This window comes from Haliotis rubra, unplaced genomic scaffold (genome assembly GCF_003918875.1).
Source record: "Haliotis rubra isolate DU_JTF1 unplaced genomic scaffold, ASM391887v1 Scf656, whole genome shotgun sequence".
In the NCBI taxonomy this organism is placed as follows: Eukaryota; Metazoa; Mollusca; class Gastropoda; order Lepetellida; family Haliotidae; genus Haliotis; species Haliotis rubra.
Window position 1 is genome coordinate 267,254 of NW_025767364.1, and position 248,281 is coordinate 515,534.

The 248,281-nt window shown below is 39.5% G+C and overlaps 4 protein-coding genes and 1 long non-coding RNA gene across 25 annotated transcripts; 3 read left to right on the top strand and 2 right to left on the bottom strand.

Moving 5' to 3' along the window:
- Positions 1–41,901: 41,901 nt before the first annotated feature.
- On the top strand, positions 41,902–130,634 carry LOC124257298. Its single transcript, XM_046691311.1, has 20 exons — positions 41,902–42,480; positions 95,610–95,752; positions 109,895–109,993; positions 111,717–111,842; positions 112,485–112,589; positions 114,685–114,765; positions 115,983–116,069; positions 116,547–116,630; positions 118,467–118,562; positions 120,668–120,784; positions 121,901–122,014; positions 123,133–123,237; positions 124,099–124,167; positions 125,682–125,771; positions 126,376–126,444; positions 128,100–128,228; positions 128,380–128,499; positions 128,661–128,762; positions 129,484–129,564; positions 130,084–130,634. The coding sequence occupies exons 1-20, from the start codon at positions 42,438–42,440 to the stop codon at positions 130,504–130,506; spliced, it is 2,283 nt and encodes a 760-aa protein (XP_046547267.1). The 5' UTR covers positions 41,902–42,437; the 3' UTR covers positions 130,507–130,634.
- Positions 101,903–117,653, bottom strand: LOC124257299. The gene is made up of 3 exons (XR_006893233.1): positions 117,643–117,653; positions 102,838–102,841; positions 101,903–102,019 (listed from the first exon to the last, which is right to left on the bottom strand). It is a non-coding gene; the product is annotated as an uncharacterized LOC124257299 (long non-coding RNA).
- An 8,345-nt stretch (positions 130,635–138,979) lies between the features above and the next one.
- LOC124257296 (proteasome subunit beta type-5-like) lies at positions 138,980–148,822 on the bottom strand. Its single transcript, XM_046691310.1, has 7 exons — positions 148,657–148,822; positions 146,856–147,000; positions 145,961–146,072; positions 145,324–145,423; positions 140,966–140,995; positions 140,348–140,552; positions 138,980–139,225 (listed from the first exon to the last, which is right to left on the bottom strand). The coding sequence occupies exons 1-7, from the start codon at positions 148,795–148,797 to the stop codon at positions 139,137–139,139; spliced, it is 822 nt and encodes a 273-aa protein (XP_046547266.1). The 5' UTR covers positions 148,798–148,822; the 3' UTR covers positions 138,980–139,136.
- Positions 148,823–159,932: 11,110 nt separating this feature from the next.
- LOC124257294 (cysteine and histidine-rich domain-containing protein 1-like) lies at positions 159,933–169,110 on the top strand. Its single transcript, XM_046691307.1, has 7 exons — positions 159,933–160,541; positions 162,589–163,174; positions 164,311–164,389; positions 164,749–164,806; positions 165,630–165,760; positions 167,549–167,642; positions 168,533–169,110. The coding sequence occupies exons 2-7, from the start codon at positions 163,028–163,030 to the stop codon at positions 168,636–168,638; spliced, it is 615 nt and encodes a 204-aa protein (XP_046547263.1). The 5' UTR covers positions 159,933–160,541; positions 162,589–163,027; the 3' UTR covers positions 168,639–169,110.
- Positions 169,111–187,524: 18,414 nt separating this feature from the next.
- LOC124257300 lies at positions 187,525–235,288 on the top strand. Of its 21 annotated transcripts, XM_046691320.1 has the most exons (15): positions 187,525–187,657; positions 189,306–189,364; positions 212,557–212,665; positions 215,052–215,197; positions 217,362–219,188; positions 221,965–222,066; positions 222,985–223,071; positions 223,758–223,811; positions 224,469–224,492; positions 225,174–225,191; positions 226,461–226,535; positions 229,276–229,481; positions 230,722–230,791; positions 232,765–232,913; positions 234,278–235,288. In XM_046691320.1, exons 2-14 carry the CDS (start codon positions 189,326–189,328, stop codon positions 232,873–232,875), a joined length of 2,868 nt encoding a protein of 955 aa, XP_046547276.1. In that variant the 5' UTR covers positions 187,525–187,657; positions 189,306–189,325; the 3' UTR covers positions 232,876–232,913; positions 234,278–235,288. The 21 variants fall into 21 exon arrangements, with proteins under 21 accessions (XP_046547276.1, XP_046547268.1, XP_046547275.1 ...); XM_046691312.1 differs by lacking the exons at positions 187,525–187,657; positions 189,306–189,364 and adding an exon at positions 188,042–188,275; XM_046691319.1 differs by lacking the exons at positions 187,525–187,657; positions 189,306–189,364 and adding an exon at positions 188,042–188,275 and having other exon boundaries at positions 230,722–230,737.
- The last annotated feature ends 12,993 nt before the right edge of the window (positions 235,289–248,281 follow it).

A 248,281-nucleotide genomic window follows, 5' to 3' on the forward strand; every position in this document is an offset into this window, starting at 1 on the left:
ATCCATTGGGACTGCACTGGCGTTGTTATGAAGTAAACACATACATTGCTGTATTTAGTGATTGAACAGGCAACACCGTTGGTGATGTCGCCAACAGCTTATTGGACAAAGACCTGCACTAATTCTCACGTGTATGATTCTCGAAGTTAATCCTGCAAAGTAGCAGCACATCCCTCGCTAGAGCCATATTTCTTCTTGCGTTTGTATTTATATGTCTGATTATCCCCAGTACATTGTATTGATATTTGGACATCAGAGGGATGGGGAATGTTATTCTGATGAAGGCACGGGAAGGATTACAGCTAATTGCTATCTTTAGAGAAAGAAACAGATGTCCCGAGATAACGTGGAAGGGACGTTTTTTCCGGGCCGAAACCGTCAATTTTCCGTTCAATTGCATGCCTGTGATACATGCCACAGATACGTCATCTGGTCCAGAGGAATAATCTAAATACATATGCAGTGCACCAGCCCAACTTAACAACTCTGGTCTTTAGTTCGTTCTAGTCAGTTACAATGTGCCATTAAACGTCCATCTATTTTTCAGCTACGTGCAGAGGATACTTATAAGCATCTTGTTTAAAACAACGCTGTCCGTATCATTTGAATTTTTACAAATATTGTTCTGTCAATGCCAAGTTTAGATATAGATAATGGATTGTTACATGCTGCATTCTCATTAGTATATGAGACAAACACATTAATCGCTGTAATTGCATAGTTGATGCTAAAAACGAACAACATTACGTAAAAAACTGTTCACGTTATTCGCATTGCGTTATGCATGAGCGTTTAAATAGCTCACTGAGCCTTCCTTTTACATACAGTCACAGGCCTTACTGAATAGAAGGTAGATTAACGCCGACAACATACGAAATCATCTGAAGTGGCTTGTGAATTCCCATCGAGAAAACACTCATACCTTTATGAACCATTAAACGACCTAAACACACGCAAAGGCAAGTCAATTATTCACTAGTAAAATCATGCCTTTTGGCTTTTGAAACACAATGGATTATTCAATTTGATAGTTGATAAATAACTATGCTCATTGAGACTAAATCATGAATTATTAGTAATATGTCGATACCGTTATTTCTTGTTTGTTGACCAACTCCGAATCCAGCAATGACGTCGGTCTGTAAATCATTGAGTCCTGAGGAGGCATGCCAGTGATTGACATCATGAGCGTCGATCTCCGCATTTGGGATACGATGAGACACCTGTGAGCCTGATCGTCATGTCAGCCGCCTCTTATGCCAAGCATAGTTTGCTGAAAACTAATCGTAACCCGAATCTCCATGGGTCTATAATGCGTCCATAATATCGTTACAAAAACATATGGATATTATCGTGTAAATGAACGTCTCAAAAGGTTATAAAGTGGACATTAAGTGGACACCATGTATTTCATCATTAGGTCGTTTGTAAGGTAAATTCAACAAAATCTAAATGTTGAGTTGCCACAGTTTACGTCTTACTTTGAAAGTTAGTAAAATTTATTCACTTTTGTAATGTACAGTTTTCTTTATGATCTTTTCAGTTTTGATTTAGAAAAAAAGACTTATTTAACTTACTAAAGTTCAAACAGCAAAAGTGACAAGCGATTTTGCAAACTGAATGTTATTTTTCTATTTTGGAAAAAAGGAAATGAATCATCAATATTTGACATTACCTCCATTCGATTTCTTCTATTTGTATTTCAACTGCTCTATGTTTTATGGAACGAAAAGACCATTTTAAAGTGACGTAGAGCTTTGAAGTTACGAAGACTACAAAAATCCTTGTACAAGGAGTGTTATTGCTCCCTGGAAACGCAAACTCATGTGTCAGGCAAGATGGGTTATACTTATGTTGAACTCTCACACTGATTAATAAGACTTTGTTCTTATATGGCGTGAAATAAAATTATGGCTCAAAACTGTAGACGTAGAATTGACTTTTACAAATACCCAGGTAATGTTTGGGATTAAAGGAAAACATAACTATGCACTAAATGCGATAATTATTTTAGTCAAATATACCATATACAACTGTAGTAAGAAAAGTTTCATTCCAAATATTTCATACATCAAGAGACAAATCATACAATATTATAATACCACAAAATATGTATATATTAATCGTGACCAGAAAGCCTACTTTCTAAAACTAAGGTCCAGCCTACACATGCTATTAGAACCGTTGAATAGGTAAAATATTTCGATGTATATGTAACAATATAATGTTGACACTGTATAATTATACTAAAGTATTATTGATTATTTATTGAGACCCTACATGTTTGCATTGAACTAATACTTTTACAAAATATACGTCAACTTGTATGTATACCTGAAAAAAAAGCGAAATAAAAAAAAATAAAAAAAGACTTTGTTCTTTAAATATTACATTTAATAATATAAAGCGGAAAGAGCGTTAACGTTACAGTAGAATGGCCGAACTATTTTCCATTTATAGTATTTGACATTTTGGTAGGATAATCCTTCTCGGTCAACACTTATAACAAATGGCAGGACAAAATGAAATGTTAAACAGTTGAAACACTGTCAGTGAGTGCGCACCTAAATATGTAGGTGTCAATACTGGAAAATCATAATAATTTGCCATTGACTTATTAACATTATAACTGATAGTTTTTACAGAACATAATACAGTATGCGTAAGTGATTGATTACAGTTTTAAGTCGTGTTTTACAATGTCCCAATGCAATAGAGAAACAGCAGCACTGGGGACATTGTACCCTTCAAAGGTAGAAGATGATCAAATCAAAAACAGGAATGGTTCGGATTATCAGGCAATGGTGGTGAACTGATTAAAACTACTTGATAAATAATGATATCCCTCAATATTTAAAAATTATATATGCCCGATTTCGGTATTGTAACTTTAAACTAGCAGTTGAAACTGGTAGATACATTAATGTTGTACATAATGAAAGGCATTGCCTGTTTTGTAAAATTAAATGGTATCTTCGTTGTTGAAGATGATCTATCTGTGATGCATATTCTCATATCCGAAATAAGTACATATCAAAATATTTGAGTAAATGTCCATCAATTATTAATTATATATCTATATTACAGAGTAAAAATGTTAATATTATCAAGGATGTATGTCTATTTTTATACTTATGTGATGATATGAATGATTGGGTTCAACGTGGCTTTGAAGAATGCTTCAATAATTGATCACAGCGTGCAGATAATGTGGGAGGAGAGCCCAACGTGACCCTCTTCACAGTAATGATTGAAAACACATATGTTGCTGATAAAGGGTCCAGCAGCAGACCCTGCATATTCTGAGATCTCTTTAACCATATGCATGAACAAAACAATGCCATTAAAATCTAGAGGTCATTTCAGTGAGGATAATCTTCACAATAAACCCCTTAGCAACTTCAGCAGTTTCAGAAACCTACTTGAAACGAATTCTACCTATATCTTGATTGTATGATCGATCTTTCCGGAAGCCAATTCACAAGGGAGGCATAATCTAAACCTGGCTTCTTAGTGTCTAATTATGATGTACGACCAGTAGTGTGCTTAGAAGAAGGAAGCTGACAGGGACATTGTTTGTAACAGATCATCGGCCATAAATATTTTTATACCACGGAAAGTAATACCATAATCTCCCTCTATCAGTGCCAAGAATATAGCCAATGAGCTACAATGGTTCCAAGTAATGCTGCAGTGTATGACTATCTAATTTACGTATGCCGACACTTGTCTAGACATGCATCACAAAGGTTCTAAACGTAGCCCGGTTGCTACGGTAAGATATTATGGTATTCCATATTTGTAAATGTGATCAGTGTTTGCACCAAAATATGGGCAATATCAGTCATTTAATACTGCATCAAGTTGTATGCAAATAACATAAAAAGTACACAGGCCTCTCGAGTGATGAAACAACCTGATGTTTATTCAAAACGTCTAGATTTTCACTCTTAATTGTATGATGACACAGGTTCCACAGCGTCTGTTTGCGGATCCTGGCAAGGTCAGATGATGCAACTCAACGCTTCTTAAACTACAGGAAATCTGTGCAAACATGATAAATATCATATAATAGATATAATATCAGATAAGGTTCTCGTTCAAAAGAACTTCACGACTGGAAATTGATATTATGAAACGCAACTTAACATGTCGTTTTCTTTCAGCAGATGATAAAACTACCCATCACTTTTCCCAAGAAGAAAGCCTGTTAATGCAGTGAGAATTAGGAGGAGAGGTTTCTTTCCTGAATTATATTTTTACACAGACATCTTCCTTTGAATCCCATATTATCTTTCAGGTTAATCATTATTGCAATATTCATAAATGTAAAGCAACACGACATGTTAATTAATATAGAATGATGTTGGTGTCAGACAATAGATTAATGTTAGTACCATTAGTATCTAATGGCACAGCTTCCATAACATGTGTCTGCGGATCCTGGCACGATCAGAGGATGCAAGTCTGTTGGTTTCTGGGACTACTGGGAAAACCTTGCAAAATGATTATTATCCTGAGTTAGATGACTTTCTCCTTTAAAAGAAGAATGTCCAATGTTGTGGTGTTGAATCTCACGTGACTTCACGACCGGAAATCTATATGATGCAACGCAACTATATCATGTCTTTTTTTTCTTTCAATATATGATAAAACTATTGTTATGAGGAGGTGTTTATGTTAATTATAATGTCACATTAATGAACTTTTAGTTGTTATGGGTCACAAACGTTTAAAGCGCTGAATGTGGATTTGAACTCATTCTTCAACTTTGGATATGTAAGTTCACCTGTTAAGAGTAAGTCTCCCTTTGTTGGTTTTTCTTCCAGTGTCTCGGTGGACGACAGTGGGATTGGAGTAATTTCTAGATGGTGGTGGTGTGGCATAGCTTTTGTTAGAGGTGAGGTGAAATTGGGTTTAACATCATGCTTGAGAATATTTCGCTCATATGACGACGTGCATGCGTGTGTATGTGTATGTGCGGCTGCTTGTACTAGCCCAGACTGAAGCTGGTTTTATAGTGCTAGCCCACTGAGATACCATGCCGCAGTGAAGCATGAATACCCCACTCAGACACATTATACGACTCCGAGCCGACCAGTCCTTGTTGTACCCATTAATGCCGAGCGCCATGCAGGGACCAACAAGTACCATATTTTAACGTCTTTTGGTATGACGCGGTCGGGGATCGAATCCGCGACTTTCCGCTCTCCGGGCGGACGCTCTAACCACTACACTACGGAGGCGGTTCTTTTGTTAGAACACTCTAGAATTGTATGTTTGGTATATAAGGGATGGTTGCTGGGATGTAGGACGGGGACAACTTTGGATTTACGCTCATTTTTCTGCCAACATTGACGTTTCAAGACCGACCACTCAAGATGCCTCGTCTACATTGAACTTTAATCAGTACATCTGTTTTACTGGGAATAACAAGACTTTGGTGACTTAATATTTTAAATGTTGTGACCCAATTGTATTGTATTAGAAATATGTACTGTCATTCATTCCAACCTTGTTCTTTATACAATATATAATTGAATATTATAGACATGTTTGTGTTTTATGTTGCTGGTCACAACCTTTTTATCACTGTAGTTTCTAAACCGTAACAAAACTTGGGGGTTTGTCCGAGACAGAATTCATTTGACAATTGAGACTGTTTATGAAAAAAAATAATTCAAATTTCTGCATTTTTTCAAACAAGTTAATTGTGAAACCAGCAAATTGGTGTTTTAACATGAGGATGTTTTTGAGCTCCCTACCCCTGAGACAGTCGGTGACTTGCGCAAATCAGATTTATTGCAAATTTCTACACATTTAAAACTTGAGGCCAAATTTGCAATGAGGAAATTTCAGATTTTGAAAGTTGTGATGATTTATATGGTGCAACGCAACTCTACCATGTCCTTTTTCTTCAGTATGTGATAAAACTACAGATCACCTTTCCCAAGAGGTAAGCCATTTACGGCAGAGGAAAATAGGATGAGAGGTTTCAATTCTGAATTCTGCTTCTTCACATCATCCTTTGAATCACACAATGTCCTTCAGATTAATCATTATTGTAATATCCATAAATGTAATGCAACACAATTTACATTTTGATTATAATTTTAGAACAATATCAGTGTAAGACAATAGTGATGTAAGAACCATATGAAATATAAATGCGCTATTTTATCTGAGGTATTTTAGTGCAAGAATCTGAAGAGTTATTCTTGAAATCGTCTTTGATAACTGTATATCATTCATGTTCTAACGCTCTTTGGAAACTGTAAATAGTTAGGAAATTACCAGCGTGCATCAATGCATCCAGCTTTGGTGATCATTGGAGTCTAGGCCTATCACAGCAGGGCTTATTAGAAGTCAAACTGACACTCATTGTTAAACGTTTTGATGAAGCAAGTTAAAGGTTGTTGTACCATAACAGAAAAAGGTCACAGTGCATCTTTTCCAAAGATGGCACCAAATTAAACATGATCGTTGTTTTGTGTTGATACACAATTATAGAAATCGAGACCTGGATTTTGAACTGCCTCCTTGGTTTAAGGGTCTTCCAGATCCTCGGCCATGCCATGCCAAATGATGTTGCAGATGGTACTTGCCTTTATCCTGTCTTGAGCTCGACATCAAGGCGATAATGCAACGATTGTGTGTTGTAGCTGAGTGGAAGATCAGTCCGAACTATAGACATGCACAAGCCACTAAGGTAAAAATTAATAGTTTAAATGATAATTTCTAAAAAAAATAAACAACGGGGTCCTTATAGACTTGTGAAATCTGGATTTGCACTGGGACACCCATGTTGATATTGTAATCAACATGTCGTGCGGCGACTGCCTTATCTGGGCAGTCCCATCAAGACTCTTAGTTGCTTACAAGGATGTTCATGACTCTTGGTGGTAAAGTGACCGATTGGACCTCACACTCGCTCTCATAGCCTCAGTTGTAGAGACCTGGTAGTCTCGGTATGAGTTTGCCTTTACGAATGAAATGGATCAGTGTGGAAACAGAGAGATGAAAAATTCTGCAGAAAGATTTCATTCATATTTTAGTGTTAAAACAACAACCAAATCTTCAGGGCCTATATCAGGGGCCAGAAACGGTGGGTGCCGTTGTTTAAACGTCGCGTGGACGACGACTATACACAACCCATTGACATGTTACACATCGACGTGAAGCTGGTTCCCAGGGCAAACTGGTGGTGACCTGTCTTTAACGGGTTCGACGCCGGGGCGCTTTTAAGCCCGATTTAACCCGATTTACGTCAGTTTTTCACGCTGCAGGTACTTGTTTTGTGTCGTACATCGACCACAGGGTTTTGTTGTTACTATGGATTTAAAGCCGTGTGTCTTGGCTTTCACGTCATGTGCGACACGTGCAGGTGTCGTACAATCTGGAAGGGTTATATCTCCAAGAACAACGAACAGTGTTTGTATTACCTGTGGAAATCTATGGAAGAACATTTTTCAGAGGTACGGAAAAGATAAAGGTATTGTTTTCTATCCTGAACACCTATATAGTGTGTAGAAAGTGTCACAAAAAATTCAAGCAATTAAAACTAAATTAGAAAGCCTAAAAAGCAAATGTCAGGAAACACTGTAGGTAATGTCGGAAAAAATATCCCACAGTAAGAGAGAAGCGCTTGAGGAAAGATGACCACGAGGAAGTAGGAAGTAAGATACCAAGAAGAATATTTGCCATGTTGAACTTATGAACTAACATTCCCGTCTATGGTCATTATTTTTCAGAAAAGGAAAGGACGATGGTGACACATCGAGAGTGTGTAGGTGAGGCGGGGAGGGGGGGCGGAGGGGGAGGCACAGACATTCAGCTTGGTACTGACCTGATTTGGCTGTACTGTCAGCTTATCTAGACTTGCCTCTTCGAAGGATAAATTACTATACATACATGGGCTTAGCATTCAGTACAGCCTTGGGGAAAGGCTATCCGAACTAGTACAAGCATCAGCACACACGTGCACGTAGATTAATAAGTTTATAAAGGTGCGTGCATTTAAACGCAACATGACGTTATATTTGGGATTACACTTTCGTAGTAAAGTACAGACTCTAGTACTTTTACTGGGTTCAGTCTCATCCGGGATTCGAACCCACACCCTCAGAGTCATGCACCAAATCGCCAGCACACCAAGTCGCCTAACCCGCTCAGCCACCGCAGATTGCACAATCCCGGATGGTACTCAACCCAACCAAATTACTAGAATCCGTACTTTACTAAGAGTGAGTGAATTTAGTTTTACGCCGCATTCAGCAATATTCCAGCTATATGGCGGTGGTCTGTAAATAATCGAGTCTGGATTAGACTATCCAGTGGTCAACAGCGTGAGCATCGATCTGCGCAATTGGGAACCGATGCCATGTGTCAACCAAGTCAGCGAGCCTGACCACCCAATCCCGTTAGTCGCCTCTTACGACAAGCATGGGTTACTGAAGATCAATATTCTAACGCGGACCTTCACGGGTCGTACTTTACTAAAAAAGTGTAATCCCAAATATAACATATGTTACATATGACCACTTTCTAAACGGCATTGTGTATTTATTTAAACGCGTTGTTAAACCCCATTTCACCCCACATCACCGGGATGTCGTCGAAGGTACCTATTTCCAACTATGTCGATATTGTCCCGTGTCCTGTTAAGGGAAGCACAAGAAGAAGGATACTGCAGTGGTGTTGAAAGATTCATCTCAGAACAACAATTGCGTGTAGAAATATGACGTCGAAAAAGCCGTACCTGGTCATTGATTAAATACCTCTGTGAAGACATTTCCGTTATATATCACAGCGTGTGAGCTTAATGTAGGAAGTGAAGATGGCATTTTCAAAGAATGGCTCGGAGCTGAAATGACGGTGTCCATGAGCTGTCACTACCAAGTAGTTCTTATGTCCAGACAAGTTGTACACACCCTTTCCCGGAATACTAAAATGATCTTCTTTTACCACTTCCTAAGGCTAGTCTAGTCTTTTTATGCTATTCATCACATTATTCCATTCCCGTTTCTTATAGGAAACAAACATTTGAATTTGACTGTTGAACTGCGGAAGGAATGACACCGCACTTTTCGATTTCCTTTCCTTTTGTCCACCTTCGTCTGTACCAATATTTTCAGCATTCACTCATCCGGCTCATCACTCAACATTCCCATTGTTCCTTCCCCGCATACGTATGTCTGAATATTTATACCTATATACAGTATATATCAATATAGCAAATCACACTGATAATTATACATATAAATAGTCACGGATTAAACAGAAAAACATAAAAAGAATGATTGATTTTGTTGGACTGAACAATTACCTTTAGCGCGGAATGAAAACATAACGCAGATTGAGACTAATTCGGAACACGTGTTGGAACAGTGATTATAGATTCATAAACTGAAAGGTTGCTATGACTACTAATGGAAATCGGAGAATTACTCTTTAAAGCTAAGCAGAGAAACAGATTGATACAATAAAAAATATCAAAAGGTCCATGTAAAGCCGGAATGTTTATGATTTCATGTTTTCCATTACGCCAAGCTGCTGAAATTGTAATATGCGTGACATGCAATGTGCTGATGTAAAAATAGGGAAGTGTCCGCAGACATGGCTGTGAAGTGCATGGAATCATTGCTACGGCAGTCATTGTGTCTAGGTTGATTTTTGATGATTTATTCAAAAGATATTTCAAGAATGTATTAGTGAAATAAACAGCTGCAAAGTGCATACAACACAAAATTGCGTCCATCAAAGGAGGAAAGAGGAGGGTCAACACATGAAATTATTTTTATAACCAACTGATGGTGAGCAATGATAAAGGAAGTATTTTTGATGTGTTAATTTCCCCTCTCAAATTTGTGCACAACTCTCAGTATGCAAACAACGTGTGGTTTATTCAGCATTGACTTCTTACTTAGACATAGAATATGAACAATGTGTGTATGTGTGTGTGTGTTCGTGCGTGCGTGTGTGTGTGTGTGTGTGTGTGTGTGTGTGTGTGTGTGTGTGTGTGTGTGTGTGTGTGTGTGTGTGTGTGTGTGTGTGTCTGTCTGTCTGTCTGTCTGTCTGTCTGTCTGTCTGTGTCTGTGTTGTGGGATGAGGGTGTACCGAATGGGGTTGGGTGTGGGGCGTAGGATCATGGTGCCATACTCACCCATGCAAGTGGTGGACATCCAACTGAGCTGTGTATTGGGTGCCTAGGACACGAAGAAGAGTGTTGACAATATAGAGCCACTGGTCTCCACTGGTCTCCAGTGGCATCTGTTAAAGAAATGAGCTTGTGATATATTCAAACGACGAGAATTTCTGACGTTGTACATTAAACTGCCAAGATCTCAGAAACCTCGTGTGAAAAATGTAGAAACAAAACATGGCGTTCAGTAGCAGTTTTTGTAAACTGATTACCCTGCTGTCAGATTCCCAAATACATATACCATCCATTGGGACTGCACTGGCGTTGTTATGAAGTAAACACACACATTGCTGTATTTAGTGATTGAACAGGCTACAGCGTTGGTGATGTCACCAACAGATCATTGGACAAAGACCTGCACTAATCCTCACGTGTATGATTCCCGAAGTTAATCTTGCAAAGTAGCAGCAGATCCCTCGCTAGAGCCATATTTCTTCTTGCATTTGTATAAACTTGTCTGATTATCTCCCGTGCAGTGTATGGATATTTAGGCTTCCGAATGATGGGGAATGTTATTGTGATGAAGGCACGGGGAGAATTACAGCTAATTAACATGTTTAGAAAAAGAAACAGATGTCCCTAGATAACTGGAATGACGTTTTTCGGTCCAAAACCATCAATGTTCAGTTCAGTTGCATGCCTGTTATACATGCCACAGATACGTCTTCTGTTACAGCCTGTTATATACCCAGTGCACCAAGCTAGCTTAACAACACTGGTCTTCAGTTCGTTCTTCCTGCCAAGTCGACCGCCTCCGTGGTGTAGTGGTTAGAGCGTCCGCCCGGAGAGCGGAAGGTCGCGGATTCGATACCCGACCGCGTCAAACCAAAAGACGTTAAAATATGGTACTTGTTGGTCCCTGCCTGGCGCTCGGCATTAATGGGTACAACAAGGACTGGTCGGCTCAGAGTCAGTATAATGTGTCTGAGTGGGGTATTCATGCTTCACTGCGGCATGGTATCTCAGTGGGCTAGCACTATAAAACCAGCTTCAGTCTGGGCTAGTACAAGCAGCCGCACATACACATACACACTCATGCACGTCGTCATATGAGCGAAATATTCTCAAGCACGACGTAAACCCCAATTTCACCTCACCTCCTGCCAAGTCAGTTACACTGTGTCATTAAACATCCATCTATTTGGTGTTTACTGTTTTCAACTACGTGCACAGGATCTTTATAACTGTGCACAGGATCTTCATAACAGTCTGCTATAAAACAACATTGTCCGTATGATTTTTATTCTTCTGAAATATCTTTTTATGTCAATTCTGACTTTGCGAAAACACAAAATGAAAAAGATATACATAATATGTTGTTACATCGTGTATACTCATTCATAAAGGTGACAAAAACATTAACTGCTGTAGAATAAGAAACCAATTTATACTGGTTACGTCTTTCATATTGCGTAATGCACAGGCATTCAAATAACATAGTTCTTAATTTGAATAGCGCTGCATTCTTACTTCCATTCCTTCATATTCTTACTTTGGGGAAAATCAGTTGTGACAATGATGTCGCAGAGGCATTGTTGAACATAATGTACATTAACGGCGACAACATGAAATAAAGGGGTTTGTGAATTTCCAGCTTGATCATACTCTTGTCTTTATGAACCACTATACGATAATGACGATAACAGATGCTCACCTGCCCTACTGTTATCCCAAACACATGCCATGGCAAATCAATTGATAACCTGAAACATAATGAACCTTTGGAAGTCATATTAGGAGATTATACTATGGCCTTTTGAATGTATGTCGGATAGTTCATCTCGATATTTAGTAATTTACAAACTAAATCTGAATTGATTATGAACTTTAATGATATGTCGTCTTCGTTGACTACCCTGAAGCCAACTATATTCCGACTGTATGATGTCGGTTTGTACATAATTATCCAGAGCAGATACGTCAGTGACTGACATCATGACCAACGAATATCTCAAAAGTAGATTCCTCTCCCTTCATACAATGTATGTTATCACAAGAATGCTTGTAGCAACAACCTAACAAAAGCATGTTGACATGAGTTGCCACAGTCTTAAATTTCGATCCCCTATTTGCTATTCAACTAGGCCTTGTTTTATGGAACTAAACAGACCAAAAACATTGTAAAGAACATTTTGACAGATTTAAAGCTACGAAGATTCCAAGTAAACAGATTAAGTGGAAGTGATCCATGAAAAAGCAAACATATTTGTCGTGCAAGATGATCTTTAATTCCTCTCGCCAAAGGCTATTTTAACCCTCCCACTGATGACGACCATTATGTTCTTTGAGCATTACTTTTGATAAATACAGACCGGAAACGCCATTGACGTGAGAACATCGAATGGCTGAACTATTTACTAGTTCAGTATTTGACATTTGTGAGGATAATCCTCCTCCACGGTTGGAACTACTAAGTGTTCCATTTTACTCTTCGCTGATTCCGACAACATTTACAGCAAATGACAGGAAAATAAAACCGTTAAAATGCTTTCAGTGGTTGAGCGCCTAAAGCTTTGGGTGTGACCAGTAATCTCATAGTTTTAGTGGATAGTTTTGACAGAAATCATTGCAATAGGAGTAAGTGAGTGATTATGGTGTTATGTCGGTTTTAGCAATGTTCCAATACATTGTACCCTTAAGCAGTCGTAGATGATGTGTGGCTTATAAAGTCATAGATAGCAAATTTTAATAATTAATCTGTTTTAGGATAGCACTGTGTAGTCATAGCACATTATTTGTTATAAATCCGATGTTATGTCAGTTAAAAAACGTATTTTGTCCTCATAATGCGACATATCTGGACTTATTGTCGCTTGGATTTTGATATAGTCAGTCAGTGTTACTTTAGTGATTGTCTGGAATGTCACTATGAATTGCACATCTTGATTAAATTATCTGGCTTCCAATCAGTCTCGTTATCTACCGAAACAGAATCCATTGACATTAACAAGCAATAGTGGTGAAAATAATTAAAATAGACACTTAAATCAGCGGACTACAGGTCATGAAGAGTAACGTGAGTGAGTGAGTGAGTGAGTGAGTGAGTTAAGATAAGTCACATAGGCAATATTTCAGCCATAAGGTGACTAAATCAAAATTCAGATTTGTAATAATTAAAAGTAAATTATAAACACCTGTCAACGAAGGTCAGTAAAACAACTAGACTATCACAGTATCAAGAAATAAAACAAGCATCTCTCTCTTAAATTGGATTTCAAATTAGGACCATACAGTATAAAAATGGGCTATAGATCGCCAACAACTGAAGGTAGATCACCATACTAGGGACCATGGGGACGTACAGTGCCGTTGCTACCTGCTTGGACCCTAGTTGGATTTACACCATCCCTGGCTATTGTACAAAGTTTAAGCCATTGTTTAAAACAACGAATATGTTCGGTAGGGCTAAATTGACTTTGATGAAAAGTAAAGTACACCTCGTGCATGAAAATTCGTCCGGATTGCGAAGTGTTTGTTGCTTCCTAACATTAGCAAACGACACAATCTGGATAAAACAAATAAGCATTTAATGTCATCACATTGCCGATGACATCCGCATGTTGATCCGACGTGTCTGATCACGTCCTTCCTCAGAGGGAGGTACGTCTAACAAGACAATTCCTGACTATTATCCATCGGTGATATGTGTATTTGGTCACATCGAAAACACTTGTGACTGGATTCAAAAAAATTGAATCCAAGATAAAAGCACAAAACAGCTCACTTGTCATCCACGGAGACCATTATCGGAGTCACTAACGGACGATATTGACAAACCTACTTCTCATCTTGCGAAAAAGTACGACATATAGTTTGCTCTAGTTCTAACTGGCTAGTTTGGTATCTAATTTTATTGACAAACCTACTTCTCTAACTTTATATTTTCTCTAACACATCGAAATCAAAGCCATTTTGACGAAAGAACTGATCAAATTAATTTCCTTAACAAAATTAGATTTATATGATACCGTCATTGGATTTTCGATCAACATGATCATTCTCTTCCTGAATCAAGCGCATTTTCATTAAGGGCAATGCAAGCTAAATAGATGAAAACCGGGATGGTTCAAAGGGGGGCGTGGCCTGGGTCCGGTTTCCAGCCCCGCAGAATTCATGCATAGTCTTAACAGGCAATAATTATCTTGTTTGCTTACTCAGGTTTTATGTTCTTCATCAGACGCACAGAGACATATTACTGTAGTATCACACTGAGAGTGTCTGAAACACTCACATGACACTTTGGTCTAGATCCATCAAGGCAGGCAAGAAGACACATACATTGCACTTTTAGGAAAGGCCAAAATGATGCAAACAGTTGACAATGACCACTTAAATGAAAACCACAAAAACGACAAACGGTAAGTAATAATAAAGTCAATTCTTCGTGTGGATTGTAACCTCCTTCCGTTGTATATACACATATATGTAAACGCAGAGACATTTACTGTTGCCTGAATATTCAAATGTCGATTTGAGGAGGAGAACAATAACAGCAACATGAATGTCAAGATTATAAATCAAGAGGTTCCTTGAATGAAAAGCAGTCCAAATCGCCGTTTATAGCACGTCAGATATATTACAGAGTAAAGGGATACATCGCCGCAGGGGATTGACATTTACCTGTTTGTTGAAGCAAAAGAGAACAGTTTTAACAGCGACCAAGGATAATTAATCCCTTTGTGCGAAACCAAGCCACACGATAAAATACAATATATTCGGTGGTGTGCGCCAAATGTCATGAGTTCTTCCTATTGGCAATGGGCAGTGTCTCGTCCTAAGCCACCATTACAGTGAATGTGGTTGAAAACTATTACAACTGAAGAAAACCAGGGTTTTTTACAATGAGGAGACACGACAAAGAGTCTGACAAACACGAAGCATATTTGGTTTCAAAAGCAATATATGGTGACGATAGGTCACTGAAATTCTTAAACACTCGTATGACAAGAAACTGTTTGAGAAATGAACCAATACCAAATGATTTCCTTTTTAACACAAGGAACGTCGTTGTTTATTAGTTGTTAATCCTTTTTGTGGTGATTTCAGACACATTTTGCTTCATTGGCCTCTCATCAAAATGAACGCCTATTCGTGTTTTTCATGCAATATTATATATTGTGATATTGTTCAATATTTCTTGTGTCACAATCACTTTGAAAACAATATTTTCAGGCTAAAATTCTGCTTCCGGCGCGGTGGACCTGACGCCAGGATTTATACTAATTAGGGTGACTTTGCCGAAACATTGAAAAGGGATATTTCAAAACGTTTAATGTTGTCATAAACAAAGTTGAGTAAAAGGAAATGAAAGAAACTGTTCAGGAAGTGAAACCTCAAAGTCATAACTCTTTTACGTGAAATCAATTAATTGATTCCTGCGAGTGGCGAAACTCCTGATGGCAAAAACTAAAATAAAAACAGATGCAGAACCTAAATATTCATAAGAACAAGACTAATTGGTAAATTGATGTTTCTTGGATGTTAGGCTGTTAAGTGATAGAAAATGCAAAATGTGGAGAATGTCGTCGAGTGCATTTGCCACTAAGTAAACATTAACATTTCATGTTTCTTAATGGATCAAGACTGAACAATAATCTCTGAAGTAAAGTATCCGCAGAAGTCTCTTAAAAATTCATTTTTGCAAAATGTTTGCTCACTGCCAGAAAATATAATCGTAAAGACCATGCAATAGATTACAGGCACCACTCAACTACTATAAACTGAAGGTGACAGGATTCATCGGGAGTCCATGTCCATGTAAAACAAACACTAATTTCGATTGCTAAAGACAAGATAACGTTATGATGTATTAATGAGCCCTCGAGGAATTTAAGTCTTTTATAAGTAGTGGAACTGACGCAATCATTTAAGCAAGCACTCAACGACAACTGGGATAAGTATTAACATACTCCGAGAATAGGCGCCACAACACAAAGACTCGACACAATAAATGTGACACTTATTGCACTTACGTTTATTCTATCGCCCAACCTTCCTTCATTGGCTTTTCAATACCGTGGGTTTCCTTATAACTCAAGTAATTTCATAGATCACTTATGCATTCTTTGCAAAACCCTTCTGATGTAACCTTAATTAGAGTCTGCGGTCATTACTGAATCCAATCTTACAGAACGCATCGTTATAGATGGAGATAATGTTTGGTTAGGTCAACAGGGATATTTGTTAATTTGTTGGTAATAGGAATGACAGGATAAGATGTAGGAAAATATCAATAAGTTGGAAGTTCTCAGTTGCACGCGTGATATATAGGAAGCCTCCTGTCACTACTATTTATGTTAAGGTCTCATTCCTCAGGATTAAATAGATACTATTGCCTATACGTTACGATCGTTTTGACATATAACCTGTAGGTTTTTTTAGAAGAGTGTCGCCTAAAACATGGATATTCATACAATGTAGCTAGTTTCGATGGAGAATAGATTGGCCTGTGTATGAAATGATGGTTTGTCAGTGGCCAATGTTTGATTTCAAGCAGGGTCCAAAATTTGAAACCATATTGGTGTAGTTTGGTATTTTTATTGGAATATATTCAATTGTTAAATATTGAATTTCGATTTACGTTAAACTTATATTAAAAAAACGTTCAATATTTTTCAACAAAACTTGGTAGATTTATGAGACCGATCTTGAAGTGGTGCCTTTTGCTGTTTACAGATTTTTGTCATTTTTATTTTTCTCGGTTTCCATGGAAACGATTTGGACTTAGTCTCAAAAGGGAGGGGTGGGTTTCGTTTCCGGAGCACAACTCACAAACTACTTAATATCTTTCAACAAAACTTGGCAGATATGTTAGGCAGATCCCAAAGTGGTGCCTTTTGCTATTTGCAGATTTTTGTCATTTTTATTTTTCTCGGCTTCCATGAAAATGAGTCAGACTTAGTCTCAAAAGGTAGGGGTAGGTTTTGTTTCCGGAGCACAACTCAAAAACTTCTTAATATATTTCAGCAAAACTTGGCAGATACGTGAGGCAGGTCCCAAAGTGGTGCCTTTGGCTATTTGCAGATTTTTGGCATTTGTGTTTTTCTCAGTTTCCATGGAAAGGATTCGGACTTGGTCTCAAAAGTGAGGGGTAGGTTTCGTTTCTGGATCACAACTCAAAAGCTTCTTAATATCTTTCAGTAAAACTTGGCAGACATGTGAGGCAGATCTTGAAGTGTTGCCTTTTGCTATTTGCAGATTTTTGTCATTAATGTTTTTCATGATTTCCATGGAAATGATTTGCACTTAGTCTAAAATCAAGCTGAACTTTAAGTAACTGTCAGATGATTTGTTCTATCAAAGATGTTGGGGCCGGGGGTATATGTCATCTTCTGATGACTCTTGTCACTATCAAACACCCAGCATTACATCGTTCTGTATTTAACAACCATGATACAATAAATTCACAGAGCCCTGTATGCAATCTGTCAAAGTTGTGCGAATAATATATTCCCACTGGATTATATGAGCTAATGTAGCAACTTGGTCCGTCTCAACGCCCAGGTTAGATTTCTTCTGTAAGCAATGCTTATCCTCCCGTTTAATGGTATCGGTTGGTTAGATTCGTTGACCTGTGATGATGCATGACATCGCATCCCAACTGTCATGATCGTGCTTACCATGTCAATCACTCTCTTGTCTGGCCCAATTACAGACATCCGTCATGTGGCTGGAATATTTCTGAGTGTGTCCACAACCCAGGATAAAAGAAACAAATGAACATGTGTATCTCAATCATAACAGAGCAAATGGATAAAACACGACAAGTTGTAACGATACCATTAGTTATGACCACAATATGATAGATGAACAATTCATATATATTTTAAATCGGCTATGAAGAAAGGTCGTGAACCTGATCTTACCAACCCGTTAAATTTTAAAAAAAAATTCATGTGGCGAATAAATTATACCATCGCACAATTTTCATAAATTACATGCAAGGTTTTATATGAAGTTATTGCATCATCATTATTCACAACAGAACCATGTAATGTAAAATTCTCCACAGCTTCTGCCCCTAGTATGTACATTTCACAACGTTTGAGGTGCAAATGAGCATGCTGATATTACCATGATTTCAAAGAGTGGCATATGATTCTTGACCAGAAGCTGCTTCATTGAAGTTACAATATTCAAGGCATCAATAAGGCTTCCAAACCTTTTACAATGGATACGTGTAGAACATTCTCCAATTTGAAGCATCATTGACGACAATTATAGCTGATGCAGTTCCGTATTGTATACTCATGCCAATAATGGTTGTCACCCCCCTCCCCACCCCCTCTCCAATTAAAAAAATTGAAGGGGGTGACAACTATTATTGGCATGAGTATATTTTGACGTACCCTACGTTCCTGTGTCATTTCAGGTGAACAATCAACTAGTCTTTGCAATTGCTTGTGACGGTGCCACTGGCGGGGCAGGGCACACCTGGTATAATCAGTATTTGGCTTAGAGTCATAAAGACATGTGCATAATATTATCAACTGAGATTTCTTGAGGGTGTGGAAAGGGTTTGGTATCTTTATTTCACTGTATGATGGCCATACTTACTTGATAAGGACGTTGATCATGAAATATCGGAGTTTGTTACCGGTAATGGTAATGCAACAACAACTTTCTGAAATGTTGGATGTCGTTGTAAGACAGTAATGCAGAAGATGTAATTGAATGTAGTGTTACTTAGTAACATGATCTGTTTAGTCTAATCAGTTCTCAAAAAGAATATTCATCGAGAGAAGCTTTCCAATGTATGTATTTTCAGGAAGATCATGAATGAACTAGACTATTGAGATGGGGAAATTTCACCATTGAATTTTAGAGACAATGAGCAGTCAGGTAAGAAGTGCAAACTCAATAATTCTGAATATAAAAGTCAGTTATGCAACAACATGACATGTGTTCACCACAGTAATTACAGAACACATACATGCACACACACAAACAAACAAAACTACATCTCTTTATAGTGCAATTGTGAGCACGATTTCATTTAAACTTACATAAAGGGAATCGCTATAAATATATGTAAAAGTGTGAAAAATGACACGTGTTTATGTAAATGCCTCACAGTGATTCGCACTTTTTCAAAACCCAAACGGGTTTGTCGTGTTATATTGACACTGAAAGCGGCAGCCCTTTCTCCGCAGATGCGGGTGACATTTCTAAAGAATTCAACACCCGTCCTTCAACAATGAGAAACATTTTTGTTGTCTAAGTAGTGGTGTTCAAAGCCTTTGTTCTTTAAGCGCTTGTCATGTTCGTGATATTTTTAACATCTGCCCTCAGAGGTTATGTTTTCTCTTCACGAAACATAACAACACCTATCTACTCGAGTTCAAAAGATCTATAAATCGATAGAAGACAACTGCAGTTAAAACATGTATCACCTTCAGGGAATTATTCTGGGTTTGTAAGAGAAAGCGACAGAGGAGGCTTGAACAGGCATGTGGCATCAACTTATACTGCATCTTTGAAATGCCATAAGCTGCGTCTTTCAAAACTCCTACGTTGGCCGATATTTCCCTTGCTGACATTTGTTTATGATTAATAGAATACCTAATATGATCAAACCTTATACAAGTTTATACTTTCCAATATAAAAAAGGACAGAGAAAAGTAGTGCTTGCTGGGCAATCTAGGTTAAATCATTGCAATTTTCTTACGGATTCGGACCCCTGAAGGTCCGGGTTAGAATGAACCTTCAGTAACCCATGCTTGTCGTAAGAGGCGACTAACGGGATCGGGTGGTCAGGCTCGCTGGCTTGGTTGACACATGGCATCGGTTCCCAATTGCGCAGGTCGATGCTCATGCTGTTGATCACTGGATTGTCTAATCCAGACTCGATTATTTACAGACCTCCACCATATAGCTGGAATATTGCTGAGTGCGGCGTAAAACTAAACTCACTCGCTCACGTTTACGGATTCGCAGAGGTTTGGATTCAACAGAGTGTTTGATGGGCTGATTTATTCTTACATCAGTTCAGGCAAAGATGTGCAGACATTGAGAATCAACTCTGGCATGAAAATATTCAATCCTGCTCCAAACTTGAACTGTTCTTTGCTATAAAAGATCATTTTCAATACCACAACTGGGTTCAATTTATCGATGTAAATTATTTCAAACTATATTTTAAATTTTCTTGGATCTAATAACCGTCTTCTAATAGAAACGGGCAGATATTATAAAATTCCACGAAATGAACGTGTTTGCCCTTTTTGTATTATACCAGTTGTCGAGGATGAATTTCACTTTTGCTTCGTGTGCCCATTTTACCTTTATCTGCGATCCAATCTCTCACCTCAATATTATCATATGTTCCCAACGAGAAAATGGTCTTGTTATTTTGCTCCACTAATCAAAACATATGCAAGAATCTGGCAAAATATATATTTCTTGCTGCTAAGGAGCGTGATTCCCTTTTCAAAAGAATATCTGTAAAAGAATATCTTAGTGACACTAATGTTCTCAATGTAAGTGTTTTATATACAGCGTTCTTGTTACAATTGTACTTATCATACCCTGTACCTGTATAATGGGCCGGTGGCCCCTTTACCGGAATAAAATCAACTATAACAAATGATCAAACCGGTACACAGAAAGCATTATCAAATCCTTGGCCTATTACATGTCATGTTGTCCTGAACAGTAATGGCGATGTTAGAGCCAAGGGCGATGGAGATACTGACAGACCTTAACATTATATTGTGTAAGATATGTTATTTTAAATTTTCACAGTCAGCAACTTTTATGAATGAATATAACTTTGACGTTAAGAGGCAATCAATATTTAACAATATTTCAAAACAAATACCAAACTCCACCAAGGTGGTTTCACATGTTGTACCATTTTCAGTATCAAACATTCGCCACTGACAAACTATCAATTCATACACAGGACAATCCATTCTCCATCCAAAATAACTACATTGTATGAATATCCATATTTTAGACGAAGCTCTTCTAGGAAAACCTAAAGATTTCATGTCAAAACGATTTAACGTATGGGCAATGATATTTTTTTTAAATCCTGAGGAATGAGACATTAATATAAAAACTAGTGACTTGAGGCTTCCTATACATCACGAATGCAACTGAAGAACTTCCAATATTGATATTTCCTACATTTTATCCTGTCATTCCTATTACTAAACAAATTAGCAAACATCCCTGTTGACCTAACCAAACATTATCTCCATCTATAGCGGTGCGTCCTGTAAGAATGGATTCAATAATGACTGCAGACACTAATTAAGGTTACATCAGAAGGGTTTTGTGAAGAATGCGTACGTGATCTATGAGATTACTTGAGTTATAGGAAACCCGTAATATTGGAAAGCCAATGAAGGAAGATAGGGTGATAGAATAAATGTAACGATGCCTGTGCAATAAGTGTCACATTTCTTGTGACGAGTCTTTGTGTTGTGGCGTTTATTCTCGGAGTATGTTAATACTTATCCCAAGTTTCAGTGATGCTTACTTAAATGATTGCGTCACTTCCCCTACTTATAAAAAGACTTATATTCCTTGAGGACTCATTAATACATCATTACGTTATCTTATCTTTAGCTAATCGATGTTTGTGTTTGTTTTACATGGACATGGACTCCCGATGAATCCTGTCACCCTCAGTTTATAGTAGTTGAGTGGTGCCTGTAATCTATTGCATGGTCTTTACGATTATATTTTCTGGCAGTGCGCAAACATTTTGCCAACATGAATTTTTAAGAGACTTCTGCGGATACTATACTACAGAGATTATTGTTCAGTCTGGATCCATTAAGAAACATGAAATGTTAATGTTTACTTAGTGGCAAATGCACTCGACGACATTCTCCACATTTTGCATTTTCTATCACTTAACAGCCTAACATCCAAGAAACATCAATTTACCAATTAATCTTGTTCTTATGAGTATTTAGGTTCTGCATCTGGTTTTATTTTAGTTTTTGCCATCAGGAGTTTCGTCACTCGCAGGAACCAATCAATAGATTTCACGTCCAAATGCTGCTTCAAATGAGGCTTCAGTTTTCAAACGATTTCTTTCATTTCTTTTCACGCAACCCTGTTGGTGACAAATTAAACGTTTTGAAATATCTTTTTTCCAATTTTAAATGCTAACTCATCAGCTCGTTTTGAAATATAAGTATGAATCCTGGTATCAGATTCACCATGCGCGACGAAAAACCTTCAGCCTGGAAATATTGTTTTTAAATAGATTGTGACACAAAACATATTGAACAATATCACAATATATCACATTTCATGTGCATTCAATTTGTTCAGTAATGCAAAATGAGTTAAACATCTACACAAAAAGAGATTAACAACTGATAAACATCGACGTTTCTTGTGTTTAAAAGGAAGTAATTTGGTATGGGTTCATTCCTCAAACATAGCTATCTTGTCACACGAATGTTTAAGAGTTTCAGTAAGTTATCGTCAACAAATGAACCAGAGGCGACATATACTCTCCAAAAAAAGAAACGCATATAGGAATTTCAAATGTATTTTCATGTTTATTTTGAAACATCTTGTAGGATTTATGAGTCAGTGAAATATAGCGAAATTGCACACTGAGAATGCAGACTTATCCGTCTTTGGCACCAACTCGATGAAAGTCAGCTTGAGTGTCACATGGAGACGTGTGGTGGCGCTGAAGTCAATACCCCGTGTGACCACCGTGGGCATCCAGAACTGCACGGCATCGCCTCGGCATCGAACGAATAAGTCTCAGAATCTTGTGTTGCCCAATCGCAGCCCACTCTGCCTGTAGTGCCTGTGCGAGTTGCTGAAGTGTCAGGGGCTGAGGGTTATGACGTCGCACCCGTCTGTCCAGGGCATCCCACAGATGTTCGATCGGGTTTAAGTCCGGTGATCTTGAGGGCCAGGAGAGCACATTGATGTTGTGGCTCCTGGGGGAAGTCTCTAGTGTGACGTGCTGTGTGGGGCCTGGCATTATCCTGTTGAAACAACTCCCTCTGGCGATCAATGATTGGAAGGAGGTGTGGGCGTAGGATTTCGTCACAGTACCGTTGAGCTGTCAGGTTGCCCTGGATCATCACCAAATCACTTCTCCTACGGTAGGTGATCGCTCCCCACATCATAACACTGCCCCGGCCGAATCTGTCCACCTGGGAAACGCAAGCGTCGGCGAAACGTTCCCGTCGACGTCTGTACATTCGCATTCTTCCATCGCGTTGTTCCAATAGAAATCGTGATTCATCACTGAACCAGATTCTACGCCAATTCGGTAGGTTCCAGGCCTAGACGTTGGTGCACCATTGAACACGATGTCGACGATGTTGTTGTCGAAGCACAGGGCCAATATAAGGTCTTCTGGCACGTAAACCAGCCCCTCCCAACCTCTTCCTGACGGTCTGTGCAGAAAGCCTCCTCAATCCGGGTACTTGTCGAGCGGCACTGGTCGCCGTAGCTGTTCGATGACGCAGGTGATGTACCCGGATGTCGATCCTGCGCCGCAGTGGTCGCTCGAGGTCGCCCGAGGGCATCTGCTACTGCATTCTGTGGCGATATTTCCCAGAGCCGTGAAATGGTTCTTTGGTCAACATTCTGGCTGTCGTCAGATATTTGCACATCTTATCAATACCTATGGGTTTCTCTAACAGTGGCATGTGTACAAACATCTTTATAATTTCATCTTTCTCCAAACTCACCTTACCAACAAGCAACCCCTCACACGCAAATGCATAATATACTACCTCACTCACTCACCCACTCACGGTCAAGCATGTCCTGCACTGATTTTTCCATCACAAAGGATAAATATTTCAATATAAAAACAATTAAAGATACTGCTGTTAATTTCATTTAATCACAGGGGTTTTTTTAAAAAGAAATAGAGTTAATTGAACAATTCCGATATAATTAGTAGAAAGATGTATGTCATTTTAAAATTGGTAGAGAAAATTCATAACTGAGACTGTCAGTGGCAGTATCCTCAAAGCGGGTTAAGGTATTGTAAATTATTGTCCCGAAACATTCAAGATATATTTCCTCTTACCAAAATATTAATCGTAGAGTACTTGTGATTTTAATTTATAGTATTTTTTGTCTCCAGTCACCATTGAAGGGATGGTGTAAATCCAACTAGGGTCAATACAGGTAGCAAAAGCACTGTAAGTCCCCATAGTTCCTAGTATGGTGGCCTACCTACAGTTGCTGGTGATCTACAGCCCGTTTTTATATTGTATTGTCCATAACATTTGTTTACTTTTAAAATTACAGGCTAGTTTTAAATCTCTATCTTTGACAGTCAAGTTATTTTACTGGCCTTCGTCGACATGTTTAATTGTGTTTATTATGAATTCATAACTTTTAAAGTCACGATATAGCTGAAACTCACTCACTCAACCACTCACCCAAACCACCCACGTACCCACTCACTCACTAACTCACACATACAGAGCAGTAAACTGAATCAACACCTAGATATGACCTCGGATTCACCTGGGACAAACAGTCCTAAGTATCATTAATATCTCACAACCTAGACTTTGATCATTTATGTCAAGGATGTATATGAAGTTCCAGTAGTCCGTTCTATTCATAGCAGTGCCTGGCATGATTATCACAATGTTTCATGTAACAGGGCTTCATGAACGAACAATTCCTTCTAAGCACGTGACAGGACGCCCACATGTATTGGCGTGTACACAGACCCGCGTGGAAATAGAGATCGAGGTTGGATTTCTCTGAATTAATATCACAAGGTTGCTGCGTTTTGTGGTCAAATGGACAATAGCAGTAGATATTGGATCCATGATCCAACCGGTGCAGCTGACGTATTTTGTTCGGCAAGATTGTCAGTGTCTGTAACAATGTAAGGGTTTAATAAAGCAGTGTAAGTGTCTTCCTGAATGAGTGAGTGAGTGAGTTAAAATCTTACGTCATTTCGGCAATATTTCAGTCTGCCTTGATGAATCTAGACCGAAGTGTCATGTGATAGTTTCAGACAGTCTCAGTGTAAAACTACAGTAGTAAGTCTGTACGCATCTGATATAGAACATAAAACCAATAAGGCAAACATGATCATTGTTGCTTTGTTAAGACTATGAATGAATTCAGGCGAGTGGAAACTGGACCCTAGCCACGCCCTCCTTTGAACCATCTCGGTTTTCATCTATTTAGCTTGCATCGTCCTTGAAGATGCGCTTGATTCAGGAAGAAAATTGTCATGGTGACCAAAAATCCAATGACAGCATCATATAACTCTAATTTTGTAACGGAAATTAATTTGAACAGTTCTGTCGTCGAATTACATACTAAGCTGTCAGCTAGAACTAGAGCAATCTACATGCCGTTTTAGAGAAGTAGGTTTGTCAACATCATGCTTGTAATGGTGCTCATCTTATCTTGGAATCAATTTGTAGATTAAGTACACTATCACCGCTAATAATCATGAATTGTCTTGTACGTACTCGAAATTCGTATCGCAAGATGGCAATTGGGTGCTATGTTAGGCAACAAACACTTACTTTTCATGAAATACTTTACCTTTCATGACCTTTCATCAGCTGTTTTAAGTGTCTATGTTAATTATGTTCACCACTATTGCCTGTTAATGTCAATGGTTTCTGTTTCGGTGGACAGCGAGACTGATTGTTCTCTGGTTGGAAGTTTGAAATTTAATCACGATGTGCAATACATTGTGACTATATCAAAATCTAAGCGACAATAAGTCCAGATATGACGCTTTATGAGGACTAAGTAAGAATGTGAAAGAATGGAAGTAGTAAGAATGCAGCGCTATTCAAATTAAGAACTATGTTATTTGAACGCCTGTGCATTACGCAATATGAAAAACGTAACCAGTATAAATTGTTTTTTTATTCCACAGCGGTTAATATTTTTGTCACCTTTATGAATGAGTATGCACGATGTAACAACCTATTATCTATATCTATTCTATTTCACTTTGCGTTTTCACAAAGTCGGAATTAGCATACAAAGATATTTCATTATCCATTATTTCGTTAATTTGTTCATTATGATTTCACAATATGAGATTACTGGTCACGCCCAAAGCTTTAGGCGCTCAACCACTGACAGCGTTTTAACGCTTTTATTTTCCTGGCATTTGCTGTCACAAATGTCAAATACTGAAATAGTAAATAGTTAAGCCATTCGGTGTTCTCACGTCAATGGTGTTTCCGTTTTGTATTTATCAAATGTAAAGTTTAAAGAACATAATGGTTTTCATCATTGGGAAAGTTGAAAAAAACATTGGCGAAAGGAATTAAACCTCATATTGCACGACAAATGTGTTTACTTTTTCGTGGATCAGTAACTTCACCTGTACATGTGGAATCTTCGTAGTTTTAAATCTGTCAAAATGATCTTTACTATGTTTTGGGTATTTTTTGTTCCATAACTCAAAGCCTAGTTGAATAGCAAATAAGTCCTTGTTACAAACGATCTGTGATAAAATACAAAGTGTGGAGAGAGAGAAATCTAAACTGTGTGATTTTCACTTAATGTCCAGTTTGTAAGCGCACCTAATGCTATATTCCTTGCTCATGATGTCAGTAACTGACTTGTCTGCTCCGGTCTCGATTATGTACAAACCGACGTCTTACAGCTGGAATATTGCTGGGTTCAAAGCCAACAAACAAAAGACGACATATTTTAAAGTTCATAATCTAGTCAGATTTAGGTTGGGAATTATTAACTACCGAGATGAAGTATCCGTCATATATTAAAAGACCATAGTATAATGTAATGTTCTTGCTTTCAAAGTTTCATGATGTTTCATGTGTGTAATTGACTAGCCGTTGCATGTGTTTGGGATATTGGTAGGGCAGGCGAGCACCTGTTATCATCACTATCGGATAGTGTTTCATAATGACAAGAGTATGATCTAGATGGAAATTCACAAACCACTTCATTTCATGCTGTCGCCGTTAATGTGCTTATGTCTTTCATTGTCACAACTGATTTTCCCCAAAGTAAGAATATGAAGGAATGGAAGTAAGAAAGCAGCGCTATTCAAATTAAGAACTATGTTATTTGAACGCCTGTGCATTACGCAATATGAAAAACGTAACCAGTATAAACTGGTTTTTTATTCATCAGCGGTTAATGTTTTGGCATACAAAGATCTTTCAAACTAATAAAAATAAAATGGACAATGTTGTTTTGCAGCAGACAGTTATAAAGATCCTCTACACGTAACTGAAAAAGGAAACATAAAATAGATGGATGTTTAATGACACAGCATAACCGACTTGGCAGGAAGAACGAACTAAAGACCAGTGTTGTTAAGCTAGCTTGGTGCACTGCATATATGTTTGCATGATTCCTCACGGAGGCTGTACCAGATGACGTATCTGTAGCATGTATCACAGGCATGCAATTGAACGGAAAATTGATGATTTCTCCACGCAAAAACGTCCTACCACGTTATCTCGGGATATTTTTTCTTTCTCTAAACATGGTAATTAGGTGTAATTCTCCCCGTGCCTTCATCACAATAACATTCCCCATCATTCGGAAGCCTAAATATCAATGCACTGCACGGGGGATACTCAGACAAAGTTTATACAAATGCAAGAAGAAATATGGCGCTCTATCGAGGGATGTGCTGCTACTTTGCAAGATTAACTTCGAGAATGATACACGTGAGGATTAGTGCAGGTTTTTGTCCAATGATCTGTTGGTGACATCACCAACGGTGTAGCCTGTTCAATCTCTAAATACAGCAATGTGTGTTTACTTCATAATAACACCAGTGCAGTCCCAATGGATGGTACATGTATTGGGGAGGTCTGACAGCAGGGTAATCAGTTGACAAAAACTGCTACTGAACGCCATGTTTGGTTTCTACATTTTTCACGCAAGGTTTCTGAGATCTTGGCAGTTTTATGTACAACGTCAGAAATTCTCGTCGTTTGAATATATTACAAGCTCATTTCCTTAACGGATGCCACTGGAGACCAGTGAAGACCAGTGGATCTATATTTTCAACCCTCTTCTTGATGTCCTAGGCATCCTGTAATTGGTGTTCAATACACAGCTCAGTTGGATGTCCACCACTTGGATGAGTGAGTATGGCACCATGATCCTACACCCAACACCTAACCACATCCGTTACACCCTCACCCCACAACACACACAAACACACAAGCAAACACAAACATATAAACAAGCATATTGTTCATATTCTACAGTATGTCTATAAAGTAAGCAGTCACTGCTGAATATACACCACGCCGTTGTTTGCATACTGAAAGCTGTGCACTCGTTTAATACAGCAAAGTACTTCCCTTGTCATTAATCATTTCTGCTGAAGATATAAATCCGTTGTACAATTCAAACAATGTATTTGCGTTTCCTATTCACCATCAATTGGTGATAAAAACGACTTCAGGTTTTAACCTTTCCTCCTTTGAAGGACGCGAGTTTATGTTGCATGCACTTTGCAGCTGTTTATTTCACTAACACATTCTTGAAACATCTTTTGAATAAATCATCGATAATCAACCTAGACACAATGACTGCTGTAGCAATGATTCCGTGCACTTCACAGCCATGTTTGCGGACACTTCCCTACTTTCACATCAGAGCATTGCATGTCACGCATGTTACAATTTCAGCGGCATGGTGTAATGGAAAACATGAAATCATAAACATTCCAGCTTTTCATGGACCGTTTGATATTTTTTATTGTATCAATCTGTTTCTCAGCTCAGTTTTAAAGAGTAATTCTCCGATTTCCATTAGTAGTCATAGCAACCTTTCAGTTTATGAATCTATAATCACTGTTCCAACAAGTGTTCGGAATTAGTCTCAATCTGCGTTATGTTTTCATTAAAGGTAATCGTTCAGTCTAACAAATAAATCATTCCTTATGTATTATTCAGTTCAATCCGTGACTTTAAAGGTATAATTATCATTGTGATTTGCTATGTATAGATGTATACTGTATATAGATATAAATATTTAGCCATACGCATGCGCGGAAGGGACAATGGGAACAATACATACTGAGAGAATCAATCTGTAATTCTGTTTAATTCAAAATGTCAAAGAAAATGTGATTCAACATGACTCATTTTCAACGAGTTAGTCGAACATATGCAGCAATGATACATAGGCAATTGACGATGCATACCTTACTGTTTTCTGAAGGATTCCTTTTATTAGTCGTATGTTTATTCATTGGCAATCAAATGCTCACAATAGCCAGGTGTCAGATACATCCAAGCACTGAGAGAAGAAAAGAGGGTAAGGACCCTATTATCCTGTTTGTTGCCCCACAATACAACGGCGAAGTGGTGAAATTGTAAAGATGGCAATGGAGCACAGCCGGATGAGTGAATGTTGAAATTGTTGGTACAGACAAAGCTGGACAAAAAGAAATGAAATAGAACAGTGCAGTGTCATCATATTTCTTCCTCTGTTCAACTGTCAAATTCACGCAATTGTTTGTTTCCTATACGAAAGGGGAATGGACTAATGTGATAAATAGAATAAGACTAGATTAATCTCAGAAAGTGGTAAAAGATCAGGTTAGTATTGTTGTATACAACGTGTCTGGACATAGGAACTAGTTGGTTGTGATGACAGCTCATTGACACACCTGCTATTTCAGCTCATAGCCATACTTGGAAAATGCCATCTTCGCATCCTACATTAAGCTCACACGCTGTGACATATAACTGAAATGTCTTCACAGCGGTATGCAATCAATGTCCAGGTATGGATTTTTCGACGTCATTTTTCTACATGTACATGTTATTCTAAGATGAATCTTTCAAAACCACTGCAGTATCCTTCTTCTTGTGCTTCTCGCAACCAGCTTCGTGTCTATGGGACAATATCGACATAGTTGGTAATAGATACGTACCACGACATCCAGGTGATGTGGGGTTAATTGGGGTTTAACAACGTGTTCAAATCTATGCACCTATATAGCGATGTGCGTGCACGTGTGTGGGGATGCCCCACTCAGATACAACATACAATTCTTGCATTATCACCTTGATGTTGAGCTCAAAACAGATTAAACCAAGAACCATCTTCAGCATGAGACGGCCGAGGACCTAGAAGAACCAAAGAGGCAGCTCAAAATCCAGGTCTCGATTTCTATATTATATGCCAACACAAAATAATAATCCTGTTCAACTTGGTACCATCTTTCATAAATATGTGCTTTGAACTGTCCCTATTATGGAAGAATTCAACCTTGAACTTACTTGGGAATGATGTCATGGGCCGACCTCTGGGATTTATTCTTTTAGTTTTTCATAGCTTTTCAAGTCTTTATCTCTGGAGTATAACACCCCTGTATCCCTGAGATCCGGTGCTGTATGACACTGTCCTTGTTGATATTCCGTGGTGGATGGGGAGCAGGGCTGCTTAACCTATTGACAATTATCATGGATCCCAATCCATCTGGTTCTTTGCGAAATGAAAAAAAAGCGACGGTATGAAAATGTTGATGACTCTTCCAAAACCGTTTCTACAGATTCTGAATCATGGGCTCGTTTCCTTGTGATTGAGGCAACTGATCTTCTGCCCATAAAACTAAATCCTTTCGCTATATCAAAGGCAGTTTCTGGAATTTGTGGAGATGTTAAAAACGTCACCCGTCTCCGTAGTGGTTCCCTTCTGGTGGAATGCGCGAAGAGACAGCAATCTCTCAATCTCTTATAGATTAAAACGTTTGCCAATATAGAGGTTGCTGTGTCCTTGCACAGAACTTTAAGCTCCTGTCTTGGTATCATTCGCGACAGAGCTCGCTGTCTATTTGACATGTCCGAGGAGGACATTGCTGCAGAACTTCACGATCAGGGTGTGACAGCAGTCAAACGTTTCACTGTCAAGAGAGAAGATACCACTGCAAAAAATAAACACTTATCTCTTGACGTTTGCTCGTGCTTCACTGCCGCAGACAATTAAAGCTGGATATTTTAATATCGGAGTGGACGTGTATGTCCCCAGTCCACTCCAGTGCTACAAATGCCAAAAAAGTGGTCATGGGTCAAACTCTTGTCGTGGCTCTGTGGTATGTCATAGATGTGGTAAGAGCCACGACAACACAGACAACACAGACAAGAGTTTTAAGTGCGCTAACTGCCATGGCCCACATGATGCCTCATCTAAATCCTGCCCTGTGTGGCAAAAGGAGTCAAAGATAATGAAATTACCTTGATGCCAAAAAACCTCTTGCAAATGAGGTTTCAAGTCCAATAAATATGATATACTCTGCTGCTGTCACTCGTCCTGTAGCAACATCATCAGTTACATGCCCGACAGATTTGACATGGGTGAAGTCAGAGAAACCCATCACTTCAACTTCAGTTGTATCACTCACTCCCCCAGTAACTCAGTCTTCCTCTGGATCTCAGACTGATAATCAGCCAGAGAATCAGCCTCAGAATCAGCCTGAGACATCACCTCAAACATCGGACAAACAGCGAAGTACAAGTCAATCGACAAAAAAAAGAAAGGAAAAACATTTCAATCGGAAACAAACAACTGCCGTCCCTTTACCTTCAGAGCTTTCTCTGGAGAACCCTTTTGGACCTCTAGATATGGAGGTCACTTTGTCCTCAAAGGACAGGCGGGGGAACATTCGGAGTTCCTCCTCACATTCACGAGGGCGATCACCAATTGAGGCACTATGACTCAATTGTCCAATCTAATTCAGTGGAATTGTAGAGGTTTTAAAATTAACTTTATTGAAATACAATTATTGGTACAGGACTTTCATCTATCAGCATTTTGTCTTCAAGAAACCTTTCTTAAAAATGCAGTTACGTTCAACTTAAGACAATACAGTGATTATCATTTCTTTTCCCCTCCAGGAGATAGAGTAACTGGAGGTGTTTCTATTTTGGTACGGCAGGGTATTATACATAACCCTGTCCCTCTTAATACCAATCTCCAAGCTGTAGCTGTTCGTCTGACTTAACACATTGCAGCTTGTATATCCCACCGTCTTTGATATCCGACTGTCCTATCTGCAAAAACTGTATGACCAGATTCCAAAACCATGTATTATCAAGAGTGATCTGAACGGACACAACCCGCTTTGGGGAAGTGTCCATACTTATAATAAAGGTAAAATCATCGAGGAATTCATTTCTGATAATAATTTATGTATCTGATTCACTTATTTACATCCAGCTACGGAACATATTCTTCCCTGGATCTATCACTTGTTGACTCCATTTTATATAATGAATTTGAATGGATGGTCCATGATGACCTATATGGGAGTGAACACTTCCCAACCATTCTCAAAACAATAAGCCCTAGAGATGATCCACCTTTATCCAGAAGGAACTTCGCCAGGGCTGATTGGTCATTATATAAAACACTATGTATTGGTCACTTAAAACACTTAAATGTTTTTGCGAACAGCGAAGATCCTATACAGTCGTTTTCAGATATACTCAATGACATTGCTGATCAAAGCATACCCATGTCCTCTGCAATTTCACATATTCGTAAACCATGGTTTAATAATGAATGTAAACAGGCCAGAAAAAGTAGGAAGAAAGCAGAAAAATATTTTCGCCGACATCCTACAGTCCATAATTTAGATAAAGTTAAAATTTTAAATGCCAAGGCTCGACGCGCATTTAAGCAGAATAAGCGTCAGTCTTGGAGGAAGTATGTTTCCAAGATAAATTCCCGTACACCAATTTCGAAGGTATGGAACATGATCCAAAGAATTAAGGGCAAAGGTTCCAAATCTACTGTTCACCATCTGAAGGATGGTGACAATATATTAACTGGTAAGTCTGACATTGCCAATAAGCTTGGTGAAACACTCGCCAAACATTCTTCTTCGTCAAATTACGTCCCAGAATTTCAACAATACCAGAAACAACAGGCGAAGAAGAGAATAAATTTTAACTCAGACAATGGCGAAGACTATAATAATTATTTTCATTACATGAGCTCCACACTGCCCTTGAGCAAGCTCATGACACAGGAACAGGAGCTGATAATATTCACTATCAGCTCTTGAAGCATTTACCTGAATCGTTTTTGGAAACACTTTGATATAATATGGGCTTCAAGGAATTCCCAACTTCGTGGCGTACTGCCATTGTAGTCCCTATTCAAAAACCTGGTCGGGATCATACTGATCCGTCTAATTATAGACCAATCTCTTTAACGAGTTGTGTCTGTAAAACCATGGAACGAATGGTAAACAATAGGTTAACATGGTATCTTGAAACCAATAACCTTATAACAAATATTCAATGTGGTTTCAGGAAAAATCGTAGTACCATTGATCATTTGGTACGTTTAGAATCCTTTGTCAAAAATGCAATAGTAAATAAACAACATGCAGTATCGATATTCTTTGATCTCGAGAAAGCATACGATACCACCTGGAAGCATGGCATTTTAAAGGATTTACATGATTTTGGTTTAAGGGGTCGTTTACCTCTTTTTATATCACAGTTTTTAACAGACAGGCAATTTCAAGTCCGAGTGGGTTCAACCCTGTCTGACCATTATAATCAGGATCAGGGTGTCCCACAAGGCAGTATTTTGTCTGTAACATTGTTTAGTATCAAGATCAACAGTTTATCCAAGGTTTTAAATGATTCAATCGATGGATTACTTTATGTTGAACATTTCTTGTCGCGGTAAGAATATGCATACTAGTGAACGGCAACTACAGTTGTGTTTAAGCAAAATAAATAAATGGTGTCTTGAAAACGGCTTTAAATTTTCTAAATCAAAAACTAATTGCATACATTTCTGCCGTAAATATAAACCACATAAAGACCCAGAACTGTTTTTAAATGGCACTCCCATCAAGGTTGTAAAAGAGGCCAAGTTCTTGGGTCTGATTTTTCACTCCCATTTAACCTTTCGTCCGCATATCAAATCCCTAAAAACTAAATGCCTGAAGGCACTCGATTTATTGAAAGTCGTTTCTAATTCAAAGTGGGGAGGGGACCAAACTACCCTCCTACACCTGTATAGATCATTGGTCCGCTCGAAGCTTGATTATGGCTCCATCGTATATGGTGGAGCCTGCAAAAGCAACTTAAAACTATTAGATTCTGTCCACCACCAAGGTCTGAGACTTTGTCTTGGATCATTCAGAACATCTCCTGTTGACAGTCTCTACGTCGAGGCCGATGAGCCTTCTCTTGCACAACGCCGTATAAAATTATCATTACAATATATTACCAAACTATATTCTAACGAGTCTAATCCTGCATTTCACTGTATCTTTAAACCTCTTTATGAGGATTTGTACAACAAGACATCTTCTCTTGTTCCGCCTCTTGGGCTCAGGATTAAGCCATTCATTACTGCTGCAGGCATTGAGCTGGAATATATATCTCCTTCCCGTCTTCTTTCTTCTCCTCCTTGGCAATTGGTGAGGCCACAAGTCGGCCTAACACTCACTGCATTTAAAAAATCAGAAACTAATGAATTACAATATAAACAAGAATATAATCAATTAAAAAGTAAATATAATACATATAAATCCTTATTTACAGATGGGTCCAAGGATGGTGGCGCAGTAGCTTGTGCCACTGTCATTGGGTCCCAAACAAATATCTTCCAGATTACCCAATGACAGTTCAATTTTCACAGCAGAAGCAAACGCAATACAAACAGCTCTTAAATATATAAATAGACACCCTAAATATAAACAATACATAATCTTTTCTGACTCTCTTTCTTGTCTTGAGGCTATTAAAGATCTTTCTTGCAAACATCCACTTTTAAAGAATTAGAAAATAACTTTTAAGTCACAATATGGCTGAAATATTGCCGATTTGACTATAAATTTAAACTCACTCACTCACTCACTTTCATAAATATGTGCTTTGAACTGTCTATTATGGAAGAATTCAACCTTTAACTTACTTCATCAAAATGTTCAATAATCAATGTCTAATAAGCCCTTCAGTGATAGGCCAAGTCTACATCGATCTAACAATGATGATTGCATTGATGCACGCTGGTAAATACCAAACTATTTACATCTTCCAAGAAGATATGGTTCTAAGATCAATTTATTGTCTGACACCAACATCATTCTATAATAATTTACCTGTCGTGTTGCATTTCATTTATGTAACCCCAAATATAACATATGTTACATTTGACCACTTTCTAAATGACATTGTGCATTCATGCATTTATGGATATTGCAATAATAAGTAACCTGAAGAACAATGTTCGATTCAAAAGAAGATGTGTGTGTAAATATAGAATACAGAAAAGAAACCAAGATTCACTGCATTCAGAAGCTTTCTTTTTGGAAAGGCAATGGGTAGTTTTATCACCTGTTGAAAGAAATGATAAATGACATGATAAATATCTTCATATCAATTCCAGTAAAACAATGACATTCTCCTTTTGAAAGAGAACTTCATCTACGTCAGGATATTTATCATTTTTGCACGGTTTACCTTTACGAGTTTAAGAAACATTACAGAGTTGCATCATCTGACTGTGCCAGGATCCGCAGACAGATGCTATGGATTCTGGGTCATCGTATAATAATAAGACTGAAAATCGTGACGTTTTGAATAAACATAAAATTGCTGCATCACTCGAGAACCCTGCATAGTTTTTCGGTTATTTACATACACATTGTTGCAAACAGGTTCACACAACTGCACCATATCGGGTATACATGTAAAGGTAAATACTGCCATCTGAAAGTAGAGATCGATCATTCTGTCCAATATTAAACCAGATGACTGATATTGATCATATTTGGGTCCAAACACTGGTCACATTTGGAAATATTGAATACCATATCTTACCGTAGCAACCAGGGTAAGTTTAGAACCTTTGTGATGCATGTCTAGACAAGAGCCGGAGCATACGAAAATTGGATAGTCACACACTGCAGCATCACTTGGAACCATTGTCCTTCATCGGCCATATTGATGGCACTGATGGCGAGAGGTTATGGTGGGACTACTCGTGGTATGAAAAATATAAATGGCCGATGATCTGTTACAAATAATGTTCCTGTCAGCTTTCTTCTTCTAAGCACATTACTGGTCGTATATCATAATTAGACACTAACAAGCCAGGTTTGGATTATACCTCACCAGTCTACTGCAGCTGGCTTCCGGAAAGATCGATCACACATCAGAGATAGGCAGAAATCGTTTCTGAAATGTGGGGGTACGTAAGTTCTAAAACATTCAAGGTAAATTTATACTTACCAGATTTTTTAAACGTAGTACATGTATATTTGTAATTTTAAATTATGACTAGATTTGACTACAATCGCCAATGGCTGAAGGGATGGTGTAAATCCAGCTAGGGTCCATGGAGGTAGCAAAGGCACTGTAGGTCCAAAAATAGTTTTCTACTTTTAAAGATATATGCTAGCTAGTTTTAACTCATTTTGTGATAATCTAGTAATTTTACTGTCCTTCGTTGACAGGGTTTTATATATTATATGTATGTATTATGAATTTAGACCTAGTTTTAGTCATGATATGGCTGAAATATTGCCGATGTTTCCGAAACTGCTGAAGGTGCTAAGATGTTTATTGTGAAGATAACACTCACTGAAATGACCTCCAGATCTTAATGACATTGTTTTGTTCATGAATTTTGCATAACATGCAGGCTCTGCCGCTAGACCCTTTATCAGCAACTTGTATGTTAAATAATTCCTATGAAAAAGGTGATGTTGGGATCTCCTCCCATATTATCTGCACGCCATGATGAATTATTGAAGCATTCTTCAAAGCCATGTTGAACCCAATCATTCACATCATCACGGCATAGCCATGACCAGACATCATACAGTCTTTGGGCGCACAGTCATCTTGCTCTGTGCCAATCTTTAGGTAACTGAAAAAATCAAAACGCACAATACTTCAACAAATCAGATCACAATGTGAAGTTTGGCGATATAACCTTCACGCATGAATTAGGCTTCCCCACAGACTCTAGGTATGCCCCCGTATTGCTGATCTGTTTCTTTTTGCATTCTAATCAGAATTTTATTTCGGATAGCAAAACATAAACACGTGAGTTTGGCTATGAAGATTATCTTGCACTTCAGGTATATCGATGATCTGACATCGTTCAATTAAGGACAAAAGCAATAGCAATTTTCCTTCCACTGATCTGACCAACTGAACTTCAGATCAAAAAGATCAGTAAAACCTCAACATCTGTTTCAGATTTTGATCGATGTATGACGATTCAGAGTGAAGTAAACTCTCTACGAGTGTGTATGGAGTGATGGGTGGCTTCAACTTTCCAGTGGGCATACTTTCCCTTAATGTTAAGTAGTAATTGTTGAGTCATAATCGGTTATTACCTTTCTATGGGGACTTCAAAGCGTGTGGTACGAATCCTGCCAAAATGCTGTCTGAACAGGGTTACATCTTTCAAAAACTGTAATGGAAGACGTGTGGAGGAAACTTTGAAACATTTGACCCATCAGTGACCAAACTTTGTCCCACGCAATTCCCGCTTTTCATTTTCCATATCTGTACATTCATTTTGTCGTTCATATATGTCATATTATATACATAGATCGTCAGTGTAAGAGCATACCCAGTCTTGACTGTCCTCAAAAACATATTCCGTTTGCTGTAAAGGAAAATGAGCCGCGAAATCTATATGGTTGGATCACTGTAAATCAGTAATGATACCATAAGCCAAGGATATTCTGCCCTACCGGTAGAACCCGCCTTTCACAAATTTGCCTTAAATATGAAGTATTTTTGCCTGACGTTGCACAGGTTACACAACACCAAATGTTTCCCATAGACTTCTATAGTAACCTTTTATATTTTTTTAAAATTATCCAGGCTATCAACAGCCATTCCAGGTACACATGGGTACAGTCAGGCCTATAATCTACAATAAAACACAATTTCTGGCCAAATTGTCAGGCTCATTTTCCGAGCACAGGAAGTGAAACACATCAACCCCAGTTCCGCACCAAATGTCACCTACTGGAAAATATCTGTACACACAATAAGCATAAGTGATGGTGTTAAAATGACAGCACTAAATACTTAAAATTGTGGTCAGCTTTAATAACTGGATGGATGTGCTTTTAAAAAGCATAAACATCTCACACTATGTCATCCAATCGAAGCTGTCACATGTCTCTGTCTCTTCAGTTGTTTACATACGGTGCTCGCCCAGGGAGCATGTGATTCTGATTTAGTGTAGTGGAACCCACAGCAGTGCTGCTGCCAAGGAGAGACGCACTGAAAACGTACATACTGCCAGGTTACACATCGTTGTCACCCACTGTAACCACCATTTGATCATTTGGCTTCTTTTGGGCATTCCTACCACCTAAACCCAACGGGTCATCTCCACCAATATGGGAACAGGAACTAGATTCACTTGTTTCACTTATTCTCGTGACTATTGTAATACGTATACGAAATGAATACGTAAATACTTAGAATGCCGGATATACTACCAAACAATTTCAAACGACACCACGAGTGCATTGCAATCCTAAAATTAGATGTACCAGCTACCATCCACTGTGTGGGAGTTTTAAAAAAGAATCACAAAACCCATGTCGTGATGAAGTCACATCATAAAAATCGGGGTGGTAGAATACTGTCATAAAACATTATAACAGTAACACAAGTGTAGCGATATAAAGAGAGATATTAGACTGCAGAGGGATGAAACTGACAAAACTATTAACTATTGGAGTTAACGATAACAGACTGGTCAACATATTCAGGGAGATTCTGTAGCTGTGTGCAGATCCCGTGGGGATCTGCTTGTCTTCTGCATGTCTCGTTAGATTCGTCTTACAGCAACAGTTTCATTTGATATTCATCATTGAGTGCAAGTTATTCACAGATATGTTAGTCATGATCGAACTGAATATATCTAAGGATAACAATAAATTTGTTATTCTAATATATACGTCGTTTTCACGAATGTTGCATCATGAATAAAATGCATTAGATATAGGCTACGATTGATGTCACTGGAAAATCAGTATGGGAGAACATCAAATATCTCTTTATCAGTAGTAGAACGGTACACCAGGTTAGTGTGTGCACCTCGGTTAACATCATGTTTCTACTGAATAATATTATTTTTTTCCTCTTTGTTTTTTTGTAAACCTTGCTGACGCATATTCGATTTTTTTAAACATATTCTTTCATTTGTGGATAATGTAATTATATTTTTCATAAGTTTGCGATGTGATTCTGACGATGATAAGAACGTCTCTTTGGTTATGGCATTGGCGCCTCCGGAAATGAACCAACTATTTAATCAATACAATTTTACCACGTGAAAGTTCCCTCTTTGTGAGGCATACGAAGCTACCTCAGCGTCTACCACAGCACGACGACGACCGCAGCAACAACTCATCAATAACTGCAACACCCACTACTACAACATAGACGACAGAATCATAATTCAAAAACAATATGACTACCACGTCATTTAGAAAAGAAAGAAGATAAATTGTGATACCCCTTTTCCATATACATCAGAAAATGTGCGATTTTTAAATGACCACGTGTTCATGAATTTCTATCAAACAGTAATGATACCAGAGCTTTATGAAACGGCAAACGTAAGACCAACCCACCGGTACCCATAACATATATATGTAAAAGGCAAGTCAAGAACGTCAACCTGCCCAATTTTATAGCTAAAACACAACCACATGAATACAACACAACCACATAGCTACAACACAACCACTTGGTTACAACACAACCACATGGCTACAACACAACCACATGGCTACAACACAACCACATGGCTACAACACAACCACTTGGCTACAACACAACCACATGGCTACAACACAACCACATAGCTACAACACAACCACATGGCTACAACACAACCACATGGCTACAACACAACCACTTGGCTACAACACAACCACATGGCTACAACACAACCACTTGGCTACAACACAACCACATGGCTACAACACAACCACATGGCTACAACACAACCACAACACAACCCCATGGCTATAACACAACCACAACACAACCCCATGGCTATAACACAACCACATGAATACAACACAACCACTTGGCTACAACACAACCACATGGCTACAGCACAACCACATAGCTACAACACAACCACATGGCTACAACACAACCACATGGCTACAACACAATCACGTGGCTACAACACAACCACATAGCTACAACACAACCACATGGCTACAACACAACCACTTGGCTACAACACAACCACATGGCTACAACACAACCACATGGCTACAACACAACCACATGGCTACAACACAACCACATGGCGTCATGTACACAACTATAACCTGAGCAATTGCAGAGGCCATAACATTTCCGAGTCTCGTGCTGGGATTCGAACCGCGGACCTTCTGTTCTGAAGTCGGACGCCTTGTCCACATGACCAAAGAGATTAACTCCGTCAGCAAGCTGACAAGGTGAGGATGTAGTCCGTGGGATGACTCCACGCCCTGCTACATACTCCCCCGTCAACAGAAGGCACGTCCCGAGCAGCATAGCAGCGTACTGACACAAATTTCATATGATCGTGCTCAGCCTCTGCTGGATCCCTCCATGCCCTGCTACACAATTAAAATACACAACTGCAACCCGATCAACAAATAATGGCTGTTACGGGCAGGTTGATACACGTATTTTCTGACTCACCAAGTGCAGAATAAGCCATTTCTGTCACTTACCGCTATCGGTTTATTTAGTGCGTGTACAAAGTGTCTGACTTTTGTTGAATATGCGCCAAACGAGGCCCAGTGCCTCGTCCCAAGAGTGGTCTTAGAGCGACGGTGATCGGTTCTCCCATATGTTACCATCGGCTTACGATAGAGGCGCTAACATCACTTTGTGAACATAATCCTGATCGTCATTTGGTCACACAGAGTACATTTACAGGTTGACTGATACTTGGTGGACTGTTTGTTTGTTTGTTTGTTTGTTTGCATCAGATACAGGTGCTGCACGAGCATTCCGTGTAACGGTACCATTAAGATATATTCATGTTACATAAGATACAGTAAATAACTCAGTTAAGTACGCACTGTTGGTAAACATGACAGTTTTGTCAGCCTATTTATCGCTAGTGTATATATGTTTTGTAAGGCAGATAACTGATAAACTCTTTCAAAGTCCTTTCTGAAAACTTTCAATACGCTAGTTGTATGTGTTCAGTACAAGGTTTAACAAAAAGGTTAATCAAACACGAGCGCTTGCGAGTTCAATTTTCACTTCACAATGAAAACAAAACAGGATATTATTAATAAAAACTGTGTAGTAGAAACACGACACTGTGTAAACACCACGGCAGAATTGGTTAACAAATTGTAACATGTCACCAACGGCTAGTTTCCTATTTAATCAAATCAGCCATTTTTATATCTCCTATTCAAAAACACAAACATAACAACCAATCCAATCACGCTGTCTTCAGAACAAAAACCATCGAATGAAATGTTTGTAAAAATCAATACAGAAAACAGGTAGAAAAGGCACCAAGATCCTCACTGTATATTGCAATTACAATCTGAATTACAGTCAGTACGCATTTTAACTCCCTCAATGCATACCGTTTCGTGTTCGCACATATAACGGTAGTCGGCGCTGTGACAGCTGCTTACTCTCACGTCCCTCGGCCCGTGTGCGATCGGTCCTCTGCTCACCATTCCGCAGTCCCGAGTTCATTGTCATGGAAAGCACAGCGCGCTCGGTCGGCTGGTAAGAACGCTGATCGAAACTCTATCAAACCAGCTGAGGGAGGGGGAGTATTTTCAGAACTCATTGGCGTTTTAATACGTTAGAACGTCGTGATAAAAGAATCGAAAACAAACATTCGGTGGATTAATCAAGAGGACAAACTATTTTCGTATTGACTCAAGACATCCCAATCGTCGTTTCTGTCCCTGCAATGCGGTTTCGTTCAAGTTCTGACGGTTTTGGTGGGTGTGGAAACTTATGAACAAGTTATTGATCGCTTGCACGGAAGGTTTTTCACTTGTCTCACGTTCAAGGTGGTGTCTTGAAGTCAGATTGAAGAAGCTTGCGGGAACGATTTTTCTCTGCTTTCTGAAGGATAAGTCTAAAGTTACAAGTTCTGTCAGTGTGGGGTATCGTCAAATGTGATTCGGGGTTGTTCTCCGGAGAAATTCTTGAGTGGGAATTCTTGTTATGAAACAACGTTGTTTGTGTCAACAGCTGATACGTTAGGTTGTTGTGTGGAAACACCAGCTCTTTCACAATGGATAACAGGGCACGGGATTTTGCCAGGCTCAACTTCTCAAGTAAGTACATGTACCAGATTTAGAATCTAGAGACACTCGATCACCTCACAGTCACTGGAAAAAATGTTATGTGATGTCTGAACAAAGTGTTCGCGAGCGTCAGTGCGTGAGAGAGAGAAAGAGAAGGTAGGGAGAACGAGAGAAAGAGAGAGAGAAATACTATCGAGAGAGAGGACGAAGACTATCGTATTTAATGTGTGTGTGTGAGAGAGAAAGAGAAAAAAAGAGAAAGAGACTATCGCTCGCTTTTTAATGTGTGTGCGCAGGTAAGAACGTTTATTCTCTCACTTCAATGTTTTAAGTGACCCCCCCCCTAATGTCTCATATATATTCCTCAAAACCTTATTCGTCAAGTGGCTTCGACATAAATGCACCTTTCTCTGATCACAAATTTTAAGGCATCAAAATGAGATGTCAAAGGCGTCAATGAGATGTGAAAACACAACCCACATAATGAGGGTATTCGCTTACCCCTCTTTATTTGCCAACAAATTAAACCTGGGTTTAACCTGCTCTTATATGGTTTATTCTGACATATGGTAATCTTGAAATAATAAAAGATCTAAAGGTGACGAGGCACATACTAGACACTCACAACCCAGACACACACATCTATACAAAACCTACATTCTGTCTACGATGCATATCAGTCTAGCAGGATATAAGTGTCCTTACAACCACAAGAAAATATCTCAGTTTCACCGCTGGCACTACAATGTCTGGCCTGGATGTTTTGTCCAGAAAATTGGTTCATCTCCACTGTCCTTAAGTTTCATTCATCTTTGTGACGCCAGACCGTCGGAAAGTAATATCACAATCCAAACCGGACCAAGATATATGACACCTATATTCATTTTCAAGAACCTTGCTGTTTTGTATTTCACAAACAGCCGCCTCAACCCTTTACCTCGACCCATGTTCAAATGAATTTTACACTTCAGACAAGCAATTTCCTTAGAGCAATATGACATCGTCTAGCAATGATTATAAGGACCTTCATATGTAAATGTTACACCAAGAAAACCCCAGTAGAAACAGTTGTTATCAACGAATCATGAATAAAAGATAAGAAATATAGTACAGGGATCGTTACATTGGATGCAGGACCGTGGTGGTAGTGTTTAGATAGTACAGAGTTTAGTAGGAATAAACGAATATTTGTATGGTTTTAGTAGGTTCATCACAAAGACTACTTTCGCATTCGTGAAGACGTTCTTAAGCCTCCTTTGGCCAGGAATAGATAGTTTTTTGGGGAATACATACATACGAATTCTGACAGACAGGAATACACGCCTGTGTCCATTATCAAGCGGATTTTGAGACAGTTGTTAATTGTTGAGACTGCTAAATATTTGTTCCGAAATGTATTCGTGAACAAAATGACGAATAAATGCGTGATGGTCCCACTTTAAAGCTGGGGACAATAATGACAAAATGTAATTGGAATAATTGAAAATTGATGATGTCGAACGAGATTCCTGCATTCTAAATTAGTGCTTGTCCGCTGGCCTGAGGCTAGTAATCCGTGCTGAGGGAAATTACAAATCCATTGATAGCAGTCATTATTGACCAAAGCCATTGGAGTACTCTACATCTTAGCCAGTTCTCGGTGCTTCGAGTTTGCAACAAATTGGAACTGAAGAGAACTGACAGAAAATATAAACATGTTTGTCTGTGCAAGCAAACCTAGCTACAAACTGCCAGAAAATCAGGTTTCAACAGGTCCTCTGGGCTAGTCCTTACAAACCGAATTACTAAGGCAGAATTTCGTTCAAATAGAGTGTCGGAGATGAATAAGACTTTTGTGAAGGTTTGGTTTCAATACCACCTTCGAAAATGGATGGTCATGCTACGAAGACGTTGTTCATCAGAGCCCGGGCGCCTGCCCTGATAGTATCCACTGACAGGGTTTCGAAACAAGCCCATAATGCGTCAGTGGTTTGTCGGTATCATGCCTGTGATCCTGAGTTTCACAGTGGAAAATCGCTGGACTTCTTTCTTCCCGGAATCGGACCGCCTCCGTGGTGTAGTGGTTAGAGCGTCCGCACGGAGAGCGGAAGGTCGCGGGTTCGATCCCCGACCGCGTCATACCAAAAGACGTTCAAATATGGTACTTGTTGGTCCCTACCTGGTGCTCGGCATTAATGGGTACAACAAGGACTGGTCGGCTCGGAGTCAGTATAATGTGTCTGAGTGGGGTATTCATGCTTCACTGCGGCATGGTATCTCAGTGAGCTAGCACTATAAAACCAGCTTAAGTCTGGGCTAGTACAAGCAGCCGCACATACACATACACACGCATGCACGTCGTCATTTGAGCGAAATATTCTCAAGCACGACGTAAAAACCCAATTTCACCTCACCTCTTCCCGGAATCATACAACGAAATCTGTTTCATCTGATGATCGAGACTGGTTAATCCTTATTTTTTGCCTCTTTTATGTAAATCATTCGACTCTTTACCATCATATATAATGCAGTTTTACATGTACACTTTAATCATTGGGGCGTTGGGGTAACCTAGTGGTTAAAGCGTTCGCTCGTCACGCCGAAGATCCGGGTTTGATTCCCCGTATGGGTACAATGTGTAAAACCCATTTCTGGTGTCCCCTCGCTGTGGTATTGTTCTAATATTGCTATAAACGACGTACAAATAAACTCACTCACTCACATTAATCATTGCTATCATTTATCCAAAACCTACACCCCACCCCATACAACACACACACACACATCACACCACACCACACCACACCACACCACACCACACCACACCACACCACATCACACCACACCACACCCCATCAAACAACACCACACCACACCACACCACACCACACCACACCACACCATCCAACACTCCCCGTCAGGTTACGCCCTGCGGCATGGAACCATCAGTGCTGAATAATGATCCTACATTTCGTGTTAAAGCAGTATTATTTCTCAGAACAAAAAGTGCATCAATCAGAATTTGCATTAAAAATGCACATCTCACCAGTGGCAATGACGCCCATCGGATACCATCTACAACTGAAATGAAATTTTCACTGTTCTCAGACACTTTACTTCAAAGGGTCACAAATAACGTGACCTCCCTTCTAATATAAAGACTCTGATCCTGGAACGTGCAATGCGTCTTTGCATAATTCAGCCCTCAGAGTCAGTAGTGTTCAATATCGGTCTACTGCCCAACGGCTTGGGGAGTACCGGTCATATCTCGCACCGAGTCAGATCGTCTCGGTCAGGGAAAACTAATAAGCGAGTATGGCAACCTTTGTGAAATGGGATTGATATTTCCCATTTTGCATAGCATACAGCCCGACTGTCATGAAATTTGAAACAGATACTCCAACATAAGGGATGTGACATATGATATGGCGTAAATGCTGCATTTCATGGAAGCAGAAACATCTTCTTCCATTAGTGAAACCTAAAAAATGTGATGGTCAAGGATTTCTCTTCTAAAATGTATTAATATTTTTACACCACACTCCGCAATATTCCAGCTACATTGCTGTGGGGTTGTATTAACCCAGTCGGACCACACAATCCAATGATTCATATAATAGGAATCGTCCACGCAGTTAGGAGGTAATGACACATTTCAAATCGACGGCAGGTTGCGTCGCTTATACACCTCCGGTCTTAAGAATACATCGCTAAAAGAAATTTAGCAAACAGGCTCTGTTTCAGGACTCACCTCAGCCTGGTACCATTGTTATGGAGGCTTTGTAAGTCAGCCATTTAATGCAAATCTACCAATTCCCAAATTGTTTTGGTCACTAAATAACTGAAATGTTGTGAATGGTGGAAGCTGCCGGAAGGGCAGGACATGCTTACCCTTTTCGTAAACACCCGGTGTCATCACTGATTTTCAGTGATCCAATCATATCATTTTCTCAGCCATTTTGCCCTTTACACAAAGCGGAATTCATTCTAAGGATAGGCAGGACTGAGTATTCGCTTGCACCGACGTTCCATATCTAATTCCAAATAGGAACAATACATAAATTACATCCATTTAGTAGCTTGTAAATGTCTTAATAATGGAACGATCTTAACAGACTTGTTTTCAAGATGTCAGATGTCAAGACTGCTATAACTCGTGAAGATCCGAGTTAGAATTGGTCTTCAGTAACCCATGCTTGTCATAAGATGCGACTGACGATATCGGGTGGTCAGGTTCGCTGATTTGGTTGACCCACATGTCATCGGTTCCAAATTGCGAAGATAGATGCTCATGCTGTTGAACATTGGATTGTCTTGTCTAGATTCGATTATTTACAGACCGCCGCCATAGAGCTGGAATACTGAGTTACAGAATTTATTGTCTGAAGTCACACATTCGAAGAAGATATATGTATTAATATTTATCAACATGTATAGTTATGATAATTTGTGAATATTAATAAAATATCATAAAATGCCATATAAATGCCAGCCTGATATCATCAGTAGCCTCCCCTTTTGGGACGTGCCATTTCCAGGAAAGTTATTTCACTAATATACATGACCCCTTTCCTAAACGAAGATGCAAATGGCTCATTACGAACTGTTAGCATCAGTCATGTGTCCAATCTATCACCAAAATGCCATGTTTCCAAGTGATTGTAACATCACAGACTCCTCCGTGAACGCTGGCCGTCATTATCACGACGCCAACGTCAGAAAACACACGTTCTTCTTCTTACGACGTTGCCGACCACGGATTTTAGTTTTTGTTTACTTCGGCGTCCAATTACAGCAATCTATTGAATCTGGTCGTTACATCTATCTGTTATATCCAATTCCCATCTCAGGCCTGGCGTTTTTATTCTACTAAATTAGAAGAGGCAGGCAACAATTGATCTAACAGAAATATCAGTCGAATGTAGGGTGCTAGCTTGGGCTGTATATCAAGCACAGAGGAGGCAGATGTTTCTACGCAAGTCACTGTGAAGACAGCTTCGTTGTTCCAGTGGCAATATGTTGCTAGCGTATAGAGAATGATAGATTTTCTCTGTTTTTATGTATTTACACAAATTTAATTACGATCTGTTAATGGATCCATACATCTTTCCATAGGAGGAGTACGGGGGCGATGGTATGGCTAGCCTGTTTCACGTTCATACTGTAAGCCAAAACAAAACCACTCCAGGATATAAAGTTATATGTAGTGTTATATAACTAGATAGATAGATAGATAGATAGATAGATAGATAGATAGATAGATAGATAGATAGATAGATAGATATTGTATGTTGACCCCTCTGCAACATCCCAGTGTCTCTTTCTCCTCTCTTCAGCTGTTAATCGTGGAATATTTCTCGTACTTGTGTATCATATCATGCATTCTAGGCTCTCTTCATGCCCTATAGAATCATTCTACGCGTGAAATTGATGCAAATACTGATTGAATATTGCTACGTTTTGGCAAATGATATTACTATGAGTAAACAGAAAATGGCAAGCTAAAATGTTAACAAAGATAATTGTAGGTGTTCCTAAACACTTTTTCACAATATCAAAGACACGTTGTACTTGTTGTACTAATGCAAATCAGCAGAAAATGTTTTAAAAGACTGAAATCATAGGAATGATATTTTTTTACAATTTCACACACTCTACAACAGTTGTTTTTTGTATTAACAATGAAAAAATGGTGACTTTGAATAGTTTATCTTTGTCTCAAAGCAGAATGTTATTTCAACCTTTCTTTTGGACATCTAAATCACTGTTACTGCTGCATTTCGGCATGGTCGAAAATAGGACAATTTAACTCTTGTGAAAAAGATGCATTTCACCTTAATATGAATGCATTTCAGAATTCTTGATTTGCATAAAGCTGTTAAGCTTTTTTGCAAACTAATACCTTCTAACATATCTCCGATAGTTTTAAGTAATTCATAAAGGTAGGAGGGTGACGTATCCTTTGGCGTTTAGTGTACATATATATGTATAGTTATATATATATTTTAAAAAGTCAGTTTGTAGGCCATCGGTCCAAGTACAAAACGCAATACCAATACAATGTAGTACTGTGCATAATGGCAACAGGTAGACATTTGAGTTGTCAGTTTATAGAGGATCGACATTTAAGAGCGGATTTGATAAATTTAGCAAATGTACCATGTCATTAGAAGTTTTTAGCTTTATGAATTTACAAGCATTTGTTAAATTATTCCATAGAAGTAAACATGTTTTTCGTAGGGTTACATATCTGTCACATTCAAACAGGAAGTAGGCTTCATATTCATTTCTATTACTATTATAGTTATATATAGTTATATGTATATATGTATAAAACTATGCACTTAGCGTTCACCTGACCAAGGAGCAAGAATTAGCTCTGAAAGGTTATACATAACAGTGCTATGTATGGAGATTCTGTACAAGTAACACATGTTATGTAACACGTATGCTCACACATTCTCTGATGATGGCTTTGTGTTGAGTAACATATTCAGTACTTTACCACTGCCTCGTGTGTCAGTCTATGTAAATGTACCTTGTCTTGTGTGACAGATTCTCTGATGGTAGTTCTGCCTTGTGCCGAGTACTCTGCACAAACACTTTCATTAACGAGGATGACGCTGGGTTGTTAGGCTGATGTAGATCAGCAGATGTACACATTATCCGAGTGTACCGTTAGTAACAAAGTTCATCAAGCGAGAAGCATGCATGAAGACTTGCATAGGTGTCTAAAGACGATATATGTCATCCTTGCCATTTTGTGGAACCGTGGGGCATTAAACGTAGGTCAAAGGGACTGTGGGTATTGGCTCTTACGTTAGTGGAAACAGCCATTAGCAGTGCAGCTTCGTGTCTATCGAATATGCCCCCGGTGTGGACACTGCAATCATATATACTGGACAAAATAAGTTAGGGATATTGGTATTTTTATGATGGATATTTTATTAGTGTGTCAATGAATAAAAAGATCATTATTCATAATTTCAAAATTAACATATATTTCTAACTATTTTTGTCCAGTATAGCTTCTGTGATACCAATGAACTAAACCGGACTCTTATCTCCCGAAAAGTGGTCATTAATAAGCCCACAGGCTCAGGTCCGACATGACATGCACAGGCACAGGGTTAGTCCGACATGACATGCACGGGCACAGGCTTAGTCCGACATGACATGCACAGACACAGGCTTAGTCCGACATGACATGCACAGACACAGGCTCAGGTTCGACATGACATGCACAGACACAGGCTTAGTCCGACATGACATGCACAGGCACAGGTCCGACATGACATGCACAGGCACAGGCTTAGTCCGACATGACGGGCACAGGCACGGGAACGTAAAGAACAGGAGCGATAACTCGATCAAAGACGTTTGAAGGACATGACTACAACAAGCATTGGACAAACAGAACGTATATATATACACGGGACAGATACGACCATCACAGACACAAAGCCGGTACGGCCATCGCAGGCACAGGAACGATACCACCGCCACAGGCACTCGACAGACACGACCACCACAAACTTAGGACCTAAACCTCAATCCAGACAAATACACGGCGTGGCCACGTGACTATGATACACGTGTCACATAAGATTGAAATAGTCGTCACGGGCACAGGACAGACCACGGTCGTAAACAGGCACATGCCTGACACGAGTATCACAGGCACAGGACATACGACAGTCATCTCAGACAAAGGAGACACCACGATCATCACAGACACAAGACACACCACGGTCATCATAGACACAGGACACACCACGGTCATCTCAGACACAGGACACACCACGGTCATCACAGACACAGGACACACCACGGTCATCACAGACACAGGACACACCACGGTCATCACAGACACAGGACACACCACGGTCATCACAGACACAGGACACACCACGGTCATCATAGACACAGGACACACCTCGGTCATCACAGACACAGGACACACCTCGGTCATCACAGACACAGGACACACCACGGTCATCACAGACACAGGACAGACGACGACCATCACAGACACAGGACAGACGACGACCATCACAGACAAAGAACACACCACGGTCATCACAGACACAGGACACACCACGGTCATCACAGACAAAGGACAGACGACGGTCATCACAGACACAGGACACACCACGGTCATCACAGACACAGGACACACCACGGTCATCACAGACACAGGACAGACGACGACCATCACAGACACAGGGCAGTCATGAACGTGGAGATGACTTTCACCCATAGTTGTTATTGTACGAAGGACGTTGCAGGTCGGGTTCCTTGTGAACATACATTCGTGTTGAGTTTCCACTGTGTCGCGGCCTGTCAGCTCGGTCTCTAATCCTATGATTCATGTGACCGATCTACGAGTAGGTTTTCTCTTAGACCTTTTAATAATGAGGTAAATGACACTAGATTTACCACAAATGTGAAACCGCGATGTAGCTGTATCAGGACGGCAGTCGAGCCGGTAAGGGATTGGGCGGATCTTCTTGAAAGGATATGTGTGGATCATCCCTCTCGCTTGTTTTCAAAGAGCGTCACGCGTCTCTTTCCCTCTGTTTTGATCAGGGCACAAAACATCTCAAGAACAAGAAGTTTTATGGTGGATATGTGAATGACGAAAAATAGTAGTCCCATGTTGTCGTTTTTCAACGTGGGTTTGGACAGTGTGGGTAGGGACGTTGGATAAACCCTTCTTTTATAGAATACCTGGCTTCAACACTTTCGGGTAGTACGTAATAACACATGGTTATAACAGAGTCCGAATCTGCTTTGGGCATTATAGAAACTGTATTGTTGACTTTACTTGGAACATAAGTGCTCAAACCGAGAACTTCGTTACAGTGAGTGAGTTGGGTTTTACACCGCTTTTAGCAATATTCCAGCAATATCACGGCGGGGGATACCAGAAATGGGCTTCACACATTGTACACATGTGGTGAATCAAACCCGGGTCTTCAGCGTGACGAGTGAACGCTTTAACCACTAGGCTACCCCCACCGCCCCGAACTTCGTAACAAAAGAGTCGACTTGCATATGAGTGCACAGAATGTATTTTTATGTATCTTTGTGCCTTGCATAGTTAAGTTTAAACGTTTTCCTCTCATAGGCACTATCTTGACAATCGAACCTTTTTACCGAAAATGGATACGTGTGACGTAATATATAGGATTCAGTATCATGTAACAGTGTGTAATGAGATCACTGTCACGTGGTCGTGTGAAGAGGCTAATCACGTGACAGCGTGTAGAGATACTATCTTCACGAGACAGAGCTACATGCTGCAATTCCACGATTTCACACATCAGGACATTTTAATCTAAATAGTATTAGTGAGCGACTTCCAACAATTGGCCGGCCTCATCATATGATAGAACTATCCGCCTTCAATGACAGTGCAACAAGAAATGTATCGATTTATCCAGAGTTCGAAATAAACGAACACAATGCAAGTAACAAGTCGTAACAATTGGGACAAAAAATCAAGGGGACATATTAACTTCGCATAAAGATACATAACAAAGGGCTATCAAAATCTTCTCAACCGCTATATCGAGTTTATCACTGCTACAGAAAACGAGGTCAATATCTGTATGTGCATACAGGTCTGTTTATAACGAACCGCTGGATGAAACAAACTGTTGTTGTTTTTGCTGTTTTATTTATTTGTGTTTGAGAAGAGGTTTGGAGGGGGTGGTCCCTCCAGTATATTTTGTTTTAGTGGTCCCTGTAAGTTCGTTATAACCGTGGTTTTCTGTATTTCTGGACGAGGTTTGTTCTGCTCCAGTGCACGAGTTATCGTCATATATCTATTACTAATTGTTTAAGCACCGACATCAAAGCCTTCGTATCTTCAGTGAGTGACTTTAGTTTTACGCCGCTTTTAGCAATATTCTAGCAATATCCAACGGGAGACCCCAGAAATGGAGTCACAAATTGTACCCTTTGTGGAATCGAACCCGGGCTTTCGGCGTGACGAGCGAACGCTTTAACCACTAGGCTACCCCACCGCCCCCTGCCTAGGGACATCCTAGATCTGGCACACTGTCTAAAACAGGCTCTTTCAAACATGTCAAAAATGTGTAATAAATATTCCAAAATTTATATATATCATTATGAAAAAGCGCACTTGATAAACGTATTATATATTTGTATTCACATTGCTATGCGTCTCGACAAAAAATATGGATCCACGTAAACAGTTTTTATCATGTAGCATGGGGGGGGGGGCTTAGTGAAGGTCACAATCATCTTACTCAAACTCCAGTAGCAAGCCATTTGATAGAGAACAGTGCTCTAGTATTGGATTAAGTATTGATCTCACAGAGTTTGAAAGATCAGGCGTGTATAATCAACTTACTAATACTGGCCATATGAATAAAAGATGTACATACACAAACGCGCGGAAGTCCATTTAAACTTCACAATATATTGGGTTGGCTGTGTTTGATACGATGAAACGCACTCTCCTCTGCACAACAACTATCAATGACAACATAAAAGTTACATTTTAGCTGCTGTCAACATGAAGAAATGTAATCTGAATGAAAATATTCAGTTGAATCTGCACATTGCATTTCTGAAACTTCGATAAATTGGTCCGTTTTACGATGGAAGAGGTTTTTGGGATTGAATTGATTTTCAAAGTTTTATGCTTTTGTGAATTTTGTTTGCAATCTCTTGAATTTTGGTCGATTGTGATAACTGAAGCGCCCAACCTAAGAGGACATATGTGTAGATTTCCTTTGCGTTTGTGTTCTGTCCGGACGAGCGTGTGGGTGTCGCCATTATTGTTTCGTTATTTATATAATATAATGTGCATCAGATTCACCAACAATCACAAAACTAACAACAGGCCTCTTTCAACAAACCCATATCTATATTCATTTGAATAAATTGTAATATTTTCATTTGAATGAATTATAACATTTACATATATAGGAAGGATGAAGGATGCTCACGGATAGTGAAGTGATAAAATCCAATACTTAGCATATACATATTAAGGCTATTAAAGCTTAAATATAAAAAGTGAGAGAGTTTAGTTTTACGCCGCACTCAGCATTATTCCAGCTATATTGCGGCTATTTGTAAATAATCGAGTCTGGACCAGACAATCCGGTGATCAACAGCATGAGCTTCGATCTACGCAATTGGGATATTGTGTCAACCAAGTCAGCGAGCTTGACCACCCGACCCCGTTAGTCGCTTCTTACAACAAACAAGGTTTGGTGAGAGCTTGAATGTCGCCTTGGCAGTGGCACGTGAGTCCATCTGAATCAAGGTAAATAACATTAACTAGTGTTGTAATTACTACATAATATTTTCACATTGTCAACAACCATAAGTAAACAAAGTAAACCCTGCTGGGAATCATGCAGGGAGCAGAAGCACCGTAAGTCCTCATGGTCCCCAGTAAGAGGCCAGGGGTTGAACATTTTTTCAAAACTAAACTGGACACAGGTCAAGTAAACTTTCAAAATCCACTTGACCAAATATTAATTTCACTTCACCACAATTTGGTTTCTTTTGCAAATAATCTTTATCAATTGGTATCAATTGCATTTTCGTATCATCATCAAAATACATATATAAAAAAATTCTGTAGTTCGGCACTATTGTACCACGGTAAAGTTTAATGTGGATATTTACTTGACCGACCGGAGAATTCTGCTCTACCCGGGCGTCAGGCAATGGTATTTTTCAATCCCTGAGGTGGTCTAGCTTTGGTTGCTAGTGGTCTATAGCCTTGTTTTAATCTAAAGTACATAATGTATTGAAACATGATCTGTTTTTAATAGTGATATACATGTAGTTGGTTTTATGCTTACACCTGTGATACCTACTTTAGTGTTCTATTGTCCTTTGACGGCATGTATTAAATAATACTATAGCTAACTTGTTCACATCGCGATATGGCTGCAATATTGCCGATGCGATGTAAAAATTAACTCATTTGAATGTGGCGACCGTTATCAAGGACGTCTGGACATGAGCCTTGTGTCGTGGACATAATTGAAACAATAATCACGACTTCCTCTGCACAGAACACAGACGCTGTCGGAAGCCGCGCATATGGTCATTCATTTTACGCTTGTTGCATCCAGCAACAGTACGATTACAGTGGGGTAAGGTATAAATAATCAAATCTGAACCAGACAGTGCAGGATCTACTCGCTCGAGGTAAATGACACGCAATCAATCAAAACACCGCTCCAGACCACCCGTTCCATTCAGTCGTCTCAGATCAATTCTTACCCGCCATTCCCACGGGTTTTGGTGAAGCTGATTTGGTGAAGCTAGCCGAAATGGGGTTTTACATCATGCATGGGTCCTTGTGCAAGTACAGGACTTATGTCGGCTTAATGGCGCTCATCCTCTGAGATAACATGGCTAAGTTAAAATTGGATACATGATGCAAACAGAATACTGACCCTGAAATCCGTTTGTAGTCCTCTTAAAGCCGAGTAAGTAAGTGAGTGAGTTAAAATTTACCGTCACATCGGCAATATTGCAGCCATATCGTGACGAGGATTTGAATAATAAACAAAGTCGCAATAATTTAAGTCAAATTATAAAACCCCGTCAACGACGAACAGTAAAATAACTAGAGGATCACAGATATAGTTATAAAACTAGTATGAAAAACAAAAACTGTTAACCATAGAAGGCAATACAATATAAAAACAGGCTACACATTACCAACATCCGAAGGTAGATCACCATACTAGGGACCATTGGGACTTACATGTACAGTACATTTGCTTCCTGCATGGACCCTAGCTGGATTTACACCATCCCTTCAACCGTTAGCAATTCAGTCAAATCTAGCCATACTTTAAAAATGACACATATTCTACGACTAAAAGGTGGTAAGAATAATTTTACCTTGGATGTTTCGGGACTTACGTACCGAGAAACAACAAGTACTGTATTTTAACGTATGTTGGTTTGACACCTCCTTGGATCAAAGCACCGACCTCCCTCACTCCGGGCAGATATTATGTCCACTAGACCACGGAGGCGGTCCTGGAAACAACAAGATATGCGGAAAAACAAGGTTATGAAACAAAATTATATACACCAGTATTGCATTATTAAATTAAACACGTTACTGTGCAAGAACATCGCACTCCAAGAACACAAACTCCGAATGACCAGGGTGCCGTTGTACAAAATATCCTTAGCGCTAAGACTAGCTAAGTCTATGTTAAGGTATGGGAGTTAGGTCACCTTAGCGCTAAGATCGCTTTGTACAACGGCACCCAGGTAGGTACCTTTAACGAGACTACACACGCCCGGAAAGGAAATTGAAATGTACCTGACAAACAATTCTAAAAAATGTTCCAAACGCATCACAAGTTGTAAAAAAAAAAAAAACGCCTCCATGGTGTAGTGGTTAGAGCGTCCGCACGGAGAGCGGAAGGTCGCGGGTTCGATCCCCGACCGCGTCATACCAAAAGACGTTAAAATATGGTACTTGTTGGTCCCTGCCTGGCGCTCGGCATTAATGGGTACAACAAGGACTGGTCGGCTCGGAGTCAGTATAATGTGTCTGAGTGGGGTATTCATGCTTCACTGCGGCATGGTATCTCAGTGGGCTAGCACTATAAAACCAGCTTAAGTCTGGGCTAGTACAAGCAGCCGCACATACACATACACACGCATGCACGTCGTCATATGAGCGAAATATTCTCAAGCACGACGTTAAACCCAATTCCACCACCACCACCTGTTGTAAAATGAATCAGTCATTGCAGTCACTTTACCTGTATGTCTGTATTATTGCCATCAGTGATCACAGAACAACCCATCACCTAAAACAACGATAACAATACAGACACGTGTTACAACCCCAATCGATACAACAAATGTATTCGTTGAACATTGTCCTGAATCATCTGACTATATGGGTTTTCCTCCTAACGGTTAATGGCATTATAGACGAGGGACACTGTTCGACATGGAACGTGCATCAAATATTCATATCACTCCGTTAAACAATAAATAGCCAAAATAAACGATGACCACTCAGAGATATATGCAATATGACAAAGTAGAGAACTATCCGTTAGTGACATGAAGTAGAATGGCTAGAGTGATTAAGCGGCTTTACCTTTGTGGAACTGCATAACGTACTCGTTAAATGATCCATAGCATGGTTCCCAGTTGACTAATGCTCCGAAGAGTAGTTATGTTCAACAGCTAACAGGGCGTGTCACATCAAACAGCCATTACCTACTTTGTATTCATCGAGTTAATATTACTTTCGGTTGCTCTGTTTACTTATCTTAGGGTGAGTGAGTTGGTGTTACGCCGATTTTAGCAATATTCCAGCAATATCGCGACAGGGGACACTAGAAATGGCCTTCACACGTTGTACCCATCCTGGAGAATAGAACCGGTTTTGGGGGTGAAGAGCGAACGCTTTTACCAGGCTACCCAACCGCTCCTTTGAGTATCTAAAGTAGATCTACAGACAGAGTATGAACGTATATTTTCTGATGATTTTATGTTTTGAATCAAGATTGTTAAACATTGGATTTCGAGGAAAAATGTACTCCTTCTTCGGGTAAAAACGCAGGATTTCGAGATAAATCTTACTCCTTTTTGAAGAGTGAGTGAGTGAGTTTGATTTTAGGCCGCTTTTAGAAATATTCCAGCAATATCACGGCGGGGGACACCAGAAATGGGCTTCACACATTGTACCCATGTGGGGAATCAAACCTGGGTCTTCGCCGTGACGAGCCAACGCTTTAACCACTAGGCTACCCAACCGTCCCCCTTTTGAAGCAGGTCTCGGATACAAGCACGCTACTAGTGATTCCTGGTTTCGGATCGAATTGTGTCAGAGGCAGGCAGTGATTCTTTGGTTCGGATCGAGTTGTGCCTCAGAAGCTTCTCCAGCCACACGGCTCCGTGGTGTAGTGGTTAGAGCGTCCGCCCGGAGAGCGGAAGGTCGCGGGTTCGATCCCCGACCGCGTCATACCAAAAGACGTTCAAATATGGTACTTGTTGGTCCCTGCCTGGCGCTCGGCATTAATGGGTACAACAAGGACTGGTCGGCTCGGAGTCAGTATAATGTGTCTGAGTGGGGTATTCATGCTTCACTGCGGCATGGTATCTCAGTGGGCTAGCACTATAAAACCAGCTTAAGTCTGGGCTAGTACAAGCAGCCACACATACACATACACACGCATGCACGTCGTCATATGAGCGAAATATTCTCAAGCACGACGTTAAACCCCATATCACCTCACCTCACCTTTTTGAAGAAGGTCTCGGATACAAGCACGCTACCAGTGATTCCTGGTTTCGGATCGAATTCTGTCAGAGGCAGGCAGTGATTCTTTGGTTCGGATCGAGTTGTGCCTCAGAAGCTTCTCCAGCCACACCCGTTATCTCCCTGCAACCAATGTCCTGCAATATTTTCAAACTACTCTGCCGTCAGCATTAAGTCACTTATTCAAACTAAACCGTTCCATGATGATTCTCAATCTAATAACTATATCTGGAGGCGCCTTCTCCGTCGAGTTTGTTGACGTAACCCACTGTGACAATACCACTGTAATTGTGTTTCTCTTTATAAACCGATTTCTTAGATATCAAAGCCCAGCAGCACTATAATGTAGAAATATAAATCCCTCTGTCAAATACACCGAGTAAGACTGCAAACGATCAATTTCAGAAAATAAATATAACCCGGCGTTTAAATCGGTAGATGGGTGCAGTTGCGCTCAACACGTATTTTCAATTTTCTATTGTGTTGTTTGTGAACGGTTCGACTGAGTGCTACATAGGGGTTTAAACAGACAGATTACCATTGCATGTGTGTGTGACCAAGCAGATCTATTCCGAGAGGGATCGATATCTCCCGAACGCTGTAACCTCGTCGGCAGAACGTAACACGGTATAGCCATCGTTATGGATCCTTCAGTTATCTTACATGTTCACAAGACCATTTGGTAAACCGCTGTACAGCTATGCTGGTTAACGGACAGTAAACTTCGGTTATAACGAACTAAAAGGGGCAAATAATTTTAGTTCGTTATAACCGTAGTTAATAACATGCATTTCGAGTAAGATATTCATCAAGTGGGTGGGGCATAAAGTACAGTTCGTTATGTCTTCCTTATAAGCGTGTTCGTACTATATACAGTACAACCAGAAATTATTGAGAATTTTTTTAATTTTTTTTCACTCATTACTCACGTATTGAATGTGAATATTAGCAGAACATAACTCCAGATTGAAAGACAGGTGAACAGTTAGTATTTTGTCAAGTCACCATGGGCAGCAATGCAGGCTTCAATGCGGAGGGGCATACTACTGATCAAAGAAGTTAGAAAGTCGTGGTCCATGCTGTCCCAATATCGGACCACCTCTTCTTTCATTTCAGCAATATTTGTCAGATTTTTCTTATTGACACTTTCCTTCATAAGTCCCCAAACATTTTCTATTGGATTTAGGCCAGGGCTATAGCTTGGCCAATCGAATAATGTCATATTTTGGGTCCGAAACCAGGCCTGTGAATGCTTTGAACGATGCTTTGGGTCGTTGTCCTGTTGGAAAATCCAAACATTTCCATAGAACACGTGAGCAGATGGAAGTGAATGTCCCTCGAGAATATCTATGTACCGCTCACTGTTCATATTCCTTTCAAATACACAGAGGGGCGTTGCCCCTAACACAGATATGCCACCCCAAACGTTAAATTTCGGACTGTACTTTGGGCGCTGATGCAAAGGTTTTTCAGTTTGTTTGGTCTAGAATTTCAGTGTATTAGGAAACAGCCACACAGAACTTTCATCTGAGAAAATCACATTGTCCCAGTTAAAATTTCTATGCTGTAAGCACCAGTTCAACCTTCGCTCCTTTTGTTCAGGTTTAATGATCGGTGATGGAATTCCTCGACTTTTCTGCCAACCCATTGCATGCAGTTCAGTTCTAATTGTCTCCTTACAGACAGCCACAGTTCCTCTATCAATCATATCCAGCCCTAAGTTTTCTAAACACCTTCGTTTGGTTTTAGAAACAAGAATACCAAGCCGCCTCCTGTCACCGACAGTCAATTTTCTGGGCCTACCTGCGCCTCCCTGGTGCTCAATGCCATATCCATTTGCAATATTTTTCAAAACACGATAAACAGTGGACAAAGGGGTGCCTGTTCTACTTGAAATCACTTTAGATGATCTGATGTCCTTGTTATAATACTCTAAAATCAACTTCCTCTTCTCTAAATCATCCATACTGAGGATCACAAACTAATGAAAAAGGATTAACGGAGTTGTCTCTCTTGAATGAAACCAAGCACTTGAAAGCTGGTCAAGGTTGTGTATACTAGAAATCCAATTAAGCATATTCCTAAAATTCTCAATAATTTCTGGTCATACTATATTTCCTCGTGTGCAAACTGGAGAACAGTTCTCGTGTCTTTCTGCAGTGAGCTGTCGATGAGGACAGCGAGAGTTATATTGGTGGCAGTAGTATTATCTTTAAAGTGTTAACAGAATTGTTTGAATTAATTTGCGACTACACACACAGGTAGAGTTAGCTATAGAATAAACTAGTGCCAAAGCCTGTTCATTTGAAAGTTCACACTTCATTCTGTCTGCGTTAAGCAATATTTACTCACCCACTCATGCCGTTCATCACTAGGTGGTGTGCAATTGTGAACTCACCTTGACGAAATTGATACCCATTGATAGGACTATGCAACTAATATCGCCTGTAATATTACCGCCATCGAATTAGCATATCTATTTTGTTTCATTTCCAACTTGGTCAAATACAGGTGCATAATTTCTTTTGTTGGGTATTGTAGTTTCTTGTTACTAATTTAATGTGAGGCAGTGGAATAGATTCACTTACAAAGCGTTTCCACATCACACTGAATGGGTTAGGCAATATTCATTCTTGATGGCCTTATCCTAATAATATAGCTGGAATATTTTCCGAAGTCATTCAATATCGAAACGTAATTTGTATTTGTACTTTCATTTTCTAGATTTGTATTCTTTTTTTATGCAAAGAAACGTTTAGACACACTTTTTCTTTGTGTTTGTTATTGTCTTCTTTTTTTTCTATTTAGTGTGTTTGGTTTTGTTTGGTTATTTTTTATTGTTTTAGGATTTGTTTTGTTTTTGTTCGTATATTTGTTTAATTGGGAGAGGAGTGGTATTTTTTATTTCTATTTTTCGTATGTCATTGACAAAAGTAATGCTATATATGAATGAATATAATATTAAGGTAAAACACTAACAAGCTAAATAATTATGGATTTATTTGTTTACTTTATTTATACAAGAACTCAAGTTTCAGCCTGTGTTGAATTTTGAGAGCCATGCACCATTAGTTGGTTCGAAAACATTGTATTAGGTACTCAATGCGGATACCGGATGAGAAATTGTCTCCATTAACCTATGGGTAAGAGCCAACCAAATGGTTTAAGTGGTCAGGTTTAAAGGGTGTCCGGGTGGATCACTGGATTGTCCAGATTCAGATTCGATTATTTACTGGCCAACGTAGCTCGGGTATTGACGAGTGTGGCGTTGAACAACGTTATTAAAGTTGTCTATATTTTTATAGTATATTTGTACACCTAAACAGAAGAATCACACAAACAATGAGGGTGTTGCAGGGGGGACAGCGTCAGAGACATCATTATCATGTTTATGTTTCAACAAATCATTATCATGTTTCAACAAATCATTATCGTCTTTTGACAATCATTATCATGTTTCAACAAATCATTATCATGTTCTTAGATCATTATCATGTTTCAACAAATCATTATCATGTTTTTAAATCATTATCGTCATTTGACAATCATTATCATGTTTCAACAAATCATTATCATGTTCTTAGATCATTATTATGTTTTAACAAATCATTATCATGTTTTAACAAATCATTATCGTCTTTTGACAATCATTATCATGTTTCAACAAATCATTATCATGTTCTTAGATCATTATCATATTATGTTTTAACAAATCATTATCGCCATTTGATCATTATCATGTTTCAACAAATCATTATCATGTTCTTAGATTATTATTATGTTTTAACAAATCATTATCATGTTTTAACAAATCATTATCGTCTTTTGACAATCATTATCATGTTTCAACAAATCATTATCATGTTCTTAGATTATTATCATGTTTTAACAAATCATTTTAACAAATCATTATCATGTCTTTTTCTTTACAATCATTATCATGTTTCAACAAATCATTATTATGTTCTTAGATTATTATTATGTTTTAACAAATCATTATCATGTTTCAACAAATCCTTATCATCTTATTAGATCATTATTATGTTTTAACAAATCATTATCATGTTTTAACAAATCGTTATCATGTTTTAACAAATCACTATCGTCGTTTGACAATCTTTATCATGTTTCAACAAATCCTTATCATGTTCTTAGATCATTATTATGTTTCAACAAATCATTATCATGTTTTAACAAATCATTATCGTCTTTTGACAATCATTATCATGTTTCAACAAATCATTATCATGTTCTTAGATCATTATTATGTTTTAACAAATCATTATCATGTTTTAACAAATCATTATCGTCTTTTGACAATCATTATTATGTTTCAACAAATCATTATCATGTTCTTAGATTAATATTATGTTTTAACAAATCATTATCATGTTTTAACAAATCATTATCGTCTTTTAACAAATGATTATCATGTTTTAACCAATGTGTTGATTATTCAGACTTTCTCAAATGTCTTTATAATCTTCAGCATGAACGTCAAAGCTTGCACGACCTTGAACGAAGCTTAAAAACATCATATTCGGTATTCGCTGATTTCAACTTGAATCAGATCTGCTTTGTGATAAATGCATCTTGAGAGTAGTGCACCTGTCGTCCAGTCCCATCTAAAAGATCGATACTGCCCCGCACAACATGGGTCAATAAAGACCGTGTTAATCAAGATCGCTTCTCTAGTACATGCAAATGACAAATATAGTCTACAAAATCAAATACTCTCACACTTGGGTTAATGCCTTTGATGTCGGGGCATGTATACGGACACACAAAAATGCAATCTGTGATCAATGATTGCGAGCTGGAGCTGAATGCTTTAAGGCCATTGGGCTTTTGCTTAATCTGTTCTGTACCAATAGCCAGTCATGTAAGCTTTGTCTGTTTGTCTGGCGGGGGTACGAATGGTTCAATCCTGCCACAACCGACTGTACAAATAAAAGCGATTAACCATTTCCTCAATCATGAGGAATCTGAGTTAAAATACGGATATATTTTTATCATTATTATCCTCTGATGATGATACCAGGTGTTCGCGAAACCCTGAGCAATTCCTATCCCATTTGAGACACCCGTCATAAACACATGCAAATGCAGGTCAAGTGTTTACCTGAACATATGCGGGGACGTACTGCACAAGTAGAAATTACATGGGGCTTTATTCTAGTGCGTCAAAGGTGTAAATGCCTTTCAAAGCTTTACTATGGCATTAAGCCTTGTATCCCTGACAAAACAACGTTTGGGCTAGAGTATTATGACGTCCATTGAAATATTCATGAAAAGCAAATGCTCAATTATGAAATGTAGACCCCAAAGGTTGGTGTTGCTGAAATATTGCTTTGCATTAAGGGGCATATACCATTCAAAAAGGTAGGGGATATTGGATTTACAAGATTGATAAAATGCAAAAGATGAATCCAAGGAGGAAACAGATGATGAAGAGAAATTAAGGGAAAATGTGACCATTTATTCCATTCCTTTGGAAATGTTTCATCTGTATTAGCTAGTGGTATGCTCGAAAAATGGAATATCCCCTACTTTTTTTAATGGTATATATCTGCTTGTCACTTTGAGTAAGATCAAAGTATGACCTATCTGGCTCTTCTCTTTCTAGTGCACGTAGGTATATCAGTGGAAGGGAATGACAATTTGAACACTTTGGATCGATATCTGATCATCGATCTTCTAACGTAGATTCATAATGAAACATAACAACGGAGAGGAAGCACAGTAGGTGCCCGTGACGAAATCTTGCCTAAATGCCTCATCGCCAAATTACACATACATACACCGCTGTGTCGAAGTTGAAGGGACCTATCAAATTATTCGAGTTATCCGAAGCTCGATACAATCGAAGAATAGATACGCAGGTAAGATTTACTTCGACACAACTGCATGGTCGACATATCGACGTTCGACTGTGTTTGATCGACATGCTGATGTTATTTACGATGAAATACAGCACGTCAGCGCCACTGAACACCCAGTCTAGATTATCGACCGAAACAGTTCCTTTTGCCATACAAATAAAACAAAACCATGAAAATCATTGGAATGGATCTCTAACAATCAGGCTGCGGTGGAGTAGCCTAGTGGTTAAAGCGTTAGCTCGTCACGCCGAAATCCCGGGTTCGATTCCCATATGGGTAAAATGTGTGAAGCCATTTCTGGTGTCTCCCGCGTGATATTGCTGGAATATTGCTAAAAGCGGCGTAAAACTATAGACACACACTTACTGAAGGTACGAAGGCTTTGATGTCGGTGCTTAAACAATTAGTAAGAGATATATGACGATAACTCGTGCACTGGAGCAGAACAAACCTCGTCCAGAAATACAGAAAACCACGGTATATAACGAACTTACAGGGACCACTAAAACAAAAAATGCTAGAATATACAAGAAGGGACTACTCCCTCCAAACCTCTTCTCAATCATAAATAAATAAAACAGCAAAAACAACAACAGTGTATTTCATCCACCAGTTCGTTATAAACAGACCTTTATGCACATACAGATTGACCTCGTTTCCTGTAGCAGTGATAAACTCGATATAGCGGTTGAGAAGATTTTGATAGCCCTTTGTTATGTATCTTTATGCGACGTTAATATGTCCCTTGATTTTTTGTCCTACTTGCTACTTACATTATTTTCGCTTATTTCGAACTCTGGATAAATCGATACATTTCTTGTTGCACTGTCATCGAAGGCGGACAGTTCTATCATATGATGGTGGCTCCCGCCGTTTACACAGTTTAAGTGCGAAACAGGTGTTTGTTTGTGCTCTGACGCAGCACAGCATGTGAGGTCGGTGTGTAAACAAGCTGGCACTGTAGTGATTGATAGCAAATATTAGTGTCACGATACCGTATGTACTGATTTTGATGAAACTAAAAGCGATATGTTAATTTTGCATTTTGAATTAAATCTAGCATTTCACATAATATTTTCACAGTAAACTTCAGATCCATTATTACAAATTGTCACGTTTTGAATGATGCAGTCTTGTGTTATGTATCGTAGTTAATTTGATTCGCTGCGTGTGATATGCAGTTTCGATCTCGCAGTATCTCACACAGATCGTGGGGCGGTGGGGTAGCCTAGTGGTTAAAGCGTTCGCAGGAAGGCCCGGGTTCGATTACCCACATGGGTACAATGTGTGAAGACCATTTCTGATGTGCCCCGCCGTGATATTGCTGGAATAACGCAAAAGGCAGCTAAACTCACTCACAGTGATCATGGGCTTCGATCTTTGGTTTTCAGGAGTTAACTTGACAGTTTGTGATGTATCTGCAATGATGTGATACGAAATCCTTATCTGTATGAATCCGTGGAAATGATGGTTAGAATTGTTCTTCAGCAAACCATGCTTGTCGTAAGACGTGAATGACCCATGAAGATCAAGGTTAGAATTGGTCCTCAGTAACCCATGCTTGTCGTAAGACGTGAATGACCCATGAAGATCAAGGTTAGAATTGGTCCTTAGTAACCCATGCTTGTCGTAAGACGTGAATGACGGCTTGAATTGGTCCTTGGTAACCCATACTTGTCGTAAGACGTGACTTGGTACTTGTCGTTGACACATGCCATCGTATCCCAGTTGCGTAGATCGATGCGCATTCTGTGTATCACTGTGTACAGACTCGATTATTTACAGACAGCTGTCATATAGCTGGAATATTGCTGAGTAAGAGGTGAATAACAAGATAATAAGCTAAGGTCACTTGACTGATGTATGTCATCGTGCCCCATTTGCATAGCTCATGATATCAATCACATGATTTGGTCCATACTCTATTATTTACATGTAGTTGGAATATTGCTGAGTGTAGCTTTAAACATAAACCAACATCGTCCACGAACTCATCAATTCTTCCAGATGTATTTATTCATCCTTCAAGCTTTCGACTGTCAGAACGAGTTTCAAAAGAATATTTCTCCTGCCAATAACTGTGAAGTGTTGTTATTACGGTTCATTAAGTACGCTTATTTAGAGTCCCCATATCTTCTAAGTCATTCAGCAGCATCCTGCGGAACACTGACCATCTACCTGCTGAAGGCAACAAATATCGCCAATGTTCCTGTCAAGCCTAAAAGCTTTGGCTTTCCCTAATAACTCTCGTTATCTTTGCCACCAGACAAATGGACAGATAATATGATTGTCACTGTCATCGTAGCATAAAATATAGCAGACTGGCCACTTTGCATCACGAGTGCATCGAGGTCAGCTACATACTAATTTGGTCTGGTATAAGTCCCGGCTTCAATGCAAAGCCTCACAAATACCTATAATAGTTGGCTTATGTATGATCATTTCATATATGCAGTTCTATTTTAGCTCTGATTATTCTGGATCAGTGGTGTAAAGAGGATGTTGATCACGGGTTCGAATTTCAGAAATATACCCCTTTTCATATATGTTGCTTGACGTAAGTACCGATATTCTAGGGGGCGGTGGGGTACGCTACTGGTTAAATCGTTCGCCCGTCAAGCTAAAGACCCGGGTTCCCAAATGGGTATAATGTGTGAAGCCCATTTCTGGTGTCCCCCGCCGCCGTGATATTGTTGGAATATTGCTAAAAGTGGCGTAAAACCTCACTCACTCACTGATATTCTAGAGTCAGTGAATCAGTACTGTAAATAGAAGATGCTCATGGGTTCAGTCTCAAACAGTATATGGACATATCTCGACCATTGTATTGAATGTTCTCAAGGCACGGTGGTAAAGTTGTCTAAGTACAAGTGGCTAACGGCTTCGAACCCCAGATTCCACATTTGTTGGAGGGGAGTTGGGGAAACGGTGGTGTAGCCTGATGGATAAAGCATTCTTTCGTGGTTTCTCTACATGGTTTCTATGTGTAAACCCCATTTCTGGAGTCCCCCGGCCGCGATATTGCTGGAATATCGCTAAAATGCTGCTTGAAACTTCACTCACTCATAATCGGGACGTAATTCATACATCACTGGTTTTCAGATTGTATTCGTTGTGCGTCCCTGTGATCTTTGGATCGATTTCCAGGTTTACTTGCTCACCGACTCCTGACTCGTCACTGTTACATTGAACCCTTTAATAAAGATGTCGAACAACGTTTCTTTAGCCAACTCTGCCTTCTGATCAGGGACCTAATCGATAGGAGAGGAGAGCTCTCTCCCTTCCTCCCCAACAATCACTCAAAACGTGCGCTACTGATAGTGTAGGACATGTCCCTCCTGCCCCACCAACTGCCCCTTCCTAGCACGGATTATGGGGCAGGGTAGCCTAGTGGTTAAAGCGTTCTCTCGTCACGCTGAAAACCCGGGTTCGATTCCTTCATGGGTACAATGTGTGAAGCCCATTTCTGGTATCCCCCGCCGTGAAAAATATGCTTTATCATGATGTTCCCTAGCATTGTGCAAGGTTTTCTGCTTTAATCCAGCGGGTAAAGTCACAATAGTGTTAGAATTGGAAATCCTTGCTTTTAGGGGGCCATCTTGGACGCCATCTTGGATTTTTCGGAAAATGGGCCCAAAAATTCGGGCACACCCAAGCAATATGTTTTATCATTATGTTCCCAAGCACTGTGCAAGGTTTTCTGCTATAAAACCAGCGGGGGAAGTGTTATGTAGTGTTAAAATTGGAAATCCTTGATTTCTGGCGGACATCTTGGACGCCATCTTGAATTCGGGCACCCCCCAAAAATATGTTTTATCATGATATTCCCCAGCACTATGCAAAGTTTCATGCTTTAGTCCGGCATGTAACGATCAACCTCAAAATCGGACCTAAGCCACTGCACTATTTCTGGTGTCCCCTGCCGTTATATTGCTGGAATATTGCGAAAACAGCGTAAAAGCATACTCTCACACTGCACAGACTCACAGACTCACCACTGACACTACAGATAGGTCAGGGCCTCATCACGCACGCGCGCACACACACACACACGCGCGCGGACGCGCAACGTGGCTCACGAATAACAGTTGAAATCACTGTATCGCTAACGGTGATATGTTAGACTCATGAAATTATCGTTTCAACTGCGCAGGCCTATATATAACATATTCTGTATACCAGTACAATTTCGACCCATATTCAACTCAGCGAAGAGTTGTGTGTCGATATTTTAGTGTACAAAATGGACAGATAGAATTGCTTTTCTATATCTTTAACACGTGACGTTCGTATTTTTCCTTTATTATGAATGCTGATGTTGCGGTTTAACTGTAACACAGATATGAATGCCCCCAAAGCCTGTGCTTAATAGAATATACACAGTTCGGTGTGTTCTACCAAGTTATCACCCACTGTAACAAACGTGATCTATACCACGTTTGGAAGTTACTGTACCATTCAAAGATTCCTATAAATACCCAGAATTCAGATTGATCTATTTCAACTTTCAAATGTGTTTAGTTACAGAATCTATACAGCTGTCAAAATTCATGTTTCTTTCTAGCTCGGTCAAATTATCACACAGAGAAACAAATTACAAGTGATATATAACACACTTTGAAATAACTATATCATTTACATATTCCTATTAATTCATAGGAAACCGATCGGAATATTTTACTTTCACATGTGTTTAATTATAGAATCCACACATCTCCTTAAAGTCGAACAGTCTTTTCTGCCTCCGGCAAATTATCACCCACAGTTATAAAACGTGCTCTATAACCCACTTGGAGGTAACTTTATCGTTCACGGATTCCAATAAATTCACAAGATCTGGTATATTTGAACTTTTACAAGTGTTTAATTATAGAATCCATACATCTCGCTAAATTCAAACAGTCTATTCTGTCTTTGTCAAATCATCACTCACAGTAACACACGTGATGTACAACACACTTGGAAGTAACGTTATCGCTCACAGATACCGATAAATTCCCAGGATTCAGATTGGTTTAATTTAACATTTAACCAGCATCATCTAGCAGCAATTTGTATCGAACGTAAGAATGATGTCTGGGTTGTTCTTCAGACCCTGTCCGCAGTTAGCTAACCAGTTATTTCACCAGTCCTTTTTTGGATGGGAGATAAAATAGATTGAGCCATTTTCCAGCGATACTACGTCTTCCTCCCGAGACTAGTCGCCTTCGGTAACTACTAAATGTGTGGTTTATGTGGGGCAGCGGTTTAGATAATGTTTACACTTGATAGGCACTGTCCCACTTTGGAGAAATTTATTGAAATTACGCTGGCATCCTGACACCCGGTAGATTGGATGATGGCCCGTCCGTCAGTGGACAAACACGGCGGATGTTTATGACAATCTGCTGATGTGGGGGTTAGTTCAGGCGACTCGCGCACAATCTGATTGACCAGTAAGCCAAGAGACTTATCTGTAGCTCCTAAAATAATGCGCCCAGTGTATTCAAATAAGCGGTGTTTACAAAGCTGCATGCTGCGTGTTTTCGAGCGCTTACCGTCGTGTTTGGCGACCATGGTTGAAGGTTGTTGTCATACAAATGACAATGTGGCGATAACGACGATGTGATAATTGCATCAATGACGTATGAAGTAGATGTAATTAAATTTGACGAAACCTGGAATTTGTTAATATATTTCTGTTGACAGAAGCAAAGTTTTTCTGATAGAAGTGAAAAAGCATCCTCGCAATTACTCTTAAATCTTTGTAGACATATTTGAAGAAGTACACTCGGCGACACTGACTTTCACAATCAGTGCATATGAAGACACTGTATGTGGGAAGCAGCCCGATGCGGACCACCCGGGGGATTCCTATAATGAAGGATACCACTTTATGGATAAGATTTTGTTTAAAGGCAAGACTTTTTATGGATGTCAGATGCTGACATCCATAAAAAGTTGTGCCTTTATGTGTAACACTTCTAAATGTAAATGCCATTCAAAGACGCCACGTTTTTAATGCATAGAGCCACGTTTCGGTGATAATTCCTACAACGTTATCAAGCTACATGTAAAAGACTTCATGGCTCGTGCTGTATGTGGTTCTTCCTCCCCACCAGGGCCCCCGTCGTAACAGCCCCGTTCCTCAAAGCGATCGTGACCCTAAGACGACCGCAACTCCCATACATAGAGTAACATAGACTTACGACAGTCGTAGCATTACGGTCACTTTGAGGAACGGGGCCCAGGCCTTATCCAATCGTGTGCCACTTGTCATCAGTTACATTAATGTTAATCTGCTGTTTGTCATACTATGCATATATACTTCTCATCACTTGGTTGTAGTCACTTTTTTCTTGATAACGGTTTAAAACTCTGCACCGAAACATATGCAATAAACCAGACGTTGTTTTCCATAAAGTCGTATGCTTAATTATTGACTCACCAACTTCTAGAATGCCGATCAAACAATCAGGGTATTCCTTCATCGCCAGGTACGGGCAGCCCGGCCACCATTCCTGAGTATAGTTGCATCCTATAGTGTGCTGGAACTCTGTGATTCGAATATTTTAATCGAAGACTAGTTATATTTATTCCCTAAGTTGTTGAACATCCACCACTAAACGCCAAAGACCCGAGTCACATTGTGCTTTCCTTCACCCGAACCAAAGCAGGGGACATGACAAATAATGGGGCACCAAGAATTTGCTGGAGTACTGCTGAGTGCCGTGTTAAAAGACAAACAAAGAGTCTTCGGGCGTATTTATTAATGGCATATGTATATAAGATGACAACTAATGATTTCTTCCAATGTAACTCATCATAATACTCTGGATGACCAAGTGGACTACCACGTCGATGTGAAATGTTGCGTCCCTTTGCCTTGGGAAGGATCAGCTGTTGCGGGTTCGAATCCAGACTTCTCTAAGATCGAATTGGTTAGGAGACTAAGGAGATTGGCACCAACGACTAGAATCGGTTTGAGCGTTGTTCCTAGATTATTTCATAACGCTAAAATATAGAGAGTCTATAAGCTGAGTGTGTTTTCGTATCGTAATTATCAAATATTGAATGAGAAATTACGTAATGCGTGGATTTGGCGAGCATAACACCAATGCGCTATTCTTAATATATGATATGGGAAACACACATTCGATTTGGCATTTGCATGGTTCTTCAATTTGACATTTGTATGCCATGTTGAACTCAGAGTCACATGACACTTCAATCTGAGATTAGTGTGCCTCTTCGATTTGATATTCGTACTCCATTTCCAATTTGATGTTTGTATACCTTCTTGGATTTGAAAAAAGTACGCCTCTTCGTTTTGAAATGTTTTGGAGTTGTGGTTCTCATGCCTCTTCAGTCTGATATTCGTTGGCCTCTTTGATTTGAGATTAATATGCCTCTTCCTGGGCCTCTACAACCTGACATTTGAGTTCTTCTTTAATGCTTCTTCTACTGAAAGTATGAAGTGAATGATTCACATCCACGTTCTTGGAATTTTACAGTAGCATCACTCGCTCTACTATCATGGTGATGACTCTTCGATCTATGAAAAATGTGTCTCACCTATTAAAGTTTTCGGTGGACTTTCTATTTGATGTCATTTTTCTTGTCCTTTTGCTTTGAAACAAAATTTGACAAATTCCAATATCATGCTTTCTACGTACTTATTTTCTAATTTATTTATTTTTTTTTTTTTTTGCCAAAGACTGAAAAACAAAGAACAAAGATAGCTCAATAATGCGGACTCATCGGGTCAGATACTCCTATTGAAGCATTCGTTTCACGGCCAAAATTCTAATCCACACAAATAGAATTTCCAAGCGGTGGTTTAAAGATCTCTTTATCAGAACTTGGTTGAACTTTTATTATTTCGTTTACTCTCTCAAATAAACTTGCATTTTTCGTGATACTTAATCGTCTAAACATCTGTTTCGCTTCTGGAAACTCAGACCTTAATTCTGTAACCGATTCCAGTTTATTGGTTCTTCGCGTGCACCGTCTGAATTTTACGACAATAGGAAATAAGATTAGATATTGCGACAAGCCGAAAACTACCATTAATACTCTCAGAGGCAGAGAGCTTATTCCCAGCACGTCATTATCTGAAAATCATTATGAGAATTTTCAAAGACCATAATTATTTCTGAAAGGCTTTAACGTCTTTATTTTACCTGCAAAAGAAAAAACAACTTTGGGTGAAGTATATACGTGTTGCGTAAGACCCAAGATAAGAATGACCCACCAGAAAGCGCCTAATCTGCAGGGGAAAATTACATCTGCCTAAGCGCCTTTTGCGTCTCACATATATCGCCGTAGTCTTGTTTTATCGTGCAATCGAAATATTTTCGTGTATGGCTTCATAAACGAGACTGTGGGGAAAGCGATAACACTTTATATAATATAGGTGGCGGTCGGTGATTATGTCAGAAATAGGTATCAAATCCGATAATTGTAAAAAAAAATTAATTGCTAGCTTGAGAATAATGAAGTTTCTTGTCATCGGGATAGAGCATTGCCTGGTAATGAATGTTTTATGAGGAACGATATCGACAGTTGAAGCGTTCGGGCGTTACTGGACAATAAAATGACATCTTGGATCATGGGGTGTTAACACTGTGTTTATTGCCGGACTATGGGTATCGAAATGGCAATAAGAATGAGTGCATAACCCCGCCTAGACCTCATCACAATGTCCTGCCATTTAGAATATAGTGAGAACCGAGTGTTAAAACTTACGAGAGTAATATCTATTTATCATCCAATAACAATCTGTCATCTTTTTCGTTTGTAAAAATAATAACCAATGTCCTGGATGTAAAACATATAAATAACCAGCTTCATTGGTGGAAAGATTAACGCAGTCTTCTAGCAAAGGACGCTATCATCACGAGGGTATTTTTTCTAGGTATGACGGAAATGGCCGAAGGTGAGCTGGAGTGAGTGAGTTTAGTTTTACGCCGCACTCAGCATTATTGCTGCTATATGGCGGCAGTCTGTAAATATTCGAGTCTGACAATCCAGTGATCAACAATATGACCATCGATCTGCGCAATTGGGAACAGATGACATGTGTCAACCATGCCAGCGAGCATGTCCACCCGATCCCGTTAGTCGCCTCTTACGACAAGCATGGGTTACTGAAGGTTCATTCTAACCCGGACATTCACGAGTAGGTGAGCTGGAAATTAGTGTCTTGAATGCAATCGATAATTGTTATATGTTTGAATTGTTCCCGAGATTACGATAGTTACACCAGTGCCTGAAACCGGAAAATGAAATACTATTTCTCTATAAAGAACTTTTGCTAGCCATTGGACGCTTGGTACAAGGGATTTGTGAGATGGTGCTGATGGTTCATTCAGAAACACTCGGCTGCTTCCGTTTCCGCCGTAATACCTCGGTCGGCAGTGAAGTAATGATAGTCAGTGATTTTCATCCCACTGCACAATTGTGTATGGAAATTTAAATCTCGATCACAGGCCCCAACATTGTGTTATATAATGTGATAGTCGTGTGAACGTGAGAAACTCCCGATCTGCCACTTCCTCATAATGGCCGAGATAAAGTACGACAGTAGGTGAGCCGATCGAATGTTGATTAACACATGCTGGTCTACTCCTAATATTTCACAATATTATAAAACATACATAAAGTTTACGTAGTATTTAATATAAACTTAAAAGTTATTTGATGAGTGAGTGAGTGAGTGAATTTAGTTTTACGCCGCACTCAGCAATATTCCAGCTATATGGCGTCGGTCTGTAAATAATCGAGTCTGGACCAGACAATCCAGTGATCAACAGCATAAGTATCGTTCTGCGCATTTGATGACATGTGTCAACCAAGTCAGCGAGTCTGACCACCCGATCCCATTAGTCGCCTCTTACGACAAGCATAGTCGCCTTTTGTGGCAAGCATGGGTTGCTGAAGACCTATTCTACCCCGGGTCTTCACGGGTCTATTTGATGAGTGAGTTCGGTATTATGCTGCTTTCAGCAAGGCAGGAGACTACAGATATTGATTTCACATACTGTACCAATGTGAGGAGTCGAACACGGACCTTTGGCGTGACGAATTAACGCTTAGCCACTGAGCTGACCTTTGGTCTTGGAATAAAACCTCTTACTCAGATGTGTCTGGTAATGTCTTGAACTTTGTAACATTAACCTTTTCCGCACAAATTCAAAAGAAAGTTCAGGTTCCATAACAGGCGACCCTGCCAGTATCTGTGAAGGTATCTACGTGTTAAAATGTCACTCAAAGAAGTAATGTGTTCACAAGCAGTTGACTTGGTTCCGTGCTTACGCTAATAGTTAGCCCGCATCTGCTTGCCCACTCAAGACTTTTTCTTGACACCGTGTGTCATTTCCATGAAAATCTATAATAAGTTCGAAACAAGAACAAAAGTAGATTATTCTCCTAAATCAGTTAAGGGCGTTGGTTAGCACCATTGTCAAAGAATTAGCTCACTATGTGTTTAACTGGGTTCGATTTCTACAAAGAGCAAAGCTGAATTAAGGAAGGCCCTGACTGCCTTTGATCTCAGATTAGCACGTACGTTAAACAACTTGCGCATCGAGCTGGTTCGGATCAATGATTAATCTCGAAGCCATTGCCAAGATTCCGCCATCATGACGTGCCGCGCCCCGTTCAATAAATCATTGATGCTCCTTCCTTAGAATGACCTCCACTATCGAAACAGAAGAGATGCTCGTAATAGGAACATGCTATGTAATATGATATTAGGCCAGACTTATTTCATTTCTTGTTTTGCGGATTTTTGTCCTCAGAAAACCTAAAGGCAGGAGGGGGAAAAAAAGAAGAAATCACAAGTCAAAGTAATATTCCTTTTAAAAACTAAAAGTTTTTAACTTTTGGCAGTTTATGAGGTGCATACGTGGAAAAAAGCAATCTAAAAATAATTTTCTTGTAAGTTTACATTTTGGGCCAATAAAAACATTAGGATTTTAGTTTATGAGCTGGGAAAATTCATTTTTATATTTTTCCTTATTCTTGAAAAAATGTGACCGGCCGAGACGTAAAACAAGAAATAAAATTGGTCTGGCCTTATGTTGTCGAGCATTTAACGCCTGTCACAGCGTGTTACACCTCAGCACTGCAAATATACACTTAGTTTCTGCGGTCGTATTGTATTAATTCTGCATAGTGTCCAACGGACGAATCCACAAATCTAAAGTCGTAAGCCTGACAAAGTGTACACTTTAGTTACGACAGCTCGTAACACTACTAGCGCTTCGTGAATCGGGAACCTGTATAACATTGGAGGTATTGGTGGCTCAGCGGTCATAGACTAACGCTTAATCTCTGAATATATATGTTTGATTGTAACAAAATATACCCCTTTAAATTGAAATGGAGCCCCAGTGAGATTTGAGGAAATCTAGACTTGCTTCATTTAGGGTTTTAGTATTGTAGGGAGGACTAGACAGTGAGGAAACTAACGCGGTTCATGGACTCTGGGACAGTCTACAGTGGTCAAAGCCACAGTAATTCTCTGTATTTATGGTTGTGGCTTCGCCATGATTATGTTTTCAGGTTTTCAGCACAATCTCTTTGTATTACAGGCTTTTACGCGACACACATACGTGCGTCCAGTATGAACGCAGAAATCCGCAATTACCGCATCCGGAAAGACGCACAAAAAATACCTACAGTACATCAAGAGTAGTTATCTGTGTTTGTTATTTCACCCATCAGTCATGACCACTGTCCACAAGACCACCATTTCAATACTTTACAGGACCCTCATAGTACCAGAAAGGACCCAAAACAATTTTTGATTGGGGTCCGCTGGACCCGCACTTTTGTTGGTCAAGGTAAAACCCTGGATTCAACGAAGTGGTAAACTCCTCCATCACGTCCGGCTTTCCTCTACATCAAGATGACACGCAGTGATATAGCTGGAATAATGTTCAAAGTGGCGGTAGACACCCACAGGAATTAGATAATTTGATAGAAACTTCCACATCATACTGAGTGCGGCGTAAAACTCAACTCACTTACTTACTCCGCACCATACATGCACAACGTTATTTCGTGTGAATTCATGAAATTACGCTGATATGCTGATATGAGATGTTTACGGGCAAGTAATGGTCAACGTGACCTTCGTTCACAATAAAAAACAACGAGTAATGAGGATTCGGAATCCTTTTTTCGTTGCTGTTGTGGGGGCGGTGGGGTAGCCTAGTGGTTAAAGCGTTGGCTCGTCACGCCGAAGACCCGGGTTCGAATCCCCACATGGGTACAATAGGTGAAGCCCATTTCTGGTGTCACCGCCGTGATATTGCTGGAATATTGCTAAAAGCGGCGTAAAACTAAACTCAGTCAGTCGTTGCTGTTGATCATTCACACAACACTCGTTTGGCAATGTTGTTGATTAGAGAATATTCCTGGGGACAAATTAATCTACGGTCAACAAAATTTTAACGTAGCTATTGACAATATTCCAGCAATATTGCGGGAGAAAACCGATACCCGCCTTCATGAAATTAACCTAAATACGAACCTGAACCTGAATTGTGACCAGCGAGCGCGCAACCTATTGGGCCACCCACCTCCTCGGTATAGCAGGGTTCATAGAGTTCGATTCCTGCTGAATCACAAGAAGAGAACACAATCTAAACAAAATAGTTTGTGGGTATAACGTTGTCGGTTTTATCAACAATGGAGGTTGTTTATGACTTGTAAACTGGTCTGAATAAATATTTCAGCCGACTGCCGAGACTATTTGTAATCCTGTTGATGCTTGTGACATTTTTATGTGACATTTTACATCAGATGGAGATCTATACCTCAATATTCCTAATGAGTTCGAAACATGCTTTATTCTCATATTTAATGGTCGATGATTTCATATACATTGTATTTTTAAAGCCGTTTCGCTTCTATTTGCTTTATGAGTTAAAGAGTTACTTGAGCTCGACGCCGCTTTCCAAAGCAGGAAGTATACTGGTAATCTATACGTCTGCGTAAAAAACAATATCTAGCAGAACAGAAATTTCAGTGTTAATGATATATCGTCACGTTAGATTTATCTCAGATCTTGCTGACCAAGTTTGTTATCACCGGTAATCCAAAGTCTCTGAAGGGACCCGTGAAGATCCGTTTTAGAATTGATCTTCAGTAACCCATGCTTGTAAGAGGCGACTAACGGGATCGGGTGGTCAGGCTCGCTGACTTGGTTGACACATGTCATCGGTTCCCAATTGCGCAGATCGATGCTCATGCTGTTGATCACTGGATCCAGACTCGATTATTTACAGACCGCCGCCATATAGCTGGAATATTGCTGATTGCGGCGTAAAACTAAACTCACTCACTCACTCTGAAGGGATTCTATTATCTTTTTAAAAAAGTGATGTTCCCGCTCCACGCATTAAGTCTTGTAAGCATTAATCAACAACAAAAAAACATGTCAGTTTGGCTGTACCCCCCGTATTGTATATCCTTTGTAAAAGAAATCGACAGGTAGGCATACTCATTGGCACCAACTGTGCTTCCCTCCCTGCGGATCCGTTCCTTTACGCATGTGAATCAGAATTTCTGCTCGGTCAGGCAAAATTTAAAAAACGTAAAGGTTCACCTTTTCGCGAACACCGAGTATCATCACTATTTGACAGTGATTTATAAACACATAATCTGTCATCGCACCACATAGTGTCAATCATTGGGGTGTCCGGTCCAGACTCGATTGTTTACAGACCACAGTGTACACCTGTAATACTGCTGAAACAAGTACATACACATGATATAGTCAGACTTGTACAATCGACTGTTTTTATGGATGTGGAAACATTTACGATATATAGCTTCTTATTTTACGATATATATCAGAACTTTACGATATACAGCTTCTTGTTTTATTTACGATATACAGCTTCTTGTTTTATTTACGATATACAGCTTCTTGTTTTATTTACGATATACAGCTTCTTATTTTATTTACGATATACAGCTTCTTATTTTATTTACGATATACAGCTTCTTGTTTTATTTACGATATACAGCTTCTTGTTTTATTTACGATATACAGCTTCTTGTTTTATTTACGATATACAGCTTCTTGTTTTATTTACGATATACAGCTTCTTGTTTTATTTACGATATACAGCTTCTTGTTTTATTTACGATATACAGCTTCTTGTTTTATTTACGATATACAGCTTCTTATTCTTATTTATACAGCTTCTTGTTTTATTTACAGCTTCTTGTTTTATTTACGATATACAGCTTCTTTTTATTTACGATATACAGCTTCTTGTATACAGCTTCTTGTTTTATTTACGATATACAGCTTCTTATTCTTATTTTTACGATATACAGCTTCTTGTTTTATTTTTCTTATTTTATTTACGATTATACAGCTTCTTACGATATACAGCTTCTTGTTTTATTTATATACAGCTTCTTGTTTTATTTACGATATACAGCTTCTTGTTTTATTTACGATATACAGCTTCTTGTTTTATTTCTTGTTTTATTTACGATATACAGCTTCTTACAGCTTTTATTTATTTACGATATATACAGCTTCTTGTTTTATTTACGATATACAGCTTCTTGTTTTATTTACGATATACAGCTTCTTGTTTTATTTACGATATACAGCTTCTTGTTTTATTTACGATATACAGCTTCTTGTTTTATTTACGATATACAGCTTCTTGTTTTATTTACGATATACAGCTTCTTGTTTTATTTACGATATACAGCTTCTTGTTTTCCGATCCTCCGACAGGTGTCGCATCGCGCCGCGCAGAAAGAATAGCGCCGAACCCAAGTCTAAAGTGTCGAAATTATAGTCCTAGACTAACAACTAGTCTCTGAAATGAACATATTTTACTGAAAAAAGTTCATAGTAAAAAAAAATATAATATAATGAAAAGGAGCCCTGAGATTTTCTTCATTTTCCTGAAGCTGAGGAAATCTAGACTTGCCACAGTTTCTAGACTTGCGTGGGCTTTCTTGGATATATTTGTTTCAGGGTCTGTATGACAGACTATTATAGTCCGTTATAAGCAAATTTTGATTCCTCGAGAAAAGTGGACTGGGAGCCTTGTTTCCCTTGAAGCCTATACAATTTTAGTGAAACCCATGAACGCGTATACGGTGCCTGCAAACCTTGGAACACAATCCGAAACTCACGATCACAGGTTCCTGGCGTGCCCAGGGGACACAACTGTGCACAACTAATTGCCAGGCAATCCGTTATACAATTATAACATTTGTTCAAAAAGGCATTCACTTTACTCAGATTTGCATATACGATTAAAGACCCTTTAGATTTACTAAACTCATTGATGGTCTCTCATCCATGGCTTTAGATCCCCACAAGGTCCAGCTGGACACAATGACGTGGTTTGCACAAGAAGACATTTCCAATTTAAATTTCGCTCAATTTGAAAAAAAATATTTGATATGTGGCCTATCTCGGAAACCGTTTGAAGTTTTCTATGTAAAACCGAGCGTACTGCAAGGTCTTCGGATCTGCAATTAATTTGTCTATTTCTGTCTGGCTTGATAGACAGTCGTCCTCTCGATTCAGCTATTTCTACCAAAGAGGGGTTTGTTTTCATGAAAGGCAAATGAAGAGCCTTTTAGTTACGTGATAGTCTTTTTTCCAAAGGGGGGATAATAAGAGACGCTTTCAGCTTCAAAGAATTTACGGACAAATCGTTTACATCAGCATAAACACTGCAACCGAGAGGAACAATTAGGGGACGCCGCATCAAACAAACAGCAATCGTTTCCGTATTATTCCAGTAACGATTACCCGTGATCCGTAATTTTGGTGAAAAATGCATTACAATCATTCATTTTTTACGAAAACATACCACTTCCATGATGATTGAAAAGGCAAGTTAGTACAAGTGCTTGAGTAGCAATTAGAGTGTGGTACACTGAACAGTCACCTGGCTCTGAGCCAAGAGAGTTTAAAGTTGTTTTAATCCCCCTCAGGAATGCTTCCTTGCAATTGTCATACTATGATTGCGCTTGAAGAAATTTGTACTAAACTGTCAAATGAGAAAGCAGAGGTCCAATCGTATGCAAAAGCCAGAATTTATTTAATTTGTTTTAGATGACAAGACCCCACAAAATGTGTTTGATGTCAATGCAAATGTCAAATGGGAATGAAAGAAGATATCAAGAGACACTGACAGAAAGTTTTGAAGTAGATTCCATTTACTTGGAAAAAACAACATGGCTGCCACACAGTCAAGGAAAGATAACTCTAATGTGGAAAATTAGGAAAGGCGGAATTCGGGAAAATGCATTGGACTGCTTGGTTCAAAATGACCAACATGATGACGGAAACGTTTCTTTTTATACTCTATATGGTCTTGATTTGTATTAACTAGTGACTGAGTGCGTATGTTTTTACCAGCTTGTTACAACATCCTAGCAATCATGGATTGTCTCGATTGAAACTGGCTGTACACATTGTATCCATTTGGGTATTCGAACACGCACCCTTCTATTTATAATTCTCCTTGAAGAAGATCATCGATTCATCAGCATCATATACACATCCTCATAGTAAAACTAAGAGTCTAAACATTTTAGGCTTTCACCATTGAGCTGATGTACTGCGATTTAACTGAAATACTGTTCAGAGCGGCGTAAAACACAAATCACTCACTACTACATATTGGAATATCTTTATTTCCCAATGCTATTCGAAGACAATGAGCTCAGCGGAACTCGCGCCTAATTATCGGTATATCCCTCACTCTCGCTCGGGAAATACCAACATTTAGGCACTCGTGTCGTAAACATAGTATGACATGGGCACCCATATAATGTTTTATTTATTACCGAAGTCGCCAAATTGAGGAAATTAAACCCAAATCTACTTTCAAACATAGGCTGGCTACCCGCCGTCGCCGCATGTAGAACTCAACGTCATAGAAGAAACGTGACGTCATAACATTGATCATGACGTCACATCACCATGACAAAGTTATATTTTGGCCTAGGGCATCATATGCAAAATATTAACCATATGAAATATAAGTTCACTGGTCTCGAGGGGGACATGGGCTGTCATCTTGCCTCACACATAAATGTCGTTTTCTCATTGGCTATCTACCCCGCTTACAAGCGAGTAACATTTTCTATGTACCCCGCTGGGAATGCCGAACTCATTTGGTACTTCGTAGTAGTAATTCTTTATCTCGAATAACATTGAATCGCATATGATATACGGAAATTACCGATGTTTTGCGAATGCAAATCGATGGAAGGGCGATAACTCTAAATTAGTTTTTCTTGTCGTCTGGTACTCCATACTATGATCCGATACCCGTGCTTCAAACACTTCAATATTACCATTGAGGTGTTCGGTAAGATAAATACGTTGTTCACTGGTTCCTCGGAGCCCATGAGTTGATGTACCCTCGGCCTCAGGGAACATAAGCAAACATCGTGGGTACATCAGCCCATTTCCCCCTCGTGACCAGTGAACAACTTATAATGACAGTACTGTCACTGATGTACCCTCGATGTGTCTTTATGTTCCCTGAGCCCGAAGGGGAAGATAAAGAAATATTGAGGGTGCATCAACCCATGGGCCCCGAGGGCCCAGTGAACAACGTATTTATCTTACCGAACACCTCAATGGTAGTTTTGAACTGTGAAGAATGGGTATCGGATCACAGTATGGAGTATCAGAAGACAAGACGACAAGAAAAAAACAAATTTAGAGTTATCTCCCTTCCATCGATTTGCATTCGCAAAACATCGGTAATTTATGTTTATCATTCAATATTATTCGAGATAAAGAATTACTACTACGAAGTACCAAATGAGTTCCACATTCCCAGCAGGTACATAGAAAATGTTACTCGCTTGTAAGCGGGGTACATTGAAAATAATAGAAGCGCGCTCAGCAAATGAGAAAACGACATTTATGTGTGAGGCAAGATAATTTCGTACGTAGCGCTGAGATGATCGTAACTCCAATACTTTAACATTGACTTACAATTGTCGTACGTAGGTAGCGCTGCTCAAGGTCATCGTAACTCCCATATTTTAAAATCGGCCTACGATAGTCGTAAGTTGCGCTGAGGTCCGTTTATGAACAGGGTTTATACTATACAGATAGTACTTATGGTATTGCGCCTTGAGATCCCTCCCTGGGCCCTGGTTAATTTTTGAAGCACGATAGTGTTTCTACAAGTTTTCTCGGAAAAAAAGTAAAGTATTTTTCCAAACGAACTGTAACTTCAATTATTTTCAGTTGAGGGATCATCAACATCACATGAAGTATTATTCTGCTGTTTAGTTATGAAACTCAAGCCATATGGTAATAATAGGATTTGTCACAATTTCATGCTTGTAATTCTATATTTGATCGCTGGCACGTAGCATGAAATTGTATTTGACTTGATACTTGATTCTGATTGTTCAATATCATTCTTTGAAGGCGTTTGAATACATCGATCAATCGACAACCTGCATATCGATGGATATAACATATATCAAACATCATCAAATTTTTTGAATTAATACACTGACCAGTGTGTCTCGGACACAAAAGTCAAATGTTTTCTCATCCTGGCATTAAAAGCCATGACGTCATGGGCGGCATGAAAATAGCAGATCACGAGATTGAAAGTATCTTTCGTTGTACACTGTCAACAAATCTTCCAGTAAAAACGGCATTATTCAGCCGTATTTCAGGGTAATTATTCTGGTATAAGGCTGCGTCAGTATACTCATTTTCAGTTGTAAATCATCAGGTTAATTCTGGGTGTAATTACAAGGTTGTTTGTCCTCGGGGTCCCAGCAATTTGTAAACGACCTGTTTGGCAGCCGTGGACACTAGACTATGACAGAAATAGGTCATCCCAGCCAGGCTGAACTGCGAGGCGACTAGTAATTAGTTCAACTGACCAAATAACCTAAATATTACAGTTAATAAACTTTTTAGTGAGAAATAACTCAAAATAGGCGACCGGAAGCTATGATCAAAATACATCTACAGCGCTTATGGCGGGCTATGTGATAAGTTCTTTATGTAAATACTAGAACTATGTATTTAGTGAGAAGTTTTTCAACCAGTCTATTACCATAGCTAATGTTACGCTTGATAATATTTATTACGTTTTTCAACAACTGTGGCTCTTATAGGAATGCTGTTAAACGCTGACCTATTTACTCATGTGTAATTGCGCTTGGGAAAGACTAGTGCCATTTAACATTATTTTTTAAACGTCTTTGTCATGCTGGTAGAATGCAAATGTTCCCACGCTTGGCTTCATATTTGAATGTGCTGTATGTAATCTACAGTTATACTATAAACTGTGAAAGTAAGTATACAGCCATGTTTGATGGCAGCTAAATATTAAACGAACAAAGAAATCATTTTTTGATAATGGTGCATTTGATACCAGGGCCATAAATTTGAGTTTATAGTGGGCGGCTGTTTGGACCCTAGTAACGTTTAGTTAGTGTTTGCAATGTTTCGGTCAAACCAATTTTTCAAATGGAAATTTGAAAATGGTAGATGTATTTTCTCTTTATCAGTAGTGTGTTCAAGGTTTAGTTCTAATTCTTCATTAAGGAATCACAATTACTTATAGTTAACTGTAAACTACGGTTCTAGCGAAGACTAAGGGACCACTCATTCTAGTTCGTTATAACGGTAGTTCGTTCTACGCAGTATTCAGCTATACTACCAGTGAAGATCCGATTAGGTCTTCAGCAACCCATGCTTGCCGTAAGAGGCGACTAACGGGATCGGGTGTCAGGCTCGCTGACTTGGTTGATACATGTAATCGTATCCCAACCACGTAGATTAATGCTCATGATGTTGATCACGGAATTGTCTGGTATAGGCCCGATTATTTACAGATCTGGAATATTGCGACAAACATAAAAAGAAAAGAAAAAAGCAGTATTCAGCAAGTGACCGGGACAGAAATGTTGGTTCTAAGTGTGTTCGTTTTACAAGTAGTCTACTGTAGTGTTGGGAATCGGAAACTAAATCCACTATCGATTATCGGAGGACTTGTGGTGAACGATTATCAATTATAATCGAAATATATACATTTTTATTGTAATCACCAGTTTTAAGGGTTTTTCCCAAGTTTTTTTCTAATTGGTTTTTTTTTATAACTAATACTGTGCAATGATATGCACGCATGCAAGTAAGACACTGGAATTGTAATTAAACAGTAAAAGTGGTTAAAATTTTACAATGCGCATAGCTTTACGCTGTTGAGCGCATGTTTGTTCGTGAATATTCATCAAATTAAATGGTTAGTATACTTAATTCAAGGGTGTTATACAAAAACAACAAAATTCCGATTAATCAAAAATAATTTTTTTACAATCGATAATCACTTTTAATCCTTCTTTCGATCGATTTTCGATTTTTTTCGATCATCGGAACCCCACTAGTCTACTGTATGTTAGCTTGAGAAGAATGTAGGGTTTAAGGAGATCCAAACAGGTCCGGGTAACACATGTTTGTCACAAGAGCCGTGCGAGACACTAAGGATATATTTAGTTGGTCAAGATGTGGTTGGTTGGTCTGTTGATTAACACCGCACTCGGCAATATTCCAGGTATATGGCGGCAGTCTGTAAATAATCAAGTCTGGATCAGACAATCAAGTGACCAGACGGACTGATTGTCTAACACCCAGGCGTCGCGATACGTTGACTAGGCAATGGCTGGTTTACATGGCCGAGTGAGTGAGTGAGTGAGTTTATTTTTACGCCGCACTCAGCAATATCCCAGCTATATGGCGGCGGTCTGTAAATAATCGAGTCGGGACCAGACAATCCAGTGATCAACCATGGCCGAGATTCAACCGTTTAAATGATATATAGTATGAAGATACAAAGGTTATTTTTCTACACACATACCAACCACCTCCCCCCTCACAGTAAGCACGCCCTAACACTCACACAGGGGCGTGTCACGCTTAGAAACAGCGTTAGAAAGACATATAGGTATATAGACCCTACCCTAGTACTATATAAAAGGAAAGGTAGTACTAGAGCAGGTCTATATACCTATATGTCTTTCTAACGCTGTTTCTAAGCGTGACACGCCCCTGTGAACACTCATACATTCACGCGCACGGCCACGTGCACACATCACAAAAGACAAACATACCACACACTTCCCCTCTCACACCATGCACTCACTAACACACTCATATACACACGCGCGCGGGCACGTGAACACATCACAAAAGACCCACATACCACACACTTCCCCTCTCACACCATGCACGTCCTAACACACTCACATACACACGGAGCGGACACGTGCACACATCACAAAAGACACACATACCACACACCTCCCTGCTCACACCATGCACGTCCTAAAACAGTCATACACGCGCGCGGGCACGAGCACACATCACGAACCACACCTTTCCCAACCCCGACTTAAAAGCTGATCCCGAGCTTCAGCCATCCAAGTCCATTAACAGGTGATTTACAAACACCTGTCAAACTATTTACGTTGCTTTATAGCCCGTAATGATCCAGACGTAATCCTTATTGGAAGACGACCGTGCACGTAATTGTTTCCTCCAGAACTCCAGTAATATCATACATCCACTATACAGTTTTATTGCATGCTATTCAGCACCAGCAATTCCCTGCGAATAGCCTTCTTCAGCGATTGGGGGAGTTACGACGGTATCAATCTCGTATTGAAATACCGGGTGACGTGTATTGGCCTGTCGTGTGACACAAGATGATAGATTATTATTGATAAGTGGCCCATGATATCATTACGTAATGTAATACCGTGGTTGCTATCAACAAACTGTATCTCCCGCCGTTAAAGATATTGATCATTAGGTGCTTTAGAACCTGCACGTTAAACAACAAGACCAGCATATCGAGACGCCTGTTGTGCGGCTGGAATGTAACCTGCAGAGCTGAATGTGAAACATTGATTAATATCTTAAAGCTAACTGGAATCAAATTCACTTGAAGAAAATATTTCTGTATGTTTGTTTCAATCAGAGGTGTGCTCGAGTGTGTGTGAGGTTAGTTTTACGCCGCTTTGAGCAATATTCCAGCAATATCACGGCGGGGCACACCAGAAATGGGCTTCACACATTGTACCCTAGTCTGTCTCACAGCCCCTGAACCACATTATTTTCTCTACTGCCTAACCATCACTGCAATGCTAAAGCCAAAACGAAGCAAGTCCAGCTCCCAATTAACTGGGGCTCCTTTTCAATTTAAATGGGTTTATTTGTTACTATCAAAATTATATATGTATTCAGGGACTAAGCGTTAGTTTAGTTCTACCCATGTGGGGAATCGAACCCGTATTTTCGGCATGACGAGCGAACGCTTTAACCACTAGGCTACCCCACCGCCCCTTCAATCAGAGGTAGAAATTATGTGATAAATGACGTGCTCCGAATGACCCAAAATTATCTGTTCCGGGGTGGAACTTGTCTTTCGCACACTATTCTTGTCTAGGGTTCACTAATTGGGTTCTATTCACGTTATCGTGCATACACTTCTAGGGACATCGCTTATAATATCAAAAGTTTGTGTGGCCGAGACTCGATTGTGAACCCACTGCCAGAAGATATCTGGAATACTGACTATAAAGTTAAACAAACAAACAAACAATATGTTGTTTAAGCTACTGTCAGGTCTCTTTTCATGTTGTTTGTGTGTTGTTTAAGTCCGCACTCTTGAATATTCGATCTTTGTGACAAAAGACAGTCAAGTCAAAACATTGATTACACAACGGTCTCGTTTCCTGTTGACTGGGTTCCGTCCTGTTGCGCAACGTAGTACAATAACCAGTCCAGAATTTTGAGACCAACTCATTTAACTGGACACATAAATCAATATTATTTGATACATCTAACACTTGTATATTGCAACATTACGCTCCTTCTTATCCTTGCAAACACGTCGTGCAGCGTGCTCTGTCGTACAGCGAGCGCTGACAAACGGAAACATGGAAATCCTTGAATTCTCAAAACGAGGCTTTCCCCCTAGAAAAGTCTGGCGGTCTGGTACGGAATTGATATATTATCAATCACATTGTGCGTTACAGAAGTACTCTGAATAAGCCGAAAAAAACACATAACAGGTGTAATCAGTGAGCTAAATGCATTGTGAATCATTTTACGACATCATCAAACAGGGGCAGTCTGTGACGTCTTAGTTAACGTCATGCTGCCTACACCTCACCATAAAATATAGAAATACGATGTTATTAAAGTTTAAAATTAAACTTCATCTGTAAATACCATTTTCTTATGAAACAAGGAATTGGAATTCAGTGTAACCATAGTTGTTTGTGATGTCTATTTTCACTTTCACAGGAGAAAATTCGGATCGGCTGAAAAGTAGGTCATTGTCTGAATAGGTTAATGACTCATGTTTCGGTTTGATTAGTAGAATCTTGAGCTGACAATCACCATTGACATCACGAGCACCGAACCATTCCGTGCATTTTCTCTGTAAAGATTCTATGATTTCTCGCCCGTTGACACAAACTGGGTTGATTATGTCGACCGGAAACAAGATAAAATAATGGACAAAATCTCTAGTTCTCTCTCACGAGCATTAAAGCTGAAAGGCGATGCACCATACATTGACAGGTCTTGTAACCAGCTCATCAAATTCTTGCGACACGCGAGTTGAAAACCATATTCCATACACTTCCGAAAGATAATCATCTTGCCTAATTAACACACAATTCTGTTCTAATTAGCGCAGGAATTGACACCTTGTTATCATGGGTATCAGTATGATTTGAACAAGGTAACAATTAACACGGGCATGACGCACAAAACAGCTTTTCTTTCAGAACGAGAGTCTCACGTTATTTTAAATTAGTAATCGATATTTTGTCATCGATACGCAGCGTTGATGAAGAATGTGATACTGCTGAAGTATGTTGTGTATGGAACAGGGTTTCCTGAGGAAAAAGCTGAGTGCGCAGTTAACGACTTAATCTCGCATGTCTCATGGCCGTGGACTCGACGAATGACCCTGTGGCGTGTTTCACTCTGTTTTGGCTACAGATATGATGGCGATTGTCACACTGTACTTATGATCTATTGTTTCACTGTGGCAACTGACTCACGTACTTCATGTGTTCGTCCTTGACCAAGCATCGATATAGGATAATGGTGAAACCAGACACTCTGCTGAGAATTGTTTTCTTGGAATATAAGACGCACGAATGGCCTTCTGGTGGAAGGCACCGAGACTCACTGTCGCTCCCTTAGTCTTGCCTGGACGTCCATCGTGGGTTTCCAATCCTGTGTTCAGCCTTGATCTGTCAGCACACATCCACGTGGGTCTCCACAGATGATGTATTGCTTTGTTTTTTCTTCCCGCATTAACCTAAATTCTGCCGTACGTGAATAACTGCTAAGCTCCATTAAACCAAACTCACACTGTCGGTGAACGAAACCATTCCACATATGATATGTAGGTTTTGCGACGGAATCTTTTCTGGATAGATGTGCAGAAAAAGGACCACTTAGGTATTTTCTGAGTTCACAAACACCTAAATAACGTAGAGAACTGATCACAGTTTAATTTAGATATCCGTCTTGGTTCAGACAGATGTATCCCATGAAGGTCCGGGTTAGAATATTGATCTTCAGTAACCCATGCTTGTCGAAGAGGCGACTTACGGGATCCCGTGAAGGTCCGGGTTAGAATATTGATCCTCAGTAACCCATGCTTGTCGTAAGAGGCGACTAACGGGATCGGGTGGTCAGGCTCGCAGACTCGGTTGACACATGTTCCCGATGACGTAGATCGATGCTCATGCTGTTGATCACTGGATTGTCTGGTCCAGACTCGATTATATACAGACCACCGACATATAGCTGGAATATTGCTGAGTGCGGCGTAAAACTAAACTCACTCACTCACTCAGACAGATGTGGCAGTGTCGAAGGTCTGCTTGCAGGATCCCACTATCAACACACGTGTTATATTTTGTTGGTAATTAATATTGGCCCTGTGGGCTTCAGTGTATGGTTGAACAACATGTCAGACATTGAGATGGTGTTGTGTCTCCCGTCATGCAGACCCCAATATGGACTGAATGAGGAAGACCAGAGAACATTTACCAGTGCGGGTGTAAGGTACATTCATCTGAAGTCACACAGCACTAAGCAGTGCATCCAGCTATCTGAGAGACGTGCCCCGTAATGATGTGAGAGTGGTGTAAATATTACCTGTTTCAACCCGTTCTTTGTACTCTCCCGACTTGGAGGATAAATAAAGAATATATTGTATGTTGTCACGATTCAACTTTCTATCACTGACCTTGTGACCTAAAATATTCATGAACACATTTATGGGTAGGTTGCAATGTTTAAGTACCGTTTTTAAGGAATGAGAATGTTTTTAGTCAAGTTTTAATAAAAAATATTTTACGTGAAAGCCAGACACACCGTTCACTGATATGAAATGTATAATAATCGTTCAGTGCAGGGCGTTCTCAGACTTGACAAGGTTAGTTTATGAATTCAATTTCGTTTTTCTTTCAAAGCGACGTTGAATCCATATTTTAAATAAACTCTATAATTCATCGATCGTATAACATATAAAGACATCTAAAAAGCACCGATGACTTTGTTTGAGCATCACATGTGCTGGTACAAAAATGACATTTGCAACGATGATGCCAATCCTCATAAAACAAAGAAAAACAGCAAGCAATCGGGGATCTCGACGTGCGGCATGTAGAGCGCTTACGTCAATGAATAATTAGATAGTTTGTAAATGGAAGTGTAATCAATATTATCTGGCTTACAGACCTTTAATAATATTCTTGAGCGTAACATCCAGTAACAACGCATATTATCAGTTTGTTCAAGCAGCGATAGATGACAGTGTTATATGGCTGTGATGTTTGTTATACTACATATATACTCGTGTTCATTTTATCCAACACCGATGAAGACTTGAGTAGCCCATGCTTGTCGTAAGAGGCGACTAACGGGATCGGGTGGTGGTTGACACATGCCATCTTATCCCAATTGCGTAGATCGATGCTCATGCTGATGATCACTGGATTAAGGAAAACCAAGTTCTATGGACGGTCAACTTCTTTATTGCAATGAGTGCCACTTCGGTGTAGGTTCTAACACCGTTATCAAGCAAGTGATACAACAATTTGAAACAAGGAGAATATATACATTGCTGCATAGTGAGTATATACAATTAGCAAGGTTGACGTACATTGGATATTTGATAAGTGACTTCAGCAGAGGAGGCTGAAGTACAGAGTGCGACTTTAAACAACCAACAAAGAAACAAACATCATATTATTCGACAGCGTGATGGTACAACTGTCTGAGGCGATTAATTAAGTTGTACAGAGTTGTGTCCCCTGCGTGTACCAGGAACCAATGATTGTGTGTGGGAATTATCTCGGTAGGACCTGAATGTTTTTTGGTTTGACAGCACCACACGCCTAATTGTGGACTTCATTTAAAGGGGTAAACATCTCTTCACTGCATTGACCTTTCTTCCCGCTCAAGCCAGTGTGCGAAATAGCCACTAGCCCGCTATTGATTTTGTACATGACATGCAGAGGGGGTCACTTATTTTGTACATATACTTTGAGTGTGTGTGTGTGTGTGTGTGTGTGTGTGTGTGTGTGTGTGTGTGTGTGTGTGTGTGTGTGTGTGTGTGTGTGTGTGTGTGTGTGTGTGTGTCATTCATATTGTACATGCTTCTCCATAAAAATCATCATCACCCCCACCACCCAGCCACACCCACACCCCTAGCCATAAATATAAATTATGAACGGTCCCTTATAATATACTTTTATATCATGCTACTGGCTAGCAAAATTTGGGAACTATTTCGCACACTGGCACAAGCTGACCCGCTGCCGATGCTATATTTTCTATGAGGTGCTGTTAGAAAGGGCATTTACACTCAATCACAGATATAGTCTTGTACGGTGTTAGCCTTAAAAAACCACCACACACACACACAAGCACGCACGCACGCACGCACGCACGCGCACACACTCAAGCCAGTGGTTAGTGAAAATCCAGACGGGACAGTAAATCCCCACAGTCGACACTGGCCCGACTGTCTAGTGACATGGGGTCATTTTATATATATATACTCTCCCAAAAAAGAAACGCACATAGGAATTTCAACTGTATCTTTATGTTTATTTTGAAACATCTTGTAGGCTTTATGAGTCAATGAAATATAGCGAAATTGCACACTGGGAATGCAGACTTATCCGTCTTTTGCACCAACTCGAGGAAAGTCAGTTTGAGTGTCACATGGAGACGTGTGGTGGCACTGAAGTCAATACCTCGTGTGACCACCGTGGGCACCCAGAACTGCACGGCATCGCCTCTCAGAATCTCGTGTTGCCCAATCGCAGCCCACTCTGCCTGTAGTGCCTGTGCGAGTTGCTGAAGTGTCTGGGGCTGAGGGTTAAGGCGTCGCACCCGTCTGTCCAGGGCACCCCACAGATGTTCGATCGGGTTTAAGTCCGGTGATCTTGAGGGCCAGGGGAGCACATTGATGTTGTGGTTCTGGAGGAAGTCTCTAGTGTGACGTGCTGTGTGGGGCCTGGCATTTTCCTATTGAAACAACTCCCTCTGGCGATCAATGATTGGAAGGAGGTGTGGGCGTAGGATTTCGTCACAGTACCGTTGAGCTGTCAGGTTGCCCTGGATCATCACCAAATCACTTCTCCTACGGCAGATGATCGCTCCCTACATCATAACACTGCCCCGGCCGAATCTGTCCACCTGGGGAACGCAAGCGTCGGCGAAACGTTCACGTCGACGTCTGTACACCCGCATTTTTCCATCGCGTCGTTCCAGTAGATATCGTGATTCATCACTGAACCAGATTCTACGACAATTCGGTAGATTCCAGGCCTGAACGTTGGTGCACCATTGAACTCGATGTAGACGATGTTGTTGTCGAAGCACAGGGCCAAAATAAGGTCTTCTGGCACGTAAACCAGCCTCTCTCAACCTGTTCCTGACGGTCTGTGCAGAAAGCCTCCTCAATCCGGGTATTTGTCGAGCGGTACTGGTCGCCGTAGCTGTTCGATGACGCAGGTGATGTACCCGGATGTAGCGATCCTGCGCCGCAGTGGTCGCTCGAGGTCGCCCACTACGAGGGGCATCTGCTACCGCATTCTGCCGGCGATATCTCTCCCAGAGCCGTGAAATGGTGCTTTGGTGAACATTCATGCGTCGGGCAACTGCACGTTGAGACTGGCCAGCTTCAAGCAAACCAATGGCGATATGACGGTCGGCTTCACTTAGACGTGGCATTTTGCGTTCGTCAATAATATTCCAAATACAGTGAATAATCGACAGACAGCGATCAACCTTTTATACCCATCATTGAGACTATCTGATCGCCAACTTTCACGTGCATTGCATGTGAATTGTGTATTCTGTGACACTACACGCCGAAATTGAAAATCATGCTGTTAAATACGGGTATTTTACGGATGGCAAAACCTTTTGTCAGATGAATCACGTTTTCATTCATTGCTACATGAAATTGCTATTTTCATGATGCGTTTCTTTTTTGGGAGAGTATATATTTATCACTCTCTCCGACTTGTAAAGATTTAATACATACCTACATTCAAATTTACTCTGGATCCACACAAGAATAAAATATAGTATCATGTGTGAGTGTGACGGGATTTAAGCTGCTTTGACAGGGGCGTAGGAACGGTTTTCAGAGCGGGGGAGCTAATTTATGAAAAGTATTGAAAATCAAAATGAAATTGTAGTTATGGTAAGGTAGATATGGTTTCGTCTTGAAAATAGGGGAGGGCTAATCCCCAGCCCCATATTCCTACGCCCCTGTTTGAACAGTTGAACAGTATTACATTGATACAATGACGCAACCTATAGAATACCACGTTCTGGCGCTGAATGACTTAAGAGTCAAAATCGGGGGAATGTAGCATTCGGGAAGTGTTATCTGAAAGGTCATGTCGTACACCGCTGCAGTGGAATATCTGCACTTCTCTTGTCTCGGTCACTTAACAAGGCTAGATGCGAAGAATAAAGAGTCTGAATCAATGCTAATGGAAACTTTCATTAGAGGGTTTTGTTTTCTTTTTTTCCTCAGTATACAAAAGCGGGATGATAATTCTATCAAGGGACATGTACACTTGTTACAACGCTACAAACCCAAGCCTATGATGTGTGTGTTTCCCGTTAACGTTAATCGATGCTGTATGGCAATCCACGTGGATCACTGCATGAGTCACTGATACGATAGCGTTGGGTACAAACAGCCGACATGATCACTTCACTGACATAATCGTGTGGTAAACAGTCCACTAGCGTCATACGTTGAATATCAGTCCCCGGGGGTATGGCAGTAGTATCAGTCTACCTTTATCAGTTCACTGACGTTATTGTATGACATTCATGGATCAGTTCACTAGTGCCATAAGTTAAATATCAGTCCCCCGGGGATATGGCAGTAGCATCAGTCTACCTTTATCAGTTCACTGACGTTATTGTATGACATTCAGTTCACCAGTGCCATAAGTTGAATATCAGTCCACCGGGAATATCAATCCACCTATATCAGTTCACCATTGATATGGTATGGTTATCAGTCGACCCGTGTGATAACAGTAGGACGCGGAAGCTGTAACTTTGGCCAGTATCGATAAGTTAGCATTAGTATCAATCTACCTGCAATGTATATCACTTAAATATTGATATGGTATGGTTATCAGTCGACCCGTGTGATAACAGTACGACGCGGAAGCTGTAACTTTGGCCAGTATCGATAAGTTAGCATTAGTATCAATCTACCTGCAATGTATATCAGTTAGATATTGATATGGTATGGTTATCAGTCGACCCGTGCTATAACAGTACTACACGGAAGCTATAACTTTGGCTATCATATCATATCATATCATATCATATCATATCATATCATATCATATCACTCCTATTCTATACTTTCTACACCGGTTGCCTGTGGATTTCAGAATTCAGTTTAAACCCCTCTGCCTTGTCTTCCGCTGTCTGTCTGGAACTGCCCCGACATATTTATCCAGTCTTCTTTCTCTGTACAAGTCTTCTCTTTCGCTCCGTTCCCAAGATAAAAATCTGCTTGTCTCTAAAACAAGAACAGTGCAGTATGGAAACCGATCCTTTGCCTATGCAGCACCAGTGGCCTGGAACAAAACTTCCTGGACTGCATGGCTACCAGCGCATTACAAATGTGTTATGATGATGATGATGATGATGATGATGATGATGATGATGATGATATCGATAAGTTAGCATTAGTATACATGTAGTATCAATCCACCTACTGTATATATGACTGTGACAAATGAACAAATCAGTTTATGACTGGAACAATCGATCTCACAAATGGAAATATAACCCAGGAACCTGGTTTGGGACCAAGGTTGATGTTAGTCATATACGCACCTTTTCATCAGCGGCGTAAAACACTATTCAGCCACTATCTCTTAAGCCCATAGCGGTCTCTGACCGGATGACCAGTCCTCCATACAGCGTATGCAGTAAATGGATTAGCGGTGATGGATGTCTGCCACGTGAGTGCAAAATTGGCATTGTTTAGTGGAATCGATGTCGACGGACAGCTGTTGGTGTTTTCACGCCCACTGTCCTGTCCGTCTGTGTCTCCCCATACACGTGTCGAGTGGAGACAGATATATGGCGCTTTGTTTAATGTCTCAATACGGAGGGGCTGAATCAAGCACTTTGAAGAAAAAAAGATGCACATTGACATAGGACGCCTTTAGGCATCATTTGTCTGAAGTATAAGACGTACTCTTCCCTCCCCAACCCCCTCCCCCTCCTCCATTCCCTTCGTAATTCAACCTCTCTGGATCCTCAATTGACGGACATCAAGAAACATCTCTGTTTTTTTATCGGTTGGCTACTTGGATGGTCAGTATTTCCATAGTATCTCAATAGTGAGAAGTACTCAACTCTATCCGTTTTGCTATCTTGGAAATTTTTATTCTTGTCAAACGGACACCTTTTTCTTGTACTCTGCCATGAGAATTTGATATGTTGACCAAGGTCACAGTTATACAATATTACATGGAGACATTGTGTCAATTTCTCACAGCGCATATACCTACGTTAACTTAAAGTCTCTGAAATACAAAATAGTTTATTTAAAAATATGTCTTCAAACTAAAACATCTAACGAAATGGAGCACAAAACAATAATTAATTTCAAAGCTGGGGAAGGTTTATGTTATTTATTTTTTTTTTTTTATTTTTTTTTTATTTTTTTTTTTATTTTTTATTTTTTTTTATTTTTTTTTTTTTTTTTTTTTTTTATTTTTTTTTTTTTTTTATTTTATTTTATTTTTATTGCTTCTATCTAGGATAGATTAAAGTCTCGCCTATGAAATACACATATTTTTCAGGGGAATAAATTTCCTAAAATATATTCGTAATGTTTACTTCATATACAGAAACTTTCATTTGTCCCAAAACTGCAATAATCTGGACTTGCTACACATTCCAGATTTTGGTTGGCTCTATTGTGTGTATTTGTGTCAGGGTCAGTATAACAGACTGGGTCTGGGAGATAGACGTCTTGGTGTCCGAACGTTAGTTCCTGTCTACAATGGAAAGGAAATTATAGGTTTCTGTTTAATGCTAATATATTTATAAAGTTTCATTTACAATATGACGTTTTTTTCATCGAGAAGTTGTGTGTAAATATTTTACTACCATATGTACTTTTTGCATGCCCGTTGTACAACACTCTATGCCTTGAAGCTGTAAATTTAATATTTACAGAAATTAAATAGACAAAATGGTATATAATATAGTAACTGATAAAACATTACTTAAATTCTTAGATCTTTTTTATCATATACCTATTGGCGTTGTTTCACAATGGCTAAACCTCATTGTTTTCTGTGGATTAAGCTGACAAATGCACTGCAATGATTTCTCCCTTTCTATTTTGTTCAAGGATCGATCCCTCGCTTCAGCAGGTGCTCACCGACAGAGGTCGCTACCACCCTGATGTTGATGTCGGAGCTTGACGAGAAAGATGCGATTAGACTCCTAAAATCGTCGGCTGGGATCTATTCAGATCACTTTTTCTCAATGGAGGTACAGAACTGTCATTTGGAATCTTTTTATTTGTCAGATGGATCGGAAATCGGTCGGTTTGTAACGTTTTAAGAGACGAGTTTAAGCACAGACTGACCCGATTCCGTCATTTTGAATGATTCCTGGTAGTCTAATAATCTGGGAATTTGGTTTTTTCTGTTCCTTCGTAGATCGAGTGCATTCTAAGAACAACTCAGATGGTATTGACGTAAATCGGTTGTTCGCGGACAAAACGGGGCATTTCCGATCCAAAACGAACGTATACAGACTGTTACGGTACTCAGTATGCGACTAATAGAAGTTTAATGTATTATTTTAACATCATTATTGAGTGTTAACCTTGTTATCTGGAGCTGAATGTTTGTTGATGAATATAATAATAACAATAATAATGTGTCCATTTATATAGCGCCAAACTCCACACTAGGTATGCTCATAGTGCTAACAATCAAGGCACAGCACATTATCACCCCGGATAACCCAAGCTGCCTGTTAGGCGCTAGAAGGTTATAGTCATATGACTTTTTTCCACCGGGTACCCATTTTCCTGCTGGGTGAACATGGACAAATTTTGAACTTGCCTAATGTGAGACCACATGTGTCACATGTGCTTTGTTGTGGGGCAGGACTCAAGTCCTAGAAACTCTCAGGAGTCAAGCTGCCAAACACGGTCACCCATCCAAGGACTCTCCGAGCTCGACGCTGCTTAACTTCATTGATTTGTGACCTGAGCTTTGAGCACAGGACCACGTGCCACCATATACCATAGCATAATATATAAAACCCCTAATAACAAGATTTAGTAAGATTAATCAGTGATTTCTTTGAATCATAACTGTATACTGTTATGTTTATGGCAGATGGAAGATAATTATATATATATGCACAGATTGATGCTTATGCTGTTGATCACTGGATTGTCTGGTCCAGACTTGATTATTTACAGATTGCTGCCATATAGCTGTAATATTGCTGGATGCGGCGTTAAACAACAAACCTAATAAAAGTAATTAAACATTAATTCAGCATGTCAATTCAATTTATAGAAATATCCTTATTTGTAAGACAGATTGATAAATGTAACTTCAAACCACAATAGCGCAGTCAGTAACTAAAGTACTGTCGAAAATAGAAAAAAACTGTTTTTAGGCTGTTACTCTGTATCCCTAAAATTTACACAATTGCAAATAGCATATGTCGAAATAACCCACTTCGGCCTAACTGGGCGTTCAGTGGGATGCGTAATACGATATCCAGAAAAGCATGTTTACTCGCAAAATCGGGCAAAACTTAGAAAAAATATGAATAGCTGCTGAAAACAATAGATCAGACTGTAGATGGCAATTAGGTCGCTCAGCCAGGTATGACGACGGACCGTCAACTCACCTGGCATGAAATGCACGTGCTGCCTACGGGCACAAGGGGTCATCTCAAAGATATTTTGTGCTTTTTCATGTGTGTTGACTATGTCTCATCTATTGATTAACATCTTACGTGTCTTTCTTTCATATAATTTCATATAGTTTATGTTGTGATATGTAAAAGAGTATGATGCCCAAAAACCATAGAAACACATCGTAGTATATAGGTGGCATGACCACCCGAAGATCAACAGGACTGGATATTATTTGTAAATTGTTATGACGTGCCGTGTACCTCCCCAGTATAATTGCCCTAAAGGATTATCTTATCTTAGCTGATATCTCTATCCCCAAGCCCGACCCCAGGTTTTGCTTTTGAGACGGCCCCTCCTATCTGTTTCTTTTTATAGTGACAGTGAGACTGCATGGTAGCTACATCCTTAATAGTTTCCGCATACTATCTGTTTCTTTTTATAGTGACAGTGAGACTGCATGGTAGCTACATCCTTAATAGTTTCCGCATAAAAGTTATTATTTTTTACGTAAGCTATCGTTTATAATGAATTTACGTCTAATTTCAAATTGGGCATTTAATAAGTGTCCTTTGTAATACAATATTGTCGCACACAAATTTGCATAAAGCCGTGGTCTGTTCCAAATGGGTCTTTTTGGACTTAGAAAAAACCCGCATTGCTCATTTCTGCACTAATTTCCCCTCAGTAAAGTCCTTTATCTCCGTTTCCGATCTCTCTACCACCGAGACTGTAGTTAGGCCGAACTTAGTTAAACAGATATTTCACACTTTCACTTATCAACTACATAAATTGTAGAGATAAATGAGAAAATACAGTTTTTTTCTATTTCCAACAGTACTAGGAAGCTCAAGGCTGCAGTGCCATCCCCTTTGTGATACTGGTAACCAAGTCCTGTTATGTGTTATTTCTAATACCAATATTTATTAATATTTTCATGATCTAAAACCTGACATTCAAGTATGATATATTATCCTGGTCTGATTTACTTGTGCCACCTGTGTATGTTGATATTACACAGGCGTTTTTTAATAATTGGATACCAAGACAAGCTAGGTTGTGAGGGATATGTGTTGGGTTGGCACCGGTGCCCATGGCATTCAAAATACAGTCAAACACAGATGTGTCAAAGTTAAAAAGGATTTACATTAATACACTACTGCACACTTATGTCTATATAAGGAATACACTTAACCAGTGTTAAGGGTCAGCTGGGTAATCTGCATGATCCGTACTGTACCTAGGTTTAAAGTGAGTTTTACAACGTTTTTAGCAATATTCCAGCAATATAACGGCAGGGGACAACAGAAATGGGCTTCACACATTGTATCCATGTGGGGAATCAAACCCGGGCCTTCAGCATTACAAGCGAATGCTTTAACTACTAGGCTACCCCAATGCTAAATATTCATTGATTTGATCAGTACTGTCGCAACAAATCTACTGTGAGGTGAATATGATACTTGAGTAATGAGTACGAATATTGGTTAACAGATACAATAACAAAACAGAGGTTGATGTATTATTCATTGTATTCAGTGGAATAATAACCAAAAAATTATAAAAGATATTCATGTTTTGAGTTAACCATGTGGACTGTGTTCATTTATCATGACAATGACCAGTAACCATACTGACCATCTTAGTTTCATATTCAATTGATAAGGCTGTTGACTGTTAAACTGTCTGACTTGCATTATTCCATTTTGCATACATAGATTTGATTGATAAACTTCAAGTAAACACACTCCTTTTCACAAAGTCTTGAATATTAATTCCAGTGATCAGGAAAAAGGTAATGGTTTCATGAAGGGATATGGTTTGATTCACTGAATACATGATTGAATCATAACAGCCCAAAGAATCAGTCATTATATTGCTTGTCTTTTGGGTTGTATCAACATACTGGGCTGTGGGGTAGCCAGGTGGTTAGTGCATTAGTTCGTCACACCAAAGACCCGGTTCGATACCCCACATGGTACATATGTGGGGGCGGTGGGGTAGCCTAGTGGTTAAAGCGTTGGCTCGTCATGCCGAAGACCCGGGTTCGAATCCCCACATGGGTACAATGTGTGAAGCCCATTTCTGGTGTCCCCCCCGTGATATTGCTGGAATATTGCCGCAGTCAGTGATATATGCTGGAATATTGCTAAAAGTGGTATAAAACCAAACTCAGTCAGTGGTACATATGTGAAGCCAATTTCTGGTGTCCCCCGCCGTGATATTGCTGGAATATTGCTAAAAGTGGTATAAAACCATTGTTTCAATATACCAGGTATAGCTAGGATAGACCAATGTAGTCTAGTGAAAATTTAGAGGGGCAAGTTGTCTCCTCTCGAAGTTGATGCATTTAGCCTTGAGCCAGGAGCTGAAAATTGACATATTGGTACCATTCAGAGGGACCAAAAGTTTTAGTGCTTTTTATATTCCATTATGTCTCTATATATAAAAAAGGATGATGGATATCTCAAGTTGGTAGCTCAAACTCAGGACGAGGCTAAATCCAAGATGGCCACCAAAAAACCCCAAACTTTTAAGAAAATGTCAATTCCACGACGAAACAGCTTCCCCACTTGCTTTGAGATAAAGTAGAATTTGCTCCGTGATGGACCAGTCCTTGTTTCGAGACGAAACAGTTGACCCCCCTCTCACGGCAAAGCACGTAGGTTAGGTTACAGCTGATCACAAGAAAATAGCTTCAAAATGTTTGACACGTTCAGGAATATGAATACTATGATATTGGAGACTGTTTCATTACCTGTTTCTATTGCCATGTTTCCTAGCAGACAATGGCAGATGTGGTTGTGTTACATGGTATAATTATTTATGAAATTATAGTTATGAGTTTGGCTGTTTGGATTGATTGTTATTTACATGACTGATACTCAGGAAAATATCTTTGACTGTATTAGTTTTCTGTTCTCATACATCAACATTCAGTTTGAAACAAAAGATTTATTCTCTCCTACCATCATGGTTATGCTAGACAAATATCTCGCCAACAAAATGTTGTTGTTGCTAATCCTGGGTAATATCAGCATCATGGTTACCTGCAGGTGATTTCTGTAACTGTCAACAACTAATATCACATTTGTTGTTTGTTTGAGCTCAGGGTTGAACTAGTTCCTGTATATTTCCGTAGATAAGACGATCTCATAGATAAGCCGACCCTAACTTGATCCTGAAAATCAGTATCAAAATGGTATGGGTCCTAATCGTTTAAGACAGTTAGTGAGTTACCGATAATTTATGACTTCCCACTTCATTCACAGCAATATTGAAGTGAAGTTGACAGACAATAGATACGTATATATTTGTTTCTCTAAATGTCATATTTATTGTAGCTGGACGATCACATGTCAACAAGCTGGGATGCTTATTTCACCTCATTCCATACACATACAACTTCCGCTTACCATGTTCCTGAGGGTCCGCTTTTTGCTCCAACCTTCATAGCAGTGATAGCACCAAGTTTACATTATTCTCAACAATCACAAACTAGATTCGGGTTACTGGTTTGGCTTAAATGCAAGGAATACATTCTGAAGCTTCATAGTGGACTTTTCGGACTATTAAATGTGGCGGTTGATGTGTGTTTAAACATCTGCTGCTCTGTATGTTTTGATTGTGGATACATTAGTTGGCGTTCTATGTTTCTAAATAAATACTAGGGGCGTTCACTTGTGTAATTGTTGAATCTAACTGTATCTCTTCATTAATGTTGGGAATTGGTTAAAATCTCATAACTGATGATAGGTTCATTACAGCCAATCAATCATCGAAAATAATTAGTTAGCGTCATTTATGAAATTTTCAACATATAGGTCTTTGGGTTTTGGGGTTTTTTTGCAAATTGCACAAAATGCATTTGTAAATGTCACATCTTTAATGGATGACTAGTTAAGTATGTTAGGAACATAAATTTCTTGAAGTCTTTAAGATAAGTTCAATCATGACATGGAATGAGCTTGTAGTGCTTATGAAATGTAAATTTAATGACACAGACAAAACCAGCCTTGTGAAAAATATTATTAATGCAAACAAGTGTTCCAGAATTGTTTGTGTTCGATTATGAGAACACATGATCAATCACTGCAACCAATCATCGATTATTTCAATTAATCAGACCACCACTATTCTTCATGAGTTTAATTTGATTTATATGTCCACAAGAGTAGAACTGTTGACAAATATATTTTGAAAAGAGTGTTTTGTACTTCAACTCATCAAGTATTTATCATGTTTATCAAAGTGAGATAAAATTGAATATATACAAACCATACATAGATACAATAGCATAACTTGTATCAGTTTTCCAAGACCCCTTACAGTGCTGTCAACCAAAATATTAGGCACCAAGAGAATTGGTCTTCAGCAACCCATGCTTGTCATAAGAGGTGACGGATCAGGTGATCAGGCTTACTGACTTGGTTGGCATATGTCATCATATCCCAATTGCATAGACCGATGCTCATATTGTTGATCACTTGATTGTTTACATGAATATATATATTTTTGTATTCATTTCCCTGTATTCATGAAACATGATATTTGCCTTCAATGTATTCATTACAGCCCCAATAACAGGGTATGAAACTCCCAAAAATGTCAGCCAGACCACAGGGCTGGTTAGATGTAAAACTTGCCAGCCCTGACCAAAACTTACCTGCCCACAAAAAATACTAATTGACTGACTAGCTTTATTTTTTACGAGTGAATTGATAATGATTTATTATCCTGAAATATGATGAATATCTTCATATACATGTCTAAATTTTAACCCAATGGTCGGGCAGATGGATTTGAGAATCTGGCAGTCTGTGTTGAAAATAACCCATCCGGGGTGGCCAGGCAGGCAGGTATTCCGAACGCTGCTAATAACTACATATGCCAATCTTTGGAGCTACTCTTATAGGCATGATTTCACACATTTTCAACAATATTGTGACCTATATTATGTTTATTGGGGCATATGCACTCACTTTAGCTTCCTATTGTTGCAATAAAAGACTTATTATCCCTTACGACTTGCCTGAAATTGATAATTGAAACTTCGAGGCAAACAGCTTCCAAACAGAGAACACTTGCCATGTATGGAAAGTAAACAATTGGTCCGTACATCGAAATCTGTCGCACACGGTGTTGTCAGTGTTTGCAGAACTGATTTCAATCACAAGTTGTGCATATGATATTCGTAAAGAGCGCTCAAAAGGACTCTTATGGGGTTCGCTAAAAGTAATCAGCCAGTAGAGGGCCCGAGAGTTGATTTAATGCAACGTTGCATTAATTCATTCAACCTTTTTCATTTACTATTGTAATCTAAATATGTAAAAAAATTTTTTTTATTATGTGTTAGCTTCCCCGAGGGCTGATAGTATTATTGAGAGAAATGCATTATTTATTTTTATTTGTAGAGAAGTGTGGTGTGAAATATTATCTTTGATCATTATCTGCATTGTATAAGCATAGATGAGCTGAAACAATTCAACCACTTAGTTGAAAATTCACCTAGGATCGAGATTTGTTTCGGAGTTTAAGTTTTTCTTTGAAGTTAAAAACATTTGGTCATATCTATACCGTTGTATGTATTAACATGGTGTATAGTTGAGCTTTGATTAAGTTAGAGGTACAAAACATCCAAGTTAAAGAAAGAAATCAGGCAAGTCAAATTTTTGTTGTCAACCATTTGAACATGTCTATCTAACTTTTCTGCCCATAAATTGTGCACTCAAAAATGAAAAAGTTGCATTTGTTTGATAAAACTGTTTTAAAAGACATATTATTTTAAGTTAACATCCTTCATAATCATCCCTAACATACAATTTTTAATTTGGTCTTCTACATTTTCTTGCTCGCATCATGTTGAGGCAGAAAAACATTAAAAAATTTTTGCCTTGCAAGTTGCGTTGATAAGAGAAATCCTATTTTCTTAATGTGCTGTAATCGGATATGTTTACTAAGAACTGCTCTGAGTCGGCCATCAGTGGTGGTCATTGCTCTTCTTCTGATGATGATGAAGCTGAGATGAATCAGGCTTTACTCTTGATGTGCCTGTCACTCCTCCCTGTTGTTTTTATTGCTCTAATATAAACACAGCCTGTTTGAGATTATGTGGAGCATTGATTTTATCATGAGATACAGACCTTGTTAATTATATAACTTGATAAAAATAAGGAGTAGAAGAAAAATTGTTGTAGTTGTGTTTTGTTTTATGGAGTAGCGCCTCCTTGTCATTCTTGTTTTAAGCTGTTTAAAAAAACATGGCAGTTCTATCTGTGTTTTACCCGTGAAGGTCTGGGTTAGACACATGTCATCGGTACCCAATTGCGCAGATCGATGCTCATGCTCTTGATCACTGGATTGTCTGGTCCAGACTATTATTTACAGACCGCCGCCATATAGCTGGAATATTGCTGAGTGCGGCATAAAACTAAACTCACTCACTCACTCTATCTGTGTTTGGTTATTTATATTATTAGTGATGAGGAAAACTGCAGCATACAGGGTTTTACCTTGACTTACAAAACTGCACTCTAGGTCAGGGCTGATCAGCGTATGTACGGATACAAAATATGCACGATACGGTTGGAAATAATTTAGAAAACGTAGCAGGTACACACCACAGCAATGGTGTACGGTCTTAGAATCATTTACAGTCATATTTATCTGAAAAAGTATTGTTTTATTGTTTTTTAAACCTGTTTACACAATGTGGACCCATCCCAGCCCTAAAACAAACGTTTAAGTTCCTTGTAATCGTAGTTCGGTATAAGGATTTCAGCTAAAATATACAGCAGTGGTACAGACCGTAAACAGTTTATTATGTTTGTCAGTTCGCTATAAGCATGTTTGTTATGACCATAGTTTACAATGTTTTGAACAAATTCTCCATTTTGTCTCCCAAGGTATCAGTCCCCACTATATTTCACAATTCTGTCACAGAATGTTTTGCAGAAGTGCCCTGTACAGAAATCCCATTTTGTGTGGAACTTTTGTGTGTTGTGACCGTTTGGACTTGACCGTCTGCTGCTGAATTCATCAAAAACACTACAGAATTTTAATATTCAAGTCAACAGCTGGTTTTAAATGTATAAAAACTGCACATTTGTGAACATTATTTGAATTTTTCATTTTAATTGTTTAAACTATTATTTAAACATTTGTGTTGAAGAAGGACAGTTTTCAAATGATCATATAAACATTCTGCTTTCATTTTCATTTTTGTTTCAGATTGTATTACATGAACCTTGATTATTGCTTAACGAAAGTCGATATTTGCATTTTTTCACAAACAGTGTCCGATTCACATCAATAAACCATTTTAGCTGTGGATCACATGTACCTTGATTATCGCTTAACGAAAGTGGATATTTGCATTTTTTCACAAACAGCGTCCGATTCACATCAATAAACCATTTTAGCTGTGGATCAATATAAGATTAAACTACCTCCAACATGTCAACTGGATTTGAACTATGAAACGGAACCATACAAAATTCCAAAATTGTGTGCAGAAGAATAAAGAACTGATTGCACGATTTGCGAAAAATGACCCCAAATCTGATTCTTTTGGCTGCTGAATACAACAGGATCTGATTTAGTTTGGAGTCTTCGGCGAAAAAATGCCTCCCTCAGCTCACCACTGGGAATCACCTATCCTTGCCCTGCAAAGGGACTTAAGTCTGCATAGTAAGTTGTAGTACTTTAGACCGCTGGGCTAGCCATACTTGATGTGGAGCAAGCAAGATAGGTTGTGAAATAATCCCGTATTTTTACAACATAATTAGTGAGAGGTTTGAGGATTTCCCCACTTAGAACAAACAAAATATCATTTGAGACATCACTTAAGCAGCTTTAGGTATTAATGAACCAAATGTCAACATGGCTAAGATCTCAACTTAGAAATGGAAATGAGTTTGTCAAATCTTAGCATTGATGCCATTGTATCCTTGATTTTGTACTTTAGTACTTTCGATACTACCTGTTTGTCGTACAGATCAGAGACTATTTAAGCAGATCCTGGTTTTGAAGGCTTACACAGAATTTCATGTTTACCAGAGATGGAACACTATATTTCTTCATACGATGTTTCAAGACCAAAATAGTGTCAAACAGAATGTCGTCATATGGACTTGTTAAAATGCAGTAATGTAATGTTTAAAGGAAATACAAGATTGATTGGATGAAAGCGTGGGAGAGAATACTCTTGTTTGTCTTCTAATATTTGGGGTAGTATCCATGTTTACTGTATTTCAAATCAATCATTTATCAAAACTTTATTTCCATACAAAGGCCAGATATAGAAATCTGTATAACCATTGTTTCTTGGGGTGACTATTGAGAAACAACTATTGCAATAGCGATAGTCTATTATACAACATACTATTGTGATGGTGGTGGTGGTAGTCTATTGAGACTAACTATTGTGACGGTGGTAGTCTATTGAGACTAACTATTGTGATGGTGGTAGTCTATTGAGACTAACTATTGTGATGGTGGTAGTCTATTGAGACTAACTATTGTGATGGTGGTAGTCTATTGAGACTAACTATTGTAATACTATTGCAATAATCTTTTTCTCCTTGAATTGTCTCATTTGAAGTCATTTCCCAAATGTATAGTTTATATGAAAAAAATACAAGTTGATATAGTTTCTGTCTCTTTTAATAGGAGAGCGGAAGGTCGCGGGTTCGATCCCCGACCACGTCATACCAAAAGACGTTCAAATATGGTACTTGTTGGTCCCTGCCTGGCTCTCGGCATTAATGGGTACAACAAGGACTGGTTGGCTCGGAGTCTGTTTTTTGTGTCTGAGTGGGGTATTCATGCTTCACTGCGGCATGGTATCTCAGTGGGGTTGGACTATAAAACCAGCTTCAGTCTGGGCTAGTACAAGCAGCCACACATACACATACACACGCATGCACGTCGTCATATGAGCGAAATATTCTCAAGCACGGCGTTAAACCCAATTTCACCTCATCTCACCTCTTTTAATAACTGACAAGAAACTTGAAACTCAGATCAAGTAAACAGTCATGTTTGTTTATGAGGTAACAGGGGCAGACAATTCTAAATCAGAGGGAACCAATCTAGTACTTCCTGTATTTTGCTCTGCACATCTATCAACGGAAGTCAAGTACTGTCGATAGCCACACATTCTAATTACCATCGATGCACCGATAGTTTTTGGTTTCTAACATCGATTGGTTGCTATCAGAGACTAAACAATTGCAATCCATCAATAGTTCGATGCATCGTTACAGCTGTAATTATTTCTGCTTCTATTTATTGTAATTGTATCAGTCTCAAATAATGAATATATCAGTGTTTCTAAGTGCTCTTGGTCGAGTGAACCACTAAATGTAGGACTGAACAGAAATACTGAAATCACAAAGCCGATGATCATCTATTGTGCTGTCATTCTTGGCTTCCAGATGGTGCATGTTATGAATATTGATCCTGTTTAATTCTAGAGTAAATGTTAGTCAACATTGCTTTGTGTTGTATGCATGTTTGGACAAAGAAGGTTGTACATCTCATTACAGCCATAGCAATGTGGGAGGTTTCTTGAGGGTAAGGGGCGGGGTAGGCTGATGGTTAAAGCGTCCGCTCGTCATGCTGAAGACCTGGGTTCGATTCCCCACATGGGTACAATGTGTAAAGCCAATTTCTGGTGTTCCCTGTCGTGATATTGCTGGAATATTGCTAAAAGCAGCATAAAACCAAACTCACTCACTCACTTTAAGTGTAACCTTAATACTGTATGCTTCAGAGGTCGTAGCTAGTCCTGCTTGAACAAGACAAAATGTTTGCTGTTTTCTAAACTGTCACTTATATTCTGCATTTTCAGTTTCATTTTAGTGAAATTTAAACATTGAAAACTGGTTCAGAATTATAGCCCTCAAATACCGTAGTCAGTGAGGAGTATCGTCATTGTACTCCGCACAGTCTTTAGTCACAGACTCATGTGAATTTTGAAGTTGTCATTATTGAGTTTAATGACGTGTTGGGGGTGGTGGGTTGGCCTAATGGGTTAAGCTAGTGTTGGGAATTGGTTAAAATCTCATAATTGAGGATTGGTTCATTACGACCGATCAATCATCAAAAATAATTGGTTAGCGTCATTTGTCAAATTTTCCTGGTTATGTTTGTTAATGCACGGAAAATAAAGAAAAAACATGAGTTTTTTGCAAATTGCACAAAATGCATTTGCAAATTTTATATCTTTAAAGGATGACTAGTATGTTAGGAACATACATTTCCTGGAATCTTTAAGATAAACTCAATCCTGACTTGGAACGAGCTGGTAGTGCTTATGAAATGTAACAGACAAAACCAACCTTGTGAAACATATTGTTAAAGCAAACAAGTGGTCCAAAATTGTTTGTGTTCGATTATGAGAAAACATGGTCGATTGCTTGGTCGTTTAGTCATTGCGACCAATCTTCAATTATTTCAATTAATCGGAAGACCACTAGTTAAAGGGTCACCTCATCACACTAAAGTGAGTGAGTGAGTTTAGTTTTACGCCGCTTTTAGCAATATTACAGCAACATCATGGCAGGGGACACCAGAAATGGGCTTCACACTTTGTACCCAAATGGGGAATCGAACCTGGGTCTTCGGCGTGACGAGCCAACACTTTACCCACTAGACTACCCCACTGCCCCCATCACACTAAAGACCCGGGTTTGATTCCCCACATGGGTACAATGTGTGAAGCCCATTTCTGGTGTCCCCAGCGTGATATTGCTGGAATATTGCTAAAAGCGGCGTAAAACCAAACTCAGTCAGTCAGTCAGCCATCACACTAAATACCCGGGTTTGATTCCCCACATGGGTACTATGTGTGAAGTACATTTCTAGTGTCCCCAGCGTGATATTGCTGGAATATTGCTAAAAGTGGTGTAAAACCAAACTCAATCAGGGAATAACAACCAGCCCCATAGATTTTGACTTGTCTCAAACTAGAGGCCCTGTTGAACCATGGTATATGCAGGGATAAGATTGGAAGCTCTCTTCATTAGCCATTGATCAAGGATGCCTGCTCATCTTGAACATGTTCAACATAGGGTTATGGTAATGCATAAGAATCTGAGGTGATGATAACCTTATGTTCGATAAATAAAATGAGACATTGTGTTTAAGACATATGAAAGTATTTTCATATTTATATAACCAGGACGACTGAGAAGAAGAAATGCTAATGTTTTGCCTATATTTCTTTTGCAATTTAAATCATATTTTTGACGACACAAATATGTGATTAGACTGAATAATGGATGTGGTGACAAGTTGGAGCCAGAATATTTATATAGATGAGAACAGAGGAAAAGAAACACTAATAATTTTTCAACATTTCTTTTACAATTTTGAAAACAATTTTGACCGACACAAATATGTGATTAGACTGAATAATGGATGTGGTAATGTGTAGTAGTCTGAATATTTTCTTTCTTTAAGTAGAGCATGGTGACAGAATGGTTATCAGTCCTTGTTAGTAGACATTGTTACATGTTTCACATCCGAGGTGCAAATAATTAACATAATTAGTAAATTATATTGATGCAGGTTGAAACCTGTGCGTGGAATTGTTGAGTTGAAATCACCATGATGAGCAGAACAATGCTGTAAAAACATCTATCATTTGTCTACCGGTGTAACAGGCCAAACTTTCCTCCGGGCTAAACCTTCCATGAGGAAACTTTGGCCTCCCTTCTCTCTCTCTCTCTCTCTCTCCTCTCTCTCTCTTAATCTTCCACGGGAAAGTTTGTCCTAGGCCAAACTTTCCCCACCCATTGAATCAACTTTAAAGGCTACTTCTTTCCTACCCTTGTTCTTATGTCAAAAGGGGGAGATTCTGGCCTAGCTAGGCTATTTCTACCCAGACCTTGTTTTTATGTTTATGTTCATCTTGAAAGTTGAAAAAGTTAGAAACGAAAACAAGACATAGCTATACACGTGAACACATTGATAAGATATTCATGTTGATGTCAAGTTCCATTAACAATTTACAGGTAATCTTCATCTTCATATATAACATGTACATGGTTCACATTTTATAATCTTATGTAAGGTGAAATTAAAGAAAAGCAAGCATGAAATGAAATAAAGTATGTAAGAGCATGTTAATGATCAAATGAAACAAAGTATGTAAGAGCATGTTAATGATGCAGATGTCATGAGTATGTAAGAGCATGTTAATGATGCAGATGTTTGAGTGACTAAGTTTGGTTTTACGCCGCTTTTAGTAATATTTCAGCAACATCCCGATGGGGGACACCAGAAATGGACTTCACACATTGTACCCATGTGGGGAATTGAACCCAGGCTTTCGGCATGACGAGCGAATGCTTTAACCACTAGGCTACCCCACTGCCCCGACCTGGGTTCGATTCCCCATAAGAGTACAATGTGTGAAACCCATTTCTGGTGTCCCTGCCATGATATTGCTTGCATTTTTGCTAAAAGCGGCGTAAAACCATGATTACTCCCCTTTATTATCATGTTCATAATGAAATGCACTGATGCATGCCATATGGGTGTGTGGAGCAGCTGGCCTATAGAAATACAGAAAGCGCTTCCATTTAAGGCTGCCTGGAATTTATCCCAATCATTGAAATCCATAACGACAAATTCTTGTTGTGCTGGGTATGCTAGTATATACATGAAACTTTAACGATATGTTAGTTAATCTATTTGATTTATAAATGGACACAAAAGGTAACATGGTGATTTTGTTTCAGGAGTCTATCGAGGATGCTGTTCGGGACGTGAACCCCGACCGAGTGTTGTCCCTCATCTCCCCAGCCAGCTACGACATCAACTCCAATTTTCAGCTGGCTGTAAGTGCATGATGCTGTTGTCTAGACGACCATGATGTGGAACAATGTCACGTTCCACCTCGCCAGCTGGGAATAAACATTAATGAATTCAGGCTGAATGTCTGTTGCCACCTGTGACATTCAAACAAATAGTGAAATGGTTTTTTTTGTTGGGAATTATCTTCTTTGTCTACTTAAATTTCTAAGGAGTTTTACATGTTACAGCTAATGCATCATGCAGTCCCCCGTAGGGAGATGATTATGTCCCCAGTATCCTCAGGCCTACCAAAGAAAACTTTCCCACTGTGCAGAAAAACGCATTTATAAAAGCCCACATTTATCGTGGAAATAGCAACATAAAGATAATACCTCGCTACTGAAACAGTAAAAACGGCAATGAAAGACTATGAAACTGCAACATTTTTATATCAGCGAATTTTGACCTCTACTGCGCATGCGCATTACGATCTGTGCTACTTTCCAATTTCCAAGCAACCGTGAATCGCCTCGCGTAGAAAAAGTATATATGTCGAAATAATTGCTGTCAATCATTTCATAAGAATGGAAAGTTAACTAAACAAGTGTGAACACAAGAATCATGATGATAAATGCCAAATAACACAACAGAAATACTTAAAAAGGGAATGTAACTTTTGTCCAACCTGGAAAATGTCAACATGCGGTCGAGACTTCCTCTTCCATGTGCGCATGCGCAAAATCGAAGTGGCAGGCTCTTCAATTTTTTTATACAGTTTTAGCGATTTAAAGTTGCTGTTTTACTGTTTAGTAGCGAGTATTATGTTTAGGTATTATGTTTATGTTGCTATTTCCACGAAAGTTAATGTGGGATTTTACTCAAATTTCAAACTGAGTTTGACAATTTGAAACATCTGAATTGTTAACTCAACTGCATTTTTCTGCACAGTGGCAAAGTTTTCTTTGTTTGTGGGCCTGAGTAAAACCTGATCAGGTCATAATGGACAACCTACTGGATGGGGTGGTCTGGATCGGTGACCTGGTTCAATGGCCAGTGTGACTTGGTTTATAACTTCGCCTCATACTCCGATGGCAGGGATTGATGTTGACATCAGTCATGGTCTGGCCAGGATTAAATTATTTACAGGCTGTTAGTGTTTGATTGTTGTTTAAAGCCACACTCAGCAATTTTCCAGCTATATGGCAGCAGTCTGTAAATAATTGAGTCTGGACCAGACAATCCAGTGATCAACATTACGAGCATCAATCTATACATTTGGCAGACAATGACATGCATCATCCAAGTCTGCAAGCCCGATCACCCCATCCCATTACTGCCTCTTTTAACAAGCATGAGTTGCTGAAGACAATTGTAACCTGGATCTTCACAGGTATAGTAAGGCTGTAATCATATAGCAGATACCCGTGAAGATCCGGGTTAGAATATTGGCCTTCAGTAACCCATGCTTGTCGTAAGAGGCGACTAAGAGGATAGGGTGGTCAGGCTCGCTGACTTGGTTGACACATGTCATCGGTTCCCAATTGCGCAGATCGATGCTCATGTTGTTGATCAGTGGATTGTCTGTCCAAACTCGATTATTTACAGACCGCCTGCCATATAGCTGGAATATTGCTGAGTGTGGCATAAAACTAAACTCACTCACTCACTCATATAGCAGAATATTGCTGAGTACTGCATTAAACAACAAACAAACAAATCACTTCTGTCACTGATTCACGAACATGCTGTTATTTCCTGTCAACACAGTTGCCGCCGGACATATTCTTCACAGCAGTAGATGGGGTCACGGCCAAGCCCAAGGAGTACCGCTGTGCCGCACAGATGGTGTACCTCCTCCGCAACATTGGAGCGCAGATCAATGTACAGGATGGGGTGAGCAAACTTCACAGGCTTAATCAGATCTTTTTGGTTATGAATTCTGTTACTAAAACTGAGGAAATGAAAAACAAGTATTTTTTCAAAATATTTTTATTACTGATGACCCAAGTTAGACATAGAATAGAGGAGAATATGTTTCTCTAATCTTACATCACAGTATTTAGACCATGAAATTATTTTTAGTACACAATGTATTTATTAATTTACCATCAAAGTTCACTTCTGTAAAGGAATCTCTCTTGCCGTGGTTTACATGACAGGGCAGAATTAACTGAAGGGGTAGTAACTCCAGACAAGTTCGGGAACTTTAAGTTATGTCAGACTTTTTCATTTTAAAATAGAAATCCTACAAAGCTGAAATTTGGGTGTTGGGGTGTGTTGAGTCTGTAAATTAATTAAAAAAGAAAAGGACCCACAGTGTGGAAGAGATAGAAATATCTTAGAGGCCAGATCCATGAATCAAATATTGTAAATGACACTTTTAGAACATTGACATTAACAGGATGTATTGTGTGGAAAACAGTTTTTTATCAGTTTGACACCAGCTCCCAATCACTTGACGCTAATCAAGAGTCAGACTCCAGGGACAGAGATTTATTCCAGACTGTCAAGATCCCATACTGATTGTGTTTACAGAATGGAGACACACCCTTGTTGAAGTACCTGAAGACTGGCAGCGTCCAGCCTGATGTGGTGGAGGCCTTTCTTCGGTGTAACGCTGACGTCTACCTCTCCAACAAGGTAGGTCAAGCAAAACCTGCTCATCTCAGAATATCCTAAAATATGATGGGATGTGTTAGTGTGAGGAATTATTGTTCTAGAGGTGAACTGGATTCCTTTTAATATTTATTCTATATAGTCTATAAGATTGGTAGGTTGGTTTGTTGTTTAACGCTGCACCGGCAATATTCCAGCTATATGGCGGTGGTCTGTAAATAATCGAGTCTGGACCAGACAATCCAGTGATCAACAACATGAGCATCCAGGGTTCCAGATAAGGGCCGTATCGGCGTATGTACGGATTAAAAATATGCACGATATACGTTAAGAAATAATTTAGAAAACGTAGCAGATACGCACCACAGCAGTGGTGTACGGTCTTAGAATCATTTACAGACGTATGTGTTTGACAAAATTGATTTATTGTTTATTGACCTGTTTACACAAGAATAGCAATGTTGTGGTGCATATATGAAATGAAACACAAGATTACTGATACTCCATTCAGTACTCTAAATGTACTCTTAAGTTTTTCCAGTACTCCTATATTGAAAAAAAAGGAGTACGTCCTACTCCTGATGTTGAAAAATTATCTGGAGCCCAGGGTAAGGATATCCTGATGTGATGTGATAATGATCATTTGTTTCATAAATTATTCCTTAGCTGGAGACTGCAGTCGATAACCATCGCTGTGTGTGAATTTGAGAACTGACCAAACATGGTTTTGACATACATTAGGACATGGCAGGCCTTGCAGCTTTACCTCCCTTAGCCTTACAAGGATACTGTTTATGATCCTTGGTCAGTCAGCAAGGTGCGATTGCTCGTTTTTTTAAGGCAGCCATTGTTAACAGTGAAAGTTCTGGTATGTTCCTACATTAACATGACACTGCATGATGACACAGAAGCTGTATTCAAGTGGTGGTAAACCTGACTTGCGGTGGGGTAGTCTAGTGGTTAAAGCTGTTTGCTTGTCATGCCAAAGACCCGGGTTCCATTCCCCACATGGGTACAATGTGTGAAGACCATTTCTGGTGTCCCCCGCTGTGATATTGCTGGAATATTGCTAAAACCGGCGTAAAACTAATTCACTCACTCATACTTTACTATAGCGACTCTGCGGTCCAGTGGGTAGAGCATCTGTCAGGAAAGTTGAAGGACAGTGGTTAAATCACTAATCCTTCTTAGGACAGTGGTTAAATCACTAATCCTTCTTATTACCACCTCCGTGGTGTAGTGGTTAGAGTGGAAGGTCGCTGGGTTCGATCCCCAACCGCATCATACCAAAAGACGTTAAAATATGGTACTTGTTGGTCCCTGCCTGGCGCTCGGGTACAACAAGGACTGGTCGGCTCGGAGTCAGTATACTGTGTCTGAGTGGGGTATTCATGCTTCACTGCGGCATAGTATCTCAGTGGGCTAGCACTATAAAACCAGCTTAAGTCTGGGCTAGTACAAGCAGCCGCACATACATATACACACACATGCACGTCGTCATATGAGCGAAATATTCTCAAGCACGACATAAAACCCAATTTCACCTCACCTCACCTTTAAGGGTCCTTGCAAGCAATTTTGACTGTCTTGGAGTAACGATGTAATGACCTGTATGTTTTGATAATTTCTTTGGAGTCTGGAATGAATCTTTGATCATGTGGAGTGAGGGATGAAATGATGCTGTGAAAGAAACAACCAAACACCCAGCAAAGTCATAGATGGGGTGTGGGTACAATGAGCAGTATTGTGCGTTCATCGGGATACAGTGGATATTTTTCTGTGTCCATTTTCCACATTTGTGTGTATGGGACGCACATTTGCACATCGTGTAGAACCCAGGTTTACTGCTTCTGCATGAAATAGTCGTGTACAAATATCTTCTCCATTATTTCAACATCATGTGTAAATGCGAAGCAGCACAAAACCCAGCTAACTCACTCACTCACTCATGTTTTGTTGTGCTGCAGGTAGGGGAACCCAGCTCACTCACTCACTCATGTTTTGTTGTGCTGCAGGTAGGGGAACCCAGCTCACTCACTCATGTTTTGTTGTGCTGCAGGTAGGGGAACCCAACTCACTCTCTCACTCACTCACTCACTCATGTTTTGTTGTGCTGCAGGTAGGGGAATACCCCCTGGAAGTGGTGACTGTGTGTCCGGACATCCCCAAGTCTGTTAAAGATGTCTTCATGAAATATGTGGTAGGTAACCATGGTTACTCATACTTCTAGTTTGTTGCTATGTGACTGAGATGCAAGTACTGATGCTTAATGTCCATTGTACGTACAAGGATCACAACAGAGACATGACTTGACAGGCATATAACATTTCAAGTTTAAGGAACCTGGTGTTTGCTTGTCAACCCAAAGGCCTGGGCAGAGATGCCAACCACTCCGATTTTGGAGGAGTTACTCTGATTTTCAAATACAAAATCTGCTCTCTGATTTCTCTTTAAAAAAATCTGATTTTTGAGAAAAATTCTGAATTTATTTTTGCGGTATACAATTTCATAAGTCGCCGGTGATTTATTTGAGTGAACACTGGTAAAAGCATTCAGAAGCTTAGCGTTTGATCCTTTGGGTGTCGATTGTGTATATTCCGTGTTATTGACGATGAAGATTCACAAAGTTTTTCCAAATGCATGTCAAAGTGAAACAAATGGCAGAGCCGACCAAGCGCTCATCGCCCAACTCGCACCTTTGGTGCTCAGGCCTGGCTTTCAGCCAGTCATGACTCCGTTTTCCTTAGATTCAGGGTTGGCATCTCTGCCTGGGTTCAATTCTCTCATGGGTATAATGTGTGAAACCCATTTCTAGTGTCCTGACAGCTTTACATATAATTTGCTGAAATATTGCTTTACCGGTATTTACAGGTTCAGACATATAATACCCTCACTCAAAGTGAGATAGTAGATGGGTAGTAATTTAGCCTAATGGTTAAAATGTTATTAAAGCTTATCACACTGAATGGGTGCAATGTATAAGTAGTTTTGTGTAAAAATACTTCCATTTCTACATGTCCCCCGCAATATAGTGATATTGCTGGCAATATTGCTAAAACCATAATACTCACTCACGCCAAAGGCGAGTGGGTAGCCTAATGGTAGTAATTTAGCCTAGTGGTTCAAAAGTTCCAGGTTCAATCACACATGGGTGCAATGTGAAGCCCATTTCTGGTGTCCCCCGCAGTGATATTGCTGGAATATTGCTAAAACCATACTCACTCACTAACGTCAGTGACAGACTATGTACTCAAGTGGACAGTTCATTGTTCAGCTAGAACTTACAACAAAAACATTATTCGTTGAATCCCAAATATTCACACATAAGTTGAAAATATGTATCCCTGTCATTGATCACTATCTTGTTTACAACATCTTCTATGGAGTATGTCAGCTCATATCACTCCCATCTTTCAGCCTGGTATCTGGGAGGCTGTAGAAGGAGACGATGCCATGAATGTACGGAAACTCATCAACCAGTGGTGTCGAGTCGACATTGAGAAGGTGAGTGGAGGAACTTCGACAAACATCACACCCTGTTGGGTATCTGGGATAGAATTGGGACCCTGTTGGGAGTCAGGGATAGAATCACACCCTGTTGTTGGGAGTCTGGGGATAGAATAGGACCCTGGGGAGTCAGGGCTAGAATGGGACCCTGTTGGGAGTCAGGGCTAGAATAGGACCCTGTTGGGAGTCTTGGGATAGTCAGGGCTAGAATAGGACCCTGTTGGGAGTCAGGGCTAGAATGGGACCCTGTTGGGAGTCAGGGCTAGAATAGGACCCTGTTGGGAGTCTGGGCTAGAATAGGACCCTGTTGGGAGTCAGGGATAGAATAGGACCCTGTTGGGAGTCTAGGATAAAATGGGACCCTGTTGGGAGTCTTGGATAGAATAGGACCCTGTTGGGAGTCAGGGCTAGAATGGGAGCCGTGATGCATCTGTCTGCTGGGAAGTGAGTAACAAGTCAGTATTTGTCTTTCAGAACGGGAAGAGTTTGTTGCAGCTGTCTCTGGACATCGGGACGGAGAGCATCATCCGGGTCATCAGTGGGATCCGGCCCTCTATGGTGAGTCCTGTCGGCAGATACACGCTGATGACCACAGATATACTGGGACGTATCCACAAGGCATTCATAGCACTACGTCATTTGTTAGCCAATGATATAGTAGAGAGTTACGATTGATCGTAATGTTACATACACATCTACTGGGACGCATCTACAAAGTGTTCATAGCACTATGTCAGTAGTTAGCCAACGATATAGTAGAGAGTTACGATTGATCGTAATGTTACGAACACTTTCTGGATCAGGAAACGGGTCAAAAATAGTTTGATGATCATTCAGTATTACCGTCAAGTATTTTCTGGAAGATATAGAAAAAATGATAACTAAAACATCTGAAAACTCGATCTGCAAAGTCCATTGAGCTAAGCCAACATGAGACTATTCATTCAAATCGACATTCTAACAATATAAGGAATCTTAGGGCACTGTTGCGACCATTGAGGTTCCTAAATAACCCTTGACGTCTCTAGTGCACCTGACTTTACCTAACTATATACATTTGGGGTTCCAGGGATGAAGGGCGGTGGGGTAGCCTAGTGGTTAAAGCGTTGCCTCGTCACGCCGAAGACCCGGGTTCGATTCCCCACATGGGCACAATGTGTTAAGCCCATTTCTGGTGTCCCCAGCCGGGATATTGCTGGAATATTGCTAAAAGCGGCGTAAAACTAAACTTAGTCAGTCAGTCAGTCCAGGGATGAATAGGCCCCAGTTCACATATTGATGACTGATGGAGAGGTGCTTATATTGTTTGACTTATCCTGAGTGGTGCCTTATATGGAGAATAGTTTGACCCTCCTGGCCAGTGACTATGGCAAGCAGACTTAAGCTGGACTGAGGCACTCACTAGGGAGAAAGCTCGTCCTTTGCAGGAGGAACGTGGGTGGCCAGAAGGTCTCAGGTGCCACAGTTTGTTGTACGGAGTTGTGGAAGGGAAACCTTTGGGTTTGAAGCTCATGTATTTCCTGATTATCATTCTGGGTATCAGCACCATACACATGATCATAAGTTTTACAATGTTTTTTTATTTTTAAGGCTTTTCATCACTCTGGATTTTTCCTCGTTTAAGTTGTCACACCATTATATACAGTCAAACACCATAGTGTCGAACTTGAAGGTACCTATGTAAATACTTCCAGTGTTCACGAATGGTGTTTCAAAGTAACAGGACATTGGGTCCTGTAAGTTTCAGATGTCTGTCTGACCCATTCAAAATTCACAGGACCCATAGAGTAAAATTAAAACACACTTTTCATATTTAACATTTCTTATAACTGGCATTGAAATTTTTAACAAACATAATAAGATTTATAAAGGGCAAACAAGTGTCACTTCTCACATATAACAACTTCAGTGAAAGTCATTGTGAAATATACAGTCTGACACTGGGGCCGACGGGTTCTAGACTTCTATCGGACCGATGGCGGATCTGCCGGATTTGTCAGAGGGTCAGACGCTATTCGTGAACACTGACTTCAAGATAACCAAGGTTCAACACAACCACAAAATGATGAATAAAGCAGGACTGACTGACTGACTGAGTTTGGTTTTACGCCGCTTTTAGCAATATTCCAGCAACATCACGGCGGGGAACACCAGAAATGGGCTTCACACATTGTACCCATGTGGGGATTCGAACCCGGGTCTTCGGCGTGACGAGCCAACGCTTTAACCATTAGGGTACCCCACCGCCCGAATAAAGCAGGAACACAAAGGGTCCAAGCTTTTCCTTTGAGACAACCATAAACTTCGACAGATCAAATTTCCACACAATGGTGTTTGACTGTACCTGAAATGTAAAGTTGGATTAAACCCAACTCACTCACTGACTCTATGCAGGAGTTTGCCCATGGGGTGCTGGCTGGGGACACTCTGACGGTGAAGAAGCTGCTGTCTACCAGGAAAAAACACATCAACCTTAACTTCAGAAACATGGTGAGTGTCATGACCTTAATCACTGGTTAAACATTTCTAAGAAGTAAACTGTCCGAAATCAGACAGATTAGCAATCATATCACATTGGAATTACAATACATAAAATCATGTATGTGTATGCTAAATCAGGTCTTTTCATTGTGGTTGGACTGTTAGTAAATATTATAAATGATTATTCTCATTACAAGACTAATTCTAATCACGGCGGTAACTCCAGTATAGTCTTAGAGACATGGTTCTCTAATATGTTTAAGTAGCTCTAAAGCTCCTGTAAGCTCCTTGATGACAATCTTGTTTTCATGCTGTAACTTTCAAAATGATGCAAAGATGAATGTTGTATAGCTCTCACTGTGCTAACTGTGGCATTAGAATTGTAGGTGAATTTTTCTGTCCCAGGACGTGAAATTACGGGACATATTTCTTTGTTTCATCAGTACTGGACAGGTTTGAATACACTATGTTCCTTGATCACCTGTGAAAATGTGTGTCATCCATGCAGTATAATATATATTAGTTGCCTGTTTTAACCAACCAAATCTAGCCACAGACTGGTTCAACCAAGACCAACCACCAAGTCCAATGAGCATTGAGATGACACTGGGAATATTTATTGTACATAGAGAATACTCCATGAGGTCTCATTACATACGAATTATACGAAACGAGTGTCCTTGCTATGGTATCTGACCGAGCGAAAACCATAGGAAGGTCACAAGTTTTATATAATTCGTATGTTATGAGACCGAGTGTGGTATTTTATTTATTACCCACATCTTACATGCATTAAATTGACAAAATAGCGTATTTTTTGTTATTGTTATGGTTTCAAACCGAAACCGGTTTCATAAAGAAGTTGTGGAAGAATTTTGTTCTGTAGTCACTTTTGCATGACGTCACACTGTATTGACGTGACTATGCCATTCTCGTCTGTCCCTTTGGTAACTGACTTCACGATGCATGTCAGTTGTCATCGCCTCGTACAGCCTCCTACAGTAAACTACTCCGTAGCACCCCATTTCTTAGTTTGCAGTTGCTTCACTTGGCTAACATCAGTGGTGGAAACATTGCTTTTATGTTTTTCGACGCATATGTAATGTCTCAGTTGGACTCACAGTAAACAGCGATACTGCAATGTTCACAATGTTTACTTTACCACAATGCATATAAGTTGTAGAATGAATGAATTCACGTGTTTGTTATGAATGAACAAGCAGTTCCGTCCAATCAAATCGTTAGAATCTCAGGTCAAGTCATTACGACACAGGTCAACGCGATACGACACTCGTGTGACGTACGAGATTAATATGCAACTACCCATACGTTGACCACGTGGGTAAAAAACATGATCTGTCCACATTGCTTCAATATCAGACAACAGAAGTGTTTGCACAAGCCCATTTCTGGTGTCCCCTGCGATGATATAGCTGGAATATTGATAAAAGCGGCGTAAAACTAAACTCACTCACTCACTGTACTTAGCCTCAGTGAGTGAGTGAGTTTAGTTTTACGCTGCACTCAGCAATACTCCAGCTATATAGAGGCGTTCTAAATAATCAAGTCTGGACCAGACAATCTCAGTGATCAACAGCATGAGCATCGATCTACACAATTAAGAACCGATGACATGTGTCAACCAAGTCAGCGAGCCTGACCACCCGATCCCATTAGTCGCCTCTTACAACAAGCATGGGTTACTGAAGATCAATTCTAACCCAGACCATCAGGGGTCACTTGACCTCAGTAAATTACCTGACTTAAAATAGACAGTATTACACTGCAAGCAGCTGTGTGTATACTTAGGTGATGAAGGAACACAGTGTATACAAGCCATGAAGCATTGACAATGGCTGCGTTCTTTTGATTCTCAAAGTGCCTATTGTAGAAGTCATTTCACAGCTATTTAAATTTTCATTACCAAATTGAGTGGCAAAGTGTTTTGTAGCTTTTGAATGATAAATAATTCATAGACCTTTTAAGAAATATTGATTTATGGTGCAGTTGTTGAAGATATTTTGAATAGGTTTATGTGTTTAGGTTAGAGCAGTGAAGTGTGAATGTATAATGGTGATGATCGATGTCATGCTGACATGCTCTGTGTAACCCAGGGCGACCGTGGTGCCACACCCCTTCTCTATGCACTGGTCCAGGGCCACAGCGACATGGTGCAAGTCTTGCAGGACCACGGAGCTCGGGTCGACCTCGGCATGCGAGGCGATGAGGAGGTCAGTGTCTGTATTGTTAATAATATAATAATAATAATAATAGTCCACTTTTATAGCCATTCCAGGATGAATATCTTGCTCAAAGTGTTATTATATTTACCCTGGATAACCCAAGCTGTGAGGCACTAGAAGGTTATTAGTCACCTAACTTATCCCACCGGGTACCCATTTCTGCTGGGTGAACAGAGGCAATTTTGAACAAACTCACTTGCCTAAGGTGAGACCATATGTGTGCTTCATTGTGGGGCAGGACTGACGTTGTAGAAACTCTCAGGAGTCAAGCTGCCACACGGTCACCCATCCAAGGACTTTCCGTGCTCGACGTTGCTTAACTTCAACTGATTTGTTACCTGTGTTCAATGCACAGGAGCACACACCACCACACCTATGTGTATAGTCTCTGTGAGGATGATGGGTTACCCAGTGGTCAATGCTCATCCACTCACTCACTCACTCACTCACTCACTCACTCACTCACTCACTCACTCACTCACTCACTCACTCACTCACTCACTCACTCACTCACTCACTCACACACTCACTCACACTCCCTTCGTCCGCCCGGAGAGCGGAAGGTCGTGGGTTCCATCCCCGACCGCGTCATACCAAAAGACGTTAAAATATGGTACTTGTTGGTCCCTGCCTGGCTCTCGGCATTAATGGGTACAACAAGGACTGGTCGGCTCGGAGTCAGTATAATGTGTCTGAGTGGGGTATTCATGCTTCACTGCGGCATGGTATCTCAGTGGGCTAGCACTATAAAACTAGCTTCAGTCTGGGCTAGTACAAGCAGCCGCACATACACATACACACGCATGCACGTCGTCATATGAGCGAAATATTCTCAAGCACGACGATAAACCAAATTTCACCTCACCTCACCTCACTCACTCACTCATACACCACTTGCAAAACTTCCTGAATTGGAATGGCACTGTTAAACTTATGATAAGTAAAATGTTGATATTAATGTTTTAAGTTGACATCAACAAAAGAGATATTCTTCTCATAATCAATAAAACTCAGACAGCTTTAATACTATGTTATAGATTATTGTTTGCCTGATCATGTCATCTTTGTCGTTATATCAATATTATTAATGCCATTCTCTTGTAGACGGACATTCCACTGTACTTTGCTGCCTTGGGTTGTGACCCTCCGATCTCACCCAGCCTGTTGATACAGATCTTACCAACAGGACCCATCAATATAGACAATCTCTTCTATAAAGTAGGTTGTAATGTGGAATTTGTGGTCATCACTATCATCAGTGGCCAATAGAGTGAAATGTATTGCCACTATAACTGCTAAGAATGTCAGAAAATTTCTCCTCCAATCACTGAAAATATTTCCAAATTCTGTACATCAGATAGATGTATATTGCAGACAATAACAATCATGCTGATTAAATCAAAACTCATTTTAAAAAAAACAGAATCTCTATGGTAGCCATACAGTGAGGTCAACAGTTTCTTTGGCATACTGTGAACAACATGTATATCCAAAGTGACCAATAAACTACTACACATAGAAAGACTATATTTCAACAGCCCTGGAGTTTGTTTGCCATGTTTTATTGTAATCAGTGCTTTACTACAGAGATGCCAACCCTTACGCTTTGGGCATAATTATTACGATTTTGACCATTAAATTACGCCATTACACTTAATCTGTGAAAATTACGCTTTTCTACTCGTTTTGCGAAAATCAATAAAGTGGATAAACTTTCACAGGGAAATTTTTTCGTAACACACTGGTGCAGGGGTTCAGAAATGGCCTTACACCGATAGGAATCACTTACTCTTAGCATCGCTCTCATTTCAATTAACATGTAAGGAATTTAAGTATTTTGTGTCACCTGACCAACAATTTTCAATGTATGGAACTTCATAATGATTGGTCACGTGTATTTCTGTCTAGAATCTTTCCTATTCATGTGAATAAACCTTTTTAAAAGTAATTTTTATAAAGTTATCATCTTTCACTAAGTAAGTGTTTCAAGTATTACACTTTTAGGTCCAAATTACACTTTTTGACCTCCAGTATTACACTTAGGCCCAAAATAGGGTTGGCATCTCTGTTTACTATGTCACTCTACACTATGTTTTTGTCATTTGCTTAGTAAGGAGAAAATGTTTTCAAAGCTTGAGGATATGGGTACTCACAATAATTTCATAACATATTTCAGGCTGAAAGTTGGCAAACACAGTTATTTCGTGACACATTACTTGCATAATTTACAGTAATGGGCTGAAGACAGTTATTTCACAATCTTTACGATGAAAGAGTGAACGGTGAATATCTCTGTAAACTGTATGAGAAAATAAAAGACTGGCTTCTTGTTTCAGGGCAAGAACGTGTTGTTCCACTGTATCGACATGGACGTGCGGCCGGAGGTTGTCGAAGGCATTCTCATGAAGGGCTCAGCGTACCTCGTCACACAGAGGATCAAGGTCAGTCAGACACACCTTACATACAACTAGTGTCAAAAGGGGGCAGTACAAAGTTCTGATCCTCAGTGGTTAGAGTGAGTGAGTGAGTTTAATTTTACGCCGCTTTTAGCAATATTCCAGCAATATCACGGCAGGAGACACCAGAAATGGGCTTTACACATTGTACCCACGTGGGGAATCAAACCTGTGTGACAAGCGAAAGCTTTTACCAGTAGGCCACCCCACCATCCCTCAGTGGTTAGAACAGCTGTCTTTTGCATTGTATAAGAGGATCTGATTGTTTGTGTGTAATAGTACATCATAGCTGCTCATAATATCAGTGAGTGAGTGAGTTAAGATTTAAAGTCACATCGGCAATATTTCAGCCATATCGTGACTATCATAATATCAACCACTGGTTGGCCTGTCCCAGATCGCCATGATATAACTGAAATATTCCTGGCTTAAGTGTTCAACAACAGTCTCTCATTCATTATTCTCTAATTCTATGATAATAATGGCAGGATCAGGGGCAGGAGTGGCCCAGTTGTCTGTGGCAAATTTGCCTCCATTTGGCACATCATCAACTTTGGTAATTGTTTCATTCATTTCAATTTCTAGGTTTGACACTCTCTCACTCACTCACTCACTCACTCACTCACTTGCTTGTGGTTTCACAAAGAAGATGGTTGGCAGACACCTAAGACAGCTTTCTGTGTAAATCTGCAAGCCAGAAATCTCTGGTCATGTGTATGAATCCTCAGTTTTATCTTACTGGTTGGTGACTTCAAAGATTTGCACCAATTTGGGATCTCCTCAACTTTTCAAATCAGCATTAACCCCCACTCACTCATGTCATACCTAATCGATGTATACTTGCAGGACAACATCACACCAAGACAATACGCCTACCAGATGTCCTGTGACGCCATTGCAGAGGTCATGGATAAGGTTGGTTTGTGTTTAATGGGGATTGAACACTGGATATTCTGCAGGGGCTTTGGTTTCTATGAATGAATGAATGACTTTATTGCAGTAGAGGGGCCACAGGCCCATTATACAGTGCATTTACAAAAGATAATAAATGTTGATTGGAGCCGCACAGTCGGCAGGTGGTATTATAATAATCATGGTTGAGTTGATGACAGAAACGATTTACGATTTTTCATTGCAAGGAATACATATTTCCCTAGACATTCAATGTACATACATTATCTGATGTTAAAAGTGAATATAGCTTATGTTCTGATGGAAATTGCCAATAATATCTTGGTAATAATGATTGTCTTAATTCGTTATAAAATGGGCACTGTAGAACAAAATGTAATTCTGTTTCTACAGCTGGAACAGTACATAGCGGACATAGGCGTTCCTCTCTCTTTAACCCCAGTTTCCACCCCATTTCAATCATTAAGCAGTGGTTAGAACATCTAAGAAAACAAAGTGCAGAGCGATAGATTTTCACTGATATACTAGATAGATAACTTTCTAAAACCACAGCAGATTTAACTGACCGTGATATAGATAATTTAGAGCACTGATTTAAACTTTCGAACCACCGCTGGTTATCAATATCAGCACACCTCTGCTTGAACGATTGAAGAAAGGAAGGGATACTGTTTACCCGTTGATCGGTCCACACCGACCCAAATCCATATTCAAAGAGGAGAGTTTTAACTCGAAAAGCCCAACAATCTTTGGTTTCTATGGAGGAAAGTATATTGAAATAGATATGTTTCAGACTGTTGAACAAATATATTTGCAAGTCTTCTCACATTAACTTTGGTAGGATATGTAGCACCACAGTAGAAAGTATGTAGAACTGCATCATGTAAATATGTCCTTGTGACTACAGTGGAAACCTGATATGTAAAATTTCAAGGGACTCGCCAAAATTGTTTACTTGTCAGGTATTTTACTTATCCAAACTTATAAAAACCTGTAAATGACAACCACAGCATGTATATGTATGCATATGTAACAATGAACAACTTATCAGGGCTGGCAGTGTACTGTCAACTGCTTGACGCCAGCGAGCTGTAAGTAGGATGTTTGTTTGACTGGAGACTGACACGACTGCCCCTCATATCGGATTATGTGGTGATCGCTAATTTAGTTATCCAGTCTCTTTTGTTAAGTAATTAACTTCCATGGACCGTGAGAAGACGTTTACTTAAGCGGTATTGTTTACTTATCCGAGTTTAGTTAACCGGACTCTAATAGTGATAATTAATGAAGAAATTTGCCGGGACCAAAGAAAAGTGTTTACTTATCAGGTCTGTTTAGTTAAGCGGTCTTTACTTAGGCGGTTTCCACTGTATGTGCAATATTCCAGCAATATCGCGGCGGGGACTTGTGACTATGGGAAACCAGGATGTGGATGGAACAACTGTTTGATAAAGTCTCAGTATTTACGGTATTTATAGACATTTTGTACCCTAAGGAACACTTTCCTCAATTTTCAGCTTGTTCTGCGATGGATATTTCATGAAAACGGTCCCAACAGGAAGATCCTGGCTCTCCATGGTTACGAATACCTGCCCATGGCTGTGAAGGTGGGTCACTAATTCTGTTGCTGGTGGTATGTTGCCATATGTATGCTATATTGAGATATACAACTATGAATGTGTATAGTATGTATATGTGTGTGCACCCCTGTGTATATGTATGCAATACTGTTTTTATGTCATATATAACCTTGCAAAACATCACTGAAGCTATATACATATATATTTGGATGTTGTCCTCTTTGCCATATGTATTTTATGTGAGACTTGAAATGGAATATATAAAAAAATACATTAAAAAAATTCTGTTGCTGGTGAAATATTTGGCATTCTGAATTGGTGTCTTGAGATAATAATAATAATAATAAGAGTACTTTTATAGCGCCTCATCCACATCACCCAGGGACATGCTCTAAGCGCATAACATATATACAGGATAATACAACTATGAAGTGTCTCAGTAACTGGCTGATTGCATGTCGGTGCACCCCCTTGATATCGATTGTTACGGTTGTTGTGTCTGGTCTAGACTTGATTATCTACAGGCCATTATATACCTGGATTATATCTGAGTGTGGCATAATGCAACACACAAACTGTACTTGCCATGTCTGTAGAAGTTACTGAAGTATTTGTTTTTATTCCCTTTCAGGATCTTTCCCATACAGAATCAGAAGAATCCCCTGGCGACAGCTTCTTCAGAATACTTCCAATATACCAGGTGGGACCACAATGCAATAGATGTTTCCTCAACACTCGTGAAAATCCGTTTTAGAATTGGTCTAACCCATGCTTGTTATAAGAGGCGACTAACGGGATCGGGTGGTCAGACTCATTGACTTGGCTGAGACACGTCATTGTATCCCAATTACATGGATAGATGATCATGCTGTTGATCACTGGATTGTCTGGTCCAGACTCGATTATTTACAGACCGCTGTATTAAAGCTGGAAAATTGCTGAGTGTTGCAACAAACCAACCAACAAACCAACCAATCCTCAAAAACACTTTTGCACGTCCGAGTCCAGTGTTTTTTCTCAGAGTCAGTCTATACTCTACAGTATCACAGCAGCTAGCTGGTATCACAGCAGCTGCTGGAGTAAACATCAGTTTCCCTGGCTAGAATGCTCCATTTTTCTATAAGGTGTGTCACATCGAGGTGAATTATGTTTATGTCAAACATCCTTGTTACGAATTGACAGATGTAATGAACAGTTTTTGATCCTGACTACTTGCTGCATAATTTAGTCAAAATGCGTATATAGAGGATACTAAACGACCTTCCGTGGAATACCATTTTTATTAAATGAGTTTATGATTTGGTTAAGCGAGTTTGATGCTAAGTCTTTCACGAATTTAATAAAAATGGTATTTGTCGGAAGCAATTTAGTATTCTGTTTATTACTCTCCAACATAAACTGATAGAAACTGCCTACGTAGTGTGATGACTCTCAGCTTTCCTCGAGTCAAGCAAGGTCTAATACCATTGTGACAGAGGTATTAGCATTGTGATGTCATAACTGTATACCTTTATGACGTCATACGTCTAGCGGTATTACACTAGTGCAGAGCTCCAGATAAGATTTAGCTCATGTGGGTACTGTACCCACTGTATTTGTTTGGAGTGGGTATTATGAATGTTGAGTGGGTATTTCATTTTCCATTACCCACTGCTTTCAAATATGTGCGTATTTCAGTCATTTTACTCACCTAAGTATTATGTCATTGAGTAAGTTTACTAAGCAGGTATGTTCTGCCTTATGTCATACCTAATCAAAACCAACTTAAATATAATGGAAATGATTTCATAAAAAATCACTCATCCTATACTGACAGTACAACACTTGTCCTATACTAACAGTACAACTTGATAGCAATCGATGTCTTTTTCATAACGCAAGCGATTTTTATAAGTATATTCCGTGCGGATTTGTTTTAAACTTTTATGCATCTAACATTTTAAATCGTGGTGAGTGCACTTAAGAATTATTTTCAATGCGTGGTGGAAATTTTCTATGCATATTTTACCCGGATACGCAGCTTATCTGGGCCTCTGCTAGTGTATAGAAATTACACTGCAGTATCATCCACAGGCGAGTAATAAAATGAATACATGACATGTTTCATGGATAACAACCTCTTTTTATTCTTTATACAATGTTTCAGAGCTAATTCTTGCTCCTTTATCTGAAACATATAAAGAAATATAAAGAGTTATTATCCATAAAACATGTCATGTATTCATGTTCATCCAACTTCTAAATGCCTTTCAAGAACTGTATATAATGAACTTCGAAGATAACAAACTAATATTGTTGGTTCCTTTGAGTTGTGTCAGGCTTGGCTCTCATCTGCAACTTCTGTCTCCTCCACAGCACCGGATTGTACAGTTCCATGAGTCGGTGGAGGACTGTGACGTGGACGCTGTTCGCATGTTGATGTACTTCTCATCACCAGACTACAACCCCGAGTTTGAGTGCTGCCTAGCAGACTCACGCACACATGTAAGTTCCCCAGCACTGGGTCATTTTGCTAAATATCTATTCCTATTCTTCAACCCATAGACATTTAGACACAAACTGAACTGTGGGTTTGTTCATATCATACATTGAAATCTTTCACCCTTCTCCTGTCGATGTGTTGCCATGGTTACAGGGTGAGGGACAACCTCCGCTCCACAAGGCTGTACTGCGAGGCTGCTACGAGATAGTGGAATTACTAGCAGAAACACTAGTATATGAGAAGAAGACAAGACTGGACTCCATTAGAGATCAGGTTAGACAATACTTTTTATGTTTCCCGTTTTTACCAGCAGTATTAGATCATATGTAAAAAGTAAAATGTGGTTGAGTTTCAAGAAAACTGAATCTATTTTTATGATGATTTCTTTTTCACACATTCGCTTTCCTGAAAACTAATGGTCGTGTTTCATGCAGTCTTTCAGAACAGCTCTACACTATGCATACGCCATGGAGAATGGCAAGGAACTGGTGGACTTGCTGCTGGACTACGGAGCGTCAGAGTTCACCATGGACAAGGTAGCGTGTTGCAGGGACACCCAGTGGGGTGTTATGATTCACCAACCTATATATGTCGATACATACCGAGATACTAATAGCATGATATGAACATACCATGATTCTTACTTTGCATCTTATTGTGTGAACTTGCAAGTGTTTAGCCCTGTAGTATATACTTAGCAGTGCTGTTTTTATCCCCCTCAACGATGCGTTTTGCGGGGGGGTATTAAATTGGACTCCATCCGTCCGTCCATCCGTGCACATTTGTCTTTTCCAGAGCAGAACTCTAAAACCGTTCAATATTTTTGAAGACTTTCTCCTTTCACGTCGTACACTAAATTTGCCCATCGCTGTCTTGGCAGCCTGTATGCGATGCAATAAGGTTGGACCCGCGGTACGACCAGCAAGGCCCTTTTTTTGGGCATTGAAATGGCATAGATAGATCTGGTGGTGTACTGGTGCCTTTTGGTAGTTTTGGAATTCTGAATAAAATATTTTTGGCATTTCCATGGCAACAAGTTCGACAAAAATGACTGAAAAGATTGGTGATAGTGCTCCTTTCTGGAGCAGAACTTTTATCCCTACATCCACTGTATCGCAGGAACCTTTCAATACTCTCCTTCCACTTTTCTATATACACACCTAAATATTTGACATAATCATAACTCGTAGACATAATCATGAAGAGTATTTTGCCATTGCGGGGGATATTGATGACTTTGTCTTCTTGTTTTCATAGGAAGGACGGTCTCCCTTGGCCTTCAAAGATCGCCGAGGTCAGCATCTCATGGAAGCTTTGTTGGACTACCAGTTACTCCAGGTTAGTTTGTGTGCTCTGTAATGTCGAACACCGTTAAAGATTAAGGTTACGTTTCGCTTCTTTAGTCTTCAGCAATCATATTGCCTGTCAGAATGTCTTCAGCAATCATTGCGCGTCAGAATGTGTGGTCAGACTCACAAACTGTAATTGCATGTCAATGTTTGCAGTGATGCTTATTATGTTATTTACTGGATTGTCAGGACCTGACTTAATTACTGACCAACAGCTGTCATATAGCTGGAATATATCGGACAGCTGTGTTAAATAACAAACAAAAATGGAATTGTACTTGTTGATCCTTGGATGGAATGAAATTGTCAGTGTGAAATTACATTCTGAATCACATGGTTTATTTGTGTTTTTTAATCTGAGAGGAATTGTTTCACTGCAATAGGACCTGTTATAATGTTACGACCTGTTGTAACTCTATGTTTATCATAGGGTTATGAATGTAAGCTTTGAGGATCGGGACCCAGTACTGTTCATATTGGCTTTAAACTCAACCACTCTTTCCTGCAGGATTTTACTACTCCAGAACCGGACCCATTTGCAGTTTCAATGCCGATCCCCATCATCGGCTACCTCCTCAACTGTACGCACACCCATCACCGCCCTGGCCAGCTCACCCACAAGCTCGCTGCACTTCCAAGTTCCACCACTCCACGCCGACGCTCACTTCCTGATGCAAAGATCAACAAGGTGATCAGCAAGTCGGCCACAATAGCCTCTCACATCGCCAGTCTGCCCGATACCGTGAAAGCCAAGCTGGCCACGAGAGCCTACAACAAGTGTTCCGCACTGCCCAGAGAGTACAACCCTCTGCCCACTGATGACTTCGACAGGTACGACTTTGAAGAGGAGGGATTCGAGACAGGGGGTGAAAATGATGACTTGCTTCATGAAAGAGAAATCAAGAAGTCCTCCTCTTGTGTTATTCAGTGATAATTGGGTGCATGAGTACTGGGCCAAGGGCATTCCTTTATTTTTGTTTCACAGAATTTCTTGGTAAAATACATGTGAAATGTGTTGGTTTAAGTCAGTACATTTTATCATTGACTTTGACTGAAGTTTAAAAAAGAAAATGAGGTATGTTTAAAAACCATATTATTCTGTAAAAGTCAGGATAATTTAGTAGGGACTTGAAGAAAATAACTTGGTCTGGCCTATACATTAATATTTGGTAACCATGGTGACAGTAATGATGTGCCTGCTGACTTATATTTTTGTTTATCATCAGGACTATATCCACCATGTTCTTCCATCATGCATGAATCTATCTCTTAGCTATATAGTACTGACAAGTCTATATAAGCAGGGATGAGAATTTTCCGCGGATTTGATTACACTGAGGTCATTCTTGTGAATCATATAAATCTGAGGGAAAGAGCCTCGGCTCATTATCCACTTTTTTCACTTATACCCATTCTTATCCCGGTATATTTGTAAGCCAATTAAAAATATTGATTTATAACACACTGTAAAACAGATGGGAGTGTATTCTGCAATATGATTTGTTGAAAACATTGTCAAATTTTGTTCAAATTCTGTTTCCGGACATAGTAAGCTAAAACAAATTCCTGAAACGGTTACTGTGCATCTTCTGCTTGAAGGCCAAGTGAACCAAACTCCATACATGAACATAATGTGAACCCTACCATTGCCTCATCATTAAAGCACTGTTCAGAGCAGTCAGACCAGGCCAGGGCACCTGTTCCACATCCATGCCAATATTTTCACAGGCGTATGTTTCCAAGGTTGATGGAAGAACATAGTGTATAGACATTCATAAAGTATTGTTGTTGACTGTGATTAAGGATTAGCTCAACTTTGTTCCAAATATATATTGAAATCTGAGTTTTGACACAGAAAAAAATAATTAAAAATCAAACTGGAATAGGTAAGGACAAACTTTATGGATGAACAAGTTCTTTATTCGGATGATGCAACGTTTCGATACAGATTATGCCTATCCTTTCGATACTTCCTTGACAATGATACAAGAATCTGTATCGAAACGTCGCATCTTCCCAATAAAGAAGTTGTTCATCCATAAAATTTGTTCTTATCTGATTCACCAACTTCTAAACATGCCACTCAAAGAAGTCAAAGTGGAATAGTTTGCATGAAAGATTCTATTGGAACGGTGTTCCTAAAACATTTTACTTATTCCACAGGAAGCCTACGTATTGAGTGAAAATTATTCCTGCTTATATACTATAAGTAAAACAGTTTGTTTAGCAGTACATATACCAACATATTGGTTGGTAAACACCAATATCATCTGAAAACCTCTGATTTTTGTACATATATACACAATGTATCGCAATGTATTCAACACCTAGCTGTGTTCCCATTTACACCTACCATCAGATTTATCTGACGTTATTTTTACACATGAGTCACTATGTGAGGTGCAATACAAACTGTAAATATTGGTATATACGAGCGTTATACAAGACCTGACTGTATATAGACATGAATCAACACCATATGTTTGTTTGTTTCCAGGTGCCAAGGGCACTCTGTTTAACATTGTGTATATATTTGGATGAGTGTGAATGTCATACACAGTAACTGTTGTGTTTATAGCAAGGTATTTATGCCCAAAAGAAGTCTCATGTGTAATTACTCCTTTGTTTTATTATACATTTTAAGTGTACCACACTCAACATGAATAGCTTTGGAGGGGCAATGGGGTAACCTAGTGGTTAAAGTGTTCACTAATCACGCTGAAGACCTGGGTTCCATTAACCACATGGGTACAATGTGTGAAGCCCATTTCTGGAATATTGCTAAAAGCGGTGTAAAACTAAACTCACTCACTCACTGAATAGCTTTGTACACTATGTCATATTTGACAATCTTGATAAACGTACCTACACCTTTTTCCACAAGCACAAAGGACACAGTGTCATTATGTACTACTCAAAACAAGTTAGACAGCACTACAAGTGGTAGGTTGGTTGTTTAACGTCGCACTCAGCAGTATTCCAGCTATATGGCGGCAGGCTTTAAATAATCAAGTTTGAACCTGACAATCCAGTGATCAACAGCATGAGCATCGATCTACGAAACTGAGATACGATGACGTGTCAACCAAGTCAGTGAACCTGACCACTCAATCCTATTAGTCGCCTCTTACGACAAGCATGGTTTGCTGAAGACCAATTCCAACCACTTGTGGAAGGCCGTGTGTTGCAATACCTACCATCATGACAGATTAACTACAGTCACATGGAAATACTGGATGTTCTTTAACTTTGAGTAGTATGTTTCTTACGAGATAGAGTACTCTTGTCAGACTGGGTATATCCTTGGGCTTGTGCAATCACACAGAAGGATGGTCCTTTTGTAATAGACACAGGTATACTGGTTTCTGTTGAAGAAAGCAACACATGCTATATTGTTGCCCACTTCTGTATTTTCATTAGATAAGGCTGGTCCTCTATTGGGAGGAGCCAGTCATCACCACCATTCATTAGATGTGATGTCCACTCTCCACAAATAACAGGAAGTTTTGAGGTTACATTTTATAGGATTAAATTAGATGAAACCAATTAACTGTTAAAATGTTGACTATGAATTGATAAAACGTGGTGATATATGTGGTTTCATGTGAAACATGTTGGTGGTTGTGAAGAAAAGGTTTTATGGAACATAACAAAATGGTTTGTGTGCTACCACACATGTAAAAAACCATTAAGGACCAGCCCATCCTCTAATATTACTATAGTTTATATGTAATTACAATGACAGAGAGTATTTGTTTTAATATGAAAGAATCAATTGGTACTTTCTTTCTGTTTAGTAACATACATAAGGACAAACGATGGTCTACATGCCACTCCATACACTGTAAAACTAGCATTATTGAGAAGTGTGTCAATCTCAGTGTCATAATCATAAGCAGTATCTTAGTTGTATGGTGTGTTCCATGAAACAATGTTGGAAATAGAAAGAAAGTGATTATTTCCTGAGCATGGGTTAAGGAACCTTACGGTTCAACCATAGGCTCATCACTCTCCAAATGTTATTCTGTTAGAATATTTACAGCAGTGTCAGAAATAAAAGGACCATGGCCAGTCTGTGCTCATTGTATTCGAATGAAGATGATGACATTTGATTATGCTTTACCAGGAGAGGTTGGGATATGCTGTTGAAGTAATTAGGCTGTAATGTTTTGATATAACTTTGCGGTGAAATATTGTCTATGTCCAGTGAATAGTATGTAAAACTGAATCTAGCCAGTGATGCCAAATGAGAATTTTGTACTGGTACAAGATAACAATGACATCGCAAACTGACATAGAATCTGCAAGCAGATGTTTGTATGATTTAACCAGCTGTTTACATCGTCTAAATAACAGGTGAAGTACAAAAGTGGACATATGGAATGACACATTACACACTCACAGTAAATTCTTTCAATGATTTGCCAACTAATATTCAATTATTTACTAAGTTAGTGACATTTTGTTTAGATGATCCTGTTTCATCGCTATATGGCTGCAATATTGCCGATGCTGTGTAACATTACAAGTCACTCACTAGTTGATCCTGTTTTGAACAGACCATTAAGTTTCAGAAGGCTAAATTAGTTTGAGTGATTTTGAGTAAATATTCATACTTGATCTGTAGTTATTTTGTCCCAGACCATTTTCTTTGTTTCTGACAATGCTTTATTTGAACAATTGTAACAAAGTCATCAGCGCACAATAATTAAATGCACATAAATGATGGCAGTGACCTTTGAACTGACATTTGTTTAGTCCTGTGGGTGATAGTTATGCAGTGATACTGCCCTGGTGTGTTTAGTATTACATTGTATAAACATTTGTTGACCCAGTGTATGAACTATCAACATGAACTAGGAACAATTGCTTTGAACATAGCTTTATAGCTTTAATATTTATTCGTGTTTTGTGAATGTTTTGCAATGTTATTTGCATTATGATCTGTTTTGTTTATTTTTGTTGAATTTATTTATATATGTTGACTTTTCACTTGTTGCATTTGGAATATCCTTGGGCTTGTGCAATCTTACAGACCGATTTTGTATCTGTAATAGTCATTAATATATTGGTTTTATCTCTAACAATGCAATAATTGTGTTAGATTATTAATGAATTCATTAAACTGGAGGTTGCTTGTGGTTTGTTGTAGGCTAGGAAGTTGTGTTCGCAAGAAGAAGCCACCAAGCAAAATAGCATGAGTCAGGATAAGGAAAAATAATTAGTTCTAATTAAACTGAAGTTTAAGTAAGATTGTTCTAAGAACAAATACAATCAATTCAAAGACAGTCCATGTGAGATTTATGCTCAATTAACAAGTTCATTTCCAACAGAACGTATATTGTTAAAAAGACTTCACATTAATTTTTGTTTTTATATATATACATATACATGCATATTTTGCACCTGGAAACTAATGATGGGCTAAAACCTCACCTGGATGCTCTTGTTTCTGAAACATGAAATATTTGATCCATAAAAATACAGTAGATCAACATAAGGGGAGAATGTTAAACTGGTTGAATTATTCTGGAAATGGTCACTATGAAGAGTAGTCTCCCTTTGATGTGGATGCCAGCACAAAGTGACATCATCCACTAACATTTTCAGCTTTTGGTCCAACCCACGAGAGTGAACATGATGCTGGCAACCTTCCGTCATCATCAGGGCAAGTTTGGGATCTGATGACCAGCACATCGCGCCTTGCAGCAACCATATATGAGGAAGTGGTTTGGTAGGGGTGTGGGTGGTGGGGTAGCCTAGTGGTTAAAGCGTTGGCTCGTCACGCTGAAGTCCCGGGTTCGAATCCCCACATGGGTACAATGTGTGAAGCCCATTTCTGGTGTCCCCTTGCTGGAATATTGCTAAAAGCGGCGTAAAACCAAACTCAGTCAGTCAGTGGTAGGGGTGTGTTAATATACGTGTGTAAGACATTTATGGAGAATATTTATGTGAAAGAAGCTTGTATTCCTTTGCTTGTCCGCAACCCAGTATTCAGGCTTTTGCCGTATATTTTATTAACCCATATACACGGATGCATGGTTACTGAACTATGTGTGAATGAATTACATTTGCTTAAACAAGATCTTAGTCTTACTGGTGTTTAACTGGAGTAAAAGAGCTGATCGGTTGAAAAATCGAAATTGTAGTCGAGTCCATGTTCCCCAAATCAAACCTGATCAATGACTAGTAAAAGATGAACATGGTAAGTCTTACAAAGAATGACAGTTGTAGCACTGTGATTGTTTTATGGAAGAAGTGGGTGGTGGGATAGCTTAGTGGTGAATGGGTTCGATCCCACACATAGGTACAAAGTGTGAAGCACGTTTCTGTTGTCCCCTAGCATGATATTGCTGAGCTATTGCTAAAATCGGAGTAAAACCATCCTCACCTATTCATGGTATGAGTCAGAAGGTGTTACTTATAAAACATTTCCTTGACCAATACAATATTTATATCTGTTAAACAGATCAGTCATGAATACTTTGGCGTACTCAAAACCTGCATTAGTAGATGCCTGTTTCACAGCATTTCACTGTAGCTTCAGACGAAATATATATATTCTCATCTTTTGCGTAAACCTACTTCCTGACAACCAATTGTTTTTTAACATTTCCTTTGCTTTGGGAAAATATTGAATTAATCAAAGACACATGTCAAGTGATACCTGTTTCACAGCATTTCACTGTAGCTTCAGACAAAATATATATATTCTCATCTTTTGCATAAACCTACTTGCATGACAACCAATTGTTTTTTAACATTTTTCCTTTGCTTTGGGAAAATATTGAATTAATCAAAGACACATGTCCATAGATACCTGTTTCACAGCATTTCACTGTAGCTTCAGACAAAATATATACATTCTCATCTTTTGCATAAACCTACTTGCATGACAACCAATTGTTTTTTAACATTTTTCCTTTGCTTTGGGAAAATATTGAATTAATCAAAGACACATGTCCATAGATACCTGTTTCACAGCATTTCACTGTAGCTTCAGACAAAATATATACATTCTCATCTTTTGCATAAACCTACTTGCATGACAACCAATTGTTTTTTAACATTTTTCCTTTGCTTTGGGAAAATATTGAATTAATCAAAGACACATGTCCATGTCTTCACAAACAAGAGTACATTATATGTACATTAATACATTGATAATTGTGCTGGATGTTCTTTGTGACCAGTATCCATGGCAACATATTGACAACAGCTTCATAGCAAGCAAGAAGGGATTGATTGGACACTGGATCATGTTGGGAAATGTGTTACACAGCATGTTTAATGCAGGAGATGGACGGTCCATAAACACTTGTTTTGCAGTGGTCACACTATAGTTAATTGGACCAAGATTTGAGGATATCATTATATATTTTTAAAATCACAAAATGGCTTACTTCCCATTGTTTTGTCTCTTTAAGAACCTTGTCTTGCTGTATGTATGCCAATACTCACAAAGAATATCTGTGATGTGGGCTTTTTGTAGAATACATTTGACTGTTGTCTCCTTGTAGCGAGACAGAAAGATGGTTGACATATATATCTTTTCAACGTGTGTGGAAAGGCCTTCTGTGTTGTGTGCAAAGATACATTGAGCATTTGTGCCAAGCACACTTTGTGAAAAAATAAAGTTTTACTTATAAACATGACTTTGTTTATGTATATCTGTAAAACAACCAAACAAAATATAACAAACATAGACACGGCTTCTTCATTTCCAGAAACCTAAGAAATCCCCACAAGTTACCTTGCATTTCTGGTATTATATGGTGTGGTGACCTTGAGGTAAAAGCGAACTCTCACAATGCCAAAGGTCCGAGTTCAGTTCCACATATACAAGGGTACAATGTGTGAAGCCTGTGTGGTGTCCACCCCCATGATTTCACTGGAATACTACTGAAAACTGCACAACACTGCTCACTCTCTGGCAAGTATAAATGCCTTCCTAGCTTTTCTAATGTGTACTAAGTGCAGTAAACATCAGATATGACCACCTTAAAATGTCAAGTCAACCTATAGCTAAATAAAGAGAGCACTTCCATATTATGAACACTGCATGTAAATCAAGCCAAAAGTCATCAGAAATCCCCATTTTTCCTGATTCAGCATTCAAGGTGACTACTACTGGCTGACTGGATCAATCAATCAGCATCAGGGACCTTTCAAGATCCATCAATACTTGTGTATGTAGACACAACGTTCCTACGTCCTGTGATAGACAAGTCAGACACAGTGGTCACGTTTAGTCAGCTATCGAGGCTGTGTAAAACTAAGCCAAATGAGCCTTACTCTACATGAACCTTACCCATGCCTGACACTGAAGCAAGGCCATAGCACAGGATTTCAAGCAAGAAACATTGTGTGGTCTAAACCATCCAGGTGTTAGTCTTGGCTAGGGGTGTCACGATTCACTCTCACTTCGATTTGATGCGATTATCAATTCAGTTCGTTCGATTCGATTAATTTCCATATGATTCACCAAAGCTGAGGACAAAGTCACACTTGTTGTAATATCAGTTTAATTTGGCAAACTTTGAAAACATTTGGCACAATGCACAATTAGAACACTGTGAAAACAAGTTATCAACAAATATTCACTGAACAAGTGATCATGAAATTAAGTTTCAGTCACGAACTCTGGTGTCAAGTGTTCATTGTGGCTGTAATGTCACTAAGTCATTTGGAATGATCATGTTCTGTGCAAAGGATTTTCACATGAAAGACATGCCCTCTGGGCACTTACAATGTCTCCGGCAGTGGAGCATACCCTCTCACTGGCCACACTTGTAGTAGCGAATTTTCAACATAATTTCTTACGATTTCAGGTGAAATAAACTCTCAGTATTAGAAAGTAAGTACTTTATGAATCAAATCGAAATGGATGCATTTGAAATCGAGATTGAATCGTACATCTATCGATTCGATTTTCGATGAACCGAACCGTATCGTGACACCCCTAGTCTTGGCACTATCTATGCACCACAAAACTGGGATACATGTCTTCATAAAGGGGTGATGGAGGAAGTGTGCACAAACCTTTGAACTGCTGATGATTATTGTGTTTGTTGTTAACACCCAACTCGGCAATATTCCAGCTATACCACATTGGTCTGTAGATAATTGAGTCTGAATGAGACAATCCAGTGACTGACATCAAGATGATCAATGCCACCTGATCCCGTTAGTCACCTCTTACGAAAAAACATGGATTGCTGAAGATGGCGGGTGTCAATGCTGCTGGGGCATGATAACACACATCAATCAAGTCATCAAGTCCGACCAACCAATACCTCTTACAATAAGCATATGTTGCTGATGACCAATTCAATCATCCCGATCCCAAGGATTACATGTCAAGCCTCCTTCACCTTCCGTCTCCAGACAAACAACCAACACTATTTCACAAATGACTCATTTTATATAGACAATAACATAGCACATGAATGAGAAGTTGGTGAATCCTCCATACTGACAGGGAAACATTCTTCCCTTGATAATGTGATAAGGAGAGTTGTCTCCCCTACATGATGAAACGTCAGTGTGTCCTAATTGGGCCTATTTCTTCTCTTCTTGATATTTGAAGTGTAGCTCCTTGACGTCTGTCTGGGACACCTTGATCCAGCCGGTCTCCTTCATGTGGTACACTACAAGACAGCAAGAAAACAACACACCCTTAACTAGTTTAGATTTATGTTCAATGATTACACTTCCATCATAAAATATAATTTAAACATGCTGAAGAATAAAACTTCATTAGTTACTAATTGCTAATGTTTGAGCCTTTGTAATGACTGATTGGCTAGAACAAACTGTTTGTAAATTAGGGGATAACTGTACTGTGTTTGACGAAGTGGGGACGTATACCGGTGGTTATATAGCCGCAAATTTAGTTATATCCGCGATGCGTAAGTGGAGCCGATATAACATTATATTTGCGGCTATATAATTATATATAATTATCATGAAACCGCCCAATAGTTATCAGAAATGAGCGGGCCGCTGCAAATGATAATGGCCCGGTGATTCCTCAACTAGGGGCCACTATCTGTTCTGTTGTCAAATGACGTCATAGCAGGTGACGTCACGCTCCATAATGACGTCATAAATCTTGTTCCATGATCTAACAGCCCATTGCGAGTAAGTTGTTTTGAACTTACAATTAAATTTATGATACTGTTTTGTCTTCCATTTTAGCGGAATAGGGGAGTTAAACTGACCCAGGGCTTCTGCAAATGACAATGCCCTGGAAAACCGCGTTACCCCAATAGTGTAGGGATACATTCAAAGGTTTTGGTGAATAGGTTTTCAAATTGCGACCGTATATGCTGATTATACGGTCGGAAATTTATAGCATTGACCAATCAGAACTCGTGTTCCATACTAAGTTGAATTTCAGCATGTTTAGATTACCAATGTATCACTGCTGTAATTAATACTTCACAAATTAGTAAATGTTTTTGTATGGGCAGTCAAATCATATCACAACTGCCTGTATAAAATGAAGTGAAGTCAGTGGTGAACACAATGATCCCTAATTGACATGTTTTCAGTTTAACTTAAAATCTAAGGACAACGCTGCAGTCCAATTTTCCAGGAATATCACAGCTGTCCACATAACAAAAATATCTGGAGCAGACAATCAAGCATTTGAAACAATAGAATGATCAATGTCTGTTACGGTAACACAATAAATCTCGTAATACCACAATCTTGGGACCTATTCTAAGAACTGCATGTAAAGACGTTATCCATTGAGTTGTACTTACGATTGACCACACCACCACTGTAGGCATCTCTGTGTGTAGCATGGTAGATGGATCTCATCCCCAGGTCATAGGCTTCCTCCACAGACATGTCGTTTCTGTGACCACTGTCCAGCACACCATATGCATACACCGAACCTGACCCCACTGAGAACATGTCCCCGGTCAACCGCTCTCCGTCACTGTCCACATAGTAAAGACCAGGCCCCTGGACAAGAAACAATATTTCTTAGTTTCTTGTTTAACATTGCACTCAGCAAGAATCCACCTATATGACCAGTGCTGGGACGATACACTATGTCAGGATATGATATGCATCGCGATATTTTACCTGCGATATGATACGTATCACAATACATATACCTTCAAAGAATGGCACAGTATTAAGATTTAATATGATTTATTTCAAGATATTTGTGTATAACAATAACACTATTGTAATAAACGACTATCATACATGCATATTTTTCTCTAAATAAGTACTTTAACATGTTTAAGATAATACTGTTTTGAAAAAAAGTTGTGAATCGTTTTGTATCAATACACCAGTCGATAATACAAAGCTGTAACAAATCTGTTTAAAATACCAAATTCCTAGGCCCTCATTATGAAGAAACTCACCCTCTTGTCCCATCCGACGATCATGGTTCCCTGAAATATATCAACATTTCATTTAAACCATTTTGGTTTATACTAACAGGTGTTTTTTTTCAGTCAGTAACAATAAGTCACACATACCTGTCACATTTTTTGAAAATTACAGAAAAACATTACCTAGGACTAGTAACACATAAACACAATCTGTTAAACAACACAGTTTACATTATGACAAAAATTCTCAGAATATTAACAAGTGTGCAGATGCATGTCCTCAGCAGATCAAGGATTCTCCCATGGGCTTCCTATTCATAAAGATGTAATTTTTCAAGTAAAATTGATATTTTTATACTTATCCTGACTCATGATCTTTTGCTTATCTCCCTTCCCTTGCGGAATGGTAGTGGAACACTTGAATCCCTTTGAAGTTCCCGACGCGGACGTAAAAATACACTCACCCACAAGTTACCTCCCTTTTGCCCTTTCCCGCGCAAACAGTCATGTGACCAGCCTTACTTGTCACCCCTCTTGTCACCCTCAGCTGTCCTTAGATATGTCCTGTATACCCCCCATGGGAACTGCAAAACGGCATTTCCATGATCCTATTCTTCCAACTTCCATTATAAATCGGGGGACCACTTTCTTGTCTCACTTCAGTCTCAGACAAGTTGAATCATGTTGATTCATGTGGCTACAGATAAACTAGTATCTTCTTATTACTAGATATCTTATACTGACTGACTGACTGAGTTTAATTTTACGCCGCTTTTAGCAATATTCCAGCAATATCACGGCGGGGGACACCAGAAATGGGCTTAACACATTGTGCCCATGTGGGGAATCGAACCCGGGTCTTCGGCGTGGAAAGCCAACGCTTTAACCACTAGGCTACCCCACCGCCCCAGATATCTTATAACAACCCATAGACTAAGATAAGACATATGATATGCGACCCCTTAATGTACAGGTAAGATCTTTAGCCATACAGGGTCTTTAATCACTCATGCTAGTTTGTCCAGATGTTTTGTCAGGAACCGTTGCAGAGGCCTTAGTTGTAACCTTCCTGTGCAAGTCAAGTCCTGTGCCGAGGTTAGTAGACTGAGTATACATTGCCATGTTCGTAGTGTTAACGGAGAGATGACTGCTTGTGGAATCATGGCTTGTATCTTGACCCAATGATCTTCTGGGACCACAATTCGATTCTGTGTTGTGATAATTCTTATTTCCAGCAATTGAAGATCTTGTTTGATTCTAACTCCAACTTCATCAGGTTCACTAGCCATCCTAGTTGCGTGAGCAACTTGATTGTGAAGTTCAGCTGCTGTCTGAGTTGATTGGCAATTTGAAGAACCTGTATGCCGTCGTCCAGATAACCGGCACTGCGTAGACCTCGATGCTGCCGATAGGTGCCGATAGGCTTGGTTATTCATATGAATAATCATAGAGCCGACGATATTCCAAACGGTAGGGACGTTCCATTGAAAGTGCTAACCTCTGATTGCAGTGAAGATACGTCATTCTTCCACTTATATACGCAGGCAATTTATGTTGATCAGCATACATCGAAGCGTTGTCTGTTTATAGCAAGGCTGGCTCCAGTGTAGCATCGCAGGGGACAGGTACTCATACCGACTTTAATCAGCTACAACTTCCAAATTAAACATCTTTTATGCTGCTGTCAAGGCTAGACATCTATTAGATTCCCATGATGATAACAGGCCGTAGTTGTATACTGTTTCCAAGGCTGCTGATGAAGTATTCCCCCGTACCACGGGTTTGTTTACAAGTCAGTAAACTTGCTGGTGCCTGCTCTGTCAGTGGGAGGCGTTGTCTGACGTGGACCAATCAGCTTCCAAGCATAACGTCACCGGTGTTGTAGCAAGTTGGCCTCCATAAAATGGATCTTGAAGAAATACCTATGTTGAATCTAGTTGATAGGATATAAAATCCTTATCCCAACGCTGAGTGACGAGGGTTAATAATATCATCTGTACGTCCGTTCAAGGATTCTTGAAGGCATTGTTAACCTTAAGCCCTTTACAAAGGTCGCCTTGAGGTTCTCCAGTACTTGAGATATCGGCTACATAGGTGATATCATATTGGAGTCGAAGTCATCAGCATATATGCAGTACGTCTCTGTTGGGTTAGAGTGAGTGAGTGAACGACAATATCCGCAGGCCATCTGCTACCTGGTATAAGACCTCAACATCAGTGTAGATCCTTTCATCAAGAAGGTTGTCGTCCAAAACTAAACCTTTACAGGTATACGGTTTGTGCAGGTTGTAGAGTTGTGCAGGCTGTAAACTGTAGAGATCGCACATGTTGTAGATCTTTTTGTTGAGTTATAAACTCTGACAAAACCATCCATTTTCATCACTGCTTCGTTTTATTCAACCGTATGGTAATAGAGTCGACGTCAACATCCTGCCTGTTGATCTAAGGGTTCGTTAACCCTGTAGATGTCTGCGTTGCTGATATCTGCCTGTAGATCTGAGAGTTCGCGAACCTTGGAGATGTCTGCGTTACTGATATCTGCTTGTTGATCTGAGGGTTCGGGAATCCTAAGGTTCACGATCCTTGTAGATGTCTACATTATTGTAGATATCTGCGTTGCCTCTTCTCTAAACTTCCTCTCGCGAACCTTCCTTTCGCGAAAACCCTGCCTTTTCGAACCTCTATCTGTAGATTCCCCCCTTTGTGAACGTTTATCTTGAGAGTCCTCTCTTCACGAACCTCTATCTCTGAATACATCTCTTCGCGAACCTCTGTGACATGAGCTTTGTCTTCGCGAACCTCTGTCTCATGATGAGTGACTCCCGAACGTCTGTGAGAGATATGAGATCTCGATCTAGCGCAGCTTGGTGTAGGAGATGGATCCTTAGGTGTTCTCGAACGTTGAGGGTTCACAGATGTTGAAGTGTGAGTAGGCTTCTCATATCTTCTATCCTCCTCCAAGATGACAGAGTCGTCAGACTGTGGAGACCTTCGCAAAGGTATACGTTCGCAAGCGTAGTCTTGAGACGTAGTTCTCTGAGGAGTAGGTTCAGGCCCGTAGGTTTGCGCACGTTGTCAGCAGGTGAGAGGTTCCGACGCGTTCTTAGAACTCGGGTTGGGGGGGGGGCACTTTCTTGTCTTACTTCTATCACAGACAAGTTGAATCATGTGGCTTCAGATATACTAGTATCTTCTTATTACTAGATATTTATAACAACCCATAGATTATGATAAGATCTTTATCATAAATGAGTTGCGACCCCTTCATGTCCAGGTAAGATCTTTACGCGTACAGGGTCTTTAATCACTCATGCTAGTCTGGCCTAGACTGTGCCCATGGACTTTCAAACTAATACTTTTCCTTAGTAAAAGTTATCAACAAGTCAACGTGATAAAGGGTGAGATTTTCCAACTCCCCGCCTTTGTGGAAATGTTAGTTCATCAAACAGCTGGCCTGCTGTGACCGTTGCAGGAGACGATCTAGTAGTCGTGGAAGTCAATTGAGTCGTCGATCTCTTCAGGTAGAAGTAACGGGGGATCATCAAAAACGTCTAATTACATATAATACAGAGTAATTATAGCCAAATCCATACACAGCGTAATTTTTAAGAATAGGATCTAACTTAAAAGGATATAATGCCGTATACGGGACTCCAGTGATCGCCCAACCATCCGCTTGGGCGAAAAGGAAGAGAGTGGCAAATAAGGCTGGTCACATGACTGTTTGCGCGGGAAAGGGCAAAAGGGAGGTAACACGTGGGTGAGTGTATATATACGTCCGCTTCGGGAACTTCAAGGGATTCAAGTGTTCTACTACCATTCGAAGAGGAAAGGGAGATAAGCAAAAGATCATGAGTCAGGATAAGGAAAAATGAATAATTTCACAGCATGATTTTAGGAAATATGTCATACTCAGCCACATGGGAACATGACCAGGGTAGGATACGGCAAACATGTAATCTTTGCATCAAGGTACAGGTCGATATTTTCAGCCAGGTGACGTCAACCCAGATGATGACCCCTCTCATATAAACAACCCCCCAATATCCATTCTAACCATCTCCTATGTTAAACATAGGACTAGCATGCTAAGGGAGATCCCTCTTCCACAAAACTTCTCATTACAATAAATATTTGCTGGTTACATCTAGAGTGAATGAGTGAATTTAGTTTTTTGCTGCTTTTAGCAATATTCCAGCAATATCACAGCGGGGTACACCAGAAATGGGTTTCACACATTATATCCAAGTGGGGAATAGAACCTGGGTCCTTGGCGTGACGAGCGAACGTTTTAACCACTAGGCTACCCCACCGCCCTTGTTACATCTGGAAATATCTTAGATATTCACTGAGAGTAGTATGCACATCTGGTCAAGTCATATACTGACCATGGACAAGCCCATGCCCTTGTAGTTGTACACGATGTTGGCCAGGAGCTTGGAGGCAGCTGCAACAGAGATCCGCTCCTTGTTCCTCAGCTCATAGATTCTGCAAGAATATAACCACATACAGTAAGGAAACCATTCTTCTACTGCTCAACTTCTGGGACAATAATCAGTCAGAGACGTAACGTGTACGCGAGACAGCCTATCTTCTCTTGTACGCGAGACGGGTGCGATCCGCGGTACAAACTGAAGCGCTTGACCCTAATTAATTCAATCACCGTGGACACTAGTCTACTTGCCGGAATCAGTTTGTTGAGTAATGTTATCTCTAGGCCTTTTTAGAGGATGTTCTATTGTACAGTTTATCTTCTACCACTACTAAAGCTAACAAATGATTCAGGCTAAATTCAACCTCTGTCCACATGGTTAACTACATGTATCAAGGTTAGAAAAAAACAGACGTTCACATGGAAAATGTGACAAGTCAAGTAATTTTAATGGCATCAGCTCTTACTTTAGGTCACAAATTCAACCATCACCGAATATCAAAACTTTCAGCATGATAAGTATTATTCTACATAATATAGGACGCTCCAGATTACAATGCATGCAAAGTGGAATGTGTTTTACAATTGCTGACCTGCACTGTCTTGCCAGGACCCTCTCCCAGTAGGAGCAGTCAGCAGCACCTCCAGCCATGGTGCCCAGCAGGTAGGGGTTGATCTCAATCACCTTCTTAACTGTCTGTGAGGCTGAAACAGGAAATACACAAGTTCAACATCCAATCACAGACACTGCAGTTTAGGATTAACATATATATATAATGTATAATGTATGTAAGTCTGCATAACATAATGAGTGAGTGAGTGAGTTTAGTTTTATGCTGTTTTTAGCAATATTCCAGCAATATCACGGTGGGGGACACCAGAAATGGGATTCACACATTGTACCCATGTGGGGAATTGAACCCGGGTCTTCAGCGTGACGAGCCAACGCTTCAACCACTGGGCTACCCAACCGCCCCTGCATAACATAAATATGGTCAAGTAGAGATATCTGATGACATGTTTTCTTTTCTTTCTGGGAACTTGCACATTACCTTGGCTATAAGAATGTGGTCATCATGATCAAATTAAAAATATAAATCTGGAATATATTTTCAAGTCCAAGAAATCTGCAGTATGATATGAATATTTACATCAACAGTTATTTCAAACGGGCATTACACAGGACATGAAATGTAAATTATTTGCACGTGTTCTAATTATGTAGGCAGATCTGTATAACGGGTATAGACACATTGCGATGCTTTATGTGTTTGGTAAAATCCTGATCCATCTACATGAGCTTCATGTACAACATGTACAAGGACAAATTGGCATTTGATGGACTAATCAGTATACTTTCATTCTGCTTATAAACACAAACCTGAAAACATGTAGCTTCAGTTTCAGATAACACATACTGCTAGCATAGGTAACTGTGTACAGCGATGATCCCCTGACTAACACCACTGTAAAAGCTTGCCAACTCACCAATGAAAGGACCTGCAGTGGCCCTGGAATCAACAGCCACAATGACACCTTGGTCGAATTTGAAAGCCAGGGTGGTTGTTCCATGATTAAAGTGAATCTTAATGTCACTCTCACCATCACCCATTTGCTTTACATTGTCTGTTGGCTGCAAATACAATAGCATTGAGCAAGTCAGATAATAATCCAGGGCTCCAGATATACTCCTTATTTGTTCAATATTGAGTACTGGAAAACCTTAAGTGTACATTTAGAGTACTGAATGGAAGCTAATGAACTATCAGTAATCTTGTGTTTTGTTATTGCTACTCTTGTGTAAACAGGTCAATAAACAATAAAACAATACTTTTTTTCAGATAAATACGTCTGTAAATGATTTTAAGACCATACACCATTGCTGTGGTGCGTATCTGCTACGTTTTCTAAATTATTTCCTACCGTATCGTGCATATTTTTTATCCGTACATACGCCGATACGGCCCTTATCTGGAGCCCTGATAATCATTACAATTCAGTTTGACAAACACAACTCAATACAGTCTTAAATGAAGTCCTATACCTGAGATGCAGCTTTGCCGTGTGTACACAAGCCTACCTATCGGAGTCACCTGTCTTATCTTAAAGGTTGCATAGTAGATAGCAGAGTCCTCATATGCTGTCACTTCAGTATCTTTAGAAAGGCAATAACCTTTACTTTACCCATCTAAAATTTATCATGTTAACATGTCCAGTACTGGAATTTCATTATCAATTATCATGATGACAGGTATCTGGTGGTGAAGTAGTTGTTTATATATCTGAAAACTAAAAGGATGCTTTGCTTGATAATTATTTTCATTTGTTGTAACCATTATGCAGCTAAAATCATTACAACAGGCATTGGCACATTTGACAGATTTAGCCAATAACAGTTGCTTCTTATAAGAACTTGATAATAAGTCAAGATTTTTTACCATCATAACCATAGCACAACATGTGGATTTTTCATGTGCAATGCCAAATGAAACTTAATAGTAACATTCCCAACTAATGACAACTCCTAACACATCTTCATTTGAATGCTGTCATATAGCTGGAATATTGGCGAGTGCAGCATTAAACAACAAACAAACAATCATACTGATGAAGATGTACCCATTTCTCTAAACTGCCACAAAGCTGCATTACACATTACAAGCATACTCAGATAGAAATGCATTTTTCAATTTATTGTTAATAAACGATTTTAAAAAACAAACATGAGACACAGTTTCAGTAATTTTGTTTATGAATATTCATCAAGTGCCAAAATATGGGGACAACTAGGGTCAGGGCCAATTTGCACTGGCATTTTGATAAGGGTATATATATATTCATAAACCATCTGGACTAACATTAATATCTGTGTCACATGTGCGACTATTAAATTGCATTATACTTCAGTCTGTGGTTATCCCAGACCTGCTAATCAGAATATAAGTAGTGCAGTGCATTAGCATATTCACATTTTATAGCCTCCATGTTATGTTCAAATCCGTTTGGAGAAGGGTGAAACGTGAAAAATCTCTCCTGTGATTCACTGATTGGGAAAGGATATTCAAGTAAGGCACGACGTAATCATTAGTCTACTGAATTCAGTTGAGAATGCCTGCATTCCATCTAGTATACGGAAAAGCACGTATTTATCCATCGTATAAGGCTGCCCTGGCCACCAGTTTCTCCAAACAAAAGTTCGTCAATGGCATGACAAGTCACATTTTGGATATATGCACGAGTGACAAAGCAGTATGGAAAAGTGGTCAGGGAATATTATCCTGAAACTTACATTGGCAGCACATGGTACCATAAACTTCTGAGATGTGAACAGGGCATCTTCCACCAAAGAAGACGGCCCGTACCCAGGGATATCATTGAGAAAAGCTGAAGATTTTGTCGGACGATATCCACAGACATCGGCAAGCGCCATGTTGGATAGATATTATAAGACCGCATGGAATGGATAACATGATTAATATATTCGAAAATACTTGTAAAAGATGAAATAATAATAATCTCGGTTAAAGGTATGTGCAAGCATTATTATCATGTTACTAAACTTACACATATATTTTTATAAATACTAATTAGAGGTTTATAAAAGGTTAAATAAAACCGTGAACACACTACAAACGGAAACGGATTTCGTTAACGTTAGCATGCACGTTTTGGCCCTTGCACTCATTACATAAATACTCATGGTCGAAAATCAACCAGAAGTTGTTTCTTATCCTGGTTCAGGATTGTCCGTCTACCACTGAATTTGAATACGAACCCGAAGAGAAAATAAACTTTTGTTAGAACTACCGTGCCTAATTAACTGACATAATTGACCTTATGAGGAAAATATTGTCTGTAATGGTGCACAATGTTGTAGATTGTTTATGTGTGAAAAGTTGACAACTGACATGAATCGCCCCCTGTTTCATTCCGTATAAATGTATTGAACAGAAGCTTATGTTTTCCCTTCTCAATTGATCCTATATTCCCCAATAACGACTTGGAAGTATAATGTCGTCTGTCTGTGTATTAGTAGCCAATTGTATTATCTACTGACCATAAAACATCGAATAAGATATTAAATTAGATTCGGTTATAAATGCAAGGCTCCAGTTCTGGTCAAATGCTTATGGTAAGGTGGTTGAGTCTCAGGCGGAATTCCGACATGGATATTCGACAGTCGATAATATTTTTGTTATATATTCAATCATTGAACGTTATCTGTCTAAGAAGAGGGGTAAAATATATTATATTATTATAGGATATTTATATAGCGCACATATCCAGGCAACTGGTGCATGCTCAAGGCGCTGGTATTTTCCCCTCGATCATTGGATGTCAGTCTCAACGGCACATCGTATTATCAATCTCAACTCCTTGGGGAGTATACAACTTTTGCAGCCTCTAGGCGCACTGAGTTATTGTGGCTTTCTCATCCTTACGAGGTACCCATTCACAGCTGGGTGGACTGGGACACGTAGTCACAGTAGAATCTACTTTGTCCATGTTCACTGCACGTTGCTGTACCCGCAACTAGGTGTTTGCACGCATTCATGTGGCCACCATCTGGTCATATACCAACGGATTCGTGGGTTCTTTTAAGTGCACAGGGTTGTTTACTGTACACTAGGGGTTGTGACAACACTGAAAGAGTCTTCACAGAAAGTTGACTCCAAGGTGTTTACACCCGGTCACAGGTGGGTTCGATCCCGACACCTCAACCTCGCGGGATCACTAGCCTGGCGCCTTAGCAAGCTCGCCCACCGCGCCCCATATATGTATACCCTATTTGTAGACTTTGCCAAGGCGTTTGACTCAATTAACCGGTCTAAACTATGGGCGGTGCTGAATACAAGTGGTATATCCCCCACAATGTATAAGTGTATCCAATCTATGTATAAGAATGTATATGCTTGTGTCAAATTTGATAACAGTCTATCAGATATTTTCCTTTGCGACCTTGGGTTAAAACAGGTTTGTATCTTAAGCCCGTTATTGTTCAGTCTGTTTAGTAACGATCTGGCTTTAACTATAGAGTCGGAGTGTGACCATGGTATACAACTCCACCCAGATTATTACAAGTGTTTCTACTCTTATTTGCTGATGATGTAGTTCTTATTTCTGACACCATATTTGGGTTAAAAAAGCGTATTGATAATCTCGAAAAATAATAACTATTCTCTAGCTATTAATATAGATATGACAAAATTTGTTGTATTTAAAGGTGGTGGCGTTTTGTCTAAACACGAAAGGTGGTATTATAAGGCTGCCCAGCTGCAATGTCTCCCGTCATATAAATATTTAGGTGTTGTTTTTTCAAAAAGCTTATCCTGGTCAAGACACATTGACAATATTGTTTTACAAGCAAAACGGACTCTCTTTGGTATCTTAGACTCTTTTTCACAAATTAAACCATTGCCTTTGATATTTTTTTCAGTATTTTCGACTCCAAGGTTCTTCCAATCCTGATGTATGGTGTTGAAGCTTTGGGATTATCTGTGAGTAAAGAAATTGAATCAGTCCATGTTCTGGCCTGTAAACGTGTCTTGGGCGTAAAAACAGGAACATCTAATGAAATTGCGCGGGGGGAATGTGTCATATACCCTCTATATATCACAGCCTATTCACGCTGCATCAGGTATTGGGTAAACCTTATCAGTATGTCAGATCACCGCTATCCTAAAAAGAGTTATGACATGCTTTTGCAACTGACGTTGAATGGGAAGACAACCTGGGTGTCTCAAATAAGATCCTTACTTTATGATATCATGGTTTTGGCTATATTTGGGAAAGACAACAAGTAGACTGTGTTCCCTCTTTTAATGCACCTATGAACAGGACTGACTGACTGACTTTAAATTGTACCCACCTGGGGATATGAACAGGAGTGGCACGGCAATATTGTTAATAGCCACAAATAGTATAATTATTCTTTGTTTAAGACTGTTTTCCAACTTGAGCTTTATCTTTCTGCTATAACCATAAATAAAATTAGAATTGCACTTGCACAGTTTCGCTGCAGCTCCATAAACTAGCCATTAAAACTGGCAGATATCTCGATATCCCAAGGAATGAAAGACTATGCAAAGTTGAACACTGGACACGTGGAGACTGAATACCACTTTTTGCTGACTTGTGAAGTCTATGATAATCTTCGCCAGATATATATATATATACCCCTTAAATATTCTGAATTTCCAACTCTGGCAAAGTTTAATTAACTCATGTCTTCTCAACAAGAATCGGTCATTAGAAATCTGGCATGCTACATCTTTCATGCCTCAGATCTTCGCCTCAAAGCCCTGGTATAGTATAAGTACCTTGTAAATGTATATATTACTGTACGGGGACTGGTATATCAACCTTATCCCTTGCTGTACTCGTACTCGTATTATGTATCACATTATTAAGATAGGTATATTTTCCATCCCTTAAATTCTCTTTCTAAAAACTCTCGTATAAAATTTATGTTTAAGCTTTTATGGAATTCAATGCTAGGTCTTCCATGTCATGATGCACTTGTATAAGCGCTCTGTATAACTATGTACATGTATCATTGAGTGTGGTCTCATATATCTTCCATGCTCCAAATCTCTGACCTTCAAGCACTTGATTATATACTGTGTAAAACTAATATCTCCATACCGTGATACATCTGTACTTTGTTAAACTCATGGATAACTGGATATGGACCGTTCTATTCTCTATGTCTTGATGTTCTTGTATAGGTATCATTGTAACATTGGATATGGACTGTTATATCCTTTAGGTCTTAAGACTTTGCCTTAAAACTGTAGTATAATTACCTTCTAAAACTATATAGCATTGTATATGGATTGGTATATCTTCCAAGCTCTGAGGCCCTAAAATAGTGCTATGCATCACTGTACATGCTGTTACATCTCCCATGCCTTTATACACTTGTGGTCACGATAATGCCGATGTGACGTTAAATATTAACTCACTAACTCACTGATACACTTGTATATGGTCTGTTTTATTTTCCATGCTACAAATCTCCGCCTTTAATGTACCTGTATATTTACTGTGTAAAACTACTATCTTCATACCCAGATACATTTGTACTTTGTTAAACCCATGTCAGGGTATCATTATAACATGTAGCATTGGATATAGTCTGTTATATCCTCTAGGCCTCAAGACTTTGTCTTAATTACCATGATTAGCTTGAAAATTATGCATCATTGTTCGTGGATATATATTTCCTGGATACACCTATAGAAGTAATATGCAAAATCTATTGTGCCGTCACATAGCCTTGATGTACCGGCATAAATTCCTTTACAATGTATGGACCATGTTGTACATAGGGCTGATGGCCCACACCACTGTACCGAATAAAGAGATTTCAATGATTTCAAAGATTCTAAAGATTGTGCATGGAAACGATAAGTAGAAAATTTCAGTTTGGTATTATCACCAAATAAGTATTAAGATTACAAGTAAAATTCACGACTACAAAACAAGTTGTGGTTTGAATTGTACGAGTATGGCATATCAGACGGAAATGTTTGTTGACTATGTACGCCGTAGTAACAATTGTATGACACAGTAACGACCGTATAGATACTGGTGTATGTTATAGTACTTAACACTTTAGGGTGTAATAACAGTATTGTTACAAAATCAATAGTCAAGACAGACGTGTTTAACGGTGATTCTTTCATCAGAAGTGATACAAAGTTGAGGATCCCAGTTCGGGTCAGTTTGAGGCCCAGTTGCAGATCGATTATTTTTCAATACAATGCATGTTTTGTTTCAATGAAGCGATTTACTGTCGAAGACCTATTCACTCTTTTTGTCATGGGGGCATTTAGGGACCGTTCATAAGTTATGGCTAGGGAGGGTGATGATGATTTTTATGGAGAAGCATGTACAATGTGAATGGCACACACACACACACACACACACACACCCAATAAAATAATAATATAAAAAAATACTAAAACATTTATGTACAAAATAAGTGACCCCCCTGCATGTCATGTACAAAATCAATGCCCCCCCCATTTCCCATAGTCTCTAAGCATAATTTTAAACATATTTTTATGTACAAATTTGCTTTCCCCAGTGCATGTGTACAAAATTGCTGACACCCCCACCCCAAGCTCCCCAGGACAAAATGGTAACCTGTCCCTTAAAATCATCATCACCCCCCTAGCCATAAATTATGAACGGTCCCTTAGCCTTGGGTTTTTTGTCCGAAGGGCCTATTGTCTATTGGCTGCCCGCCATTCACACACAGACAACTGTCTCTGACACCAGGGAGACTATAAGACTAGAAGTTGTAGATTATCGCTGGTGACACACACGGTGGTGCTACTCTGGGCACCAGACCATTTACATAGCAGACTCAGAAACGTGGGGGTCAATAGTCGAACGCTTAGTCTCTGAAAATAAATAATTTTGATAGTAACAAATAAATGTAGGGCTTCATTGCTGGGAGGGCTAAGCATAGGGGAAATAATGTGGTTCAGGGACTGTGAGATTCACTAGAGGGTCAACAATTCTTTATTTGAAAAATAGATTGTAAACACGTCATACACAGTGATAGTATTAAATACGTTCATGTAAAAGTCGTACTACTGTGATTTCATCACACGTTCGAGAACTCTCTATACAAGATTTTGAACTTCGTTAGCGGTTAACCGCTGGGATTTTCTGTGCACTCCGCATTGCGTCTCATAGTCCCACCTTTTAAACTTTTGGTTTTCTATGCGGACCTATTATATGTAAGGGAGGTCACTCTGAATCATTTACCAGTGTGAGGAATAATAATGGATCTCATCATCCCAGTGTTTACATTCATTGCATCGTTGGTGTTTGTTATTCTTTTCATAGGTCTAGGTAATTTTTAGCTTCTGATATCATTATGTTCATGCTGTAGAACCCTGTTTCACCAATCAAGATTGTTATGACGTCGAAAAAAGCGATTAATAACCTTTCCACCAACCGATCAGCTTTTTGAAAAATTGCATTAAAAAAACAAAAAACATCTGTCAGTAGAATATGCACATCCATTTTGACACATGAATCTAACATGGTTTAGCCTTAGCCAGGGATTTGTCATAAAAGCCCCTATAATATGTCGCAAAACTTGTCAAGTTATGATTTTACAGAAACTAATACATGATAAAAATACCTTGAAAGACAGTGGGTGTTACTTAATCTACATCTTGAAGCAAAGAGTTAGCTAAGTGTTATTTCCTTCTAATGGTCAGTCCCACATTTGACCAACCTTGTGTATTTAACTACTTATGTGTTTCTGTAGTTCCTTAAAAAACTCATTTGGCCTGGAAAAGCCCCTAAGAAGGTCTTGAGTTTGATGGTTGATACTCTGTGCAAACCCTGTCTAAATTTTCTTTCTCTGTATTATGGATTGTAGCTAAGATTTACCATAAACACAAATTCTAGTTTGTGTTTTCTGTATACTCAAGTTGTTTTCTTTCACTGGTTTGAAAGTGAAATCACCAGCAAATTAATCTCAGATGCAAATATGCATTTGGGGCTGTGCAAAGTTTGGAAATAAACTGTTTAATGATCTATGCAATATGCAACATTTATCATTAAATGAACTTCATTTTATCTATTCAGGTTTATTCAACATATGACTGATTATCCGTTAAGAAGAATATTTTAAGTTAACCTTTAATATGAGGGTTAAACAGATGTAATGTTAAAATATATTTGGAATTTTGAAACATCTTTGCACAATAACATGCAAAACATGACTTATCTATTTTCATACACTCATGGTGAAAATTCTTTCAGCAGGGAAGCTTTCTCATCTCTGAGGTCATGATAAATAAATCTTGTGTCACTACTTGTTGTTATCAAATATATAGTCGGTTTGGAAAACTTGTGTTATAACCATGATCAACTTTCTCAAGCCAAAATTGCTTTTTGCGTTGAGGCCAGACCAATTTTTTATTTTTTTTATGGATATTTGTCCTCAGAAAACCTTAAGGCAGGAGTGGGAAAAAAAGCACCAGTTAGTAGCAAAACCCCACATGAGTTTCCATGTTAACTCTTTTGGTTTGTTTATATCAACTAAAAATAAGTTGAGTGAGTTTAGGTTTCACACTGATTTCAAGAGTATTTCACGTATGTCACATTAACATTAGGGTTTTATTTTTTGAGTGGTGAATTTTTTAATTCTTATTCTTGAAAAAATATGACTGGCATATCCGTAAAACAAGAAATAAAATTGGTCTTGCCTGAATATATATATTCTTTTTGTTTCTGTCTCAGGATGGTACATCGTATGGAAGCTGTTCCTAAGCAAGTTCAAGTTTGTACGGGAATTGCTAGGACAGAATGGCTCAGAATCAGCTGATGATCAAACTGCTCAACGACAACGGGTGAAAAAGAGGCGGGATTAGGAATTGTGGACTATATTTTCATATTTTCTTTTTATCAGAGAGCTGTTTCATCAAACCCATTCATAGAAAATGCATTCATTTTCTCTCCAATGAAGTTATGGTGAATGCACTGATGAGGTGTGTGACCTTGTTGAGTGATGGACAATGAGGACACTGACAAGAATGTCATGTGATTGACAGCAATGAACAAGCTCCCCATGTTTAACTCAGGCATGACTCTTAACTATATTTGATATTATTTATACATGATATCCTACATCATAGGGCTTGATCGCAATGTTGACTGAAGGATCATTAAGATAAAGAATTATTGGTGATGAATATTATGATTATGGCAAGATGACATTCTAGACATTCAAGTGGATGATGCTGAAGATAAATGTGTGCAGAATGAAAAGTGGTAACTGTTGACTTCTGCAACAACAGGTACCTAAGACTGGACTTGCATTTCTTCTATGCCCATGGCATTGGCTTGGATAAGTTACAGCCATGAAATGAGATATCAGAATGTGAATTGATATGATATTTCAGCGCTGTACACAACTTCTCTCATGTGCTAACATGTAGGTATGTGCTTGTGATGTGCTTGTGCTGTGCATGATTTTACGGCATTTTATTTATCTCTGCATTTAATGAAAGAATGAACACCAGACTATGTCAGTGTAGGTGGTGACATGCTTTTTTAACTTGGTACTAATCTCTCATCATCAGATTTTTAAAATATGTTTTTGAGTGAGATTCAGCAATGGCAAGTTTCTGAAAAAGTCCCAACCTACAAAGCATTTGTATATATCATTGGCTGTAGTGATGTAGTGCTACTAAGGGGGTGATGGGGTAGCCTAGTGGTTAAGCGTCCGCTCGTCACGCTGAAGGCCGGGTTCAATTCCCCACATGGGTACAATGTGTGAAGCCAATTTCTGGTGAAATATTGCTAAAACCGGCATAAAACCATACTCATTCACTCAAAGTGCTATGAATGCTTTCTGGATTGGGGCCTTGAACAAATTATGCCAATACATTTTGTTCCGTCTCCTATTCTGAAATAGAGATACTATTGAAATACAGGTGTCATTGATACATATATGCATAATATTATTCAAATACCAACAGCCATATCTTACCTCCATTATCATTGTTAATGACAAGTGCTTGTAAACACACAGTAAGTAATGTTTTATTTTTGATGACTATTCATTGCCTCAAGTCACCGGCAGTGTGGTAGCACAGTGGTAAGAGTGTTAGTTCATCACATCCATTGCTCAGGTTTGATTCCCTGTGTGGGTACAATGTGTTGAATTCATTTTTATGTCCCCATGTTACTTAGCATAGTTTAAGTAGATTTTTATACAATTTGTATGTGACTTGCTGGGACATTTAGGGGCGGTGGGGTAGCCTTGTGGTTAAAGTGTTCACTCGTCACGTCGAAGAACAGGGTTCGATTCCCCACATAGGTACAGTGTGTGAAGCCAATTTCTGGTGTCCCTCGCCTCAATATTGCTCGAATATTTTGCTTAAAGCGGGGTAAAACTAAACTCACTCACCCCATCTGACATATTCCTGTGAAATGTCAAGTAGTATATTTAAGCGGTAAATAATTCATTGGAAAATTGTTATCAGACATTTGAAAATAATTTGTATATAATGTTGATAAAGATTGTAATGTTTAGGTCACAATGCAGTCACACACTATGTGTTTCATGTATTGGTTTATGTGAAATATTTTTCTGCAGTTTACATGAAATGGCTTCTGCTATACTGGCATGTTGAATTGTGTTTGTCTGGATAGAGTGGCATCAGGGACCATATTGATGGAATGAATGTAAAAATATGCATGATTTATGTAATAAAAAACCTTTATTTTTGTGGATGTTAGATGTTTTGTTTTCACAACAAGCTAGTGTTATTGATTAATAATGTTATAAATGAAGTTTAAAACAATCAGCAATTGGTTATAGTGTAATTTATTATGTTAAAGGATGGAAAACAATCAGCTATTTGTTATAGCAACTATTGATTAGGCTAAATGATGGAAAACAATCAGAATTCTTTAAAAGCTACCATCAATTGTACAGTACAACCAGAAATTATTGAGAATTTAAAGATTGTAATTTTTTTATTTTTTCACTCATTACTCACTCAGAACATAACTCCAGATTCAAAGACAGGTGAACAGTTAGTGTTTTGTCAAGTCACCATGGGCAGCAATGCAGGCTTCAATGCGGCGGGACATACTACTGATCAAAGAAGTTAGAAAGTCGTGGTCCATGCTGTCCCAATATCGGACCACCTCTTATTTCATTTCAGCAATATTTGTCAGATTTTTCTTATTGACACTTTCCTTCATAAGTCCCCAAACATTTTCTATTGGATTTAGGTCAGGGCTATAGCTTGGCCAATCTAATAATGTCATATTTTGGGTCCGAAACCAGGCCTGTGAATGCTTTGAACGATGTTTTGGGTCGTCCTGCTGGAAAATCCACAAATGTCCATAGAACACGTGAGTGAACAGATGGAAGTAAATGTCCCTCGAGAATATCTGTGAACCGCTCACTGTTCATATTCCCTTCAAAATACACAGAGGCGCTTGCCCCTAACACAGATATGCCACCCCACACGTTAAATTTTGGACTGTACTTTGATGCTGATACAAAGGTTTTCAGTTTGTTTGGTCCAGAATTTCAGTGTATTAGGAAACAGCCACACAGAACTTTCATCTGAGAAAATCACATTGTCCCAGTTAAAATTCCTATGCTGTAAGCACCAGTTCAACCTTCGCTCCTTTTGTTCAGGTTTCATGATCGGTGATAGAATTCCTCGACTTTTCTGCCAACCCATTGCATGCAGCTCAGTTCTAATTGTCTCCTTACAGACAGCCACACTTCCTCTATCAATCATATCCAGCCTTAAGTTTTCTAAACTCCTTCGTTTGGTTTTAGAAACAAGAATACCAAGCCGCCTCCTGTCACCGACAGACAATTTTCTGGGCCTACCTGCGCCTCCGTGGTGCTCAATGCCATATCCATTTGCAATATTTTTCCAAACACGATAAACAGTGGACAAAAGGATGCATGTTCTACTTGAAATCACTTTAGCTGATCTGATGTCCTTGTTATAATACTCTAAAATCAACTTCCTCTTCTCTAAATCATCCATACTGAGGATCACTGAAAATGTCGTCTGCTAGCAAGTAAACAAAGGGGGATAACTCTTCACAAACTAATGAAAAATGATTAACGGACTTGTCTCTCTTGAATGAAACCAAGCACTTGATAGCTGGCCAAGGTTGTTTATACTAGAAATCCAATTAAACATATTCCTAAAATTCTCAATAATTTCTGGTCATACTATATTTCATGATGGAAACAACCAGCAGTACATTATAGCCACTATTAATCTTGTCAAATGATTGGGAAAAAATCAGCAATTCGTTATAGCGCCCATTAATTATGTTAAATGATGGGAAAACATTCAGCAATTCCTCACAGTAACTGTTCATCAAATGAGAAAAGTAGAATGAACTATCTGCAATAAGTACTATGAATCGTCCTTTAATGGAACTGTATGCTTCAATCATTAAGAGGTGAAAATGACATTTGTTTTCTTTTTCATGTTCACATATCAGCAGGTGAATAACAAACCCATTCAATAGGCGTACTTATCACTGATATCGGGGCAGACAGTTTAGAATAAAAAATAACGGAAAAACAAATGTATTTGTTAACTTTGTAAATTTGAATTTGTAAATTATCAAGGGTTTATTTGAGTATCATTCACAGGTCAATGCTAGAATGCATTTTACCGGGCGCAGCCCTCGCTGTTCGCTGCTGGGCAATTTTCGCGCTATAGCGGTACCGCACTGTTTCGCTATAAAAAGTGCAGTACTCCCCATGTTAAGATCGGGAGCAGGACAAAAACCACCCGGACAAATGCCACCTAGGACAACGAACACGAACACATTGGCGAAAAATTGCCTCCCTTGACGGTTGTTTATTTATAGACGGCGCAGAGAACAACACGGAAGCACGTGGTTAAGGCTCTCAACAGCGACGTTGAGGTCCCTGCGTTTTCTTCTTTCTATTGCAACACGTCGCATCACGCGTTGGAATGGAGCTTACACAAGTTGCTAAAAATAAAATATATCAACACTGCGAACGTTCTCGACAGTGATTGGGAACACGTCAGTTCTTCTATATTGCACAACCGTTGCTCAGCTTAGCTGCATATAAAAGGGAAACGGAGAGCTATCCGAACATTTGCAAAGCCTGTCAGCCACAAGCAGTGACATTTGGTTTGACATGAGCATCGTCTATTGGTATTGCAAATCGGCAGTCGTGAGGTGCATTGACTGATTGAGTTTGGGAGTAAGGTTCTTTTAACCTAACTTTATTGATTTCCTGGTCATTCCTGTTATGTAATATTTCTTAGACGAAAGGCCTAGTTGTTTTTTAAATGAATATTTATTGATGTTGCATTAGATAATATTTAAATTGTTTTCTAATTGTTAGCATTGACCAAAACTGAAAATGCTTTAAAGAATTTGATTAAACGTCTAGCTGTGCGCGTTTTAAAAACTGTAATCTATAGCAAAACGAAGTAATTATAATAAGTGGAATTAGACTAATCGCGAGGATGCCGAGTTGCATATATCATAGTGATAAGGTCAAATTTGAGAATGCAAGGAAAGATCTGCAGAAACTCCAATTCTTACCCAAGAAATATGGACCTCGGTTGGCAATGGCTGTGTGCTCCTGTCGAAAGTATACGAAGAAAGGTGAGTTTGTCGTCTTAACGTTGATTGATTGTAATATATTTTGAGTGTATTATATTCTCCATAATACATTAGGCTAAGAGTTCCTCCCCTTCCCCCATCCCAAATAACATTTATAAATATACTAAAGTTATTAACAAAACTTAACACAACAATTACTAGAGAACTCACAAAATGACTAAAAGTCCAAAATTTAAGTTAGGGTTAGGTTTAGAGTTGGGGGAACGGAAGGAACTCTTAAATAAAATTATGCTTAGGAATTATGGGAAGTGGAGGTGGGGGTCATTAATTTTGTACATGACATGCAGGGTGGTCACTTAATTACTTTGTACTTAAATTTTAGGAGGGGTGGGGGTCATTCACATTGTACATGCTACTCCATAAAAATCATAATACATTCCAACCCAACCCCCACCAACCCCTAGCCATAAATTATGAAGGGTCCCTTACTAAAACAATAATCAATTAAAATGTTTTTGCAGAGGTTAAGTTTTCTTGAACAAATCATCATTTTTTTCATTTTGATTAAATTAATAATGGTTTCTATAACAGTTCTAAGACAGTTGTATTCCCACTATTCTGTTATATACAAAATACAAACTGTCACAAATTTTCAATCTTTTCGTGTGAGTAAGCTCACTTACAGAGACTGCTTACACATTGTCAGTAAGCTGTCAGGGGCAACACGTTGAACATTGTGTTTAATGCTGCATTGTCTAATACATGTCTACTGGCAGCATAGAAATCTGATAACATAGGAAAGATTGTACTCTAAAGAGTTGTTAAATTCTAAGACTCTATAGGCCTAATTGTTGCCAGCGATTAGAAGATTCACTCTTAGCTGGATGACAGTGTAAGAATCTATACCAAAACGTCATTCTATGCAATGAACAAGAAGTTGTTATCCATAAAGTCGTATGCTTCAATATTGACTCACCAACTTCTAGAATGCTGATAAAAAGGGTTTAATTGTATGTGAGCATTTGTAAGGTACTATGTGGTTATTCGTTATCTATCCTTACAATGAGATTGGACTTCTTGTTCGAACAAATAAGATCTCCTTTGTAATTGATAATGGGTTGTATCCTTGTGAAATATATACTTGGGTTCATATGGTTTAATGAAGGTCTATTAGTGAGTGAGTGAGTTTAGTGTCACGCACACTCAGCAATATTCCAGTTATATGGCGGCAGTCTGTAAATAATTGAGACTGGACAATCCAGTGACCATGAGCATCGATCTACGCAATTGGGATACAATGTTGATCATGTGTCAATCAAGTCAGCGTGTTTGACCACCCGATCCTATGAGTCACCTCTTGCGATGAGCATAGGTTACTGAAGATCAATTCTAACTCAGATCTTCACTGATTATTGATCTATTAGCACATTGATATTTTTATTTATACCTAAGAAAAAGAACGTGCATGTGATTACTATTGCTGTTACAGGTTGTCCTGTGGATACCTTGGCCCCTCAATTTCTATTTTAATAGTATTGTTTTTCATTAATGTTATGTCTCCAACTATTATTTAATGATCACTTCAATGATGTGTTTTCATATTTCAGTTGTTTTTTAATATAATCTGTAAGATAGGTAGTAAATAGAGAATCCCGCCCAAGTGTCAACTAACATCAATAATATCAACACGAGTTGATAAAGTTACAAATATACGAGGCTTGCCGAGGATATTTTTACTTTTATCAGCAAGTGTTGATATTTTTGATATCAGAAGACACAAGAGTGAGATTCTATTTATCATCGAAAATCACTCTTCTTTAGTTTTCAATGAAAAATGTACATCTCTGAAAATGGTACTGCCATTAGTGTTGCAGTGCAGTGATGTCATAGCATTGTGACATCATCAAAATTTTATGACATCAACGCATTGTGATGTCATCAGGTATTTGATGTCATGGTATTGTAATTGATGTCATCAGGGCATTGTACAAAATCTACTGTCAAAACGATATCCCTTGGAGATTTTGTTTGATCTCACATAGTTTTGGATGATAAATATAAAATCCATATGTTTTGTGTTTGTTTACAGCTGATTATGATGTGGACAGCATTGAAGTAAAAGCTGAAGATTTGGACAGATTATACATGGATTTTCAACTGCCTAAGTGGGATGCTTACCCCCAAACTAAAGCTTTTTTTGAAGACGCACAGACCCTTAGCCTTAATAACCCAAGCGTGAAGAAGTTGCTCCATGTTCTGGCAAACGCTCTTGACAATGATTTTAGTTTCCTTGAGCAGGAAATGAGATTGAAACCAACCGAAATCAAACAACAGAAAACATCTCCCTCAGCCATTCCTCACATCATCAGGAAGAGAAAAAGAAGTGTTCCATCAAGACGGACATCATCCTTCCGCTATTTGGAGGGAATAGCAAATCCCTTGAAACAACTACTGGCAAAGGGTTTTGTGACATAAATAGGAAGTTTGACTGTGTGGTTCAGTTTGATGGAGAGAAGACAAAGGCGTTTATGGACAAAGACAAACAGAAGACAATGGTGACTGTTTGGTGCAAGTCACGTGAAAGTCTCGCGGACATCACTCTGAGTTTGACAGCAGCTGCTGAGACGATTCAGTCTGAGGCTTCCCGAAAGCATCAAAAGGAACGAGAAAGAAGGGTATTTAGATATTTCTATTCTTTGTCAACAGTCTTGTCGCGGTGGGGTAGCCTAGTGGTTAAAGCCTTTGTTCATCATGCAAAGACACAGGTTCAGTTCCTCACATGGGTAAAATTCGTGACGTCCATTTCTGGTGTCCCCTGCCATGATATTGCTGAAATATTGCCTAAAGTGGTGTAAAACTAAACTCACTCACTCTCTCTTGGTGTTGGATATTTTAAATTTCATAGGTATGGCTACTCACATTAACTAGTTTCTGTTGTATTGTAAGTATTTTTTTAATGTTATTGTGCATATGTTTACCTGGTAGTTTGCGATTACAGTTTTAAAAAAAACCCTGTTAATTGAAGAATAGCCATGGAGATGACAGCATCATCACATTATGGTTGGACCAATACAGCAGTGCATTGTGGGGTTACATGCAACGATAGATATACAATGAATTTTTTCTGTATCGATACAAGACAATACAACAATATGTGCAAAGATAAGATACACTATGCAATATTTTCTGTATCAATACAAGGCAATACAATGATGTGTGCAACAATACAATCCACGATACATTTGTTTCTTTATTGATACAAGACAATACAATGATACAACAATACGATACAAAATGCATTTTTTCTGTACCAATACAAAACAATACAATGATATGTGCAATGATACAATGTATTTTTTTCTGTATCAATACAAGACGACACACTGACTTAAATTTACTAACTAATGATTCTGCCCATCCCATATTTTTATCCAAGACAAATATCACACAATGAATTGTGATCAGGTTTCAAGTTTATTACATACAAAACATGCAACAAACTTGTCTATAGCTAGCTTTTCCCTTGCAACTTGTGCTGAAGAATTTATTGTAAATTGTCGTACCAATGTATCATAATGATTTTCAGGGATGACAATTTTCCTCGGAATTTGAGGAATTTCATAAAGCCAAGGGTCATTTTTGTGAATCATCTAAAGCCTGCGGCCACCAGACCCCCAACTAGTTTTGAGAGTTTTTCTCAAAACGTCATTCTCATCCCTGGATCTTGGTGATACACAGCATATCATGTCCTTGCTGCACGGTTTCATGCTTACAAGACATCCATGTTGTATTGTTTGTTTTTTGCATTCAGGCTGCAGCAAGGGAAAACTCAAGGTTCTTTAGCGAGAAATCTAGTTCTGATGCCAAAACAGCTTATAATTTTGAAATGGGTGAGTTTTCTGTAGTTCCTTTTACCCCTTTAAGATTTTAAGGATTAATATTTAAGTTTGACGTCGGCCATTATTAGTGATGTCATAAACAGGTTTGTGAGACATTGTTTTACTGGATTGCTTTATTTTTCTGCTTGTGACAGGGAAATTCAGATTGTTTTATTTTTCTGCTTGTGACAGGGAAATTCAGATTGTTTAATTTTTTTATATAACGTCTGGGTAATGCTAGGACAAAGAATTACATCCACGCAACTAAGTATCACAGATTGTCTGTCTCATGAAAGAATTTTGAAAATCCTACCAAGGCTTGGGACAGTTAAATGTTTATTTTGTTTCTAATGATATATTTTATTCTGCAGATCGGAAGGAGATAATGTCTCGTGACTTTGAAAAGAAGGTATTGAAAGATGATAAACAGTACGTACTAGTAGTATTTGAACTTATTAACAAGTGGGTGAATGTTGTTTTAAGCCACAATCAGCAATATTCCAGCAGCATTACAGTGGCTGCATGTTAATGAGACAGGAAAACTAGAGGCTTACAATCCATAGTTTGTGGCATGAAATCACATAACCAGCCAAATCAATCAATGGATGCATCCCAAAAGTCTGATTGTACAGTAAGGTTTAAACATTGGGTACCAGAGCTGACTGGGTACACCCAGGAGGGCTTACTTAGAGAAATAAATATTCTGTGTCCATTGACTTTGAATTCATTGAGAAGTAATTTTTAGGAAGAGATTGAAATGACTGAACTCTACAAGCAGCGAAACTGATGTGAAGAATGTTTCATGTTTGCTCGTTCCATCCCCTCCTTGCACTGCCGCCATATTGCTGGAATATTGCTGAGTGCGGCGTTAAACAACAACCAAACCAAAACTAGCAAGTCACATGTTTTCATGACATTTGGTTTAAAAGAATGGAACTGTGTGTTTCTCATGCCCAAGCCCCATAATGTTGTGATACATTTTGGTGTCCCAAGACTCCACACTTGCCACAGAAACTTCCCTGTTGAATATACTAGCCACAGAAACTTCCCTGTTGAATATACTAATTCACCAAGGTAGGTTCAGTCATAAGTTTCTGTTAATCTGATAAAAAATTATATATCGAGATTAATTTATAAAACCAAACAGTTTTTCAGTTGAAGTTGTGAGTTCATCTGAATACGGAATATTTTCAAATGATCTAGTTTTGGATGCATATATGTAACCTTTTCAGATTTGAATCATTTTTTGCAGTAAGAGGTACCAACCTACGGGCAAGGATAAGGTGGACCCCTTGATAGGAGGCCACTGCCTGAATTGCCTCAAGATGTACGACTCCCTGAAGGTCAATGATGAAATATGTTATTACCACAAAGGCTTCATCTGTAAGTACAATGTAGTTAAGAAGCTGTGAGGAATCCCAGTGGTTAAGGTGTTTGCTCTTCTTGTTTAAGGCTCCTGTGCCTCTATGTCAGATCTGTCGCGTCAGCATGACAGATATAGGGACAGAACATTTAATATTCTTCAATTCTAGTTGGGTGGTTTATGGAAAATAGTTATGAAATAATTAAATGTAACCATGGTAACCAAGAAGAGACATTCTCTTATGTATTTTTTAAGTAACATAACAGAACTATCTATTCAGAAAATGCTTATGAATAAACATTTATTTTGCTCACAATTTATGTAAGAAAAAACATGAATGCTGCTTTTAGCAGTGTTCTAGCAATATCAAGGTGGGGACACCAGAAATGGGCTTCACACATTGTATCTCTGTGTGGAATCAAACACGGGTCTTCAGAGTGACGAGCGAACACTTTAACCACTAGGCTACCCTTGGGTACAGTTGGTGCCGTGAAGTGGCAACCTGGTCGACTCAAGGAGCACTTGAAACAGAGTTCACTTACAGAGAGAGTTATCTCCCTTCTTCTGTACTCACATTTTGGTAAAGATTCACTTATCCCTGGAACCATTCCCGTGGTGCTTGTGATCTTGAGTTACCTGACCTTGTTTTTCACATTTTACCAATCATTAAAACGTCAACATACGGGAAGGGTTAAGGGAGGTAACTCATATCACCTGGAAACCAAAACCACCGCTAGTTTTATTGGACATGAAGAAACCCTTCCCGTTTAAAAGAATGTTTAGTGATTTATTTTGCGTGTCAGTCAGTTTTCCAATATTAAATTCCCGAAGATCGACCAAAACTGCCCACCCTGTTGTTGATATCACATTCAAAACTGGGGCTGGTTTATAACTCATTTTTGATTGGTATGTTAGACCTAGCTGCACAGCCAATCAAATGTTGAGTTTGTCAAAACCACAGGAACGGATCCAGGGTTTTACTGAAATGAGAGTGTTAGAAATATAGAGGGATCTACGAAAGTATCCTTTCACAAATGAACACATTCCCTGTACATCTGACAGTTTATTAACTGGGGCTCTCTGACATTACTGTTATTGTCTCTCAGTAGGTGACCATCTGTAACCATTAGCTAGTGTGATTTGTATGTGAGTTTCCTCTTTTCTAACCCATACCCATTCTCATTCCTATATATAATAACCTATTTTTTGCTAAAATTATTATTCTGTGCAATCTACTGGAAGCTTCGTATTATTGAAACTTCTGTGTATACAGTGTATTGTCACAGTACTGTGAAATAGGTGAGTGAGTGAGTTTAGTTACGCCGCACTCAGCAATATTCCAGCTGTGTGGTCTGCACCCGTAGCAAGCCATTTTTTTGTGTGTGTAAGCCGGATAGTTTGCGAAGCTTTAGATTTTGATATTATTGAGGGCTTGCCCAACCTTTTTAGCAACGATCATGTGTAAGCCCGGGCTTATTATAATATTGGTAGCTATACCCCTGGTCTGTAAATAATCAAGTCTGGACCAGACAATCCAGTGATAAAAAAGCATGACCATCAAACCACGCAAATGGGATACCATGACATGTGTCAACCAAGTCAGCGAGTCTGACCACCCGATCCCATGAGTCGCTCTTACGACAAACAAGGGTTACTGAAGATCAATTCTAACCCAGATATTCACGGTTATTGTGAAATAGGACCTTGTCAAAAATTTGATAGAATTGAAATGATTTTGTATGATGAATGGGTAGTGTTTGAAAGCCAATTACTTTCCGTGCAACTCAAGTACTGTTGTTTTGTTTCAGCCTACAACACTGAAGGTAAATACTACTTCTGGAGCTGTTGTCATTATAATGTAACTTACCTCAAGCCGACCCACGAGGAACATTCCACCCAAGGGTAAGTCATTTCTCCAGTTATTCCACCCTGTTCTGGGCCCCATTCTACAAACTAACTGTAGGGCTTAATCATTTTACCTCCCAGTCATAGCACATTGATCACATTGTGGAACAGAGACCTATCCAGGGCTCCAGATAAGGGCCGTATGGGCGTATGTACGGATAAAAAATATGCACGATACGGTAGGATATAATTTAGAAACAGTAGCAGGTACGCACCACAGCAATGGTATTGTTTTTTGACCTGTTTACAAAAGAGTAGCAATGCTGTGGTGCATATATGAAACGAAACACAAGATCACATACTCCATTTAATTCCATTCAGGACTCCAAATGTACTCTTAAGTTTTTCCTGTACTCCTTATGTTGAAAAATTATCTGGAGCCCTGCCTATCTATTCTATCATCCTTACCTGTGAGGGTTAGAATTGATCTTCAGCAACCCATTCTTGTCGTAAGAGTCAACTAACGGGATCGGGTGGACAGGCTCGCTGACTTGGTTGACACATGTCATCGTATCTCAGTTGTGTAGGTCAATGCCAATGATGCTGATCACTTGATTGTCTGGTCCAGACTCGATTATTTACAGACCGCCGCTATATAGCCGGATCTTGCTGAGTGCGGAGTAAAACTAAACTGACTCACTCACTCAAACATGACAAGCTTCAGAGGAGGGTCAACATTTTTAGTACATTTAAACCTGTGACCCCTGTTGTAAACAATTACTGGTCCTTTCATTCTGGGGGCATTTTTGTAAACCCGATTTTTTGTGTCTGCTAAAAATTACTGCAAGGACATCATTATAAGTTGCTGAGAAAAACACTGACACTTACTCTGAGCTACACTGCATCATATTATTGGAAACATTTCATTGGATATTTCGTTTTTTCAGGTGCACAAATGGACGACATGTTTGGCGCCCTCACTTGAAGGCATCAAGGGGAGACAAATCTGAGCACAAACATTGGAACAAGGTCCTCAGTGGCTACAAGCACTGAAAAAACTCAGAACTTGAATGAACAATTTCCTGAACTGCACAATGGCTACATAATAGAGCCGATTCAAGATGGAGAGTAGCCAGATGTTGGTGCACATTCTGGTTTGTTATGAGTGTAGTAAAATGTACTCCCAGAGTTCCATGTTGTCAACATCCCTCACAGGCCAGCACGATATAACCATGTTTCTTATTTTACTAATCCTTTCAGGATATTTCGTTTGTTTTTCATATCATTGATTTTTACATTTTTAGATAAACGTATGTCATGAAATGGTTGACTTATATTGAGATAATATCCAGTACAATGAAATACTTTTTCCATTTGCATATTTATCCCTTGTTTACGTTGATTGTACAGCCTCTTGTACACTGTTGTATTGTATGGTTGATTGCTTGTTTTTAAATTTGGTGCTATGACTTTCTCTGTGTGTAAATAATAATGTAATGAATAAATATGTATTTTAAGAAACTCATTTAAACTATGTAGTTAAAAGTGTATGTATGCAGACTTGGTCTCGGCGCTTTATGGCTGAAATAATGCTGAGGCGACGTGAAACTCTACTAGCGCCATATCTATTAGATTATGTAAAACAATATGTAAGGTGCACCTAAGGATTTTGCATGTCTGTTTAGATTTCAGAATAATCGGGGATGGCGGGGTTGGCTGGGTAGAATTTTGGTTAAAGCCCTTTTGTCATGTGAAAGGCCTGGAATCGATTCCACTACGCATTGAAAAATACATGGGTACATGTTACATACATGCAAAAAGTTTATGTGAAGCCCATTTCTGGTGTCCCTCTTTTAAGGGTGTTATTGCTGAAATATTGAAAAAAGGGTAAAAGCGGTGTAAAACTATACTCACTCACTCACCCTGAATAGTGTATATTTATGCTAATAAGGATGAGGCATGTGTGTGGTATTGCCTATGTCCAGTCATGCTATTTCAGTAGATTTATGGATTATGGCCAACATACAGAGTCTTAGACCAATCGTCTTTCAGAATTTTGACTTGTCCTCTCGTTAAAAGTGTTCAGTTCACTAATAGGTGGAATTTGTTGTGTTTTATGTTGAAAGACTTTTACATCTACATGTGTTATTGTTAATTATAGTTTATGCATATATGAAAATTGTATATGAATGAGGTTTCAAGCTATGAAATTTGTGTACAAATAAAACATTTTGTTACAGAATGTAAGAGTTTGTTTATCAACAAAATCCCACACAGAATTGGGTGAACACTTCACCCATTGGCCAAAGGCTACATATGTACAGAGGATAGATGCTGCACGCCTGGTTATGGAGGGTGTAGTAGCAACATACAACGAAGGTGGACATTTCATGACTGCAACAATGTTAAACAATGTTCAGTCACCTATCATGGTTCAAGTAATAATGATAAAATATGAAAGGTATTTCCATCCCCCTCTCCAAGAGTTCAGCTTCAACACTACAGGGGCCGTGGAGTCTTGTGGTTAAAGCGGTCGCTCCTCCTGCTGATACGTGGGTTCGATTCCCCACATGGCTACAAATTGTGAAGTACATTTCTGGTGTCGACGGCCTTGGTATATTGTCATGTGGGCAAGGCGTTGTTAGCTTGTCAAGATATAATCATCACACCGTGTTCCATTTCCAGCCGCTGAAATATGAACATTAGCGACGTATACACAACTGGCACATCTAAGCTAGGTTGTATATCATTTACAACATGCCTATTTGCAGAGACAAGCTCATGCGGAGGTAAGACTGGACGATTTGCACTTGACAGTTGTTTGCGTGGTGGTGTTTGGGATGTCGCCGTCATGTACTTCTTCGTGAGTGTTGGTTGGTTGTTTAACGCCGCACTCACGGTGACGGTCTGTAAATAATTGATTCTGGACCAAACAATCCAGTGATCAACAGCACGAGCATCGATCTAAGCATTGGAATACGATGACATGTGTCAACCAAGTCAGCGAGAGTGACCACCCGATCCAGTTAGTGGCTTCTTACGACAATTCAGTCTAAGTAAACTTAGGCTCAGTATTATTCGTTAATACACTGCTATACTGAGTCTCAGTATAGCAGTGTAACGAATAATACTGAGCCTAAGTTTACTAAGACTGACGACAATTAAGCATGGGTTACTGTAGTTCATATGAATATACTCGTATTCCAGCCAAGGCGAGCACACCTTGGTATAGTGCAAAGTCGTCTAGTTATATGCTGTACTAGGGTTACTGAAGATCAATTCTAACCCGGATCTTCACGTGTTCTGCGTCAGTAGCTCGAATGCCTTTTCGTATCATTTATATACACTAGTTGCACGTGTAGTTTCGGCTGCCCAAAAGGCGCATGTTTTTCACTTTTTGGCATGATTTCATAAAACATAAGTGCCGCGGACATGTATCACATACTGCATACAGCATTGTAGTGTTTTGCATCAATTTACATTGAACTTTTATGAATTTTTCAAATTTATTTTGTATAGCGCTAAAGTTGCTTTTGACCGTTGCTTTTGATGTTTATTTTGATGATCGTTAATGGCATATCGGATTAACATGGAAGCAATCCCTGAGTGATCCCGAAGACGTTATGTGTTAAACCTCTTGTCGAGGGACATTGGGGGGATAACAGAAGGACGGTCGGCTGGAAGTCAGTACGATGTGTCTGAGTAGGTGTCCATGTTAAACTCCAACATGGTATCTTAGTGCGCTATTAACACCATGAAACTGGGATCAGTCAAGTAAAGTGCAAGTGCTCACACGCACGCGCGCACGCGCACGCACGCACGCACACACACATTCATCCTTATACCTGTGAGAAAATACGTAGCGTAGGTTAGGTTGAAATACTTATATCGTTATTCTTATCAATGACGACTTAATGGATTAGGTTTGTCAGTTACTGCAAATTGGTTGGTTGTTTATTATTGTACGCCGATGGTGTGAATAGTTGCTCACGATGTCAATCACTCGATTGTGTGGCCCCGACTTTGATTTTTGAGAAGCTAGAATGTTTAACCATGAACGTTAGTAATCCTAATTATATGTATACGCTTTTAAAATAGCGTCAGTCCCTAACTTTTATTATGGCATATTATTGGAAAGGTGCATGCATTTATTCCATTGCGTTTTCAAAACGAAATATGATGAACACTGACATACAACACAGTTCTAATATTCTCGTCATGATAATGAATTGAAGAATTGTAAAGTTTAGTTCTCTTGAAATAAATAAAAACGCGAAGTGACCCATAACGATTTTGTTGCCTTAGAATTGATCTTCATCAACTCATCGCTTTCTAAATGCGTAGAACGATGCTCATGATGTCAATCACTAGATTATCTGGTCCAGATATTTACAGACCACCATGATATAGCTGGCACAGGGGCGTGTCACGCTTAGAAACAGCGTTAGAAAGACATATAGGTATATAGACCCTACCCTAGTACTATATAACAGGAGTACTAGGGTAGGGTCTATATACATATATGTCTTTCTAACGCTGCTTCTAAGCGTGACACGCCCCTGTGATAGCTGGAATACTGCTGAGCGCAGCGTTATACAACAGACAAACAACTTCACAGTCTTTGCATGCCGGTCACAGGAGGTGTTCAACTACATTTACCATGACGTAACAAACACGTCAGTATAGCCGGACGTCTGAGCGGGAACACTCTCTGACACTGAACAGCCCGACCTATCCTAAATTCCAACTTTTATAACCAAAGGATTCTTCTCATTTTTACATCTTAAGCATCCTTGCAAGTGCTTTCTTCATTACCTGGTTTAATGTCCCCTTAGACGCGGCCATGATGCCTTGACGAGAATAACTGTTGGTAACATAAACCCCAGTCTATTGCTATTACCTCAAAACGAGCGACGTTAACTTTTGAGACCTCGTCATGTGGATCTCCTTAAACTCGATATTAGTGAATCCGCTTATCTCGAATAACTGACATCTTAAAAATGAAATGACCAGGTTCCACCATGACAATTCGCATTTTGGTCAAATACCGACACAACGCTTGTCTCGAATTGCAGGTAACTCGATTTTTATAGATAATGTAACTTAACCCTTAAGGCATTAACATCCATACTTTGATCTATTACAGACACTGCGGTTATCTCGAATTCCGGATACCTCAGTAATTAAAACGATACAAGCCATGCTAGGAGAGCAGCGATTTCAAGAAAAGTGGCCAAATTAAGGAGTTTAATGCCCCCATCTCTTGTATGGACATATTATGGCTCATTGGAAAACTTATTGTACCTACATTAACATAGGACATAATGTGGTGGCCAGATATGATCCAGTTTTAAAAAAAATCATGTCACGTGATCCCACCAAGGCCAAAACATATATAATTACAACGTTTAATTTAGACATATAATTCTTCACTTTTTTGATAAGGTTCCATCACCAATGGTGTGAAGGCATATTCTGAATTGGTTTTATTTAATTAAATGACCGAAAGGCAATAATACAGATAAATACTTGAAAATCATATTTTGGGGGAAATCGGCCTTTTTTGGAAATTTACGCATCAATTTCATCAGGAAACGTTCACTTTGCGTGAAATCTCTGTGCCCATCCCAAGGCAATAGAAATTGTGTAAAGTATCAGATACCACCAGGGTAAAGAACTCAAATATTGCAATAAAATAGATACATATGCCTTTTGACTCTTAGAATTATAGTCTTTGGAGATGCACGATGTTGCAAATCTTTCAAGGTTATTTTCACTGTTTATCTACAGTTTTCTGTTTTCTGTGAATGTCTAATTTTCCAACTGATTCAGACACTTTGTATCTCACTGACAAGTGCGCATTTAGGTATATGGTTGCATTATTTGTGGGCGAAAAGTCCAGTCCGAATTTTCAGTTCTTTCAGGAGCAGAGACAACACTGTATTATCTCCTATGCCATCACCCCTTGAAAGTACACATGTTCCAGATCGTCATTCTCTTTCCTCCCGAGGGGCGGTGGGGTAGCCTAATGGTTAAAGCGTTGACTCGTCACGCCGAAGACCTGGGTTCGAATCCCCACATGGGTACAATGTGTGAAGCCCATTTCTGGTGTCCCCCGCCGTGATGTTGCTGGAATATTGCTAAAAGCGGCGTAAAACCAAACTCAGTCAGTCAGTCAGTCTTTCCTCCCGCCAGATGACAAGGGAGATCCAAAACTTGTTTTGCAATACGGAAAGATATATCTATACTCTGCTTTGCCAACATACACGTCGTACATGTTATGTGAAACTATATTCGCATGGAGGCACATGCAAGACTCACATCATTTCTGCGCTCCCAGAGTGTTCGGTTTACTGCGACTGCATTGATGTTTTCTATAGGTTCATGTAATTGCGCTGTGATGATTCTAACTGCAGACAATGTATCTTCTAAACTTGATCCTGCCATTGAAAAACAAGCAAAATCACTGTCAGGTGTCTTCAGTTTGATCCGGCCTTGAATGGACCTAGAAGCAAATTCCATATCTACATGTATGGAATGAAGAATTATACAGGTGTCAGTCGGGGCATTTTCTTCCTTTTAACCAGTCTTCTCGATCACTATTGCTGAATCCCCCTGCTAGCATCAACTTTCTTTGTGGTTGTCCTAAGATGGTCCAGGTCCTGAAGTACTGCCTTTTTTCGCAAAGAAATCTAACCAGGGACTGTTTTTTTATGTCAGCGTTCATGGAATTCTTCCATGGTGGTACACATCGATCACTAATTACTTGATACTGGCGGCATGAATCGCCTACCTTTCTTCTGTTTCTCTCTCATTAAGGTTGTACTCATTATGTTCGTAACATCTACAACAGCATCTGCTTTGTTGAAACAGTACATCAGCTGAGTCTGCTAAGTTGTTAAATGGAAAAGGTATTCCCTGACATCATTTGGAGTACTGCCATGCCATCTCGAATGTAAACTGTCTGACTGGATGCACCTGATGATATTTCATTATGCTTTGGAACTTCACTCTCTAGTATGTATCTAAGGTCACACTTTGCAGATTTCCTCATGGTGCCTTCTTCATGGAACAGTGAAGTTAAAACGGAACCTATAGGATGCCTGAGAACAGTTTCCAGAGTGACATCTTCACATGTAGCAAGGATCAGAGCTCGACGAAATATGACTTCTAGTCAAGATGTTTCCTACTTTGCTCTTGAATTTAGTTGCCGTTGTCATGTCAGTAAATGTTTTGACACCTGATCTGGTAATGGGACTGTAAAAGCCCCGACTTGTATCTGTTTTCACTGGAGAATTCACAAATCTTTCAAAGTTTTTCTCTCCCGTTTCCTTCATGAACAGAAAGGACTGCTGCACTTCAGCTGATGCATATACATCTGTTGCGATGTTCAGAAATACTTCTGAATGTATTTGATTAGATCTCTTGAATAGATTAGAGGCTTGCACTCCTCATGGGTGTTGTCGTCACTGCTGCTTCACATACCACCATCGACTCACTGCCGATGTCTTGCATGTGAGACCAGCAAGGCTACCTTCACTCTTTGAATCCCGAGTGGATTCTCTCGACTCCCATGTCAGTCAATTTTATCGTCCAGGATTTTCCCTCAAAGTGAACTGCGCCGTTTCAAATGCATCTTTGACAGTGTCATGTAGGTTCATCTTGTCAAGAATAGAATAGCATAGTTTGCTGGATTTGCACTGTATAAATGTGGGAGCAATGCATTTTGGGTAATCATGTGGAGGTCCCAGTTACCTTCTCTCTCAGCCTGAACTTCTGCAATATGATTTTTTGCGCCACAATAAAGTTTAGTCAAAGTGTAAAGGTTGGAGAAGACTAAATTTCAATTTGCTGACATTCAATAAACTTTGGCATGATGATGTCATCTTCTTAGATTCCATTTCGCCATTCACATACATCTGCCATGATACAACAAGAGATTCGCAGAAATGCACCCATACATCTTTCAGTGTATTCTTTCTACACAACCAAAGAAAGCCACGAAGAGGAGAGAGATGGGGACGTAAACCCCAGAATCAGTCAGCATATCCCGCTAGCCACCATCTCCCTATAACGTTCCAAGAGAAGCAATGTAACAGCAAACAGCATGAAATCTCCAAGGTGACATTTAAAATAAATACATACATGGTCATTACTTCAATTGTTATCATCACAAAAAAGCCTGTTCATAAAAATACAAACTACAAAAATGCCATTGATGACGTATACCGTCAGTTTGTTTCTATAAACTAAAATGGAACAGGGTTCGTAGAGTTCCTCAGCCATCCAATTAAGGCCTTTTCAGGGGCTTTTCAAGACCCAGTCAACAATTTCAAGGAACTATAAACATACATATAACACATAAGTAGTTGAATATACACAAGATTGGTCAAATGTGGGACCGACCATCAGGGGGAAATAGCATTTAGCTACATCGCTGCACTGGGAAAGATTTGCTTTGGGGTGGAAATTACCGCGCCCACTGTCCTTTTATTATGTATTAGTTTCCTGCAAACACATAACTTGACACGTTTTGATAAAGTTAGGACCGTTTTATTGCAAATCACTGGTGATTAGGGCCTTTTCAAGACTGAAACGAATTTCGGACCTTTGTTGGGTAAAATATCCAAATTTCAGGCTTTTTCAAGACTGTGCGCACCCTGTGGAAAGCATACTTTTTATTGCTATTTTCTGAGCATTAATACATTGTGAAATGAGTAATTGCATTTCACAATAAGATATTTGAAATAATGATAAAAGTACAATGTATAATCATTGTATGCATTATTAAGAAGAATTAAATTGATTAATCAAAATGTTTACTAAAAAATCATTTTTTTAATAAAAAAAACATAATTTCTAACAAATTTCAATGACTGGGGTAGTTTGTTAGCTCCAGGTAAACACATTAAAGAGTATCTAATGTATGCTTCATTGTATTTCATCATTACAGATTGTATAATGAACAACTGACTTCCCATACTTCTGATTTGAGTAAACACAAAACAGGACAGGGTGTTGTCACGTGACCTCAATTTCTAAAAATTAAAGATGGTTATTTTCACTGTTTATCTACAGTTTTCTGTTTTCTGTGAATGTCTAATTTTCCAACTGATTCAGACACTTTGTATCTCCCTGACAAGTGCGCATTTAGGTATATTATGGTTGCATTATTTGTGGGCGAAAAGTCCAGTCCGAATTTTCAGTTCTTTCAGGAGCAGAGACAACACTGGTAGTATATCCTATGCCATCACCCCTTGAAAGTACACATGTTGCAGATTGTCATTCTCTTTCCTCCCGCCAGGTGACAAGGGAGATCCAAAACTTGTTTTGCAATACGGAAAGATATATCTATACTCTGCTTTGCCAACATACACGTCGTACATGTTATGTAAAACTATATTCGCATGGAGGCACATGCAAGACTCACATCATTTCTGCGCTCCCAGAGTGTTCGGTGTACTGTGACTGCATTGATGTTTTCTTTTAGGTTCATGTAATTGTGCTGTGATGATTCTAACTGCAGACAATGTATCTTCTAAACTTGATCCTGCCATTGAAAAACAAGCAAAATCACTGTCAGGTGTCTTCAGTTTGATCCGGCCTTGATTGGACCTAGAAGCAAATTCCATATCTACATGTATGGAATGAAGAATTATACAGGTGTCAGTCGGGGCATTTTCTTCCTTTTAACCAGTCTTCTCGATCACTATTGCTGAATCCCCCTGCTAGCATCAACTTTCTTTGTGGTTGTCCTAAGATGGTCCAGGTCCTGAAGTACTGCCTTAGTCACAAAGAAATCTAACCAGGGACTGTGTTTTTATGTCAGCGTTCATGGAATTCTTCCATGGTGGTACACATCGATCACTAATTACTTGATACTGGCGGCATGAATCGCCTACCTTTCTTCTGTTTCTCTCTCATTAAGGTTGTACTCATTATGGTCGTAACATCTACAACAGCATCTGCTTTGTTGAAACAGTACATCAGCTGAGTCTGCTAAGTTGTTAAATGGAAAAGGTATTCCCTGACATCATTTGGAGTACTGCCATGCCATCTCGAATGTAAACTGTCTGACTGGGTGTATCTGAAGATATTTCATCATGCTTTGGAACTTCACTCTCTAGTATGTATCCAAGGTCACACTTTGCAGATTTCCCCATCGTGCCTTCTTCATGGAACAGTGAAGTTAAAACGGAACCTATAGGATGCCTGAGAACAGTTTCCAGAGTGACATCTTCACATGTAGCAAGGATCAGAACTCGACGAAATATGACTTCTAGTCAAGATGTTTCCTAATTTGCTCTTGAATTTAGTTGCCGTTGTCATGTCAGTAAATGTTTTGGCACCTGATCTGGTAATGGGACTGTAAAAGCCCCGACTTGTATCTGTTTTCACTGGAGAATTCACAAATCTTTCAACGTTTTTCTCTCCCGTTTCTTTCATGAACAGAAGGGACTGTTGCACTTCAGCTGATGCATATACATCTGTTGCGATGTTCAGAAATACTTCTGAATGTATTTGATTAGATCTCTTGAATAGATTAGAGGCTTACACTCCTCATGGGTGTTGTCGTCACTGCTGCTTAACATACCACCATCGACTCACTGCCGATGTCTTGCATGTGAGGCCAGCAAGGCTACCTTCACTCTTTGAATCCCGAGTGGATTCTCTCGACTCCCATGTCAGTCCATTTTATCGTCCAGGATTTTCCCTCAAAGTGAACTGCGCCGTTTCAAATGCATCTTTGACAGTGTCATGTAGGTTTATCTTGTCAAGAATAGAATAGCATAGTTTGCTGGATTTGCACTGTATAAATGTGGAAGCAATGCATTTTGGGTAATCATGTGGAGGTCCCGGTTACCTTCTCTCTCAGCCTGAACTTCTGCAATAGGATTTTTGGCGCCACAATAAAGTTTAGTCAAAGTGTAAAGGTTGGAGAAGACTTAATTTCAATTTGCTGACATTCAATAAACTTTGGAATTATGATGTCATCTTCTTAGATTCCATTTCGCCATTCACATACATCTGCCATGATACAACAAGAGATTCCCAGAAATACACCCATACCTCTTTCAGTTTGTTTTTTCTACACAACCAAAGAAAGCCACGAAGAGGAGAGACATGAACACTTCAAAGACGTGTGTCAGTCTATGAACTGCTTAATGAAAGTGTACATTGGGGCGTTAACCCCAGAATCAGTCAGCATATCCCGCTAGCCACCATCTCCTTATAACGTCCCAAGAGAAGGAATGTAACAGCAAACAGCATGCAATCTCCAAGGTGACATTTAAAATAAATACATACATGGTCATGACTTCAATTGTTATCATGACAAAAAAGCCTGTTCATAAAAATACAAATTACAAAAATGCCATTGATGACGTATACCGTCAGTTTGTTTCTATAAACTAAAATGGAACAGGGTTCGTACAGTTCCTCAGCCATCAAATTAAGGCCTTTTCAGGGGCTTTTCAAGACCCAGTCAACAATTTCAAGGAACTATAGAAATACATATCACACATAAGTAGTTGAATATACACAAGATTGGTCAAATGTGGGACCAACCATCAGGGGGAAATAGCATTTAGCTACATCGCTGCACATGAAAAGTTTTGCTTTGGGATTGAAAATTACCGCACCCACTGTCGTTTTAATTATGTATTAGTTTCCTGCAAACAAATAACTTGACACGTTTTGATAAAGTTAGGACCGTTTTATTGCAAATCACTGGTGATTACGGCCTTGTCAAGACTGAAACGAATTTCGGATCTTTGTTGGGTAAAATATCCAAATTTCAGGCTCCTGTGGAAAGCATACTTTTTATTGCTATTTTCTGATCATTAATACATTGTGAAATGAGTAATTGCATTTCACAATAAGATATATGAAATAATGATAAAAGTACAATGTATAATCATTGTATGCATTATTAAGAAAAATTAAAATTGATTAATCAAAATGTTTACTAAAAAATCATTTTTTTAATAAAAAAAACATAATTTCTAACAAAATTTTCAATGACTGAGGTAGTTTGTTAGCTCCATTTAAACACATTAAAGAGTATCTAATGTATGCTTCATTTATTTCATCATTACAGATTGTATAATGAACAACTGACTTCCCATACTTCTGATTTGAGTAAACACAAAACAGGACAGGGTGTTGTCACGTGACCTCAATTTTTAAAAAAATGGGACCACTTTTGACCACCCCATCATGGTACATCATCATCTACATACAATAAGCTTTCCAAAGAGCTATAATATGCCCATACAAGTCGACTCTAAACCCTAGCCTACAGCTCTCCTATACATACAAGGTCACGTTGCACACCGTAGGAGCGGTGAACGGCAGGAAATATTTCATAGCAGGAAGTGAACGATTTATCACGAGAGAGGAGAAAAGGTTTTATTTTGTAGGTGTAGGAAAATTGTCAATATCTTTATTTGTATAGGCCACACTGTCCCCAAAATTCATGCTGTAAGGTAGAAGACACATGTGCGTGATTCCACCAAATATCTTTCAGTATAGCAGTGTAACGAATAATACTGAGCCTAAGTTTACTTAGACTGGGCTTCTACTGTACTGGCATGGTGAATTTTGTGTGTCTGGATCAAGAGTAAATGAGTTTCCAAGCTACGAAATCCATGTGCAAGTAAAACATTTTGTCACAGAATGTAAGATAATTAGAGTTTGTTTATCAACAAAATCCCACACAGAATTGGGTGAACACTTCACCCATTGGCCAAAGGCTACATATGTACAGAGGATAGATGCTGCACGCCTGGTGATGGAGGGTGTAGTAGCAACATACAACGAAGGTGGACATTTCATGACTGCAACAATGTTAAACAATGTTCAGTCACCTATCATGGTTCAAGTAATAATGATAAAATATGAAACGTATTTCCATCCCCTCTCCAAGAGTTCAGCTTCAACACTACAGGGGCCGTGGGGCCTAGTGGTTAAAGCGGTCGCTCCTCCTGCTGATACTCGGGTTCGATTCCCCACATGGCTACAAATTGTGAAGTACATTTCTGGTGTCCACCGCCTTGATATTGCTGGAATATTGCTAAAAGCGATGTAAAACCATTCTCACTCAAGTCAACACTAGATTTTCAGATAGCCAAGTGCTTAAGCCTTCACCCATCACGCAGAAAGACTGATTCGATTATCCTAAATGCGTAGAACGATGCTCATGATGTCAATCACTAGATTATCTGGTCCAGATATTTACAGACCGCCACTATATAGCTGGAATACTGCTGAGCGCGGCGTTATACAACAGACAAACAACTTCACAGTCTTTGATTGCCGGGTCCAGGTTGTTGTTCATCGACATTAATCATGATGTTATGCACACGTCAGTATAGTCGGACGTCTGAGCGGGAACACTCTCTGACACTGAACAGCCCGACCTATCCTAAATTCCAATTTTTATAACTAAAGGATTCTTCTCATTTTTACATCTTAAGTCATCCTTGCAAGTGCTCTCTTCATTACCTGGTTTAATGCCCCCTCAGACGCGGCCATGATGCCTTGACGAGAATAACTGTTGGTAACATGAAAGCCTGTCTGTTGATATTACCTCAAAACAAAACTAGTGATTTTAACTTTGAAAACCTCGTCATGTGGACCTCCTTTAATTCGATATTATTGACACCTCTTATCTCGAATAACTGACATCTTAAAACAGAAAGACGGTGTAACTTGGATCTACCATCACAACGATCTGCATTTTCGTCAAATACTGACATAACGCTTGTCTCGAATTGCAGATAGCTCGAATTTTATAGATAGTGTAACTTAATCCTTTAGGAATTATTATGGATACTTTGATTTAATACAGACAATGCGGTTATCTCGAATGACGGATAATTCAAAAGTCAAAACGATGTAACTTAGTCCATGTACAAGATCCCGTTGATCTGAAAACAAGCAGTACCTTTGTCTCATGATATGGATAAGTCGATAGGTAAAGACGTTGTACCAATGTCCCTGCAGAAACATCGTGCGCATTTTAGTCGAATACCGACACTCCGGTTGGCTCGAAATACAGATGATTCGACATGTCTTAGAGGCCTGGGGACTTTGAGTTTCTAGGTTTGTCGGCACAGTGAGATCCCACCAAAGCTGAAGACATCTCACTCACTCACTCACTCACTCACTCACTCACACTCACTCGATTCCCCACATGGGTACAATCTGTGAAGCCCAGTTCTGGTGTACCCCCGTCATATTGCTGGACTATTGCTAAAAGCGGCATAAAACATAACCAACTCACTCACTCACTCACTCACTCACACACACCACTCACTCACTCACTCTTGTTGAAAGTTTTCATGCTGCTGATTGCTGACTCGTTTCCCATTGCTTCCCGCCAGCGTTACCATGCTCTGTTCGCGAATAGTTCCACTGCCGTCAGGTGTTCACAAGCCTCCTAGAATAGACACACTACTCATTCTGCTGCAAGTGACACTGGTGGTTCTGTCTCGTGATAACGGCGTGGAAAAAGTCTACAGTAACCATGAACAACCAAACACCCTTGTGTCGAAATTGAAGGGACCTACGGAAATACTTCGAGTAATCCGACGTTCGAAACAATCGAAAAATGATAAAAGAAGGAACACGCAGGGACCAAGCGTTTACTTCGACACAACCGTAACTTCGATACATCACAGGTCGATACAACGGGTTTGACGGCAGTTTTTTCATGCAGTGTACAGTGTAAGCAAGTAAATACTGCATCAGTTAGTTCGACACATCACAGTTCGATACAACGGGTTTGACTGCAGTAGTTTTGTCATGCAGGTTACAGTGTAAGCAAGTAAATACTGCATCAGTTAGTTCGACACATCACAGTTCGATACAACGGGTTTGGCTGCAGTAGTTTTGTCATGCGGGTTGCAGCGTAAGCAAGTAAATACTGCATCAGTTAGTTCGACACATCACAGTTCGATACAACGGGTTTGACAGCAGTAGTTTTGTCATCCAGGTTACAGTGTAAGCAAGTAAATACTGCATCAGTTAGTTCGACACATCACAGTTCGATACAACGGGTTTGACAGCATTAGTTTTGTCATCCAGGTTACGGTGTAAGCCAGTAAATACTGCATCAGTTAGTTCGACACATCACAGTTCGATACAACGGGTTTGACTGCAGTAGTTTTGTCATCCAGGTTACAGCGTAAGCAAGTAAATACTGCATCAGTTAGTTCGACACATCACAGTTCGATACAACGGGTTTGACAGCAGTAGTTTTGTCATGCAGGTTACAGTGTAAGCAAGTAAATACTGCATCAGTTAGTTCGACACATCACAGTTCGATACAACGGGTTTGACAGCAGTAGTTTTGTCATGCAGGGTACAGCGTAAGCCAGTAAATACTGCATCAGTTAGTTCGACACATCACAGTTCGATACAACGGGTTTGACTGCAGTAGTTTTGTCATGCAGGTTACAGCGTAAGCAAGTAAATACTGCATCAGTTAGTTCGACACATCACAGTTCGATACAACGGGTTTGGCTGCAGTAGTTTTGTCATGCGGGTTACAGTGAAAGCAAGTAAATACTCAGTAGTTTTGCCATGCAGGGTACAGTGTAAGCCAGTAAATACTGCATCAGTTAGTTCGACACATCACAGTTCGATACAACGGGTTTGACTGCAGTAGTTTTGTCATGCAGGTTACAGCGTAAGCAAGTAAATACTGCATCAGTTAGTTCGACACATCACAGTTCGATACAACGGGTTTGGCTGCAGTAGTTTTGTCATGCGGGTTACAGCGTAAGCAAGTAAATACTGCATCAGCTATCCCGCAGCTATTTGCAACCTGTTGTATACAAATACCTGTTATTCTGGCCAGTGCCGTCCCGATTGAATTATACCACTGAAAGAAAGTTAAGGAACATCAGATTGGCTCAGACTACCACAGTTAATCCTTCCCATCATACTTGTCGCATGAAACAATCGGTTGAGTGGTATCGTGAGTGGCAACAGGGAAAATGAGTACAGGAACATGAGCATTAAACCATTGGTTTTTATATGATAAGACGAAAACACAACATGCTGTTGTAGAAGCTTTGAAAAACAATTGTATTAGCATGGTACCTGTAACATATTTTACTCTGATTAAAACAAAAACAAAACAGCAACTTAAATTTAATAACCATTAACCTGAGAAGAATTTACAGAAACGATGCCGGAAAGTATGTCAAAATGACATCGCTACCAATCTGATTATTACACAGTTCTCAAAACATGTCTTGTGATTGTATGAATACATCGGTACCTGCCTTACCCAACCCTGCACACGATGTATAACATCTGTCAGTTTCCCACTCGTACTGGCAATCATGCGTCGAATTCTCAGCATCGGAATCCTCTGCCATTCCTCATGGAGTGCCAGTGTCAAATCCTGCAGATTTTGAACAGGAGGATCTATAGCCCCAAGGTTAGATGGGATCGGGTCTTCTTGTGGGCGATGGCAATGATTCGATACAATCAGTGAAGCCCATTTCTGGTGTCCATTGCTGGAAAATTGCTGAAAGCGGCATAAAACCATACTCACTCACTCACTCATGCCTCTTTCTGATGGTACTAACTGGCCTCCAGCTCTCCAGCTCCCCTTGGTCTAGTTTACAGAGTGTCTGCCAGCAAAGTGGAAGGTCGGTGGTTCGATTCCCTGGTCGATGCATAGTGAGTGAGTGAGTGAGTGAGTGAGTGAGTGAGTATGGTTTTACGCCGCTTTTAGCAATATTCCAGCAGTATCACGGCGGGGGACACCAGAAATGGGCTTAACACATTGTACCCATGTGGGGAATCGAACCCGGGTCTTCGGCGTGACGAGCGAACGCCTTAACCACTAGACTACCCCACCGCCGTCGATGCATAGTAAAGGTCGTTGGAAGTCGGTACTTGTTGTCGCCTTGCCTGGAGCTCGGCATAGAGAGGATGAAACAAGGACTAGTCTGTCGGAGTAATGATTTTGCGTCTAAGAAGGATATCATATACAGTGCATTAATCTTGATTTTGGTTTAGTTGGTTTGTTGTTGTTTACGCCGCACTCAGCAATATCCCTACTATATGGCGGTGGTTTGTAATACTAGTATACACGAGTCTGGATCAGACAATCCAGTGATCAACAGCACGAGCATCGATCTACGCAACTAGGATACGATGGCATGTGTCAACCAATTCAGCGAGCCTGACCACCCGATCCCGTTAGTCCAATAATTTGGAACGTTACGTTAAACTGTATTTTACCGTACCTCCTCTCCCCGCCGTGATGTTGCTGGAATCACGTCCTCACGGACATCGAGTACCTCCTCCCTCCCAAAGGCACCTGTATACATACCAGGCTGTATTCTGTTTTCAGTTGTGTCTCACCTGGCGGGCGTTATTATACTCATTTGGACCGAGCGCCTCACAAATATCACTACTGAGGAAATGCCAGCACACTATTTCAGTAAGAGAGACCACATTTCCAAGTTGAGCGTACGGGCACCTTCCTGCATGTTATCCATGCGGTTAAACCTGCCCTGTTGGCAACCTACAGTTTGTGTCAGGCGTAAAGTTACACTGGAATCATCGACAGTAGATCCACGAAAACATGCAAAGGTTTTCTGTCACGTCGTTGATATTCCGTAGCGTTGAGAAGAAATCTCCATACTGTATACTTCTACTGAGAGGCGCTTATTGTGTATCCTTGTTGGAGTGGACCTGGTTAATCCGGACAAATACCAGTTGAGGGTTGTTGTTTAAAATGTCTATATGCGTACTTTAAAGTGTACGAATTAGTTAACACCATAATGTTTGTTTATTTTGGGTTTTGTTGTTTCCCCCGCTTTTGTTTGTTTGTTTATTTATTACAATAAGGAAAAGGAAATTAATTAATTACCATTTAATATGGTACAGTCCGGATTAAAGAGATAATAATAATAATAATAATAATAATAATAATAATAATAATAGTTCATTTATAAAGCGCATATTTCCATGCACAATGCATGCTCAAAGCGCTGATGTCAGGACGAAAAGGCTTTTTGGAAAAGGTGGGTCTTTAGCGATGTTCGAAAGGTTGAAAGTTCTGTCATTTCTCTCAAATGTTGTGGGAGATGATTCCATTCTGAGGCTGCAGCATAAGAGAAAGTTCTTTGACCAAATTTAACTGTTCTGACTTTAGGAATACACAGAAGATTATGTTTCTCGGAGCGGAGGGATCTTGTTGGTTTGTAAGGAGAAAGGAGGTCGGACAGATATTGAGGTGCACTTCCAGAGAGACATCTGAAGGCGAGAATGCAGAGTTTAAAAGTGATGCGCTGTGGAATGGGCAACCAGTGGAGGTCCTTCAACACAGGGGTGATGTGAGCTGTCACTATAGTTTGTCCGTCAGCGAAAAACGAAAAGTGGTTAAGAGGATGTTAGGCTGTGACATATTCAAATTAAAGAGTTGTTTTATAGAAGATGAACAGCTATGAGACGGTGCATTAATATCAACATTTGGCCTCGTGGATATATTTGTTTGTAAATTCCTCCCACATTAGCTGACGTAATGAGGAAGATACACCACATACATTCTGCCCTCGATATACTCGTTATTTCAGAGTTGTTGCTTTGGGTGTAGCTCATCAAGTGTCGGTACAGGAATAGAAGTCGTGGAAACCAGTGGGTAGAGCGTTCCATCCACGCCTAGACGGTCCGAGTTCGGTACCAAACATTGAATCAAAGGTCTGGGGCCGATCTCCGTCGTGTTGTCTTAATACGGCTTCAGCGGTCTAAACGTTGCGTGTCTCTCTCTCTCTCTCTCTCTCTCTCTCTCTCTCTCTCTCTCTCTCTCTCTCTCTCTCTCTCTCTCTCTCTCTCTCTCTCTCTCTCTCTCTCCTAATCATATTAAGTAAATTTCAGCATCAATAAAATGTCGAATGTTAAACAAGCAATCAAACTAAAATTACAATATACAATACAGAACAAACTTTATGGATAACAAATTCTTTTTATTCGTGAGTGCGACGAATAAAAAGTAGTTGTTATCGATAAAGTTTGTTCTATATTGTACTTCCCAACTTCTAAAATGCCACTCAAAGAAGAAACTAAAATTATTAGGCACTTTATCTCTGTAACGGTAGTATTCTTTTAACTAACCCAAACAAGCACTTCAGACCACCCTAACTAAAAAAGAACATTACCCACATAAGTTGGTATTACTTGGTTCTTTTTTGTTTTGTGTATTTTTTAAAGAATATAGATATATACCATAAAACAATCCGTTGATTTGTCACTATTGCTTATCAGTTATCACATTTTATGAGTGAAATGCTTTCAGTTGAATAAAATACCCCGCAATTTAAAGGTTATCGCTCTGGCAATACTCAACCAAAAATCGTGACAGGTTTATGACAAGATTATCCTGTCAGTGGTATATATTATATTGTTTCTTCCCGGTATATCAAGTTACAGCTTCTGTGACATCCGCCTTGGCACCTTGTTGGATGGTAACTGCTCAGTGGTGCTGTATGTCACTGTGGCACCAGTATGGTAAACGCCCGCTCACGTTCTGCAGTCTTGCATTTTGTTGGAACCAATGCGCGTCTGAGTGACTAGTGCACACAAGTATACACACTGTAAGCAACAACTGCCGTTACCCACCCCCTCCTGAAATATCCGTCCTTGACGCGGGCTTGCTTCGCCATTTATAGGCAGGTGAGAAACACACTTGAAGAATCCGCCGCTGAGAACCATTATGGCAGCGAGGGGTGTCAGGTCACTATCGAGTGCTCCATCTCAACGGACGGTTAAAAGTTTATCTTACGAACATTATTCACTTAATTTTTTGTTTTAATGGTCATATCGTCATTAGGCCAAACATATGGGTATTTTGGTTTAAAATATTGTTTTTAAGTAAAATTTGATATTTTTAACCTTCTTCCCCTGAAGATAGACTGGTCCCACATGACGGTATATTCGACTGTAGTCTAAGGTTGTACACTGCCTGCTAGTTCCCCTCCAGTCCTCCTAAGCTGTAACTTTGGTCGTGGATTTTCGATCTATTTCGAAGTAGGCGACCTAGAAAAGTAAGTATAATTTCTTATTCTTCTTATCCACCACAATTAACTCATTTATGAACTACGTGCGTAAAGATAACGGTACGAATTGCCGACTAAGCAATATTTATTTACATTAATATGCAAATGAGGAATATTGGATTTACCTGAAATTCGGACATCTTTTACATGGAACACCTGAGCAGGTATCGACCGACAATCTTGACGCAGGAATCGGTAACCATGGAAAGGTCGTGATATTTCCACGGCTTTGCTATGCCAGATGTATCAGAAACTTGAGTCCACCTCTCAATACTGGGCACCGCGCATGTACGTAAGACCATAGGCTACCTCATGTGTGCCATACTAAGAAAAAACCTGTCCGTAAGCTAGCTTTATAGGAGAATCATTTTTAGCAAGTCTTCACTGTCGTGGGAGAAGTGGTCTCAGCAATAGTGTAGAACCACTCTTATCTATTTCTTCAGCCTCTTTTCGTTTTAGATTCTCACGACAGTGATAAGTAGATAAAGTATAAAAACATTTAAAATGAAGCTCTCTCCGGTCTGGCACAACTATGCGTATTTGAAGAATCAGCAGACTGTACAGAAAGTTGCAGTTCAAACTGCCCTTGAAGAGGCTGACGAGAGGGTAGGTCGAGTGATAACGTCGTTATATCACAGGTAGCCATCTTGAATTTGATTCAAACTTGCGCAATCGTGATGTCAACTCCAAGTTTAATATGTGTTGATGATGATACGGCGATATTTGTTAAAGAGATGCTATTCTTGGAATCCCGACCTGATCTGGATGACTTTTTCACCTCCAGTCATTGTTTATGTTCCAAAAGGGAATGTGTTTTGATGGGATGGTCCAGCACGGATGGGTGTTTTGACATAATGGCGGCCGCTTTCCAAACATTACTCTTAAAAGAAAAGGTTAAGAAAATGGCTTCTTCAACCATCCTTTCCTTGGAATGATTTTCACGATTTGTGCAAGGTTGATACACCTGTGCACACCAGACAATAGCATTTGCTCCGTAGGTATAGGTAAGGTTAGGTACGTCTTGATGATTCACCGTAATGCCATTGTCTGGTGTGTGTACTATTATCATTCCAATTTGCAACTCGGACACAGAGACCAGTTTGTCCATAGACGTATCCATCCTTTGTAGTAGGAAGTGGAATATTTCATCATCGATCTGAAGGAATATTTCATTCTAAAATGGCTTCCAAGATAGAATTCGTTTAGTTTGGCATTTCCCCTCGCTGACTCAGCGGAGGATTCTTGGAAGGCCACCAGGTTTCTACACATCATAGGAGAAGCAAGTGATTGTTTTTGTCCTCCAAATGTTTGGCACAAGCAGGAATAAACAACATATCTCCAGCAAAACAGGCCAGGCTATCGTAGTTATCTACTCATCTTGTAAATTTTTGTACGATTTGGAAGAAATAGTGTTTTACTTTTACCACTTTTTTTTCATTTTTGTTAGGAGGGAGGGGTCATTGCGATAGATGGTAATTAACACTTGATATCGAACGCTTGACCATGTAAACATTTATTAAACATATGGATGGACAATGGTCGTGTACACATTGGTCGCTTGTGTTCCGAGTTGCAAACATGGATCTAATTAAGGATGCATTCATGTAATTAATTAATGGTTTTAAACGACGAACAGGTGAGGCTCAGCGGGTAGCTATGACTAAGAGGAGGTTCTTCGCCCCCGGCTACTCTGTGGTAAGATTCACAGCATTCAACTAACACACGGCGACCGCCATTTTGTTTCGCCAGACGACACTTGGCAGCCATATTGGAATTTCTGACAACTTCTTTCTTAGAAACTCCATAAGTAATAAATGCATTACTTTGGCGCTCTGAACGTCTAACATCGCGACATGATATATTTTCTAAGTTTGGAGTGATGATATGGAGTTGTCAAATGTTCCACAATGTTTATATTGTTCTGCAGCTTCATGTGAGGCGGCTGGGTAGCCCAGTGGTTAAACGTTTGCTCGTTACGCCGAAGGCCCGGGTTCGGTTTCCCACAAGGGTACAATATGTGAAGCTCATTTCAGGTGTCCCCGTGATATTGCTGGAATATTGGTGGCGTCAAACCCAACCTACTCTGCAGCTTCGTGAACCTTTGTTTGAAGCCGAACCTGTCGCTGCGACATGCTTTACATATTCAGAGAACAAGGCATTGTTCCTTTCATCAATCTTTGTGTTACGATTTTCACGTCTTTTAACATAGACTTGCGATTGTCGTAGTACAAAGAGATTGTTATGGAACGAAACCCTATCTCTATTTCTTTGTCAGACTACACTGCATGTTGTCTAATGGCCCTTTGATAATTGATATTGACGGAATGTTGTCGTGCTAACTGTTCATGTACAGAATACGGTTCCCTGTTGCATTTCATGAAAATCCTCCACTACATGTCTCCCAAGTTACTGAAACACGTTATATCAAAAATATGGTTTCTCCAGCAAATGTTCCCTTAAGGGGGCTGTGGGATAGCCTACTGGTTAAAGCGTTCGCTCGTCACGGCGAAGGCGCGGGTTCGATTCCCCACATGGGTGCAATGTGTGAAGCCCGTCGTGATGTTGCTGGAATATTGCCAAAAGCGGCGTAAAACCATACTCACTCATTCACTCCCTTCACTATTTTCTTCAGGATATGTCAGTTTGGAATGTCACATAGTTTTGGCACCCGGTGTCATCACTGATTTTCATCCATCAATTTATGTAATATTAACCGCTATTTTGCCTTTTACGTCCAGTAGAATCGGCTTGAGCGGATAATCGAGACTGGTTACTCCCGGCTTTAACGTCTTTTTATTGTTGTACAATTAGAGAAGAGGATCTCAGTGCTCCCTGCATAAAGTACATCTCCAAAAGTAGTCCCTACACACCTTTCTCGCCCTCGTAATAATACATGCTTATGGATCTTATTGCATAGTTCAACTCTGAAATCATTTGGCGCTGACAAATGCCGCTTGTTTGACTAGGTTCGACTCCTACATATGTACATCGAGCGATGCTCGTTATGTTGTACAACCTCACTCACTCACCACAGGAGGAAAATGACTTTTAACTCAATATTCCTCAATTACTGCTTAGTGCTGAGAAACAATTCTTTTGTTTGTCAGACCTCTTTCACGGCCATGTTTCCCCATCGGTTCTAGTTCTCGTTACAGAAGGAATTGCATTCCCCAGCATTTTCCTCCACCACCCTCCCGCCCATATTTGAAAACGCGCCTGTTGTGTCAGCGGCCTCTGCCAAGAGTGCCAAATACCTACAATGCAAGTACCAAGTTGCCATGGAAACCTATGAGGATAGCGTTCTAGATATTCCATCTTGTTTCGCCAGATACGCCAAAGATAACAAAGCTAAAGATCACGCCGCAACACTTGGTGCATTTTGTTGCATATTCGTGCACTTGGATTAAACTTTAAAAATTGGGCGCCTAAATCTGGTTTTATCTGGATGTATCCGAATGTTTCTCTTCTCTGATATGATTACGTGGGTGTGTTCGCGAGTCTCTCAGTGAGTCAGGATTGCTGCTTCGGTACCTGTAGGCGCACTGTTCCGTTATGTAGATAACTCTATCTTTATATAGGTTGTGTGTGGGGGTGGGGGTTTGTGCTAGCCAGGGTAACCTTGTAGCAACGGATGCAAATGAAATGTATAAGATAGAGTTGAACCGCCGGTAGTGATATCAAGACGCGACCTTTCCACTTTGCCTAAATACAGTTCGTATTTTTAGATGTGACGGAAACATGTTAAATATTAACGGATTAGGTTCTTGAGTGGCATATAGAAGTTGGTATTCAAGTAAAAAATATTATGCATGACCAGTTAGCATTCACCCGACGAAGGGGCAAGGAGAAGCCCAGAAATGTTGTTGTTACAATAAAGAAGTTGACATCCATAATATTTTGTCTTAAATTAACGGATTGAATTACATTTACGTGTATTTTTACGTTCATTTTGAAATTAAACTTTAATCAAATCATTATTTAGCTCTAAATAAAGAATTACATTATATTCATTCAGTTATTACAAAAAATATGGTTTTCGCAGGTTACTATTTTCGCTCCTTTGAACACTATTGCTGTTTGAAGTACTTGTCTTCTATGTCACGTGGTAAGGTCTTCAAGCCTGTTGGTATGAATCGATGTCTATCTTTAAGGTATCTAACTTATTACTTCCCTCCCACGTCTCACGGCCTGATACAGCTGTAATATTGTTTAATGCAGTGATAAACCCACTCACTAACTCACTATATAGTATCAGTGTTAACTGTGAAAAGTCGTTTAATGTCTTTCAACGATGGGGCGGACTGGTAGCCTAATGAAGACCCGGGTTCGATTCCCCACATGAGTACACTTAGACTAATGCTTAGTCTCTGAATATATATAATTTTGATAATAACAAACAAGCCCATTTAAATTGAAAAGGAGCCCTAGAAGGTCCAGACCTGAACCTGAGGAAATCTAGACTTGCTTTATTTAGGGCTTTAGCATTGTAGAGAGGGCTAGGCTGTAGGGAAAATAATGTGGTTCAGGGACTGTGAGACAGAATCTAGACTTGCTTTATTTAGGGCTTTAGCACTGCAGAGAGGGCTTGGCAGTAGGGAAATTAATGTGGTTCAGGGCTGTTAGCACTGCGAAGAGACTTGCTTTATTTAGGTTCAGGGACTGTGAGACAGAATCTAGAATTGCTTTATTTAGGGCTTTAGCACTGCAGAGAGGGCTTGGCAGTAGGGAAAATAATGTTGTTCAGGGACTGTGAGACAGAATAGAGTACACTGTGTGAAGCCCATTTCTGGTGTCCTCCGCCGTGATATTGCTGGAATATTGCTAAAAGCAGCGTAAATCATACTCACTCCCTCACCAACTGTCTTTCAGCTTTAAGACATCAAATATATGTATTTGATAACCAACCTAATACCGCGTACATACAGGCAGGGATTCGTTCAAGTACAAAGTACAGTGTCCTAAACTGTAGTCTGTCATACAGACCCTGAAACAAATATATCCAAGAAAGCCTATGCAAGTTTGGAATATGTGGCAAGTCTAGATTTCAACAGTTTCAGAAAATGAAGAAAGTCTCTTAGCTCCTTTTCATTATATTTTCTAATTTTTTTTATGAACAGTTTTTTTCTGTAAAATATGTTCATTTCAGAGACTAGATGTTAGTCTTCCTAAACCGCCCTAGCTGAAGCTGGGGCCTATCAACCCACGTAGTTGTTTATGAGCCGAGAGAATAGTTCCTGCATATGCTCCCGAGCCTACGTCAATACAGCGTTGAGAATTGCTGTCGGTCGAGGCTATGCCTATATATACCTATCCCTTCTTCACTCGTGATGTGAGCCAGCCGATGCCAGTATGTTGACTCGCTACACTGATACATGCACTACAAGACGTATATATCTGTCACTGCAGCATTCACTGTCTCATAGAGCAGCATTTATTCTTAGCCGAAGGACGAACACAGGTATGCAAGACTTGCACTTGGGGTATGTACAGCAACACGGAAACAGATGGGTAGGCGATTCACAGCCAGTGTATATAAACGGTAGCAGAACGCATCACTTAAAACCAAACAGAAACTGCAAGCAAAGCTTTTTATCCAATGAAAAATTTACTTTTTTGGAAGGCATTTAGAAGTTGGAGCAGTAAAGACGGATAGCAATGAATTCGGGAGCAAATAAATATCTCGGTTTACAGGGAATGTCGGATTAGAGGGATGTCGGTTTAGAGGGAGTCCAGTCTATATGGACGTTTCGGTGATATCAGTGTTAGAACCTACTCCACGCCGCTCCCACTGTAATAAAGAAATTGTTCATTCACATATTGCTATCCATCTTGACAAAAGTAGAATAATTGTCGATTGTGGTGATTTTGAATGACGGGTCATAATGAAGCAAGGCTGTTTGGAAAAGGATACGACACAGATGTAATTCTAAAATGGATTTCAGCCCGTAAAATCTTCTTTTGTTGTACTTTGGAATATTCATTGTGTAAAACCATTTCCATTATGGTACCGGCCAATCTCAGATAAAATCAACATCTATTCTTGATTATATATTTGGCAATCATTTGCAATAAGGGCATAGTTCAAGAATCAAGTTTTGACACAATAATCTGAGATTGGATTCGCAGATACCAGGTGTTTGTTTATATGTTAGGTGATAGTTGAGGTCACGTCACCATGGAGATCAGCTATTGGCAGACTGAACTCGATTGAAGTGTTGAAAATCAGTAATCTGTAGAGTGAACCCGATTGAAGTATTGAAAATCAGTAATTTGTAGACTGAACTCGATTGAGGTGATGGATTCAGTTATTTGGAGACTGAACCCGATTGAAGTGTTGAAAATCAGTGATTACTGAGATTGAACCCGATTGAAGTGTTGAAAATCAGTAATTACTGAGACTGAACCCGATTATAGTGTTGAAAAGCAGTAATTACTGAGACTGAACCCGATTATAGTGTTGAAAATCAGTAATTACTGTGACTGAACCCGATTAAAGTGTTTAAAATCAGTAATTACTGAGACTGAACCCGATTAAAGTGTTGAAAATCAGTAATTACTGAGACTGAACCCGATAAAGAGCATTGAAAATCAGTCATTACTGAGACTGAACCCGATTCTAATGTTGAAAAGCAGTAATTACTGTGACTGAACCCGAGTAAAGTGTTTAAAATCAGTAATTACTGAGACTGAACCCGATTAAAGTGTTGAAAATCAGTAATTACTGAGACTGAATCCGATTCTAGTGTTGAAAATCAGTAATTACTGTGACTGAACCCGAGTATAGTGTTTAAAATCAGTAATTACTGAGACTGAACCCGATTAAAGTGTTGAAAATCAGTAATTACTGTGACTGAACCCGATTAAAGTGTTGCAAGTCAGTAATTTGTAGACTGAACTCGACTGAAGTGTTGGAGATGACTAAGGTGGTCGATTAATGATCTGGTCTAAACTTGAGCTGACACGAGTTTTCTCAATAACCCACTATAACGGTACACATCACATAACCGTAGGGAGGAACAAGGCAGATATACGCGTATCGCCAATCTGCTCAAACCATTATTCCGAACTTTACTTACGGAGAAAAACATTAAAAGACGTATACAAAATCCTTGAGTCAGGATGGTATCTCCCAGTCTTTTTGGCTGCTGGCGGTGGGTGGCCCAATGATTAAAGCGCTAACTAGTCACAGAGAAGACACTCAATCAAGTCCTCACATAAAGAGTCCATTCCTCCAGCATCCGTAAGAGTATGTCAGTATGGCTAAGCGCGGCGTAAAATCACACAGTCACTCACCCTGTTTGTGCCATGTGAGTCATCCCTGTCACACTGTTTCCCATCACTTGTAGGAAACAGCTCTTATATGACATGTTTCCTCTTCTTAGCGAGGCTTATCTCTGACATGTACTTGCCGTGCAATCAATTAACATGGAGCTAAACAAAATTGCACCAACTGCATATTTCTTTAAATAGCTAACATTCCATTTGTCTTATAAAACTCGACATTCCCTCCCCATAGAGCTCAGAACAGTGTCGGCCTCGTATGGTGCGCAGGGAAGGTAAAAACATGGATACTAGCACTTCCGATCCGAGGGACTTGAGACTGAAAAAGGTACGTCTTGCAAATCTGCGTACACGTGTCCTGACAAATCACATTCGTCAACGGTCGGAATTTTCCGTTTATTGCAACGAACGTGTCCGATTGTCACGACGGCATGCTTCAAACCAAGCATCTTTGAACTTTGTTTGGAGTTTATCTCGTCTCTGATACTGACTCAAGCTTGATTTTCTTGATCGTTCATGACGTGGAATTGCTTCAGGAAACTGTTTACCTTAAAAGGTAACTGGCTGATGGGCTGTCTTTGGAATAAAGCCATATCACTGATATGACAGTAGATGTGGTCAATGAATCAAAAGGAGTGTTTTCACGAATATTTCGTCTGTTGAGTAAGAACTTAACGATACTCTGCTTTTACACAGTATCAACGCTCAGGGAAAAGTTAGGTTTTTAAGTGGCTAAGCAGCTTCCATAGATAGACTTGGACCTTGCACATTCACTGCACAGGGTACACGCGTAACTCACGCTGGCAAAGTTATTGTACAGTGCATTGCTCTGGAAGATGGCGCTCAAGAGGAAACGGCCAAATTAACTGACATAACTAAGATTTATTAATATACCTTTGTGAAAAGACGTTTGCCGAAATGTCTACCTAAAGGAGAGACTCAAGAGCTTCACTTTATGATAATGATATTAAAGATATTTTATTCATTTAATATGTTAATAGTATTATGGCTATAAATATTAAGAAAATGTAGTTGAAGTAATACCACTTCATTATAACTGTAGGCCCAGTGGAAATAATGGTGGTAAATACCCTCATATTAAACCGACTCGAAAACTGTGTCATAACTGTAATATTGTTCAAAGCGGCTGTAACCAAGCTCCCATACTCACTCTTCTTGGTATATTACCCACGTGGGTAAAACGTGTGAAGTCAGTTTCCGGTGTCTCTTGACTGGATACTGGCGTATTGCCAAAAGCGGTATACAACCGCATTCACTCACTCACCCACCCACTCACTCACTCACTCTTTTGGCAATTCCAAATCGGAAATGGGCCTGTCAACACTACGGCCCACACTTCTAAAAACTAATGACAACATGAATTCATCTACCTGGGTGTTTATAGTGTTGACGAAAAGAATGCAAAGATGATACACTCAACAGAAGATGATGAGCCGTACATGCTTCTCTGACGGAGCTATACCTAAGTTCCATCTGTGTGTTATCACAAGCATATCAGGTTAAGGTAATTAGCGGCGGTGCTAAGACTGGTCGTTGGTTGCTGTCTGTTTGCCAAGGTGGTGATCTCATTAACAGTCTCCAAGATTGACTGGTACGATTATTACAAGAGTATACATGTGTGTTGTTATTTGGGGTAAACATGTTTGCATGTGTGGACCTATTTTAAGGGTGAAGGTCACAGTTGTGTGTTGTGTACGTTGTGAGCTGCTGTTTGGGTTTATCTTTGTGATATTGTTCTCCTGTTACCGATTCTGGATGCTGAATTGACATTACTGGGGAGATGTTGTTGTTTTGATGTAGTTTTTGTTGTCTTAGGGAAAGAAAACAGATGCATTTTTTCACATTTATCATAACATATCATACAATATTAGCCAGCTTGCATCGGCACAACCATACTCTTACACTATTCTTTCCGAAGCGTAAGGGGCTTATAGGGTAGCCCAGCGTTCGCTAGTCACCCTGAAAGTCTGTGTTCGACTCCCTACGAAGGTACAAGGTACAATGTGTGGGGGTCATTTCTTGTGTTCCCGACCCGTGAAGATCCGGGTTAGAATTGGTCTTCAGCAACTCATGTTTGTCGTAAGAGGCGACTAACGGGATCGGGTGGTCAGGCTCGCCGACTTGGTCGTGTCACCGTATCCCAATTGCTTAGATTGATGCTCATGCTGTTGATAAGTGGATTGTCTTGTCAAGACTCAATTATTTACAGACCTCCGCCATATAGCTGGAATATTGCTGAGTGTAGCGTTAAGGAACAACCAACCAATATAGTGTTCCCGCCATTGCTGGAATATTTCTACTAGAGGCGTAAAACCATACTCACTCTTGTGCGTAAACAGATACTCCAGTGATAAGATGTTGGCACGAATCACCACGGATTTGTTGTATGCTTTTAAATTGATATGTAGACCAAATGTAGACCTGAAAGAACTGTTTAGATCGTGGTGATTTGAGTTCAGGTAAAATGATTTACTGCGCTGTTTGGCTGTGATGAGTAGAGGACGGAGGTGCCAGTTGTTCACGTGAGAGCTACAAGAAACAGACCTCTGCACAGCTCATCAACGCCGACTGGGACAGCCAATACGGCAACAGGTGCCCGCCCACCAGCCATCGGGCTGGGAGCTCTGGGGAAGACAGATACATCTAGCCACATCAGCAATGTTGTGTTGTCTTCAGTACAAATATACTTAAACGTGACACTGATTTGCTTGTGCAGATACATTTGTGATTTCCTGATTTGTTTGGTGCCTTGGGACGGAGATATGGCGGCCTCTACTTATTTTAGTCTTCTTCCTGACTGATGTTCTTGGTCATATCTGATCTGACCACCATCTTTGTATTCAAACGGGTGCTACCATTGGGGCATGACATGCTGACCCGTGCTGTCTTCACTGATATTCAGTGATCCATACATGAAGTTTCACTTCATAATTTTCTGATGTTTAAATTTAGAATACCAGCGGGTTTTATTTGTATCATCTTTATTAATTTTAACATCCAGGTATTGACATCAGGAAAATGTTGCTCCGCTTTGACACGTTGTATTATTGTATTCGCGAAGAAGGTGTTAAGCAAATTTCATTTTATCTTCGAATTGAAGTGATTTCAAATAGAGATATATACCTAGTCTTCCTTTCCATATTTATGAAAATTTCGACAGCAAAGTTCAGCCAAGGTTCATTAGGATCTTTTCGAGTAAGGGACAGTTACAAAATATGCCGACGTTTGCACTTTGCTGCTTGTCGAATACCACTAACGGCGCAGAACTTTAACCACACAGCGTGAACATAGATAGGGATTAAGTAACGCTTACAGTAATTGGAGCCACAAAGCCGGGTTTTCAGTGGCTGGGGTCACTAGTTCTTCGATTATGTAGTTGATGTCCGACATGTGATTTTTACAGCAATACTGTTTGTACATGATTATAAGTGTTCATTCGTAACATGAATGGGTGTTATTTTCTATATGCTTAATCTACGACTGTCTTGATGTTTTGGTTTTACTTTATGGTTTTGTACGGAGCTGTAATTTGGCATTATTGTTCGCAGTGTGCTCGGAATTGTTCATGGTCCGGTTTTGTCGTCTTATTTGAAGCAGCGAGTTTGCGAAATAGTTAAAGCTTCTTTCCCCACTATGTTTCTGGAAATACCCCGCCTACATAAGATTAGAATATTCCTGAAAGTGGTGTAAGACATCCTTCATTCTCTTCTCTAGTGATGCGTTATGAACCTTAAATTCATCCCATCGCTGTGAATTGGTAGTGTATTGTGAGTACAGATGGAAATGCCACCTTGTAATGGACGGAATGAGAACCGACATCCTAGGGTTCTTGGCACCAGAGATGTACATCACAATGGGATAACCGTGTCTTGTAATGAAGAAGGGTTCCATCTAGGCGGTTTGGCAAACTTGCCGATGCCTTTCTGACCTGTGTAAAAACCAAAAGCTGATGTTTTGAAAGTCTTGGACCTTGAGAAGTCCTTGAAAATACAAGCAATGTATAGAGTATTATTGACGTGTTTCAAGTTCATCTCGGTGGTGTTCAGGTAGATTATGCCCTATCTTTGCCTGTAATGAGGTTCTATATTTAGCAACATATGCTTCTCCATCGCATGTCTGTATTTGTGACTGGTTCTGTCGGAGAAGCTCGGCGTCCAAGCTTGAAACCAGATACATGTGGGTTTCACAGATCATGTAGAGGTGGTTATTCATATAGCTGGGAGGCTTTGTGTTGAGAAGAAACAAATGTCATGGAAACTGTATTATCTCTATCGAATAACTGCTTGAAGATGACAAGATGTACTATTGTTTTGTTAAATCAATGAAATGATTTTGCGGAATTATGTTATTCGTTCTGAATATACATTGCTATCTAATAAGGAACAATCGGTAACACGTACATAATCAAATGGTAAATCACTTTCCTTTACTCGGTGTGCAGTCGCCACAGAACATACAACCAATCAGGTATTAGGTTCAGTAGATGTTTGCGAGATGGTGCATGCCAATATCACGGAACATCGTAAATAATGAAGATAAGCAACGAATGAGAAATGGGATTTTAGAACCAGAGTGCCGTTGTACAAAGCAAAATCTAGCCTAACTTAAATATATGGTGCCAAATGCGTGTCTATAATGTCACGATGTATAGACATGTAATCACAACATTGTCTTGGCCTTTGTCATGATAATTGATTCCAAGGGCTGTTCAATGACAATTGGATTTGTTCATTTGCCAGAATGGGTCCATTGTGTAGAGGCAGTCTATATACAGTACCTGGTTTATGCCAAGTAGAGGCAGCCAGCTCTTATCAGTGACGCTTGAACTGGGCCTACATCAATGATAACAGTAACGTATGATAAGTCATAATACACATGAGATGTTCCAATACTCCCCTGCAAGTGCCGTCGTAGTGCACTCCGCTGATGGATGCTGCAATAACTGTTGCTACTGGCGGAGTTCCAAACTGATGATGAGGAGTTTGTAGTCAAGGTTTCTGCTTGATCAACACGGCAGAGATAAAGTTTCAACTTTGAGATAACTGATTCAACAGTTTAGATTTAGACACAGTTCTTTACACGTAGAAACAGCCGAGAGCGCTATGTGCTGATCATTATCAAGGAGTTTTAGTATCAAACGTCTAGGAGTCATAGTATCAAACATCTAGTAGTTACATTGTCAAACATCTAGGAGTCATAGTATCAAACATCTTCAAGTTACATTGTCAAACACTTAAGAGTCATAGTATCAAACATCTAGTAGTTACATTGCGAAACATCTAGGAGTTACAGTGTCAAACATCTAGGAGTTACAGTGTCAAAACATCTTCCAGTCAGTGTCAAACATCTAGAGTTAGGAGTTACAGTGTCAAACATCTAGGAGTTACAGTGTCAAACTTAGTATCAAACATCTAGAGTTACAGTGTCAAACATCTAGGAGTCATAATATCAAACATCTGGGAGTTACAGTGTCAAATATCTAGGGAGTTACAGTGTCAAACATCTAGGAGTCATAGTATCAAACATCTTGAAGTTACATTGTCAAACACTTAAGAGTCATAGTATCAAACATCTAGTAGTTACATTGCGAAGCATCTAGGAGTTACAGTGTCAAATATCTAGGAGTTACAGTGTCAAACATCTAGGAGTTACAGTGTCAAACATCTAGGAGTCATAGTATCAAACATCTTGAAGTTACATTGCGAAGCATCTAGAAGTTACAGTGTCAAACATCTAGGAGTTACAGTGTCAAACATCTAGGAGTTACAGTGTCAAACATCTAGGAGTCATAGTATCAAACATCTAGGAGTTACAGTGTCAAACATCTAGGAGTTACAGTGTCAAACATCTAGGAGTTACAGTGTCAAACATCTTCTAGGAGTTACAGTGTCAAACATCTAGGAGTTACAGTGTCAAACATCTAGGAGTTACAGTGTCAAACATCTAGGAGTTACAGTGTCAAACATCTAGGAGTTACAGTGTCAAACATCTAGGAGTTACAGTGTCAAACATCTAGGAGTTACAGTGTCAAACATCTAGAAGTTACAGTGTCAAACATCTAGGAGTTACAGTGTCAAACATCTAGGAGTCATAATATCAAACATCTTGAAGTTACATTGTCTAACATCTAGGAGTCATAGTATCAAACATTTTGAAGTTACATCTAGTAGTTACATTGCGAAACATCTAGGAGTTACAGTGTCAAACATCTAGGAGTTACAGTGTCAAACATCTAGGAGTTAGTTACATGTCATAGTATCAAACATCTTGAGGACATTGTCAAACAGTTAAGAGTCATAGTATCAAACATCTAGTAGTTACAGTGTCAAACATCTAGGAGTTACAGTGTCAAACATCTAGGAGTTACAGTGTCAAACATCTAGGAGTTACAGTGTCAAACATCTAGGAGTTACAGTGTCAAACATCTAGGAGTTACAGTGTCAAACATCTAGGAGTTACAGTGTCAAACATCTAGGAGTTACAGTGTCAAACATCTAGGAGTTACAGTGTAAAACATCTTCCAGTTACAGTGTCAAACATCTTCCAGTTACAGTGTCAAACATCTAGGAGTTACAGTGTCAAACATCTAGGAGTCATAATATCAAACATCTTGAAGTTACATTGTCTAACATCTAGGAGTCATAGTATCAAACATCTTGAAGTTACATGGTCAAACACCTAAGAGCCATAGTGTCAAACATCTAGTAGTTACATTGCGAAACATCTAAGAGTTACAGTGTCAAATATCTAGGTGTTACAGTGTCAAACATCTAGGAGTTACAGTGTCAAACATCTAGGAGTCATAGTATCAAACATCTTGAAGTTACATTGTCAAACACTTAAGAGTCATCGTATCAAAGATCTACTAGTTACATTGCAAAGCATCTAGGAGTTACAGTGTCAAACATCTAGGAGTTACAGTGTCAAACATCTAGGAGTTACAGTGTCAAACATCTAGGATTCATAGTATCAAACATTCAGGTATATCATATATTGTAAGATTTACAGAAGGAGTTTTTGTTTATAATTTTCTCATTAAATTTCATATTTTGTGGCGATACAACGTGACATCCAGTAATTGTACAATGAAATAGCGTAGTGTTGTTACGTAATCGGATACACTTCCACTGATAACAACTGACCTCAAATACCATACGGTTGCTTTCTATCTGAGTAGTATCAAAGTTGGTACTTGCAGATTCGTTTCCGATATCGTTACCTATGTATTTACGTTGGAGAACATCTTCCGCCAAATATGTCAAATGTTCCATGTCTTAATAACACCCAACTGCGCTGGCGATATCGCTGCAGTGGCAGTAGATATGTTTATAGTGCATCTGCCGCAACCTGTAATTAATGGTGCATGTTGATGCACAAAGTAAACATCAAATGGTTGTTTACCCTCAAAGCATATATCGCAACCTGCACTGACAATATCCAACATGCAGCTGGTGAACTGAGATAAAGCATGGCACTGCCAAGGTTACTGTGATGTCTGGACTTACGTCTGTTGAATATAGTCGTATAAATAAGTACCATCCAAGATACGGTGTAACTCCACACGCACGATGTAGCTGATATACCGTTCAAAAGAACTTAAAGACCACTCAAGTACTGAAGTTAGACAGATAAAGTAATATGAAAGAATCGGATGTTCTCTAAATTTATTAAGCTGTCTGTATGAATAATATCGTGAAGTAATAAGAACAAACTCACATAACAACGCGGCACTATGCTCGTGAACCAACAATGACGCACGTACGGCCATTGTTTGACCTTGGAAAGGTCGCAGACGAAGTGTAAATATATTTTGAAAATAGTTTTTGAAACTTTTCACAATATTTTACTTCATTAAAACATGTTGAAACTAAAACTACTATGATATTTTTAAGACATGAAAATTTATAAAGTTGTGGTTACATATAGTCAGCTAATCTTAAATGGCACTTGTTGATGCCCCGTCAAGTGTAAATATGATTTGATATTGGTATTGCAACTTTTTCACAAACCATTCCACTTACTTCATTAAAATATGTTGAAACTAAAATTACTATGATAATTTTAAAACACATGAAAATATATAGAATTGCTATTTCATATAGGCGGTTATTCCTAAATGGTACTTGTTGATGCCCGCGAAGATACGTTAGAACGGTTCTTCGAGAATCATGCTTTGAAGGGCGACATATATCGCCGTCATGTAACTCGTATATTGTTGAGTGCAATACACCTGATGAAAGATACAATTTATTGAGAGCATGTGCATCACCTGCATTTTATCCTTAGATCGCCAGATATCTAACGAGTCTGTCTGGATCAGCCCCTGTTTAAACATTCCACCATTAACACAAGCCATGTTTTCTGTTTATGTTTCTAACTGCACCTACATTGTCGGCGTTTTATTGTTGATCCACAGCAACAGATGATGCTCCTCTGTAAACACGCACACGAATCATTCTTCACCCTGGTCACGTTAATTAATTCGTAAAAGATAAGTGTGATAAGGTGCAGGTTCTACCAAACATTCCACCAATAAGCCAAAGGGTACACAAGCCTATCAGTTTCATTCATGATCCAAACATGTAATTTGGTAAGTACTTCTCCGACCAGAGACGCTGCACTGCATGATGCAGATGTTAGTGCCGAAACATTTAGCCGTTCCTGCAAACATTTACCACAAAGGTTACAAAAGCTGAGGATGTAACTACACAAACATATGCATACACTTTTTACGAATCGAAGACACATTTGATACTCAGAACTGTGTTAGTTTTACAAAAGTATTTCAAGTCTCGTGTATTAAAGGTTACCAATTTCTCATGCCTGATCGTCTGAGATCTATTGCTGTCTGTAGACCATGGAGATAGTGTTTGCCGCAATGCTGTAAAGTTACTTTAACCCCTGGAACATCCACTGAAGTAGAATCGTCCAAGGACGGGCGTAGAGAACAGTTAATGACCTCAGCTGCCCCTTCTCTTGCGATAATAATTAAAGCAAGCCGTTGCCAAGGCCTTGAGTCTCTTTGCCATAGACACCAGCCAGCTTGTGTGTTTCAAAAGGTAGTTCACAAGAATTTGTTTCAATTGTCTTCAGGAAAGTATCATTTCCACAATATTACATAAGCTCTTCGCAGGGAGCGACAGGTGTGTTTCGGAATTGGCTTTCTGCCCAGACGACTTGCGACAGGGGTTGTAAGGGAGACCAGTGTCAGTTCCGACATCGTCGGACGTGATTGGTCTGCCAGTTGCAAGTCAATCTTGATTCTCTGCCAATGCCAGCTGGGTCCGATGCAGGATAATGTCAGCTGCAGTAGGTTATTGGAATATTATAAACTAGAGGCGGACCTTACCCCCGGGAGCTGGATCTTAAACCATCCTTTCTAGCTCCGCTACGTACTTAAACATCCGCTTTTGCGTAGTAGATTATTCACAAAGAAACTGTTCTGCTTTGCAACAAGGAGGTGTTTTCGTCCTTTCAAGGTGGATTATCAGTTTTGAACTTCATTAAGGTAATTACAACATATCCACTTATATTTTAATCTCATAAAACCATATTTTATGATTTGATTATGTTCTACAATTTTGATTGAAACAGTTGTAATTAAATGTTATTTCTGTAAGGGCTTTCCAGCTTTAGGAACTGATTTTTCTAATAATCTTGTTAAGAAATTAAAAACATTATTTATTGAAAAATCCGATTTAAAATATTTCATATTTATTATCATTTGTATTTTACATTATATCCAGATTGTGTTCATAGCAAAATGAGAGAACAATACGTTTGTGTGGATTGGATTATTTCATAACATTTGACTTTAAATCTTGCAATCAGCAATATAATCTTAACGTTTGGTAAGAAAATTAAATATATAAACTTGCAGTGAAATATATATGAATAATGTTAATAGTCATGCAAATCATTGCGTCACAAATACAAATGCATAGATGTATTTAGTTTGAGTCATTGGAGCAAACCTCCTAACAAGTCGACCAAGACCAAGTGTACAGTCAGCGGCTTGACGTTTGCAGGAGAAACTACCAGCACAGAACCCCGATTCCGTTGATGCTGTTTGAATACTGCTAAAGGCAGCGGCGTAAAACCATACCCATTCGCTTACTCATAAACACACTGGTTTCATATGTGATAACAAATGGCAGGTTTAGAAAAATACCTTCGCCCCTTGCTCTGATTCTTTCAGCAGACGCAGATGGCCATTGACCTTAACAGCGCCATCTGCCTCCGTCTCTGACGTCAATGTAGTCGTCACTAGTCAGAAACATCCTCTGATACAGAGTTTGATGATATTTTCTGACAATGCCTGGGGGGCCCTTTATTTCATTTAACAGAGACCTCGAAGTATATGACACTAAGCAGTGGAGATTAATTATTATCATGATTATATACATCAGATTTAGTGTTTATGGTAATCAGTCATGAAACATTTCACCTTTGGTTTTATTCCTATATGTTTTTTCTTGCGGTGATGGTCAGTTCAAATTATCATATTCATCCCGATAATGTCTGCTCTGTGAGATCATTCCCATTCTTTGGGGCATCGTCGAATTGGTCTACAAGTTCTACAACACGCGTCACAATGTGATTTCTTCATATTTAAGCGTCTACTCTCCAAGCCAGACAGAGGCTCTATGTGCAGTGCTATGTCCATTAAACATTCCTTCAACCACTTGGCAATCCTTTGGATACTAGATCAGCGCCTCTTTGGATACAGGATCAGCACTGTGGTCGTATATTTTCGACACGGGGCAAGTTCTTCTCAGTTGGCAAGTGCGGATACTGAGAATGATTCACCAGATAGAGCTGTTCAAGGCTTTGAAAAACTAATTTGCAGATACTTAGAGTATTTATAGACTGAGTCAGTTGCGACTAATTAACACACACGAAGGAGATGCTACACAGCTCCTTGAGTCCTAGACTAGTTCTCAGTCACTGAAAATACTAGTACTTAATTATTTATCGAAATAAAACATCTTTGAAATAATAAAGGTGGGAGTTTCTGAACATGTCGAAAATCTAGACATGCTTCATTTAGGTCAATAGCGTTACTGTAAGAGCTGGACGTAAGTGAAAATAATGTTTCAAGGACTGTGAGACAAAATGTTGAGAAGCCGGTTCCCGTTTTACCGGACAACCAATGCACACTATATTACAAAATGGTGGGTTAGTTTAAAGGGTAAAACAAAGATCGGGTTCGAATCCCAAAGCGAGCATAACGTTGGAGGTCCACCCATCGTTGCTGCCTTGTATGTAGCTAGGCTAATGGTGAAAGGGGTTTAAAACTTGTAGTCATCCTCATGTTTGGCGACATTCTCAGCCTTACCTACACACGACATCGTGGAAAGTACATATTATTTAATTAACTCTCTGCACTGTTATGAAGACACTTTGGACTTTGCCACTGCAGAGATTTGCCACAGAGAAACATTATAGCGATAAAATCTGTTGACGTTACACTACACCCCTTGGCGTGAAACATAAGACAGTTTAAATTTAGCCGTTTACTCAGTATGCCAAAACTGTTGTTCCGTTCGTCGACTAGTGAGGCCCACAGCAGTTGCAGCAGGAGCACCAGCAAGAAGAGAGTGGGTATATTTATACCTGGTGATTAACTAGACGCGGCATCAGGGGGGAACACTGGGTTGCATCGACATTTGGTTCCTTGCAAGCGGACTGTCTAGATATGGTTAACAGTGGCTGAGCCTATGGCTGTATAGTAATTCTATCCATTAAAGAGGCATCTCCAGATAAACGGACAGTACACTTAATGACGCCAGTCTGTTAGAGACAATATGATAATTTAAATTATATATTTTAGACTTTATCCTTTAAACTATTTATTATCATCTTCGAGTTTTGTGCAAGTCTACTAGGTGAACAGCTGCGCCCGATATCTCGACTTGACAGACATCTTGTCTCTGAAATGAACAGACAGTTATACATAAATAACAATCATAAAATGAAATGAATAAATATAAGGAGCCCAGAGACTTTCTTCATTTTCAGAAATGTGGTCATCTAGACTTGCCACATATTCTAGACTTGCATGGGCGTTGTTGGATATATTTGTTCAGACAAGCACTTTCTTAACCGGAACTTCGAGACTGTACTCGTCATGTTATGATATTATTCAGTGCAACAGTGGACGAGATATTGTCCCGTACCCTCGTTCTTCCGTGTCCGTGATATATGTACAAGACGACATATCTGCGCCCAGATCGAATCAAAACATCCAATAGGGCAGATCATGTCATATTTGCTATCACGTAAATGTTCAGTAATTATTCAGGGTTGGACCTACTGACTGACTGAGTTTTGGTTTTACGCCGCTTTTAGCAATATTCAAGCAACATCACGGCGGGGGACACCAGAAATGGGCTTCACACATTGTGCCCATGTGGGGATTCGAACCCGGGTCTTCGGCGTGACGAGCCTACGCTTTAACCACTAGGCTACCCCACCGCCCCCTATTCAGGGTTGGAACTGTCAGCAGCAACTACATGGACAGGGATGTTGGATATGTGGCGCGGTGGGCGAGCTGGCTAAAGCGCCAGGCTAGTGATCCATCGAGCTTGAGGTGTGGGGATCGAGCCCACCTGTGACCGGGTGTAAAAACCTTAGAGTCAACTTTCTGTGCAGACTCTTTCAGTGTTGTCACAACCCCTAGTGTACAGTACACAACCCTGTGCACTTAAAAGAACCCACGAATCCGTTGGTATATGACCAGATGGTGGCCACATGGACACGTGCAAACACCTAGTTGCGGGTACAGCAACGTGCAGTAAACTTGGACAAAGTACTGTGACTATGTGTCCTAGTCCACCCAGCTGTGAATGGGTACCTCGTTAGGATGAGAAAGCCACAATAACTCGGTGCGCCTGGTGGCTGCATAAGTTGTATACTCCCCAGGGAGTTGAGATTGATAATACGATATGCCATTGAGATTGACATCCAATGATCGAGGGAAATAATATTAGCGCCTTGAGCATGAACTAGTTGCCTGGATATGTGCGCTATATAAATATCCTATAATGTTGATGGTCATTGTTGGCAATGGCGTGAAACTTTCCTCAAAATATCAATCAATGATTTGGTTAAGAATCGATTGTTTTTAGGGTGCAGGCATATTGCATTGATACTGTTGTTTCAATGCTGAACAACAAACCATATTATCTAACGAAGACACAAATTAAGTTACGTTAAAGCTTACAATGTAATTGATACTTATAGAATAACGTTACAAATATCCGAGGCTTGCCAAGGATATTATTACTTTTATCAACGAGTGTTGATATATTTGATATCAGAATTCTATTTATCATCAAAAATCACTCTTCTTTAGTTTTCAAAAAAATATCTCTGAACACGGTACTGCCATTAGACTTGCAGTGCAGCGATGTCATAGCATTGTGACGTCATCAAGTTCATGACGTCATAGCATTGTCAGGGCATTGTACAATATCTACTGACAAAACTATATCTCCTAGGAGATATCGTTTGATCTCACACAAGCAATATCTCCTGTGGGACACAGTTTTGGATGATAAAAACCTATATTACCTGAAGAAAGCACCAAAATTAACACAGAATCTGTAAGATTAATTGATACTTCATACAGTTGAGGACCCCTTAATTATCAAAATAGGTTCATCAGTATAACGTTCAGGAAAGTAACGCTTCCTGGAACATCGTCAACATTTAACAATATAGGTTAAGGAGTATTCCTTTGCATATGCCGTAACTGCTTGGTAGACGCTGCTTACTGAATAACGAAGTCCGGGTTAACGAGGTTTGAATGTACACAGTACTCTTGTTGTTATTCCACACAAAAACACGGCCTTGGCCCATTTCCCTGGAACTTGCTAAAGTAGATGCTTTACTTCCTACAAGTTCCGCTTTGCATTTTTTGTCCGTGATTTACTGATATGTCTATAGCCTGTCCATGTTCTGGTTCCTCCTTGTGGTGCTGCCTGGAAGTCTGAGAGGATAATAATAGCGCCTTGTTATTGTGTACACGGAGGTGCTTCCTCAATGCTTTATATGTACATTGTTTGTTGCTGCCTCGTAGAATGGTACACGTTATCCTTGGAGCTAGGAGTTCTGGATGGGCACAAATGTCCTAAGGCATTAAATCAGTCGCTTTGCCTCAATAAAGAGTCGCAGTCGGTTCCATATATGAGTCTCCCAGTCATATATACTCATGCCAATAATGGTTTTCAGCGACCTCCCCACCCCAACCCACACCCCTCTCCCAAAAAAAATTTGAAGGGGGTGACAACCATTATTGGCATGAGTATATGTTTGTCATAGAGACCCTGAAACATATATATCCAATACAGCACATGCATTAGCATAATATTTGGCAATGAAAAAGAGTTCCTTTATATCTTTTAGATAATTTGTTTAGATGATAGAAGAACTGTTTATTCTGTAAAATGATTTCTTCTCAGATATTAGATGTTAGTCAAATGGTTCATCTCACGCAACTGGGAATGTTATATACAATTTCACCGATGTTGAAGAAAGATATGAACAGATCTTCTTTTCATAATTAATAACTCGATTAGAAATGACTTTCAATTCGTGTTATGACCAATCTCTCTTGACCGTATCACACTCTAAGAGTATTGCAATACTGTGATATATCTATAGATACTCTTCATACGAAACTGTAGAAATACCTTTTAGGTCTTAGGACATATCCAATAACATATGTCTATGTTGTTCGCTCTAATCACACCATGGTTTAATACAGAGTAGGAGAACTGAGTATAATCGTAGTTACACATTGCGTGTATTGGAAGATAAGCATCACTGAAATAGCTCTGCAATAAAGATATTATCTCGCTCTAACGGGGAGGTATTTTACAAGCCTACGTCAGACGTCCTCTGTGGTACGGTCTAGCTTTATCTACTTATCCGTTTCCATGGCAACCTTACAAGCGCGCGTTCGTGGAGCTCTTCTCCTATTTATCACTGTATTGAGATGAGCGCAGCTAAATTAGGCCCTTCCTGTATGCGTGCTGTGTTTCTGGGAGGAATGCGGCGTGTGTCAGGGGTATCGGGTTTCACCCCTCTCCTACTTCACAAGTGGATCTTCCCACATTCTGACGAATTCCGGAATGACGGTTCCGGATTGAAAACATTAAACCGGTTTAAGAAGTTCCGCAATAACTTGGTACATTCGTCACCCCTCGCCCCTTTCTGTAACCTCCGTGAAGACTTGTCCCGGAATAACACGAGTTGGTCACGAATGAACTTGGTAGTGCAAGTTTATTGTGGCGGAACGAATGCATTTGAAGAAATGATTATACTGGCATTAATATTCTTTTGATTACCCCATCATTCCAGAGTAGACATATGTCTTACATGCATGTCTGTGACGAAAGTATACGTGATGTCAAATCACATTTTGTATACACTTGTAGGCCAGACCATACAACAAAATGTGTTAAAATATGCTACACACACATTTAACTGATCTTTTTGTCATTGAATGGGGTTCCTTGTCAACGATACATAAATTGCTGTAAGGTTAAACATTGTAATGTGGGCCATGTTGTCAGTGAAATCTTTATGTGAAACCTCAGGATGAAATATCTGAAGTTCTCAAAGAATGGCTTTTTTAGAGATTTCTTGTGCCTTTTAGAAAAGAGTTCTTGACAATATGGGAAGAGTTTTATTTTTAGCAGAGATTTCCTGTGGCTTTAGAAAGGCTTTCGTCTCTTTGTATTTCCTTACCAAGCCTTACATAACAACATACTCTCGTACACACCCACGCGCACGCATGCGCATACGCACACGCCTTTGTCTTGACGCAATATGCAATAATGACAAACATCAGTGAGAGGGTCTGTTAAACATATGAAGCCATTTTGTGGTGTCACCCGCCCTGAGACTGCTGGAATGTTGCCAAACTCGGCATCAAACCCAACTCACTCACACACCGACATTCCAACTTTCGCTTGTCACTCATACTGCTCATCTGCACGGCAAAGTGCATGGCTCAATCTGCTACGTCAACACATTCGGTAGACTAATGCTTAGTCTCTAATTTTGATAGTAACAAACACGCCCATTTATATTGAAAAGGAGCCCTAGAAAGACCAGAGATTCTGAGGAAATCTAGACTTGCTTTATTTAGGGCTTTAGCACTGCAGAGGGGGCTTGGCAGTAGGGAAAATAATGTGGTTCAGGGACTGTGAGACAGACTACACATTCGGCTACAGTGCCAGAAATTCCAGTGATACACTTGTCCTTCTGCAGACCTGTTATTGCGGTTACGGATTGCGGAAGTAAAGTGTTGCAGGAAAAAATGTAGCAGGAAATACTGTATGTTTATTGTCTTGGGGGCCTTTTTACTGTTGCTAAATATATATCATAAGAATTTGCGTCTCCTGGAAGGGGGTTGGGGTGGGGGTGCGTTAGGCTATGGGTGAGTTAATGATGTGGGTTATTTTGAAAAAGGTAATAGGCTATTCTCTGCACACGTCAAACAAATTTGTGAAAACACCGTACAATTTTGCGAACTTACCTCACAGAAGAATCATCCTTGTGTTGTGGCAGTGACAGAGACGATATCCTGTCTTTAAACAGTGAGACAGGGAATCCAGTTTCCTCTCCTATCGTATTTTAAATACTTTAGGTCCAGAATGACTTTGAATATAATATGGACCAGGTATATAATTTTACTTAACATTCCAAATATTCTATATATAATAACATTCCTGAAAATGTTGTATTTGTTGCTGTTCTGTAATAGATTCATTGCCATTAACAACGTTTCGGATATAACCATTAACATTCACTTTGGCGTTGAGACATTGCATGCATTTCACAATTAATACAAATTGCTTCAGAAGAAACTGGTTTTATTAACATGTTAACACTTCTAATATCACTTTACAAGAATTTCCAATGAAAGACATGGTATAAATTATTTAATGTTTGAATGTCTACAATAATTATTATGTTTCAGTTATATTCTCAGAATATCAGACATGTTTCAGAGTATACATACCTTACTATATCCTCTGCATTACTCGTGTCAGAGTAAACACACAGGCAACATTATCACGTGTCGGAGTAAACACACGCGAACTATAACCCCCGTATTACCCATGTCAGAGTAAACACACCTGCATTATAACCCCCGTATTACCGGTGTCAAATTAAACACACCTGTACTATAACCGCTGTATTACCAGTACCAGAATAAACACACCTGCAATATTACCACGTGTCGGTATAAACACACGTGTACTTTAATACCTGTATTATCGGTATCGTATTAATACCCACCTATCCCGTGTCAGAGTAAACACACGTGTACTATAATCCCTATATTTCCCTTGTCAGAGTAAACACACCTGCACTATAACTCCTATATTACCCGTGTCAGCGTAAACACCTGTACTATAACCCATGTATTACCCGTCTAAAAATAAACACACCTGTACTATAATCCCTATATTACCCATGTCAGAGTAAACACACTTGTTCTATAACACCTGTATTACCTTTTACTGTTACATACACATGTACTTATACCCAAGTATTACCTTTTTCAGAGCACAAGGGGCCACTCCGTTCTGCGTAGAGGGACGTACGGTACCACCCCTAGACGTGTCTTCAGCGACGCCTTTTCCCCCGAGTATATACCACGAAGGCTTGGATACGGTAAATGACGCTTTCCACTACCATAAGATATCTCTGCTTAAAGCACAAATTAAGTCTGTTGTACGTTTTCAACAATATCTCAAAGACCGTTGTGGGAACATTGACTACCGAATATACAAAAGCTCTTCACCATCAGGGGATGGGTGTAGGAGGAGTAGCAAAGAGTAGAACAAAGATAAGTATTGACAACAAATGGCACATTCAAGAAGGAGAAACTTAACACATTTGAAACTTAGGACCAAATCACACGTGCCGCACGCAAGAGTCCCACCCACGTGCGAAATGTTTCGTTCCTGCTGTGACACTTTCAAGGAAGGGCGATTCATGTGGCTGTCCTTCTTATTGGTGCAGCTTATCATACAGTAATTTACATATCATACAGTAATTTACATATCATACGGTAATTTACATATCATACAGCTGTAACTTACTCATTTTATTCATTTCTGCATGAAGTAGCCATGCACGTCTGCTACAGTCTTCGGGATATCGCCATGTCGGAAACTGGCAGACGTCAGCGTGTTGTTGATTTGTTCAGTGTTTCACACTCTGTGATTAGCAGACTGTGAAACGGGTACCGAGAAACCCTGCATGTCGATCCAGTTCGGGGTGTCACAGGTCATCATCATGACCTACACACGACCTATCTGAGCTGAAACGCCAGATGAAATGGCTTCATATACTACCCATCAAAAGTTTAGACTCACTTAAAGCACTCACATATGGTTACATCGAAGATGAATTTCTCCACTAACTAGGGGGAACCAACTGCAAACTTTATGCAGATGAATTGTACGAGGTTCATGCATCAAATTGCTGAAAAGCATGTTCAAATATCGTACTTGTGAACAGCTGCGTTTTGGTGTAAAGTTTTGTTAAGAACTCACCAATTTTCACTGAGTTTCATCATTTATTGAACTCATGATAATAATCTTTTCAACGTTACGAATTTGTTTTACAATGCATCAGTTCATGTGTAAAGAGTACATTTAAACAGTATGGAATATTTTGCAAAATCTAGTTTAGAACGGTTGACTGAAGTAAGCGGATACATTTATACTAGTGAGTCTAAACTTTTGATGGGTAGTATACTTTGATCTGACCACTGGAGTTCAGGTTGATGGACCAACTATAGGAAATCGTCTACACGCATCGCCAACAGCATTTCTATAATATAAACGGCGAATAATGTAAAGCTGCAGTAAACGTCAATCGACAGGTGTCTTGCTTTACGGTGAGTTTCAGTTCATTTTGCTCGTCCGTGATAGGCGTGGTCGTGTCTGACGAATTCGAAATGAACGTCAAGCTGTGGTCAAGATCTCATGATGTATTTGGTGGTGGATCACTGTGAATGAGCAAACGCCACTGTATAGGGTCACTGGGCAGTACTATCGGGACAACATACTGCTACCTTTTGTTTTTACCCGTTTGGACTGACTGAGTTTGGTTTTACGCCGCTTTTAGCAATATTCCAGCAACATCACGGCGGGGGACACCAGAAATGGGCATCACACATTGTACCCATGTGGGGATTTGAACCCGGGTCTTCGGCGTGACGAGCCAACGCTTTAACCAATAGGCTACCCCACCGCCCCTACCCGTTTGGAAGGTATGTTGGTCGACCTTTTGTAAGTCAGGACCACATCACAAGTACTTACTGTGCAGGAACCAATGCTCTCCTCCAGCAGCAAAAGAATATATAGAATACTGTGACCAGCAAAGAGACCAGACCTTTGTTTGGTTTGTTGTTTAAAACTGCACTCAGGAATATTTCAGCTATATGGCTGCGGTCTGTAAATAATCGAGTCTGGACCAGCAACACGAGCATCGATCTACGCAATCGGGATATGATGACGTGTCAACCAAGTCAGCGAGCCTGACCACTGGATCCCGTTAGTCGCCTCTAACGATAAGCATAATTTGCTGAAAACCCGGATCTTCCCGGGTCCCACACCTTTATTACCTCTGAACACGTCGGAGAAACGTGTGCGTTAACATCATGGGCCACCAACCATCTTGACTGAACTTGGCAAGGGGCTGCAATTGGCCCATGTTCAGAATAAGGTGGCTACGTGAAACATGATGCCCTAAAAAAATTGTATGTGATAGGTTTTTCGTAACATCGACCGTCACGTTGTCAGAACCTGCAACGTATCCATTCCTTGTAGACGGATTGTAGTGCTTTTGCAGGAGCGTAGTAGCGGAATGAGCCAAGTGGACCTGAATGTTATCTGTTTTTTTCATTCGTCACCAGTCGTCCCTTTCCGTAACCTCCGAGAAGATCGTTATTCAGTTGTCTCGGAATAGCCCGAGTGGGTCACGAATGCTTTTACCCCTTAAAAAATATCAACTACTATGCCACCTAAATAAAACTTTCTGTTTTCAGAATCAACTGCAGAGGAGTACGCTCTTGGCAGTGCCGTCTCTAGCGCTACATCTTATTCTGACGCTTCCCTGTTCGACACCTACGACACTGCCAACAAGTCACGAGGGCGGGACCAGGCACTTCTGCAAAACGCCACAGCAGCCATCGTGAGTTACCTCCCTTTATCCGCCATTATCCTACACTGTCAATTTTCAACATTTTGAAAAAAATATTTCACTATGTTGCCTTTAGGTTAAGAATATTTGAACCGGGTTTGAAGAAAACAAAGCGTGTTGTCCTTTCTTTATAGCGAGATATTATTGAACAGTTTCTGGGTTTCAAGCGAGCTAGAAAATATTATCCTCGTGTTATGAGTTTTCGGACAATAAATAACATTCGTGGTTTTCTCGATTATCCCATATACATATCACTAACTTAAATAAGAAAACTTTATCCTAAACACAAGCCATCAATCAAAAGTTGACAACGTCTGTGTGACGCATCACTCCTCATTGCAGCCCGAAGGAGCACTGACGTCCGATAACGTATGACGTCCGAGAACGTATGAGCCAATGAAAAGATGGTTCGCGGTTAATGTAAAAGAACACTTATATTTCTGTAACATAGTACGGAATATGATTCGAAAGGTTATGAAACAGCGACGAACATGAACAATTACGAATAAAACCGAAAATGTCCTGCATGTCCGTTGAAATTATTGACATTATTTATATTTTAATTCTATATTCCAAAGGGAGTCTCGAAGCTTGTCACTACAATAATATCATCCATGTTAATTTCGTTTTTAGAACTTTGTAGCATATGAAATTATTTTGAATCCAGATTTAGTGTCTAAAGTTAATAATTTGTAAATCTAATGCACCATGATTTTTGTATAGGATTGTGCCCATTTGACGGTGAATCTTCACTTGCATTTGTGAAACTTTATTCCTGAAAATTAACTATCGTGTTTATCCTTCAATCATCAATGACATCAATCTGGAGAATAGAGGAATCAGGTAATTTCCGAGAAGGCGAAGTGAAGTTATGTTTTGATAGTGAATCAGTAACACGGAGAATGATTGTTAATTTTAATCACATAGTATCAGAACACGTGTGTGCGTGTGTGCGCGTGTGATCCTACGAATCCCTAAATAATTATCATCATAACATTCCATTTCAGATATATACTTTTTATTCCATATTCTTGTAAATATGTTTGCAGTAATTATTAAACATGCAACAGTATACATAAGAGGTATATATCGTTTTAACGTTTCTTATTTAAGGTTCATGTTGTGACATATAGAAGTTAACACGCTGTAATATGTTGTAGTTAGTTGTATAGTCTATGGATATTACGGTGTTGTCTGTAGATATTTTGAATGATCTGAAACGAAATTTATAACAAAGTGCACAGTCCACAGTCCCTATTCCTTCTGCACATATACTGGAATCCATCATATTCTGGTTTGTCCATATAATTTATGCATGTTCTTTGTGTTTCAATAGTACAATCAAGATGAATAGCGATGACTATTAGAATTGGAGTATTTGCAGAAACAGGTTTAAAAAGTAAAAAATTAAATCAGTAAAACCTTTTGAGTGTTTGCCGAAAGAAATTCCATTAGGTTAAGAGGCAAAACAGCGGTGCAAATTATATACACATGGAAACAAATAAGGGAACACATGAAAGTACAAGTGTTCCTTTATTCATTTCCAGGTTTCTTCACAAGGTATGTATTGCACTGTGGGTGAAATTCTGGAAATAAATAAAGGAACACTTGTACTTTCATGTGTTCCCTTATTCGTTTTCAAGAGTATATAAATGGATCATTCAAAGTCAGTGATTAGTATTCGCTAAATGATAAGCATGTCTTGATCGACGCATACCTGCGTTTCTGCAAATGAAACCTGAAAGGTCTGAAATATTGAATAAAACGTCTATCTGTCTGTTTCTGCAAATTCTCCAGACTTATTCCGGATGACATTCCTCATCTTTAACATCGTCAACAGTCAATAGGCACTGGCGAACACGCATTCACATACACGTCATTTGTACCGTCATGTGTTACAAGATCATGCCATTCTGGGCCCAGGTAACTGTTCTATACATGTAGCCATTTCCCGTCCTATAGCCTTTTGATTGCATATCCGATAACCTCATCAGATCCTACAACCTACAACCCAATGCTTCTCATGTTTTGTTTTTAGACATAGTAATTTTTCTTTGATTTGCCCTTAGACCCTCTAGCTTCATCAACAAGACCATACGTTCCATTGATTTAGACCAGAGCAAATATCTAAGGTGTCCCTTCACTATTCATGCAGCCCCCGTCGACATACTCGCCGCTGATGGCCTCGCCTAGCCGGACAGCCAGCGCCCTTCCCGGGAGGCGTTTTCTGTCACAACCGTTCACTCGTTCCTTCTCCCCCGACATTGTTGACACGCCGGTGTCATCGAGTAAGACAAGTTACTCTCTCCCCACCTCACACCTTCAAGCCAGCGCACCTCCTCGACCAAATGTAACTCCCACCGTCAGTAAATACAGTAGGAACACTAGGTTAGGCCAAACCGCCAGTAGGATAGCGTCTCTCAAAAGCACTTACGGTAGTGGTTCTTCAGATGTGTTGCCAGAGAGTTCAACCACTCGGCTTCTAGGAGGGTACATTCCTCGCACTCTGTACCGCTCTGGATCTCCCCTTCGTAGTGGCACGGCCTCTCCCCTTTATGAATCGCCGTATCTTGGCTCGAAGAGGCCTACCTACAAATTAGTATATGACAGCGGATCTACTACACCCACATATAGACCATCGGAATATACAGAGACCACAAAGCTGCTCGGGGGGTATGTGCCACCCAGGCTTGCCTACAGGGATGTCAGCGTGTCACCATATGTTAGTGGCACCGCTTCCCCTGTGTACCCGTCCTACAGGTCCAGAACTGGAACCAGGTTGCTAAGTGGGTACATCCCCTCCAGACGTCTGGCGCTGTCACCGTCAGTGTCCCCCTATGCTAGCGGCACCCAGACGCCGGTCACATACACGGCCGGCGCCCCTCTGACTACATATGACAATTATTATGTGAATGAACCTGTTGTATACCCAGAAGCGACCATCGCGAAACGTCGGCCAAAGGTCTTGGGGACCAAGATACGAGTTGGCAACTACATGGACAGACTTAGAAGAAAGCGGGCAGGACAAAAGGGATCATCAAAATACTGGCCTTACTATAACGTAGACGACATCACGTCAGAGGTAGGTGATGTCCTCAGCGAGACGGACTCAATACCAGAATACTATGCTATAGGCAGTGCAAGCCACTGGGACGACGAGGGAGCTGTTGGGGGAATGTACACAAGCTACGGGGATAATGGGGACAGGTATCAGGATAGTTACATGGACGAACCTGATGATTACGTACCCTTCAGACCGAGAAGGCGGCTTGAGTCGCCCGGTGTTCTAGAACTCGCCCCCTATGATGACACTCCCCCAGCACCGGAGCTCCCACTAGTGTCCAAAATCCCATATGTTCCCAAAATCAGCTCAGATTATGGTTCAAAGGCAAGTGACTTGTACTTAAATTCCATTGTGTCGTCATCCGCTTCTCGTGCAAGGACTGCTTTCAAAAACAATGGCTTTGGCAACTATGACAATGCGAGCTTAGTGCTAAGCGTGGAAGGAGATGTGGTCTCCCCAAATACTGGTGGCAGATATGGATTTAAATACTACCACCCTCCAGTTCCACTTGTAGGCTCAGGACTGGGATCAAGCGTACTTGGCCTACCCTCGCCAAGTTCCTCAACAGGGGACAGTTTCCTTGGGACCTATTTGAACAAGCTGCGCGATATTCGTGCAGATTTCCGCGGTAGACTTGAAAGTAGTGTTTCACCAAGAAGAACGGTACCATCTGCATACAGAGAGATCGGAACTTACACTCCTAGCAAGCCGACAGATACCTTCCTCCCATACACATCCTTCAGAAAACGCCTTCAGGGGGGCGCAACGCAACGTGTTGACGTCATTGAGCTTCCTGTCAGCGAGCGTGTGTTGCCCTCGGAGACGCTGTCTCTCACTCTCCCTGAAACGGCTTCTGCGAATGACAAGGACAAACGTGACAGTTATAAGCTTACTGTTCTTGATAAGATCAAAATCAAGGTAATGTGTTCTGCCCGTAGTCTAGCCAAGCCTATGGACATGCTCTGTCTCCCCTTCTGCTCCTAGTGAATGGCTGGCTGATGCTTCACCCAATGTAGTGGCTACTCCAGTTCTTTCTATCACTTGCTAGCTCCTGTGTATGACTGGCTGCTCAGTGGATGCTAACGGTTTTAACCTCCTAGATAGAGGAGAGCTGCGCGCATTACATCTCCCCTAAGACAGGTGTGTTGCTAACTAGGATTAAACCAACTAACTAGGCTTATATTCTTTCCTTCCTACTCACAAGCACTGACATCAGTAGAAAGGCTGGTCTGGCACTAAATGACGGTGGGTTGCCTGAATGCTAACTAGATATCACTTAAGAACATGAAGGAACACCAATCTTGATGAACATCAGTTTCATCAGAAAACAAAATCTGAAAAAAACCAGGTCCAAAGTCCCAAGCTTCACTAGGTTTGTAGATTGTGTAGACCATCTTTAATTTGCAGCTCTTGTGTTTTTCCACTCCTTCCATGATTTTTGTGCCCTCCCTTCCTCGCAGGTATCCAGTGAGGCATACGCTACACCCAAGACTTCTGTCGCAGCGAGAAGGGTTGCACGAAAAGCCAACCAACAAACTGTGAAACCACAAGCCAAACCTATCCCAATCCGGACTGAGGTAGCTAGCTATCCTTACGCCTACTATCCCGACTACTATTCGCCTAGATCTAGAGTCGTTCTTGTTCAAGGGCCAGGAAGTGGGTATTACGTAATACCCGTAGGCCCCCGAGTGCGTGCCCCACAGTACGTTGCTGACAGTGTGCCACGCTCTGTGATTGTCCCTAAAGAGAACAAGGGACAATCTGTAGTTGTACAGGAGCGTCAAGTGGTTCGCTCCGCTTACACATATATTTCAACAGCAAAACGCGCGAACGTTACTCCCTCGCTATCGACCCCGCTCTCTGCGGTCTGCATATGCCACTTTTAGAAAACCAAGAAGAGCAAAGGTGACGTGTAGTTCCTGTTTGGCTGTTCCTTAGTTCAGTTGGTTCGCTGTTGGGTTATCTTTGGCAAGCATATTTGAGTTCAAGCTATCATTGGTTCCCGTAGTTTCCTCGGAACGTCAAAACCCTATTCAAAATTTGTCCACAAGAAAACCCTTGCTCTTTTTACACGGCTTCCCGTAGCGACATAACCGCTTCCGCTTTTTGTCACTGTAATGGTTCAGCATCAGCCCAATAACAAATATTCGCATTTGTTGCCATTACTTACAACATGTTGAAGCTTCATCTTGCATTCTTCAAGGGTTAAACTATTGAAAAGCCAGTGGCATATGTTGCTCTTTCTCTACTAATGCCACGTGGCATGCGACGATTGGCTAAACTGTTACTGTCCTTCATGTTCTTAATATTACAGCCAGACTTGGATTCGTTCATGCTAATGCTTGATCCTTTTTACAGTTACATTGTTTTCAGCGTAGTAAACGATTTACCCAGCATGCCACTTTCAAGATGGCCGCCGTTGGTACTTACAGCATTGTTGGCATGTGGAGCGGACATAGGAAGAACGCATGGACACTTCTTTTTTTTAAGTTACAAGTCAGGTGACCCATGAAGAGTGGCAATCTGACTTCTCTGACGGACCAGTCGTTGATGTTAAAACTCACATTTAATTCTAATCCTGGTGTTAAACAGTACCACTAAACATCTACTGATCAAATTTCTTCACACTGTGTCGACGAGAGAAGTCTGCATGCTTCCCAAAGGCACCTTCTTGTAGCATGACATTTCGAGTGACAAGCGTTACTCGTCTTGTATAACACCATTAGCTTGGGTATGCCTCACCCGCCTTATCACTAACATACATCAGCCAGCCTTTGTCAGAATGCTTCTGTATGTTTTATGTTCATTGCATTTGTTTTAGTATCTTGGTATATGTATACGTTTATATAATAATTGTGGTTATATTTAAAGTGTATGTAAGCATAAAGAAGAAATAAAATTTTCATTACAATGATTTTATGATTTAAAGTATTTATGGCTCTTACATTTAATTTTGTTTTATTATGTTGTTAACTAAAACGTTTTTAAGGATTTTATAAAGAAAAATATACCATTAAACAAATTGTGCACACCTTAATTTTTCTTCACCGGGTGAGGCATTTCCTTGTAGACTGTGGGTCACGGTAATACGAAGAAAACTTGTCCATCGGCAGTCACCATGTCTCAGTACATTGACAAGTGTATATATACCATCTTTAGTTGTGGAATAACAGAAAGAGTGTCAAATATTGAAATACTGGTGTTTCCCCAAATTCTGAAAACCAATTAATGAATATTAATGTGATAATGAGTCCAGTCGCCCTATCTGCAGTTACATCCATGTCAACTCATCAAAAAGTTAAGGTAAAAATTCAGAGCAAAGTGAAACTGATATGCATAAAAATCCAATTCTGCCTTTGAGGTCCCTTAGTTGGGTTTTTTGGCTATTAAGACTGTCTGTCCAATAAAACACAATCTACCCGTATATTTTGATAATCATTCCACATGTTACCCAACGTTTAATAGGGATAGTGAACTACTGTACCAAACTGTACATGTTCCATGTATGCTATTCAACGTTTGATAGGGATCGTGTACTAATGACTATGTATATGTAAAGAGTATCTGCGCCTATCACAAGTTGAGTAGTATACATGTGATCATGTCAGTGACTTCGCCCTGGTATCAAGTTTTCAATTCATCTGTGGCCCACGTTATCCTGCCCTCGAATTTCATTCGTTTGCTTTTCATACAGGCCGCAATTGTTGCAAGCAAAGTTGAAGTTGAACCCAGGAGGAAACGGCCACGTTCTAAGTTCGCCGCAGAAAAATTGCGAACTTCTCGTGCAAGAGGCGAGGTAAAAACCCGTCCATTTGTAAGTGTGACCTTGGACGCCGGCGACCTTGGAGCCGAAAGGTCACGTGGTGCATGGTCTTTGACACGATTGGTTGAAGGAACTGCCAGTAGATCATAGACGTTTCTATTCTTATTTAATACGAATATTGAAATTAGTAAATAAGAATAGAAATGGCGTGTATTTGTGTTACCGTTACGTTAATTGTTTTAATATGCGACGTAATATGTTAGTGAAATATCCCCATTTAATTATGTAGGATACGATTTGTACTTTATGCGAAAACCCTTCAGTCCAAACGTGCATGTTCCTAATGTGTATGTTTTTTGTCAGTTGGCTTATTCACTTCTTGGTGTGACACTGCACAGCACAAACATGAAAAACAAAGATTTCTTAAAGAGATCCTCTCGAAGGTGAAAGCCATAAACTTGAACTGAAAACAAATCATGCCCTTTGATCGAACAGGTTTCACATTTATATATCCTTTTCAATAAGGAATGAGAAACAATTCAGTTTTGAGGCAAAATGGAAAGAACATAAGCTCTTATGGATAAAAATGATATATGCCCAATAGTATGTCCAAGAGTAGTATAGTTAGGCTGCTTTCTTTAATTATTTGGTTTACGGATCCGCCAGCCTCCATTCCACGCACGGAGAATTTCTTCTTTTACTCTCGGGCTGTTACCTAATTTATGTAATAGGGAAAGGAGTTGGATATTTCACTCAACGTTTCCTTGCTTCTTCTCTTTTGAGATAACTTTAATGGATTGTCATTTCAAAACGGTTATGGTAAATGTCTGTAAACCAAGAATTAAAGCAGGGCATTGCATTCTAGTAGTAGTTGTAGTAGTAGCAGTAGTGGTATATTGACGCGTGTGTTTTAGCGGAATCCTTAATTTACGAATATCTTGATTTCAACAGTTACCTCAATTAGAACTGGGGGAAAGATCAAACAAAGTGGATCCTTCTTTAGATCTCCCCCAATTGAGACGATCATTGTTACTGCAGGTATGTTTAACCAAATATAAGGCATGTCCCATGTACCACTTCCATAGATACCAATCAGCACGTGACGCGATCACCTGGTGAATAGAACTCCTAGTCATCCTCATCTTCCTTCAAGCACCAATTAATGACCTTCAACGTAGATCACCGAACACCCAGTGTGACAATAACAAACTTTGTATGGAACCTTCTACTGATAAGACCCCATTCTGTAACACCTCTTCTCTCTTCTTTCTGTCTCACGAATCATATCTTCAAGAACAAGCTCAAAACAAGCACTGAACAAGCCAAATATTAAAGGACCAATAAAACAATGTTGGCTTTATTCTTATCACTGTTGGGTTTTCATGAGAAAAGTTTGAAATAACAGCGACAATACCCTTTCCGTAATTATCACAAATCTCTGCTAAACCCAGGGTCCATTTTCAGTTCTATGTGAAACTGCATGACTTTAAGAAAGGCTTTTAATAATGAATGAATTCAGAAAATATGTCTGTTTTCTTTCTTCTATACGTAATCATTAGTTGTCATGATGTTCATTTCATTCACATCTTCTTTCTAGTCAGTGAATATATACAATCCTACAGGCAGTTCCTTCTCAATCACTATGTCTGTATTCGTATGGTCACGTGAAGCATACCGTCATTTCGCTGAGTCAGCACATACGCACCGACTGAATTATGTTTCAGGAAAATGTGTACAGCCAGCCAACCTCTGGACTCACCGCTTCCAGACCACCCATGGTATGTCATTTTCAATGTGTCCGTCCTTTCAAGATGTCTTGAAATATAATGTTACCATTTATCATCCAAAAAAGAACGTATATTGGTTGATTTGAGTTAAATTGCCATAAGCAACACCGGGCAGTATTGCAGCTATTCGTGGCTATTCTTTAAAGAGAAATGTTTAATTCTGAAACTTTAATGAGGTATCAGTGATTTTACGAGCGCTTCAAAATTAAACCAATTTTGCACTCGAATTTTTACCTATCTGTACTTACATCAGACCTAAGAAATGAAGAAATAATGTTTGGGTTTATGTCGATATATATAATTACTCTTGATATTTAATTCATCTGTTCCAAATGATTATCGTGGTGCTTTAAGCATCATTTTAACACTTGTCTTTCAGATAAATACATTCAATTCTACATAATCTGTAAAATATTACCTTAAATGTCATGCACAGTTCTATAACAATCAAAAGACACATCTTACTTAATAAATTACACACACTGTAACATCTTAGCGCTTCTTCATAACACAAACCTATAAGTATTGCAGTTCATTACTTTTCTGTGAATATATACGTATGTAGGAGACTTTTGTGTCTCAGGCCGAAGTACAACTCAAAAGTATCAGCCGATCTTGCATACTTGATAGTGGCTCAACACTTTTCAGAGATACGATGACCTGGCACAGATGGTGAGGAAAAATAACAATATAGAGTATGACCTAGGCTTGACGTGGAAACCAGTTTGATCTTTGGCATATTTGATATATATATTAGGTACAGAGCATTTTATATTCTGTTTGAGACAAAACTCACGTTTCAGTAATCTGTTCAAAACATAAAATATTCTCTGAATAAATGTAAGAATTTGAGAAAAATAACATCATTTTCTACAGTTTTCAGGATTTTTCATAGAATATGAAATGTTCACCCCTTACATGACATCTGTGGAAATAGTGACCCAACTGGGATGAGATTTTACCTATTCCTTCAATTTTATAGGTAAAATCTTATACTCAGTCGAGCATCCACCGTCATGTATTGGTGTCAAATCTTGCTCCTCCTTCCCATGTTACCAAACATAGCTGTTTGATCCTCAGTACCCGCTAGACAGCCTGAGGTGGGCCTTTAAAGACCCCTTGTACGTTAACTCCAAATTGTATACATAACCAAACGTTCAACTGATTCGCACTCCCACAAGTCGCAGCATACGATTGTGATGACCCCTAGTTTCAAATAACCAAGGTTTACTCGTTGCTTCCCTGTTCAGTCACAATGGGTTGTGATCTGCCCTGCATTTGTGGACGTTTCAAGGCTAATACGGGTGATGGTTGCCCCGAGTTTGGATCTTGATCAGGTTATGTCTTTTTCAGCGCACCTCGAGGGCATTGGTAGGTATTGGCGTGCGGAACAATAATAAGCACAAACTCAGCATCTTGGTTCTACGTTTACACTCAAAATGCACGGTCAACACGTGTCCTGCGGGGGTTCGCTGCATGGGGACACTACAACGTCAAGTGAAGACGATTTAAGAATTTATATCTTCCCAAAGAGTCTGTATCAACACCAAGATCTGTGGATCTGATTATCCTAGGATGTGTCTACAATCAACGTTTTCATATCTGTTTTGAATAAAGATTTAATTCAGATATATTGATGACAAGGAGCCAAGAATAAGGTTGTTTCGTTGTTCATTCAATTTTAATTTTATACATATTTTTCCACAGTAGTATTTTGAGAAAGATTTAAATACAATTAGCATAAATGTTAATATTGGTCCAGCCAATGAGCAAGGAAGAGAACGGAATATATAACAGATCCGAAGAGACTTAAATGGTAACAAGATGGCGACCTTACCACGTGACGTGGATGACGACAATGAAACAATGACACCGTGCATTTTGAGTGTGCGCCTGGCGTTGGTATTTCTGAGCAGCACTGTCCATTGGGGCAATGTCCTTTCTTGTTCTACTCATCTTGTTTATTTACTCATGTATGTCGCTTAGCAACGCTCTTTCTACAGCGCTTCTTTGTTGTTGAAAAATGCATTAAGGTGAGGTAACAAACATGAACATGTTAGAGCAAATTGAACAAATACTTTTGCACTGACGTTTTCAAGGAACGTGTACCGTACAAACTGGATAAAATTCTCTCATTTTCAGCACGTGCTGTACGTGTCTGACGAAATCTTTTCTATCACCACTTACGTGATTATAATAATATTTTACATATTCTTGTCTGAAGCTCCTCTTTGCTAATAACCATTGCAAACAACAAATTACACCCCACATATTTTTTCTGAATTTTGTTTTACAAAATACAAATATTTTTGTCCCCGGAAGAAGTAAGTAACGTTTGGGATATTGATTAAGTCATGTTTTTTCAACATTAACGACAACCAACCATGCGTTATTATTCCAATCCTTCACTCTGCTACCATCTGGTAAAGTTCACCCTTACTGGATGGTTGTGTGAAGTGAAGTTAATGTATCAAAATTGAACAAAACTTCCCAATAATCCATCAAAATCTTCAAACACCTACAAACCATAAAACATGAACATGTCACCCGAACACACCACTAACACGCACGTGCTAAGCGAGATACATACCCAAATATCAAGTCAGTCGTATGTATTTACCGTCTTCCTCCTCCCACCAGCCCCTCCCATCAGACAGGAGAGCTATTCGAGATGTGGAGGGATTCACCAAACCTAGGAACCTTCTGTCCTGGCAGGTGCGTCAGTTGGTATATTGTCTTCAGATGTTCATGATGTCAATCTTTGGTTCGGAGTGTGCATGGGATGGTCTCCACGCAACCCTGGGAGGATGGGGCTAGTATAGGGACAATGACATTGTCATTTCGTCACGCTTACTTGGGGCAACAATTTTATACTCTTTAAGTTTAAATTTAATTTTTTAAACTAAATTGTTAAATTTTTGGGACATTGTTAGGAATCAGTTCTAATTACATAAACCATTTTCCGTAAATCCTACGTCAAAATTTGTTCACAATGGAAAGCGTTATTCTTGTCAGTTCAAAATTTTGTAAATTAAATACGATCCCAGTAATTTTATGATTGATACGCCACTTGTTCAGAGCTCAACCCAATCTGAAAATACAATAAAACGTACTACCAACGTCTCCAAGCTTCATTCTAACAGGTTTGTGTGGATAGTTTGAAAATATCAAATCACGCCTCTCAGTGACATCATAATAATAACAAATAAAAACATTTTACTAAGGCATTTTGGTCCTTTCTGGACAAAAATGCACACTTGTTATCGAGTGCTATCTAGTATAGTTTTGACCATTGATTTACACAGGTGTTTTATTTATGTCATCAAATCATATCTTCTGTCCGCATCAAAGCCTTACCACTTATGATTTGCTCATACACTGTAGGCTGTTTTCTTTGTACAACATGAACAAAACACGTAACAAGTAACAGCTTCAGCGCTCACCTAACACTTCTATCTGCGCTCAGCATATTAACAATAGATCAGCTTCGTTATGTTCCGCTTTGCTCATCCATTTATACTGTTATATTTGTTTCAGCCAATCACACTGTTAATAACACCATGCTTGGTCACATGTTATGTTATTACGTTAATGTCTTGGAAGTTATGTTTTCCAATGATATGTTATTTCATTGAATTTTGTTTATTTGCATGCATATTGTCTATCTTCTATTGCATGACGGACGCACTGAGTAGTAAGATCAGTTATAGTAGAACATCGTTATCTCGAACCCCCTTTATCTCGAATATACAGATATTTCGAGCCTACTGTCCGGTCACACAATACGATTACGTAAAATTTCGAGATCTACATGCATAGTGCTTGCTCCAATCTTGTTCCAACTTGATTTTACTACAGATTATAAACTTAATGAAAGCAGAACTTTAACACATACAATTCTACCGTAAGTTTTCTAACGAGGTTTGGGTGCGTATTCATAGACCTGATAACATCACGGTAGATGGTCTCAATCTGATGGAAACCATTATAGTCCTCCTTACTGTATTGAGGCGAGGGACTGCATCCTCTACTTAATCTACCCCGTTCATAATTTATGGCTAGGGGGGGGTGATGATGATTTTAAGGGGGTCACCCATTTTGTTCTGGCGAGCTGGGGGGGGGGGCATCAATTTTGTACACACATACTAGGGGTCATCAATTTTGTACATAAAATTATGCTTGAAATTATGCTTAGAAATTATGGGTGGGGGGTCACTGATTTTGTACATGACATGCAGGGGGGTCACTTATTTTGTATATAAATTTTAGGGGGTCATTCACATTGTACAAGCTTCTCCATAAAAATCATCATCACCACCCCAACCCCCCAGTCATAAATAATGAACGGTCCCTAATATAGCAATATCCAGTGCGATTTAATTTATACCACGCGGGCGGTAGGGTGGTGGGACAGTTACGCGGATAACACATTCGATAGTCTCGTCGAAGATCCAGGTTCGATTCCCAAATTGGGAACAAAATGTGAAGGCCATTCTCGGTGATAAGACATTGCCGCATATTACAAAAAGCGCGCTATGTTCGCGCGAAGAGATCATGTATAATGTGTTGTCCATGAAGTTCATTCCGCTGCCTAAGGTTACAGATGACAATGGGACTCTTTGCTCAGTGTTGGTAAGATGAGACAACGCCACCTGCTAAAGTTGACTGCTTCCCTGGACATTCTACAGTACTAATATAGAACAAACACTTCCCAGTGTGAAAGTTGTAGTCAGCCCCTGAATTCCCTTGTCTGTGTTTGGAGTAGTTTGTCACCCATGACCCTAGAGAATAAATAAAAGGAGTCCAACTCAAGTCAAGAAAGGTAGGGCAAGTATAGATTGCCTTAGCTTGGAAAGTAAGAGTTGTTTTGGATTCGTTTAAGATTTAATATATTTATTCTCTTTTAAGAACATATGCTTTCTAGAACTTTATTTCTGAGACTAAATTTCAGTATCAAGCTTCTGTGTAAGAATATGAGCTTGAAGGCTCACACTTCTTTGCTGGGATTTTGAGATATTTTTTGTTACCTTAGTAAGGAAAAACACGTTTCCACTCCCTTCCCACAATACAGCATGGTTCTGGCATGTAATGTAACTAACTGCCTTGGAGATTTTCTCAGTTTATTTTTCCTGACCTTTGTATTTTTCAGATATCGGGTTCTTTTAAAACTCTTTGAAAGTACAGATGTAAATGTTCTAATAAAATTACTGAAACATGAAACATATTTCATAACTTCAAGATTGCTAAATACAGTAAGACTATCAACCGGTCACAAAAACATCAATTATTGTAAACATTAATGAATTCATGGTCACATTGTTGAATGTTATTAATGTAATAACACGTGCACAGGATACAGGTAGTTGTCAGGAAATGGACTTTCAGCAGAAAAAAATATTTCTGGATTTGGATTTGTCGCTTCTGTTACTTATTAATTTATGAAAAATCTCCACAGTACCGTCTGGATTCCCGTATGGACCCCTCTGATCTTATCTACAAGCCAGGATCATTCTCGCGCATGCGAGAGCAAGTGCGTGAGGCCCATGACAAGATGGACCGCCACCGTCAAATGCTTGACCGCTACTTGACCGAGAGTGGCCAGCCCCGAGACATACAGGGAAGTGTTCAGCGCAAGATGGAGGAGCTCGAGCGTCGTGACCCGTATGTACCCACTACGTCACTTCCTGCCTACCTTCCGATTACAGTTATCTCCCTTGCAGTTATGTTTCCTATTAACCTGAGAGCCATCATATCCGATATGAAGTCTGTGATGCATTTTTCCGTTTGAAGACTGATCTGAACTGATTATGAACATGAATGTATATGTGTATTCGAAATTATTATACTAAATGGGGAAACAAAGATACTATACTCAAGGGAGGCAACTAGGATACTATCGTGTTTAGCCAAACGAGTTTCAAATGCATATTTTGAAAATTAAGTGTTTCAAATGCTAAATAGAAGTATCCTTTTCTGAGATCATATTATAAATTATGGAAGGAAAGTTATAACTTGATCCAGCAAGAGATCGGATAAAGAAATTCGTTTGTATAAACCATATGCATGCCATGCACGTTTCTGATTTTCTGTTGACTTTCCTCTTAAGTAGTGCATGCTTAATATTCTTTATGTTTGATTTTTTCAGTCTTATTTTGAAGTCGGGAATATCGAATTGCTCTTGTAAATGCAGTTAAATCCTTTTCTCTTGCATGCTGATATGAGAGGGAAAATATGTCAAATATAATCAACAAGTTTTGGAAGTATACCAAAGTCTTTGCCTTAGTAAAGTAGCATGCAATCTCTTACCCATTTTCTATTTTGAAAATATGTTCTTCTCTTCTCTTCCCTTCTCTATATATCTCACACCAGTTCCCACACTTTTTGCGAATCTATACATTTTGGTTTCACTTGTTTCAGTTCAAGGCTAGTGATAGCGTTATTGTTTTGTTTACTTTTATTCATAACCCACACTAGAAACTTTCGTCACGTTCACGTTACTAACACTTAAATACTGCTTAAACGATGTTAAAGTTGTACTAAATATTTACTATTAATAATCGTAACTTGTTATAAGATTAAACTTGTTATCGTTTACTTTGTCGAGTTTTCATGTTTCGCCTAGCAGACTTAAACGCTTTTATCAACATGTTCGCAACTCACCTTGAACTAGAACAATCACCTAAACGCAGCCGTTGAGTACAAGTTGCTTTGCAACTTAACCGGCTCTTAGTTTCCCTTTGCTGTGTGCTTAACCTATGCTTACGTTGAGAGCTGAGCGTTTCACAAGAAACGTTGCTTATTAGGAAAGCAAGCCTAACTCTCGGCGGCATACAGTGTTGAGGTCTCATGGCAATGGTGCATCGTGCTTTCGAAATGCTTTAATTTTTTCTGACTTTTAAAGTTCTTACAGAGGCCCGGTGAGTGTCAGCAGCGATCGCCTGTCGGTATACAAACCCTCTCCCCGTGTGGTCGTAAGTTTTGCTTCTAGTTCCACTAACCCGGCACACTAAACACTGAAGACAGAGAAACCCCGTTAATCCGGACAGCGTTCCCTCTGAAATCATTTGGATTTAGGAATTTCTGGATAAACGAATCACAGATATGTAATAATATACTTGGCAGATTACGTTCCTTGCAGTAATTGTCCCGAGGTTGCATTTCCAGATTAACAGGGTTCGGACAAGAAAGGTTCACTGTATCTCAGTTTGCTTTATTGAAATATCAATGAATGATTACGTTAAATGAATTACACATCCGATCAACAAATTTCTTTCCATCACATATTACTTTTTTTGAAATATTTTGAGGACAATATTTAAAATACACTTCATAGTAATTTTGTCCATAATTTTAATGTAATTTTGTCATACTTAATGTTCTATAGTTTTGAAATTGGTAAAACAATGTTCAATATATTAATACTTTAAACGTTATACATTTATATTGATTATTGGCATTGAGGTAAGGAGTGCATGTGATTCTATAACAGAGTGTGCAGATTAACAATTGGTAGCGATATCCTTTTACATAATCGTAACGTTCTCAAAGATTATGGATACTTATAAACGCACAAAACAAACATAGGTCACGTATGTAAATGATGCACATAACCAAACACAACCCCACCACCCATGTCGATATATTTACCCATATACTCCGATATCCATAGTAGACGCTTCACCTTTAATAAACAATTCTTGTCATGGAAATAACAGCAATTTAGAAGAACACTGTAACTATATTCAAGTATATTGACCTGATGTACTAATCACCAATCGTGATTAGGAAGCGGGTGGCCAAGTGTTAATAGCAGTGCTAAGAGCCCTGGGCCTAGATTTTCGAAGCTCTCTTAGCGCTAAGATAGTCGTAAGTGCCATACATTAACATTAACTTACGGCTATCTTAGCGCTAAGACAGCTTCGAAAATCAAGGCCCTGGTTCGATTCGCAAAATTACACACGAAACCCATTCTTGGTATTCAGGGAGGAAAACACGAGTTTTCCAAAGTTGATGTATATTTCCTTTTTAAATTTAAATAAGAAGTAGGGGTAAATATGTGTCCATTGTAACATCACCTTGGCGAGGAATGTCGCCTTACACCCATCGCGACGACCATGACAAGTATTGTATTAGATACACACTATCCTGTTTGCGGTGGGGCGTGGCACCACTTTAGTACGTATGTGTGTGCGTGCGTGCGTGCGCCTGTATGTATGTATGTATGTATGTATGTATGTATGTATGTATGTATGTATGTATGTATGTATGTATGTAGACATGTATGTATAAAATCATATCTATATATCGCTTGAAATATATAATGGAATATACCCAATATATCCATATATAGTTTGAAAAGTTTTAGCATAGTGTACATAAATATAAATTGGCATTGGCGCTTTCCATCTACTGTTGAATAATCGACGTATGACAAGAAGTAAACTTCATTTAGTACATTTACCAATGACGTTGTTTACAATCAAACTTATTGCATGTTGTTGATTTATGCAAATTTTGTTAAATGCTTTAAATATTATACTGTTTCCCTAACGAGTTCATTCCATAGGATTGTTAACGTAACCTTCTTCATTGTTTTAACCGTTGTTGCTTCATGTGTTCAGCCCAGTTTTTGCACTAACGTCAGCTTTCTGCATTAAAATAAATCTACGAGAATATATCGAATATGTCAGGGATCTGGGCACAACAAGAGTTTCCAGAAACTACCGTCATCCATTGTCATTTCAAGAACGTTTCTCGTTATACGGTAAAGCCTTTACAACTTTACACAAGAGGTGTGAATTGTAAAACATATTTTTGCTAAATATGTATCGGGCTCATACACACGACCTTGACATTGACAGTTGATTTCCGAGTTTCTGGAACTCACAATGTCATGACGTCACCCAAAGCATATGACGTCACATATTGTGCTATACCTTGACAGAGCCAATACGGTATGCCCCCAAAACAGCCCGTCTCCGAACTGAGGAGGAGATTGAGGCGCACGGTGTGTAGGAGCAGAGGCGAACCCAACTATTACAGGGACCGGGAGTAAAGCCACGTGCAACACACGTGTCTAGTCCCTTCGGGAGGGTAGGTATCCATGGAAACGGTCGGGCTTGCAGTGAAACACCTTACAGTGATGCTCCGAATACACAAACCTTACCACCCACCGGATTCCTGCAACATTTGTACAATGAGTGACCCCCCTGTGCCAGTAGCTCCAGCAAATGTAGCATCGGTATTATCAGTCTCTGGACCCTGTAGGGATTCTGGGTTAAAAGGTTCCTAAGGATTAAGTTTAGTTTTACGCCGCTTTTAGCAATATTGCAGCAATATCACGGCAGGGGACACCAACAATGGGCTTCATATATTGTACCCATTGTGGGGAATCAAACCCGGGTCTTCGGCGTGACGAGCGAACGCTTTAACCACTAGCCTCCCCTACCGCCCAGGTTCCTAACGAACCCAACCTAGTGGTAAGAGGGCGACCAAATGAATCGGATGGTGAGACATAATTACCCGGTTGATTGTGTGTTATCATACCCCTGTGATGTGGGACGTTGTTCATAATATCGATCACTGGTTTTTCTGGTCCTGAACTTCCGCAATAGAACGTTTCAAGTACTTCCTACTCATAAACCCCTTACCCAGGCTAGAAATGACGTCATTGTCCTCGTGTAACATTCTGAATCAAACCCAGTGATGATTTATAAACAAATCTGCAAATTGCTTCGCTGCTTTTTAGTGGGCAAGCTGCAGTAAAGCGAATGTATAAACGACACACCAGGTATGAACGTGGACTAAACATCCAAATGTTACAAATTTATATTTTCATAAGACACAAATGTTTAACTTCCGGTACACGGCCGCCATGATGGTTGTCATCAAGGTCTGAGGATCACGACGAGGCGACGGTAAGACGTGTTGGTGGATCTCGTACCTGATGCGTCGTTTATTCGCCTGTTGTTTTATCTATCCTAACCCGGTGACTGACACGGTTCCGCTGTTGTTTGTGCTCCCATTGCATGAGGATCCCTTGGTGTTACGGGTAAAGATCACGTGTCGCGGTCACGTGTCACGTTGTGGTAGCCAATCAGTGGAATACTCACAATTTCGGCAATCAGATAACTTTCTGAATCACTTCCTTTTTGTTATGTAAAGCTTACTTCTATGCTATGTATTTACTTATTTTAATTATTACTTTGATTATAATTGGTTAAAGTTATCTGAAAGAGTATTGTCAAGTTTGCTTTTTATCTGACAGTAAAGTAATTAAAATGATGCAATATTCAAGAATGATCGTAGCGATCGATAGGTGGAACTTGGATCAAACTATGTTATAGTAACACACAACCATCCATACCATGTATTTAAATCGGTTGAAAATCAAATAAAACTTTCATGTTTCTTTTCTTTTTAGGTTTTCTTTAATATGTGTTTACTTAACTTTTCAGAAGAAGTATTAGAGTGAAGTAGGGCGTCCCAGTCAAGTTGGCGTCTGGTCCGGGGGCATGCCAGACTGTTACTTTCATCGAAGCATCGATTGGAGATTTTGTACATTTTGTTTCGATTAGAAAAGCTTTTCTTCCGGTTTTGGTACAAATATTTTACTATCCCACGTTACAGCGTATGCTTTATGGTGACTTTGTTAATGCGTCTCACTCTGCGAACTCAATCAGCTTCTATTGCTGAAACTGTGCCTTGCTGAAACAGAATCGAATGCTGAAAGATTTTTAATACGAGGCCATAAAGCGCGCACTTGCTGTACATGTGTATGTCCAAAATGTTGACAAAAGTAAGGGATATTTCATATTTGTTATTTATTTGCATATATTTTATTTAAAGGCTAACTTAAAGCATTTGGTTGTTATAACAAGTGTTATATTCGCAACAGCTCGGCATAAAAAAGGGTTTGGAAGTCAACCGAGGGAAGAAACCGATTCACGTGTGATTTCCTATTCCTCACTGCCAATACGATTTTTATCCCAATATATTTTCTTCCATTGTACATAAATTGATATACACTATTAATTAGTAACAGCTCAGAATAACTACCGAAAGGAAAGAGAAAGGAACAACGGCCACACCGGAATATACTTCTTCATTCGTGGTTCATTTTATGAGTCTGGAAATCTGAATTGTTGCGAACTGGCTCCAGTTTAAAATGAGGCCCAAACTGGTTACATTTAAATTTCAAACTGCCTCACAAACCAGTTTCGGTGCGAGTGTGGCCACGGCAAAGTGATGGGAAAACGTGTTGAAAAGACTGAAAAGCGTTTACTAAAAAGTGTTGAAGAAAATTTGAAAATATTTACTTGACATTTCAAGTCCATTCATTGCTGTACAGAACGGACTATGAGCTTTCAGAGCGGTGTGTTGTTCTCTGCGTGTTCAAGTATATATGGTCCCTCTAGCGCCACTGTTGAAACAGCTCTTGTAATTAAAAACTTCATTAAACTACCCGCCATCTGAGTCTTGTCTTAATTCCTTCAAGGGTTACTTGGATTCAGAAATCATAACGGAGGAACAAGGGGTCCGTTTCACAAACCCGTGAAGATCCGGGCTAGAATTAGCCTTCAGCAACCCATGCTTGTCGTAAGAGGCTACTAACGGGATCGGGTGGTCAGGCTCGCTGACTTGGTTGACATGTCATCGTATCCCAATGGCGTAGATCGATGCTCATGCTGTTGATCACTGGATTGTCTGGTCCAGACCCGATTATTTACAGAACGTCGTCAAATAGCTGGAATATTGCTGAGTGCGGCGTTAAACCTCAAACAAACCAAATACGTTTCACAAAGACATTTTAGGGCTAAGGTTAGTCTGTCATACAGACCCTGAAACAAATATACCCAAGGAAGCTCACACAAGTCTAGAATATGTTGCCAGTCTAGATTACCACAGTTTCAGGAACTGTTATCCTGTCACCTTTTCATTATATTTCATGATTATAATTTAGGAAGCTTTATGTTCTGAAAAATATGTTTTATTTCAAAGATGAGATGTTAATCAAGGCTTAGGTGATCGTAACTCCCATACTTTAACATTAGCCCACGATAGTCGAAGCGCTAATATTGCTTTGTGGAACGGGTGTATCCTCTACCATGTATTGCTTGACCGCAATGTGGATCAAATGGTCGGACATTGTTGACTGTGTGCCACCATACCCGGCGGCATGGGACATGCATGTGTCAGTGACTCGTGTCGTCGATGGGGCAGGATACGCTCAACTTTTCACGAACACCAGGATGGGAACAAAATGTGAAGGCCATTTTGGTGTCCCCGCCATGATATTGCTGTAATATTGCAAAAGCGGCGTAAAATATAAACTCACGAACATCGGGTGTCATCAATATTCTACAGTGAACCATGAACACCGGGGAGACTTCTATGGATATACAACAGGTTTATTATTAACGTAAGCGACGTTTCGGTTTAGCTGCTTGATAACGGTGTTAGCTATGGCGAAGTTGTATATCATAGAACTCTCCCCGTTGTTCATCACACCAACTTCGAAATGCCACTCAAAACCATAAACACGTGTTAATGATGAAGTCGATGGAATAGTTCAACGGTCTCTGGGATTTCGTATTGTGTATTGCTATAATAACAATCACTGGTTTGTCTGGCCCAAATTCATTACTTACAGGCAGTCGTGATATAGATTGTGTCCTAAAACAACAAACATTCATATATCTTACACTCCACTGCATGTTGCAGTATACCTCCTAGACTCATTTTAATTTATTGGGATTCAATGGATTGACGCAATATAACTCTGTGGTCGTAGGTTCGAATCCCATATTCACCTCTGTTATGATCAGTTGTCTAAGGAGTCGCATTATTGCGTCCCTTGGGCGTGACACGATATCATGATCGCGGCTACTGACAATGATGCATGGTTCGTCAGATTATATCCTGGGTTCCACAAAACGGTCAGCATCACTCCAACGTAAATCTAGCAGGATATAACTGTAAAGCATGACTTTAGCCAATGACCAGACCAATGTGCCATACTCAAAGAGGATATCACATCACGAGGAACTGTTGGAGCTTTTATGAGAGCTTCCAGCTAACGCTCATTGTGCACTTGGAGGCCTTATACGAATTAAGTCATCAAAACCTTTTGCGTAAATAGATACAACATTTTAACTAGGACAGAACCAAAACTATTCTGAAACCACGTATCAGATTTGTATCAGTGACCACATGAACACATCTGACATTGCTCGGGAAGCCAGTTCAGTGGGCGTACACTGTGCCATCGTGTGCTCACATACAGGCAACGGTGTCAGCTTCAGGACACCGACTGCTCTATCTTACAACTGCCGCTTAAACAGTACACTAGAAACTATGCATGTACTATGTTCCTCAAAACAAGTTAAAGAACACCAACAATTAGAAGGTTGTATTGCAATACCAACCAGCCATGACCAGATTAACTTTGGTCGTGTGAGAAAATCCGGAGTTCATGAACCTTCTTTCGAGTAGTACACATAGACTGACAACTTTTCCTCAAAGTAGTATTATTCTACCATATAACCACACATAAAACAGTCACTCCCCACTAATGCCTGACTCGGAACCACATGTTCAACCATTGCATTGCCTTGCATTGTGTCTTTACGTTTTCAACATCTACTTGTTCTTTTCTCCCAAATTTCACATAACTGAATACTGTTAAACGTGTGTCAGTTCCTACTCACTCGGTCTTGCGACGGCGACTTCAACAGCAACTACTCCTGGGATGTCTACACTCACTTTGTTGAAGCTGCAGCTGGCGTTAGTGGAGACTGAAAGCCGTCTGAACCGTGCATGTGACCAAATACATCTCCTGGACGCTAGATTGGAAGACATACAACATCGCCGCGACATCGCCAACAGCAGCCCCGCCTTCCGCTACAACCTTCTACTCCGGCTGAGGGTGACCGAGGGCATCCGGAACACGTACTATGAGTACGCGTGGAAGAAGGCTGAAGAAATAGCCTATCTCACGTACGAAATAGGAAAGGCTGAAGAAACGGTTTCTTCGTAAACAGAAAACGCATGTGAATTCACGCTTAATTACAAAGGCCCTTATCAGGGCCAACAAATCTAAGAAAGAAACTTTGAAAACAATGACACATTGTTGGTTGATTTGTTTCTTTAATTTTACGGATGTGTAATAAATTTATAAAATGTGTTGCCTGTCCGTCGAAAGTTTTACCAGTTTCAACAAATAATAAATTACACAGGAACATTAAAAAATTGGACATTTCAATAATGAGAATAAAGTGTCATATTTTGTTATTTTTAACTGATACACGTTATTCAGTGTTTATTCAACGGCGACCAAATCGTAATACATCGACAGGCGTGGTAAACAGAATACTCTTCCGATTATTTTTCTTTTCGAAACAAGATGCTTTCTTATCTATAACTGTCCTTATGAAAAACAATAAGTTATTGCTGTTATGAAATGTGACTATGTAAATTGTTTCGTAGTCATAAACCAGGAAACCAAATACCGCGTTGAGAAGCCATGCCATATTCATTAGTGAGAGGGTACTTCTAAAACAATTGCCCAAGGCTTTGTAACGTCATGAGATGCACTGCACATTGTCAATCTAACCAAAGATTTATGGATGACGGAGAAAGAGTTAACCGCTAGGCTTAACTACAATGTCTCGGTGTGGCTTCTTGAAAATCGCTAGAATATACAATTACTGAATGTTTGTTTATATGGTTTAAACATATTTATTCATTTAATCATGACGGGATTGGCAATCAAGCATAAAACATGCTTATATCAATGCCGCTCCCTAACAATGATAGAGTAGTAGTAACAATAAAGATAGACAGTGACGTACACATGAACTAGGTGCAACATAATGGAGATCTACAGGACAATACTGACGATATGATGTGTGCCAATTTACAAAAGAATTGTTGAAGGCGAAAAAATTCAGTTTAAACTTTAGTAGCTGAGTCAAGATATCGGCAAGGCACGTCATGTACAATAAAACTGGATTTGTTTATATATTTCATTGTTAACGTTGTTATTACTCATGCACTACATCCACAGCTATCATAGATAATTATATACATATTATTTTTCCAATCTACACATAATCATACAAGGGAATGGGCTCACCCTATCGTTATCATCAGAATTATCAGTCTCCGCCTATGTTCTATAAGCTACCTACACTGATTCCGTTTGATGGGAAAGGCAAGGTAGCAATGTACTATTACAAATGGACCACTGACAATTAGTGAGCACACCGGATGCTATTAAGAATCGAATCTTATATTGTTTTAGTTTATGGGTATACATGTAAATATCGCAATGGTATATAGAAGTTAGTGCCTTTAGTTTGTCAGCAATTCCAATACTTCTATAATAATTCATATATATGTATTTTTCACAGGCTGTTCATTCGGTAAAACAATAAAATGCGGATATGATACGAATTCGGTGTCATCGCGCTATAATGAAACAAAAGCCCTGTCCACCCAATTATCAGTTAAACAGGGAAATTAGTCCGTCAGTAAGCCTGACCAATTTTTCGGTTTATGGAAGCGAAAACGCAAACATATTTACATTTTAGATGCATAAACGCTGAAAATGAATTGCAATTTATTTATCGACTGATATTATTTTACAGGCTGAAGATGATGTTATAGTTTTGAAGGTGTTACTATAAACATTTTCACATATTATATAAAAGGTTTAATGTTTTAATCTTTTAACCATACCTTTTAAAACTTATTTGTAAACGGGTTTTTTGCCTATGTATTTTTTATCTGCAATGTAGTCTCTCATAACCCCATGGAGGGTGGCTCGATATATTTTACCTGTATATTTTATTAATGTATATATCCAATATTGATATATATCGAGGTGAGACTTAAATAAAAAAATCTCTCTGTCTGTCTGTCTGTCTGTCTGCCACCTCCATCAATTCAAAACTGTTCCCTGACAACAGCGTTATCTAACACGTTTGGTTAATTAACCAAACAAGCAGTCTCTCGAACACAAAAGCGGCTTGGGGTTGATGGTGTTATGTAGAAATCCATCAGGCTTTAGTCAGCCTAGCTGGGCCTAATTAAGACTGCTCGCTTGAACGTAACAATATACGCTTGATCAACTTAAACTGACGTTAATTAATTATAAAAACAGACTTTACGTTCCGTAATCTTAATTATCCAGTTAAAGATGGTTGTCTGGTAGTTGAAGACAATTAGCGTCAATTACGGTAACAATGCGAGCGAGACAACACACATTGTCACACGCTGACATAGAGCGTTTTATAGTCCTCGTTAAAGTAAACGTTAAACATGGCATTAACAGCCTTTCACGTGATGCAGATAAATACTTCAGCGCTGCCTCCTCTTCTCATTCCCAACATGGCTGTGGTATACTCCATCAACCGCGATATGCTTGAAAACGACCTCTACGACTGTGAAGAAAAGTTCCTGAAAGCCCGTGACCAGGTTGTTCTTCTGTCACAGAGAATGAAAGAGATTAACCACCGTTATGAAAACGCCAAAACTAACGGCCAGAGAGCGTTCGTCCTTCACCTTCGACTCAGGAAGGTCATCCTGGAGGGGATGATGGGTGTATACATGGAATATCTGGACCGGAAGGCCAAGGACATGGTGCGCCTACGGTTCAGTCTCGTGGAGATAGAAGAGGCACAACGGAATGCGGAAGGACGCCACGAAGAGACCGAGATGGAGTTGTAAATTGGATTTATTCGGGCTTAAAAAGGCTCTTTTAAGAGCCAGAAATTCATCATGAAAGATAACTTGAAACATGATCATGCGTGTCGTTGCCGCACCCAAACCTGTATGAAGGTGGTCTATTGTCACACCCAGATCAACTGTCTGAGGAGTTAAAAATACCGTTTGTCTAGAACAACCCTACAAATTGTGTAGAAAACATGTATCTGATACTGCTCTTTGATTATTGTAGTTATTGCCCAATCAATACAATCCTTAAATAGCCTTACAGACAACATTTACATTTAATATTAATTTTGGAAATAGTGAGTGAGTATGATTTTACACCGCCTTTAGCAATATTCCAGCAATATCACGGCGGGGAACACCAGAAATTTACCTCACACAATGTACCCATGTGGGGAATCGAACCCGGGTTTTCAGCGTGACGAGCGAACGCTTTAACCACTAGGCTACCCCACCGCCCCATTTTGAAATAGATTCTGTCCAGTAACACATTCCGGCCTGACATAAAACCGGACGATTCATTCAAATGACCCATTGCTACATGTCAATTTTTTCAACTGCTCGATTAAATAGGTCATCTGCTGTCAAGGCTGCTGCTATATTATCACATCAAATCGCTCTGCCAGAGATGTTGAAAACTGTTTTTCTGGAGGTGTAATAAGTGGACGGACAAAAAAGTCATAGGAAAAAAGTCATGGAAAAAAGGTCATAGGAAAAATAACTATTATAAAACATCATGTTCTCTAGTTATTTACTTTGTTTATACTGCGCTAAGTGAACAAATTACAAAACATTTCTTCATTGCCATAATATAAGCTTGCACAGTCAGTACATAGCCCTAACCTAACATAAAAAGAAATTTTCTTAGTTTATCCGCCCACCTTACACGACCCTGTTTATAAATCAAACATACGACTTCATGACATTTCTTTTTCGGTGTTTGTAAAAATATGAGATCTTCAGCTGAAATGTGTTTTAACACATTCCTTAAAATATTCGATATGCTACCACATTATTACTACAGAATCTGGCAATGTACATCCATCTCGCTATGAGTTTAAGAAAAGGATTGTTACAGAAAAGAATTTGTAAATGGCTTTTAACTACTCATGTAAACTTGAAATGTTACTACAGGCCTGTGTCCTTTTTAAGTAGTGAATAAAGATTTATTGATTAACATTTATTTGGTAAACATCATTCAGAAATTCAGACACATGGAGAAAACGTAACCAATATTTCACATAACGAATGACTGAAATATTTGATTAACTATTATTTTACGTTTCTTCCTATATTTAGATTTGTTTATGAACAAATTATTTTTAAAATATGAAAATAACACCATGGTTGACAAATCCCATCGCCCGACGCCTGGGACAAGTCAGTTTTCATTTCGGGCAATCAAATAATGGTATCTTACTTGTCCGTGGGCTATTAGATAATTTCCACTTATGGTTTCAAACCACAAACAAACTTGGATTTAATTTCATATCTGCTCAAAATGTAGCTATTACATTTCGCAATGATAATACAGTAGAGTTATCTTTCTTTGCTATTTATCACTTTTTAATAAATAGTACAGTAAACATTAACATCAAATAAAATGTTGATTTCTTCTGTCATAATTACATCATCATAATGATGTCATAAAATCAGGGCAAGTGGAAAATTAGTCAGGACAAGTCACTTGCCCGGTGGCAAGTGGCTTTTTAAAAAAAAATCTGAACCCCTGAGTTTTGTAGGTATGGTAATAATATATAAATGTCCAATTTCATGTGAGCGTGTGTGTGTTCTGTTAAATGCCTCTCTCTGTACACACGTCAGTGCTTACATGCGTGGATCCATATCAATTTAAGAGTTCAATTTTAAACCACCGCTTAAAAAAATAAATTCCAATTCTTGGAAACAGTCATTTGGTTTCAATTAATGACAGCAACAACAATAAGTTGCTTGATGTACTTGAAATCACTTGTATACTGGCGTTAATTATGTAAACAAAGGGTTGGTCTTAATCCTTCCTATGAAGGAAACCTATCTGGTTGATGGGATTTTGTCTGTGTTTATACACAGCTGACATCCATTACCCACAAACACGTGTAAGAACAAGCGGAGAGTATATTGGCGTTAATGAACTTCAGTGTTCACAACTGATGCTAATTAAAGCCTGAACTATATATTATAATTAAAGTGCAAGGACGCTTGAGTCCGAGGGCTTTAAATAACGTTACAATAGTTCAGGAGAAAACTGTACTTTATTACACACATGGGGGTAGAGCGAAATGTATTTCTTTTCTAAGATGCCAAATTTAATACTTACCGACAATAAATCTAAAGCAGAAAACAAAACGGGGGCTTAATTTAACAATGCTCGTTCAGGGAAAACTGACGTGCTATTCTATTTACGCATCTGCCCCCTACGTTAAGACGCACGTTACCAAGAAAACAAATGATAAACAGTGTGAAGACGGTTTACATTCGGATTAAATATCTTCTCTGTAGTTTTTTAACTAAATTTGAGATTATCGTAAACCACATGTGACAATATTTATAAAGCATTTACACTTCCAATATAAGATAAGATCAGTACATCAAGATAAAGCTGGCCAGTCCCCCGACGTTCCACGGATGCATTGTGGGACTGTGAACAAGGCCTAGTTATCAAACGTTGCCGTGTCGCTGTGTAATTGTAAGTCGAGATGAAGCATGGAACCGAAAAGGTTAATCGTAATGTTTCCATCAGTGATGTTAGCCGAGTGAAGCAACTGCAAACCAAGAAAAGGGGCGTTCCGGAGGTATTCGTACAGTAAGAGACTGTACTCGGCCATATACGCCACTGACCATTCGTGACCAACTCGTGTTATTCCGGGACAAGCCGAATATTCTTGGAGGTTACGGAAAGGGGCGAGTGGTGACGAATGGCCACTGACAACTGACATTCATCGTGACGTCGGTTACCAGAAAAACGTTTGACCACGAGGGGGCAGACTAGAATGGCGTGGTGCCGTCAATACAGTGTGACGTAATGCAAAAGTGTACACTACCGTCTAATAAAGTATACTGTCGTCGCCTTTGGTCTTTCAGCGAAGACTCTTAGAATTATTGCTTCTTGTGTTAAAAGGTCATGTACATTGTGTATATGCAGGTACGTTTTACCGTGTCAGTCTTCTGTTACTGTGTATAAGGTGGTCTGTGTGTTTTGCATATTCGGTCAACTCTCTTTTGTGGAATTGGGATGACAAACAATTTTAAAGTCCCAACTTGTGTGTACAATATGAAATAAACAACCACTACAGTATGTTATCTAATGACCTGGCGTAATTTTTTAAAATCAATTGCTGAACACTGTACATGTTTACACCATATATAGACAGGGAAGTTTGTATACAACCTAACTGGATCATTTACAAATGGGTACACTATTCGCTCATTATTCGTTAGATGATTAATGAATTGAGGGTAAAATTCAAGCATCATGTGGGAAAACGCACGTAAAATCTCCAACTCATCATTGACAAGTGTTGTCCATGAAAACCTCGGAAAATTAGTTCAGATTGATATTACTTGACGGAAGACCATAAATTATGGTTCAAGAACTGTGTTCTTACGATGTATGAACAGCACGATGTGTGTAGAGTGTAGAAGAAGTGGGATATAACTTGACAATGCATTAGGTAAATTGTTACGTCTCTAAGATTGCAATGTATCTTGCCAGGTGTATCTAAGGTGTACCTAGGTTTCTTTTTAACATTATGTATTTCAAGCAATGCAGAGCACGTGTTATTTAACGAACGTTTCTCAGCTATTGCCGAATCAAAGCAAGACAGGCTTGAATAAATACCGTCAACTACAATAGTAGCTTTATCACGTGAGTAAAATGGGTGTTGTGTGTTAACAAAGTATTCTTTCGTGATATTTCTTGGCTCTGAAAAGAGCCTTTTTGAGTGTTCCTCTTTCCTCCNAGTGAAGTTGGAAACACTCGACTCTTTCCGCCTCAGTCCGACAGAGGCAAACCGAAGAAGCCCGAATGAGCGAACCCCTACCAGTCTGGTGATCGGAGGGCGCTGTTCAATCTCGCCATCTCGGTGCCCTTTTCCATTGCGTATTCCCGGTAGGCGTTCCTCACTCCCTGTATGGTCGCTATGCGGATGCGGTACAACATTCGGAACTGCTTCTGGTTGTTTCGGACAGCACGGTCGTACCGAACTCTCACGTCTTCCAGCCGAGCATCCAACACAGCGATTTGAGTGCAGGCGGACTTAAACCTTCTCTCAGCTTCGTACAGGCTGCTGTAGAGGTCGAATATTTCATCGGTATCCATGGTAATTGAAAACATGTTTAGGGATATATATCGCAGATGTTCAAAGACTGTAGGATATATTCCACCTGATGATTCGTTTGATAATCCGGATTATTTCACTATGGCCAAAGAGGACATATGATGAAACCCAAGGTGTGTTTGGGACCTTTATACACCATTGTGACACTGAGGAGGAGGGGGTAGAGAGGAGAGGTGTCACGGGTGTCACATGCCCCACGTGACGCTGGGAAAGCCCTGCTTGTAACCGTGACGCGGAGAGCCCCGAATGACACTGTCAGCTTAATGACCCATTGCACGCTGTCCACCACCGGTCGCCTTGACTGAAGTCAGGGATGATTATCAGCGGGGAGAGAGGTGTGAAGTAATATGCTTCACAAATTGGCAAATACGCAATCGTTTCTCCCTTTTCACTAACTCACACCTAACACTACACGCACTCCTAAGGGACCGTTCATAATTTATGTCTTTAGTGTGTGTGTGTGTGTGTGTGTATGATGATGATTTTAAAGGGGTCACCCATTTTGTTCTGGGGAGCTGGGGTTGTTGTTGTCATCAATTTTTACACATGTACTAGGGAGGTACATCAATTTTGTACATAAAAATATGTTTAAATTTATGCTTAGAAATTATGGGAGGGGGAGTTTGAGTTTGTACATGACATGCAGGGGGGTGTCACTTATTTTGTACATATAATTTAGGGGGGGTAATTCACATTGTAAATGCTTCTCCATAAAAATCATCATCGCTGCCAACCCCCACTCCCTCTCCCCAACCCCAGCCATAAATTATTAACGGTCCCTAAGCCCACTAATTAACACCCAAACCTTCAAAGCCTTAGGCATTTTTCTGATCAAAACCAGCTTTTTAGGTCGCTTATGATCCCACATAACCAACTGGTACTAACTCAAAAATAATAATACAAAACAAAAATAAACAAACAAAACAAATACCAACCAAACCATCCCATAGGTCCCCTACAACTTCTGGCAAATTTCCAAATTCAAAATTCATACATATTAAATTATGCACCCCTAACGCCCCCTTCAGTTTGCCACATATTTCGGTCAAATCAGCACTCTTTCAATCAAACACTAAATGGCCTGTTGGGCCCGTGAGTGAAATATGCTTTATGTCGGAAAGCGCACGTTAAATCTCTATATCATCATCGTCGTCGTCGTCGTCGTCGTCGTCGTCGTCGTCGTCGTCGTCGTCGTCATCATCATCATCATCATCATCACCCCTTAACACCGGCGATCTTTTCTCATAGGTCATCCTTTCGGCCATAGTGTTACCTTTTAACTCAAATCGTATAAGTATGTTATCTCAATGTTGCAAGACAGTTCGTGTGCGAGATCGATTCTTACGGAAGCGCTCATAAATATATGAAACATCATCTTTAAAACTAACGACGACACTGAGTGAACTCTGTTTCTCCGAACTATAACGCCCAATATCACCCTTTGGTAAACACATATTACTCCTCATGCTCCACCCACGTTTTAACATCGATCGATACTCATGATGTTGATCACGGGATTGTTTGGTCTAGGCTCGAATGCGGCGTTAAACAACTACCAAACAAACAAATCTCGATTGTTTGTTTCATTTAATCCTCATCGCATCTTCCTTTCTCGATATGTAATTTGTGTATAACCAATAAAAGAACCGTTCAGGAAACTTCTGGAAATATCTTTCCGTTTGCTTCAGAATTTAAACCAAAATTAAACCAGTTGTTTGCGATAATGCGAGGCTGATATTTAACTGAAACGTACCGGTAGAAAAGAAGCAGAAAAAAAACCAACCGATTGTAGTATTGTGTTGAGAATATGCAAACTCGAAGAAAAAGATTACTTTTATCGGTGCCATAGTTTAGTATAAACGGTAAAACACTTTGATGTCGTAACATATTCGCTATACCCGGCCTTGATGACCTAAGAGGTGCTATACAAAAATATAAACTGTGTAATATACAGTGGAGTTCCTATTACACGAGCTTGTGGCAAAGAACCATTCTCCGCACGCACGCACGCGCGCACGCGCACACACACACTCTGTACATATAATATGATACATAAAAGGGACCACACAGGCGGTGCTTTAGGCTAAACACTAGTCTGTCTCACAGCCCCTGAACCATATTATTTTCCCTACAGCCAAGCCCTCTCTACAGTGCTAAAGCCCTAAATAAAGCAAGTCTAGATTTCCCCAGGTTCGGGTCTGAATCTCTGGTCTCCCTGGGGCGCCTTTTCATTTTAAATGGGCTTGTTCGTTACTATTGAACATTGACTGTAACATGTAGAAGTGTCATTGTTTCATTATTGCTCCCCGACAGTTTCTTCTTCTTTCCACTGGTCTTGTTGCATGCGGGGGGATTCTGTTGGAGCCACTTCAGTTAACGTCGAATACTGTTAAGTACTTTCACGTTTTTTACCGTGTGTTCGGCTCCGAAGATATCCATTCCCTACATTGGTAGCCTAGTGGTTAAGGCGTTCGTTTGTGTCGCTGAAGACCCGGGTTCGATTCCCCACATGGGTACAATGTGTGAAAGCCATTCTGATGTCCCCAGCCGTGATATTGCTTTAATATTGCTAAAAGAGGCGTAAAAATAAACTCACTCACGCATCTCAGAAAAGTAAAATACATATATACAGTGGCAGTAGTCAGTCAGCTAAACGTGGAGATTAGAAGCAGAGAACGACCTTGTTGAATGGGTGTCTCGGTTGCACGCCAGTTGTTGCACATCCCATTTGTAACACAGACAGACAGATTATTTATTAACGCCTCACCTCAATTTTTTACATAAAATACATATGGTTAAGTGTAAAAAGTGTAAACCCAGTGTAAAAGTGAGCCACCCGAAAACGGGTCATGAGAGTCTAAGATTACAATAAATAGATAAACGTCCTTATATACATAAATAAACATGACACAGTCAAGTATGACTTCGATGAGGACACCCACTTCCTTAAAGGAGATATACAGTAGGACGACTCTATACCGCGCTGATCTCTGCGACAGGATAGACAAGCCTTTTAAATAATTATTCACGCCGTTTTGAAAGAATATGATATATGTCTGAAAGAATATTATACATGTCTGAAAGAATAAACTATGTCTGAAAGAATGTAATATATACTTTTATAACGAACACGGATATAACAAACTGACCGCTATAGCGAACTGTTTTAAAAGTCCCGAATAAACCTTATATTATCATATAAAAAAGGTGAATAGCGAACTACGGATATAACGAACTAATTTCAGTGGTCTGTTGGAGTTCGCTATAAAGGTATTTGTCTGAAAGAATATAATATATATTTGAAGGAATATGATATATGTCTGAAAGAATATGATATATGCCTGAAAGAATATTATATATGTCCGAAAGAATATAATATATATCTGAAAC

What these genes read in the sequence shown, in the direction of transcription:
- LOC124257298 (XM_046691311.1), top strand. Translation starts at nt 42,438, where the DNA reads ATGGATAACAGGGCACGGGATTTTGCCAGGCTCAACTTCTCAA. An exon ending in GCATGCGAGGCGATGAGGAG is followed by an intron (nt 120,785 to 121,900) that starts GTCAGTGTCTGT and finishes ATTCTCTTGTAG; the next exon opens with ACGGACATTCCACTGTACTT. An exon ending in TGGACTACCAGTTACTCCAG is followed by an intron (nt 129,565 to 130,083) that starts GTTAGTTTGTGT and finishes TCTTTCCTGCAG; the next exon opens with GATTTTACTACTCCAGAACC.
- LOC124257296 (XM_046691310.1), bottom strand. Translation starts at nt 148,797, where the DNA reads ATGGCGCTTGCCGATGTCTGTGGATATCGTCCGACAAAATCTTCAGCT. An exon ending in CACTGCAGGTCCTTTCATTG is followed by an intron (nt 146,073 to 146,855) that starts GTGAGTTGGCAA and finishes TTCCTGTTTCAG; the next exon opens with CCTCACAGACAGTTAAGAAG. An exon ending in CAGTGGTGGTGTGGTCAATC is followed by an intron (nt 139,226 to 140,347) that starts GTAAGTACAACT and finishes GCTGTCTTGTAG; the next exon opens with TGTACCACATGAAGGAGACC.
- LOC124257294 (XM_046691307.1), top strand. Translation starts at nt 163,028, where the DNA reads ATGGACAAAGACAAACAGAAGACAATGGTGACTGTTTGGTGCAAGTCA. An exon ending in TTACCACAAAGGCTTCATCT is followed by an intron (nt 165,761 to 167,548) that starts GTAAGTACAATG and finishes GTTTTGTTTCAG; the next exon opens with CCTACAACACTGAAGGTAAA. An exon ending in GAGGAACATTCCACCCAAGG is followed by an intron (nt 167,643 to 168,532) that starts GTAAGTCATTTC and finishes TCGTTTTTTCAG; the next exon opens with GTGCACAAATGGACGACATG.
- LOC124257300 (XM_046691312.1), top strand. Translation starts at nt 188,174, where the DNA reads ATGAAGCTCTCTCCGGTCTGGCACAACTATGCGTATTTGAAGAATCAG. An exon ending in CCGCTTCCAGACCACCCATG is followed by an intron (nt 223,812 to 224,468) that starts GTATGTCATTTT and finishes AACACTTTTCAG; the next exon opens with AGATACGATGACCTGGCACA. An exon ending in GAGCTCGAGCGTCGTGACCC is followed by an intron (nt 229,482 to 230,721) that starts GTATGTACCCAC and finishes TGACTTTTAAAG; the next exon opens with TTCTTACAGAGGCCCGGTGA.